Source organism: Patagioenas fasciata, chromosome 3 (assembly GCF_037038585.1).
Source record: "Patagioenas fasciata isolate bPatFas1 chromosome 3, bPatFas1.hap1, whole genome shotgun sequence".
Taxonomy (NCBI): Eukaryota; Metazoa; Chordata; class Aves; order Columbiformes; family Columbidae; genus Patagioenas; species Patagioenas fasciata.
Window position 1 is genome coordinate 83128891 of NC_092522.1, and position 288358 is coordinate 83417248.

A 288358-nucleotide genomic window follows, 5' to 3' on the forward strand; every position below is an offset into this window, starting at 1 on the left:
GGAAAGCAAAGCGTTCCCACACCCGGTGATGTTCTCTGGTCATTTCTTCCAATGCAGCAGTACTACTATTTTGGGCAAAGAATTATCTATGCTTACTACTGTTAGGAGCAAAATGAGGAAAATGCCTTTCTAAGTGGAGGATGAAGTAGATGTGCAGAACATGAGTGAATCAGGTAGAAACATTGAAGCAGCTCCCAAGTGAAATCCCACCTCTGCTGAAGCTGGTGAGAAACTCTTAGTGAGGACACTGGAACTTCAGTGCTTTTCCTTCCTTCACCCGTGGAAAAAGCCAGCATGGCAGCAGCATTGCAGGGCGACCTGCTGCCTCAGTGAATCATAGCATGAGTTGATTTCAATACCCTTCCAATACTGTAATAAATTTATAATTTAAATTACAGACTCTAGGGTACAACCAAATGCTGTTTTTTCATACAGCATTCAATATGATAATGTGTTCAATAAAGAACAGGTACATTCACAGAAATAAATGCCTCTTTGTTTCAGATACACCTTGTCCTCAGGTTAGAGATACATTATCAATAAGATTTTTTTTTTTTCACAATAAATTGGTTTTTATAGGGCAATAAAAACACTAAGGTGGACCCACTTCACCCTGACGTCTGGATCCACATATATGTTGGATACCAGTTCTTCTGATTCATCTTTTTGGGTCCCTGCCCATCAGTCATTTCCTGTCTATTCGGTGATTGTGATCAGCATCAGTGATTGTGTCCCTGCTTATTTGTCTCCCAGGGACGATGAATACACTGAGTTGCAGAAGAGAGAAAAATCTCAACAGCAGTAAAGCAACATTGGAGAGACTTCGTCTACTTCTTTTGCACTCACCTACATGGACACTGGATGAACTGGCTGTCCATGTGTGAAGTGACCTCCTGTTCAGCAGGGAAGCTCTCCTTCTCTCTCACCTTCCCACACCAGTGTCCCCGGCTGTGTTTTTCACCAGTTGAAATTGTCAGCCCATCAGGGCAGGCAACCTTGCCCCTGGGGTATCTCTGGCGCACTATGGCAGAAATTATCTATGACATTGTTTTTCCCCATGCTTCTAGACATTGCCCTAGGCCTGTAAAATATATATGTTTACCAAGTATATAAAATCAAATCAGTCTCACGGGAAAGAAGCACCCAGACGGGGTTCCCCCCTGCTGATGATCAATTTGTGCATTAGAAGGCGATAAGCAAGAAGATGTAGTGCGAAGCAATACTGGGCTCCTGGTGGTTTTGTTGTTGTTGTTGCAACACGGTGGAGAATATCCAGACTTGTAAGTGAGTCAAGGAACAAAGTCTTCCTATTATGCCAGCTCAAATACTAAACCATCTTATAGTCACACATCTGCATGATCCTAACCTTCTCTCATTACAAACACAGTAGGGATTTCCTTGCACCACACTAGCTTTGCATGGGGCCTATATTTTTATCCAGCAAAATCACATATTGTTACCTCCATATGTACAGTGGAAACAACAAGAGTAATGGAACCTTTAATCCTCATTTTTCAAAATTAGATTATAGTTTTATCTTCACTTTCTCTTAGTTTTTAAATCCCTCCCAATGCTGAGCATTGAAGACACTGCTCTTCCCTTAAACACACTCTTTGCTGGCTCCAGTTGTGGCGGGCTAGAAGGGGCTGCCTAGACAGGTCCAAACCACAGGAGACTGCATGGATCACCTTCAGTCACCTTCCCTGTGTCCCTTGAAGAATGAGTTTAATCGGAACAGATAAAACAAATGCCATATAATGTAAAATTAAATTAAAACCTATATGCAACAACAAAGATAGTATTAAGACGTATCCATCATGCCTCTCTATCTCTGCACTTGCAGATAAACAGAAATTTATAAGCCAGGAACTATTTCAGTGCTAAACCAGAGGCTGGAAATATTGAATTAAGCTACACATATTTGCCAAAGGCTTTTCTGAAAGTTGTAAGGTCTGCACAGTGCAGTCTCTATCTCCTGCCACGCTCTGGAGTGAAACTCATTACGCAGCATAACATGGTGGATCCTGCTTTAAGGTATGAAGAAAATCATTGTGTGATCCAGTCAGCTGCCTCACACCCCAATTACGTAGTTTCAGTTGGCATATATGCTCAGAAGTACTGTCATGTAGTATACTTGAGGACTGCTTAATAAATTTAATTTAATTGTTGTGAAGTAATTATTCTGCAAACTGCAGTCTGCTAGGAAGAACTAAATATCCTTGTATAATCATGGTAGTGTAGTTAAAGCTGCAATTAGATACTATTATTGGGTCTCCTGTAACGATGTCTAGGAAACTTCCTCTGCCCTGAAAATTGCCAGACTTATGCTGATAGGAGCAAAGAATATTGCTGAAAACTTGGAATACCCTGTACCAAACTGCTCTTGAACTAAATGTAAACAAAAGTCAACTGATTGAATCATCCCCACTAATATGAATGTTAAGTTCTCATGCAGTAATTATTGTTATTTAAACTGAAGTATTTAAGCTGGCGTATGGGTCTGCAGCAAAGACCTGCAGATGCCTTTATGGTAATCACTTTACAACACTGAATAAAATGGCAATCCTTGCCCTGAGTACCTTGTTTCACAAATAAATGCAAGCACATATAAGCTGCAATGAATTTTTAGAGGAAGGTAAATACAGTATATTTCAGTCTCTCATATATATATGTTATGCAGGTATGTAAAAATTAACACAACGTGCTCTCTCTAAACTATCTTACCTTTGTTCTGTTCATCTCCTGGTATCTTCAGCAAAGTGCTCTGGTGCTACCTGAAAGGAGATGGGGACCATGTGGGTCTGCAGGCACTGGTGCAGAAGTCAGATCATGCTTCTCCTAGGTGTGAATTGCTGGCCTCTCCAACCCATTTCCAACGTGAAACAGTGCAGTCAGAGCCCAGTCTTCGCTCATCAGTGTTGTGCTGGTAAATCAAGACTACCTCCAGGCTGGAATTGCTTTGCCACCTGTAAAGGGCAACTTGTGTCCATCAGATGCTTTTAGTGCCGTACAACTCCCTGTCCACTACCCCCAAGGAGAGCTGTGATGCTCACTGCCACTTCAATACATCAGACCTTCCCTAGCAAAATGTGTCGATGTCTGATGTGCTTGAATTTTGTGAACTGCACTTTGTGTTCAAAGTCTGTGCTAGCATGCCTGCAAGTCCTCCCACCTCTGCTCCTCCTGGGCATTTTTGGGTGTTTGAGTGCTTCCTACTGGCTGCCAGAGCCTCAGCAGTGGCGGCTGGCAAGGATCCCAGCCTGCTGGGGATTTTACTCCTTTTCCTTTTCCCCTTTTCACTCTTAGCCCCTTGTTGAAGTTTCACCCCCCTGCCCTGCTTCAAACACTTCTGCAGAGCTCATCCCTTTCCAAAACAGGTAGGGCAGTGAAGGCAGCCCTGCGGACAGTGAGGACATGTTTCATCCTGTCTGCAAGCACAGCTGAGCAGTTGGATCACAGCAAAGCCCCAAGCCCTGCCTGCACCATGGTCTGCTCTGCACCCTCAGCCTGACAAGCACTGACATCTATAGAAAGCCTTTTTCTCCATGAGCTGATAGGTTTTCACCCAGGATCACCCATGGATCTCTTCTGTGGGATTTGTAAACTGAGCTCTAATTAACTTCAAAAAGGAAATGCAAAAAAAAAAAAAAAAGGGAATTTGCTGGGTTTGAACGAGGAGGCCTCATGAAAGCAGACTGCATATTTGATTTGTTCTATCAGACAATAAGATGATCAAATGATTTAAACAGTTGATATGTCGTGAAAACTCATCCTGTCACAGTTGGGAGGTAGATGGAGTCCTAATCACTCATCTCCCCTCAGTGTCATTCCCCGCTCTCTGTTTGCTGTGAGACTGCAGACTTCAGAGTTTAATGTGCTGATAATTGGAAGGTGCTTCTCTCAATAGCATTCAAGACAGATTTTTGAGAGAAAGAGTCCTATTTTCAAAAACAAATATCTGAGATAATGCCATGAACTCCTTGTACCCTAGTTTTAACTTCTGCATTGTGCCCTTGGTATATCATCAGTAAATTTTGTTTACAGTTTCCATTTTTTACTCATATTATGCTTTTCTCCCCCTTCCTTTCTCTTTCCTCCCATTCTTTCTCTTTCTTATCATCTTTTCTTTCCCCTTTGAATCCAGCATCCCAGGAAGTTCAGTGAACATGCCCTACTTGATATTATTCATGCAGGTGTCTTACAGGACTCTTTTAAACATGTTGCAAGGAATCGAGTTCACTCTTGAGCAAAGGTTTCTGAGGAGGGTGACTTTATTACTCAGACACACTCTGCAGAATACAGATAAACTTCAGTGCTCCCCTCTAGCCCTCTGTTCCTCTTCTAGCATTCCCAGCACAGGCAGTTATCTTCATCAACAAGTTCAAATCACTACATACTTGCAGCGTCAGTGGTCAACGAGTGCATGTTTTACTTGGTCCATGAGATGAACTAAATGGCTAAGTCATTTTTGCTGGTCAAAAACATCCTCTTACCTTAATGGAACAGCTTAATTATTTCTTTTTTTCTCCCGGTCCTGGGAGACAGATTATTGAAGACAGATGGGCGCAGAAGTGTGCATACATTAGTGGGTGAGGCTGGATGCAGCTTTTCGTGGATGGGAGGATCGACAGCTGCCTGATAGCATTCAGACACCCAGGAAATTGCCAGAGCCTACCAAACGTGTGGAGCACTGGTGACCTGTGTCATTCTGACACCTTGAGCTGGGGGCCTACGATGTCATGCGCACACAAAATCTGGCACCTCCTTGTATACTTGGCTTCATGCATCAGACACAGGCAAATGTGTAATCACACAGGCACCACTTTTTAAACAGTTATCTATTTGCATCAGCGGCGTGTTCTCCATTCTCTATTGCTTTACAACATCATTTAAAAATTGATGTTATTGTCATCTCTTTTGCTGCCACTAGTTTCCCTCCCTGCTGCAAACTCTCTGAAGCTGCTTGTCTGGAAGGCAGCATTGCCTGCTGGTGACAGGGAAGCCAGCCATGCTACCAACAGCCCTGCAGAGCCCAGCCTAGGAGGGAAAACATCAGCCTTTGCAGGTGGGCTATGAGCTGTGCTGAGTAAAGAGACATGGTATTCATGTTTCACATGTAATGGGAAATCCAGAGTAATGATAACTATAGAATGATCCCTGCTGTGATGGGCAGGACCTCTGCCATTCTCATCACAATGCTAATATGACTTCTGTCCTTCAAGGATTAGCAGCATCATTAAGGTGAAGATTTCAAAGCATGCAGATGACTTAGAAACAGCAATGACATTAATTGTATGTTGGTGGCTTTTGTTTGTTTGTTTCATTTACCACTTTTAAATTTGCAAAATTTTGCAAATTACTTCCTTGGGTGCCTCTCTTGAACAACGGTGATAACCATGACTTGTGTGCATCTGGTACAAGGCTGGAGTGATGTCATTCACTCAAATTGTCCCCACACCATGTTTTTGACTAGAGACACCCACTTCAAAGTCTCAAATATTCAGCTGTCTTGAGGGGAACTCGGCTGTTCAGGTCTAACAGCTTGGTTATTTATACTGTGAGGTTGTTTCAGTTCATCCCTATAAAAGTGCAGTTGTGCTTTGAAAATGCAACTGTTGTACATGTAATTTGGATATTAAGTGCATCAATTGCAGTGGTGAGAGGGTCACAAAATGGTTTTCCAGATTGCATCTCAGGACCCCACTGGCCCATGACTGGGCAGTGTCACCTAATAAATGTGCTTCATGTGATCCTGTGTGGAGTGACACAATTAATTCTTTAGCAGGAAACTCCCTGGGATGGAGAGGCCATGCTCCTTTTGCATTTCAGTGCAGCATCTAAAAACAGTTTCCCAGGCTGTGAGTAGGACTGTGACAAACAGCCACCAAAATAGCAAATAGTCTTAGAGTTTCCTTAGTTCAGACAGTAGATGTGCTCTTCAGCTAGTGAGCAGAGCGAAAACCAGAATGCTAGTCCTCCTTTTTTTGTTTTTTTTTTTTTTTTTATTTTTATTTTTATTTTTATGTTTATTTTTATTTTTATTTTTATTTTTATTTTTATTTTTATTTTTTTTATTAAGAGAGGACCCTCTGATGAGAATTTCATCAATTCTCCCACAGAGCTAGTCAGAAAACTTTGAAATAAAGTCAGCTGCTGGAAACGTTGTCTGGAGTCTGCGAACCCTCATTTGCATTTTGATTTCTGTGACTTAACTGAAAGCACAGGTTGTCCCTGCCAAATATCCCTCGTCTACTGAGGGATGTACAAGGTAGAACTGCCCAAAGCAGCCTGACTTATGAGGACTGCCACGGCAACACAACCAAAGCATCCCTAAACATTTAGTAATAAAAAATCTGTTGTTCTTTAGTCGCCAGGATTTAACAAGCCTAATCCCTAGGAGAGGTGATAAAAATTCATTAATCTAATTAAATACTTCTTATTGCCAAAGTGACTTTGTAGAGTAGCTTTGCTGAAGGATAAGTGCAAAGTAAAATGGAGTCCCAGCAGAGAAACAAACGTTAGACTTCAGCAAGCTGGTACACGCTTCATTAAACTCATAATTATCCTTTGGTTCTAAGTAGCTGATAATATTTAATGAGTATCCAAGATAATTTAAAGAAAATGTTTACTAATGAGGAACAAACAGTGTTATGGAAAACTGATATCTGGGGTACCATAGCCGTGTATCTTACCTGTATCTTGTGTACTTGCTTTTGTACAAGTGATTTAAATGTTCTTGTTAAACTGTTTTTCTACAGGCTGGTGTTGCAGGTTTCGCTGGGATCCCCTGTGAAGTGTAAGGCATCCCAGGGTGAACAGGACATGCTACAGAGCTGGTAGCACTGCAGGCAGAATAAATCCAAGGGGCCTGAGCACAGAGAGGGGAGAAAAGCACCCAAGGACCAGGGTCCCTTTGTGATGCCAGGGGGCTTATTTCTACCAGGACTTTCCTGAGCATTAGCGTCTGGCTTCTAGATTGTGAGGGAACCTAATTTTTGGCTTCTTGTGGGCAAACTTGTGGGGTCAGGGTGAACACACTGCAGTCTGTGCAATTTGTATCATTAACTTCAACAGGAATATAATTTGACTCCTGACAGCCTATCTATCACCTGTTAGGAGGTAAAGTGGGATAGCCAGCTGAGCACTGGCTGATTGCTTCCCTCAATATTCCTTTACAGGGATTTGTTTCTTCTTCTCTAGTGATGTGTGACTTCTAACTCAAAATAGTGTGTATTGGGGATACAGTGTATGTTTTCTTTGCCTTTGCATCACACAGAGTTACAGTTCTACGTCTTCCTAGTGCAGACATATAAAGAGTTGTGATCCTTACTTAAAAAACAACAACGAAGAAAATACATTGCCTCAGCACCCAAGCTCAGGTGATGAGATGTAGGAAATGAAGGGGTGATGAGAAAGAGATCAGATTAAAGAGCAAGCTGTGCCCTGACCCTCCATCCAGCTTCGGTGAGCACTTTCCTCCTGCACTCTGCAGCTGCTGCAGCCCCCCCAAGCACAGCCGGGAGCCCCATCAAGGCTCCCTCTCCTTGGCTGGCTCCCACTTCTGTTTGCAAATGTGCTGCTTCAGGAGGCTTTTTTTGTTTGCAGCCCCACAGCAGAATGCCCAGAATGAGCTATAGTGACCTTACTGTGGCCTTTCAGTACTTAAATGAGCATATAAGAAAGATGGGGACAGACTTTTAACAGGGCCTGTTACAATAGGACAAGGGGCAATGGTTTTAAACTAAAGGAGGGGAGATTCAGGCTAGATATGGGGAAGAAATTATTTACATTGAGAGTGGTGATACACTGGAACAAGTTTCCCAGAGAGGTGGTAGATGCTCCATCCCTGAAAACATTCCAGGCCAGGCTGGACGGAGCTCTGAGCAACCTGCTCTCACTGAAGATGTCCCTGCTCATTGCAGGGGGTTGGACTAGATGACCTTTAAAGGTCCCTTCCAACCCAAACTATTCTATGATTATATGAAATCAGCATTATCACATCACAGCATTATTTATTTTATATGTAGCAGTTATATGTAGTGGTTGGTGTAAAAAGAAACAGCCTGCATTGCCCATGTCTCGCAGTCTGTCGTTTCCTCTGCGCTGTGATCTAGCCTGATTTATCACTTGTAGGTACCTTTCTGGGAGCTGGGGTTACTTTTCCTAACACCATGTCTCCCTGCCTGACCATTTTTTTGAGGTTGCCCAACTGAAGAGACACAACCCTGCTTTAAAACAGGGGTGGCTGTGCCTGATCCAATCAGGACCAAAGTTCTAAGCCTTAATACTGGGGTTCTCGGGTGAATATAATCCCCTGAGCTCTCTAAAGTCATTGCATGCTTTCCTGCAGCGCATGGTGAACACCAATAGCAGTCAACATTTCTGAAACCAGACAGCAAACAGCAGAGTAGAAGCACACGTAAATATAAAAGTAACGTAGATATTCCTCACTTTCATCATAGCAGGAAAACAGCCTCTGCTACAAAATGCCTGCATATAGCCTTGTGTCCTGACAGCATATGTATATTATTGCAGGTATTCTGGGAATGAAAGGAAATGGGGACTGTGTGGATTAGCAGACCACATGCATGTGCCTATTTTATGGCTGTGATTATCTTTGTAAGGTGCTTAAATGCTGAAAGTGTAGCATCCTATAAATGGGTAGACAGATTAGATTAGATCTGCAGTTCCCAGCAAGGGAGTTTATACCTGCTTGGCTCACTTGGAGGCTGAGTTTCTCCTTAAATGCAGTGTTGCTAGCTGTTTCTTATGCCCTTTATCAGCTGGGTTTTCAACCGGCAGCCTCACAAGCCTTGATGTTCTATCTTTGATCTCAGATATATTTTTGTACATAAAACCATATTTCACACCACCTTTGTGAGCTGTTATGTTAATTCATTGTCTGTCTACTATCCTGGCTACTAGTAATGCTATAAATACAGTATAAGGAATGAGTAACACCCATCCATGCACCCAGTCCTGGTCCTGAAGTGAAATCCAAGGCAAACATCCCATTTAGGGGAAGAGCAGGATTTTGTTTCAGATCTGTACGTATGAGATTTTCAGTTTTTGTGTAATGGAAACCTGATTTCAGAGAGGTTGCTTGGACCATAAGGGCTGTGCTACTGCTATATTGCAGCACTTCACTGAAGCTGGGCTTTTTGTTCAGATGCATTGGCAGAATGCCTGGCGATGGCTTTTTGTTGAGTTAGGTTTGGAAGCAGAAATTGAGTAAGATTACTCTTTAGCAAATATTTGTAAGCCTTGCAACTAGTCGCTGGCTTTGAAGCAGGAAAAGTGTCATTCTAACAGCTGCCTTTCCTGTATTTGACAACGACACTGCAGATGTGGTTCCTCTTCTGCTGCACAAAGGGTGTCAATCTGGTGAGCAGTCATCAGTCTATTGAGAAGAAACTGTCAGTTCACATTTGGAGAACACAGGGACAGGAGAGAGAACGGTTTATGTACCTCGTCTTGGAGACAGGGAAAGAGTTGTAAAACTGTCCTAGCCATTTAAAAGTGGGTTCCTTTCAAAATCCAAAGCACTCTTCCCATTGAGCATCTTACAGCTGAACAGATATAGTGATGTGTTCACAACTACTGTGACACGTAGAGTTAAGCATACAGGTGGTGTGAGCTTCAGTGCTCAGTGTAATGTAACGTCACCCTTGCGAAATGTAATTAACCCACTTCATTTTTAAATAGTTGGTTTTCTCAGTGTGAAAGCTAAATTATATAACATAATGTTATTCATAAAATGCAAGTTTTCTGTTTGCAGCAGATTCCCTTTGATTTAAATTGGAAAATGGTATGTAATCAAAGCTTTTTAAAAATCTACAAAGGATGCATAGAGCAAGAACAAAAATTCCCTTCCAACAAACCTGTCCAGACTAAAAGGAATATATTTTTCTCTTGTTTCAAGTAGACATGTGAAGTGAGGGGGAACATGGGTTTGGAGGTTTCTGGTACATCTATTTTTCTCTTTGCACCAAAGGTGTCATTGGTTTTAATGTGGTTATATGTGGTATTGGTTTTAGTGTAGCTATATATGGTATACATACCATTAAAATGAGGCTGTGATTCTAGGCTTATGCCCTCATCCTGACTGTTATTCTTAACTCAAGTTGTTTCAGTGAGGTTGCTCTTGATGATCATGACTCTTGGTTTTATGCATTTGAAAAGTCATGACTGTTGCCCTGCCCTGTTAGAAGCTTCAGCCTGATGAAGGGCTACTCATGGGTGGCTGATCCTGGGGGGGTGCAGGGGGTGCTCTGCCTTGTCCCTGTCTTGTTGGCAGCAGCTGGGCTGGCAGGACGGGAAGGCTTCTGTGGGCTCTGATGGCCACCTCCCCTCAGATAGGAAAGGAGCAGTAAAGACAACTGAAGCTGGGAGCTTGTGGCGAACACAGACAAACACAGAAACAAAAGGATTTCTGGATTTTTTTCTATGCTGACATTAAAAAAATACAGCAGGGTTTCAGCTCTTCCAGCCCCAAATACTGCACCCAAAATACCAGCAAACTCAAACTTCTTTACAGTAATGGAAATACAGGGAAAAATACCAGAATACTAAGAAAAAAGTTGAAACTTCAGCTGAGGAATAGACCATTCTTACTACCCTGTAAATTAATTCTCACGTATTCTTCATAGTTGGGTATATAGCATTTGACTTCCACAATTGAGATTTAAGTATAAAACTACCAAAGTTTCAAAAGTAGCCTCTAAAAGCAGCCATCATTTCAGTAGGACATGCTGGAGGGAAAGACATTCTCCTCAATAATTTATGAATAGCACATATTAAGTATCCAATGTATGCCAGGTAATTGTACTGAGATACTAGGTTTTCACACTAGGTAAACAAATAACTATAATGGAAATCCAACCAGTTAATAGTTAGCTGGGAACACCTGTAAGTGATGGGCTTCAGTTCCAAAACCCAAGGATTTTTTTGTGTAGAAAAGAGCTGCTGTGTCTCATGAGTAGCCAGAAGGTCATGAGGTTTGCTGAGATGAGAACCAGAAGCCTAAAAAAGGGAACCACAGAAGGGCAGAGGAAAAGACAGAGTATGTTGATGCCTGAGACATTCAGACACTATGAAAGGATTAAAAATAGGGTGGGTGATGGTTTATGTGTTAAACAGAATGGTAAACTTGATTTCAGTGCTCCATCTGTGAAAAGTCTGAGCATGAAGGAAAATGCATTGGTTATGCTCATGCCATTTAGACAGTGTGTCCATCCACTTGGTGTAAAGTCTGCCTGTGAAAAGTCTTTGTGTGGCCTGAGAACTACATTTACAGATATGAAATATATTTGAGTGTCTGGTTTTCCCTCCTCTGTTTTCTTCCAGCCCTTTAAATATCTCTCTTTCCACTCAAACTTTTATTCCATCAGCCGGGGGAATGAGGAGGGGGCACTGCACTTAATACTGGACCGCATTCAGGAGCCCAAATGCTCTTAGTTCTGTCATCAGTTCCCTGAGCAACCCTGGGCACTTGTGGTGGCAAAACAGGTTCTGAGGCCAGTACTTCTACATGACATCCTGAGATCTGTTGGCAAGCAGCACCACATCAGCCCTGGTGAGGCGCGGAAATGACCTGTATCACTGGATTTATTCCATCCGTTATTAATGATGAGCCTGAAGACCTGAAAGGAAGCCGCCCCTGCTTCTCTTGTGGGTCACTGACACCCCGGTGAACTCAGTTTGTTTTCCAGCATCAGATGTCTACGGCCAAAGCCCTGCTCAGTGTCCTCTCCCCAGCCATGTTGCTGGGCAGCAGGGGGCTGGAGGGGCTGGGGTGGAAACAGGGACCTTCCATGCCTCCCTTGATGGATGCTCGGTACACATGGGTGAGATACTTGTTTGTAGGCGCAGGGGTTACTGCAAGAGCAGACCTGAAGGCTCTGTGATGCTGGGTGTGGTGGGTTGACCCTCGCTGGACCCCAGGTGCCCACCAAAGCCACTCTGTCATTCCCCTCCTCAGCTGGACAGGGGAGAGAAAATACAACAAAAGGCTCGTGGGTCAAGATAAGTACAGGGAGAAATCACTCAGCAATTGCCATTACAGGTAAAACAGGCTCCACCTGGGGAAATTAGTTTAATTTATCACCAATCCAATCAGAGTAGGATAATGAGAAATAAAACTGAATCTTAAAAGCACCTTTCCCTCACCCTTCCCTTCTTCCCAGGCTTAACTTCACTGCTAATTTTCTCCACCTGTTCCCCCTCAGCAGCTCAGGGGGATGGGGAACCGGGGTTGAGGTCAGTGCATCACACACTGTCTCTGCTGCTCCTTCCTCCTCAGGGGAGGACTCCTCACACTCTTTCCCTGCTCCAGCTTGGGGAACCTCCCACAGGAGACAGTTCTGCACAAACTTTTCCAACGTGGGTCCTTCCCACGGGTTGTGGTTCTTCACAAACTGCTCCAGCATGGGTCCTTCCCAGAGGGTGCAGTCCTTCAGGAACAGTCTGCTCCAGCGTGGGTCCCCCATGGGGTCACAAGTCCTGCCAGCAAACCTGCTCCAGTGTGGGATCCTCTCTTTCCACAGGTCTACAGGTCCTGCCAAGAGCCTCCTTCAGTGCTGGCTTCCCATGGGGTCACAGCTCCTTCGGACATCTACCTGCTCCAGCATGGGGTCCTCCCTGGGCTACCGGTGGATCTCTGCTCCACTGTGGACCTTCATGGACTACAGGGGAATCTCTGCCTTGGACTACCTCCTCCCCCTCCTTCACTGACCTTGGTGTCTGCAGAGTTGTTTGTCTCACATCTTGTCACTCCTCTCTCCGGCTGCAATTGCTGTTGCGTGGTTTTATTTCCTCTTCTTAAATATGTTGTCACAGAGGTGCTACCACTGTCACCAGTGGGCTCAGCCTTGATCAGTGGCGGATGTATCTTGGAGCTGTTTGGCATTGGCTCTGTCAGACATGGGGGAAGCTTCTAGCAGCTTCTGACAGCAGCCATCCCTGTAGCCCTTGCTGTCACCAAAACCTTGCTATGCAACCCAATACAGCCAGTTTTGTGTTTCATATGGAAAGCACATTTATATTGTTTAAAGAATTGAGTCAAACTAACCTACAGCAGGGATGCATTCATTTTTGCATGTAAGACTTCACACCCATTATGTCATGGGTACAGCATAGCATTTTCTCAAATTGTTTGTAATTCAGCATTTAAAATGATATAGTGTTGTAAGTTAAGCAATTATCAAGACCTCAATTCCAAGACACAGAGGTTCCAGGTTATAAGTCTCAGGAGTTTTATTTACTTTAATTCATGTCAGCTCATTATCAACCTCGTCGGTGAGCACAGACTTAAAAGTAAGCCTGGATCAGTCATTATTCTAGGTACACACATGTGGATTAAGGGTCTTTTCTTCTATACAGTTTGGGAAAGGGGGTGGAAATCTATATTGTTTCACTTTCCATTATTCAAATTTGCAAAATAATTTTTAAATGAATCAGGGAGGCCATGGAGATCACTAATAACATCTCTTGTATCAGAAGTAATTTGGTTTGTAACTCTCTATGATCAAATCAAATAATCCTTTTATACCTGACCAAAATTACTTTGTAGAGTTCATGTGCTACTGCTAATAATCATCATCACAGTGTGTCTTTGAACCATTAGGCATTATGTTATACACATTTTTATGATGAGGGTGTTAGAACTAGAGATCTGATGTCTCTTTCTGATGGTTTCCTTGAAATGCAAGTACTTTTCAGCTGGCTTGCAAGGAAGACAGACACAAGCAGCGATCCACTGTCAAAATCTCTTGCAAGCTACAAGTCAGTCTTCATGTCCAGAAAGATGTCATGTTACCTCTGTGACCTCAACCTCCTCCTTCTGCTGCAAATGTCTACTTGGCCTTACTCCTACTTGATAAGAATAATAACCAACTTTAAATATCAGATTTGCTGGTATTTAATTGACCGTTATTGCTTTCATTTTGATACATGTTGTCTCAAAGAAATAATGCAAAATTTCTGAACTGTTGTGGGAAAGCGTGAACTTAAGTTTTAGCCCTTTTTCTTGGTAAAACCATGGGCAAACTTCTTAATCTTTACAAAGTTATTTCTCTGTCCCTAGGGATTTTTTGCTGCACTAAATCTTGCATATATGTTTCTCATTTGGGACATCATTCTGCACAGGTGGAGAAATATGATTCTACTTTCTTCTAGAAAGCTTTAGTTTATTCAGATTTCAACATAAAACATAGTAAGTGTTGGTATGCTAGTCAAAATTTTATAATTTATTGGCCCTGTGCTAATGCATATTGAGGTGAACACTCTTCACTTTTCCCTCCATTCATAGGTTGATCCAAATCCTATAAAATACAAACTGTTTCATAATTTTAACCACTATGTTAGTTTCAATGCAAGATTGACATCCCTATATGCATTTATGAGATGCATCTTTCTCCATGATATTGCACCTCACATGTTTTTTATAAGGTCCCTATTCTGGGGTTCCCCCCTGGGATTCTGCAGCCCTGCAGGCTGAAGCTCTGAATTCCAGCTGCCTGATGCCAACCACCAGGATATTAAAGCCTTATGGATGTTATAACAACGTAGGGCAAACAAGAGAAACCATTATGCTGTACTTTAAAAAAGGTTTCAAACTTCTTTCCAGGGGCAGGCAATTGCAGAGTTTGTAGGGCTGCCTGAGTCTGGCTCCTGCCAGCTTTACCTTTGAGTTAAACAGGCAAGTGTCCTACTTAAAGGCAGATGTAAAAAATGAGGCGGGTTGGGAGAGATCATTTCTTAGCTGATCTGGAGTCAGGCCATTCAGGCCTTAGCAGATTGTAACCGATAGCTTGATTTTCACTAGGAAGTAAATGGGTGGCCAGCACAAAGTAATGAAAGGCTTTATTACCATATGGTGCCTTACAAAGCTCCTCCATTGTACAGTGACAAAGAACTAAAAACTTCTTAATCAGATCTGCCTAAAAAGGAGAAAATATTAAAAAATAATTCAAACTTTGCCAAGAACCTTAAGTTACTGGGAAGACAAGACATAGGCTGGCACATCAGGGGTGGTCCCCTCCCTCCCAGGTCCTTTGCCATGCAGAGGTCGTGGCTCTGAGGATCCTGACAAGGGGGTACCACTCAGTCCTCTGGCTCTATATTCCTCCCAAAGTGCAGTTTTTGTCTGCACTCAGTGGTATCGCTGCTGGGTTTTATCCCATTTCCATCACAGCAATAGCAGGGAAGGCAAGCAGGGAGTAACAGCTCCTGTAAAGGCTGCAGGGTCCTGCTATGTGAGTGAGCCTCATCATCAGCGCCCGGTGCTTGTTTTCTCTCACTTTTGGTGGAAAAGTATGTCAAGGGATGCCAAGGTAAATTCTTCTCTTCCTCGCTTTTCCCCCCTCCCCCCCACCTCTCCTCCTTCAAGTCTGTCTTTGTGTCATCTCTTCAAAGTACACTACCTGTAAAATATTGATTCACAGCAGGCTGAGCTGCCAGGTTTAGATTTCTTTTTCACTGGCAGCAATAATAAACTACTACAGACAGTGCAGGCTCAGTACCAGCCTCATCATTGCACCACAAGCACATCAGTCTGTCTTATGCGTGACTCAACATAATGAAACAAGGACCCAGAGGTGTCTCAAAAGGAAGAGGGAACTGAGAAACAACCACGAGGGACATTAAAGGAGCCTAAGGAGGCTGTAAGTTGAGGATGCAAAAAGTGCCATCCTAAGCAGCAGTAACAACAGCTGTGTTTATTCAAAATAACTTGTCAGAAAAAAACCCTAATACAATAAAATAACTGGTGTGACCTGAGACTAGAAATTTAGAATAAACAAACTCTCTCCTTCCTCTGTTCAGCTTAAAAACAGGAATACCACCCACCCCAGCTATCTTCATAGTCTTTATATTGTTGAAAAAATTGTCAGGAATGATTATGGGAAGGTAAAAAGACCCTCAATAGCTTATGGCAGTGCTATGAAAATTGTGCCTGGTGGGAACAGTAGATCAATGTATGTGATGTATGAAATGCATTCCAGTTTGATCAGAGGCAAGGCTTTCTTGCCTTATGAGCTATAAAAAGAGTAAGACAGAGGTCTTGGAGTAAGCCAGGGTCCCACACTGGCACATCCCTCTTTGGTGTGTGCTCACTGGAGCGCTCGAAGACTAAAGTAATAAAGCCAGACAAAGGACAGATGTAAGAATGTTCTTTGCAAACAGTGTATGTTTAGGTATATGCTGAGGCAAAAAGTCAGAGCAAGACATTATTTTCCTTACACTAGTACACCTGCTGTATTACTATTTTGCCAAATATATGTGAATGTATATACATGTGTTTATACTTGTAGTTTCCCTTGACTGTGACTACTTTTCTTTTAAACAGTTCTCAGGTAGAAGCAACTGGGAAAATGTCATATGAGCTTTTCTGGCTTTTGCTGCCATTTGCCTAAGATTTAAGAGTTTGGGGGAAGGGAAAGCAAACAAGCAGTGTCAATAAGCCGATAGGAGGAGGTGATAGATCTAGCTTTGCATTCTTATTTTACTCAAGCTTTCAGAAAGTGATGGAAGCTGTCTTGGCATCCAGTGATGAAGCTATGAATGGCTGTGATCCCCCACAGATTTCACCACTTGAATCCTATGCCTTCAGTGGGGCCAGAATGCATCTTTGAGTTCAGAAACGATAGTCCTGCAAGTTGCAATCTGATCCCCTGAGCTTCCAGAGTCAACCGTCTCTTTGGGAACCCCTTCCAGTACAGGACTCAGATAAACCAAGGAACCACTGCTGCTATGTTGCCAGTATGTTGGAAATTTCACTGTATTCAGACACTAATACCTGAGAGGCTTTGGAAAGCACTGAGAAGAGGGATATCACCCAGCTTTAGACACCCTCAGATATCTGTGTCCAAGACAGCCACCCCATGCCAGGCTAGTGAAGAGGAAGAGGTACTTCCAGGACGCAATGTTTAGCTGCCATCCAGAGGAGGTCCCCAAAAGGTGTCATACACACTGACATTCCTGTAGAAGCCTGGTTTGGTGTGAAGTACTTGGAAATTACTATTTGTGTGGCTAAAATGAAGAAGTTGATTTAAGAATATTGAGATTTTAAAAATAGCATAATAAAGGGGCTTATATACTTTGAATTGTTTTTGAATTTTAAGGTGCTCTGAGATCATGTTTCCATCTTCTCTCCAGGACCATAAGGCCTAGAAAGGCAAAGCGAAGGTGGATTTTCTACAGATGTCTCAGATCCTTCTGCCACCTCTGCTGCAGTCACAACTCCCTCACATCTCTCTTGTGACATCACCTAGTTGTGTTACCACTTCTCCTCCTTATGTCCCACAGCCCTCGGCTCTACCCCAAGCTGCTTGATGCTGGGTCAGCCATGGGCTGCTGGGGTTTGGGGACAGCCTTGGTGCCCCTGGCCAGCAGCAGGTATCTGTACACCCACCGGCCATGCAGTATCTGACTGCTGAGCCCACACTGTGCGTGGCAGCAATTAGTGCCGCTCATCTTTACCCAGCTACTAGTTCTCACAAAGCTTGTAGGAATACTGTATCTTTGCAAAAACTTCTTTGGCCAGTGGGATCTGAAGTTACTAAGAAACAATGGATGTGTAAACATCATCTCTTCATGAACCGGAGCTCATACCAAAGACAAACCCACTCAGGTCCTGTGGTAAACACTCTTTCCAGGATTCAGGTCTCAGTGATAAAAATAAAGTCAAGAGGGGAGATGCTGCAGCTATAATTTCTGCCTGGCTTTGGTACTGCTATGGATTTGGTGTTCGATGCAAATAATTTAGTACCAGATTTTGTCACTGTCATTGCTGCTGAGCAGTGCAATAGAGTCACAGCCCTGCCTGGCTGAGCAGGTTTTTCTTGCTGCATCCACAGACCATTACTCATGGATGCAGCTTATCTTGGGGAGGAGGGATTGCTGCTGCAGGAAACCATCCTCAGAGGAAGCCAAGGTATCCCCATCGGCAGCACAGGAACCGCTCGACATGAGTGGGTGCCAGCACTGGTCCTCCCATGACTCTGCCTGTCTGTGAAGTTATGTAGCAGGGTTCAGCTCACTGATGGACCTCCCATCCAGGGCTGTGTGGGCTGTTTTCACTGCCCTGTTGGGAGAAAGGGGACAGAAGTGGATCCTGCTGGGTCAGGACCCCCTTCGTTGGGGGATAAAGCAGCATGAAAAGACCACAGCTCTGTAACACGAATGTGCTCATGAAGCTGCAGTGAGGTTACCCTGTGTTCGTGGCTCTTATTTTGACAGCATTTTGGATGAGACCTACCCCTGGCCTGAGGGTAGCCCAACACCTGAGTGTCCGTTTCTGTTTCTAACCAAGCCCCCAGGGGAATAGTTGTGTGTAGGTCTTGCATCCACCCTGGGCACAGCAATTTCACCCAGCGTGCTCTCAAAAGCACAGACTAGGTGGGGTGAGCACAATGCACCCCTCCAACACCTCCCTAATCTCTTTGTTATATGTTGTACAGGAAGCTAACAGCAGCTAAAGCGACTGCACGCAGATTTCTTTGCCAGCATCACTTGAACAGAATATGGGCCAGGCAGTAGCTGTCTTCCAAGGGATGCTCTCCCTGTTTTGAGTGTGCTCTGCTTTGTAATGCGGACTAGAATCTTGGGCCCTCATTTTGTGTTTCGTTCGTCGGTGAGCGTGCTGCTGTCAGTCAGGAAAGGATGGTGATGCAGAGCAGCGCAAGATGGTGCTGCTGACAGCCCTCTGCAAACTGAAGTGGAGAGCTCGATGCAAATATTTTCCTCTTCTTTGCTCTCAGACACACCGTGATGCTTTGCCCCCAGTGGGGTTTTGCAAGGACCTTTCTGGGGGTGACGTAAATCATGTCAGTGCTCCCAGCTGTCTTCCTGAGGAGTAGGTGGGAAAGGGCAGAGCAAACACTGCTCCCTCCCTCAGGCAGGCGAGGCGAGGGTCAGGGAAACAGCAGTTTGCTCCTTCTGAGGGGAACAGTGGAGGAGGCAGGAGAGGTGTCCCTGGGTGGGCTCGTAACGTTCTGCTTGTGCTTCACCTCTTGAGGCTGCCCCTAAAGCAAGGATTTTTGTTCTGCCTGTGCCTCAGCCACCAGGAAGATCCTTGAGATTCAAGAAAAGTTGGTAAACAACGGCTCATTTTTAACCCTTTGCTTATACCATTCAGTTCTCCCCAGTGTGCCTGGACCTTGCTGACTGGAAATGGGGATCTGGTGTTGGGGCGAGTGCGTGGGTGGGCAGTGATGTGTTGTGTCCCCCTGGCAGAGGGAAAATCACACCTCCTGTGCATGGGTGACGCTGCAGGTTTGTTATATTTTCCTTTTGCCTTTATTACAAGATTTCAAAATGCTCTAAAATGAAAGAAAATAAAAACTTGAGAAATCTTGTAAGATAAAGCAACTGAGCCAGAGTGACACATTTAAAATGGAGATATTCCCTGTCTAATTGCAGGCACTGTCGAAGGCTTGAGGGTCTTCGCCTGGGGAGGATGGCTTACGATTCCCTGCCTCCCCAGCAGGGAATGACCCATTCCCACCCCACAGCCTACACACCCTCACTTCTCCCCTTCATCCCCACTCTCCCATCTCTGGTTCAACAAACACAAAGCTTAGTGGGCTATGATTCTTCCTTATTAAAACAAACAAACAAACCCCAACCAACTAAAAACACATTACAAAATAAAAAGAAGAAAAAGAAGAAAAAAAAGAAAAAGGCAGGTTCAAGCCCTTTCTTTAGAGGATACTTGACTATTTTCTTACTGCCTGCTCTTCATTCCCTGCACTTTTATGTGAGGCAGCATAGCATCTTTGAGGGACAGTCCGCAGTCTGTACTTCACTGCCTGATGTTCAGCTATCTCCTCTTACTACTTCTCTGGCTGGGGTTCCCTAGGGCAGAAAGCACCTGCACAGGCTTTTGGTGAGGACACTGAGCCTGGATTTAGAGATCTCATTGCTTTGATGCAGTGAGTGTGAATACAAGAAGGAAAGGTGAATGCACACATATAAAGGAAGAGTGTCAAATATAAAAACTGACAGGAAAAAAAGGATCAAGAAAACCACTACATACACAGGTTGTCTCTCAAAATTGCACCTGTACAGCAGCATGAGATGTTGGAAGACACTGTGGAGAAACAAACAGAAAATATTTTCCAATAGGCCATGGGAGTCTGGGAGAAGTATTTGACCCAAAGCACATTTCTGGCAGGATTTTATCCCGTGTGAAAGGTCCGATCTACAGAAAGAGGTGATGGGGGCACCAAGGATGTACTTGGTGCCTCTGCTCCCCTGAGTATCTGTTACCTGGGGACCTCTTCTGCTGTTTTGTGGAGGGAGAGAGACTGCTGGGTGGCAGGTGCTGCCCTTCCTTGTAGTAGTAAATCTGACACTGCCTGAACCATTCAACTCATAATATTTCACGTGAAACATGATTTCTGTTTGTTTGTTTGTGGTTTCGTTTTGTTGGGGTTTTTTATTTTTTTCATTTTTACTTTTTTAAAATTTTTTTTTATTTTTTTGGTTAAAAATCACCCATCTCCATTTTAATTTGTGCCTTGTAATCCTTAGTAAATTCACATATTTGTAGACAAGCACCCCTTGCTTTTTCTGTCTGAGTCCCAAATATGTGATAAGAAGGTGTAATTCCGTAAATTGTTGAGGAACCCAAACTCATCAGTTGTGTCACTAACACAATATATGAGGGAGACTGAAATCATGTCCTAATTTTGAGGCGGAAAATGGGAAAAAGCCCTTATAAAAAGAAAGGCTGAATAATTCATAACGCTTTTCTGTTTCCCTTCATGGGATGTCCACAGACTGATCTGGCCTGTAATAGAGCCATGAAGCACAGGTATGGCTGGTAAGGTATGCCCTGGCAACATGACACAGAGCACATTTACAAAATGTTCATTCCCCTGATGTATCAGGGCGGGCAGTTGGCTCTGCAGGCTGTTGCTGTGATTTCTTCCAGTTCCATTGATCAGGACTAGATGATGTGTTTCACCAAATTTTCATTTGTGCTCTATTTCTTTTTATTTGTTCTATGGCTTGATCAGTGCTCGCTTGCTTGTAGTTGGTCACGATACTCACGTGGCCTTGCTTCCGTCTGCCGACAGAACTTCTCATGAAATAAGGCTATTGTTGCAAATATTTGTCAAATGTAAATGTTAGAAACAAAGTGTTTCTGCCTAAAATTGAAGTGTTTTTGTAGGTGAGACTGGAATTTATTTTCTGTGAGCTTTTAGCTCAGCACAGCTCAATGAATGAAGTGGCAGGCCTGTCACCTCTACATTCACTTTCAAAACCGAGGTTAAAACTGAATTTTTGTGCAATATTTTCGTGACTGTACTTGCAACAAAGAATAAAGAGAAACATTGGCTCAAGCTGTGTGAACCCAGCTCCCAAAGCATGCCCAGCCCTCCCTTGCTGAGAGGACTTGTGTATCGCCCAGGTGCTGTTGAACACCAAAGGCTTCGGAGATCCCAGTGCTCTGTGCCAACAATGGGACCATCTGATGGTGAGACGCATGCCAGGGAACAGCAGACCAGGTCTTGCAGTCACTGAACTCCCTCAGAAGAAGTAAAATTACTGAGAAGGAAAGAAAATAGAGACCTTTGCTTTTCCAGTTGCATCTCGAAGTCCTTGGTCTAACAACATAAAAACTAAGATCCTGGACAAGAAGAAGGAGAGAGACCGTTTGTTTCAGGACTGTGGGAAAAGTTCCAACCTGACCATGGCACTAGGAATATAGTGCAAGTCTGCTTGAGCTGCAATTTCTTTTTTGAAAATTATTTTTTGTACCTTGCTTTCTTTCCTTTAGAATTCATGGTTTTGTCCTAGAAAGAATAGTGTGCATAATTTTTCCCCATTTATTACCAGTTTATAGTAGATACTGAGCCTGACTGATAAATTTAGACTTGACTCAATTCAACTTCATATTTTAAAATCTTTTGTGTTTTTCTGTGCTGGCCTCATGACTGCTGTCTTTTAAATCCATTCTTGGTTTCATGCTATAGACATCAAAATTTTGCTCATGATTTAATTCTGAGTCTCTGTTCCTTGTTCTCCTCAGTTATTAAAAGCTCAGCCATTCACCAGAGGTTTGTCTTTTGTAGAGCTTTTTGGTCGCAGCTTCCTTTTTTCTCTCAGGGAAGAGTCTCAATGAAGAGCTATGATTTAAGAATTAATGTGATGGTTCTTTGCAGAAAGCATTCCAGAGAGCTCTTTTGATTTTTTGTTTCCATATGAGGTGTTCTACAGGATTTTTTCGGGGGAAATCCTCTATTTTTGTTGAAATAGGATTGGCAACATTCTTGGCAATGTTGTCTTGGTTATAGGGAAAAGTTAATCCTGACCATTAGAATCAGAACCTTTCACCTTTTTCCACATGCATTTTTTCTGTTTTCTGTTTCTCTGGTGGAGGTTCCTCCTCATACTCTTTTCTTGCATGATAACAAGACAGAAAAAGCATCCAGGCAATTTCTTCTTAAATCCTTTTCATAATTTGTTCTTTTTCCCCATTTATTGACTTAAACACAGCTTGTCCATAATTGCGGTACAAACACAAAGGAGTTTACAGATATGCAGTGTATTTTTCCGTAGCTAGTATCCTTCCCCAGCCTTTTCCAAAGTGCTTTTCGTACCATCGGTGTTATAGATGGATGAAAGCACTGTGCGTTGCACCAAGAGCTTTATCATCCACCGTGCAGAACTGCTGCTGCTAGTACTAACGTAAAGCTAATAGGCAAAGAGAAGTAACTGAAAACATGAACAAGTGCTAGAGAGGATCATATGAAAGGAAGAAAATTAGAAAGTCAAAAGCATGAAATGCCCTTTTAGGATGATAACTCTGTGAAATAAGTAGAAAAATGACCCTTACAGTGGTATAATATTAACTATCAAAAGCCAGTAACTTGTAACATTTGACTTAATTTTGCCAATGAAAATAGAATTTTTGGTTAGAGGTAGCTTCTATTTTGATTTTCTTGATGGGCTTATTTACAGAGGAGTTTTTCCCAGTACTGCCAGTATAATTAGACCACTACAGCTGCACTTTTTTATCAGAATTAGTCTTTGTGTAATAAGGACCTTTTAGTGTTTACATTAAGCAGACATGGACTAAACTGGACAAAAAAGGTACTCGCAGTGGGCTCTATACAAGTGAAGGGGAAGTGATGCTCATAACAGTGTAGGTCAGACCTCACTCTGACTTCCCTCTGTGCTCCTGCCCTTGGATCCAGACACTGAGTTACAGAGCTGAGATGTCTATTTTGCAGATGTCAGAATGGAAAGGGGTTCTGCTCTGCTGGTTGCACCCCTGCAGTGAGATACATTCAGAGGACTGGACACTTCAGGATGATTTCATGCAATCAGGCCCAGTCAACATGGCTTTATGAAAGGCAGGTCCTGTTTGACCAGCCTAATCTCCTTCTATGACAAGGTGACCTGCGTAGTAGATGAGGGAAAGGCTGTGGATGCTGTGTCTTTAGACTGCACCAAAGCCTTTGACACCATATCCCACAGCATTCTCCTGGAGAAGCTGGCAGCGCATGGCCTGGGTGGGTGTATTCTGTGATGGATAAAGAACTGGCTGGAGGCTGGGCTCAAAGAGTTGTGGTGAATGGAGCCAAATCCAGTTGGCTGCTGGTCATGAGTGGTGTTCCCCAGAGCTCAGCATTGGGGCCAGTTCTGTTCAATCTCTTTATCAATGATCTGGATGAGGAGATTGAGTGCACCCTTAGTAAAGTTTGCAGATAACACTAAATTGGGTGGGAGTGTTGATCTGCTGGAGGGTAGGAAGGGCATACAGAGGGATCTGGACCAGCTGGATTGTTGGGCTGAGGCCAATTGTATGAGGTTTAACAGGACCAAGTGCCGGGTCCTGCACTTGGGTTACAACAACCCCAGGCAGCATTACAGGCTTGGGGAAGATTGGTTGGAAAGCTGCCCATGCTCGTGTCTGATTGTTGAACTTCCTAACAGTGGATGTCCAAGTGGCTTGTATACTTTAAAAGGGACACTCCTCGAGAAAATCTGAGTAAACACTTCCCATGATTTCATTGAAGATGTACTAAGTATCACTTTCAAAGTAATCCAAGGTAAAGAAAACCTTATTGACAGGTATTAAGAGTGCTTGGATGCTGCACAATTAAAGCTCTTTTTGATGATTTTTTTTTTTTTTTTAAAAAGACTGCTCACAAATGACAGTTGGGACAGAATTGAAACTTGATGTTACTGAACTCTGTGTTTCCTTGGGTAATTTCACAAGTTGATGTATCACGGAAAACTCTAATCCACAGCAGTGCTTGCATTAACCTGACATCCTCATAGCCGATGAGCACATGCAGTGAATGCCAATAACCAAAATTAAGGTTACCTTGGCTGCCAAATGGAAATTGTCTTTAAACGTATGGAAAATGGCATAGGGCCATAAAAAAACAGCCCAACTGTTTTATAAGAGAGTGTAAAACACATGACTAAGAGACCTTGAGCCTGGCTGGCTCCCACATGGCGTCAGTGAAGGTTTTGCCAGAAAGTGCAGGAAAAGGAAAAACTAATGTCCAGGAGCTGTGCTGCCCCACTTGCATTAGCAAGTCTGGTGGGGGAATACAATTCCATTTATAACTGTAACTGGTCTCTGTACAGTTGCAACCTCATGTTAGTTTCAAAGGTTTCCAGCCTCAGTTGTGTTTCTATATCTTCATTAATATGGTGTAGGGCAGAAGTTGTTGACAAAGAGCTCATTCTGGGACTCTCAGACTGGGACTTTTCCTTATGCTGGTCTAGGTGATGGCTACCACTGAGCTGTTCCTAGAGCTTGGATGCAGGTGGAATGAGGTAGTTTCATTGTTGACACAGAGGAGAAGGATGCCTGGCATAGGAGCAAGATGCCATTAGGCAGCTGGGGCAGCAGCTGTTACTCTGTTCCTCTGCCAACCCATGTGCTCAAGGAGTCTCCTGCCTCACCTGGGGTAAACTCCACTTTTGGCCTGGGATGCAGTAGAGAGGTTGAACTCTTGCTGACTTCAGCCTCCCCTCTCGTGCTGCCCTCATTACAACCTGGGAATTAGAGTGGAGCTGGATCCCTTCCTTTTTCTCCCCAAGATACAGATGTTTTCACAGGGACAACCTGCCAGTAACACACAGCATTCTTGCTATCTGGAGATCCTGCTGCATTCAGACAAGGATCTCCATCCCTGGTCTCTGCTTTCCCTGGAAGTGAGCAGCACTTCCAGCTGTTCCGTGGTGCAGAGGATGGGATGACCTGGCAGCTCTGGTAAAGGACATCAGAAACTGGGGACATTTTCGGTCACGAGTTAGAGGATGCTGAGCTGCAGAGCAGAGTCAGAGCAGGCACAGGCTGCCACAGTGCGCGGAGGGCAGTTCATGCACTTGGAGCTTCATTCTGGGCTTTCAAAGGGAAAAACAAATGCACAGGCAGTTCTGAGTGTTTCCAGCAGTTAAGAGCTGATTGACCATCCTTCACTGGGAACTGGTGAGTGAGCAAGGGCAGCCAGTTAATGCCGACACATACTTGGATTCCTCCTTGCAACCCATGGGTGCTCACAAACCATGGCCAACATGCTATTGACTCAGATTTTTTCCTGTTAAATGAAAATTGACTGGTAACTAGTAGCAGTCACAATTTTCTCATCATTAGTGTGCTTGTGAGAAACACACTTGGAAGGAGATGCAGGACCTGAATAGTTTTCAAACAGAAGTACCAAGACCCTTTGGGTTTAGTGTTTTCTTTAGCATTTTATTAATAGTTAGCCATATTCCCAACAGAGCGGCAAGCCTATGGCTAAATGTTGACACGTTTTCCTGTAACTTGTTAGCCCTACCATTGACCTGTTAAGATTACTTCACAAAATCCACCTGATAAAATAGCACAGCAAAACTGCTACTTGCTGAAGACAGGGCTCTGCTCCCAGGTAGTGGGAATGCTCTAGGCTTGTACCAGTGAACCAAATTTGGCCACAACTTTCACAGGGAAAAGCACAACATTTGAAACTGTACCAAACATTAAACAAAGGAGGAACATAGGTACTGTATATCTGCAGTGCTAAATATTCAGCTGTTAAGATTTTTTGTTTCCTCATTATGCAGTTGTAAGATAATGGGAAGTAAGCCTCTGAAATAATTCCATGCTCAAGGAGGGCACATGTCCCTGGGACCTTTCCCTCACATGATATCTTCATGGTAGCAAAAGCCACACATAATAGTTAAAAGAATCAAAATCAATGTATTTAACTTTTAGTGATTATTCAAAATGTCTTTGTTTGCAAAAAATGTATCCATCCCCATAACTGCTTCAGTAAAGCAGCTCCCCTTCAGAAGTGAAAATGTCCATGAAACGCATTGGCTACACTCATTGGCTCTCAAAGTAATATGGATGTTTACATTACTTTATCTAACCCTATTCTTCTGTTTTTATGTACCTGTTAAGGCAGTGCCCTGCAGGAACTGGTGGTTTATGTGTGATTTGGTTTGCTGGTGGCAGGGGGGCACTGGAAATGGCTTGGTCTGGTTTGGCCACAGCTTGACTGTAAAAACCAAGGCTGATTCAGGAGCTGGCTGAGAAATGTCTGCTAACCGGGTCTGCTCCTGCCACTCCAGGTCCCACTGTAGCTCTCAGTACGGTTGTGTCAAATTTACAGGGTTTCCCAGGACTACAGAGTTGCAGCTGCAAATGCTTCTTACTTATCACAGGGGCCAAAAGGATTGCCCCTGAAGACAGCACTCACTGTCAACACAGTTTAGGTCTCCTATTTTTGAGGATTATTGGAAATGCTACAGTATACTACTTTGCTAATTCCTGGAAAGTGTCCTGTTCCTGTTCAAAGATATTTGCTCTGTATTCTGTCTTCCCATCCTAATTACTGTATATGTAACTATGAGATTTACATGATAATAGCAAGTCTTTAGTGGGTACCTCTGTGCTTCTTTTCCTAAACATAGCACGATTTTGTTTTTAAGAACAGTGCTTTTCTATGCAAGCCTATGAGCTGTGGGCCAGATCCAAAGCTGCCATCAGCGGCCTTGATCAACTCCCAGCAGCGAGACCCCAGCCCTGTGCATTTCCCAGATGTCTGCAGTGAAAAATTGGGTGTGCAGAGGTTCCCTGAGCAGGGGTCCCATTTTCCATGAGCTAGAGAGGCCAAGATGGCTATTTCCAACAGAGTGGTCACTGATACCTGACTGAGTATTTTGGCAATTGTATCAAAACTGTATCCACAGCTAAGTGATAAAGGGGGCTTGGTCCTTCTTATGAACTTCTGCTGTCCAAGTGCAGTGATTTTTACGAGGCAATTTAGCAATAAAGTATAAGATTTCTAAAATCCCTAAGCAATTACATAAAGGGCTTTACCACAAGCTGCCAAACATATAATCCTTTCATATGGATTATAATTAGCTATTGTTTGTCTGGCGCTTTGGAAATGTAACATGCAGAGTGTGGTTAAAAAGTGCTCATTTTCCAGTGAGAGCTGGGGAGTCTGGCTCTGGAGGCAGCAGAGATGCTGTCTGTGGGGTTTTCTTCTTGCTCTTCTCCAGCACAGCTGCTGCCACTGTGGGAGTGGAGCAAAACCATCTATGGCTCCACCTGATTCAGAAGAGTGGATGATTTTCCCATCTTCTAAATGTAATGTTCTCCCTTCCATCTCAGCCACATGCAGTGGCCCTTTGGTATATTGACAGAAAAGCCTTATTTTAGAGAACTCTCAGAAAAAGTCCTTAATTATTTAAAAGGAAATCTCTAATAATAATAGCATGGTATCTGTGGCTAAAGTGAACAACAAGATGGGCATTTCCTTTTTTTAAGCGCATTGAAGCAGAATATTGACTTGGTGAATCTACGAAGACCACAAAAATTATCTGATGGAGCAGCTCTGCGGTGTCCAGACACTTTTTATGAAACAGTCAAAGAAGAAACTTTTTGCAGTTTCTGAGGTTTAAAGAGAATTTAATGCTTGTGGAGCTGATGGTTGATGGCAGCAGTCACAGACTTAATCCCAGCTCACCCTCCTCCTTGGCTGTGTCTGTACCAGCAGGCAGCAGGGCTTGGTAGGAGCAGGTATGTGAAGTGACTTGGCTGCTGCCAAACCCTTACATTCACCCTGTGCATGTCTGGAGGGCTTTATTGGGTCTGGTGCCATGGAATGAATGCCCAGAGTGCTGAAGAACACAAAGTGTGTTCATCAAGTGCACCTACTGTGGAGCAATCTCAACCTGGCCAAGTGCTGCAGTGGGAGCCAGAACCCTGCAAGTGAGCACAGGGGGAGATGTTCATGATGAAACCATCCTCCATGTCTGAATGGAAAGGCTGACACAGGGTCATCCTTCTTGTGCCAAATCAGTGGTACAGGAGCCTGCCGTCTGTGATGTTTGTCTGTACATCCCCCAGCTCAGTTCCCCCCAGGGTCAGGAGGAGCCTTTGCCCCGGGATGACAATTCAATGGCATGAAGGTTATCTGTACCTCTGCCATGTCTTCTGGAAACATAAATGTCTAAACTCTTATTAATAAAGAAAAGCGGAATTTAACATCACAGCACCAGGGCCTATCAGTAAAGGATTGTTAGCAGAAATGTTACAGAAAATGTGATTGGTAAAGGAGATAGGAGGTTATTAATTTGGAAGTGCTGTGATTACTTGTCAGTCTTAAAAGAGTATTTCATAAGACTGACATACAGTATATTTAATTAACGCTCCTTCTATTAATGCCTTGATCTTTCGTAACTTCAAATTTCCCCAAATTCATTGTTGTTTGTAAAATGGCATGCATTACATCAGAAATTATCAGTGTGATTATATTATTTGATTAAAAGTCTAGTAGACAGACATTTGTTTTAAACTATTTAGGAAATAATGTTAATAATGTACTGCCGTAAACAGAGGGAAACTTAAAGCCTTTTGCTCAGGGGTTCACAGTACAATATGGGAATGGGAAACATTTAGATTTTGCATTTCTCAGCAGAGTACACATTTAAAAATTTGAAGCCAGTGGCCCAGGAGAATCTTTAAGTGCCATTTGTGAACATTAAGGCCATTTTATAATGTGCTGCCAGCAAGAGCAGTGTGGCTGGGTCCTGCCCCAGCCTCTTGGGAATTGATGGCAGTTGTCTCCTAATGAGAAAGGCACTGAAACTCAGCACCAATGTCACGGTGGAGTCCCCGCTGAGAAAATGACACCAACGGAGAAAAAAGTTCCTCTTTTGGTAAGGTGCATGAATATAAAGAGATTTATAATTGGATTTCCTTAAAGACTTGAAGAACTAACACTCTTACAACTCTCCACATTGAAAGGAAGTTCTTTTAAATTCTATTAGTTCTCCAGCCTACATTTTTTAGAAAAGTATGATGTACGGCTTCTGAAGAAAACCAGGAACAATGAGGTGAGCGGTATTTGCATTCACAAGTTATTCTGTGGTGGCACGTTGTCATCTTTTGTCGAAATATCACAACTTTCAAAAAGACTCCTTTGAAGCTAAAGAATTACATTTCATCTTGTTTTCTAAAAAGTTACACTGAATACACACTTTGAAATGACAACGTGAGATCTGACTGCCCTTTAGCATTGGTCTGTCACCTAAGGTGCCTGTGTTCAAATCAAGGTTATTGTGTTTTCTCTTATCTATGGATTATAATATGCATCAGTCAACATCCAACACCACTGGCATCCCAACATTTGGTATGAAAAACTATGACATATTACATTTGAAGGATGAACAAGAGTGAACTAATAAGTGCACTAGAGTTAAATACCAATCTCTGCATTGAATGGTTCATGATGATCAAAGTTAAAATCGATGCAGGGCTACATGCCAGATGATAGAATTAATACTCTACAAGATTGAAAATAAGATGTTTTAAATGTCTGAGGAATGTAGTGCTGAAAGACTTCTGGGCTCACTAATCAGTAGGAGGGCACGGTCCCAAACTCTCAAGACAAAGCAACCATGGTAGAATTATGAACCAAGAGACTCCTCCAGCCTAGAAATAGTTTCTTCCTTTAGGCAAATTGAGAACAAATGGTCACACCAGTGTACAATCATGATTTAAATGAACATTAAGAATGTACCTACATTGGGAGTATGCCCTGGCCACAAATAGGCATTCAGACCATGGGGCCAGACTAGGGATAGTGTGAATTAAATAAATGCACATGGGATTAATGTCAGGTTCTCCGGACTACCTGTTCCGTTCTATTGTCTGCAGGTTTTCGCCCTGGTTTGCACTGACGACTAATGCAGGCACTACCAGAAAACATTTGAACCTTCAGTGAAGAAGCTCAGTGAGCTGCTTTGCGTATCCCAGCTTTTAATTTGCTCATTGACTGCAGTCTTATCTTATTAAAACTGTGCTTTTATTCAAATAGTTACCATTCTTCAGAGGTCTGGAGTCCAACCCAAAGCCTGCCGCTGACTTCTTCTTCACAACCCAGGCAGAAATCTCACCTCCTGTGCTGCCATTTCCCTGTTAGCTAAAGGGAAAACAGTAAATTTTGGCAAACTTGTGAGGTCTGTTTTAGTAATCTGTGAAAAATGCTTTGTAGCATTTGAAAGTGATGTATATAGGGAATTCAGTTTTCTGCTTTATTACATTTGGGCCAAATCCTGAACCCCTTACATAGCGAAAACATCACTCTGGAGTATTTTTGAGAAAGAATAGTGACTGAACCAGCATTTGTTGGAATGACTTCAATGGGTCTCTGGTTATGATGCCCAGTGAGCACACTGCATTCCAAGAACGTGCCCAAGATCTGGCAGAAACGTGCTGTTTCAGGACCGACTTGCTCTTAAAGAGGCATCAATTTTGCTCTAAGTGCTATTCCATTAAGAAGAGCTGCAACTGATGCTCTGACTTTATGCTAATCTGGAGCCTGGAAATTGAAAACATAGACTGCTCTGCCATTAGGAAACTGCACATCGATTAGGAGATATGAATTTGTTGCCTTGCCAGCTTTCCAGATTTCATACATGACCCTGAGTAATCGGAGCCAAATCCGTAAATGGGTATATTAACCCTGGGTGAAGTTCCCCTCACTTTGACGTGGCTCATCTAAGCAATGGCTTCTGGTCTGTGCAAGGTATCTCCGTCTCACAAAAAGATCCATCCCTCCTGTTTCTCTAGGTAAGGCAAAATGATTCACCTTGTGCAAGTGCTGATCATTTTTGCTCAGGACACCTTCTCTTCTTCTCAGGATACCTTCTTCAGCCCTCAGGTACCTTGAGTGAGGTATCTGATTTTGTGCAACTAGGTTTCTCTAGTCCTCCCTTGCACATGGGCAGAGCATCTGCATTGCAGACTTTTGTGTTTGGAAAGACCGCTGGGGTGCCAAGCATTTCCCTGCCCAAATCCCAGTGGGACCTGGTCCTTCTTTTCCAGCTGGGAGCACTTCATCTCTCTGTGTGTCAGTTCCTTACTTGTACAGTGGAGATAACAGCACTTCCCTGTCCCATAGGGATTTTGCAAACAGAAATCTATGAATATAGTCTTTGGGATTAGCAGAATGTGATGATTGGGACCATATAAATGCCCAGATAGATCTCTTAGGGAAACAGCTGGTAAAGATATTGGGAGGGATTTAATTCCCCTCTGAGCAATTAAAATCAGAAGAGGCCATAGTTCTAACGTACAAAGTAAGTAAGAGGGAGTATAATAAAACTGAACTGTATTGGGTTTTATTCTGCTTAAATGAGAAAATCTACAAATTTTGTAATTAGGTAGTAGAATTCTCTGATACATTCGGTTGCTTTTACTACCCAATGGTTTACAAAATAGGAGTAATCTCTGAAACCTATCATATTGGGTTTAAACAAACCCAGTGCCAATTAATATGAACAGAAAAGGTTGTAGCCAAACAGCCAGAAGCCCAGAACAGTGAAATGGTTAGGACTGTCACTTGTGGTGAAATTGGTGCTGAAATATCTGCAGCAGAACTTGCTTGAATTTAAGGAGGAATTACATAGCCCACTAGTGTTCCTCTCTCTAAAGGTCAGCTGTGGAAACAGATGACGGGGAGAAACTGGCTAGGAATCATGTCAGTGGTATTAGAAATGAAGATAATTTTTTAAACAGTAAAACAGGATGGTACAAATATTACGACTTGTGATCACAGCCTGTGTTACTCCATATGCACTTTCCTAAGCTCTTCTACATGATACTGTGAGTCTGAGTCGAGTGGGTGTTCTTGCTGTGCTGAGACATTCTCAAATCTCGTAGCATCTCTCCTGTCTCCACGGAATAGGGGAGCAGGGTGGCTGATACACCTGGGACCTCAGCTCTGTCACTGCACACATTTTGTCTTGGTAGCAATGCCTCAGGTGAGCAGAGCAGTCCTGGTGTTCGCTGCTTGTGATCTGTGCCAGGTCCCAGCACAGGCTGCCTCTGTGGCAGTGTTAATACTGTGAAGCACAGATGGCACCAGCTGCTGGGGCTCTCTGTGTATTCTGTTTATTTGGGCTTCAAGAAGTGTATTTCTTAATGCACTCCTTTTTTTTTTTTTTTTTTAAATTCATATGCTTTTGTACACTGTCACTCTGAAATCTATTAGCTTGCATTTATTATGGTTGAATTTTTATTTTGCATAATCAGTCTTTGCTATAATACTGCCATTGTGCTGGTATTGAACAAATCTTAATTCCATCACTGCTTATTTTCTTGACCTATGGAGAAATATTGTGTGTGGCTAGTGCTCTTTAAACCCCAGCGGCAAGCAGTTTAGCTTGCTGCTTGTATCAGTCCTAAGCTTAGTGAGAGGATAGGATGACGGAGTCCAGAGAGCATGAAGGACCAGAAAGGGACATTTTCAGGCACTGTGAAAAGCAAGAATGTGCCATATCCTCTATGGGGGCTGAGTCCAGACAGTACATAGAGTTGACTAACCACATATCTGTATGGTGCTAGACACTGCGCAGATGTACTGTACTCTCAGCCCTCACAGCCAATGACCCTGTATCATGCCAAGCCTTTCACAATATTTCAGTTACAGGTACTTCTGACTCCACTACACAACTACAGCTCTTTTCACCTCAGTGCACACCTCTTGGCAAATGCTATTTAGGACCCATTTTCCTGCTAGAAATCATTTCACTGGTGTGTCACTGACCATATGTCTTTGCATAACTCCGCTGGTTTAATCTTCTCTAGTGCATCAAACAACCTACTCAGCTTGGTATTTCAGGTTTTTCTTAACTTCTCCCTCCCATGCGTTAGGTGTACGTACCAGTCGCTCCTGTAAGCTCGGTTCCCATGTCTGCCTAGACTAGCAGCCTTCATTGCTTAGTTGCTGTGTTTCAAAGCGGTCTTCACAGTTTTCTTCAGCTGCTTCCACTCCTGGCAGGATCTCTGTAAACACTGCAAAATTAAGCATTACCTTCTCTCCAAGTCAACAGGTTCCCTGTAGAGACCTGGACAGCAGTGAAAGTGCTGCAAAGGCTGAGACTGTGGCTGGCCATACTGGCCAGCACCGTGTCAGAATCTCCTGCCCCTACTTTCTTACTTACACAGCTTGCTGCCTCTTGCTGTCTTGGTCAGACTACTTGCTGGCTGTTCCACACTGGGAGTAAGACACCTACACTGGGTATGGGGTGATGGCTGGTTCTGTGAAGCAGTATGATGCAATGTACGTATTAATATTTGTTATTTAGTGTATGCATATTGACTAATAGCTTTTATTCTAAGTGGTGGGTGGTTTTACAGCAGAGGTCATTTTAGGGGAATAGGAGGCTGATGGAGGGCTCAGTCCTTACCTACCCTGCCTTTCGAGATTATTGATGATCTCAAGCATACTGACAGGCATGCTAATACAGACTTCTGAAACTTCCTTTATTGTGAGATAAGTACACAGGTAATGTGGTTGGTCTCTGGGGTTTCCCACTTTACATGGAGCACATGAGGAGCTCAAAGGGACCAGCTTAAACCCAGAAAATGTTATGTAGTGCCTGAGGGTGAGCCAAGAAGCATCTTAACTGCATCCTCCATCTTCCCTACAGCGTCAACCCAGCGATGACCAGGCACAAGTTTTGGACTCTTCCATGTTTCTCCTGCACCAAATCTGTCCCTGGGGTAGTGGGGCTATGTGAGAATGTCTGAGATGGTTCTGAGTATAGAAAGGAGCTGTGGTTTCTTCCCAGAGTTAATATATTTCTGTCAAATGAGTGTTGTCCAAATTCCTATTAAAATGTGTCCTTGAGTCCTGCTGAAATATCAGCTTTTCAATTCATTCATGTTTTAAAAATGAAGCACAGTATTTACATGAATATCTGTGCCTTATATGTCAAACTTACAGACTGCATTTAGTGTCAGGGATCATTTGACAAAGCCAACCAGTTAGATCCAACAATATTCTGGAAGTACTGTCTGTATACTTTAATTTGCACCTCTGATCATTCATTCTGTCAAAAAATACCAGAATAAAATAACCCTCAACCTTAATTGATAGTTTCTTTTCATCAGGGTTTTCTTCACTTGTGACTTGGTAACAAAAACTAAGGTTCACCTAAAAGATGAGTCTTGTCTAGCTTCTATATGAGTTCCCCCCAGAAAACCTGTTAATAAGGTGAACAGAACATGAGCTGGAAAGAGGGGAGCATTGTTATATATGGCAGGCATCTGCAGAGAGCCTGGGGAGGACCGCAAGCCAAAGCTCAGTGTGCAGGTAGGACAGTATCCTCAGTTTCCAACCACCAGTGACTTTCTTCATATTGCAATAAATTTTTGTCAATAAGGATCAAGTAAATCCTAAGTTAAAAATCAAGACTACCAGTTCACAGACTAACATACCTATTATTCCATGATATTGCAATTATGATTATACTTTTTCATATTCACACTATTCTTTGAAATACCTTTTTGTTAACCTTAATATCCAACGGCAATTTAGACAGCCTTACTCCCATTTGTGTAACTAACTAAAGAGTGAAGTCCCACCTCACTGGGTCCTGGATTTTACCCTGGATTATCAGTGTTCAAAGTGACCTCTGAGCATTTTTTCCACTTGTGCCTACTGCACTGTGAAGTCCCATGTCTCTCAGACCTCCTGTGAGACATGGCTCCTGACAATACCCTCATGGAGAGTCAGAGAAGTCAGCCTGTACTTTAAATAATTAAATAAATACATAAATAAAGTAGAAAATGTATTGTTTTGTGGAATTAAAAATATTGGGATGAGTATAAGTGAGAAAATCATGTCAGAAAGGATAATGAACCTCTACTGTAACTACAGTACTGGCACAGCTGGCTTCATGTTGCATGATGATCTGAAATTGTTCAATGATGTTTGAGCATTGTGGAAAGCAGGCTTGGTAATTTCAGCTCTTTCATTGTTGAAAACGCTGTCTGAGAGGAGAACATGAGTTCATTTTATTTGTTTACTTTTAAAATCTCTTTTCCCTTGGGTAAGGTCCAAAATTCATTCCATTAACAGGAACTTCCCATGAATTCATTGTGTTTAAAAGCAGAAGAGATGTGAGGACTTATGCACCCATTTAAGTGATGCCATCCGGTGTACAAGCTGGAACATGTAGTTACACAAATACGAGCTGACATTTCACATAAATAGGGACACCAAAGGCAAGAGAAGTTTTCTTGGCCTCTGAAATTAGGCAAATCACGTTTCCAGAAGACACCTTGTTCTGCCAGCAACCATTTCCTGAGAGATTTTGTTGCATACAAAATATGATTCTCCAGAAAATGATGCGGAGGCAGAGGTCCGAAGAGCAAGGTGTGCAATTATGATCAACCCATTTATCCCAGGCTTTGACGCTCTACTATTTCTGTGAGTGCGATGACTGTTTCTGCAAGAGGACGTATTTATGAGATTGGTCCTGGAGGGGCAGCAGGAGCCAGAAACTGGGCTGGGAGTCTAAGGCAAGGTCCTGTTTTGTTGGGAGAGGGCTTTAATGTGGGCTGAGGAGCCAGCTGCTGGTGAACCTGTGCCTTTTGATGATTAAGGGAGTCCAGCATCTCCCTTATGAGGAAAGGCTGAGGGAGCTGGGTCTCTTTAGCTTGGAGAAGAGGAGACTGAGGGGTGACCTTATTAATGTTTACAAATATATAAAGGGTGAACGTCAGGAGGATGGAGCCAGGCTCTTCTTGGTGACATCCAACGGCAGGACAAGGGGTAATGGGTTCAAACTGGAACACAAGAGGTTCCACTTAAATTTGAGAAGAAACTTCTTCACAGTGAGGGTAACAGAGCACTGGAACAGGCTGCCCAGGGAGGTTGTGGAGTCTCCTACTCTGGAGACATTCAAAACCCGCATGGATACCTTCTTGTGTAGCCTCATCTAAGTGTTTCTGCTCTGGCAGGGGGATTGGACTAGATGATCTTCAACGTCCCTTCCAATCCCAAACATTCTGTGATTCTGTGCCCAGAGCAAGGCTGGATGTGGCCCTGACGAGACGAGAACAGATGCTGTGGACCATCAGTGACCCCAGTGCTTAAAAGAGTGGTGGTTCATTGATGAACAGTTGCTCTGGCTGGGCTCCTGCCATGGGGATCCCATTGCAACATGATTCTGCAAGGGTGAGCATCCCTCATGCCTGATGTCTGAGCAACTCGCAGAGAACAGTTGCAGCATGTCACCCTTTCCAAAGCCTTCTGGTGAACCCTTTCTATGCATCCTATTTCCTCCACCCCTCCCCACAAAGTGACAGAAAACAAAATCTGATTTAAAGCTTCTGTTTACTTGCCTTAATAGACCAGGGTTGGAGCCGAGCTTGCATGCCATGCTGATCATTACATTTGACAGTCCAGACTTGCATCTCCACAACAAGAAAGACCATGTTCTGCAGCCACTCCAATTAATAATGTGTGTCTTTGGGAGGCTTTTTTTTCGCATGGAAAATTTAGGAAACACTTTGAGCAGCATGATTTTCCCAGATACTGTATTCATTATTTTTTTCATCATTGTAATAGACAGATTCTCCCATGATACGACAGGAGCATTAACAGAGATTAGAGCTGAACAATCCCCTTCTACAAGAACAGGCCCTTTATCACCCTCTCCTACCCTCTTCTGCGATATTCTGTGATTTTGACAGAAACTCAGCTTCTGAAATCTTAAGGAACTGTATTAAATACCACTGTTGTGATTTCTTTTTTACTGTGAATTTGTCTCTCTCTTTCTTATTCTGAAAAGAGAAGCATTGATTCTGATATAGGATCTGCATAACATGAACAGCAAAAGGAGCAGCAAAGCATCCAGGAGAGCACGTCACAGGTTTTTCCCTGTATTCTTCCCTCCTCCTCCCCCTCCTCCTCCTCCTGCTTTAGATTCTCCAGGTGCTCTTCTACTTGCCATCAAATAAACAGCCCTTGTGAAACTTAAAATCTGATCTAAGAGCAGGTGCCTTTGGGCTAAATTAAAGTGTTAAATATGCTACCACAGCCCTTCTTAACTTTGCTGAGAGTTGATTGTATAGGTCTACAGATAAAATTTCTTTTTCAATCTATATATATTTGAGACAGCACCGAAACGCAATCTAAAAGGGAGAAAAAAGGCTGAAGTTTCCATGTTACAAGCAGTTTTGGGGATCATTAGTCGACAAATTTGCCATTGTGCTTTACATATTAGATGTTATTGTACTAAAAAAGATGTTGCTACACATGTAGCATGCCTGGAAGCATGATACAAAATAAAAATCAGGCAGGTGCCATACACAATTATTTAAGTCATTTGTAATATTTGGAAATACCCAGGTATTCCTATTTTTTACCTCTGCTATTTTGTCTTGTGAATATGTCTATTTAAAACACAGTAAAAGGCAGAACTGAAAATGTCTGAAGAAAAGCAAAAATTCCCACTCCCCTCATTCTCATTTCTTCCAATTTCCACTTAAGTTTCAAAATCGAAATCTTCCTCTATGTCAGATCCCAAAGTTGGAGGTGCTAAATTTTGCACACTTTGATTCATATTCTTCTGTCTTAAGAAGTAAAAGAAGAAAAAAATATTCCATGTTCTTGTTGGAGAGGTACAGAGTGGATATTATCTAAACTTCCAGTGAATCACAGCTGACAGTGTTGCTATTTCTAGGCCAGAGAATCACTGTTTGAACAAAAAGCAATCGCTGTGTCTCTTCAACCTGCGCTTCAGCAGAGTGAAACAGCAGGATTCCCGTACTGTATAATAACTGTCAGAAACAATTTCTGCTCTGTAAGTGAGGTGAAGCAAAATGTCAAAATATTTGAATACATTTCATTGAGGATATCTTCTTTTAAATTAGTGGAGGCTAGAGGAAGAGAATCCTATTCTCTCACATAATAAATATGCATGGAACAGTGGGGCCAAGTGAATTCTAATAAAGCTGGATCCTTGCTCGTTAATGTGTTAGAGAACCACAACAATAAAACACAATAATTATTAGTTAAAGAAATGCCAGCATTGGCCTTTTACCAACACTCCTGAACATATAAATCGCAATAAATTTAGACTGTCTGAAGGCGCTGTGTTAATTACCATATTTTATAAAATGCCTTGGGTAGAGGGGAACAATCGCAGTGACTGAGAAGGATCCTAGCCCGAGTGTATATATCTCATTATTAATACAACTGCATTCCTTGGAAATCATTAGCTGATCCATGTTTATCTTTGCTCATACCCAGAGAAGAATGGTGAGGAAAGTTTACTAACAACACCTCATAGTTTTGCAAGGATCCCAAAGCACCTAATGAAGAAAATCCTCAAGATTTTACAAATGCCGAGACTTGGGATTCTTTCAATAATATTATCTTGAATTTGCAAAGAATTGTCTTGTGCTCCCCCTTGATGCTTATAACACAGGCTGTCGAAGGCTGCATGGGTTAACAAGGTTTGTGCCCAGTGATAAGCAGCCACTTGATGGATTTAGGTCCAAGAGGATGGGTGAAGAGAGCACCTAATTCGCATGCCCCAAGAGCTGCCAGTCATGAAACCCTTTCAGACTATTTAATGTCAGATTCAAGAAAGCTGCAAAGTGTCACAAGAAAAGAGCAGTGATGGTGAAAGGTATCTGAAGTCCCACAATAGTGAGGAATTTCATGGAAGCATCTCAGCAACTCTAAGAGGTGGATCACTCTTACTAGTATATACCATAGACAAGTCAGCGGTGCACCAAAGCACGAGGATCATGGATGCATCCAACACAACATTTCACCTCTAGCTACAGCTAGTCCAAGACAATTCAGAGGAATGTGGGGAAAAAAAAGGTCCCAGAAGCCAAACTGTACATTGAGGAAAGGAAAAAATATATACCCAGCCCCTGCTGGTCACCTGTGGAAACTGAAACATGACACTAACGCTAAGTAAAGACCAGTAAAGACCAGTTAAATATATATTTGTATAGGTATAATTCTAGCAAGAAGAAGAGGAGGGCCTATAAAAAACCTCCCTTCAGTTTTGTAAACGAGTGTTCTTGGCGACTGTATTGAAATGTTGAAGTGGCTCCATCATTATGGTAGCGAGCAAAAATAATGAGCGCAATTTATAATGAGATAGGCATGTGTACAAACACACACACACACGAATGCAGGAATTCTCTCTGTCAGTGAAAATAAGGCTGGTCCTGAACTGATTTAGGATTCATTAGTTCACAGAACTCATTATGTCGTATTATGAGATAAGAGTTCAGCCCTATTTTTTTGTTTTACTGCCATAACCCACTGAAGTGTTGTTTTTATTCAGCTGATATAAAAATGTTTGCATCTGACGGAACCATTCTATAATAATTTTTTAACTTATTGTTTTTAAAAAAGTATTCACTTGAGTATACACAATACTGATTGACTGCTAAAATACTGATCTTTCCATAAATTCGTTCTCTGCTTGGTATTTTATCTTTTGTCTATTTAGGATCCGGTGAAAATTCGCTCAGGAAATGACCAGATCCTGCTAATGAACAGGTTGATTCAAATTACTGTACTGTTTTGCAATGGAAACCAGAAATCTTTTTGTTAAAAAGTATACATTTATGGGAAAATGAAAAATAACTAGGTTGTCTGGTTTTCTGCTGAAACTAGTATAAACTATATAAAACTAGCCTTGTTTCGACATGTTGATCAAATTGGTTGCATTCCCAACCTCTGCTAGTGAAGAAGATTAAGTCTAGTAAATATACATCCAGATGTCCAGGTATCGGAAGGCATTTTGACAGCAGCCCAGCGCATAATGACAGATTATAGCATGTTGCCTGTGCTGAACATACTCCCAGTTACACCAGTTCGACCAAAAAGCATTACTGTTAATATGGGGGGTTTGCATCTATCCAATGCATTTCCTTTGTAGAAAAAGAGAATTGTGATTACACTCATTGTTTACACTCCTCAGATACCCAGGTGATTTTATTTTGAAGGCAAGTGATAGCAAACAAATATTGCTGTTTTCTTCTAGATAAACACTTCCTCATTTGCGAGGATTCTGCTTGTTGATGTGATCGCTGGGTTGTATTATTTAAAATAAAGTAGCTGGAGATTATAGGTTTCTTTGGTAATACTGAAATGAAATTACAAACCATTTTGGTGGTGTTCAGAGGAAGATGATGGCAACCCTTGGTAATATACAGTGGTCTGCCAAAATTGCTGAAAAGAAAGAGGAAATTTCATCTAATCCACATAAATTGAGTGTAGGGAATATCAGGCTTTCTGGAAAATGCTTGTTTTAGTTCTGGTGTGTGGCAGGTAGCTATAGAAGATGAAATATCTATCTCAGCTCATCTAACCGTAACAAATGCAGGATTGGTCTCAACTGCATGTTTGCAAGTATTTTGAGTAAATTCAATAATCATCATTGCCCTGTTTCCCTTGTTGTTTCTTTCTGTTTACCACTCAGCCTAATCTCTCTCTTCTTCTTGTGCTTTCACACCCTAGGGATCAAGGGTTTGTCACTAATATGGTTTAATACCTCCTTGAGCATCCATTTTTGATTCTTTTCTCCATCCCATTAAAACTCCGGTCAATTAAAACCTCTTCTGTTTATATCCCCTGCTATGGACTTCCTGGTAATTGTTCCTTTACCTGTTGACACTATTTGCACCCCATAGCCATGCATGCACCCTGTTCACACAGGGTGAAAGCACTTGTAAAAATATTAATTTTTAAAAATCTGTAATTAATTAATTTATTCTTTTATTTGAAGATATTACATGTGTGTTAGTAGTTTTCTTTTTAGTTTCCTTTCTGGCCAACAGCAATGAATAACTTGAAATAAAACGTTTGGCTTTCAGTTAACTTTTTGTTAGTTTCAAACATATATACACAAGGATAACACTTTGCTTTTGGAAGAACTAATACGGCATGTATTCAAAAGGCTTACATGCATTGAATAGTGTATTTTAAGTGTACAAAATAACATGCTCCTTGTTAAGCATTAGGGAGCACGCCCTTTGCAGTTTAGATGTCAGTATCTTTTGCTGTTACTGTGGCACTAAAGAATAGGCAGTGTTACCATAAGCCTTCCAAAGGCTTAAAATGTTTTGATTTTTACTTATTTAAAAACATTGATGAGATTTTGTTTGCCTTTTTCAGAAAATCCAGGAAGGAAATCAGCCACATAAGTGCTTGGAACGGTAAATATTTTGACAGTCATAACCTTTCCTTATTGTCTTACAAGTATTACGGACTTAAAAATACAGTGGAATAAAGATGATTTTGAACAAGTAAATAAAGGAGAAGGTACCATAGGACTGTCATTGCCTTTCATGTGGGCTAAAAAACCCTAAGTCTCTCTCGAAAGCCAGAGCAAGAACTGATGAATATGACTGACCCCATCACAATTTAAATTTCCTAGCTAATGTGATTTAAGTTTGGATCAAATCTATTGAAGCAGGTTAGCAGGTTTGGATCAATGTTCTTTCATATTACTGTAACAGTTGAGCATCAAAATTCTTGTACAGATTTCTCATGCAATTGCCAGTAATTATCTGTGCAAACCATGAACAAATAGCTTTAAAATAATTTAAATAATGAAATCAAGGGTCTTCCCTCTATTTCTAATAAATCCTAATATTTGTGTTTCCTTCATCGCTTTTCTTTCAATCTTTATCTAAACACATTTGGTTTTGAACGCCAGTCGTTCCTCAGTTCTGTGGTCTCTGTAGGGCCTTTCATTTTAACAACAAACATTAGTGCAACACATGGAAATGGGACTGTAGCTACTGAATCTATAAGGTAATTGTAAAACACGTCATGTTGCTTCTTGGAAGAACACTGGGAAGAACAGCAACGAGTGGCAAAGTGAGGCCTTTGTTCTGTGAAAGAGAATATTTTGCCTGCCTGGGACAACAAAATCTTCAAGTGTCTGTGTAAGAAGGGGTGAGCTGAGCTTTCCTTCACAACTCTCACGTGTGGGCTGTGCATGAGAACACGTGTTAAGTGAAGGGTTGTGACTGATCAGCCCAAGAATGACCATGGTGAGAACCTTCAGAGGACAGTAAACATCTGCCCAAAGATGTGTCAGTTCCCCAGCAGACCCTTTCATTTTTAAACCTACTTCTTTGTGGAAGTACCCCATGCCTTTGTGCATTCGCTTTGTAGGTCAGCAGAGGCAACCACAACATGCTACTTTCTTATTTCCACAAAGAAACATGGGATTTTTCTTTTTTACTTATGGTTTTCAAATAATCAGAATACTCTAGTGGTTTTCAGTATGCCCAGGAAAACTGCTTTGGAGATAAAGTACTTAAAGTGTTTTGATTACTGACAGGATTCTACAACCACTTGTTTCATGCATTCTATTAAATGCAATCACCTGCAGACTACCAGAAAGGGCAGAAAGCAACAACCAGCTTTCTGAAAAGCCCTGAGTTACAAAGTCTGTTTTGCCAAGGGAATGTCACATTTTTGCTGAGTTGTGTTTGTTAAATATGCCACGTATCCAGTGAAAGAGATGTCATATTTCCAGGGAGCTCACATGTCCTGGCTCCCCAGAAGCATGAGCAAACCCTTTGCAAAGCTTCAGCTGTAAAAGGGGCCCAAAATTGAGCCAGGTACAGGAGCGATTCTTGTCTAAGTTTTGACTTATCAAGAAGCAAAAGACAGCAGAGAGGGCAAAGAAATTCATCCTTGTAGATGGAGGGTTTTCTCTGTCTGACACACATACACAGAGTCCCAATCCAATAATCTGTAAACTGCATGAAGGTGTGATCCTAATTGTTTAACTTGGAAAAAGATGTTGCACATGAAAAATGATCTATAATACAGATATTCTGAAGAGCAGAAAAAGTAGGAAGAAGCGGTGACTAAACAGAACTATCAGGAATGGCAAAAGGCAAATTAGCTGTGAAACTGAGAATAAAAATGTCTATAAAATCTGAAACTGAATATACAGTAGAGCAGCACCTGAAGTAAAAAGGGAGTCTCAGATCCTTTATGAAGCATTTTGTTACAGACGTAATTCAGGAAAGAATGAATTCATTTAAGGCACTTCCTTAATCATAAGATTCTGTCTTACAGGAGAAACGAGACCTACAAAAATAATTAGGGGCACGGAGTGAATTCATTTACAAGGGGAAAGATAACTAGTTATCTTTGGTAGGTGATGATTAAGAGTGGGAGAGGGATGCATAATAAGAATTTACAAATATTAGAGGCATAAATATACAAAAAGCAGATTATGAATATGCAGTGATGTATTTTTAAATCCAAGGACCAATGTTTGGGCTGTAGGTGACTTATTTGTTAAAGGAAAAATAAATATATAGAAAGCTTTTTTTCTAGGTAGGTAACTGGTTCAAATATGTCCCTGTCATGACATGATTTCATAATCTAAAGATAATTTAGGATTCTGCTTGAAATAATTTTACTCCTCTTTCAGGAGAAAGTGTTTTCACTACGAAGGCTGAGGCCCAGGCCAAAGCTGCTGCTCGTTGTCCCAACAGAGCAGCGAATGGCACACTCGGCCCCTTCCCAGTGCTGTCAAAGTGGGTTTTATTGGTGGGGAAGCAGAGGGAGCCTTGTGCCATCCTTGTGGTGCCGCAGCTTCACTGGGTGAAAGAAATTTTGTCCCCCAGGAGTGTCAGGATCTTATTTGTGATACACTGCAGGTAATTAGTAGAAACAGAACATGATTTTATGGGTCCATATTTCTGCAAAAATTGCACACATATTAAAGCCAATGGGAAAGGTTTTGCAGGAACAGATTTTCAATTATTGCACTGACATAAAGAGTTATGGATATGAAATTTCAGACAGATGAAAAAATTTATTGTGTTCCTCTCTAATATAATCCTAAAGTCTAAGCATAACAGGAGTTCTGCATTCCCCACTGACACCCAGACCAGCACTAAGATTTATCGAGTGTCTTTGCTTAAGGACCAATTCATCTGCTGCAATGGCCAACAGCAGCATGACAAAGCAGCACCACAAGCCAGTACCCACCTCATTTGCCTCACTAGCCACAAAACGAAAAGTCTCCAAATCTACTAAGCTCTAACCTGTTTTATTGTGTAATCACCACTGAATTGCATGTATAGCCAGGCTGCTTCCAAACAGCTGCATACTATGTGGCTTATGTGAACATGGAGACAAAGGCTAAGAAAAGAATGAAACAATAATAAACAGCTCTAGCAGGTAGTCTGAATGCTTCAAGCAACATTTGTAAGTGAATTAACATGTCCTTTCACAGTACACTGGTAAATACTCTCTATAGCAGAAATAAAAGCTGCTTTTAAAGCTACCTCATCTTTCACAAAGAAAATCTGCTGTGTACCCCGATGCTAACCTAGCTGACAAGAAATATCTTTCTCAGAAACGCTGCACATCAATTTTATTTAGAAGGGGGAGAACAAATAAGTCATTTGCTAAATCTGAAAAAGGTCTGTTGCATGCCCTTTCGTTACACCAGAACACACATTGCATTAGGACTCTTTCAAGTAGGTATTGTTTCACCGTGAAAGGTTACTGAAACTTAGAGTTTCAGAGAAAATGGATTTGATAATAATTAAATACATTCCAAGTAGGAATAAGCTTATGTCCTCTAAGAAATATAGTAGTATATTCAATTTCCCAGTTCTCAGGTTCCTTTCCAGACCATAACATGCCTGCTCCTTTTAAGAAGTCGTCTCCAGTGGTTTGGGTTTTACTGTCTTTAATCAAGCAAATCCACCTCTGTATCAATTAAGACCTGAAGAATTAGCACTTAGTGTCATAAAAGTATGTATTTTAATTTCTTCTACAATGCATAAATTGATTACATAAGGCAATCTGCTCCCCTCATCTTCGGCCCCTCTTCCTCTCCTTCCATTCTCCCATCTGAGTAATACGGTTCAGAGCAGAAAAGGTTAGGATTTCAATACCTGTGTGAATGAGGGCTTTTTTAGTGTGATACAAGGTCTCTTTTTTCATTATTTGAAAAAACACCATAGGTTTTTTCATGTCTCCTCCTTCACTATAGTTAGCTCTTCTTATCCTAAAATGTGATCTATCCATGTTTGAATTATGTTTATTATTGATAACAAAAGATTTTAAAAGGGAAAATGGAAGAATGCAAAGATATTTGATGCTCCTACTGGTGCTCTAAGCACAGATTTTCTGGAATTTCCCCTAAATGTCAAAGGTGTTGCTTTTTGGTTTTTCATTTTTTTTTTTTTTCCTTGCTACCTTTATCTTTCCAAGAATGATACAGTTCAGGGAATGGAGAGAGATTATTCACTGTCCTACCTCTAAATGAATGCCTGTATCTGACGGCCATGTGTGTTGAAATGAAGCTGCTTCATACGTCTTTTTCAGATCAGCCACTATGGTTTGGAGACTCTCTTTTGTTGCCAGATGCAGTCCCAATATCTATTTTACTAGTTGTTTTTCCTATGCAAAGGTACCAGTGAATATGTGTAGATGGTATAAAATGCCATCATACCGGCCGTGACTTGAAAAGAAGTTGCTTTACACCAGCTGAATATTTACTGCCAAATTGCTTCTCCACTAGTTTGGGGGTAGGTTGGATGGATGATAACAACCAGAAAAAGAAATGGTTGTAACTCATTTTGCTCTCAATTTTATCAGCATAATAATGCTTGTACTATTCAAGGCTTCTCTTTCAGTCCTTTGCTGTCAATACATTTCAAACTCAGCATCTAGTGGTACAAGCCAATTAAATCCCAAATTCACTTGTCAGAGCATTCCCTCCCTGTGTCTGCCATGTTCTGGAGCCAAGTTCTTCAGTTTCTTGGATTTAGTCCAAGAGGAAACATTAACAATAAATAACTATGAAGATCTGTATGCTGGGAATTAAAACAATATCTATTAAAGGTACTCCACAAAAATGATTTTGAAATGCATGATGTGAAAATTAAATAAAATCTGTAAGAATATTAAAGCTCCCAAGAAATAAATGGAATGACTGCTGAGAAAAGCTGAAAATGAGGTGCCCAGTGTTTTTAAACTGTTCAGATTTTTGGCAGCTTGCACAGTAAGTAAATGTTTTAAATCAGAAAAATTCCAAACAACTTTCAATTGCCTTTAAGAATGTTTTGGACTCAGTTCTTGGTGTGGACAAATGTCATGGAGGAGAAGAAATCTGGCTCAAAACTATGAAGTATGAGTACTGAAAAAACTTACATATGCACAATATGTGACTTTCTATTATATTTTTAACAACATTTCAAGGTTGCATACATAATTCATGGCATTTTGGATATCTTGGGAGAAAGTACAGTGTTGGAAAATTTCTGGATCAGCATCTCTGGGCTTGGGAACGGACCCATACCTCTGAAACTTTTTCAGTTCCCTTAAAACTATTCTGAATGTAAAAACTCCAAAGCTATGATCCAAAATCCACTACAAAAAAATAAATTTCTCCCTTTTCCAAAATGTGCTTGTAATCTGCCTGCATCATGTAAGGGAAGGGATTAATTCTTTATGTGGAATGGGTTATTTGGAAATGTAAGGTAATGGAAGCAGCATCCATTTCAGTCATTTCCTGCTTTGGAAAGAACAAACATCTTTTTGCAGAAGAGACTACGCTCTTGTGGAGGCTTTATTTGTTATTGTTGCTGGCTTTTTCATCACAGCAACAGTCACAATGAAAGATAGAGTGGCAGGCACTACGATGGCCGGGATGGTTTGGCATCTCACCGAGCCCTGTTTTTAAGGTGAGGTGTGGACAATCACAGCCTTGCTCCTGTCCTGAAGCCACCAGTGGCTCCCACACTGCCCTTGCACATGCTTTGCATGACATTTGTGGTGCTCGTACCTTCATTTGAGACCTTCTCAAAGCACCTTCAAGGAGATAAATAGGTTGCCCAGAGAGGTGGTAGATAACCCATCCCTGGAAACATTCAAGGCCAGGCTGGACAGGGCTCTGAGCAACCTGATCTAGTTGAAGATGACCCTGCTCATTGCAGGCCGTTGGACTAGATGGTCTTTAAAGGGCCCTTCCAACACAAACTATTCTGTGATTCTATGCTTCCATTATTCTCAGTGCTAGTAAATGGTGGTTTTCTCCCTTCTTGCATGGTTTATATCTGTTCATTTTTCTTTGTTGGAAATGAAAACCTACTTTTACAATTGTATACAGCTCCCAGTTGCCACAGTGCTGGGGTCAACCTGAGCTACAACACGAGTTGCCTCTCCAGGCTCACCCAGCCAACAATCACTCCCAAGCCAACCAAAACCAGAGGCCAGCACAAACACTTGAGTTGCAATTCCTTTCATCCACGCTGAAAAGCTTCTGGTGCGGTGTCACCAATGCCTCCCAGTCCTGCCAGCACCAGGCGGGTCTGCCGTCATGCTGGGGCTGACTGGTTCACCAAGGCACTCCACCCCTCTCCCCCTCAGCCTCCAAAAGCATCTCCTCCCCACAGGAGGGGTACCCACCACCTGCATCCCCGCGGGAGCCGCCAGGGTTGCTCTTCATCATGGTCTGCTCGACAGTTGTCTCTCGACTGGAGATATACAGGGAGACCCTTCAGTGAGAGACCCGGCCACGGGATAAAAGCCTCATGGTAAATAATAGCTGTTATTCTCAATCCTCTACACACAGAGTTTAAGGCAGAAAAGAAGAAAGGGAGAGCGAGTGCTGTGAAAATCAGGAGTGTACTGTGTGCTTAAGACTATAAAAAAATGTGGCTAGAAAGTAAAATAAGGACTAGGTAATGTCCTCATACTCAGGAATGAAATATTCCTTTAATAATTGTTTTCCTCTGCTACTCTTACAGCAGTTTCAGAACCTTGTGGTCCTGCTGTTTTTCCTATATTGCCAGTGGACTAAGATGAAGCAGGGCCACCCTAGTCCACCCAAAGCCTGTTCCTTCACATAACCCCAGAATCTAGTCAGGATCTTGGAGGACATCCATGCCACTCTGTTCCTCCCTTGGTACTCCCTGTTCTCCCCAACAGACTGTTTTACATCTGGGCAATGTTGTAATTATCTGCCCCAGAGGTTCTTTAATCCAGGCCTTTAGGGCAACTGAACACCCTGGATTTGCAGTTCCTTGCAAGGTGTCTTATTTCTTTCTCGTATTGGATGATGAGTAGCTACAACATTCTCCAGGGCTCAGTCCTACATGTCGTCCCCTTGCAAAGGAGGTCACCAAGAGAACAAGCCTGTCTGGGACAAGAAGATGATCACCCATAACAAAATGGCTTGTGTGAGTCTCTTCTAAATAACCTTCTACCATAAGTACTATTAGCCCTAGGGAGTGCCAAATTAAGAGCAATGTGAAATCTTTGCAAATGGTGACAAAATGATGGAGACAATAACAATGTAAATAACTTGGTAATTTAAATAGCTGGTTTATAAATAAACCAGAGTCAATATATATTCCTGCTGGTCTCTAAAGAAATTAGACCAGTAAATTCCTGTGAATCACAATAAGGAACATATTTTGTGCATTTAAAATAAATCTCGAAGCTGCATGATGAAGTACTTTTAATTATTGTAGAGTGGTACAGGCAGCAGCTTTATATATTATATCTCTCCAATCAATAACAAAAGAAGTGCTTTGCAGGAACTGATGCTGTACTTTTGCAAGAAAATAAGTTGTACTTCAAAAGTAGAAGTTGAATGCTAACCTTAATTTGTCCTTCCTACTCATTTTATTTGACACGTACCTTAAAATTCAGTTGCTGATCTCATGAAGGATCACAATGCTTAGAAGAATGGAGCATGCCTTAAACTGGGTAAAAGTTTGGTGGGTTTTGCATTTCAGTTGTATCTGTTAAGGAAAAAAACATACAGAAATACTTTATTTGACTTTATAATCAACACGTATGAAAGCAGAGATAATTTCTCTAAACATTCTTTTTATTTTTTAAAAAATATGAAAGGAACTCTGCAAGGTGGAGAGAACAGTATTTTATTTTAAAAGAGACAAAAAAATGCTCACAGTAGGCAAAATCCCCAAATGGAGCCTGTAGCCCGTTGCATTCAGCGGGTAGCCTGGATTGTTAGCATAATAGTAAAACTCCAACAGTGACACTTGAAGCAAAACTTTATGCATTTTTAAAGACAGCTAAAAAAAACCCCTCTGAATTCTTGCATTCTTGTTTTCAGACATGACATTGGAAAAATGAACCGATACATAGTCTTAACAACCAATGTTAGCATCCTGGACTAACTTCTGAACAACTCTGTGCAGCACAAACACTTGAAAGATATTGGTCCCATCCAAGGTCACTGCAAGTCTGTTTTTCAGAAAATCCAGCTTGCTAATAGCTGGTTTACATTTAGATAACCACATCTGTCCTTCTGCAGCCCTTTAGGATCATTCTTCAGCTTTTCCTAAAACAAATTCCATACTCTTCCTTAACCGAGCAAGCAGTGATTATGCTATTAGGAAGGATTAGCATTCTCTGGAAATCGTTTGGTGGCTGAGATACTCACAGGAGTACATAGTTAACATTTCCTTTGATCACACTCAGGGGAACAGGATGTATGCGTGGGGTACCGGAAGAGTTTGTCCCAGGCACGGGAGAAGGTGGTTCATCTCCAGACCTGGGGCTTCAGGGCTAAACTGCATTAGTTTTCTTTCTCATAGCAATACAGGGCTTTTTCTCAGGAGAGCCTACAGCTGCTTGTGGCCGGTAGCAGAGCCTACAGCCACGAGTGTTTGCTTAGCTCCTGATATTGGTGTGTATTTTGTTCTGGAAATGGCCACTGTTAGCTATTGATTGTGTCATTTCACACCTTCAGCCTTTCTCATGCTCCAGATACATTGTGGATTACTCCAAACCCATTGGAAATGGGCATCTGCTCAAGATGGCTTCAATGACATTTTCTCCATTTAACCACTATAGAATATTTCTGCACGAGCTTTCTCATTTTTGTCATGTTTAGCACATCTGGCAGAATCATCGCACTCATAACAAGTGACATTCTAATGGCACCTCTGCACCAAGGTATCCAGCAAACTTTGCAGAGCTTCCAGCTGCCCCCAGGCAACGCGTTATCAGTGGTTCCTCAATGGTACCAGGTAGTGTCCAGCCAGCTCTGAAGGAAGGCTGGGGATGGGCAGAATGAGATATGCAACTTTAAACTGACCTCAGGGTGACATTATACTGGGATTAAGTCCTTGGTAATTTTAATGACTGTAGCAATTCAGGAATCGGCCTGTCTATTAGATTTCATTCCAGTGGAGCATCTTCTCAACATTGCATTGCATAGCAAAGAGCTGTAATGAGGTGTCCTCTGCCCAGCCTCTCCATCCCAGCTCTTTCCCTGCTGCCCCTCTCCTCCCACAGGGTTTTGTGTGCCCTGGCACAGTCCTCCCAGGGATGGGAGATGGGTTGCCCATGGAAAAAGGGCAATAGGTGGCTCAAATGTTCAGATACTTGCTCTGAATGTCTCTCCATTGCCTGCATCTATACTAAAATGCCCTGCCCAGGTGGTTCTGCCAGTCAGAGGTGTGTGATTTCTCACCGGAGGGACAGCAGCAAGGCAGCACTTTCCCCAAGAAGAGCTAGGGTTTTGACTGTGGGACAGAAGGGCATTGATTTCAGAAGACGTATAGGGATGTCCACAGGAACCTGGTACATAAATCCACACTGTGTGACAGAGACGGATGCACTGCTTCCAAGCGAAAGAGAATTATCTCCCGAACAACAGCACTTGCTGCAGATCTCTGCCTTTGCCTACACAGCCTGCCAGCCAAACTCCTCACAGAATGATTCTATTTGTTTGACAAGAGTCACTGTGATCACCGTCCAAGACGACACATTCACTGTTCGCAGGAAGCCGTGGGTTAAAGTACAATTGACCTTCAAAACCCACCAGCACAGGCAGTGGTTTGCTGAAGTGAAATGCAAGGCTAATTTATGAATGGGGCAACTCATCATCAGCATTTTAATGAGTAAACGATGTGCCCATTCATTATTTTCCCATTTCCAAGTGTTAATACACAGGCCAGTGATAATTAACTGAAATTCTACCTTTATAAAAAAGTGGCACTTCATAAATATAAAATTGTGCTATCATCTTACATATCTGGTGGGTTTCCATGAATATATAAATCTGGCAATTACCTCTGGAACTGTTTGCTAAAACACAAAAGCAGGTTAGTGAAGAAGAGGAAAGTCATACAGCAATTAAAATCTGAGAAACAAACAAAACGTCCTCCTGATTCAAAAATTCAATGACAGTAAACAGGGCAATGCAATCAGGAAGGAAAGCCCTGCACTAATCAGCAAAGGTGATTTTTCACGTAACTGGAGATGCAGTTGAGTGAGCAGTGGTGAAACCTGCCTGCAGTCAGCTGAGCAAGGCTTTGAGGCACTGAGCATCTGAAATTCCTGCCCAAGTAAGCGGAGCTTGGAGTTGCACGACTATATCAGAAGGTCATCCCTCTTTCAGAGAACGAAGAGAGGCTCTCAGATTTCCAACAGTTTATTTGAAAAGCTGTTTGACAAACTGTTCCAGATGGAGAATAGATCCCGCTCTCCACCTTCATGGGCCCACGTCACAGCTATTAACAGAAGACACCCTCCTGCATGACCTGTTCAAGGGAGATGGGATGCATCACAAGGCACCCCATGGTTTTTCCTGTGTGACCATGGAGAAGACATAAAGAGGTGGGATGGAAAACCTACTGCTGCTCTACAGGCACAAATGTGTGAGTTGCAAGGAAAAATCAAACACACATGGGAGTTCTCCCAGGAGAACTGCTGCTTCGGTTTCCAGTGCGCAGCTCCTCAGACAAGGTAGATGGAGTTCTAATCCCTCCCTACAGGACATGAGTAAACAGGATGGGTTTAGAACATGCATGAAATGAATGAACCCATTACAGGTTCATAGCATCAGAATGGGTGCTGTGCCAAGAATTAGAGGGACCCTGGTCAGAACCACAAGAGCTCTGGTAAACACCAGCACACAGTGCACCCTAATGCTACGGAATTATAAAAGGACAGAGTCTATTAGTATTTCTGGAGTAACAGGGTGAAACTCAAGATTTATTTATATTGGAGTCTGAACTGAGAATAACCGGGAATGACCAGGAAAAGCACCCTATTGTGACTGGCTCAGATGCTCTGTGCATCCTTGGCACATATTACCTCAGACGAGGGTATTTTAAGGACCCAAAGGGGTATCATTTGGTCTTTGGCATAGCAGCTGTAGAGACTGAGGACATTAAACAGCTGTGTACCTTGCCTGGCCTCTCACGAGACCCCTCTGTTTTGAGGCTGCCGAGAGCTGAAGAACAGCAGGTGTCAATTGCTGCCACAACAGTGCAATGATGACAATATTGCACCAAGTGAGACTTGCCATGGACTGATTCAGATTGCACTGGAAAAAGATGGAGATCCAGAACACCTGCAATACACTGATGCCATCATTGTATGGGGCGACACAGCAGCAGAAGTTTTTGAGAAAACAGAGAAAATAATCCAATATCTTTTGAACGCTTTTTTTTTTTCCATAAAAAGAGATAAAGTCAAGGGACTTGCACAACAGATCTGTTTTTTTAGGAATGAAATGGCAAGATGGGCGTCACCAGATCGTGATGGAGGTGATCAACAGAATAACAGCTATGTTCCCATCAAATTATAAAACCAGAAGCCTTCTTAGGTGTTGTGGGTTTCTGGAGAATGCGTATTCTGGAATTTTTATGAGTTGCAAGGCAGAAGGGAAAGAGTTCAGGTCTCATCGGATTATGACTGCCATCCCGGTCTGTAGTCTCTTGAAAACTAAGCAAGAATAGATGCTTGGAACAAGATTTCAGAAGAAAACAGGGAAAACAGACAGTGCTGCTGGCTAGCAGGAAGACAAGTACAGCCACCTGTACTGTGCAGCACATGTTAAACTGGAGCTGTGTTTGTGCCGGAGCACACCAGCAGCTCTGGAGCTGGAGTTCCTCTGTGGTGGCCTCAGCTGCATCAGTGGAGGCTGTGACAGCACTGACTTGGCTGAGCCCACCCCATGGTGCCTGGCTGACCGGATGGGTGTGATACCATGATACCATGCCCAGGTCCTTGGTTTGGTTGGTTCCGTATCTCCATCATCAAGTGGGGTGCTGGAGACACCTACAAAACAGGCTAATGACACTGCGGCAGAGGGTGGCACAGACATGTTGGAGCAGATGGCTGAGCCTAGATTTTAACCTGTTGCTCCTTCGCATTGCAAAGAGGTGCTGTGCCATGCCCTCCATGGGGACAACGCTGCTTTACCAAGAGGAAAACCTGGACTCTCCCACTCCCAGATGAGTGGGGGTACACGAGGGACGAGGAATATCACTGAGAAAGGAAAGGGAGAGAAGAGGGATTTCTGTTTTGGGGGATATGCTGTATGGCTTAAATTGCTGTTTTAGCTGTAAACCCAAATTCTGACTCTGGGGTGAGCAAAGGGTTTCCATCCCGCTTCATACTTACATGCACAAAGTGGGCAGCACCGTGCTGCAGTCAGAGAGCTGCTGCTGACCACTCACCCTTGTGCAGCAGTTTTCCATGGGCCTGGGTGATGAGGAGATTATCTTGCCCACAGCAGGTGACAGTGTTGATTCATGGCTCAGCCAGACGTGGTTACTTAGCTATGCAGCTGCCATCCCCCGGCTTCCCACATCTCCATACAGTTTCTGAAGCCAAGACTGCTCCAGCAAGGGAATGCACTGGGCCTAGAAAGGCAACTTCCTTTGATGAGGACCTTTCAAACCTTTTTGACCTGACCTCACTGACAAAAGAGCCCTTCAAAGAAGATGAACTGTTTCATGTGGCAGCAATTTCTCATGTCAATCAAAAAGATTTTTTTCTTACAGCAACAACTCTCTATCCTTTCCCCACAAAATTATTCATTTTAATACAGCTGTCCTCCTCTCTACAGCAAACACCCTTGGGTAGCATCTTCCAGTGTCTCACAGACACACTCTTCAATTCGCATTTCCATTTTTTATTTTCTTTAAAAAGGGGGGAAAGGGAATACATTGAGCTTTCTTTGATTAGGATTCTTCCATTGCATTTTTAAAACAAACATCTTCTAAAAAGCAAGTTCCTGTATGAGATCTGGTGGTCTTCTGTATGTCTTTTGAGAAATAGGTGCTCAACTTCTTTTTTTTTTTTTTTTTTTTTTTGTTTTCTTAAGTGGTAGAATATTTGACCTGATGGCCTCAAATTTTTTAACTCAGTTTTCTGCCTTAAAATATTGCTTCAGCAGTATCAGCAGTATTTGTACTTCTATGACATTGGGAGATACAAGTTGAATAAATATTTCTGATGTTGAAGTAACGATTAAACTTCAATGTGAATCCTGACCTTGAAAGATATTTTAGCCAGGAAGCAAATAATACGGATGCACAACTCAGAGGAAGCCATAAAAGCTACTTAGGACAGCCTACAATAGATTTTCAGCACATAAAATTGTCCTGTGTTGAAAGTCCATTGTTTTACATTCCTCCCAGGCTCAGAGGGAGCCTTGGCCTCCTCTGTGACTCCTCTACATCTTTGGGAAGGAGAGGTTTCCTTCCCAATGATATAAAGCATCTGTCCTGCTCCTTGTGCAGGGAATACAAAAGAAATACTCTAGTAGGTTAGTTTAGAAGAAAAGCGTTAATCCAGTTAGAGGTTTCGAATATCTCAAGAGCTTCAGTGGAGATGGATGCATGGTCAGGCAATCAATGGGGTGGTCAAATACACACATGTGATTTAATCATGTTGTCATTGCTCCAGGACTTTCCTCACAGTTCCACTCTCCACCATATGGCCATCATTACTTCAGAAGTCTGATATGCCTGTGTGTTGAACGTGTTCATAAACAAAACTATAATGCTTGTAGTTAGGACTATATACTTGTTTTCACCTTTTCACCTGCTTCTAATTTTGTTGCTCTTTATCTCCTCCTTTGTGACTGTCAGTGTTTTCTCAATTCTGAAATTATGTATTTATCCATTTATTTAGAAAATCAGTTGGATTAGGCATTTTAAAAACATTTTTAAAAGCCAACACTTTTTAAAATGACACCAAACTTGTCAAAACAAAGAGAAACTGGACATTTTTGAGAAAGAAGATATGTAGGAGAGCAAAATGTGCTTCCTGTCAGCTGGTGGAAATTAGCTGTGTTTTGAAAAAATCGTAAGGGTCTTTTTCTAAATGGCCTTTTTTTTTGCATGCTCTCTGCATTTAATGATGTGCTGTGATCACAGCCTAGTGGTTCTGTGGGAATGCCTAGTGTAGGAGTATGTAAATCACACCCTGCTTTGCTCAATGGTTATTGGAGTTGCATGGAAAGCTTTTCACTAAGCTGCTGGAGAGATGCTTGTCACTGTCAGTGTCCAAGTTTTATCCCTCTAACTCAGGAAATTTACCCATGTAACTCAAGAAATTTTACATTAAATGAAGCAGAAAGTTGAATCTCAGGTTGTACCTCCTGAACAGCCCCAGGTGCCCTGGTGCTAAAAGATCTAAGTACCTTGCAGAATAGGTCTATTCCTGTCAGTTTCAAGAAACACAAAAAGAAAAATCCATAGGAATTCTCTTAGAAGATTAGTATTGTAGCAAAATTAGAGGTTCAAATGCAGGGAAAAAGACTAGAAGTGGTAGCTGAACTCTAATTTTGTTGTCTAAACCTGGCTTTTAATTACACCATCAAGCAGTCCTGTGCAGAATCCCAGGTTGCCGTGGATGCTGAAACCTGCTGATTATTTATTGCACCATATCTGCCCCAGTTATTCCCAGGGGTCATGGGACGAAAGAATGGGACCCTTCTGACTTTGCAAGCCTCACTTAAAATAAGGAATACTGCTATGAGCCAAGGCATGGGCTGAGCTGTACACACAGCTGCAAATTTTACAGAGGGCAGCACTACTTTTTCCATTGCATTTCAATGGCCAAGGGAAATTGAGGTTGAATTTTAGTTGCTGGTCCTTATATTATGCTAGAACATAGCTAACCTGAATATTTACTTAAAGGGAAAATGAGCATTTGAAAAAGGCTGTAGCAGAAACCTTTGGTCAGAGCTGTATTTTTATAGCTTTCCTTTGGAAAAATAGTTACAGGATAGGAATTTTGGACCAGTTTTGTGAGGAAAACAAACAAACAAACACCTGTACTTCCTGAGATTCCACCCATTTTTCATCCCTTCCCAACCCATCCCTCATAATTTCTTTAATCCGTTGATGATTGATATAAACAAGTTTTACCAACTACAGCTCTCAGATTATTAGAAACTGTGAAAAGCAGCATCTGCAAAGGGAAGAGGGATCCAAGGAAATGCTGTGCTTGAGATTTCCTTGGGGAGGAGCTCAGTGGCAGGAGCCTGAGCCCAGCAGTTATCTGCAGGGTTTGGTTGTCAGCTGGCCAAGCTGTAGGTGCTCCCTGGCCAGCCCGTCGGCATCCTCATCCCACGGGGACCAGCCAGGGAACACGCTGCTGCTTGGGCGGCACCGGGGGTGGTGGAGACATGACGGTCTTGGGAGAGGTGGAGGACAAAGTGGCAAGGGGATGATGCAGTGAGAGGGTATTGAGGACATACGGAACACATTGAGGATTTGGGATGGTTGTTGGGGAGGAGGAGGGGAAAAGGAATATAGGGCACAGTTTCATAGTAAACTAGGCTTCGTTAATGATGCAGCTCTCAGAACTGCTTGTTTTCTAACTTGCAAAGAGTCTGTCAAGTGCTGCCTTTTTTTCTCTCCTAGACTTTTCTCCTCATTACTGTGTTCTTTTCTTTATTGTCATCCCATGCTGTGACTTTGATTCTCTGCTTGAGTCACAACATATCCACTGCCGCTTTATATTTTGAAATGCCTTTACATCAGCATTAATATAAGAATGTATTTTGGCATAATAACTGTATCCAGTTATTGACCACATAATCAATAGTGCAGTGCTGGTAGAACCTTTGCTGCCATTTAAATCAAATAATTGACCAAAGCAATAAAAACCTAAATGTATAGATCGGTAAACGGTTCTAACAGTTGCTTTATATTAAAGGGAAAAAAAGAGACTCAAGTTTGTTTTTTTTTCCTCCCAGTCATATATAAAGCTGCCATATAAGATGATTTCATCGTATTCTTCATCTTTCAAACAACCCCAGGATTAGGCACAGATTCAGGCAAGTGTCAGGCTGGGCTCCTGGAAAGCTGTGGGCAGCAGCGGAAGGGACCGCAGGCCATGTCACACCTGGGTTGCACTGGCAGAGCAATCCGGGAGTCAGAGGCACACGTCACACCCCGCGGACGTCTCCACAAGCCTTGCGCGGCTCTCAAAGCAAAAATCAAGTTGTCAAAGGCTGCGTCTATGCTACTAAATAAAGCAGGGCTAGGGAGCAAGCCTGACTGCTGGCCATCCAGGCTACTTAGCTATTAGCTGTTAGCTCACACCTCAGCGTGGTCTTGCTAAGTGTCAGTTTCTCTCCCTTGGGAGTGCGTGGTCCAGGCTCAGCTGCTGCTGCCAGGCAGGATCCAGCAGGATCGGCTCCCTCTGTCCTGTGGGCATCCAGGATGCTCTCACCAACACCTTGCGTGTCCTCATGGCTCGAGTTCCTGCTAGGAAAACATCACCGTCATCGTCTGCAGACCCTCATGGTTCAGCACCAAATACAGCAAGAACAGAGCCAGAATGCTACATTTATATCTAGGTCTGTAGGAGCATCCCCCAGTGCCCAAGGAAGAGACAGAGTTTAGTGCCATGCAGCTATTAAACTGCAGAGATCAGGACCTGTTTAATTTTGCAGTAGAAGTACAGATGCTGAGACTTGGAGTGTAGGCATCTTAGATGGGGAATACCTCTGCAAAGGCACATGAACTGGTATGAAGTGATGCAATGGGATCTCTCATCCCATTTGCAAAGGTGTTTGACTTTATTGTTTTTTAAGCTAGATAAACCTTTGAGTATTGAATTTTGATGTCCTAAATGAACTTAATTTTCAGACACTGTTAATGCTCAGCATTACGGAAACTAAGACCTTTTATAGACCCTAGGCCAGGCATCTAGCAACAGAGGAACCTCAGCTCATTGGTTACTTTTGAAACTCCTGACCTGAATTTCTGGCCAGCTTACTCCCTTCTCTTCCTATATGTTACATAGTTATGTAAGAATCTCTCACCACTGTACTTCTCCATGAACCTGGTTCAGGCCTTGTCCATTCCAGTTGAAAGGAGAATTTCTCCCAGTAATGGTGAAGGAGTCTTATCAATGTAAAGTTTCAGTCTGAACACACATGAAATCAGAGGCAGATAGCCAGAGTTTCAGGGCTCGAGAAGAAATCACGCCACTGGTACTCACCTCCCTGTACTCACTGTCAAACTGATGGCAAGACAGTGCAACTCTGTTTAGCACTCTTTGTGGGGTGTATTGCCTATGATGGATGTGTGCACATCTTTAAAACACCTCCATGCTTCTGAGACTACTTGTTTGTGTGGAGTGCTTTAGGAAGGCAGTCTTTTTAAAAGGCTGATTAGAGGTATTTGAGAAAAGAGAAGACAATGCACTGCTTTGGTCCCTTTAAGTCTTTGTTTTATGTAATAGAGATGAAATTGTTTTTGCTTACTAAAGCCAGCCTTGCACTGTGAGAATTGCACCCACAGTTCAGGCTTTGTGGTCTCACTCCCTCAACTGAGATCTTGTCCTGATGACAGGCTCTCTCTCCTCCTTCCCACCTTTCCCAGCCTCTAGGGTCAGCTGAACAAAAGTCAAACCACAGCCCAAAAGGAAGGGAAAAAGGATGAGAAGTCCTCAGAGATCAGCTGCAAGGGGGCAGCTCAGAGCCGCATCCCAAATCCCCCTCTCAGGTGTCTCTCTTGCCTCTTGTCTCTTGGCCTCCCACCCTGGGGCCTCATGAATTTTTCACAATTCAATTGGGGCTTTTGTAGTCAAATGGTCAAATCTATAACTCAGTTGTTAATTTAATATACAACGTAAATGTAACCTCCAAGTACAAGGAAGAAGCTCAAAGTCTGGACCCTGATCTGAAATATTTTACATGTGTGTTTTTAGAACCATAAACAGACCGTAAGCAGTTGTCCCCTGCTGGTTCACAGATCTTTTTGAAATCTGACTGCAGCCTCTGTTGGCACTGTTGTCTACATATATGTAAGCTTTGTTTTTCATGCATATTCATGTGGTAGGTCATTTATACATAACATAAACAATAACAGACCAAGGACTATGTCTGACGGACCCCAACAGGACTAAGCTGAAAAGAAGATTTACTGCTTCTAGTAACAATATTTTGTTGGCAATTTGACAGCTTTGACCTAAGCCAAGTGACAGCGTTAGGTGATACACAGTATGCTGACAACTTATTACATAAAGTATCATGGTTGGCTGTCAAAAGCTTTCTTGGAATCCAGAAATATAGCTCTGGCCAATTTTTATGGCAGTGAAAATGTGTTCAGTAATTTCTACCAAGGCGGTTGTTGAGTGGGGAGGCTGAAAGACAGGACTGATGGAGAGTTATTTGATAACAACAACAACAAGTTGTCCACCTGCAATCGGGCAGGTTTATCCACATGATTTTGTAACCTTCTTGGCAGTGACTCAGACATTATGATACAGTCTGGACAATTCCCCTTTTTCTCTGAGGAAAAAAAAACATAATCCCAGCAAAAATAACATGCTACCTATTTCCTTTTTAAACTAAAAAATAATTAGGAAGGAGTAGCAGTGCATGGGAAAAATCAAGCAATGCCAATTGGGTATCTCATTTTTTGCCTTGAAATTGTGAGGACTCTGAGAGCCAGCAGGTATTTCTCACCCTTGTACAGCCCTGGGAAACTTAAGGACATCAGCAGAGCCAAGGGTTTGGCTTCACAGGTTTCCTTTTTCAGTAACGATTTAGAAATACAAAATCGGAGTTCTTCATATTCTTTATCTGAAGCTTTGCTTGAAATAACAAAAGAGATTATTATTAGACTATGTCATGCAGTTTTGTGAGGAGAAGGATCGATACAAGAATGGTCACTTTTGGGCAGCAAAAGCCCTCAGTGGCTTTCCCACGCATTCCTCCCTTTGGCCCTATTAAGGGAAGGGATCAGCTCCATTCTAAGCAGATGGGAGGACATGCAGTGTTCCAAGGGGGGCAGGTTGCTGCACTGCAGAGTGTAAATCAGCAGGCACACAACTCATACTCGTCAGCTACCCATCCTACCAGGTTTGTTCAGATCACGACTGTTTCTTTTTGATCAGGCTTTTGCAACAGGGGTTGGATTCTCTGAGTTAAAGAGGTTCCCATGTACCTTTTAAATGCAAATCAAATATAGCATTATAGGCACACACTCTTATTTTTAAACCTTAATCTTGTTTTGACCAACACAGCAACTGTTCTTATAGGCAAAGGACATTAGTCTAGGGAGTTAATTTAAATCAGTGTGATTTAGGTTGGTAAAAAATGCAGGAGGATCCACTGCCCAGGGATGCATCAATACGCAGCTGGTCCCCAGCTTTTTCAGCCTGGAGAAGGCTCCAGGGAGACCTTATTGCAGCCTTTCAGTACTTAAAAGTAGCCTATAAGAAAGATGGGAACTGACTTTTTAGAAGGACATGTTGTGACAGGACAAGGGGTAATGGTTTTAAACTAGAAGAGGGGAGATCCAGGCTAGATGTGAGGAAGACATTTTTTACAATGAGGTTGGTGAAACACTGGCACAAGTTGCCCAGAGAGGTGATAGATGCCCCATCCATGAAAACACTGAAGTCCAGTCTAGACGGGGCTCTGAGCAACCTGTTCTCACTGAAAATGTCCCTGCTCATTGCAGGGGTGTTGGACTAAATGACCTTTGAAGGTCCCTTCCAACCCAAACTATCCTATGAATCTATGATTTGGCCCCTTGGGTTTGCTAATGCCGCTTCAACCTGTCTTATGGGATGAGGTAGGGAAGCAAAGTAACACGAGCCCCAACTAAAGAGAAGGCACTGGGGTTATCGGTGGTGGCCTTTCTGCTGCAATGGTGGTCCATATCAATATAGCTTTATAAAATTAACCAATATGATGAGTGAAGCAACCACAAGCAAACGTTTTCAACCGCCTGCACATGATCAGACACACAGACCCCTTCTTCTGGCATGTCTAGCACAATCTTAATTAAGAAAATCAGGAGCTGGAGTTGAAAATACAGTATCACATTTCCCACAATGTGTGAATTGATGGTTTCCTACAGTCACTGCTGACAAAAATCTTCCTCCCAGTTCAAAGTAACTGTTGAATATACAGATGGGCCGTAACTACACCTTTCCCCTTGCAGTGAAAAGTGCTGTGGATGATTAAGAATTTAAACTGTATTGTGAGCAAGAACCTTGGCCATTTTAAAGGAATAAGGGTTTCCTTAGAAACTAGGAAAAGTAGTTTAGGAGCAGACGTTTATGAGGGCAAATATGTACACCATCAATTAACACCTTGTTTCTTTCACAAGTTTAGTTCTATTTACAACACTACTAGAAAGCAGTGAAAGCAGACAGTTTTGTATGTGCATCAGGGCTGTGAAAGAGAGACTCTGCACTACCAGACAAACAGGGATTCACACCATATGGCTGGTTCAGGAGTTTTGACCGATTTAGAGCAAACGCATAATAATTTCCCACTGGGGATGGGTTAGGATGAATATTAATACAGATCAGAAATGACAAACAGAGAAATGGACAAATATTGTCCCCAGATTACATCCCTGTCTCCCAACCTGACACTAGTTTTTAAAGCTGTTTTCTTGGCAAAGTCAACAGTTTGCACCTGATTTCCATGGTACTTTACTTATGTCAGGCCTTTGTAAAATCCCACCAAATGTTTCCATCTCCAAGCGGCAGATCAGCGGCTGCAGTTTGATATCCAGAAGAGTTCACAAGCTGAGCATGTTTAAAAAGCAGTCAAACAAGCCAAGAGCTCAACAGCTAACAATGTTGAGGAGACTGCAGACACGGAGCATGGCATGATAAACATTGCTGTCACTCCTACCTTTAGTGCCAGTTTTATCCAGAGCTGGTTTTATATCAGACACGATGCTGGGATACCAGCACATTGCACATCCATATCCTGAGAGACTGAAGTACTAACACATTGCAAATAACTGAGCAGTTCAGCTGACAAGCAGAAGAGTAAACTATTGCGGACCCAGCTGGCACAAAATTAACTTTGTTTTTATCTTGCTTTCACTGAAGGGGATTTATTCCTCTTCTTTGCAAGAAGATAATTTAGAAGATAGTTTATAATTGCCTATGAGAGGCTTCTCAATTCAATTTCTGATCAGCTTGTAGATTGGAAATAATGAATAATTAGGTTTGAGCCAAAAATTGACTTCCATATTTGGTGCTAAAAATTGACATTTTGGATCGTAGTCCTCCACCTCTTTTGTTCCAGAGGTGCAGCACTGTACTCAGCTCCACAGAAAGCAAAGGTGCCACCATTTAAAGCACTGTTCCTCAGCTTCTGGAAGAAAGTCCTTTTGGAGATGGTGGCTGAATGGGGTTGTATCCCAACAGCTGAATCTGATCCGATCACACACCACCAGCAGAAACATAATAGTGTAAATCCCAGCTACACTTCTGGTATGTTGATCCTCTGTGTGGACAGATTCTGTTTTCAGCTGAGAAATGGTAATTGAGTGGAAATTTTTCATTCAGTGGCTTATTTCGAGACGGCTGAGCTGATAGAATTAAATTAAAATGACTCAGCTTTACTACGTTATTACATTAAAAAAACTATATGGTTGAGGAACCCACTAAAGCAAATACTCAGGAGTAGTCCCTTCAAATTTGGCAGGGTGCATGACTTTTCTACAAATATTTAATATTTTCAGTTATTCTGAATGTTCTCATGCATACGTATTTTAAAATCTGCATTTAATACACGACCTCTAATATACAAGTTTGTTGGGGTTTTTTAAACAGAATTATTAAGCATGTTGACATGGGATGTTTTTGGTGACTTCTTAGTTTTCTCTTTTATGATTCTCTCTTTGGATTTTGGGTACCACTGGGCTGTAGTATTCATCTCGTATGTATTTCACTTTCAAAGACAATTCATGAAAGAGTATTAAGTTATGAATTCAAAGTTTAGACAATTGCCAGAGAAGCTTAACTTTCCCTTGCCTACCCAATGTACACAAAAAGTTGTGCGAAGAAGACCAACTATCTCAGCAACTATGTGCAGTTTAATTTCCTCTCCCTTGTTTGGCATGCTTTATTTCCTGTATGTTGTTGAATTATCTAAATGTTGCTCACATTCTGGTTAAAAGCAAATTTTCTGATTCTCTCATAGTTTTCAGGATGCTTCTCATGAGTCTTCATGTTCCAGACACAAATTTAATTTTTGCAACACTATTGGCATAAAAGAGAACTGAAAATACCACCAGAGCCTGGAAACCAACTCCTCTTCTTGAAATCAGCTGTTTCCTCACTACCCCAGCACTTCCACAGCAGAGGAGGCAGAAGTCATCCAGAGACTTGCCTTTTTTTTTTAGACAAGGTTGTTTCAAAATCTTTTGGCTGATTGTAGCAACAGTCTTGTGGCAAAAAATGCAGCCACATAAGTAATGCTTACTATGCTACTATGCACCAACAAATGCTACTATGAACTATGAAGAGTTCAATTTCGGGGTTTTTTCAAACAATCTCAGCTGTTGCATAACCCACTTTTTAGAGTTGGATTTTCCCACCTTTGAAATAGTCATATTCAGTGATTGTGCAACAAGTAGACTGTTTATCAATGAACAAAAGAAGAAAACTTAACAGACATAAAATCCATGTCCTCAGAAAAAATGTCTGTGCCAGCTTTAGATGCCAAAATGAAAGGCAATTCAGAGACTCTTATATTTACAATAACACATGGAAGGAAAAAAAAACAAACAAAAAACAAACCACAAACAACAAACACACACATAACCAGGCTATTGTTTCTTTTGAGCTACTGCAAAATTGTTCCTTAAGAATAAATGCATATAAAGGGCCTCCTCCTGAATGCGATCTATGCAACTGCATCTTCTGACCCTTTGCAAACATAAGACCTCAGCTTGCGAAAAATACAGTAGGCTTAAAAACCTGAGCAGCCTATCATCATAGTCCGGCTGAGACCGACTCTGTGAACCGCAGGACTTGCTTTTCATCAGCGAGGCCACTGTTCACCTCCTGAACGTTTCAATCAGCCTGCTGGCAGATGTGCTCCTGTACGCGTCTGCACACTCGGCCCTGCCGTGGCTTCCAGCTTTGTTCGGCAGCAGTGTGGTAGAAGCGAGACAAAGATGAATGGATGGTCAAAAGCTATATTTACACAGCATTTAAACATACTGTATGCTGGAGATCGAAGGGCTTGCTGATAGGTGACACTGCAAGTTTCGATAGGGAGCACGTCTAGTTGAGCCTTCATGTTTCACGCAGGTCATGCTGCTCCCTTGACTTTACCTAAGGGTTGTTGTTTTACCTGAAAAACAATTTTTTTTTGTGGGTAAACTCCAGACAATAGTGAAGTTTGATCCCTGATCTCAGTAAAGAATGAACAGTGCTCTCCCAGAAAAGTTCGTCAAAATCTAGATAGGAAATAAATCAGATATGAACCATGCGCAGGAAGCAGAGATCCAGCAAAAATGTTACTTTAAAAATATGATGATTTTCCTTCACAAGCCAAAATCATGAAGCAGGAATAGAAGTATTACATTAATATTTCATCATTTGCCATTCAAAGAACATCTCCATTTGGCATACCTTTAGACATTAGTTTAACACTTCAGAGGGTGTTAATACTAAAACTGGAAGACCATAAAGCTTCAAGAAGTATTTGTAAAATACCACATTTTCAGTGAGATAGGCCTGTTTTCAAATTCACATAGCACCAACAAAACTGAAGGAAACTTACAGCATTTTGAAGACTGTCATCCCATTTGAATCATAGGATGACTTTGGAATGTTATGTTGAAGACTGGAATAAAGGAGATATCAAGAGATATTATAATGTTTTTTAAATGAACAATATTTTACTACATAGATATAAAGAAAACACCACACTTACCACTTGTCTCCTTTAAAGAAATCCATTTTGATTCTGCTGTTTTCCCTTTCAGAGTCTCTCCCCCATCCCACTTGAGGGGGAGTGAATTAGCAGCTGTGTGGTTGTAGCTGCTGGCTGGGGTTAAACCACGACAGTCACTGACAGAGAATTTAGAGTATGAATGGCAATAAGCACAGTGGTAGGAAACAATTTAAAAAATAATTCTAAAATATTATTTTAGTCAGGTCTTCTTGGCTGGTGTTTAGAATCCTTATGGCACAAAGGCAGTCAAAATCTTGATGTTATTGCTCCATGAGTGGAAGGGATGGAGGACCGATAACATTACCAGCATCTCTGTTAGACATTAAATACAGAATGGAATGTGGGTCATGTGTGTTTGTTGTACATGTAGTGCCTAGGCACCTTGAAGAGGTGTATTGGTTCTTCCACCACAGCCAACACGGTGGGGTTCAGCTGCCCAGTTGTTGCCTATGGGCAGGTCTGTAGAGATTTGTGGGAATTCTGGCCCTAGTTGTGGGGTGTTATTTTTTTCTCAAAAGCTGGTTCTGATCCTCAGATGATGCAGTTCTGATGAGACTGCATCCCTGGAGAGATGAGGGGGTAGCTACAGAGAGCTATAGCTGCTTCGTCATCGTGTGCTGGGGGTTACAGCCTCTTTGGCTCATACTGTTCCTCCCTGCCCATGAAATTGTACCTGCCTTACTGTAGTGCAAAATAATTCAGCAGAAATAAAAGTAAAATACTTCAACCAGGTGAAATTTAAATAGTATCAAATCGTGATTTGTGAAGCAAAACTGCCCAATGAGTAAAAGAAGCATGAAAGATTTTGTATCAGTTTTTCCATTTCAAAAGCCTCGCCTGTAGCATGACCCATCCAGCATTCTTCAGGTTTTAAATAATTAAAAGCAGGGAGAAATTTAGGATTTTGGTGCAGGATAAATATTCCAGACTTGAACAGAAGATGTTGCTTTAATGAACTGGACACTCTCCAGGAAGTATGCAAAGGCTAGCAGGCACTTCTGACAGCTAATATATCTGATAAAAAAGAGCATTCTGGCCAATTAAAGAACTGGGGCAGAATTAATGGTTTGTCACCAAGTGTGTAACTGAGGCCAATTGGTCCAGATTAACCAATGGGTTATCCTTTGTAAGTGAATTTAAAGGTCACGATGAGCTGTCTTAGTGGGTAAAAGATAAAAATGTTAAATTAATATGGTGGCAAAAGATTTTCAAATGTGAGACGTGGAGATAAAAATTAGATTTGCAAATCATGCAAAATCACCTGGAGTGGACTAAGCAAATTGCTCTTATGGCAGAAGGTCATTAAGAGAATGTGTGAATAAAAGTATGAATTTCCATCCACCGTAGAAAGCAGAAGCTTTCTTTAAGTATTCGCAGGAATATGGTTTCCTGAAGTACTTTATTATAAACTAACAGCTAGGAGCATATACCTCTGTATTCTTGGGGAGAGTGAGGTGGGGCTGTTTTAGGGCAATCTAGTTTCCACCTTCTACAATAAAACAACTGGTTACACTATTGATATCTGACCTATGCAATACCACTTGACCACGAAGAGATTATCTCTAATCTAGCTGTAAATGTTACCATTTCTGTGGTGCAGACAGTCCTGGGGACAAATCCCCTTCAGGAGGATTTTTCCAGCATGTTTTTCTCTACAATCTACACTTAGTCTGGACAAAGAAAATGGTCACAGACTTCAGGATCCCCACAAGACCTAGAGGGAGCTCTACAATGTCCATGGGAATAGAGCTTTGGTGTCCCTGTTTTGGCTATGGCAGCCTGTGACAGTCACTAATGTTACATTGCTCGAGTATCCTGAGGTAAAACCAGCACCTCAGGAGAGAAAACTGAAGCCAAAAGTTTGCACTCAGAGCTGGGGGTGATATCTGTTTCTCACAGCCTTGCTCTTGACCTTCCCCTTCCTTGGTCCTGCATTCTCCCCACATATGGATGTAGGTGGAGATGTGAGCAGCTATGAACGAGACGAAAGGATGTTTACACTGTAAATGACTGTCTGACTCAAATGCAAGAGAGTCTATTTAGATACAGTATGATGTTTTTAGTGCTAGGGTTAGGTTATGGTTGGACTCGATAATCCTGAGGGTCTTTTCCAACTGAAAAGATACTATGATACGATGTTTAGCTGAAAGCCAAAGCCTCCCCAAACTTGACTCTCCCCTTGAGGGCAAGGTAAGATGGTCTGTCCTCATGCTTATCCCCTGCATGAGGGATGTGGAGGCAGCCCCATGGCTCTGGCCAGATTGGGGGTTCCCATCAGAGAACCCAGCTAGGGGGCTGCTGCTCGCTGTGGGCCAGCCAGCTTGTCCTCATGAGCACCTCTGCTCTGCCTCCCAAAGAAAGTCCCATTGTTCTTTTAACATCAGAGAGAGCCTGACCACCAAACATGTCTGTTTTTGCGTGCATCACAGCTAGCAACTGTATTAAAGTGGCTCTGTTTGCTGCCACTTGAGAGATAAGATTCCCAAAACAAGGCAATAAATATCCACAGTAGCTGTGGTTTATTTTTACAAGGACCTGCAATATGGAGGTCCCACATCATCACTACAGTGTGTAAAAACGTAGATGTTTATAACAGGACAAGTCTAGCCAGCCCTGTAGAGAGGTCTTTCTGTGTTCACAGTCTCCCAGCTGTGCTCGGTACTTCCTTGCCACTTGGAAGTGGTAACTCCCAGCCCCACAACCAGGGGGGATGCTGCTTGCTGCCTCTTGAGTCTGTCTTTCAGGCAGATGAACAGCTCTGGAAGGAGCCTGCCTGCCAGACTCCCTGCCCAGGGCTGAGATGCTGGGGATGGGCAGGGGAACACTTCCCTTGTCTTCTAGAGATACTGGCAAGACAAAGAGGAGCAGTGACAGCCCATGTGCAGAAGCAAAGAGCAGGACCAAGGAGAGGCTGCAGCCAGCTGCCCCTTCCCTCCTGGCACTGTTTGCTGCAAGTATTTGTATTTTAGCACCCTTCTTCCAGCCCCGGGTCTGACTATGTGTGCAAACTACTGTTCTGGCAGGATTTGAGTGGCTTTGAAACCACAGAAAACAGCAAGAGCTCAGAGGGAGCTCAAACACTGTGAAAAAGCATAGGGCTCAATTCCTGAACACAGCATTGAGATCCTGGTGCCAGGCTACGAGATTTTTTGACTTCAGAAATGGTTTCTTACAAGTATATAACCAGTGATCATACATGGTATTTCTTTTTCTTTATGTGAGTTCCTAAAATACCCACAACACACATAAAGCAGCTATTTATTTATCCAATGAGCATTTAAAATGCTTGCTCTTCCATGGATTACCTGTGTGAGTGAATGAACTTAAACCGCTAAACAGCTGATTCTGAGCCAAGTTTTCAATGGATATTAAAAAAGACATACACATACCTAGGACAGTGTGCATTGCCACAAGAGGTAAATACATGTAAATGAAGATATCCAAGTACAATGGCCATAAAGCGTTGATGAAAGGTATTTTATTGACACTGAAGTAACCTTGTTGAATTGCAAATTTTGGCTTCATTTCCTTTTCTATCACCAGTGCAAAAGCAAAGAAAGGATCTGATTTCCTGGAAGCAGGTTTGTCTTATCTGTTAATATATAGTCCCACCTTTTGCATTGGATAAATATATTTGTATGTTCTTGGTTGGCATAATTTGGGACAAAAAAGAGAAGATATCTTGATTTTTAAGAGAGAATAATCTATTTTAAGGACCAATTCAAGGGAAGTACTCTGACATTTCTTTAAAGAAAATGTAGAAACAAATCATGTCTAGTCAGAGCATTAGCAAATTACCCTTCTAGTAGAAGGAATTACAGTCCTGGAACTTTTAGTACATGGTTTCCTACAGGCAGACTACCTTATAGAGTTTTGTAGGAGGTAAGACGATCAAGTTGAAGTTAGCTTGTATGTGAGATTCCCTAGGATGGGAACTTCAGAAATACTAAGCAGTACATGAGCTTAATTCCCATTTTTGAAAGTAACTGGGCTCAGAAAAAACAAGAGCATGTGGCAGTACAGGCTGGCAATGGTGCAGGGAAGCTTGATGGCTGCTACAGCTCCGGCTGCGACAGCATTTGTCTGGGTCTGCCTCTGCCTGGTGCTGGCTGAAAGGCTGTGGTGAAGCTAGGAAGCTCTCTTGATACCTGCTGGCAAGGTTGGTTTGAAGGCTGTGCTCAGGTGGAGCCATTTCAGGGATTTCTATACCTTACTTATTTGCACTGAAGTCCCATTGAATCTCATTTCAGTGCAGGCTCCCCAATCCCTTACTCGCTTTTGAAGACTCACTTAGGATGCTTCTGAAACTTTTACCTTAAGTATCTTTGCTGACACCCTGAGAAAGTGTGGGAACATATGCAAGAGACACGTAAAATAAAAACATACATATTTAATATTTGAAATTTCAATAGAACCCCTGTTCTTTTTAGAAGTAGCACTGTCCATTCAAGTGCTAGAGTGAGAAGCATCCTGCCTTAAACCCACATAGCTGGAAAAATCTCCTTTTGAAATGAATTTTTTCTTTCATGAGATGCAAAATATGGGGAAATAAAGCTCAGTCGAACTTTTTCTCCACTCTCTGTAAGTAACATGTCAAATAGAAAAAAATCCCCAACTAAACAACAAGCAGAGCCTTCTTGACCCAGCTGACTTCACCAGTTGGTGCCTTGTTTTCTTCCCTTTCTTTAGCTGTCATTGCATCTCACCCCCTGTAAGCAGCTCAGTCTCATTAAAAGCAATGTGGTGAAACTAGCCACATCATTATACTCACTTAGATGGAGTTCTTGTAGCCATCACTTACTGCTCATAAAAACTGCCACTTAGGATTGGTGAACCCCCTATTGGCACCTTCCTGGTGGCTTGTTTGGGTTTTTTTGTGTGTGTGTGTATGTGTGTGTGTGTGTCTTACTTTCAAATTTACATGTCTTCAGAACAACTAAAATTCACAAGAACAAACTAATTAATGGATTCCAGTTTTGACAGCTACAAGAAGACAGATGAGAAAGTAACATGCTTCTGGCAGCGTGTTATCAATTGGGAGGCACCAGTGCATCGCCTCTATGTGGTACAGTGAGCTGGAACCGACACTGACAGATGACATAGCCCTTGACAGTGAAGCCTGTACGAGCTGACAGCTACTTGCACTCAGGCAGGTCCACGCTCGGTGCTGGAAGTGAACCAGCTTGATGTGCAGAATATGCTTGCTTTTATCTTCCCTCAGCTGTACAGCGGGCAGGAAGAGCAGCACTGCCAGGTAGATCCCAGGACCTACCTTAGGAAGTTACAACTGTAATGACTGCTAAGATTTAACCAGTAAAAAGAAACAAAACCAATTAACAAGTACCGTTATTTTCTGACTGGTGCTTTGCTCTCCTTTTTAGAAGCAGCATGGACTCCTGACTGGTGTGACTAATACAGCCTGGTTTCCTATGGACCAGTGGGTGTCTCCTGCTTGGATTCTCAAGTGTCTACTAAGAGGCTTGCTCCAAGAAGGCCTCTGTCACAACTGGGCACCCCAACCCTCCCTCTGCCACATGTGGAAGAAGGGCTGAATGCACAGGACTGCCTTTCTTTCAGGTGGCTCTCTCTTCTCTGGGCAACTGCCTGTTTTCACAGAACTGCAAAAGCTTGTGTCTTTGGGATTGTTGCCCCTCAGTCAATTTGGGTCAAAACTGGCTGTGACTGGAAGTTTAAGTTCAGATGGTGCTGGGGGTGGAGAGAGGTTGCAGATGCACATGTAAATACAGAGCATGACAAGATAGATCTAATTTCTTTTGAAAACAAGGGTAATACAGCAAAGGTAGAGTTTCTTCACACTGTACATTCAAGACGTATATCTAGAATCTTAATATTAGGTTGAGTCTGAGTGTAGACACCCTGGCAGCCTTATCTAATTCTTCCCTGAAGGGACAGGGATGCTAGAGGCACCTGCGTAACTGTTCTATGTCATGGTGAATTACAACCCTACAGCAAGTATCGCTTCACAGATTACTGTGATAGATCTTTGTTCCAGTCCTCCTCTCCTGGTGTACACAGATGAGCTCAGGAAGAGACCATATGCTTTTAAAAGGAACACAACACTGGAATCAATATTCTCTAGCGAATTTAAGAGAATATTGTCTTAATGAAGAAACAGTCTGGTCATATTAGTTAGAATCATCCTAGATCTTCAAGAAGCTTTCTTTCCTCCATCTCTAATGCTGTAATTCTTTTCAGATCACATTAAAGAGGAACTGAGAGCCCTATTAAGAGGAATATCCAAGTTTTATGGCTCCAGCGAGGGGATTTATTGCAGCCAACACACCTCCCTCCCTTGCTCCTTACAGCTCCATGTGGCCCTTCTGCCTGCTTCCCTCCTGTTCATTACAGTCTCCTTTGGCCCCCCAGAGCAGCTGCCAGTGCTCCCCTGGCCTAATGCTGGGGTGACACAAGCAATAACACCAGCAGAAGCCAGAACGGCACTGGGCATACATGTTCGCATTCAGCAGCTGTCAACAGGGGCTATTGGAAAGATAGATGGGAGTTTCTATAGCTTTGCTTGTGCACATGTGCCTCAGACTACAGCGCTTAACTAGGAGGAACATAATTCCACTAGCTTCACTGGGACTATTCATATCCTTAATACTATACCCATGTTTTTGAGACTTTGCCGAATCAGAACCTATATTTGTGACATTTGTGTTGTGTGTACACTTGCCTGGATTTCTCTGTGCTGTGGCTACCTATGCGTGTTGTCATTTCAGCCACTCAAGAGCTTGGTAGTACTATGTAATCATTTTAAAGTGTAAGAGGAGAAAAAAAATCATTAAAAATTGGTCTATAAAAAGAAAACTGGGCAATTTTTTAAGTGCTTTTCTCTGTGGAGCTCTATGACGACAACATTAAGTTTTTTTCCAGATATTGATACTTCTACTTACTGTTACACATCTATGTGATGTATACATAATAGATCTGCTAGAAGTCATCAGAAAAAAAATTGTTTAATGAGGATCAAGTCAACAAGAAGGAATTTATATTCATTTTTCCAGGTAGCCTTTGTGCATTATATTCACTTTCCCTAGAAACCAAACAAAATCCACAGCCTGAGTGGCCCCAGCTTCTCAGGTGGATTGTACTACTGAGAAAACAGAAAAGCATGTAAGCATGATCACTGTTTTTCTTATGCTAATGTTTAGACCCTTTTATACCAACTTCACAGTCAAGGAACAGTGAGGCAAAGAGAAGCAACTGTCTAAAGCAACATCATGGTCCTGCGTTGAACCGCAAAGTCCATATTTCCTCTGAGGCAAAAACACTAGTCACCCAGGAAAGCCACGTTCTCATCCCACCTGGTCCCTCCTCCTCCTATTGAGACAATCTGCCTTGTGAGCTGCATGGCAGCTCACAAGCACCAGCTCAATTCGGGCAGTGCATTGCAGGGCAGCACTGTGGGCTCTGCCTGTCCAAGTCAGGCTGGTCATGCAGGGGTGAAAGGCTTTGTGTTAACATTGCAGCAGCACATTATAATTATGCTTGAGCAGGCAGTTATTGCTAAATTCTTGTTTTCAATATTTACACCCACCTGAAAAGTTATCTTTTTGAAAGAAATTCAAATTTCTCTTCTCAGCCTAAACCAGTCTGGAATTAACAGAATATAGAGAACCAGTGATTTTCACTGTAAAATTCTTTTCATAAGAACAATCACTGTATCTCTTGATCCAGATGTTTGAACATATTTGTTGCATCAGATAATTTTTAAAGGAAAAGCTTATAGAAGAAAATGAATTAAGGATATGTGACTGGAGTTCTTTTTCTCTTCTTTCATACCGATGAAAACTCATTTTATATAAGCAAACAGAAAAACGTCACTTGTGTTCTTAATTTTTAGGTATTAAAAAACCCGCAATCTCCCTGGGGATAAAAATATCTTACAGATACTGCTCCTGACTTAAGAAAAATCTTCCCAAGCACAGAACAAACATGCCGTGGGAAGTGCTCAGTGGCGTTATAACTGAGTGCTCTGGATGGTCTTCTGCAAAGGTCAATAGAAATAGCTATTTAGAAACTAGGCCTTCGCTTCAATCCCTCTAATATGAAATTGAGCAGTGAATTGACTACCCTTCATAATGTACCTTGCAGCAAGAATCTAGGGTGTTTGACTATTCAGAGCTGAAGGTACTGTCCTTCAGAGATTTTTTTTTCTTTGAGGTTTTTTGCTCCTATATTGGTTGTGAGAGTAGCATCCTTACACACTTACAAAACAAAGCAGAATCACTGAACAGGCAATTTGTGAACTCTGCCTATCTAGGTTAGGAGCTGAATCCAAATTCAAACTAGATCCAGATGAAATATTTATGAGTATGCATAGATAGATATTTACACAGAGAGACATGAATATAGACAAATTCAGATTATCTGTTTTTCTCCTGCATGATCAGACTGTTCCTGAATTGCTCGCTTAGATATATTTTAAATGGCTCACATTTATATTCATGGTGTTGCACATATCTGTGTTCTTGCTGTTTTAGATAGATTTTAAAATATCATACTGAAATTTTATGGAGCCTGATAAAGTTGGATAGCAAACTTTCTTAAACAGAATGAAATTGTACTATCTAACACCATACAAGGCTATCCACTATATTCTTTAACTTCTTTAAATGCACCATAGAGCATGTAGTTCTTTGACATTTTTGAGCAAGTTCTCTTCAAAAAAAACCCCATCATTTATATCTGCAACCCAAGAATACATGCAATATTTCTTTACAGCCTTGTTTATCAAGAGAATCTCAAGCTATGGTGAGCCAGATTTTCTGGTGATGTAAGTGGGCAAACTCACTGACCTCATGAAGGCTATAGTAATTTCTACTACTAGAGTCTGACTTTTATGATGTATTTGCATTATGTAGATTAACAAAACACACCTAAAATTTCAGCTGAGTGTGTACTGTGTATTCTACAGGAGGAAAAATTAGCTTAAATTTTTTCTTGACATTTTCACTCAATTGACTCCATCCTGCATTGAGACAGGTGAATATAGTGTCTCTGATTGCTTCTTGTTTCTGTTTTGGAGCCATCCATGGAAGATAAATCCACCAAGGGCTGTTAAAACCAAAACAGCCTCTGTCTCAGAAAGCCCCTGCAATACAAATTCGTGGTTGCTAGGAGAGTATTTTTGGGAAATATCACTGTGTGTTTTCTCTATTTTCATACTTTTCTGTTGTTGTCTTCCCTGGGACACTGCTAAAAATGGGGTCTTGGGCTAGATGGACCTTATATTCATTAGAGTCGAAGAGGTGGGGAGGAGGTGTGAACCCATAGCAGTTTAAATTCTCAAAGTTGCCCTGTAAGTAGAAAAGTTTGATAATGCTCAGAGTGGATTAGATCCTGATAGTGACATTTTACTATTTTCTAGAGGGCCCTGGGTCTTTTCCTCAGAAGTGTATGTTTGTGTTTCTTTCTTAGAATTTATGATGTGTAATCAGACAAATCCTATTCAAAATATCCTACTCAGAATGTCCTCACAATGTCCCTTGTCCCTGCCTCTTATCTCTGGGAAGGACTAGCGCTTTGCCTTTTGTCACAAAATCACACCTGTCATATGGGAAATGGGGTTCCATTCTGTCTGTGGATTTTCAGTTTTCCAGCACTATCTCACTCAGTTTGCACCCTCACATCACCCTTCAGGACGTGCTACATGCAGGTTTCATATTATTCCAGCCATTCAAATTGAAGAAACAACATGGAGTCATGATTACATCTAAAATCTGCAGAGGCATCACTTGGCCCAGAAGAGACGCAGGTGTTGTGAGGATGATCTGGAGAGAGCTGAAGAGGAGTATCTCCTTCTGCTTTCCTCTCTGAGAAATCTGAGTCAGCAGCTGTCTTTAACAATATTTTTTAACAGCTAGATTAACAGCTGGAAACTCAAAGCACTACTGTAAGCCTAGTAAATAACAAAAACAAAGCTGGCTTTTTGATACAGCAGTTCTGGTAGGAAAGGACAAGATTTTCCATTACTCTTCCTGACTGTGATGCCTTTAAAGGATGGCTCCTCAGAAATGTATATGGCAATCCTGTTTCAAGACATTCTCAACAATTTCCTTAATTAGCCATCCATGTTTACTGTACTTGTCCCTTATAATATGTGCAGTGTTGTATTTGCTATCTATAATCTCTTTGTTGATTTTTATTTCTTCTGAAATGCATTTTTCCCCCCAATGAAAAATGCCAAAAGGGCTTTCATTCAAGAAAATATGCTTGGCATCTGGAAGTTTGGGATATGTGGGAGTCACATCCGTTTTGTACTGTTTCATTTAGTACAGTGGGAGTTTAACTCCTTACTGTGTCCTGCAAAATTAAGTCAGAGTTCTGGATCTTGCAGCCCATATGCTCAGGGGGAGGGGAATGTTTCAAGGGAAAGCCCAGCAGCTGCTGCTCTCCTGGAGAGAGGGCAGAGGGGAGAGCAGAAGAAGGGACTCTACCGGTGATCCCAGCTCTGTCCCAGAAAGGCAGAGCATCACTCTCACCGCTGCAAAATAGCCAGGGCAGCTGTACAGCAGCTGTAACTGTGGTGCTGGGTAGGGAGGGCTCCCTGGATGCACCTTTCTGAGGCTGAAGGCCTCTGTAGGCTTAATATGCTGCATTTTCAATTGCTACAGATCAGGTTTTGTACTCTTCAGGATCAGGCACATTATCTTCACGTTAAGCTTTTTACATAGCTCCTCTTTTATTTTCCAGTACTGTTCTGACTCCAGAATCAGGTTAAAGGCTCTGGAAGCTGATGAGAAAGTATTGAGTGCTGGACTGAAAAGAAAATGAACAATATTCTGATTTTGCTACTTCTAAATTCTGGTTGATCTGTGGGCCACAGGGGCTCCTCTGCTCCCCACTGTCTGTAGCTGTTCTGCTTTGACAACCTTACACACTGGTTATGGTCTGTGCCATTATGCACACTTTGCACATTGAATACATTTTCTCCCACTCATGAGCCACCGTCTCCCTCTCTTGGCTACATTTCTTCATCTGAGACTATATGGCACAGGTATAGGAGCAGTATAAATGTAGGAAATGTTGAGACTGCAGCACCAGAGAGTGCTTCCCAGGTCCTGAGCTGGCTTAGCATCTGACCAAGGTCTGGACTGGACAGAAGCAAGGGAGCTCCGACGCTCTCCAACAGGGACCCTGAGGGCACCTGCCCAGCGGTTAAGGCACAGGCACAGGGCTGATTTACTCTTTTTGCACCTGGGGAATTGCCAGAGATCATTACAGGCTTTTTACTTTGCAGAAGGAATATAAAAGAAGGCAGGAAACACTATCTGGCTCACTGACAAAAAGATTTCAGGCCAAATGACTCACCTCTGGAGGAGTCAGACAAAGCTTTTCAGAGGACATGACTTACAAGGGAATTCAGTATCTGAGATTTATTTATTTTTCAGGGCTTGTTGGGCTTTTTTTAGCTCTTAAACAGTAAATCTGCATACACAAAGAACACAGACTTCAGACTCATGAGGCTGGAGGACAGACTTCTTAAATGGTCAGTGGTTGTGACTTACCCACAGGAAGAGAAAGAAGGTTTTTAAAATCTTATTGTTGCCCAGATCATAAGACCCTGATACTTGTTTATGTGAAGATGGCAAACTGAGCATTTGCCTCTGGTTATAAACTCATCATTTGTAAAAGCATCCATCCTGAAAGAGAGGAGTTTGCTTCTTATGAAAACTATCTCCTTTTTCCCTTGGTTCTTCAGCTGAAGCTTTGCCAAAGAGGTCTCACAAAACTGAGAGTCCCCTAATGTACTCAGTGTATTCATAACTCTGATGGTTTCTAAATATACTGCTAGAGAAGGACCAGAGTGTTCTGGAAAAGACCACACTAATAAAAATGTGAACATCCAAAACAAATAGCCAGGTAGAGTAAGATGTAATGCAATGGACTACTTGGAGCAGAACTCTAAAGTTACATTCCCCTGAAATTCTTCACCATTCTGTGCAATAGCTTATACCTGAAGTCCTTCAAGTATTTATCGCAGCATAAACTATGTCTGTCAGAATAAACTCACAACTTACTCCAGGTATCCCTGAAAATTAGCAGTTGTGTTTGCCTGAAATTTGGGATGTTATAATATGTGGTAATTCTAATGAAATGTTTGCTTTTGCTATAATAACTAGAAGTGATTATACTCTACAATTTTTAAGAAGAACTTCCCCAGTGAATTAAAAGGATAGAAATTGCTTAACATATATTGATATTTTTTGCCGTGGAGAAGTCATATAACAGATTTGTTGGGTAGTTTGTTCTATAACACTTTGTATCTCTGGAACAACCCCTTTTACTTGGAACAGAAAACGATTTGATATCTGCTTGTTATAAAATTACAGGCTGCACATTATTGCTCCTTCACTGAAATATGACTTGAAAGAGTCAGAATTAAACTCTAAAAGCAACAGTTCCAGACTGACAGTTTTCAGGTACTTGGCAAGTTCATTTTTAATTAACCAGTTTTACTATAGATAACGTAACTGCAAACAAAACACATTTACAGAAGGTTTTTGTGTTTAGAATCTTAAATCTATCAGTAAAAACCTTGCCAGAGCATTGGATAAAATATATGTATATATATATATACATGTATTACAATTACAAGGAATTGTAATGGCTTGATGAGCTAAATCGTGTAGCTTGTCTAAGCACAACAAAGTGAGCCAGAAAAATAAAACTTCTTTCTGTAAGTAGCTCTTATTCCGGGACCAGATCTCACAGTCTACTACAAGGTAGAAATGGCAGCAGCGGAGAAGGATGAGTGGGGAGATGCAAGGAAGGTACTAGATGCCCAAGAAGCTGAGGTACACATAAAAGGTCCTTTGCATGCTATTTTCCTGTCAGCAGGAGCATGCAGCATCAGGCAGACATCTATTCTGCCTATGTCTAAAGCCAGCTCTGCTCAGGGTAATCCAGCTGTGTCAGAGCTGGGATTTTCAGCATTTCTGGATTTGGAGATCTGAGGAAGCATTCAGATCACTATTAGATATTTTTGCTTACGGTTGCAGACATAAGTTTTAGTGGCATCTTGCTTGCATTAAGCCTCCAGTTGCTGGTCTGGAGAGGTGCAAGTTGCTCATAGCCCTGTGCAGGTGCCTTAGATACCGCAGATCATCTCAGATAACACCAAGTGCCTATATTTCAGTAACTAAACTGAACCTTAAGTGTCTACATGGAGATTTCTACAAGCGATCCATCTTGCCTTGTTATCTGTGGAGATCTACTCTTTAAGTCAATTGAGACCTCAGTTTGTTCTCTGTGGTCCATTGACAGCATTGACTGGGTGTCTATTTACTGAGACAAGAGTTTAGATACCCACCTCCTACACAGTCACCTAAACGTATGCAACCATATGCAGAGCTGAATCCCACTCCAAAATCTGGTTTAAATTGTTTTATTCTCATTGAAACCAGCCATTTTTTTCTTGCTGTCAAAATTGTCGTGATATCTAAGATCTATGTAGTTTGAAATTAAATAATTCCTTAATTAAGTCAACTTTAAAGTTTAGCTTGATGGCGGCAGAAGCATTGCATTCACCTGTTGCATCCTAGCAATATTGTAATGCTGTCTACTACTTACTACAGAAGACTACAGAGAGCAAACTGCATTATTTGTGAGTGTGCAGGTTCTCTTCCTGCTGACATGTAGAATGAACTTCTCTGGAAAGCAGGATTGCTTTTAACTGACCTTTTACTGTTCTTCATTGCAAGAGAGAAAGCTTCTCTCAGTCCAACAGAACATGGGAATACCAGGAGGTATAAAAAGCATTCTTTGCACTTGGTCATCTGTACATGGCTCCAGCCAATTTTGTTTGTTCTTAGCTCTGTCAACACTAAATTGGATTAGGAAAAAAAACCAAAAAGTCTGAAGTTAATTATTAAGGGATTTCTTAATTTCCTTCTGATGCTGTACCTGAGAATCCAAGAAGAAAAATGAGAAATAGTCTATTTAGTCTAAGTACTGACTTCAGATTAGACAAATAGCAGGAGTAAATAAAAAATAACACTGGACTAGGCGGGGCTCTAATGGTCTTGGCTAGGTGAAGAAGAAATGCCCATGGACAAATGCGGAAAACTCAAAGATGATGTACAATTTATCTAACTCTATTCACTTGGATTCAGCTTGCAAAGCATGGTGCTTAAATAGGATATATAGCCCCAAATCTGGGTATTGTAACAGGTAATTATCCTTGGGTGAATAAAAATGAAGCAGAATTTGTGTCTTCTATTGCAAATACCTAAGTATGAAAAGTTAGGTCCTAAATATTTGTCTTCCTACCTCAGAACAATTATCAGACATTATATTTTAAGGAGTACACTTTATAGCTTGCAAATAACAGTCATGTGTTTTAATGTATTTAATTTTACTGGCCTGACTTTCATATATTTTAAGAGCTCTCTACCTCTCCTTGGCAGCATAAGAAATTTATCTTGCCAAAGGGATATAAAGGGTCTGTAAATGAAAATCAGAGCTCACTTATTCTATTTCTGAACATCAAAGTCTCAGGTACCAGGCTGTTTGAGATTATTGTTACCTAACCTACCTTAATGTGAAAGTGAAATCATGCAATGAAGAATGTGCCAGGATGGGTGAAATATTTTCCCCTTCTCTTGTGTTTTGTTTCCTTGCAGTTAAGAGAAGCATAAAAAGCGCAATTGAATCCTGCCTGGTTGATATTAAGATAATAATTTCACAGATATGCCCATACAAACAATGCTGCAATGAAAACTGAATACATTCCTGCAGCCTACGAAAACCTGTAGTAAACAGCCCTACTCTAAATTAACTAATAAAACTTTTCTAATTATGCATGGTAGAATGGGTAAGGGAGAGTGATAGCAGGAAATTCCTTTTGCCTCATGCTACGGGTTTGGAAATACAGTGACATCATTCCTATTGCCAGGCACTAGAGGAGATCATAATGGGATATAATTGTTGCTTGCTCATTTGATTGAACTCCAAAACTATATCAAATAACACTTAATTATACACATAGAATATCATTACAGAAGAGAACTCAGAACTGAGAGCTCAGTGTAAGCAGAAGCACTTAATAATTACACAACTCCTGTAGATGCAAATAGATAACTTGCTGTTAATTAGTCTGGAATTTTACACTCACAATATCCTAAGTAAATCTAGCGAAAATTAGTCAGGAGCTTGAACATACAGTTTTACTAGAGCTCCATCTGGTACGTGCCCTCTGATTATCCAGCACGTTGGCTAGCTGTTTGAGGGACACATTTGATATCTGGCCAAGTTTAAAGGTCTGCTGGAGGTAAAACAATGCCCACCCTTTTACAAGGGGATCATTGTTGCTCAACAATAAAGCTCTCTGACTTATTTGAATGTCAACAATTCAGAAAAGTTGATGTTTGGAGCCATCAAATAAAATGTTTTTGTGAAACAGTTTATTATTTCAGTGGTAATTATTTGAATCATTCATGGTAAAGGATGTTTGCTAATGAGAGCTTGGCTGCTGTAAATTCCAGGGAGACTGAATGCTCTTTGTGCTGACAAAAAGGCCCAAATCACTGGAGAGCGACTGACTGGACAAATCATTCATCTATGCAAATGCCAGCTGAAATGGTCAGATGCATTTATTACCCTCCTCATTATAGTAAACAAGGCAGAAATCGTGACTGGCAGTTATCAACTTGCCCTGAAGTGTGATTTGTTCTCCTACCACTATTTAAATGAGAGGAAGAAAGGCATGCCACCAGGGACTTTGTCGGTTTATAAAAGAGTAAATGTCACATAGCCCAGTGCTTAAAGACTTTTGATTGACAAATGTTTTATTTGACATATCAAACAATAATGGTTCTCATATCAAATAGTCCATATTTGTTAGCAGAAATTTAACCCTTGGAAGAGTGAGAACTGATTTTTCAGAAAGCTCTGAATCCAGTGGGAAAGTTACAAGTAAAAAGAAACTCTCTAACTGGGTGAACTGGAAAGACTCACACAGCACTGTAGAAAGACCTTTTTAATGGAGACTTCAAACGAGCTGCTGTCTTAGTTGCTTCAAGAAAGCACCTAACATTGGGAAGGCTAAATAGCACGTAACAGAAGAGAAAAAAAAAAAAAAGGTTTATTAATTTTTTCCTAAAGGAAATACAGTAGCAGTTTGAGAGATCTAAACAGGACCTGCCTTATCCTCAAACTATGTTCCTAAGACACTTATGCTTGTATTAGGACAGGATATAGCCAGATTTGTTTGAGGAAGGTATGGGTTTGATAACCAGAAATATTGCTGAAAAAAAAAATAAAAAGCAAACAGGAACACAAATAATATTTTTTATTTGTATTAGTGCGTATTTGTTGCTGTCTTTCATTTTAACAAGTACAGGCTTTTTTGTTGGTGATCTGTCATTATTGGATGTGAACTGATTATTATATAGGTGGCTCTCAGTCCTTGTATAAATACTTACAAAATCATATATTCTCTGGTATTAAACAAGAAAGAAATTACATGTGATTAAATGATGCTTCACATCATTTACTGATTAAGTCTTTTCACCTCTGTTAGTTGGAGCAGATGGAAAAGGCACATATGCTCTATCCAAATGCAAAAGTACACTTTGATTGTTTGAAAATTATATCTTTCAGTTTCATAGAAGCAGGACAAACTCTGAGTTAGATCCTTTAAAGCTTTTGCATCCAGAACAGTAAACCGGCTCTCAAGAATGAGATCCTGAAGCTGAGGAAAAATGAGAGATCATTAGGTATTTCAAGAGGAGAATAAAGTTCTTTGATGATGACTTTCAGGAGGAAGGGGGCACATGATTCTACTTGCCTAAATCTTCTAACCTAAACATATAGTTGAACTGACATTCTGCAATTCAGATAGCCTGGAAGAGAAATAATAAGTGGAAAAGAAGCAACAAAAAGCATATCAGAAAGATGGTTTGGCTTATCCGGGAAATATAATGTGGTTTTAATAATAGTATGAATATGACTAATACTGCTTATTAGCTAGCATGATAGAGGGAGGAATTAAAAACAAACAATGTCTATATAATGCTTTATGGCTCTTGTGAATCAAACATTAACTGATTCATTTTCTCATTAGCTCTGTGAAGTAGCATCATTAATCCTCCTTTGTGACGAGAGAGCATCTGCATACATAGATAGGTGATAGATGTTTAAGGTCACTCAGCTGGCTGCAGCAGGCCTAGGTGTTACAACCTAAAGCATCTGATTTCCACTTGTGTGCACAGCTAATAGAGACTTTTTCTACATTGTGCAAATGGATCACCACAGCATTAACGTCCACTGCATACCTCTGCTGTCAACATTTAAAGGTTCCTGACTTTTAACAGCATAAAAAAAGCACTTGTCATCATGGCTATCACTATTGTCATTAGAAATATAGGATTTTCCGTTCCAACTGGAAATAACGATTCTTAATTCCTGTATGCAGTGTGTGGAGGCAGGTCAGCCTGGTGCTTCAGAGTAATATCCTTGGCCAGTTGCACTGTGCTGCCTTGCATATGGAAGGAAAAATCCTCCACAGATGTCCCAGAACCACAAGGACATCCGGTGAGATATGCCTTGCAGACAGAGTACTACAAACATCCTTGCTGATCACAAAATAATCCAGCAGTAGCATTCGATTTTGTGACATAATGCAAAGATGATTGTCAGAAGATAATTATTGCAAACACAGGGAAGAAAATATTTCCTTTTATTTTTTTTCTAACATAACTTCTATTATTAGATCTAAGTGCCCCCTTGCATTCTGTTCCTGATGCAGTCTGAATACACATATAAAAAATAAAAACTCATTTGCTACCAGCATCCACTTTATAGGCATTTTGAGATTACCCTCCTGTCTTGGGATCTGGCCAGCTCTTATTTATGGGAGTCCCTGCTTCTCCTCCCTCCTATGCCCTCATATTCCCCTTTTATCATCCTCACGCTCCTGATTTCCTCCTCAGTCTCTCAGAAGCTGGTGTGTTTAAATGCTCCCATAGGCCCACCATCCTAGCTGCCATCAATCTCCTTCAGACCTGCCATGTCATTCCAGAGCTGTTGTTTCTGCAGGTCTTGAGGGTGCTGTCACAAGGGGCTGATTTAACATGGTGGAAGAGGCAGACAAATGGTTAGTTGCAGAGACAGGACAGACCAACAGAGCTCTGTAAAAACTATAACCAGTGTTCTTGGTTTTGGGGATTTTGTAACCGAGGAAGGCAAGGTGCTAATGAGGCAGAGAGGAGCACCTGCTCTTCAATGACACTACTGGCCTCCACCTTCTCTGCTAGAGGAAAAGTTAAAGGAGTTGATTAATACAGTTCAGGAAGGTTTCAGGATTAATTTTCAGGAATGTGAAGTAATCAACATTTTCTCAAGCAGTTACTATGTTCAGTCAATAACAATGCCACCTTCAGCACCAACTATGTGCCCAGAATAAGCGATCATCAGGAAGTCAGGGACAGGGCGATGCTCAGTCTAAAGGCTTACAATAATAGAAAAGGGGAAAATCTCACTAGCAAGGCTTAATATATTTCATTAATGTATACTGGAAGCTAACAGCAGGCAGCAAAAAAACCCTATTTCATTTTGCCGGTTATTCCACGTAACTTAGTGTCCCCTGCGTGGAGGTGAGTGGGCTGCATGCACATACATAAGCAGTTTTCTGTGCATTCCAAGCCTCCTCAACCCACACAGGAGCTGCAGATGTCACTGCAGCTTCAGACTTGGACTGATGATCTTTAGCTCTGTCCTCCAAACAGTGAGGAAAGCTTTTGGTGCCAGGAAGCAGAGAAATCAATAGATCAGAAAAGACAGGTTCAAACCAAACACTGCTCTTCTGGTGAAACTGCTGTATTTAAAAGCTAAGAAGGAAATCGCTCTGCCATGACAAACATATTCCAGTGTTCTTAGCACCTCATACTGTTATTTCATTTTTGGATGAACTAATTAATTACAGTACCAGTAACTCACTGGCAAATCTCAGGCATTATGTGTTGGAGGAAAAACTCCAGGAAGAACTGACCTACCTTCCGTCTTCCTTAAGTGACTTTATAATGGGGTAGTTCCAGTAACTTCAAAGGAGTTACCCTCCTTCAGAAGTATACAAATCAATACAGAAGTAGGCCAAATATTTTATATATATTTGTAGTCAAAAACTACTTAATAGTCATGATTATGTAAAATCATTGGCAGATTTGCCGAATAGCCTAAAACTGAAGGGAGAATGGAACAAATAGACTGTAAAGATATTTCTACATTAAAAAAAATGTTCCTTACCCAGTCTGATCTGTATCCAATACAAAGATATTAATATCAGCCTTTTCATTATTCAGAATTCTTTCAGCAACTGTATCCAAATTAGCATAACCATCTATTTCCATGTGAGCAGGAATTCATGCTAATTGTACATTAATTCCCAGGATGAATAATTGAGGTATCAGATGCAACAGCTCAAAAAACTAAATCTTGTTTAGTGCTAAAGTAACAAGTTATAAGCCTTAAGTTAATCAAGAAAACTTTACATAGGTCTTCATTAACATACTGGGAATCAGTCCACAGCTGATAAAATCACAGACCATGCAGATTTAACAGTGTGCTGCTCTATCATACTTAACTCAGTCTGAACACATCTGTGTCTTTAAAGTTTCATAACGTTGGTAATTTTACAGCCAGGAACCATCACCTCCCATTATGATATAAGTTCACTTTCCAAAGCAATAATGATGTGTGATTCTGGAAAAGGAATTATTTTAAAAGGATGCCTCGTGTTTCTCGTTTGGGATCAGCAAGCATTTATTCCCACTTCACTGAATTTCCCCCTGGCAATGCTGCACAAATATATGTGGCTGTCCTGCCCATTATGATTCCCCTCTGTACTAGTACAACACTGATGCTTGATATTGCTGCCTATTCACCCTCTCTTTGTAAATATTACCTAGATCACAAACCTACTTCATCAACTATGGAATCCAGCCAAATTCCTGCAACAAAATATGATAATTTCAAAAGCAAAACAGAAGCGAGCTAGCTAAATAAACTAAGACCCAAGGGCTGGAAAACTAATTGTAACTAACAGCTCATTTGTTTCTGACTAGTTGTAAGACAGAAATAGAGCATTCAGCTCACCAAGGTAGAAAATTCCAGTATAATTAGTAGACAAGAATGAAAACAAACAAACCACAAACCAAAACCAAACCAAAACAAACCATTCCCCAACCGATGAAACAAAAAAACAAAAACCCAAACCAAAATAGCAAAAAACCAAACAGCACATTCTTGGCTTTTGTATTCTGATTGTTTGAATGTCAACACGGTATCTGCGCATACTTCAGAAGTGACTTAGTCCTTGTTCCTATTGCTGTAGCAAATTCATTCAAAAACAGAGAATGCTTGGGTCAAACACCTGGTTGTGTTAACTTGTATTTGAACGATATCCATACCTAAGAGACTTCCACAAATTAAGGAGATCAAAAGTGTTTCCTGCAAAGTGGGCAGGGGCCATGCAGGGGCGTGTCTGTGTACACAAACGCATATTACAAGCACGCGTACACAGTGTAATTTTTAGCTGTTGTTACAGCAAGGAAAGCAGGGAAAGGAAGGCGGCTACAAGCTTCTAGTTAGAAGCTGAAGCTCATTAAGTCTTTCCTGAAATTGGCTGCTAAAAGCTTATATATTTAAGGAAGTGATAGTCTTTTCTCTTACACATTAACTGCTGGAAACAAAAAGCAAAAAGAATACAACTTGCCAGTTTTACACTCCCACCCTAGCAATACGAACCCTCTTTCTCAGTCCATTCTCCTGGTTTGCTCTACATTCTGGAAAAAAGTTTGAATGACAAACTCAGCTGGATGACATGAAACCATTTATCCTCAACACTGGGAGGACTCAACTTCTGCTGATGAATAGACCTTACCTCTTTGAGAAGATATGATCCTTTTTTGTGCCCTTACTTGCCAATGAGGACTCATTAGGTTAACCAAGAGGTCGTTAGGTCACTAACTGCCTAAGTTGTGGTGGATTTCTCATGACTTTGTAGGGCTTGCATATGTTCAGAGTTCCCAGACCTTCCTTCACCAAAATTCAGGAATAATTTTGTTTTAGAAGAAGGTAACAAAATAAGATGCTGAATAAGTTGCTGAATATTTACTCTGAACTGTTCCATCACAGAATAAGCTTTGCAACATGCTTTGCATATTTCCTCTCCTTTTTTTAAAAAACAAAACAAAACCCCACAGCAAGCACTAAAGCCTCCTTAATTTTTTATGGGTATATTGTCTTGTAATACACTACTTTTAGTTTTTATACTTGCATGATATCTTTAGCAGTGGAGAAAGTTACTAAGTAAGGGGGATTGGACTAGATGATCTTTTGAGGTCCCTTCCAATCCCAAACATACTGTGATACTGTGATATGGTTTTACTGTTAGCATATTTACATGGCTGAAAGCAGCTTTTCTGCACACAGTGGATGCACATACTATTTCTGAAAGAAAACTTTTGCACATCTGATCCATCATGTTGGAAGCCTAAGACATCAGTTGTGAAGCACGACCACCAACTTCTCCATTCATTGACACTGTTAACAATGCTCACATTGATCTGATTGGAACAGCGATAGGCACTTTATGGTAATTTTCATAGTTTTCCAGGTTTCTAACCCTTGGATGGGATCATCTTACTGTTTAGCATCTGTAACACTTCAGCTCTGCTAAGCTCTGCTTTGACTGATGATGCCATTGTGAAATGTGGCAGCAGTGGATGAGCCACAGGCAGCTTTGTAAGCATGGAACACAAGTGACCTATAAAAATATCTCTGGTCATATGAACATATTACAAAGGGTTTAAAATAGTTCTGTGATGCTTGACAAGAGGCTAACAATGTATTTTTGTGAGGTTAAATGACACATCTCTATTGAAATCAATATGGCTCAGATCTGAAAATACTGAAGTACTGGACTGCAGCTGTATCTATTCCTTTGTTTTTTGTGCTAAAAAACTGCACAGTGTGGACATTGCACAAATCTATCTCAAAACTACCTGTCATCTGCTCTTTTCTGCCAGTCAGTTCATACAGTCTGTTATGCAAGAAAATTTCAAATGCCTGATACATTTCTAAAGAAAAAGTACTGACATGATAAAGGGGACTCGAGCTGATTAACAGTTACTACCAAGCTATATCATAAGCCTCATAACACACAGAGCCCTGCTAATGATTAGAACTTTCCTTTCATGGTGAAATTACAATAAGACCTTGCTCAAACATACCTTGCAGCTCTCTAGTTGTTATGAAGAAGGAATCTATTGTCCCTCTTCCTTGGGCATACATGCCTGTGATACTCGTATGCACTCCTAGCAGGCTGCAAGGAAAGCTTAGAGACGAAAAGCAGCCGACAGTGCACCAGAAGCACTAAGCTTTAGAAATCTGACATTCAGAAGGTGACAGCAACGGGTCCCATTTGAAGAAAGTAGGTGCTTTGCCAGAATTGCCTCCGGGAAAGTTTCTATGGCATAGACACCTAGAGCATTTACTTGTCTGCTGGAACAGAAAAATGGTGGTAGCCCAAGGGCTAAGGGAATTTCCTACTTATTCTTTCCATTGTTATTCAGGTTTCAATGTTATTGTATATCTTGCTAAAATGTTATACAGGTTTTACATTCCCACTCTTAAATTTCAGTTGAATACAGTAACAAGCTGTGCAGTGTCAACACAAAAGCTTAATAAGATTGTATCTATATCTGTCTCTTTCGGTCCCTATATGAAGCTTACTGCTGGTTAAAATTAGCATATTATCCTTACTGGATCCTACTGCTGCTGACAAAGGATTCTGATTTAAAAGTTGTCTGAAGCTTCTTTCACAACAACCTCCTTGTATACAGTAGATTTTACCATCTCAGATTCCCTAATCCTCATCAAAAACCTCATGACAACTTCAGTCGGCACCTCCTTTCCAGGTTATAGGATTATTGCTCATATTTCTGCAGAAAGACAGAAAAGAGGGAAGATTTTTAACAATGATATCTCCAAGTAATACTGTACTTTGATAAATTAGGATTTTCTCATTCTTTATGCTTTTTTCTTAAAGCTTAATTACATATCGCACAGAGTGCTTCCACAGGAAGGGCAGTACTTCACCATTCAAATGCTGAAACTGTTACTGTTATATAATTTCATAATGTACACTGGGGACTTCACAGGAGACATGGCAAGACATTGTCCTTGCTCCAGTGACTCTATAGTCTAAATTCTATATGATCTACAGAGAACCAGTTCCAGGCAGGAGAGACACAGATAAAATACTGCATTAGTTTAATTGTGTAGAGAATTTAAGCACATACTTATGCTGTGACACATTCTTCCCTTTATCTTTTAATAAAAATACAGAAACATAAAATGCTGCAAGTATATAACTGTGCAATATGGCACTTTCATAGAGCATAGCACAGAGAGGATGCTAACACAAAATATTGTTATATGGGAAAAAAACCCACAGGGAATAAATTTCCTCTGGAAAAAAAAAGAGTTCAAGCTGACACAGGCACCAATGACTTGTTAGGCCTGGCTCATGGAAACTCCTACAAACATATTTAAATTTACTCAGTGAGGAGTTTCATTGACTTACTATACTTTCTCTTCCACTTGAAAGAGTACATGTAATTTCACATATCAAAAAGCAGTAATGCTGGTCCAAGAGGCAGTGAGATGTTTCCCATGCTGGGTTAATATCCTGGGATGCAGAGGAAGCCAGAGAGAACAACTCACACCAAAGGCAATGGTGTTATGCACATGCACTCAGTTCTGCTTTGCAGTTAACACTTGGCTAAGTTTGTTGTATTAAAAATAACTCACTGATTAAAATAATTTCATTATTTTTAGGGTTCAGTTTAACCCTTTAAAATATATAGCTTTGCAAAATTCAGATGAGTTTCCTGCTGGGAGCAGGAACTGGTGACTTACAAGCCAGGTAGTTTTTTGCATGATTTATTTACAAAATGTTTCCACAAACAAAATGTAAGAAATTGCAACACCAGCCTCTCTTTTTTTTTTCAGATTTAACAAAAGTGTTACTCCAGTTTCAAGAGGAGCTGTCTCCTAACTCTTTACCCAAAGCTCAGGTAACCTTCATTGCTTAATCAGTAGATTCTTCTTTCTCACTAAAAATCCCTTTGCTACAATACACATCCTTTTTCAGTAATCACCTCACCTGGAACAGTGGATCTGGACATCTTCTGGGAGCGCAGAACTTAAAAGAGCCTTGCAGTTCCAACCACCAGACACAATAGCTGATGTGGTGGGATCTTTACCTCCTCCTATGGAAAGGTTCCCTTTGGACAATGTATTGGTTGGTCATCACAATGGTGTCTTGTGGTGATAAGTGAGTTAAAGTACCTGACCATGGATCCAAGATCCAACCACATGTCTTGGAAGTCAAAAGTAATTGTCACTAGCTACATCATGCCCTTACATGCCTTTTGGTATAGACAGAGACATAACTCAATCACAGTTAACCAAGCCAGTTATAAGGCCTTTCCATTTTGTATATCTAATTTTGAAATAACAGTATTCCTACTGACTGCAGTAGGATTTCCCCCTAATTAGCAAGCCATAGCACTGCTTATCATCATGAGCAAAAGCTGAAGGAGAAGCAGGATGCTATTAAAACATGAATTTGGTGATTACAAAGCTTGATTAACACAAAGACAAATCTCACTGTTATTTTACAAACAGAAGGTTTCCGATACTTTTCTACTAATATATTTCCTTTCAACACAGAGGATTGTTTCAGGAACATATTTTATGCCTAGTTTTACTGCTGATGTCTATATAGAAATACGTGTAAAGTGTTCATGTGGCATAGCTTACTGGAAATTATCTGTCAGCTCCAGATGTGGATAACTGTTGAATTAAAACAGATCATCAATTGATTTTTACAAAGACTGTGGAATGACAATTTGACGGTAATTTGGAGCACATCTTGAATGCACATAGCTTGAATTTGAGACAGTAGCCCAGAGAAAAAGGACACTGTCACCCAATGTCCTCTGCCCCCTTCAATAAATACTAGTCTCTCTGCAGTTTTAAAACGCTCTCTGCTGTCGGACAACTTCTGTGAATAACAATGAAGTAGGGTCTGTAATTTGTTTGGCTTGGAAAGGATATGTTCATACCTAGCGTATCCTACTTGCTGTCTGAAAGCCTGGGAGTGGTCTGTGCTAAGTGGAGAGAGGTGCAGCTCTAGAGCTTCTGTGTATCTTAGCTATCTCTTATGGGAGTGAATGGGACAGGCTGGATCACCTGGAGAGATCCATGTCTTCCATGGATTACAGAATAAGACTAGCAGTCTAGATCAAACACATAAGTTTTACAAAGCTAAGTTTAGTTAAGATGAACCTGTAATAATTTCAGCCTCTGAGAGATGGAAGAGGAATGGACTGAGAGAAGAACTTTTCATATCCACCTACCTTCTGTGCTGATGCAGAACTCACTCTCAATAGAGTCTTAAAATGAACACATGACAGGAATGATTTGGCCAAACACAGAGCTCTGTACAGATATCTCAGCTAGTTGCCTGCTTTTTCTTTATAGCAAATAGACAGAAATAGAAACTTTCAGGTTCCTGTTCTTAGGTGCTACATCCAGCACTAAAGTAGAAGTCTTAAATGGGCTAGATAAATTGTGCTTTCCAAGTGTTCCCAGTTTCTTCATTTAATTCAGAAAGGGAAGGTAGCATGATATGTATAAAATCTAAAAAGAAAACAATAACATAAACAAAATAAAACACAAAAATTCAGCTTCATGCCTCACCTATTTTCTGACTCACCAAACTTATTCATAGTCTTATTCCCAAAATTATTTTTTTTGGTATTACAAATTCAAATTTTGAGGTGGCGACTACCTGGGAAGTTGATGCTTGAAAACACCTTCATAAACACTCTGTAGCTAGCACCTGACTGTCAGACAGATGCGAGGCTAAATGATGCAGAAGGGCACACTACACCACTGGCACTGGAACCTGAACAGCTTATCTTCCTCTTCCATAGAAGTAGTGCCTTAAAACTTGGGGCTTAAATTGTTATTTTAAAATAGTATAGTGGCATCTCATGCATATAAAATATGTATGTATATATGTGTATTTCCATATGTGTGCACACAAGTGCATGCAGGTAAGTAACTCACCTATAAACTGGTCATCCTTGTACATCTACTTGTGGGATGCAGGATTGTGTAGTGGTCTGTTTGCCACTACATTTAACAACAGAGAAGCACTCTATCCTAAACGTATAGATTTCTATATTTGGAATTTATCATAAATGTATCAAATTTACATTAAAGCATTATACAAAAAGTACCTAAGATATCAAATATTTTGAATCTTTTACGGATTTTTAGAATTATATTTGGACCATTTGGTCAAAGTCAGCATCGCTATTTTCTTCCATAACTGAACGGTCCCAGGTACCATGTAACAGTGTATTGTATTGTATTGCATTGTCCCACTCTACTCCACACTGGTGCAGCCTCACCTGGAGCACTGTGTGCAGTTCTGGGCACCACAGGATAAAAAAGATATTAAGCTACTAGAGAGTGTCCAGAAGAGGGCTATGACGTTGGTGAAAGGTTTGGAGAGGAAGCCACATGAGGAGCGGTTAAAGTCACTTGGTTTGTTCAGCCTGGAGGAGACTGAGGGGAGATCTCATGGCAGCTACAGCTTCCTCACATGAGGAGGAGGAGGAGGGGGAGGCACTGAACTCTTCTCTTTAGTGACCAGTGACAGAACCCAAGGGAATGGCAGGAAGATGTGCCAGGGGAGGTTTAGGCTGGACATCAGGAAAAGGTTCTTCACCCAGTGGGTGGTGGAGCACTGGAACAGGCTCCCCAAGGAGGTGTCACGGCCCCAAGCCTGATAGTGTTCAAGAAGAGACTGGACAATGTCCTCGGACACATGGTGTGAACTGTGGGGTTGTCCTGTGCAGGGACAGGAGTTGTACTCCATGATCCTTGTGGGTCCCTTCCAACTCAGGACATTCTATGATTCTGTGAAAATGAACACAGAGCATCGCTGGAGACATGAGGAGACTGGACAGACAGAAATTTTTACGATCATCACAGGAGCTGGAATTGGAAGCGGCTGTTGAGAGAGAAAGCACAAATGCTTGTGCATGTGTACCAAATTAAAGGATATGGAAGCAAAACAGGACACTTTGCAATATCCCAGTTAGGGACCCAAGAGGCACTACAACTCGATGGAGCAAGTACTCATTATGATCAATTAAAATCAGGAGTGTCCTTAGGACAGGCTGGGGACTCAAAACACCAGGTAAAAATCATGACCCTGTTGGGCTGGGGCTAGGGCGAGACAGAAGGCGCCTAAGCTGTGGGGGAAGCCGGGTTGCGGCTTGTTCACGGCAGCGCCCGCCTCACCACAGCCTTGCGTAGCTGTAGAGGTAAAACGGCACGGGCTGGTGCGGCTGGAGCCACAACAAACAACATTCCTCCACAGCCCTCCGCTTGATTTTGCAAGTAAACTAAAGACCAGGACACGGAGCCAAGTACACTAAGCGAAAGCCCCCACCGCCGCCCCTCCGCAACGACCGTTAACGGCCCGGCCTACCCCGCGCTCCGCCGCGGGCACGCGCACCTCACGGCCCCGCCTCGGCCAGCCGCCGCCGCGCCTCTTCCTCCGCCGCTCCGCCCCCGCCGCCGTGCCGAGCTTCCGGCGGCCCCTGGCGCGGCGGCGGTGCGCGGCCCGAGCTGCTCCGCCCTCCGGACGGGGTAGGGTGGCGGCTCCGGGCGGGCGCGGGGGGGCCGCGCTGCTGCCCACCGGGGCCCCTCCCCTCGGGACGTGGCCGGGGGGAAGGGGGATGCCTCAGTGGGGCGGTAGGTACCGGGCGCTCCCCTCCGCGCCCCCGCCTGGCCTGGCAGACGGTCAGCGCGGCACCGGGCCCGGGAGCAGCCCGGTGCGGCGGGTGCGGCCGGCCGCAGGTGTGTGCGTGCCCGCCCGGCGGGAGTCGAGCTGTGGGGCCGCGGGGCCGCGGTGGGGAGGGGAGTCCCAGGCAGTCCCGCCTGATTCTGGGCGGGGGTGCCCCACCCGCGGCCGTGGGCCTCGGCGAGACCTCCGTGTAGGTAGAGCGCAAGTGCCCGAGGGGCGGGAAGTGACCGGGAGGAGCGGTGGTGAAGGCACAGGGAAACGGCAGCGTTGGGTGGGGATCGTGCAACATCTCCCTCGTCCGCTCCAGGAGCACCGGGCTGTCACAGGCACCCGCTGCCCACGGTCGCTGTGTTGCCACACCGGTCATCCCAGTTGCCCCATCACAAAACAGCAGAAGCAGGGTAGGAGCTTGACTACTGGTTTTATTTATTTATTTATTTTAGGTAGATACATACTTTGGGGTGCTTCACTTCATGTGAATTGTTATTTAGAATCATAGAATGTCCTGAGTTGGAAGGGACCCTCAAGGATCATCAAGTCCAACTCCTGTCCTTGCATATGACAACGCCACAGTTGACAGACACCATGTGTCTGAGGGCGTTGTCCAGTCTCTTTTTTTATTATCAGTGCAGGCTGATGAACAGAGAGTGAGAGACAGCTACGGGGCCTAATAGCTGCGATCAGTGCTGTGAGGAGGCAGCTGACCAGCAACGAAGTGCCAGGCAGAATATGACTGTGTGGTGAGGTAGTACAGTGGTGTGATGAGAAAAACGAGGAGATGAATGCACTGGGATTGCTTATTGAAAGGTTTTGGGCTTATTTTTGTTTGTTTGGGTTTTTGTTTTGTTTTGTTGTTTGGTTGGTTGGTTGGGCTTTTTGGTCATGAGGAGGAGAGTTCCATATCTGGAAGGGCAGTCAGCCAAAATGAAGTGGTATAATGCTGGTGCCTTTGTGTAGAGTGAGTCTTTTTTAAAAGGGGCTACCTGATGATCTACACAGATTGAGAAGCAGTTCCTGCTACATATAAAGACAGGCTCCAGAAGGCAGGATGGTCGCCTGGACCGTGTAATAAATGCCTAAGGAACGTTTGTCTCTGTTATACCGTGATGGTAAACCATGCAATGAGTTCTGGTCCTAGCAGGAAGGAACAGGCAATCAGTGAAGTAATCCAAAATGATTGTATTTTCTGTGCTTGGTGCTCCCGATGATAACACAAGCAACATTTTAAATAGAATTGTCATAATGCTCCATTTTTCTCTTTCCAACTGGAAATTTCTAAGTTGAAAATGTGTAAAATGGTTATGTTTTTAGCACCAGAACACATTACAGGAAGAAACATAGCAAATGAGGCCTGAGTTAAAAGTATGGTATAGGAGTTTATTAATTTTTAATTAATATTAGCTTCTAGTTTCAACAAGTTGATTGTAGATGTTGGTATAATCTAGGTAATTAATAGCGAGAGATGCTAACCTGTGGTAAAAATATTCTGGTTTAGCCTGTAATGTAAGGTTTCAGTATTCCTTCTCTGCATTAATGTGCAAATATATTTAAGAGATTTCCCATTTAGCATGTTTTACCTAAGACACATATATTTAATTGCATTAATTTTTCTTCAGAGAGAATACAATCTATTGTTTTAGTCATTTATATGTTCTTTGCAGTTTGTCAATATTGCTGCTTCTTTTATAGTCAAATGAAAGAAAACTCTACACACTCCCAAGTGTGAAATTAGCAAAACCGGTGTAAAGAGGAATTGTTACGTGTCTGGCTTTGAAAATCAAACCCGGTGTATCCATGACTTGTATATACGACATTTTCTTCTCTTGAAGCAGTACAAACTCTTGTCCAACACATGTGTTGTGAGGGATGGCTCAGGGATGAAATTTGCTATCTTTCATTTATTTTCTGTCTCTCATTACTTGTTACTTGTTTTTACACCCATCCTTCGCTTTGCAGCTCCTCCAAGCCCCCAGTATTTTTCTGCATGTTTCTCACCCTTGCTCAGCATTCTGGTTGGTGAATAACTATGTACGTATGTCCTGTGTCTGCACTCATGGGACAAAATTGTGAATACTGGGGAGGTGAATTTTCAAAACCAACCAAAATAAATAAGTACAGTAATGATTAACAGGATGTGTTGCTTGGAAGCTGGAAGATAGATTTGTGTGCATAAACTCCCTGTAAAAAGGCAAAATAGACCAAAGACATCTAGTGCTTTTGAATCTGCTCAGTTAGTTAGTGCCTGTTCCTATGAAATCCGTAGAGAAGCCATAAGTCATTTTCCTTTATCAAGGTTTGTTGTGCTGGAAAGAAGGGAATAGTGAATTACAGTCTTAGGAGGCTTTCTGTATGAAGGGAAGAAGGGTTAATCATATAGAAAAGGGAATTTGCCTCTATAATTGAAATAGGTGTCAATGAAATAGTGATGTGAATAGGATACATTGTAAATAATCTGAGGTACTGTAATGTATTTTGAAAGAAAGTAGTGTCTCTCTCTCTCTCTCTTAGGAAAGTTATATTGCAAGTCTGGTCCAGTTTGGTTCTCTGGAGTCCCGTCTTGTTTTGTAAAACCAGAGGTAACGTTTCCATAGCACTTGGAGCTGGTCTAGCTTGGGGCTCTTGCAGTCTGGTTGAACCAGGCATGACTTCATGTTAAGTGCCAGTGAGTTGGTTCAAGGAGATAAACAGGCTGAACGCTACAGTTGCTTGCAAGAGTGGTTGGTGTCGTGCAGGACAAGCCCCAGGGCTCATCTGACTGGAGAGGGGGCTGTGAAACAGGGAGGCATGGGGCTGCCTAGAACATGGGACAGGAAGGCAGAGCTCAGGCATCCCTAGAGAACTTGGGGATGGGATCCAGTCTGGTAGCGGGAAATGGGCATGTAGGTATAGGACAGCGCTTCACAATGTCACTGTACATTCATAGTGTCTTACTTTCTGTTTCTAATCAAACCATCACACCCTCTGTGCTGATCTGTGGTGGCTGCTGAAGGCCTTGATATTCAGTAGTGCCATTTCAGTCCATTTAATAGAAGAAATAGAAGGCTACTGCTTTGGAAGAGGATAATAAGATACGCTTAAAAGAAACCTTTATTAAGCTTCAGATTGGCATAATTATGCCTCTACAAAAGAAGATGGATAATATGCAAGAGGATAAAGATGCTTCCAGAGATTGGAAGATATAGTTAGGTTGGCTCAAATGAATCTCTTAAAAATAATCAGGCAGTCTGGGTAGAGGGCAGTTTGCATGCACATGAGCTATTCCATTCCATGGCTCTTTATCTTGATGCTTTGTATAGGCCTGAGTCTGCATTTTTGTCTTTTTTGGAAGGTTAGATCTCTTTAATTGAAAATCAGCTTGACCTGTGGTAGTTCCTGAAAAATATCTCTACATATAATCTGGCCCTACTGATCTGTATTTAATGTAATACTTTCACTAGCTTGTTATCCTTCAACCTCCCAAGCAATTTTTCATTTGTCCTTTAAATACACACAATTCTTAATGCTTCTTTTAAAGTGTCAAAAGAAGAGTTTCTATTTCTATTGTAGTCCTAATGCTTATTAATTCTTCTTTTATAATACTTCCTCTTACTTGTTATAAACTACTGAGTCCTATATTGCTTTTAACTCTTTAAAAGTAATTTTCCTCCACTTGTATTGTTTTTAGACTAAAACATTTTTCTGAAAGCTGTATGCTGTGCCTTGTTCCTTCCTATGTAATTTTTGAGCTTGTTGACTGATGTCAGCATCAGTTGCAAGGATATCAAGTATTTACAGGTTTTATGGAAATAATCAGGTTGATGGAGGGGGAATGACCCAATTCAATGTTTCTGCTGATTGAAAATATGCAGCATGACTGCAAGTTGTCTCCTGTGTTAGGCCTGACTTAATCTGGCCAGCTAGTTGATGTCCAGCTCTGCACCAGCTGGTGGTTCTGCTACACTTTGACAAACTGGCTTGCAGCAAACCGGGGTTTTACAGCAGTGCTGTACGAGCTCTGGGCTGTGGCCAGAGGAAGCCTGGAGTTTGCAGGGCAGACATCAAGGAGTGTCAGATTAGTGATTTGCACCTGGTCTTGAAGCACTCCAGCTGAATGACTCTTAAAGTTGACCTCTGTAAAGCCATCATTTCCACAGAACAGCCTCCAAACCATGTTAATCAGTAAAATTTTGAGTAAGAAGCTGGTGTATATGCTGATCTACACGTGAATCCAGGACTTGACAGCCGTAAGTGTGTTGAAGTTTAGTGTCTGTTGGCATATTCTGCAAATAGATTTTTTTTATTTTTAAGAGGGTAAGGTCCAGAAGGAGAATGTGTTTGTAATCTTCACTTACATCTTACAGTAACTCCACACTGAAAAAGTAAAATAACAATATACAGCTTGGAGTTGATCTTTTGGGGTGTTATTTTAAGGAGAGATTGGGGGTTGTGCTTCTTTTTTTCCCAGTGCCTTATCAAAAAAGTGGTTCAACAGGATGTTTGGGGGAAATGTGACGTTACTGGGTTTTGGCATTCCAGGAGAGCTTGAAGTGGATCCAGCATATCATCTTTGGCATTCCCTTCTGCACTGAATGTCAGGAGTAATTCATGTTGTTGACAGCTATGTAAACATGTGAAGCTGAATAAAGGACAGGAACTTAACAAAAAGCTAATGATAGAGGAGGCAAGAAAGTCAGAAGAGAACGCTTTGTTAGTAATCTGTCACAAGTAAGAGGGTCAAATAACGCAGTCTGTCCTAATCTGCTACCACAAGCACCTTCTTGTTGGCAGTGTTCAGGCGAAAGAGAGCTGTTTGTACATCTATGTGCATTTCGTAAGTATAGGCAACAGGCAATTTACCCAAGAAACATGCACAGTGGATTTATATAGAGGCTTACGAAAGTCACTTTAATTAATTTCCACTTGTTTAATTATTTACCCTACCCTAAGCTCGTACTTCCAAAAACCTCTATAAAGTGTGGTCTCACTTGTACCCATCACAAACTTTAAATATGTGATTTGTCTCCCAGGCAATGTGAGGCATCGTGTTAATTGTTGTTTGTTCTGTCTCCTGCAATAGAAGAGTCACCTCTGTTGGTTCAGTGATTACCACAGTATGTATCCTGTGATAATCTAACTGACAACTCTACTACAAGCTGTTGAAGAAACATTTATTCTATTTTGAGACATGCTTAGTCATTCCTGTTTTGGCCTCTGACAGATTACAGGCATCACTCCTAACTCTTTCTTAGTAAATCCTATGAACAAGCTAATCTGAAGGTCAGTTTGTGAGAAACAGTCTGTGATACAGGAGAATGTGAATTCTGGAGTACTATTGCCTGAGTGTGTTGTTTGGCAGAAATCGAAGAGTGTGTTCCATGTTTCGTTGTGTGTTGGTAAATCTAACAGTTTACATTGTACAAATATGGAGTGGCTGCTAAATATGGGACAAGCATATGTAAGGGGATCTTTATCAGCAGGGAATACGATACAGCACTTCTGTGTCCTGAAGACAACATTCAGCTATAAATATCCCTTCACCGTTGTAAACAGAAAACTTTGGTAAAGAGACATTTAACTTGACTTTTTCTAATAGTTAAACCTTGCTTGTTTAACTTGTGATTTGATATAGGCCATATGAAATACATCAGTATCCTTAATTGTTGGTATGTTTTGTGTTGATTTTTTAGGTGACCTTTTGTGCAGATCTAGTACATTTTGCCACTGAATTGTTACATAAATGAAAATATCTTCTCATATCAGAAGTAAAATGCTGTCACTGGAGACTTCTGCTTATGATGCTGGGACTCTTTTGAAGACTTCCTTTGTTGCTCGGCTTAAAGGAAGATGATGTTGTTAATGAATTCTGAGCATCCTTCAGGAGGCTGGTGACCCTTCTATCATTGGTGAATGCTGTCATGGACAACTTCAAAGGGTAAAGACAGTATTTTTATGAGACTGTTTCAAGCTAGTGCTCTGGTATAGGAAGCAGTGGGTTAAGTTTTTGGTTTAGATTAACTGCCAAAAACTCTTGTCACTCTTAAAGCCATTCACAAATTATGGGAACAAATTAAAGGAAACAATTTGAGTAGCTGTCCGACTTTCTATGAGCTGTCTTCTAAGGGTATATTTACTCTCCAGATTATAACATAGTCTAGATGTATTTGAGGTAGCTTGAAATGAACCAGTTTGGGTTCTGGGTGCAGTCTTACTGCAAAATACAAGCAATGAAGTAACTTAGGTTTTGTTGAGCTGTGTACAGGTGCAGCCTGACTAGGTATCTGAATGCTTTGTTTACAGTCAGATTTAGTTTTAAGTATTTCAGAAGTATACTACAGATCATTTTAGCTGTACCTTCAGATCTTCTACAGTTGTTAACTGCAAGGGCCAGATTTAATTAATACTTCATTCTGTAAGTCAGTGCGAGACTTTTTTCCCTTAATAAATCCCTGAAAAAAATGCTTCATTTAATGATTAGTCTTTTCATTGTTTGAGAGCTTGTTTTGATTAAGGTTTCTTCAGAGTCTTCTCTTTTTTTAGACACGGTAAGTGGGAAGCTATGCTTAGTAGCTTCCGAGTAAGTAACTGTCTGAAAATAAAATGAGATACTTTATTAGTGCTTTAGTAGTAGTACTTTGTTTAAGAGGGTACTTGACAGCATATAGTCTGTTTTCTAAGAATATTTTATCTGCTCACTGTGTTTATTCACTCTGTTTTGTCAGCTTTTTTTCTGAATGCCACAAGCAGCTACTGCACTTTATAAACGACTCCTGACCTTTTACATCTTCCTGAGTCATATCTAGATGTCACCAGTGTTTCCCATGTTAACAGTTCTGAGCATGTTTTACTATATGTGCCTTCGGCGCCGAGCTAGGACAGCAACGAGAGGAGAGATGAACAGCCGGAGGGCTATTGAGTCAAACACCCGAGCCTTACCTATCAATGTTGAAATAGTTCAGTATGCCAAAGAAGTGTTGGATTTCAGCTCTCACTATGGCAGTGAAAACAGCATGTCATATACCATGTGGAATTTAGCAGGTATTCCAAACGTCTACCCCAGTTCTGGTGACTTTACTCAGACTGCCGTCTTTCGAACTTATGGGACCTGGTGGGATCATTGCCCCAGTGCTCGGCTACCATTCCAGAGGACACCACCCACCTTCTGTAGCCAGGACTACGTGGAACTCGCTTTTGAGGAACCAGTTTATCCCACGGCAGTGCAGATTTTGGAAACATATCATCCTGGAGCTGTAGTCAGGATTTTGGCGTGCTCGGCAAATCCTTACTCACAGAATCCACCAGCTGAAGTAAGGTAATTTTTTTTTTTGTCCTTTATGTTTTCTTGTGAGATGTTAAATACTGCAAATAATGCTGTTTAGGAAACTTTACTTCCTAATATTTCTCTGTTTTGTATCTGACCTGCTAACGTTTTCTTTATTTCTGCATGTTTTTAAAACTCTGGTGACATGTTTTTATAGCAGCTTCAGAGATGTGGATTTTTTTTGTAGGAATTAATGCAGATCCTAATGGCAGATTTAATTTGTGTAATGATAGTTTTTGTGTTGGAATTTTTATGAACAATTATGTACAAAAATCACTTTTGAAATGGCAGTTCGGAGTTCTGTTTCTGCAGTAAGGAAAGCAAACTGTGTAGAAGAGGCTTAGGATTCACGTTTACTGTATCATCCTACTTTGAATAGCTATAAACTCTACTCTCTGCATGCATTAGGTTGTATGTATAGTGCAGTCAGGCACTACAACTATTCATATGGAAATGGGCCAAAAACAGAAGCGCACAACAGTCTGGCAAAAGGTGATGCCATTTGTCTGATCTTTATTTTTCGTCTGATCGAGGGGTGTGAGCTGTACTTCATTTTTACGCTTTCTTCATAGACTAAAAGAAGCTGATTTGGTCCTGTTGGTTTTCCTTATAGTAGGAACTCCTGATGAAATTCCGGTTGGGGGAGCAGGAAGGTGAGGACCTGGGGAGTGGTAAGATAATAGAGAAAGACACAGTATATGAGGTATGAAGCTCTTAGTGAGGAGATGAGGAAATAGAAATGGAAGGAGAAAGAGACCAGATAAAAAGCACATAGTGGGGAAAAACGTTGGAAAAAGCTATCAGTGTATGCAGTCAAAGTATTCCGTATACATCCAAAAGAGATTAGATGATACTGAACCCATGAAGGAAAGAAGAACTGATAGAAGAAAGACTTAACAAAATGTATCCCGTAGAAAATAATATGTCAACAAATACTATATTCCTTTAAAATGCATGCTTTGGCAGTGTAAGATGGATTAGCTTGGATACTGGGTGTTTTTTCCCTGACCTAACCTTTTACAAATACTGCTAAAAAGCATACTTTTAGGTCTAGCTTAGTATCCCATGCTTCCTGATACTAGGCATTGATGTTTATTTAAAACACCTAGAAAACCAGGTGTCATATTCAGAATTCCCAGTTAATGTATTTTCCGTGATTCTATCATCTACTGTTGTTTCGTGCAGTTGTTTGTTCTATAGTTATCTAATGAGTTTGTACTGTGTAGCTCTAAAGTAAACATCCAAATTCAAGGAATGGTGATACGTCAAATTAATAATAATTGGCCGCACAACTTCAGAAGTAGGAGTGCGTTTAGCTCTGTAATGCAGAACTTATTTATAGGATGGTATGTGGTGAAGGCAGGTTTGAAGACTTTTTAACTTAGAACCTAATGTGGAATGACTTTTGACTGATTACTCTGTGAACTTTCATTTTACCTCTTTATTTTATGATGTAGCACAGATTTATGTAGATGTTATTTCTGTAACTATTGATAATATTGCATTAGAATGTAAGATGGTGTGCTGTAGGGCAATAGAAGGACATAATTCTGAGTAATAGGCTAATGCTATGTCATAAATGTCTATTTAGGTTTTGGTTCTTAAAACAATACACTTTTTCAGTTTTGTGTAAAGACCAAGAAGTGTTGAAGGAAAGCTCAAGAAATGTTAATTGAAGGAATTATTTAGTAAGGTGCACTAAAAATTAAAAAAAAAAAAAAAAAAAGGACAGAAAATTGTTCAGAGAGCTAAAATACTAATTTAAAACTTTTCGGGATGTGCTTTATAACTTCTCTTGGAGTGTAGTCAGAGTGAGAGCTCAGACTTTCCCTTCTTCATAAAAAAGGATGAAGTTTCTGTAGGACCCCACTTTTAAATTTGTAGGCAGAAGTATCTTCTGGCTGCCTAGGTTAACAGCGTTTTTGTTTAGAAGAAGGTTGTCCCAGGAAGCCTCAGAACCAGTTGTCTGTGCTGCATCTCCTGTACTTGCCAGTCTTGATGCTAGAGAAGTGTTAGAGGGATTTATTTTTTTTGTGGCTTACTTTTCCTCAGCAGGACTTGTCTGTTCAGAGCTTCATGTTTAGTTTGTCTCCTTCTTTCTTCTGAGACAAACATGTCTTATGCATGGTGTCTTGAAGGGAAGATGAAGGAACTCATTCTCCATATGAGATATGCAGTATTTTTTCTCTGTTCACTTGCTCACCTTTATACAGGGAATATGAATAGTTGCAAGAATGCAGTCTCTTTGCTGCTTCAGTTCTTGGTCCCTTGTTATCACTTCCAAAAATTCTCTGAAATGACAACTAAGAATTATTTTTTTGAAGGTGGAATGCTGCTGATAATCTCAGGTGATTCTGTATTTAACTGGCGTTTTGGACTTGAAGAACTGCCATACTGTTTTCTTCTGTAAAAAAGGCTATGTCCCAGTTTCTCAAAGGGCAGTTAGAACCTTGTTTTCCTCTTCTGACTATTTTGATACTTAATTTTAAATCGCCTTATTATTTAAAGACCTTAAAGTGCTGCTTTGTTTTATCTGCCAACTCTGGATCTGTTTCTTCCTGAACACCAAAGTGGAAGGGGCAGGTCATCAGAAAGGTTCCTTTTCACCAGTTCTTACTTTGATGGTAAAAAGAAGACCAAATTAATGCTGGAGTCATAACTGTTGAGGGGAAGAAGTCTATTGAGACTTGTTTAAATGTTATGCTCAGTGAATTAGACTAGTCCAGCAGAGTAATCTTATTTTCTCTTTGTTTAGTATTTAAAACATCAGACTTTGCTGTGTGAAAAAGCTACTCACCTACCAGAGGCTCTGTAAGGACTTGGTGTACTGCAGTCCTAGCTCAAGAGAAATTTATGTATTCTTGTAGAAAGGTGGCTATAGTCCACATAGTTGGCCAATGTGTTTCCTCTGTTGCTCACTTGTGCTTCAGTTGCATGAAGGAACAGCTCGCCCAGGTGTTCAGAAAAAGGTCTTTAGTCATGTTCCACTGTTGCTGGTGCAGTGAATACTGCTATCAGTTACAGCTTTGTAGGACACTGTCTCAGATCAGCTTTATTCATGGTGTTTTTAGAGGTGTGATCAGCTCTTTGTGGAATGGGAATAAGCATCTGTTTTTCAGAATGGAATTTAATTGTTCCTAAATAATTCTAATGCGTAAAACATGACAGTAAATTTGAAGGTTTTTTTCATTGTGGTTTAACCAGCTTCCACCAATTTGAGGATTCTCTGTCCTCTCATATCTTTTGGTGCTTTAAACACAGCGGACATTACATCAATCTTCTAGGCATAAAACAATTTTTAAAAATCATAAATGTCAGAGAAACTGCAGAGACCTTTTGTGCTTTTCATTAGTGTCACTCATACCTTGGCTGGTGAGAAGTGTGTGGTAATTTCTTGAGCTATACTAACATATGTTAGTATCCATGTACACATTTTTTCACGAGTTATCTGAGCGCAGAAAATCCAAGGAAAAATTATTAATCCGAGATTAAGGGAATATTGTAGCATATAGTCTCAGTTTTTATGTAGTGAAGAAATCTCTCCCCTTTTTGCATTGTGTCACGCTATGATGGTTATACCAGTGTAGCCTTGAGATTTAGTACCGTGATGCACATTCTTTGTGTTTAGGGCTTGGTGATAATGGTGAGTCCCTCTTTGGCCAGCAGGAGAGGCAGAGCTCCAAACAGACACCTGACCCTGGCATGAGCTGAACCCAGCCAAGAGAATTTTCTTTGTTTCTCATAGTGTGTCAGGTTGATGGATAAGATGTAGCGAGCTTCTGTGATGAGGATAATATTTTCTGTTTCTATTTCCTCCTCAGCTACCCGAAAGGCTTACTCTTGGCAATTCTGTAATGGCTTCTTTGGTGTCAGCCCTTTTGAAACATTCTGATACTCCTAATAGTTAGTTGCTGTCAGACAGGGAGAGTTTGTGTGTGCTTAAATGGGAGCTTTCAAGTCAGAAATGATTTTTTCAGAAGTTTTTCAACTTTTTCCTTTTACAAAAATATCTTTGCTTTTTAAATTTGGAATAAAAAAGAAAACATTGGTCCCTGCTCTTCTTCTGTTGTGGTCTTTTTTTAACTTAATTTGACAGTTTCTCTTATCTTATGTACGTTATAGTGACACCACATATTCATATGCTTTTATAAAAGCTCAAAACCAGAGATTCCTAACTAGCCTGGGGTGTGTGGCAGTGCTTGGGGTGATGTTGCACAGCATGTATCCCCAGATGAAGTATAGCACTGATTAGGTTGTTTCTCACAGGTAAGATACCAGACCTGGCTGGGAGTAGTGCTAGAAGTTCCAGTGGCAGCATTCTGCCTTTTGTGTTTCCACCATTTATTTCTGTGTAATTGCATTTCTTTCCCTTCATGTCACTTAGAATTTTGCCAGTTACTCTTTTGAGAAAATTCTGAGTTTCATTTGTAGATGAACAGCTTGGCTCAGTATTTCCTAGCTTAGCTGTGTTTGCTGCATGCGAGCTTCCTTTCTCTTTCTGAAGGTCTTGAAGCCCGTAGAGGCAGAAGCTGCTTCAACCAGAGGAGCAGGCTGAACAAGATGGACAAAGAAAAAGGCTCCCTCTACTTCCATGAGGAAGTTTGCTGTATTTAGGCAATAGGCTCTCTCTGCCAGTTTAATCCAGGCAGGAATGTTGCAGATTTGTTTGCTGGCAGCTAGGATTGGGATCAAAATGTTTGTTGAAAAAAAAAAAAAAAATACCCCCTTCTGATAGAAGGAGTGAAACCAGAAATGCAGTGTACTGAATGTAAAGCATTCAGATGGTTCTTTTGTTCTACCTTTTGTTCCCCTGAATCTCAGATGAAGGCACCCAAAACACTGCTGATACCATCAACACATGAATGTGTGATAAGGGACCTTCAGGGCTGTATCTCACCTATGTGTAACACACAATTTAAACTCTAACCATTTGCATCCTTACTTATAACTTTTATGACATCTACAGGGAAACAGCTTTTTCTTGTCCAGATCACTTGTCACAGAAGAATGAATTTTAGGTTCATGGGACACAGTCACTTTTGAGAAACACATAAAAAGCTCATGTGGACAGGCCAGTTATTTGAAATATCTTTTGCTATTTTAGATTCCCTGAGCATTCTTGGAGTCCTGTCTGCTCTCTCTGGTATTTCAGAATTGAACTCTCAAACTGGAAATGAAAATCTGCTGCATATTCCCCCACAGTAGTTAGACTACTGTGAACTCTGCTTATCACCTTGATTTGAATGGTTCTAAATCAGACTTTCCTGCCTTTTGTATTTACAAACTCACAGCTGTAGTCAGGTATGTACTTTCCAGGTTATGCTGAACCTGGTGTGCTTCAGCATGAAATGTTAGCAGGCAGGAGACCTTGTAGGTAGCCAACAGATTATTTACAGAGCACTTGCTTGGATAAGAGCAGATGGGATGTATTATAATCACGTATCATGATTATAAGTATTGCAGAAATTGCAATTTCAGCAAAGATGTGGTCATATTATTTCCTGAGTTTCCTTATGTTCTACTTGTTGGTCTATCTGAAACTTTCCGTTCTTTTGTCTTTTAACACAGCTCTAAGTTTCTTGGGTCAGGGATTTTATTTTTTTGTGCTTGAATTGCATGTAGTGCTTTGTTCCCTTTCTACAGCGATCTCGATTTTACAATGCAAGAAATCTCAGCATATTACAGGCAAAGTTTAATCTTGTCTCACTGGAGAGAAACCTGGTTCTTTTCGTAGGAAATACTTTTCTAAATAATATTTCTTCTTATGCTTTTTCTTTAGAAGTAAGCAGGTCTGCTCAGACATCATCTTAGCCATTAAAAATATTTCCAACAGCATTATGTCAACAAAAATTAAACAAGCATTAAATATGTGCTCTCATTTGACACAAACCTTGCAAGTATGTTTTTCAGCCTGTATTTTCCTTCATGGTGAGGGAAAGAGAATGGGAATTTATTTTTTTTACGACATAGGTGTATGGAGTCTTAACTATCAGAAATTTTAGCAGAATGAGTTCCTAGCTATCTTCATGAGGTAGAGAGAAATCTAACAGGAAAACGGAATCCATGAAAGCTGAATGGAAAAACTTCCCTTCAAGTCCTCATTTTCTTCAGTCACTAGAGAAAAGAATACAGATGTTTCTGCCTCTCGTTCAAGCTTTGCATGGCAGTGTAAAGACTGCAGCTTTCTAGCACATTGCTGGTGAAACCTTATCAAAGCACTCTCATTACGACATCTTTGATCAGCTGTTACTGTGTGTCTGCAGGACTTGAGGACAAGCAGATGTCCTATCTTCAGTCATCTGATTCTGCTAAAGTTTTTGAGAGCTACCTAATTAGCTCAAAAAGGGAAGAAAAAGGAAAATTCCTTTGACTTCTTTGCAGGTATTTTTGGGGATTCAGGTTCTCTTTGTTTTGGGTTAAACAGTTTATCAAACATTTTAAGCTTGGAACAAACCCAAGCAACCTTATTAGGGAAGCTGATTCTGGTACACGCCCTCAAGCCGGGACTGACTGTAAAAATGCCTTTCTTCCAAAGGACTTTGAAATGGATGGCTGTAACAAAAAAAGTGCTCCAGAACAGAAGAAATGCAGTTCTTACTGAAGCCTCTTGGAAATACAGACTTTTTTTTTATTCATTTCCAGCTGTGGAGTCTTCACTCCCATTGAGATTACATGTAGCCCACTTAAGCATCAAAATGCTGATCCTGGATGAAGACAATGCTCCTACTTGCAGTGTTGGGTGTTTGAAGAGTATGCCTACACTAAAGCAGAATCTACCAACCCTGAGTCAGAGCAATTGCTATGGCCTGTTCTTGTGTGCAGTGCCACCAGAACAGAGAAGAACATTAAATCAACCTGACAGACTTGAGGTTTTCCAGATGAACAAACGGCTAACTCCTTTAAAGTTAGATTGGTGGGCTGTTGATGAAAAGACAACAGTATGATAAGGACAGTGGAAAATAGTCACCAGTCGTCTTGTTCATCAGCACTAGATATGTGACGTGGAGTTTCACAAGATTGTAAAAACAGTGGTACATGTCTTGCCTTTAATTTAGAGACATTACTTGCCCAAGGAGGTTGTTACTGTGCAGTTTAATGAACCTAGACCTCCAGGTGCATTATTTTTTTCCAGAGCTCTGTTACTGGTAGATAATCCTCTCTCCAGGGCACTAAAGAGAACTCAGTAACTGAGATGCATTCTGTTAAAAGTTGATGGTCTGGCGTGTACTAAATTAGTGAAAAGATAGCTGTGAATTTCCCTAAGGATGGTTTGAGTGGGTCCATCAAAGTGTCTAAGCAAAATGTCAAATGGTGATCTGGATGTGTTCAAGAAAGGTCATGTGCATTGCCAACATTAAGTATTTGCTTAGGGAATTGGCCTGTGTGATAGGGCATGACAGTGGGACTACATCTCTTACTTTTTGCCATGAGTTGACATTCATTTCCTAAATAAATGAAATGTTCTCGTAGTAGTAAGTCTCTCTTATAAAATCTGTTGACCTTAGGATAGAGCTGTCCACTCTCCTATGTTGGTACTTTCTCCTGTGCCATATATTCACCAGTCTTGCATGTTTGTTTATAGTTCATGACTTTTTTGTTTTCTTTGGCAGAAGACTTCATCAGGCCTCCCATTCTACTGTAAGGTATTTGTGGAGAATGGCATGATGTAGAATAGGAAAATTTATTTGTACATACCTGAAAAAATCCATAATGAAATGGAAGTTTCAGCTGATATTCATTAATTTTCCTATCCTTGAAATAGTAGCAAATATCAAGCTTCTAAGCCGTTTTTATATGGTGTGCTATGTTTTAATTAAGGTCCTTACATATGTTTTAATTTCTGCCATGATGGACAAAGTTTAAGCATTTGGGTCTGGAAAATAAAGCGTTTCTGGTTGGTTGTGTTTCTGGTTGGTTGTGTTTCTGGTTGGTTGTGTTTCTGGTTGGTTGTGTTTCTGGTTGGTTGTGTTTCTGGTTGGTTGGTTGTGTGTTTTTGTTTATATTTTAAATTTTTTTTTCTTTTTGATTTTTTTTTTCCTTATGTGTCTGTTGGTAGAAATCCTTGAAGCTGGGATTAGGGTGATTGGAAAGAGACGGAGTAGATGGAGAAGTGTTTGGGTTTTGCACAAGGGATGCAGAGATGGCCATAAGCGTACTGTCAAAGGGAGCAGCAGCAGTGGCTGCTGGAGGTTCCCTTCTTTAGGAATTAACTAGACTTGAGGGATGAAAAGATGGGCATCAGTGGCTGAAAGAGCTCTAAAATCCATTCACTGGATGAGGATCCGTGGGGGTATAAAGAGCATGTTTCTGCTTTCAGGCCTTTTGACAAGTATGGGAGCAGTCAACACATAATGAATGTAAGAGTTAATTCTCCAGATTACTGGCAGCAGGTTTCACTGTAATTTACTGGAGGAGATTTGAGGTCTGTGTGTCAAAGTAAGGATATGTGTATGGAAGTTCTGTGCCTGCCCTGGACCTCCTTCTGTCACTAGGCCAAAGAGGAGAAAAACTTCTCAGTCTAGGAGTTTGGAAATGTTTATGTTTTTTGCAAAGGGCCTTTTAAAAAACGACTCTGAGATTCTATTTTCTTTACTTTTAAAAATAATAGTGTGCCTAGGCTGATAAATAATAGATTTATGCGTGTTTTTTTTCCTAATTTGCAATGCCACAATTTAAACAGATTTGATGTTAAGAGTCTGAGCTGTGGTGGCTTTTCTGTTGTTTGTTTGTTTTGGGTTTTTTTTGGTGTGGTTTTTTGTCTCTTTTTTTTTTTTTTTTCTTTGTGAAAACCTGTTGTGGGAAATGAGAGAGGTCAGTTGAGCATATATTTGGGTTACATGGCAAGACTATTCCATGCAAATTTATGTGAACATTCTGTCATTGTGAAAACATCTGTAATCCCTTTGTTATTATTACCTTCCCTGTGAAATGTGTGAACAACTTGTGTGTGAATAACAATAGACAAGTGTGTGACTAGGAGTATACAGCTCATTTTCTTAGTTAGAAATGCAGAGAAAATATGCTAAGGTCATGAATTAGTGTGCCCAATTAAATTCATCCTTAGGATATTTACCATAACATTTTTCATTGTCTTTTCAACTATGTTTCTCACTTGTTAAATATTTCTGACAGAGAAGCACTCTTACTGGGTTCAGAAATTGCTTTAGTAACTTTGATTTTAATGCCTATACTGTCTGTGTATGAATTTTTTCTTTTCACAGATGGGAAATCCTTTGGTCTGAGGCACCCACAAAGGTGAATGGTCCCCAGGCTCGTCAGTTCACACCTTGTATCAAACAGATAAACTTTCCCACAAACTTAATTCGATTGGAAGTGAATAGCTCTCTTCTAGACTATTACACTGAATTGGATGCAGTAGTACTACACGGTGTGAAAGAGAGACCTGTGCTTTCGCTTAAGACTGCGATGATTGATATGAACGATATTGATGAAGATGAGGATGAAGAGAAGTATGGCTGTGGAATGGACACGCTTAATAAACAGTTCAGCATTGTTACCCTCAGGGAATGGTCAACTAATGGGTATTTTGATAAACTGCCTTATGAGGTAAGAAGAGTATGTTTATACTCAATGTATTAGTCTTGATTGTTAAGGATGCAAATGTTCTTTATAGAGTACTGGTTGAGATTATTGTTTTTTCCAGTTAGTTCCTTATGTTCTTTTGTGAATCTCCTGCAGTTATGGTATAGTTATGTCTGAATTATGTAAGTCTCTCTACTTCTATGGATGGATATTAGCAAACCACCTTGCTGGTGTTTGTGTAGTTATTGCACTTTTCTTTCTCAGAGGTTTGTCCACTCCACACAATTTTTACAGTAGTTATTCCAGCTGTGAAATTCTAGCTCTCGAACTTAGAAGCTTCTGGCAGTTTTCCAGTAGTTTGAGTCCTCAGGCTTGACAACTAAGATATGTAAAAGAGATATGAAAAGACTGAATCAAGATCTGGAAGCGGAAATAGTTTGCAATAGGCTAAAAGTTTGTTTTGGTTTTTTCTGTTATCTCTCTTAGAAAATCCTAGAACTTTGTTCTTGCAACTGTTGTAATGTTTTGATGTTAGTTATGACACAAGCTTCTTCCAGCTATGTTTTGAATCATAGTGCAAGTAAAAAGTGTTATAGCTGGACATTGTAGTGTCTTGTTTTGATGTGTTTGCTCCTTTTTATTCTATCGCTAGCACAGAAAACAGTTGTGAAGAAACTCCTTTCAGATCCCCTGGCAGTAGGGCAGTTGCACGTGTGCTCAGAATCACTGCAGATAGATATTTTCGTTCCTGTAATTTCCCATATAATGAGATTGTGAGGTATCATTGCTGAATATTGTGTGCAGACTAAGAAATTCTCAGTGGGTTGTAGCTGTTTGTGGAGGCCAGTACCATAGTTAGAGAATTGAGAGATGAAATGGTTGTCTTCACCTCTGCTGAAATAAACTGGGTTTGCACATAGTGGAAAGCAGCCCTTACTTGCTGGTCAGGCCTCTGGACCTCGGCAGAGAGATGATTTTTTTTGCTGTTCAGGGCATTGCAGTCTGGCAAAAGAAGTGTTTGTTTACGGCAGTAACTCATCATATGCTGAGAGTGCTTGTGGCTTCAATCAGACTCGCTTTTGAAAGTGGAAAGGGATGGTGGGAGATGCTGCCACTGATTGCAGGGCACTTTGAGAAATACGTTATCTAATCAAATAGTAGATTGGTTTGTCACAGCTTTTTGTCTCTAAGTACCCCCAGTTTGGCACGTGAAGGCCATAGATGGGTACCTGTGTGCTCCAGTAACCTGAAGAACTTTACTGTGCTTGTAAAGAGGAAAGAGGTAGGAAGAGAATGTAATAAATATTTCCATCTTTCTCCTGTGTATTTTTCTTCTCTTTTAAGTATTTTTCAGTTCTTGAGTTTGTTTTTGTTGCTGCAATGGAATAATAAATGAGGATACTGACTTTATCTTGAGTTGTTTTTTTTCCCTCAGAGTCCATGTAGTATTTAATATATTTTACTGTCAGTGCTTGTATACCAGTACTGAAGAAAATACTTTGCATATGCAAAGGTGCAACTGTTTCCAGAACATCTTAAAAAGTATAACCATGTATGAAAATGTGTTGATTTTAGTCATTCAAAGAAATTAATTGTGGAGAAAACTTGATTCAAATCTAGGAAGTCTTGTTTGAAAAGGCTGGATAAATTGTTTTGTAATATAGTAGTTTACCAGAGAGATTAATCAATCTTTTTTCTGTTCCATGTGATATTAAGATTATAAATCAGGAAGTATTTGTGTAGTCGTGTTACTCTTATGAACTCTGCCTCCATGTACTGTATTGTGCTTTTCTGCCTTCCTGTTTGTGTACCAGCTTCCTTTTTTATCCATTTTTTAACATGTTTGGTTTCATGAATGCATTTATATGGTCGCCAATACCAAGCACATTTTTTTTTTTTTCTTCTTTGATTTAAAGAAACTGAAAATACGGATGGAATATTTATCAGGAAAAACTACAAAGCACTATTTCTGGGATGGTTTGTGCCAGCAGAAATCCCAGTCTCTTACTTTCTTGGTCCAGCTGGAAGGTGTGGGTATCAGAACAGCAAAAATGTTATGCTTCGTAGTATGACTTTTTTTAGCACCTCAGATATGGAAACGGTACTCTGCATGCTATCTTCAAGACTGACAAGTGTCAGATTTTTCTGGAAAGTGTTCGAACCTTATAATGATGAAGTAAGGCAAATGCAACTCCTTCCACTTTTGATTGATACATGAAAAATTGTATCTTTTTATCCATTCATGGTGATTGTGAACATCTAACTGTCCTTAGTCTTCATACACATGCCTATACCTTGTTTGAGCTGTTTCAGACTGCTTCCTACTACCCTCTGTGATTCATATACAGGTGGGATGGTCTCCTGTGCTAATTTTAAAGTAAACAGCAATTCCTCTAGCCTATGTTTTGCTTTTGTTGTCTTTCTGAAGACATCTTTTCGTAGACTGTGTTGCTCTTCAAAGTGGCTTTGCTGCAGTGTGAGCTCCAAAAACATTGTAAGAGTCTAGATTGCTCCTGCCAACGGAAGAGAAGAATCCTCGACTACTGGGGCACAGACTTCCTTAGAAGAAAGTGTGAAATCTTGGATGAACTAGGCAGGAGAATTTTCCTTCCCTGCTCATGGACAGTGTTAAAACGTTGTAGGAGCTGTGAAGTACTTGTACTATCATCTGTTATCCAGAATTACCTTAAAATTGAGGAAGGATATTTTAGGAGACACTTCACATCCTCGTCTTTTTTTCCAGTTATCTTTGACTAACCTGTGCTGCTTGTAAAGTGGAAGGAATAAGGCCTTGGTCTTCGTTGGCTTTGCAGGAATGTTTGAGACCTGAAGGCCTGAATAAGTTAAAAGCCTTTGAGAAAGGTGAGGAATACTTGCCACAGCATAGCTATTGTGCAGTTTGAGGCTCATGCTCCAGGTACCAAGAACCTAACTTTTGTTCTTCAGAGAAGACAGTTGGGAGAAGTCCTGCATTCTGCAGTCCAAAAAAAATTATATATATAGTGTTATAAAAAGATATAAATGACATCTTTGTCATTCCTTGAAGCCAATTTTTCCTACAGCTGCCTGCAAGATTTATGGGCTGTTCATGTCTACTGGGGAAGTGAATTTCACCGCTAAATGTGGATTTGGCATCTATGTTCCAGGAAAACAGATCTCGAAAGCAAGATCTGCATCCCTTAAATTATATTAATACTTAGGTGAGTCAGAGCAATAACCAGGAGCATTTTTAAGTGTCATACACTTTTCTTTCCCTCACCGGTAAACTTCTTGCATCTTTCCAGAACAAATATTTGTAGGCTTTCAGATAATCAGCAAGATTTTATGCCTCTCTTTGGAAGGAGAAACTCATGAGGGTCTTAAAAGCTGTCTTAACAGCTTTAACCATATGGCACAAGATTCCCTTCAGTTATTGGTGAATATACTGGTAGTTGCTGTAGCAGACTGGGCTATGAACAATGGCACATGGAGAAGATCTCTCAAGCTGTAGTCCTCCTGGAGTCTTGATTAACTGATTGGGCAGTGTGTCACTAAGATCCTTTTCTGTTCTGTGAATCAAGAAGAAGAAGGGGCTTAAAACCGTTACAGCCTTTAGTTGTTGAGAGGATCAGAGCCTATAACCTGGTAAAGTAAAGCCTTCTCTGCTGAAGCATGTTATATAAGTAAAGAGACTTAAATGATTGAGTTTTATGAAACAGTTGCAAGATCCGTTTTTCACATGTTCATGTGCAGTATTGTATGTGTATGCATTTGTTGGTGCAAGCTGTATGATCATGGAATTAGGGACTGTGTTTTCTTCAGCTGCACTGAGGAATGTCAAAAGCCCTAGGATATGATCTTCTTCCTGTTTTCTCTTTTTGCCTTTTTGTGCACACATGCTTTGTCCTTTATCTGAGCATGTCTTAGCATCAATTCTAATTAATTAGAGTCTAAACTGTGACAGCTCTAGCTGCAGAATGAAAAAATTGCAAGTTATTCGTTTGCGTGTTTCTGAATGCATGGTCTGCATAGACCAGTGTATTTTCATATTGGAAGCACTCATGTTGAAGAACTGAAAGAGTAAATTTGTAGAAAGTGCGGATATTCTCAGTTTGATTGATATCCAAGCATTATTTTCTGACCAAATCAAGTTCTGTACTATTGTGCTCTAGCCACAAGAAGTATTTTATTGGGTACAACTGGTTATTGCTTGCTGTTATGCAGCAAAAAAACTTAAAGCTAGAGAAACTTTTTGGTAGGTAGGTACTATTAGGAGCTACACCATTAGTAAAGTTTTAGCCCATGTATTGGAGAGTGTGATGGAGATCCTATCTGAGCTGATAAGTGAACTTTTGCAGGGGGTGAGATATCTGTTTTTTTTTAAATTCATAATTCAAAATATATGCGTATATGTAAGATGCTGCAATTGAGAACTATGGTGATAAAACACACGTGGATCAGGTATGAATCAGGACCTTTTTTATGCAAACAGCACGCGGTGAATTTGTACACTTTTTTATTGAACTGTGAAGAACTGTGATTTGGAAACTTCCAGTTTTTGGAGGTTTTCGCTGTAGTGAGTGTTGATCCCTCCACATCTCTGAAGCTGATATGTGCCATGTTTGCCCTAGAAATGAGAGAGAAATAGTTTTGTACCTTTGGGCCATCATAGCCTAAGAAGGTGGTCAGTGTTGTATAAATTATATTTTGTTTTCCTCTTTTCACTCCTTTGTGTTGTTTTTTTTTTCCAATAATCTTTGTTTTTACTGATTGATTTATAAGAAAGCGTGAAACAATAATGATTGCCATACTTTTTCATAAATGCAGAGTAAAACCAGTTGTTTGAGAGAAACTGTTACAAAATTAGTTTTGAAAGCAGATACTCAATTCTGCAGAATTCTTGGATCCGACATGAGCACAGCGTAGCACAATGCAGCACATCATGTCACATACTCATTATGGTATCAAATTGTACTTTATGCTGGGATACACATACATAAAAAGTGGATTTCTGACAGACACAAGACTCCGCACTAACAGGGATTAATGGTTATTAGCCTGTAGGTGTGGAACCTGTTACCTTTGTTTAATCAGAAGTCAGGAAAAAAATGTACTTTATATCTTAATGTTGTAGTAGTGACGTTTCATTATATTTTTTCATTTGAGATATTATGAAGTAGCATAATGTCACTAAAAAATAAAGAAGGGTTATTTTTCCTGATTAAGACATTCATGTGGTAAAAGATTTCATCTCAGGTGGGGAAGGGTCGCAACATCCTGTATGTTATGAAATACTCATTGAAGTGATCAGTTAGTGTAAAGGGACATCGGTTAGGCATTCATAGCTTCATTCAGCATTATCTTTACTGCTCAGAAGTTACAAAATCACTTTTTTTCCATTGAAGAAAATTTACATTGCTTTGTTTTTATCAGACATTATCACGCTACATTAATTGTAGACATAAATTTAGCTAACTCTGCAGCCTTTGCTGAGCTCTCTGCTCTAGAAAGCTTACAAAATAAGCATGGGAAAAATCTGAGGGAAAAGACATTGATAAGATAGATATTTAGGTGGCTTACAGAATGTGCAATAGCTGAAAGATTGCAAAATAATTGGAAGCTGTCTTTTGGAATACTGAAGACTATCTGAAATGAATTTATGGTCTTAGAAAAAGAGATATGTATTTAGGCATCTACTATTAGAGTGACAAACAAAATTGTTAAGCAATTTTTAAGCTGAAGGATGCGCCTGACCCAAGCAAAAATCAAGGCATTAACCTGAGATTACGTCTCTGCTAGCTCCTAGTTAGTTTGCTCTGTCAGAGGTACCAAAATGCCAACAACCTGAAGGTCAGTTGGGAGCAAACTTGATTGATTATAATAACAACAGCTATTATATATGCATGTATATTTTGTATACATATTGGCACCACATTGAAATGTCTGCACAGATTCCGTGCATCAAGCTGAGGTGGGAGCTCCAGGCACTTGCCTAGGCAAAATCCGGAGCTGTTCTTGGAGAGAAGGGAAGCGGGGAGGCCTGACATCGGGCTTGAGGGAAACTGCAGTATATGCAAACACTGTATTTTGGCTTTGGAGTTGAAGTTATAATTCTTTTGAAGAGTGGTGGATAGTGTTTGAAATCCAAATACTAAATCTGGAGCTGAGTAGGAAGTAACATTTTTCATTTTGCAGGAAGTTGGATTGTTTTCTTACTTCTTCTCTTCCAAAAATGAAGGGTGGAGGAGCTGCATAATAAACTGGTGCATTGGAAGTACAATCTGTTTGGATCTCATGAAAAACTTCATTTTCATTTTATGTCAAGCATTTTATTCAGATTTTTGTTGTGGTGTTTTTTTTTTTTTCTTCTTTTTCCTATGAATCCTTTTAAGACATTAAAATGAAACATTATGGTATTTTGAAAGGGCCACGGGACTCTTCAGTTTAGGCTGTTTTGTGGGGATTTTTCAGTTGTGGTGGCTTTTTTGTTGTTATTTTTAGCGTTTTTTTGTTTACACTGATTCATTTCAGCAAGTTGTTGTTTCCCACTCTGCTTGAAAGCGCTTAGTCAATTTTAGTTATATAAGTTGAGCGTGGGTACTTATAGCTGCTAAAGGCAGCTCTGGTAAAATAAACATTTATTTTTCAATTTAGTTTTTCAAGTGCATTTTTGTACTGTTTTTAAGCTAAAGGAGTGGTGGGGTTTTGTTGTTGTTGTTTGTGTTTTGTTATTTTTGTTTTGTTTTTAGCATTTCTGTTATTTCCTAAAGTGGGTATTTACGTATCTGTGTGTGTTGGGTCTTCCTTTAGAAAGGAAAACAGCATAATAGGAGATGGGGGATATTTCTTCATTTCTGGGTATGAAAGAAGTTAATATGAAAACATATGTAGTGGTACTAGTCAGAAGGGCTGGTGATTATTCTGAAGCTGAGATGATTCAATCTGGTAAAGGTAAAAAGACGTTTTTTGCCTTTCAGATTTGATTCTGACATAGAGCAAAAGTGCTCTTGAAGTATTACAGCAAGAAAGAAATTACTTCATAAAAGGAGATCTGAATATGTTGAATTTTTTACTTGTTTGCGTAGTCCAGGATGGATGGGAGAAGGCATAATGTAGAAGACAAAACACTGATTTTTAAAGCAGGAAGCAGACGAATCTTAAGTCAGTTCAGTTTGTGGGGAAACTGGGACATGGTGTAGGTTTCTCCTGTACTCTGCAAATTCACTGCCATCTTAAAAACCAAATCCAGAGAAGAAGGAAGATGCCAATTCAGTGTTCTGATCAACGGCAGTGCAGACACTGTGAAGGGAAATATGTAAACACAGTGTTTACGTATATATCACTGTTTAAATTAGCATGGGTAAAGAAACTTCTAATTTGAAAGCTTCTTGTCACTTTCCTATGCTGATCTGCTGTTTCCTTTCTTGTTTAATATGTTGTCAAATTGAGAAGGAAGCACAGTCCTATTTAATAGTTAATCAATGATTTATTTGAAAAGTTACTTCTAAGTTAAAGGATTTACTTTTCTTTGAAGTTAGAACATCTTTTCTTATTCCTTTGCAGTTTCTCCCTTAACATTTCAAGTGCTATATGACCATCTGTGTTGTTTTTGTTTTTGTTTTTTCTATTTTTAATATAGCTTATCCAGTTGATTTTGAGTCACCTTACAGTACCAGACCTGTGCAGACTTGCACAAACTTGTAAGCTACTCTATCAACATTGCTGTGACCCTCTACAGTACATTCATCTCAGTTTACAACCTTACTGGGCAAGGATTAATGACACATCTCTGGAATACCTACAGTCTCGCTGCACTCTCATCCAGTGGCTGAATTTATCTTGGACTGGAAACAGGGGAGCTATCTCTGTTTCTGGATTTAGCAGGTCAGTGCTAAACATACACAAGTATTTTGACAAGCTCTGTTTGCGAAGCGGCTGCACAGTAGTTTCAATAAGTGCTTGAAACCTTATTAGGAGGTGAAAAATGTCTTTTATTTCCTATAAAGGGTGTGATTGTTATGATGTAGAAAAATAAATAAGTTTTAAAAATAATTAAAAAACCCCAACAACTAAACCAGTAAGCAATACTAGATAGGGCGGCAGAAGCCTGTTTCAGTATGTAGCATCTGCATGTGCCAAACTGCCTGTGACTGAAAGGCTCCTTCCAGGGGGAGCAGTGTTTTCCTTTCTCCTGGGCTTCTAAAAGACTCCACTAGAACCAACCTGGCAAAAGTCTGTCTCATGAAGGCAATGTCTGTAGTTGTTCTTTGTACAGATGAGTCATCAGTGGGGTTGTGTTGGAGTGGCTGCAGTAATACACTGATTACAGTGCATGCTTGCAAGTTATGGGCCCTAAGTAATCAGTGGAGTGCAATGTAAATGCAAATATTTTCATAAAAATGATTTAAAACATTAGCCCTGTTGTGAAACAAGGGTTTTGTGTGTGCATCTTGCACTGAGCTGAAAATATGACTGTGCTGTAGGTCATTAAAATAGCAAATTTGCAGGGATTCTTCTCTGTATAACAGCCATGTTCTTTGCTTTCTTAACATATCATTTCTTGCTTCTTTGCTCGTTTGCATTAGTTAAACAGCATCTACCAATGCATTTCATTTAAGCAAAAATTGCTACTTCAACTACGAGGTAATCAGCAATGGCAGGTGAAAGCAGAACTTGATTGATAAGAAACAGAAATGTTTAATGTATCTAAAAAAGTCATCTTAACTGTCATTTGTTTTCTGAATAAAAAGCTTAAATCAAGTCTTCAAACATTTTACTACCTTTGGTGCCTGGGTGTCTTCCCTGGGGAAGTAAAATGATTTAAAGAAATATTTTTGTCAAGATGAGAGTATCACTTCCTTTTTTCTTGACTTCCCAGTACAATCCAAGAGCCTTATGCTCTTTTGTGCTTATTGGTAGAAAAAGGAGATAAACATCAGCTAGTCATTGAACTGGGGTACGAACATTTCTCCTAAATTTGGATTTCATATTAGACACATTATGCAGAGGATAAATATGCAAGCTTTAATTGAGGATTCAACTATGAAATCATGAAGTGTTTGCTTTCTGATGGTTAGCTATTAAATGTCTTTTGAAAAGTTTAAGTATGTGCATCTTCATGGCATTTTTTTTAAAGTTTAATGATTTTTTTTTTGGAACATGTAGTACTACTGAAAATTTTGTGCTCTCAAAAGTGATGAACATCTAAATTCAGAGAATTATAAACTTTGCAGTTCTGTTTTTTCTCATTTCCAGTTAGTTGAAAATGGCTTTGTTGCTAGTGACTTTTTTTTTTTAACTTCAGTGCTGAACTAAGAACACCACTTACCTGTAGTTAGCATTTCTAAAATAATAGATATTCATAGTTTGACTAATAATAAATTTATGAATAAACACGATCAATTTATATTTATTATAATGGGTGATTATTTTTAACAAGGGGGAATAGTGTTCTTGGACATTGATACAATTGTGAAGTTATCTGTATTTCTAGGAAAAGGTGTTACTTGGAAGAGATATACACAGTATGGGAGTAGGAGATGCAGTTCAATTTTAAATTTTTGAAACAAAGTTGTAAGCTAAATAATTTTCAGGTGTGACTTCTGCTCAGAATTTTCACCTCTGAATCAAAAATTCTCCATGGTAACTATGTCTGGTTTTGAAAGTTTTCTTAATGTAGAAATAATTTTACGACAGTTTGTTCTGTGGAAGTGTCTTCTCTAGCAGAATTTCCAAACACAAATTTTCCTTTCCATATTCTTCATCAGCATGTCTGTTAAATTTGCTGACCTTCAGGAAAGGAAAATTTGCTTCTTGTGTGCTATGGAAGCGTCTGTTAATACAATAGACTTGTTAGAACACCGCTTGCTTTTTGAAGGCATTAACATAACTTTCTCCAAAAAAGTAGCTTCCTGGTAAGAGATGCTGTTCCTCGAAGGAGAAATCCACCAAATAATATTTTAGTTCTGTTGCTGTGGCTGTTGTTTAGAAACCACCACCATGTGGGTGGTGCAGTATCCAGGACATGTAGTCATGACCTACCACAGCTTCTCCTTTAGAACTTTCTCACCCAGCCTGAGTTCTGGAAGATACTATGTGAAACAGTTTCCAAAGAATTTAGATAATTTGACTTTCCTGGGAATTCTGTTTCACCCTTAAATTTTCTTTCGAGTTTATTCTTCAGGAATATGGGTGTTGCAGAGGAGGTTCTCAGTTGGCTGGGGAGAGTATGTTGCTGCTTTTATCGGTTACCTGCTGATGGTAACTGTTGATAAAAACTTAATTGAATTTTCAGACTGTAATTGTCCTTTGCAGAAATGAAATACTTAGGTGTAACAGTAAAAGACATGTACCTCTACATTTATTAGTGTAAAATCTCTTACTGCCTTCTGTGTCAATGTTTCTGAATCAGTTTGTTGATTTCTCTTTATCTTGCTCTATTTGCCTCCCTCTCTGGTGTTGGTATTCTCTACTTCTTTCTGCAACTGAAATTTTTAAATAAGGCAGTGAGCTGTACTTATAGAGTACCAAGATATATTTTATTTTGGATTTAATTGTTGAAAAATGTCTTCTTGTAACTTGAGACTGAGTTGAAATGAGCCTAAATTGCCTATGCCAATACCTCAAGTTTATAAATATTGTGATAAGTTACTGCATAACTGACCATGAATGGCTGTCAAACCAACTACTTGGAGGTATAGAAAATTCTTCCAAGAAGTTGTAACAATTTGAAGGAATCTGTTATGCTGTTTTTGTAAGGCCAACCTCTATTTGTCAATTCCAGGTGAAAAAAACCCCACATTATTTGCTAAATGAAATTTGTACATAACTTCACAAACAGTACAAACTGATGCAGTATAGAAGCAGCAAAATGCTAAAACCAGAATACCTTATTCTCATAGATAATGGCATTTCACTTTTACAGGCCCCACTTTTTATTTTTTTTTTTTATTTTTTTTTTTTCCACTTCTCTCAGAATTTTGTGTTACAGTTGGCACTGTTCAATTATAAACTGGTAGAGTTAGTTTCATTCTTATAACTGTTCAGTTTATGTTATGATTTCTGCAGTTCAGGGCATGTTTAAATGTTACTCTTGCTCGATTTTTATTTTGGCAAATATCTTTCAAACCTGTTTTTATCTGTAGTTTTCTACAACAGTCTTAAAAGAAGTAGCTTGTGTAAATTTGTGTGTTGCTTTAAAAGGTTCATATAGATATGATTGTAAGAAGTAGTTGAAAAAATATATTTTCTTGCCAAAATATATGAAAGCAGAAAATTTGTAAAGAGTAATTTAAAGAAATGTGACTGAAGCAAATACTGTATTATCATGAGATGATAGAATGCTTCAGGCATATGAACATCCTGAGGCAAAGCTGAAGGTATTTTAAGTTATTGATAACATCTACTCCTTAGGGCTAAAAATGGCTATCATAAAGTTTTCATTTCAGCATATAATATAAATTAACTAAACTTTATCATTGAGATTGAACTAAAAAGTATCCAGCAGAGCAAAAGGCAAATTCAATGAGTATCAGAGCAGTCTCAGGTGTCTAGAATGCAAAGTGACAGGGAAAAAACAAAGATTTCCCAGCAAGCGTTGCCTAAGCAGCACTACATTTATCTTGGCATTAGAGATGTGGTGAATTTCTTCATGCCAGGGGAATATCAGCTTGGAGGATAAGACCTATATAGGAAAAGTGAGGCAAGTTGGCTGGAGGTATACTGAATATCGAGATGATGAAGAAATGCTCTGAGGTTTAAACAGCTCAAGGACAATGACAGTTTAAAAAACGAGTTCTGCATGCAGATTTTATTGTATCACTGATAATGTCATTAGATTGTTTAAACTCTTTTGCTTTAAATATCTGAGGTGTAAGGATTTTATTTCTGACATTCTATACTGTGAAAATGAATTAATAGTGTTTTATTTTCAGGTTGGTGATGCAGTGTTTGCATGTCAAGCACATCCAGGAATATTTCTATAACAATTTTGTTGCTGTTAACATTTGAAGGCTTTAGTTGCTATTTAATAGAGGTGTGTTTTGACAAGGTTTAGCTCGGTGAGGCTTTGCAACGAATCAAACCAGCAGGAAGGTCAGAGAAGTTACTGAAACATGCATCAAAAGACTCAGTCACAGAAAATAGGAGTAATGTGTGACGTGACAGGGACTCGCAATTTAAAAATCACATCTGTCTCTTTTTTTAAATTTCCGTATTTTTTTAGTAAAACCTAGGGTTGCTGTAAATTAGGTTAACTAATGTTTGTTTTGCATGTTTTTATTGAAGTAGTTTAATCTGTGTTGAGAAAAGCACAAGATCAAGGTACTTAATATTCTCCTTACTTGCATGCAATGTTTTAAGGTTTCCTGACCAAAAAAAAGCCACCAAAAAGTTTAATACTTTGTAGAGTAGAAAATAACATGGTAAAAATTAGAATGTTTTAGCGGAAGGGAAGGTGACCTCATTTTAAAAACAAAATTATGTTAGTCAGTCTCACACTCTTGTGTGCGTGCTCAGATGCACCAAGACAGCTGATGTGTCCAAACCATTTTGCCCAGCCTGTAGGCTCAACATTCTGTGCCACCTTCGTCCTTCGTGTCCCAATCTGCATGTCCTGAGAAACTGCACATTCAATGATCTTGACGACCCGCTAATCTAACTTCCATGGACACACTGCACTACCAGCCCTCATGTTGCCATTTATTCTTTCTCATCCTCTTGCACCTGTGTGTACCTGTTTGTTCTCCAGTCATACCAGTCTGAACACCTTTATGACAATTTTCTGTACTACGTGCTGCTGCTGTTGTATAACACAGCAGTCCGAAAAGGAAAAACATCATGGTGAGTATAAGAATATCTGGACGTGGCTTTAAGAAATACGTTAAAATGTAATTCCACAAGCCCAATCTCATTTTTTTAAATTGCATAAGTAAATTTGTTAAAGTTTCTTTAGGTCCTCAGATCTCTGCTGTAAGGCTGGCGTAGCGTGTTATGATCCAGAGTCAATTAGGCACTTGGAATTTTTTATATTAATTGCCCTATTAATGCAAAGACCATGATGCCAGAAGTTGGTGTGTGCTGATGAATGGAAGTATCAAAAGACCTCATGAAAAATGCAGTCACCACAACTTTGGAAACTGCCTAAAGCAGAATACAACTCACTGACTGAAAGGAGAAGGAAAGTGCTTTGTTGTTTGGGGGAGGAAGATGGAAAAGTGCATGAAGTTTAAACTTGCGTAGCATGTTAGATGTTGTTTTTGTTCAAATATGTAAGCCTCCTGTGTAAAGTAAGTAAACAGTCTCCTTCATTATGAAGACTGAAGCAAAAGTAGAAGATTTTTAGAACAGTAGACAATAGAATCTGCTAGGGATACAGGAATGGTACCTCTGGTGTGGCCTTGGATTAAATGCAAGACTGTAACTGCAAGACAAGTTGAGATTTAGAAGTCCTCTGCCAAGTCTCGGTGAGTAATAATATTAATAGAACTACAGTAAGAAAGAAAACACCTCAAGATGAGGAAGAATAAAATCCAAGTGGTCGTCTTTTTTGTTTGAGGTCCCTTCCAATCCCTAACATTCTGTGATTCTGTATGTTCAGTACCCTCATAAGCACATGTCTAAAGTTGTTTTGAGGATTTTGTTTGGGAGGTCTTCTGCAACCAGCTCTGACATGAAGGGCACTGTCTCTTGTACCTTGATATTTGAATTTTGGAGGCTTATGGGATATGCTTATGATACAGACATGAATTACAGGATTGGAAGCTGTTAGTAGACTAAGTGTCCTTAGGATCATGATGCGTTTAACATCAGCATCAGCAAATGGCGTCCTAACTGCTAATAAACATATTTGATGTTTCAGAAGAATTTCACTAGGACTAACTTCCCAAAAGCTGAAACTGAAGGGGGGAGAAATAAGAAACAGTTCTTGAGAGCAGGCAGAAGGGGATAGAAAGTGATTTTTTTTTTTTTTTTTAATTAAAAAAAACCCAAAAAAACCCCCAAAAAAACAAAACAAAAAAACCAAACCAAAAATCCCAAACCAAACAAAAAACAACCACTGCCACCCCCTGCTCACTGTGCCCACCCCAAAAAAAACCACTACCCAAACAACAAACACACACACACGAAAACAAACAAAAAAACCCCGCTAAAATACTGTAGTCTAGAATGAGGATGAAATTAAGAGGGAAAGACCCAATATGGCGTCTAGCAAAATAAATGTACGTCTTCACATTACTCTAGGTTTAGTCAATCATACAATAAACATAAAGGGATAAAGGGAAATAACTTCAAAAATTTTGTGCAGAAAATATTGATAATAAAAGCAAAACTAAAGGGATGGATGACTGTGCAGAAAGGAGGAGAGACTAAAACCAGGAACCAGTCAGTCCTTGGTGATTAAAGGAGAGATATGTGAAGAAATGTTGATTTGAGTAAAAGGTGCTTTTTTGGAAGTTGTTTGTTTTCAGATGATCCAAGTCAGAGCCAGGCATCCAGTGTCAAGCCTCAGAAGTATGAAGACAATATTCTGAAAGTGTGAGACCCCACGTTCTACCTTGTCATGTAGCTTTGCAGCTCCATGTAGAAAGCCGTTAACAGACTGCTCAGGATGGGGGTTTTTGCTAAGTGCAAACAAAGGTTGAGGTGCTTGGATCCTTCAGAGAACTCTACAGTTCTGCCTCATGTTCTCCATCCTGTGCTGGTTGGTGACTTCCACAAATTCCTCCTCCTGTTTATCTTTTCACTTCATGCCTGCCAGCTCATTCTTGTTACCACACTGTGTGTCACTTATCTCCCTTGCCTTTCTGTTCAATGTCTCCTAAATAACGTTTTCCAAAAAGGCAGCAAAGCCATGAAGTGCAGTGTTTGTTGCTATCACTGTGTTTTCTCTGCCTGTGTGTTTCAAGTGTAATGAACTTAAATGAAAAGTTAGGAGAATAATAACTCTTCAAGCTGGTGAGCCTGGAGTTCTTCTCCAAGTCTAGAGGCTTAAATGAGTGTTTCCCTGACTTGGTAATGTTAACTTTTAATGGTCCTAGAAGGAGAAAAACATTGATCTGTACCAACATTTGTAACAACCAAGCCCTGCTAAATTATACGGTAGTTAACATAACATCCATTATTGTAATGGAGTAATTCATAAAATATTTATCCGTTAGCAAATTAAAAGCTGGAGGTATAATAAGTGGCGATTGACAAGGTTTTATGGAAAATATCACCATTCAAACAAACCTGGTAATTTGTTGATGAAAGAAACTGTGTGAATATTATTAAAGCACTCATTAAATAGAGGAATTGGCTAATTGGTAATCAGCAATGAATCCATATGTCTCTACTCTGATTTCCAGGGGATTTCCATCCTGTATTTTTTCATGGCAGTGTTGAACTCTATTGCTAGCCTAAAATAGCAGTCTAATGTTTAAATACCTGATGCTAGTTGTTGTGAATTGTTGTGTCACTTCAGCTCTGACACTCCCAGAAGGTGGTTTACTGGACTAGGGGAATTCACTGTATCCAGTATGAAAACAGCGAATAAGTGCTTGATATTTGATAAACTCTGATTTTACAAGCTAAAATAGATTCTAAGGAGAGACTGCAGAGTTAGCCACAAGTAGTGGAAGAGGAGATTTTAAGGCCTTACTTAGCAGAACCCCTGTGGCTCTGGGGCTTATGTCCCCCCCTTTCATGTCTCAGACCCTCTCTTTGTTTCTGTTTGCATAGGCTCATAGAAATGGTGGATGTTAGGGATCTCTGAAGGTCGTCTACTCCAAGCTCCCACTTGAAGTACCAGTGTCCCCAGCACTAGATCAGGTCAGTCAAGGTTCCAGGTGACTCTTGGAAACCTCCAGAGATGGAGATGCCAGGGTGGCATCTGTATTGCATAGGATCTGCGTTATCAAGCTAGAGCTGTGTAATGTGCAAGATGGAAAGAGATGAAAGGAGTAAACAAAGGTGATGACGAATGGCAAGTATGACTTGAGTGAGTAATGAAAAAAATAAGGAAAGGAAAAGATTTGAAAGCTTGGATCTTGAAAGATGAGCTTTAACTCCTGCACTACTGTTAGTGTCATTGAGGAATGCCTACCCAAATGTGCCTGCTTTTGAGACCAGCAGCTTTTTCATCTGAAGTTTCAGCAAGAGCACAGGCTTGGGAAGGCTGATATCTGTTCAGTTGTAGCAGTAGGAGCTTTTGTGCAAGCAGAAGTGTCATGTCTCTCTGGCATTTCTATTGCATCAGTTAAAACCCCAAAGTAATACTTAATTTGCAGTGAAAGTGTCAGAACATAAAGCTGCTTTGTTTGCATGAAGTTTCTTGTAGAACAGAGCTGGTAATAGACCAGATCAGAATATTTGTTATGAGAAACTAATTCGTGCTCTGTCCCAAGTAGCTCTGTGATTCTTGGAAGTAAAAAAGGTGACTCTTTGCAATTCGTTGGTTAGGAACTTAGGTTTTTTCTACTGGAGGAACTTAAAGTATAACAAAATCACTGCAAACGTGTGGGGTTTTTTTCCTATTAAATACCAAACTTACAAGCCTAGTGATTGATTCACAGTTTGGAGGTTATCTTTGCAATAAAAAGGGACATAAGCTTTTGTGTTTTTAATTAAAGCTTGGATTAGATATAACAGAGCTTGAGTTTCTGACACGAGATCTCTGACAGGTGTAATTCATGCAGAGACCATCAAAGTTTCTAAATTTTGGATATTTTGTCTTCTAATATCTTAAATTTTTATAATTCAAATGAAAGTAATGGGAAATAGTCCTCAGGAATCTCATGTGTGAGAACAACTACAAAGTGTTGATTTTGACTCACTTGGTAATGAAAGGAATTAGAAGTTTTTCTGAAGGTCTTAAAATACTTAGCTTGGATATTTAATCCATTTAAAAGTATTTGTTTAACCTCATTTTTTGCATTTGCAGATTTTTCTGAGATAAATATGAAATTATTGGTGGAAACTTGCAGACCATTGTCAAAGTTGGCTTTGGGACTGTTTAAAAGCATTTCAGACATCATCTCTGTGGTACTTTGCTCCATTGGCTCAGAGTAAATGGCAAGAAGAAAGCATGTTCCAACTTTCTAAACCAAAAGAGAGTTTTCAAGACTTGTTAATTTGATAAGCCCACACTCTGCTGTTCTCACTCCCAGTGATTCTTTTGCAATTTATTTTCAAGACAGAATGGCTTTTTAAGGCTGTTTAGTGACATTAGTCTCCTTACGCCATGTATAACATTATGTAGCCTTCTGTATTTCTTATAAGGTATGTAGTCAAATATTCCTCTGTACAAACTGTAGAATATCCGTGTTATGTACAGTATCACATTAACGCTGATGAAACAGACTTGACTCTCAAGCTGCCTTGGGTTTTTGAATATTGCTCTCTGACTCAAAACCTAATTAGTTTGGTCTCTTCTGGAATTGTACAGATTTGATTCAGAAATAACTTCTTCAGAGTGATGATGATTAATTTACTTTAACTTAATCATGTTTTCTGTTAATTGAGGTCACGTAAGAGCTGTGGTCTGCAAACTTTTCGTTTAAAGGAACTGTTTTTTGGTTTGCTTGCTTAAGGTTTTGACAGTATTCAGACTCTCACCTGAAAGTACGTTTGTTTTTCGCTTAAAATATGTTTTTTTTACAGGTTCTTGAAAGTTTGTGGCTCTGAACTAGTACGTCTTGAGTTGTCTTGTGGCCATTTCCTCAATGAAACATGTTTGGAGGTCATCACTGAAATGTGTCCAAATCTTCAGGAGTTAAATCTCTCATCATGTGATAAAATACCACCTCAGGCTTTCAACCACATAGCCAAAGTGGGCAACCTAAAGCGTCTCATTCTCTACCGAACAAAAGTGGAGGTAGGAACAAGTATTTTTTTAACCTTTGCAATAAAGACTTTTGGTCTTGGTAAAGTTGTTTGTTTGTTTGTTTTTCATTAATGAAGAAGAATTTTGCATGTAAATTCAGAAGCAAATCAAGACAATTCAAAGGTAGTTTCAAGAAACATAGTATTTTTTTTTTAATTTTCAAAATAGCTTCTGGATTTACTGAAAATAAATTTAAAACCGGCATGTTTTAACTTGTGTGGAAGATTGGTGATTTTTCACTGGCTGTTTTAAACAATATAGTTAAATCATGAATGTGAAAGGTTTTCTCTTGTTTTGAAGTATATTCCAGACAGACTGTATTTGGCAATGTAATTGGGAAATTACCCTATTTAGTAACCTACTGTAACTATCAACATTTTCTCCTTTAGAATGATTTACTAATTGCTATATCCCTACCATCTTTGTATATTAGCAGTATTTGAGACATGGAACACATTTAAAAAAAATACAGTGTAAAAATTACTTCTTTACACAGTTACTCAACTACACAAATCAGGGTTGTTATTGTTTGCTGCAGCATATTTCCTGCCTAAGATGGAATGGTTTTATACGCTACAGTTGAGAAGATCATTGTAGTTTACTACATTTTACAGATGTCGTATCCTAGTAAATAACAGCAATTTGAATGGGAAGCCATTCTACTACTTCTTACTAGCTACATCACTCATGTATCACAACCTTGCTACTCTGTTTTCGTGGAAGCTCTCACACTTGTGCTTCTCTTGTTGCAAAAGCTACTGCTTAGTAGAGCTCCAAAAAGAGGAGAAAACTGTGGCTCCGCAGGTTTTTCTTTATAGCTTTTTGGTTCTAAGATAAACATTTTCAGAGAAGTTTGATTGTGTGTGTTACTTTTAGTTATGGTTTTGGTACATGGAAGTGAGGTTGAGAGACCGGATTGTGTGGAGTGTTAAGCTGTAAGTGAACAGAGGAACAGAAGCTGTAACAGTAGGTTCTGTTTATGAGATGTCAAAGGGGCATCTGAAGTTGTAGCACCTGATTTTGTTTATAAGCAGTTCACACTGAACACACATGCTACAAAGTTAGTTGCATCTTCTTGTCTTTTTTTTGGGGGGGGGTAAATCATATGTATGTTTGTGTCCAGGGTCTAACTAGCTGTCTGTAAGGGTGATTTGGTAATGAATAGTAATTAAATCAAAGGGTAGGCTACCTGCAATGATTGGCATTTGCTCTGGGGTAAGCAGCCAGTCACTATGAAGCCAGTGCCCCTCAGTAACTCGTTACTCTGTGTATTGAAACAATTATGGTTTTCTTCAAACTAAAAAATGGTTTGGTGAGCCCTGCTTTGAAGTGCCTTTTATAGAGAGCTCGGAGTCAGTACCTTGGGCACATCTGTTCTGTTTGTCTCTTGCTAGACTTTCTGTAAATCTTGATAGATCTCCTTACCTCACTTAAAGTGTGTGCTCTGTACTTCACAAGGCTTTTTAAGATCTGAAAAAAAAATCATTGAATCAAAGATAAAGATTGTATAACTTTATTTTTTCTACTGTTGACTGATCATAATCTGTTCAATTCTACTCAGGTAACTTCTAAAGTTTGAGGCTTCATGTATGTAATAGTGCAGCAGCTGAGGCATACACTGAAAATTCTTGGTAACTCTCTGTGCTCAGCTATCACTTTGCTGAACAGAACTTGAGATTAGACTGAACGTAGGTGGTGAACTTCCCTGACTTTGAACCCCTTAAATTGTGAAGATTGATATCTACCTTTCATGTGTATGGACATGCATCTGCTTGTAGCTTACAAGTTCATTCATAATCAAGCTTCCTTAAGGCTGTGCTTCTGTTTTATACATCAGTATAAGCAAAAGGCACTGTTCCTAACAAACCATGGAAGAAAAATTTCCAGAAATCTAAACAGGTAAATGGGAGAGGATGCTTTTGTGTTGCTTGTTAATATGAAGGCACTTAACAATATACATTGTGTGTCACAGATGGAAAAGTAAAAGAGACAGGATGAAGATGTAGCATAGGATTTAAGCTAGAGGATTAGAGTTACAAAGATCACAGATTTACAGAAATAACATTACCTCTCTCTCCATTAGCTTCCCCTAATGCAAATCTTTGTTTTTCTGTACAAAAGAGGCTGCTGTTCCTTCTGTACTCTTCAGCTGATACAGAGCTGTTGAGTAGTAACTGATGTCTAGATGCAAGAAAGGTGGGATAGATACATTAATCAAGCATGCTCTGGAGTGATTTAGACTTCTCTAAAACTTACTGAAGAATTGTAGTATAGTAGTATTCTTGATTTTTTTTTTTTTTGTGAAATTTTTTCTACTACTGCTTCTTTTTTGGGTCTTCAGTGTTGGAGCTTTTAAGAAACAAACAAGGGAACAAAGCTAATGTTTAATCAAGAGCTTGATGTTGTATTGTTGCTAACTGGACCTGCTTGGAGAAAAGAATCTGAGGCCATGAATCCACTAAGGAAAACTGCTAACTGATAACAAGTATGTGATTATTGAGAGAAAGTTAGTAGGAAGGTGAGAAGAACAGAGCTGATGTGTGTTATGGTCCTCTGTAAAAGTTCTGTCTCAAAATCCAAAAAAAAGAAACCAAAAGAAAACCTTTTTTTTTTCCATTTAGACCACTGTTTTCCTAAATGAATCAGTGGTTTTCTCCTCTTCTTTTCCTTAAAAATAAACCAAAGAAAGAAAAAGTACTAAGTCTCTCGATCTGAATTTTCTTCTTGCATCGTATTCTATAATAGAAGGAGAAAGGTCCAAGTCCTACCATAATTATCAATGTGTTGTCATTTTTTTTGACAGATGGCATCCTTCTTCATCCTGTGTTAACCAACCTGATTCTAAAAATCAGTTGATATGATTTTGATATTAGTGAGAATTTTGAGGTAATTACCAAAATATGAAGAGGGAATGAACATGCAGAGAACAAGTAGGTTAAAGGGTGGCCCAAAATGAGTTCTCTAATGGGGTATGGTAAATGTCTTTGTATCTTGCTGCAGTCACTGGAGTTGAAGCATAGTCAAATTAGATCTAATGAGGACTGGGACTACTTCTTATGCTTGTAAACACTGATGAATTTATTGTTATGGTTGATCAAGGTGAACACTGAAGTTGAATGATTTAAGGGAAGTGATCATGGTTTTTAAAAGGGGAACACTGAAGAGAAGAAGAAAAGCAAAACAGGACTTTTAAGAGGGCCCCTTTCTGCATGTTATTTGTGATGGCAATGAAAAAGGGATCATTTTCCTACTCCACAGTTGTCAACCTTGGTTGCAAATGCAGTGTTTTGTTAGGGGACATCTGGGTAAATGGTACAACACGTTCTTTTGGTTGTGAATTTGGGTGCGTGAATAAATATCGTAGGAAATGATATGAGGATTCTCCATCCTTCTTGTCAGTATGTTGATAAAGCTGCTTGTGTTTTGCATGATGCTTTACGAAGTACAGCATTAACATCTAAATAAAAACAATGATATTTTGATTAAACAAACCCAAATTTATGTACCTGCCCAATCTGTAGGATCTCCCTTCTCAGACTACATCTAGCAGTACTCTTTCCTTCTTTTAATGCTAAATAAAAAAAAAAAATTAAAAGAGAGGAAAATTGCTTTTAAGATTTAAAGTATTTGTTGTGTTTGTCTATGATTATTATGCCACTAATGGATGAATTCTGAGGATATACTCTACAGTAAATTGACTATTGTTAATGATTTTACCTGTTAGGTACAGAAGAACAGATTTCGAGGCAAATGGAAACTTAATAAAATTGACAACATCTTATGTAACGTCTGAGCAATTGTTATGACAGTTTCTTGTTATTTTAGCTGTTTTCTTTGTATTGAAAATTATTCCCATTGTCTCTGTAATCAGAGCTGCGAAGTGTACGTTTTTAGTGTAAGAGGCAATTCTGGTGTTCTGCTGCTTACTATCTCTGGCACCAAAATCACTGCATTGCTACTTTGGAAGATGGCTGTACCATCTGGAGGAGTGTGTGGTCTTTGGTCCTAACCCTGCTGATTCTTAAGGCCATATATAATGATATTTCCTTGACTTACTGTGTACAAAATCAGTTTCAGACCTCTGAATAGAAGCTTCTACCACCCTTGAATTATTCCAGCCTCTATGTTACAAGGAGGAAAGTACACTGACTTTCAGTAATTTGTTCCAGGACAAACAAGAAAGAAAGGAGGAAAAAAAAATTGTCGTGCATCACTATACTCCTGTCTACTCAATGCAGCTCATTTTTTCAGTGCTTTAATTTTGTACTTAAAGCTTGTTTGATTCTGTATATGCTTGAAATAATCTGTAACTTGCTACGAGAAAGTAACCCCAACATTTTCTAAATCTAATTTCTGCTAGCTCAAGACCGCTAATTGTAGTTGTGGGATTTTTGTGGTGGTTTTGGTATTTGCTGATACATGACTCCTTAATGTTTATTCATTTGGAGTATATTCACAGCATAATTTAAGCACTTCTTGGCATTGATACATATGAAGAATACAATGAACAATGAAGGTACTATTGTGTACAGTAAATGGCAATGCACATCTTTATGGTTTGAGTATGAATATTATCTTGATTTAATGATTGTAATGAAGTATTCCATCCATATAAATAATGCAACCAAAACTGTATTTTAAATAAAGCAAAGCCACAAATACAGTAGGAGAACTTGACCATCTCCTTATTGTTGGGTGTAAATTTTAATGTAAGATTATGTATTTGATATTGTGTGATGTTCTCAATTCTTTATAATGTGTGAATAAAGAGTTAAGTTTGTATTACAGTTATAATTGAAATACAAAATGAACTAAATTTAAATCAAATTACAATGGACAAAGGACTTTGTTTTGCACACATTTCAAAGCAAGTGTTTTATTTATAAATTATATCTCTGATATATTTGAACAAGAGCAAACTTGGAACTTGCGCAACTGGAAGAAAGGTCATTGACAATTTTAGATATCAGAAGTGGTGTAAGAATCTTATCAGTAAATGTAACAGCTCTTACTTTCTTATGCCATGAGTAATGTAAAAGTTAATGCTGCCATAAAATCATTCCACAGAGTTTTCAGAAATAACCTCTTAGGAGTTATGTTATACTTCTGAGAGCTGAGGTGTGTCAGCCACTCCTCCCAGTTTGATGTCATCAGCAAACTTGCTGATAGTACACTCTATTCCCTCATCCAAGTCATTGATGAATATATTGAATGATACCGGCATGATGCTCATACAATGTTCATATTGCATCTGTTTTTAAAACTATGCCGTAAAGATTTGGAGGCAAAAGTTTTATCACTGTCCAGTTCTTCATCTCAAAAATGGTCCAATAATCCAAGTACGTTAGGAGGGGAAGAAGGGGGGAGCTGATTTTTAAGAAATATGTTCCAATTCTCACAGTTTTCATCATATTTCTTCTCTGATAGCTGCATGGATACTTGAGGGGGAATAGACTTCCTGCTAGTTTAAACTGTAGAGAAAAATGGATTTGCCACCATGTTTATTTTGAATCTATAAATGTAAATTGTCTACATTAATGTCTTCATCCACAAGGTATCACTTAAATACATTTGTGATTATGGTAATAAATGATAATCTGAAAATGAGTACTTTTTGGGAAGCAAACAGGTTCCTGAAAACTAAAGCTAGCACTGTGTAAGTATCTAAAGTTAATTTTGTGCTCTTCTTTAACTGGTTAAACCAATGGTTCTTATGTGTTTATAGGCACACATGTCGTGTGACCAGAAGCATATTTTACAGTTTCTTTGCTGGAGCAGCTTTAAAAAGAAGTGCATTTCACCATTACCTTTTGTGTCAGTATTATAATTTTATTCAATTCTGCTTTCTGTGAGAGTGATTGCTTTTGGGGACTATTGTACCTTTATTGTAGGTTGTTTTTTAGATGTTGAGGTACAAGACCTTGAAATTAATGTAACAGATTTTTTTTTTATTTTTTTGTAGGCAGTATTGATTTACCTTGTCACACCTTTCAAAACGAACATTGTAGTAGATATTTACAGAATTCTGGCTTTGCATCTGATGTGGTTTTTAATTACTGTATTAGAATAGCAGATGCCAAGTAATTTCTGATGTAGTTCTTTCACAGACTGTGTCAAAAGAACCCCCACATACAAAAAATTTATTTTTGGCATTCTTCTTGTGCTATATAGTGCCAAAGGGAGGAAAAAACCAGTATTCAGAATTTATATAGATTTTGAATTGTCTTTGACAGTCTTACAGGATTACCTTTTACATTTGCATGAGGTGCTTGTAATTGTACTATGGTAAAGTTATTTTGCTGCAGTACTTATGAAGTAGAACTTCGCTGGCTTAAGATAAAGAATTTGATAAATTATAATTGTATATTTTCAAGTAGTTGATGGAAAACACCAATGTTTGTGCAATATTTTTGCCACTAGAAGCCAGATTTGGAGGTAATAACTTGCTGAATGTGTTACTGGGCTGGGGGGATAGGATTGGTTGTGGTTTTTTTATTTTTCAGAGAGTCTTACTAGAACCTCCGTTAATGCAGTTTTACATATGGAAATCAATTGCCATTCCAAATATATCTTAGTCACATATAATAATAAAAATTAACTCAGCGATGTGCTACCATCAAATTTTCTTGTCTCTATGCGGGAACACATAGCAGCTTCTTTTAACTAAGGTGTTCCTGGAAGTCCTAAAGCTGAATTAACATTTAGTTTTGTCTCAATTATTTTCCCTGAAATTAGAAGTAACTTGGTTCATTTTCTGAAATATTTTGGCAAAAGTTGTACATGTCAGGTTGTAGTATAGAGGGGAAGCTGCCAACTGAAAGAGGATGGGTAAGGTTGTTACCTTTGGTTGGCCTTTTGAGGAGGGGCTCTATCTCCAAAGCCTCAGCCCACCACAGCCTGTTTCTGTCTGAAGGGTCCAAACTCCTCCTGCCAGCCCTTGTGTGAGACCCCCTGCCCCAAGGTAGGTGAACAGGATTCAGGAGACCCTTCTGGGTGGTGGGGCCATGCCCAGCTACAGCAGTGCTCTGCTGTCTGTTGCTTCTCTGGCCATTGCTTGAGCTCTGCTAGCTGTTATTATTACTTCTTCAACATGACTGAGTTGTCTGAGGAGAATAGTGATGTAACTGATGTAACTGCCCCGAAAGAGTCAGTGAGGGGGTTCCTGTTAGGTTTCTGTCAGGTGTTCAGTCTTGCAGGTGAAGCAGTTGAATTTGGTTGGTGATAAAGCAATATTTTTTGTAGGAATTCAGAGTGGGTGCATGTATGCAGGGACTTAATGCACACCGCTGAAATATCCAGAGACCATGTATGACGTGGATGATGTTTTAAAGCCATCTTAAAAACCATCACGTCTCTCTAGGTGGTGATCACATCACACGTGTGACCTGTGTGTATTAAACCAGCATGTATTTCTTAGCTCCTTGCACATGTCCCCTCTGTTACAGTAATTCTTTTGGGGGAAAACTACTTTGCTTCCCACGGAATGACTAACCATTGCACTCTTCAGAAACACGTCCTTGGCGAAAAGCAGGGAATGGCTGTTGTTGTTAAGTAGGATGGTTCTTACCAAATGAGGTTTGAATTGTTGGTGTGAAGTTGGAAAGGGGATAAACTTGCAGTCACTGGTCTCCCCTTCCAGAAAGTTTGGCCTTGATTCTGACAGTTGTGTGAGAAGGTGTTTTGTGTCTGCAGCAGTGGAAGTGGTTCTCATTATGTGTGTGCTGAAGTCTGAGACATTTTGGTCTAATTTGTTCCCACAGTTGTGCATTTGTCTGGCTGAGTCAGCTGGCTCCAACCTCCTTTGCTGTAAACTTAAACTTTTTGGGAACAAAAGGGAAGCTCCTGCCCAGATCATGAATAGAGGAACCTTTCTGTGCAATTCTGAGAATACTTTGATTTCTCTGCTGAAGCAGATGCAGCTCTGCTGAAGGATTGATTTCTGAGAAGAAGGATGTGAGTGATTGACTGAGAGAGACATGGAAGACTTCATTGGCCTGACCTTAGTGTGTAGTTCTCCAGTTCTCCTTTCCATCTGCTTCTTGGGTTCCAAGAATTTTTATGAGAAAGAATACTTAGAGTACCCTGCGGAACTACTTCTTCTTTACCACATTTACTCTTCCTTCTTCAGGCAAGGCTGAATCTTCTGTCTTGGATTTTCATGCAGATTATTAGTTGCTACTGAATGGTATAATATTGTCAGGTGTTCTGTTAGATAAATAGGCTCCCAAAATATAACTGTGTAGTATTACACATATAATGACTGATGTCCTGTAGTAATTGCCTAATCGCTATGTCAACTTTTAACTATATGTGTTGAGAAATGTAAATTCGATTTGTACACAAACAGCATGTGGCAGCTCTTGATTGGGCACTGGATATTTGGGGTTCCACAATTCTTTACTAGCTAGCTGATCAAATGTTTTCTCTTATGAAAAGGTGTTTGTTTGTGGAATAAGCTTTTCTAAATACGTATTCAGTACCATTAGTTAATGTAATGCTAAAGACCCTGATTCTAACCTAAAAGCAAATATTTTTCACAATATTTTAACATAGGTCTGTAGAGTAAGATGAAAACGCAACCTAGAAACATGGGTAAATACTGTGAGAGAACCTGTTATTAAATATAACAACCTCATAAATTTATATGCAAAGGCAACTCACCACAAAGACTCTTCAGGATGCCTTTTTTTTTTTTTGATAGAGAAGTAACTGAAAATGAAAAAGAAATTGTGGGTGTTAGGCATGCTGTTGTATTCATTATTTTATATGGTGGAAAAATGCAATATTTTTGTTGTGGAGAGCTTGCAGATACAGGCATCTAATCTGATATCTGCCTGCAGCTAACGTTATTTAAGTATTTGAACCTAAGTGGACACAACAGAGTTTTGGGGGAGATAGGGCAGGGAGGGTTAGGGGTGAGGTCATCATTAGGAAATAATAAGAAAAAAAAAGTACAATTTTGGTTGTCTTCTCATATAACGTAATTGGGGAGGTGGAGATTAAAGGATTTTTTTTTGCTACCCCTAACTTAAATTGTTATGCTTAAACCCCTCAAATTTATGTCTTGTGTAATTCTTTGTTGTTGGACAAAGTAGTTAACTGGAGAATTAGTAACTCTCTGATTAAAAACATAGCAAGCAAGGAAAATGATATTTAAAGAAAGGAGGAAGCAGTCTTTAATGAGACTTAAAGATTACTTTCAGTATTCACTTCATTGAAAAAATTTGAAGAAAAAAATGCAGGAGAATGAAAGTCTTGTAAAAGATTCAGGCTCTCAAGTTGTTTCACTGAGGGGCTGGAAGAATTCCCAACTTATGTCACAGTTCTTCTCAGAAGGGGAAAAAACAGTCTGTTGTTTGTTCCCAGCATAAAAAGTAACAATTTTAAAAGTTGTTGTTAAGGTTTCTCTGTAAAAAGAAAGTTTATAAAAAGGTGCAGACTGTTTCTTCCATATCCCAACCCTAAAAGTAAACCAATGTTGTTTTTCTTAAGCTCTTTAATCTTGCAGAGGCACACTGTGCTGTATTTATTTTTGTGCTTTTATTATAGTGTAACCATTATGTGTTAACCATATTATAGTGCATCATAGTGTTTTTTAAAACCTTTTTTTTTTTTTTTTTAAGTCTTGGACTACTTGATAATGAAACTGCAATGTGTAAATGGTCAAATATTCAAAGTTCATGTTCCACGGGTGAGCCAAATCTGTCACAGGCAGAAGGGTTTTCTGTTTGAACTCAGGATATCTCTTAGATGCTTTCCTCATCATACTAACATCAGAAATAATTTGCACTTGCTGCTGGATCATGAATGCAAAAGATCCTGAAAAAAGTCAAGCAAGATTCACTCTGGCCAGCAGTATTTGGTTTCTTTACTGATAGGGTGTCTGTTCAAACCAGCAATGCTCTTGCAGCGTTCGAGTCAAAACTTCAGTGTGATGTCTGGGGTCTTTACAAAGACAGGTAGGATACAAGTTAGTCCAATATCAGCTGTTGAGTTGAAGTTATTCGATACACCTAAATGTCTTCCAGGCTGGCCTGTGTTGCGGAGTGAAGGATTTGCATGTTTGGCCAGACCTCCCACCTGTCTTGTGTGCAGTAGGTTAGGATTTCCAGCAGTGATCTCATCTCTTCTGTTGCCCAAGGCAGCATCAACTCTGTTGATGTCCTTTCTGACAGGTGTTTGTCTGCCTGTTCACAAATGCTTCAGAGATTCTTCAGGCAGTCTGCTTCACTTTTCTGAGGTTTAGGACTGACAGCCATGCTTTAAAATATTTCTGTAATCTGCTCTGTAAGGTTGTGTTTAGCAGCAGTATCACATCCTTCTAATCAGTTTGATGTCAAGGTCTTGTCTCTTACAGCAGCTCCTGCATGGTCTCAGCTGTATGTTTTCCTGACCTGAAAACACCTTTCCTGGGAATGGAGGATGGGATAGACCATTTTATTTGGCCTCTTTGGACTCTTCCTATTGTCTATGCCATCTTATAAAATTTGGTTATTTTAGTAGTGTCTGTTTTGGCTTGGATGGTGGAAGAAATTTAGATGACTGAAGCCATGCCATGCATTACTCCACAAAGAAAAAGTAATTCTTACCTTAAATTTGTTTCCATGGTGAGGTGTTTTGTTTGCGTCATCTACTCTTTTCTCAATCAGTGAAAAGGGGAGCAGGTACAAAGCCAAACCTTACCTTTGGTTCGGGAAAAACTCCAAAAATCTACATTGTAGGCTCAGAGACGGTGAAATTAGACTCTGTCCAGGTTAAAGTTTGCCAATCCAGAATTTAGACAGCCTCCTAGCTCCTCTTGCAAAGCTCTCCAACATGTGAAGGTTGGCCTGTGTTACAGCTTCAGTCGGGTGATGGCCTTGCTCTCCTCTGCTTACAGTCATCTTGTGTTGCAAGTCAGAGAGATGAATTGTATAGACAGATGGCTTGAAGCAGACAGGTTATTACAATGATAGTCCTTCTATATGTGGTGCATATGGATTCTGTGAGCTGCCATTCTCCTCTGCTATTTTCATGTCCTTTGCCACCTGGATTCTCAGTTGGCTGAGGCACAACTAGGCAAGCACAAAGGGTTTTTTCTTCTTTCTTGACATATGCAAACTCCACCTCAGTTACAGAAAAACAGACACTGCTTCTGAAAGAAATCTGATTCTTGTGTATGGATGTGTATGCACTCTGGAAGAGTAATTAATATAGCTTCTGTAATTAATGTTGAGTAAGTAGTTGTTTACTCCTCGGCTTGACTTGGTGTGATTTGTGATGGTACAACATGGTGTTCTACCAAGCTGCCTTCTATTTACCCATGTTCCTAGTGCTCTTTTAAAATAGTTTGCTGTTGGTGTTTTTTTGTTAGTTTGTTTTAATAATTGTTTAAAATAATACCTTAGGTTTTATAGGTTGTGAAAAGACCTCTGAAAATGTGGACTCAGTGCACATCAATACAGGAAGGACTGTCTCAAATTAGAGAGGGACTAAAAAAGTTATTCTGAGAGCTGGATCAAATTCCTGTTCAAGTCAACAAAAGTATTATAGCTCGATTATCTAATCAAGGTAACTATGAATATTAGTCTTCCTACCTATTTCAACCGTCTTTGAAGAAGAGAAAGTATGGAATTGATCTCACATCCTACAATCTGTTCAGAATCACTGTTTGGTTTTTCACTGTTTGTGTCATTAGGGAAACATATTGCTGCTTCCCATCCTTTCAGTCTGGTGTTTAAATTCCAGTCTGGAAACCATTGCTGAAAATCATGGTGGAATGCATCAAGCTATTCAGCTTTCCTGGGGAGTTGCCTGAATACTTGCAGAAACCCTGTTTAGAACTGTGTATGCAGTCAGACTGATTTCTTTAGCTCTGATATTTAAGCTTTTTAAAGGGAGGTTTGGGGATTTTGCTTTTAATTTGCGCACCTTAGTAGTTTCTAAAGCTTATAGATTTGACCGAGTTAAACAGTAAAGATTATGTCTTATTCTCTTGGAATTGCTGATGTAATGATCCAAATTTACTGGTTTAATGATCCAAATGAAGCATTTGCCTAATAAGTATGTTATTTAGAACTTATTGGATATTTACACATTTACCAGTTTTGAAATGTTTTAAATGTTATTTATTTAATGCTTGTGCTTAATTCCATAGCTACCTTTTTCTTTAAAAACATGATTGAAAGTAAAACAAGCAGGTGGGCAGTGGCTTTGTAGGACCTCTGCAAAGATACATGTGAGGAAGGCTTGCTCATAGTGTCTACTTTTAGGCTGCCTTTGGGAAATCAAATCTTAGAAGGCCAAGTTGGAAGCTGAGGTTCCATCCATGTCAAGTGTTGGGTGTTTCTAATTGCTCCCTGGAGACACCTAAATTAGGTGTCTGAAATGGTCTCCACGAATACCCCATGCTATGTCCCTGTTTTGTATCTGCCAGCCTTTCAGTGTGAGGGAACAGATATTTCTTCATGGTGGCATGACAAAAGTTCGTGTTCCTGCCACATTTCATTAGAGTATAACTGAGGAAACTATATAAAGCATTTTACCGTAAATGTTTCAAAATTAAGTGTATATATATATTTTTTAAATACATAATTTATACAAGCCATGTGTACAAGTATTGTTGCCCAATGTTCTTGTAGGAATTCTGCTTATTAGCAGTAGGTTATTTTGTCCTTTGTATATTGCTTGGGGTTTTTTGTTAGAAACTTGTATAAACTGTAGACATCCACAGACTTATATTGTTAATATGTTGTGAAATTTATTTGTGTTTTCAAGCTGATAGAGATTACAGAGTCCTGACAATGTGGTGAATGTTCTAGGTGTGATGCACAGCTATTTGTGAGGTGAATTCCAGACTACCTTCTTTTTTGCACTGTGTGTATTTCCAACTACAAAACAAAACGTGGCTACAGACAACGCAGAAGAGTCTTTCTGTATCTTGGAAACACAAATAAAAACCTGTGAATTTTCCCTTGTTGTGGAACAGAACAGCTGCGTACTTTACATTTTGTAAGATGCATCTGATGTTCCAGTCCAATTTCAGGCTGAGCAATGTGCAGTATTTTCTGAAAAGAACGACCATGTTAAATGGCAGGAACATGACTGTAAAATACACATTGTATCTGTTTCGGTCTGCATGCAAGTAGTGACAGGTGCTCGATGGTTGTCAGCATCCTTGTCAGCACGGAGACTCCTTTGACATTAAAGTCACCAACTCAATCCTGATGCTGCCAGCTCTATTGGCAGTTCCATCAGGCTGCAGCTGATCAGCGAATGTCAGAGCCTCTGCTGTTCTCCGGGTATGTCGCCAGCCCTCTGTGTTTTTAGGCTGGCCTTGCCTGGTGGTTGAACTTACCACACTGCTTCAGCAGCTTTCCTGTGGGAAATGAGCGGATAGGTCATGGGCGTGTAGATATCTTCAGGGCAATGCAAAACCACATCCAAAGTGACTTGCATAAAGGTTTGTAACGATTACCATTGCTTTAAGCTAATCGATGGGTAAAGTACCCGGGGACTCATTAAGTGGCATTTGTGGTGTCTGTAGCAGAGTTTTGAGCTGTATTTCAGGAAACACAGTGACAGCCTTTAATGTCTAATTGACCTCTTCTCTTTGTTTCACTTTCCGTATTTCCTTCTGCTGTGTTCTCCCGTGGCAGCAAACAGCCCTGCTCAGTATTCTGAACTTCTGCTCGGAGCTGCAGCACCTCAGCCTGGGCAGCTGCGTCATGGTGAGTACTTACACCACACGAGGACGCTTGCTTGGAACTAGACCTGAGTTTGTTTCACAAAGACATGTTAAATGCTAGGTTGATATTAAGCTATGCTGTCTTGCAATGTCCAAGACAGATGCAGATTAGTCATATACTTATGGGTTACGTGCCAGTTGCGTTCACCTGAAACCTAACTTGTAGGCTTCCTCGTAGTTCTTTAGCCTCTTCCTAAATTTTTCGGCATTCTTTATATGTGTGATCAGTTTTTCTTTCTAAAACTAATAATAAAGACTTAGGTATTTTTATTCAGCCCAGATTGTCATTCCTGGCAGATTAACACTTGTGTCTGACTCTAATAACCATGAGACAAATATTTTCAGCAAAAGCCATTTGAGTCATAGTCTTGCACACGTTGCTTAAAGAGAGTACAAGGATAACAATTCCTGCATGGCACTCATGTGAGCTGGGTTGCTCAGAGGTGTGTGTGATGGGATTCTGGCTTGCTGCAGATAACTCATCAGGAAGACTTAGCCAACCTTCCTTGTAGTTCAAGAAGCAAGTGACAAAGCAGAATTGGCTCAGCCTTCCCTGCTTTGACTCACAGACAGAAGAGGAAGGCAACGTGACTACAGTTTTCCAACAGTCCTTGAATTCCTATGATTTTTGATAGTGGATTTCATTCCTTCTTCCTGTAGAGTGGGACCCTGTTTCAGTCCCTTTGGCTTGCCCAAGGTGACTTAATAGAACTTCCATGAGGAGATGGAGCAACTGATCAACCTAGAAAAGAAATATACACGTTCTTCAATCTAGATGTGCCTATGCTTGCAGTGCCTATGGTCGTAAAAAGTTTTCATCATCTTTTAAAGGAAAAGCTACCGTGAAAAATAAAAGAAAGGCTTTTCAATGAAAACAAACTTTTCACTGCATTTTCACTGAAGTGAAAGTGAAAATTTTAAATTCACTTAAGTGAAAATTTTAAGTTCACTTAAGTGAACTCAAAAGCACGTCTATCTGGGGATTGATAGGGAATGTATTTTCTTTTTGTCTTTTGCAAAAGTAGACCTCACTGTACTCTCAGAGCTCTTTACAAATGAAAAATGCTTATGATTGTGTTAGCAAGCAAATCTTGAAACACCTATGTATGTCCGGAAGGATGGTATACATGACAAAGTGTTTGTTTTCCTTGCAGATTGAAGACTATGATCTTATAGCAAGCATGATGGGAGCAAAATGCAAAAAGCTTCGCAGCCTGGATTTGTGGAGATGTAAAAACATAACTGAAAGTGGAATAGCAGAATTGGCTTCAGGCTGCCAGCTTTTGGAAGAACTCGATCTAGGCTGGTGCCCTACACTACAGAGCAGTACAGGCTGCTTCACTAACCTTGCACGTAAACTCCCCAACTTGCAGAAGCTCTTTCTTACAGCCAACAGGTCTGTGTGTGACACAGACATCGAGGAGCTGGCGGCTAACTGCACGCATTTACGGCAGCTGGATATATTGGGTAAGAAAACATAGGGCTATTGGTGTATTTCTCACTGCATCTCAAAAACCTTGCAGTTAAAATGGAGTCCTTAAGACAAAACTGCCTTCTAGACAGATTTTTAAATAAATATTTCTTAAAGTTGTAGTTTAAGATACTAAAAAATTGAGGGAAATTTTACTCGCTGCAGTGAGTTTCTGACTTAGAATCCAGTGGATTTATACCAACCATGTAATTTGACTGCTTAGTATGAATTGCTTAAGCTGAGATTTACGTGTGAGATTTTTTCCAACAACTTTGGTTTCATGACCATTAGTTTTTTAGCTGAAATCTTTGTCTTCTGACTATCAGAAGATCAAATTTCTTCTCCTTCTTTCCGCTTTTTTGTTGCTTTATTTCTGTGAAGTGTGACAAAGTATATTGATAGTGCAAGTCTGTGATCAATAAACAGATTTCTGCTTTTAGATAATACACTTTCACCAAGCAATATTGAATTTCTTTGTCACTTTTACCAGGGAGTGAGTTTAACTCATTAAAGAGGAAAAGGTAATTAATAGCAAAATTTAAAACGGACTTTCTACTAAGGTGGGAAGTGATGATGAGCAAAAAGCGTAGCAAATCTTAAATTTCTAATCCTCTGCAGCTTCTGTAGTTAAAAATATTTTTAGAAATTTTAAATAAATATCCTTTTAACTCTTGAGTAAAGGTTTTGAGAAATGTAGTTTTGCATGATACTGATTTTTTTTCTTTTTTTGATGGTATATGAGGTTTTATTCTTAAAATAATGTAGGACAACAGGGATAATTGTGACATCAAGGTGGGAGAAATTTCTTCGTGCTTTTACTGGCTTATTTTCACAGGGTTAGTTGAAAAGAAAGATTTAAGTTAAAGAGAGGAAAGTGGCTGCACTGTGTATTTTTAATATTTAATAATTTTAATGAAAATATTATATTTAGGTTGAGAGAGATGCCAGGAAGAACTCAGTGCCCTCAACTTGAATAATGTTCCAAGCAAGTTTAAGGCTATCGGCATTTACCATTTCTCATTACAAAAAAAATGTGCCGTATGGTGTCACTCCACTATAGCTAATACAGTCTTCTACCATGAAGGATGGTTTTGCTCATCTTTGAGCAAGTTGCCTTCTGACCAGTATGGGAAAGGAGAATGAACAGATAAAAACTTTGTTTTGTGTATCCTTAGGGAAATCCATTTTGTAACTAGATAATCAAGGGCACATTTCCCTATTCAGACAGGAAAAATTTCCGAACAGCATAGCGAATGTAGTCTTTCCTAAACACTTACATTCTCCTGACCACCCACTTCCATGCGTTTCTGTTATAAGGGCATCGTGTCTGCCCACAAAGTGCTCTGACCTTTTCACTGCACCAGGGCTGCCCAGTGAATAGCTGGGCCGTCTTAAGCCTATGGATGGTCTGCTGCTTCTCTTGCTTCTCTGCCAGCCGTGAAGGCTTGTTGCCACGCTTTTTTAGCATTTGAGTTCACATTTGAATTCAGTTTGTCTTATTGATGTTTTTGCGGAAAAATACCGTGTGAACACGGAAAAGGGGTTTGTTCCATTCCCTGGGTGGTTACCAGTATTCCTGAATGAAGTGGATTTGTACTCAACCTTTCCCAGTGAGATTGCATTTTGGGTTATGGTAGCTGCTCTCCAGGGAATAGCCAGTAGGATTATCTGCAAGATGTTACCAAAAACCTTAATATCCACCTTTTATCCCTCACTTACTTTCTTCAGAGGAATACTTAGTAGGGGCAAAAAAAGGTTGTCTTCTGCTGTAAACAAGTCAGTACAAGGTGATATATGGGAAGGTGTTACCCAGCTTTTTTCTCAACAGCAAGGAAACTGTGTTTGTTTCTTTGTCTGAATAGGAGGACGGTTACATTCTGTGGTTAAAAGAAAGAGTTGTCAAGTATGACCACATTGGGTCATCTGAAGGTAAAGTTGCCAGGTGTTCCAATGTAAGTGCAGAAGTCTCAGTTGTCTGAACTAAAGAGCTTGTCTCTTACTGAGCAGGAGTATCAAGAAAGTCATAAATCTCTGTATGTGCTCTAACTTTTGCCAGCTGATGTAGGGCCATGCTGTTACTATAAGCTGCATAAATGCTTGATGTGTTTTTTGTCCTTTTGAAGAAGTGTGACAACGGGTCTGAAGCTGCTAGAGGCCTGAGGTCAGTGCTCAGCTTTGCAAGAGTAACCTTGAACAGTGGGTCTTCTCTGTGATGTGAATGAAGGAGATGTATTCTCATTACATCCTTTGTCATCTCCCAAGTACAGAAATGTCTGGCTTATACATGCATTGTGAAGGGCGTAGAAGTATTGCTGTTAGGTTAGCAGTGCATGCTGTAAGAGAACTTCTTTTGCTTCAACAAAGCGGTGTAAAAGCTTGAGATTTCTTGCTATATACAGGCACTTACCTAAGTAGGGATCAGAATGTCTTACTTGCACTGCAGTCACCAGCACTGAAAACACCATACTGGTTTCTCTTTGCAGTTGTTAGAACTTACGAACTTGTCAGGGAAAACTTCTTGTTTCAGATCTAGATTATTTATCACCACAATAGCTTCAGGACTGGAGGAGTCTAAGCTTCTGAAACAAATGTTGTTGAACTGTGTGTCATTCATTTAAGTGTTACAAAACGGATATTATATATACCCTAGATGCTGTTTTCAGGTGGCAGGTCCTGCAGCTTGCTACCCATCTGTCCTTTCCTTAGTCTCTCCATTAGTGTTTGGCAAGTCCCTTGTTACAGAATCATAGGACTCCATAGAAGATAAAAATTGCCAGTTTTCAAGGGCTGCATAAAATTATTGGCCCGTGTAAAGCATTGTTTGATGGGTGGTTGTGTTTGTGGTGTGTAAAACACATTTCAGCAAGTAAATTTCTGTTAAAATAAAAATCAAGAGTTGGGTCCATATCTGCTGTAGTTTGGCAGAGGAAGCATGACATAAGTGTGTCACTGAATACATGGGGGTTCTTGAAGTTTTAGTTCTGAGCTTTGTTTTACCTGGTACAGACTGAGCTGCCTGCTTAGAAGTATCATTTCCCTCTGTGCCCACATCCATTTCTCTGACGGATATGATGGGTTCCCACCTTGCAGTAGAATGATCCGGCTGTGATCATCTGATGGTTTTGTAGTGATGGAGTACATCATCCAGTGCTATCAAAAATTAAGTGGACACCTCTAGGCCTGTAGTTGAAAACTAGTCTTCAAATAATGATCAGCATTGAGGAATGTGATGAGTCAGATGACAAGCTTGAATTGGCAATGCAGATTCTTTTCTTGCACATCGTATCAGCTGCTTAGTTATGTTGCTGTGGGGCTACCAACTGCTGTCAAGGATGAAGAATAAGTCATTTTAGCCTTGCTCCCCAAAGACCTGACTACGTCTGTCCTACACAAAAAGAGTAATGAGAAGTAGACACCCTTGTTACTGCAAAATTCATGTATTCCTGTCTACATACCAACACCTCCCACACCTTCCTGAGCAACAGAAAACCCAACTGCCCCCTTGCCAGCTGTCAAAATTTTCAGCTTTATCCTGAGAGCATCAACACATAGTTAGTAAATTCAAACATGAAAATGTGTAGCACATTAAAATGTAGAACTCAAGTTGTGTGCAATAGATTAAAATGTAAAAAATTAAGGCTACTCTGGCTGATCTAGGGGAAGAAAGGAAAAGTAAAAACATTTGAGGGAATAGTGATAGTTATTTTCAAGGTCTTCACTCTCAAATGTCGTTTGATGTGCAGTGTGCCCAGGTGGCCAAAAAGGCCAAAAGCATCCTGGCTTGTATCAGAAATAGTGTGGCCAGCAAAACTAGAGGAGTGATCGGCCCCCTGTACTCAGCACTGGTGAGGCCCCACCTTGAATCCTGTGTTCAGTTTTGGGCCCCTCATCATAGGAAAGGCATTGAGGTGCTGGAGAGAGTTCAGAGAAGGGCAGTGAAGCTGGTGAGGGGTGTGGAGCACAAGTCTGATGAGTAGTGGCTGAGGGAACTGGGGCTGTTTAGCCTGGAGAAAAAGAGACTGAGGGGAGACCTTAGTGCTGTCTGCAACTACCTGAAAGGAGGTTGTAGCATGGAGGGTGTTGTTCTCTTCTCACAAGTAGCAAGCAATAGGACAAGAGGAGATGGCCTCAAGTTGTGCCAGGGGAGATTCAGGTTGGAAATCAGGAAAAAATTATTCCCGGAAAGGGTTGTCAGGCATTGGAACAGGCTGCCCAGGGAAGTGGTGAAGTAGATGAGGTTCTTAGGAACGTGGTTTAGAGGTGGACTTGGCCGTGCTAGGTTAATGGTTGGACTTAAAGATCTTAAACATCTTTTCCAACCTAAACAATTTTATGATTTTGTGATTCCTTATATGTGATAGATATAAAAGAAATCATTTACAGATAATAAAAAGAATTGTTCTAACAAAGAAATCATTACTCAAAAGTGTCTTTTAACAAAGGTGATACCAGAGAATTTTTCCAAAGAATAAACTGAACAACAAAATTAAATAGCAGATTTTAATATACTGATTATGTATTTATTCTGAGAAATGGCCAATTAGTCCTTGTAGGAAAAGTTGTAGTAAGTAACAGAGCTTCCAAACTCTAGAAGAATGCACCAAATAGGTAACTAGAAGGAGGCATTGTTAGTCTTTCAAAGGCAAAGGAAAATGTGCTCTGTGACACTTCTGAAATGCTTTTGAATGTGCTTTTAAGAAATATATATCACTAATTTTACATTGTATAAATAAAAGTAAAGCTGCGACTGATGTTTGTTTATCCCCTGGTGTGAATAACCAAACCCCAAGTGCATAACTGGCTTTTTTAGCTTTTAGAAAAAGATATTTCCTAACATAAAATTTTAAGTCTGAGAAGGAAAAAAGAAACAGGTGCAGTTAAGCATGTAATTTAGGATGGCCTATTTAGTTACAAATCCATTAAGCCTTAGTCTTAGATGAAACAGTAGGAGAACTGTTGAAATTCAGGTAGGAAGGAATGAAGAACATCCTACACAGAGAAAATCTGTGGCTAGATGTCTAGATCTAGGATTTTTGTAGAAATGCACATTTGGATCTTGAAGCTTAAAATCTGAGATGTGTAAACGAGGCTCATTTTAAATGAAGGTGCTGATGCAGTAGCAGTTTTAAGGCATGGTAGAAAAGAGATGAGTAGCATAATGTGGTGTTCCTGGAGTTTGGGTTGGAATGGTAGAGCAGATCCTGCTGGTGGTACAGTGGTACTATGGTAAAATTATGGTCAAGTGAAGTAAATAACTAAAGCATGTTACAGAACTACTGTGTGTGGCTGTAGGGACTGTGACATCAACCACCAGACAGTTGTGGTGACAGTAATAATATAATGATAAGGGAGTTAAAAATCATAATAATAATGATAAGCTTTGATTACATTTGTGTACAGGAGGTAAAAGTTGGGGGCCTGATAGCAAAGACTGTTTTCAGGGGATATTAAATGATGTCTCAAAGCAACTAATCTGAGAGCCCAGCATAGAAGAAGTGAAGACCACACTTAAATACTTCAAAGAAGAGTACAGGAGACTACTAAAAACAGAGGCATCTTTCTGGAAATGAAACCTATGCAGAGAAGAAAAATAGGAAGCTGTACACTAGAAAGGGAAACGAGGTCACAGTAAGGCAGAATGAGGTATTAGGGAACCATTGGCTAATGGTAGGTGCTACAGTTGTATTTCAGATATGTTAGAAGTAGTTTACAGTGGATTACTGAGGCTGGTAGGAACTCCAGATGTGAAGGATTGCTCAGATATGAGAAGGCCATTGCAGGAGAGCTGTTGTCCATCCATTAATGTTCATGGCAAAGGGGATCAGGTAGGCTGCTACATCAGAGCTATTCTTTCCAGGAGATTAGCCCGGAAAGCTGCCTTAAATTGGAATGCCAATACAGAAAGCTTTTGAACAAATCAATGCATTGAACGATAATAAATTGCTAGGATGAAATGGTATTTATGCAGCAGTTCTAAATGAGCTGAAATACAGGGCTGTGGAAAGCTTATTTCTGCTGTGTGATCAGTCACTTAAATAAGCCTCAGCACTAGAGGAATGAAGTTATAAACATGGCAAAATCTTCTGTAAAGGGTGCAGGTTAGAAGCTACAGAACAGTAAGATTGTCTTTTACTCTGTGGAAACCAGTTGCAGCCATAAGAAAGCCAGTCAGTCAGTGAACATGAAGGTCAGTACGACGTTTTGAAGGAGAGCTGTGTCCCCATGAAGGTAGGTTATGCCTTTCCAATATTTCAGAATTCTTTGGAGTTCTTGGTGGAGGCGAGCACTGATCCAGTCCCTAGAGGACTGGATTGTCAAAAGCTTTAGCCAGGGTGGTTCTGCTTTTGTAACTTAGCTGTCTTCTCCTGGTTTGTAAGGAGTCTTTCAAAGACAAACAACAGAAGAAAAGAACATATCTCTTTTCACAGTGAACTTAGGTCACTGCTGTGGTCACCAAGGGTCTGTATTGATCTGCTTGTAAGTAATCCAGGCAAAGGAGTGAATAATGCTGTACTAGAGGATAATGCAGAGATATTCAGGGTAGAAAAATCTTAAGTTGAAGAACTTGATGCTCAAAAATTGCAGAATGATCTTATGATACTGATCTTATGACAGCCTTGAGGGAACAGAAGAGATGTCCATAGGATTATGAATGGTGTGGAAACAGTGAACTGGGAATGATCTCTCGCTGCTTCTTTAGTATTCATTGCCCCTTAATTATTGCAAATAGTAAGCAGTGGGTTTAAGGATTATTTTTTTTTCTTTTTTTTTTTTTTTAACATGTAGTTAAACTGTAGAACTCATGGAGTGTCAACAATTATAAAGAAGTTCAGAAAAGTAGTAGCATTCCTGAAAGATAGCTTCAGAAATCCCTGAACAGATAATTTTTGGCAGTTGAGAAGATCCACCAGTGAAAAGCTGCTTTAAAAAGCTGCTGTTGCTTTTTTTTGGTAAGCATTATTGGCCCTGGCCATAGACAAGATCCTGGGCTAGATGTTTTTTTTGGGGTGCAGTTCAGCTCAATATGGAGCTGTGTAAGTTGAAGTGTCTACCAGCAGGTGTATGTTAATGATATATGGTGTTGGATATGTAAACTCCTTTTAGAGCCAGGAGAATTTGATGAGCGGTTTAGCCCACTGTAGACATCCAGACTTGGTTCACTTGCCCAGAGTAATCTGCCTGGCTTCTAGCCCTTCCAGTAAGGCATGGATCTCCTCCTGTGGGTCAGTGTCCTGTCTGCCAGCTCTGTGTGGATGTCCTACATGATGTAAGGAAGCCCAAGGGGCACCTCAGGCAACTTAATCATGTGCTTGAGCACCTGGACTGTGCTCACTAGATTTCCATCAGCTATAATGGGTCTGTGAATGTGTGTTTATAATCGCAGATTTGTTTGATTTCTGACTTGATCCTGTGCTTGATCTGAGCCTGTGTGACACGAGTTCAGTCACTGTGGTCATGTTTTTAGCAGGGATAATAGTGCTATTTCTGTTGTAATTAGTGTGTGTGCATATATATATATATATGTGTGTGTGTGTGTATATATATATGTGTGTGTGTTTATGTGTGTGACTGGTAGTCTTTTAAACAACTGCCCCGGAATGTGCATGATACCCAAACTCACTCTAGAGTTGTAGAAGCCTTATTGATTTATTTGGAATTGGAGTAGCCCATAGTAGCTCATGTGCTGTGCTGGTCATTGCAGTCAGCAGGAGAGTCATGAGAGCACAAGTGTAACGTACTCCGTTGGTTGTTGCCAAAACCCATCAGCTGGTCACTGGGAGGTCTTGTAGCTGTGGGTACTTGGGGTGAGCTTCTGTAGTCAAAAATTCCCCTTGAAGGTGGAAAGTTGCCCCACAAATAGAAAATGATGGAGTTGCTTAAGCAATGCGGTTAGGGAAGTACAACAGGCTTCTTAAAGGCAAAAATTCTGCACTGTCTCTGAGAAGCTTTTGATTTTAAAATCTAATTGGAAATAATCTAAATAAAAATCGCATTATAGTAGTATTTTTTTCATGACACAGTATTAGCAGCTTTAAAAAATAGATTATTCTCCGTAACCTTACAGTTTGTTTTGTTTCTTTTCTGTTTTTGAACAGGGACGAGGATGGTAAGCCCTGCATCTTTAAGGAAATTGCTGGAGTCTTGTAAAGATCTGTCTTTACTCGATGTGTCCTTCTGTTCACAGATTGATAATAGAGTTGTCCTAGAACTGAATGCCAACTTTCCTAATGTGTTCATAAAAAAGAGTTTCACCCAGTGACTCAGTACATATGCTGCTGTGGGATTCATTTGACAGAGTTGTTTCCTGTCAATTCGTGCTGACTTTTTTTAAGAAGGATATAAATGCCCTATGAAATAGTGGAAATTATTAATTATCTACACAAATGGGTAAAATACATTTAAATATGTATTTCTTAAATTGTTGATATTGTACCTAAGAACTGTTTTACTCTCTGCTAACTGGTGGCACTGCATGTTTTTAAATACTAGCCATATGTGTGGCTTTCATGAGAAGAAAATGAATAACATATTCTTAAATGTCCCTTTTTAGAGTATTACACACAAAAAACTATTATTATCCATGTGAAAGCAGAAGTTCAATATTTAGCAGTAAGAAAAAGATGGGTGCCTCCTTCTTTATTTGTATGTGTTTGTGTGTGTATATATAAATCTATACAGATGTATTTATATATACATACACAGATACCATAGCACTCTAGTTTGACCTGCAGCATATGATGTTATGATCTGGCCTGTAATTAGTTGTTTGAAAAACTATTTAAGCTTGTAGAAGAATGGATTGAAAAGACACTATGTCTTTTTCATTTTTTTGGCAATGAATTGTATCTGATGCATTTTTCTCCCTTCTTCCACCTAAAATAGATGTAGTGATGGTTTACAGTCCAACCTAAGCGACACGACAGATAAATGCAAAAACCTTCTACCCGAACTTAGCGCAGAAACAAAAGAGAAAATTGCCAGATGCTTCTTGTTATTGGATATAAAGTTTGAGCCCAGGTACTTAGTGTCCTAACTGGTGATATGTAGAAAACTCAAGAGCAATTTTATTTTCAAATTTCTGTCATGATTGAGACTTCATTTGTGATACATCTGGTTATCATGCAAAGTACCATAAAGAATAGACCTTAGGGTAATGCATTTGTGACTGTCCCATACACTGGTGTCAAATCTACTGTCAAGTGTAAAAACAAAGATTTTGTTCAGTAAGACAGCAATCAAAATATAGTGAGTTTGAAACAAGGGCAGTATGTTTTGGTGATTTAATAATCACCAAACCTAAGCATTGGATTTGTTTTGGTTTTGTGGGGTTTTTTTTGTTTGTTGTTCCAAGAGGTGATCGCTCAAAGTACTATTGCACTCTCTCTTTTTAACACTGTTTAGCCTCCGTAGAAGGAAAACTGTCAGTGGACAAATTGTAGAGGTTTCTTCCTTTTGTGCTTCCTTGTATTAAGTTTTTCTCTTTCTTTTTTTTTTTTTTTTAATACCACTGCTACAGTAGGTTGCTATGTATAGCTTGACTTTAGAATTTTACCTTTTTAGCCATTGTCAATGAATATGGACCATGAAATATAGTCTGTCATTTGCTGTTGGCTCCACTATTCTTGTATTGATGGCACTTCCTACTTACTGGAATAAGAAGGAAGATGTTTTGTCTGGCAGAAGTACATTATCACACCGAAGATCAACTGGCAAAGAATTCTTCAGTTTATGCAGTAAATAACCAACCGCTACTAGAGGACAGCTACGAATCATTAAAGATTTGACAATCTCTGTGACTCCTGAATGAACACTTTGAACTCTTTGTGCTGGTGCCAATACTTTGTAAACCATGTCATGAAACAGCTACAGAACATTTATCTGATTTTATAGAAAGACCTTTTTCTTCAGATTTTTACATTTTACAGAATTTTTTGGGAATTCCAGATCCAAAGAAGGGCATGCACAGTTGGCTTTTTGATTTTTTTTCCTCCACACAGAAGGCACTATGGGATTTCCAACTAGATTATGCCATTCCATTTTTTTTTCCAGAAAACTGAACATTGTCAAAGATCTTAAGATAGATTTTCTTTTTTTTTTTTTTCCACACTGATGGTGTGATTCTTTGTGAGACCTCATTTCTTTCAATCAGGTTTGGGTTGATTTCTTTTTCTTGGAACTTCTAACTTTTTTTGTCTATAAGTAATATTTTCATTGTAATTGAGTATCAAACATTATTCCAGTTATAGGAGAACACAGGCTTAGATAATGGGAGTTTACAAAGAACAGTATTTCAAAACAAATGTTTTTGTTATGAAATTTTTCTTCTCAGGGTGCATCTGTGTTTATCTCCTTTTTTCTTAGAGATCCTTCTTGTTTGTTTTTCACTGTAAATAGAATGGGATGTGGATGAAGTGTTAGCCATTGTGCCTTCAAACTGGTAAACCTGATAAATAATAGTTTCACTTCTACAGCATCAGTGAATCAAACAAGTGTTTCATGTATATGTAAAGGATTTCATTCTCTATTGCTAAGAGGTTTAAATTGGTGTTTTGTTCATACTAAAGGATTTTTTTTTCTTATGTTTTGCCTTCTGTTTGAAATGGTTTTTGTCAGGAATTGTCACTTGAAGGATAAATTTAAGTCTACTTTTAATTTGGACTATTTAAAACTTAGTTATTGCTAACACATAATTAATTCAAATAGCTGAGAAATAACTGGAAAAGACTTCCATCTCTAGTTGTAGACTTCAATCTTCCATCAGTGGGTAAGAAGCAATTTTAGCTATGGTTTTGTACGTCCAAGAAGTCTTCCAGAAAAAAGAGGATAGATGAGACTTGACATTTTTAATATTTCCAGGATAAAGAAGACAACATGCTTTTAGGCCTTCCTTGTACATCACAAAGAAGCAAGAATAGATCATTGTCTTTTTAGTTCTATTTTATACATGTGTGTGTCTCTATTTATACATATGTGTGTATAAATTGTATATATACACACATATGTTTCTGTATATATATATATGAACATTTTTTGAATGTGTGTACATACTTACACATATGAATCTCAAAGTTTTTTCATGTAGAAATTACTTTTGTGAAGTGAATGTGACAGCAGAAGATGTTTCATAGCAGTTCTGGTTTAAACTGTTGTTTTAGTCTACCTGGAGAGTGAGATTCTCTCCACCCATGCGGCAGGAAAAGCTGGGGCAGGAGCTGAGCGGGGTTTCCTGTGTTGCTTTGCCAAAGTGCCTTTTGGTTTGTCTACATGTGAAAGGTGATACAGGGTATGGTTGAGTGTGGGTGCAAAGTCCGATAACTACTGTGGACTGTCTCCTTGTGAGGCAGTCGTAGAGAGGGAAGTTTATTCTAGTTTCATTTAATCCAGAATGAATGATGCCAATTCCTTATTATTCTGGAAGTGGGTCATCATCTCCAACACTAGATCATCCCTCAGCCAGGTTATCTAAATTCTGCTTTTAAGCACGTTCAGTTTTTTTATCTTGTTCTTTGATCTTGTCTGTCTTTCTGAAGCATTATAAAAGATGTACTTTGGCAACAGATGTTAAAAAACCATTGCTAACATGTCCAAAAAAGAGAGCTTTGCTCTGAAGTCCTCCTGTTCTTAAACTGAAGAGAGGCGTCTGTACTATCTGTATGAAGTTGGTGTGGGATGGCATGTCGGTAGGTTTGTCATTCTTTCGGTCATTTTAAAAATTAGTATGATAATTTTACTATTTAAAGCCTCTTCCCAACTCTTGAAGACGTCAGTTCAATAGTGTACTTACATGTATTCATAATCCTGAGCTGTCTGGCTAGATAGCTCTATGAAAATAGATGAGGTTTCTGATGTTTAAATTATGCACATGATTAAGTACCTTAGAGAGCAGGACTTACATGGAAGAACATTTTTGGATAGGAGGTTGGACCTTATAATCCCCGTGTACTTGGAGGTCCAGATTTCAGTCTGAAGGGAAAAAAAAGAAGAAAACCCTTCAACTTCCTGCCTCATCCTTTCCTTGTGGCTTTCATGCCAACTTTTCCAGATACAAGATGTCCAGTAATCACAGAGCACAGTGAGTAGAATTCATCTCTCTGATAGCTCTGTGAAAGGTAGACATTTAGTTACAAGAGAGGAATCTGGACACCTCTAGAGAGCTATTGATCTCCCCTAAGATAGATATTTAAGGAGAGTAGAATGAATAATTTTCTGGAGAGCTTCTCTGGAGGCTGTGGAAGCTGTGATTTAGCTCAAGTTAGATACTTGTCTTCAGAATACTAAAATGAGATTCATTCCATCCAGCATTTCACTACCTGTTTTGGAATACCAAAAAACAAGACTGGAACAACATCCATCCCCAAACTTCAAAGCTCTCCAAAATCTATCCAGAAAGAAAAATCAAATTATAGAGATGCTGACAACTTGAAAAGTCAGTGTTTTAAATGCCAAGATCTACTTCTGCCCCTGAGTCACTTGCCAATGCCTGTGGTGGTTTTGGTTGGGTTTTTTGTTTGTTTTACTTCATTTTGGTGTTTTTTTTTTTTTTGTGGAAATGCTTCCCCTTTCCCTGTTCTGAAATCTTATGTACCTGACTGGCTATATGTATGGTTCTGTAAATGCATGAAATTAATGGGAAAATGTAATTAATGTATTGCAGCTGTTTTGATACTCTTTCATATTGCTATAATTAAGACTATGACTAGTTTAACTGCTCTCCTGTCATCAGAAATGTTACCCACTGTGCATCTGCAAAAAATGTGTGTTTAAGTCCTGGTTCTTATTGTGTGTACTTATTGCATCTTATGGGATATGTTTCCCACATCACATCTGCAGGACTACTAAATTTACAAAAACTAGATAAAATGTAGCATTTTATTATGTGGAGTATGGGGGTGACTTTATATATTGATTTACATGTTCATTAGTACTCTTTTGCAATGATTCCTTAAGTTATAGCTTTTGAAATTACTAGGCTAGAAATTCCTAGTTTAATGCATCCGTACATGCTGTGCTAGACACAGTCAACATTTTTCCCTAATTAAGGCATTTTTCCTTCACTGAGATGATGATTTCTGTGATTTAAGATTTCTGACTTGAAATCCAAGAAGGGCTCTTAATTAAATTTACCAGGCATGGGACAAGTTGTGACAGTTGACATTAGGAAGGACTGAGGCACGAGTCTTGTGTATTACAGACCTTCATGATCTTCAAAGAACAGCCTCAGCAAGAGTTGTCTCTTTTTAAGAAGATTCAACCTCAGTAATAGCAAGCAATGGTGAGATTTTCCTTTTTAGCTAGTGGACTAAGTACTGTTATTTTAGTTTTAGCAGCTCTGGTTTCTCCCTGTCTTGTTTTCGTTTAATAATGATAAATGATGGCACAGTTAGAACAGACATCATGAATTGGAGAGGATCCTTTGTGAGGAATGAAGTTTTTCTCTTGCATGTTTTGTTCCCCTTTTCTAAAAAGAAATAAATTTTAAAAATCCTCAACTACTTGAAAGCACTCTCTTTTTCCTTGGGTACTAAATGCAAATGTCAAAGAAGTTGAGAAAAGAAAGAAAGAGGTCTTATCCAAATTTATCTGGAAATTCGTGAAAGGGTGGCCAGAGCTTTTTACAGCCATGAGGAAAGTGAGTCCATTGTTGTAGGTCAGCTGTTATCTTTCCCAGAAATTAGTTTCCCATCTAATTTCACATGCTAGTAGTTCTAAGTCAAGATTTAGCATTTAGATGCTCTTAAGATTGACCTTTCATATACATGCCTGTGTGGTAATTCTTCATATCTCTTTGTTTCATTTTTATGAACTACATAAAAATATTTTTTCTTCACCTACCGCTGTCTATCTGCATTTTTGCAGGTGGTTTAGTGCGTGGACACCCAAATGCATTTAAGACTTAATTGCTTAGGATTTTTGTAATTGGTCCTTTTTTGAGGACAAATAAACTGCAGGTTTGAGGCAAGAACCTGAAACATGGGAGACTCCATCTGAACACAAGATGGCACATTTTATGGTGACGGTGATCAAGCCCTGGCACAGGTTGCCCACAGAAGCTGTGGAGTCTCCATCCTTGGAGATACTGAAAAGCCACATGAACATGGTCTTGGGCAACCAGCTCTAGGTGGCCCTGCTTGAGCTGAGGAGGGCTGGACCAGATGACCTCCTGTTGTGGTTTAACCTAGCAGGCAGCTAAACACCACATACAGCCATTTGTGCATTCTGCCCCCACAGACTTATGGGGGATAGAAGGTAAACCTTGTGGGTTAAGGTAAAGACAGTTTAATAGGACAGAAGGGGAAAGTAACAATAGAATATATAAAACAAGTAAAGCACAATTCAGTTGCTTCCCACCTGCTCATACCCAGCCAGTTCCTGAGCAGTGGCCTGATGACTAACTTTTCCCTAGATTATAATACTGAGCATGATGTCATACGGTGTGGAATATCCATTTGGTCAGTTGGGGTCAGCTGTCCTTGCTATGCCTGCTCATAACTGCTCGTACATCTCCAGCCTCCACGCTGACAGGACATGAGAAGCTGACAAGTCCTTGACTTAGTGTGAGCACTGCTCAGCAGCAACTAAAACATCAGTGTATAATCAACATTATTCACATCCTAAATCCAACACACAGCACTATAGCAGTTACTAGGAATAAAATTAACTCTGTCCCGACTGAAACCAGGACATCTGCAGAGGTTTCTTCCAACCTCAGTGGTGCTGTGGTTCTGTGATCTGAGACTTGCCCTTTGCTCATTCTGTTTGTGTTCTGATGGCTGAAGATGACAGAGGGGAGAAATAATACCTATCTAAAGAAACTTGCAGTGTCAAGAACAGTTCATTTGTTCTTTTTTGTTGTTCTTTATTTTCTTTTTTTTATAAGGAAAGTCATTTTTTTTCTTGGTTTAGGTTAATAGGAAAATCTAAATGTAACTTACTAAAATAAAATTTTGGTAATGTTTTTTACATACAGTTCTGTGACATACAAAACATACATGATTAGTTTACAGGACTAATATTGTCAGTCTGAAGTCTGCAAGTTGGACTAAGATAAATATCCCTGGTCTTGGGTACTGACAGTAGTTTCTGTTTAGAAAATGAGTTGTCTATAATACATTAGGAACATCTTAGTTTGTATATTTTTAGTATTTGTTTACATAGATCTTATAATAAATTTGGATTACCATGGCTCAGGGGCCAATTGTTTCTGCTAATTCTAATTGGAAATTGAGTATAGTGGTTAACTGTTCATAGTGTCAAAACATCAAAGTTTGAATTCAAGTGAAAAAGAGGACAAAGTTTATGAAATACTGAATCTGTCTGAGCATTTTTAGTGAGATACTGTGTATAATGATAGCGAAATCTTATCTTTTTCGCATTTATTTACTATTATACCATGGTCAAGAGCTGTTGGGTAGTACAGTCCTCTGCTCACCATCAGGAGATGGGTTCTGTCTGTTGGACCTTGGTCTCCTTAGATTTATTTTCTTCAGGGCAGTGCCACAGATTTCTGCACATATACACTATTTTGAAAGTAATGGAGACAAGTTAAAACCAACTCATTTAGTTGTGATTTGGAAACTAATGATTAGTCTATGCTTGGAGTTATTTTGGAAGAGTTATTGAAAGTGAATTAAAATAACCTGGAATTGATTTGTTTGCAGGGGGTCCTTGCACTTTCCGATTTAACTTTTGCATAGAGACAAATTCTAATTACCAGCTGTCCCTTGAGTCATCTTAGTAAAATCAATATGATGGTCTCATTCTAGTTCTTCCTGATGAGCGTAAAGCTACTGTGGCTCTTGAGCATCTTCTGGCATTTTGCATTAATCTCCTTACCAGGGAGATGGTGGAGTTAACGAGTGTCCAAATTGGCTGGATCTCTGTAGGTGAGGTGTGAGAATTGTCTGTGGAAATGTCCTGCCCACATTTATTCCTATGTGTGGATGAGGCATCTCCAGGCCTTCAAATTTTAATCCCTGAACCCAGCACCTGGATTCATTTAAAAATAATAGCTCTTTCGCTGTCCCCATCCCCCTCAAAAAACCAGCAGCAAAATCATAGAATCGTTTTGGTTGGAAAAGACCTTTAAGATCATTGAGTCCAACCATGAACTTAGCACTGCCAAGTCCACATCTAAACCATGTCCCTAAGCACCACATCTGCACGTCTTTTAAACACCTCCAGGGATGGTGACTCAACCACTTCCCTATGTAGTCTGTTCCAATGCCTGACAACCCTTTCAGTGAAGAAGTTTTACCTAATATCCAATCTAAACCTCCCCTGGGTCAACTTGAGGCCATTTCCTCTTGTCCTATTGCTTGCTACTTGGGAGAAGAGACTGACACACCCCTCACTTTATTTTTTATTTAATAATATGCTTCATTTTCTGCTGCAAAAACAGGAGTCTGAGCAATGTTGCAACAAACTCCTACTGTTTTACCTTTTAAAGGGACTAATTTCTATAAAATGTGGAAGAGCAGCAATAGAGGGAACAGTTCTGACACTATCTGTAAATCACTTTGCTGTGCACGCTAAGCCAGTAAGCACCAGAAGCAAGTTATGCCTTTTTTAATAACAAGTCAAGGACAGAAGGGATAATTGCCCCTAAGCACATTTTCTGTAGCTAGAGAATATTTTTATAATCTAATTATAAGTATCTGGGATAGGTACTCAGATTAGGAAACTAGTCTTCTAGGGTCCCTTCACTCTGATAGGTTCTTCCACAGGCTAGTTCAGGTCAGGAGATCAATTTTAAATTGTGGTCTTAAATTGACCTCTGGAGAAGCTGAGGTACATGTAGACCACCTAAAACTTCCAGTGGAAACCAGCTTCCTGAGCTGTGTGTGCTATCCTGGATTCAGAGTAAGAGGTTCCTTACCCCATGCTGCTCCCTATTAGCCCCTTGGCTTCTCTTGCTCTACCAAAGGCCACCACTTTCTTTGCTCTGTTGATTGAATGGCATCTGATTGCTCCCTACAAAATATCTTGGCTAAAACTAGAAAATCTTTCTTGCTTTTGCCAAGAGAAGTTGGACCAGATAATCCTTGAAGTCCCTGCCGAACTGGTATTTTATGATTCTATGATTTTATTTTCTCATACTTGAGTGTTTAAAGTATTTTTGTTGTTGTATTGTTTGGTTTGGTTTAGTTTTTTTTTTTTTTTTTTTTTGGGGGGGTGGTCATTTTTATATATATATATATTTTTTTTTTTAATTGTCATTTTCAATTCTTTTATTTTTCTTACCCTCCCAAGTCAGACATTTAAGCCAGCGGAAGGAACAGGGCATTTATTTCTGTCAAACTCCTAGTGTTTGGACAAAATGTCCTGAGAAGCTGATGTAGTAGACACATCTGAGACATGCAGGAATCATGTCTGGATCCAAGCCACTCAGCAATGGCATTAGCGATTCACGCTGTGGGCTTTATTCTTAAACTCTGTTAAACCTTTCATTGTATGAGAGTCACATACATGGAGTCAATATGGCCCCTCAGGACTGCTCAAAACCTTCCTCTCTTTTAAAGCTTTTCAGCACTGAAAAGAATTTGAACTGCTATCTCTAAACTGAAGCATGAGGGCAGACAAAAGTGCTGCGAAGCATCCAGACATGCAGTTTTACTAATGCCAGCCTGGTCCACTGCCACATGCTGACCCAGTGCACTACTCTGGATCCACCTCTCTAGCTAACATTTGCACAGGTGCAGGACAGGAGTCCAGACTATACGGAAACAACATAAATGCTGCTCATTTGTCATGCACAGGATGTGTGGTTAAGACCTAGAAGACCTCTTCTGTACTTCACCTCCTCAGCATCTTAAAGGAAGAGAAACTTTTATACACACCTACTGACAGGGATTACAGGAGCTGAATCCTGAGACCCACTAAAATCAATAAGGTTGAATTTTCTCTCTTCCCATAATACATCACTGAATAATGAGCAGCAGGTGGGAGCACACTGGTTGTACAAATGTTTTAATTCGAATTTGCATAAATGAGGACAGCTACACTTGATGATGTTGCAAGGCTCCTTAACTTTTTGAGATAGTTCATCTCAGTACTGTGTGTCACAAAGATATCCAAAACAAGGTTGTGTATTTTACCTCATAATGGTACTTCAAGCTCTAAAGTATAAAATGCTACTATGAACATAGGAGAATATGCAAGTCCTAACCGGCTTCAATAGATTTCCTAACTAAGATCCTTTGAGAAACAGAGATTGGAAGGTTTAGATTAGAAAGGCTAATAAGGGCATATTTAAAGCATAAGGAAGGCAGTGGTTAGCAAAACTAAAAGTGGGAGGCAGGGGCAGCAGTTATTGGATGTGTTTTTCAATGCTGTTTCCTGATGTTAAGCTGCATGGGCCCACAATACTGACATTCACTACTTTGCACCATTGCAGTCCTAAATATACTCAATATTCCAAGAGCTTTGTCTGTTTGTACAATCTTAGATCCCAAACCTGTTCTCTGTGCTGTCATTCAATAAGTCATACACATGCAGCATTAACCCCATTTTTTGTTTTGTGTTCCTCTTGCTATACTAATAGTGTTTACCTTAGTATCTTCTGCATATTTGTTTTTAATATTGTCCTCTGAGGCTTGCACATTTTTTATACTTATGCAAGTACTTGATTACATTTCTTTTTTTTAATTCCTTATCAACATTCTGCTTGACCAATAGTAAATGGAAGATATGTTATTAGTGTATTCTTTTCAGATTTGACTACAGCATCTTCTCTCTCTGTGTAAACCAAAGGTCTCTGTGCATGTGCAGACACAGCTCAGGCACAGATACCCGGCTCCTCCTCATTTGAACACCTTTGACTCGTGCCACTAAATACGTATTTGTGGTATAAGGTACGGGATTACTTGAACACGCACAAACCAGAGATGATAGCCCTGTATTTATAAATGATTGAATTTATTCTAGAGAAATCATCTAATGCCTTATATTGCGAACTAAAAGGTAGTTTCTTTTTACCTTAAAAAGTTAATGACATATTTACACCCCAATTACTTTTATTTAGTAAGTTAAGCCTGTTTTATTCTGACATGTTGGACCATTTAAAGTGTCATAATACTGTGTTGTACAGTTTTATTCTGTTACTGCCGGTATAAAGAAGTAGAAATTAATGTCCTCACTGAGTTGTCAGTGTCTGCTAATTCAAAGATGACAGAAATGTGTTAAAATATATTCAACCTAGAATATTTATCTTGCTTTTCACTTAATTTGTTTCCCTTTGACTGTGTTGAAAAATACCAAGTGTACATAAAATAATGAATAAATAAAACAAAAATAAATTATTTGTCTATATTCATTGACCTTTTATGCATTCATTTAAAAAAAACAGTGAAATAAAACACAAAATATGATGCATTCAGAAGAACAGTTTGGTCATATTTTTATCACTGTTCATTTTGAAATAAGCTACCCTGGGTGTTTTGAGATACAAGTTTGTGAGTTGTGGTTTTTTGGTTTTTTTTTTTTTTTTTTGTTAAGGAAGTGTATTATTGTTTGATATTTAGCTTACCATAGCGCTATGAGAGCACATGGAACTAGGTGCCTTACACAGAACAGATGCTTCGCTGCCTGAAATGGTTTGTGATGTAGATACGGGGCAAGAGAGAACAGATGTGTATAGACAAACGGGACATAAACGGAATATGGAGATTACAATTTAACAAGAGAGACCTCCAAGAAAAAAAAAAAAATCGTTGGATTTCTTTCAAGAAGAATTTCCTACTCCAGCAGAACTTATGTTATAGTAACATGCTTCCTAATCCCTTTAATTATATAGGTAGTGATAGAGTTGTGTTTAAATGTTGTGGAAGTTAGGTAGTATGATAAACTCTAAATTTAGCAAAGGTGTTACAGGGTTCTACAGCTTTGAAAGTGGGAACCAGAAGGAAACAGATAATGGGTTGGACTTGACTTGTCCAGAACAACCCATGTATTAAATTGGAAAGGAGAACTGCTTTGTCCTTTTTTTTTTTTTCCATTAATTACATAAAAAGTTTATTCATTCAGAAATTGATGTTGACCTGATCAGTGCCCGTTTTCTTCTAAACAAACTTCAGTCTTAGATTCACCTCATAGTGTTAATTGTTCAAGACAATGCTCCTACTAAAACAAATACAAAGTTTGAGTTGTTTTCTTGCGTCTCTAAGAAAGCTTTTGTTAAGACTTCTAATCTCCAGCACCTACCAAAGTGTTCAGCTTTTGTATCCCAACTTTGCCTCAGGCCAGTATCGTTTCAAACATACTAAAACCTTCTTCTAGCCCCAGCTTAGAGCTGCTGGTGCTTCTGATTATTGAGAAGGACGAGGCTGGACCTGGCTTCTGTGCATCTTGGGTAAAACGTTGCTGCCTTTTGACACACGCTAAGTGCAGTTTTAGATGTTGCTTCTGACTGTCCTGTTCCTGACAGGTACCTGTTTCCCAGCGCTGCTTTCACAGTATGGAAAATTCACACATGTAACTGAAAATTGTTTGATGTCTCTGTTCCTCTGTGCCACTTCTGATCATGCTAACAGTTTAAAAAGCACACTGGTAAAGCCAGATTACAAAATATTTCAGAATTTCCAGACTTTAATACCTGAGAGCCTGTAAGACATTGTATCACATTATTATTTGGCAAGAGTACATTTTTATTCAGGGAAGTTAAAGCAGTTACATGTTCTCTGTACTCACATAATTTTATGTTATATGTCCAGAGGGAGGAAGGGAGGAAAGTAATGTTGTATGAAAACATTCAAAAATGAGAACTTGTCTCTGTTACTTTAACATGTAATTGGCAATCTTCATGGAGTTTAAACAGAACACTGTAGATCTGATATCATGCATGCTGCAACTGTTTTTATTCACTTGTAAAATCAAATGGCATCACATACAATGCAGGCATTTATTTTTACAAACAGATTTTAATGTGATGCTTCCCCTCACAGTTTTGAAGAACTAGCAATAAAAATGCTCTGATGCAGTGACCAGGTGCTTTTTAACTGCTAAACATCTTTAGGAGTTAAAAATAAGTGCAGCAGCATTTTTGTAATCATGTCCATCTTTCTGGATGCAAATGCACAGACAATCTAAGTTTAAACTTCATGCTAATAGGTCTCCAAGTGCAATTGGAGCCCACTGATAGAGTCTGCATAGTTCCTTGGTGAAAAGGATAAATTGTGCTTAGGATTAGGCTTTTAACTGACTACAAGCTCAGGGCTCCAAGTAGAAAAAAAAAAGTTAAAAAAAATAAAAAATAAAAATAAGATAATGACATTAAATAACTTGCATTTGAAAACTATACTGAATGTGACAGAAAATGCAATTGGCAATCCACTTCAGTTATTTTTTCTAGTACCTGTATCCAATATTAAATGTAACCATTTGGGGACCTGTTGGTTTAGCACAGGAGGCCGCTCATAGAGGGATCAAGAGTGCCTTGTCTAAGTCCTTTTAACAGTTGCTAAAAGTTATCCAGAGCAGCTCAGAGTTAGTGAAAGCTGGAACAGGAATTAAAATTAAAAGATGCATTACATCTAAAAAAGTGTGATTGATGCAAGCAATTCTCATTCTTGCCTCAAGATCCTGCTGAAGATGGTTGGATTTGGTGTCTGCTATCACTTCCCAACACCTGTTCCTGGGCTACTGCTGCTGGGAGCAGCTGTTCCCTTGCAGTCACTACAGTAAAATGTCAGAGTGCTAAACTGCTTAATTGGCCATTTTGAAAATATGTAAAATGCATGTGCTTTTGGATTAACTTTAGAGAACTTACTATGTGGTATCTCTGTTTGGAGAAATCTTTACTGCATTTTTGCAGTCACTTCTGTTTAGTAATTGCAAAGAGTTTGCATGCAAAATTATCTGACCATGATATGGAGAGTTTGTTGAAGGTGATGACGTGCTATTTTCAGCATTTTAATTTTTTTTCCCATGCAATGCATTGATAGACTCGATAGGATGCTTCGCAGTAACTTTTATTGCTCCAGCAGACATCTTTTCTTTGAGGTCTGCAAATGCTACCTAGGGTTGAGTAGAAGATACTGATCTTTTAAAGTGATGGGGGAAGGGAAAAAAAGTGACAGGTGGGTACAGAGCCTTCAGGTGGGCACCCTGAACTGTGTCAGTGCTGTTCCTGCCAGTTGACGTGGGGACAAGGTACTAAACTTGTAAATCACTTTCTATCTGTGTGTGATCAGGTAATACTTACTGTATCACGTACTAATGAGTTTCATGGAAAACAAATGTTATGCAAGAGTAAATCATTATATTTGAATAGGCTAAGAGAAAGGATTTGTAAGAGCAAAATACAGTGGGTACTGATCAAACCTAGAGATCTACAATACTGCTCCATTTTTTTAATATGTATTTTTAAATAATTCAGTCTCTTCAGAGAACGGCAGCAGCTTTCAAGTTAAGGTATTGATCCATAGGTCTGCTGCTGCTCTCCAAAAGGCAAAGAGGCTTTCACATCTGTGCCTCCACCACTCAAAGTGACAGATCTTCAGAAAGGAGGCATGGATCGAGATCAGTCATCCCCAGCTAAGGATCAGGTGCTATCTGCCACCTGATAGTAAGAAGACAGTTGCAAGGGGGTAGGGTAATGACCCACCTTTTTGCACAGTCCTGAGGTGTTTTTTACGTCTTCCAGTTGGCAGGAACTGAACCTGAGCCCTGGCAGCTGGAACTGCCGTATTTAGCTGTGGCTCCGAACTGGAGCATTTTAGTGCCACACGTCAGTATATGAACCACCTTCGTCTGTGGCAAGTACCGTACTGTACTTTCACTGTTACCACAATTTATAATCTAAAAATGTTGAATGCAGTTTATTAATGAAAACAGATTTTTTTTTCCTTAGGCAGTGTAAGAGACTGCATGAGAATGTACACTCTCCTCTTTGCAAGAAAGTGTATGAGCTTGCTCCCTAGATGTTTTTGATATCTCAGAACAACACTGTTTCCTCATAAAAAACACTTTCCCAGAAGTCTCCTACACATAATGAGCTTAAATTTGGAAGAGTGAGGGAACTCTAGCTCCTTCTTGCACCTTTTCATCTGCTGGACAGTTGGTACCTGTCGTGGCCCTGCTCACACAGAAGAGCAGGACTTGTCCAGGGAAACCAGAGAGGCCGTTCCCTCTGGTTGAGAAACAGCAATGCTATCTTTTGTCTCAAAACTAACACAAATGAAAAAAATTGACCATATTCACTTGGGATGCTCTTCTGTATTGGGTAATGGGTTAGGATTGTGACATTTTGATGAGGCTGTTATTCATGTTTTACATGTGCTGCTGTCACAGCTGCTACCTCTAAGGACTCGTGCAAACTCCACAGCATGCCATTTTTACCCCAGGTTCTCTGGACTCTGCTGAATTCAATCTTAAATAGAAGATGTTTGGGATATCTAAACGACAGGGCTTCCCGCAGCCTGTGGCTGTGTGTTTAGGACTAGTAGGTGCTGAACACTTGAGAACGCAGCATCACTTGGTGAAACAGCAGCCTTAGCCTGAGGTCAGGGCTCCGAGTGCTCCTGTGGTGTCAGCTGGGGAAGCTGCACATTTGGAAGTCCCTGTGTCTCCCTCTACTTTATTGCCATTAGCACTACCCCACTCGAGGGCTCCTAAATCTGCTGATTACATTGCTTAGTGTAAAGGTTCTCCGGATGCTCTAACACTGGCTTCTGACCTATTGCTTTGCTGCAATCCTGCTTCAGGTGAACAAAATCTGAAATCTGTGGAGCTTCCCCAGCAACACCCAAAAAGTTAGATTTGGTTTAGGCTCCAGCTAACCCTAGTTGACCAGGTAAGCATTAGGTCCTAATCTGGTAGTAGAGCAGCCTTTCAGAACTTAAAAGAAGCCTATAAGAAGGATGGGGACAGACTTTTTAGAAGGGCATGTTGTAACAGGACAAGGGCTAATGGTTTTAAACTAGAAGAAGTCAGATTCAGGCTAGATGTGAATAAGATATTTTTTATGATGGTGGTGAAACAGTGGCACAGGTTTCCCGAAGAGGTGGTAGGTGACCCATCCCTGGAAACATTCAAGGTCAGTCTGGATGGGGCTCTGAGCAACCTGATCTAATTGAAGATGTCCCTGCTCATTGCAGGGGGGTTGGACCAGATGACCTTTGAAGGTCCCTTCCAACCTAAACTATTCTATGATTCTATGCTGTGAGAAGCCTTGAATTCAGGCCAAGGGGAACTGAAGATGCAGGTGAGGCTTAGCCACTGGGTTACACAGTGATACTCTGGGTGATCTCCCTTCTTCCCTTTCACTGGAGATGTAGAGGCAGGAGTGCAAGAGTCATGGCGCTGGGCCAGGCAGGAAGAGGCAGATAGATTGATTTCAGCCTTGTCCATAGGGCCCATAGACAGGAGAGAAGTGAAATCTAACCTACACCTATAGATATGTAACTTAAATTGGGCTGACCCCTGTGGCCGATGGGCCTGTATTTTGGAATGGTCAGCTGGAGAAGTGACAGCACCAAAGCCAAATGGACTGGCTGCCCCTCTGTAGGTCCTCCAAAACACCTCCCTCCCTTAGCCAGTTACACAAAGCACAGAGGCAGGCTGGGTTCTCCAGCGTCTTTCTTGCCCAATTCAAAGGGCCAGACATTCCTAATTTTAATAAGGGCCTAGATTCCACCCAAAATTAAAACTGTCTGGTTTGGGATATGGTTTATATGCTGAAGCTGTTCAGCAAAATTAGTATGCAAGAAGTCAGGGTTATCCAGCTCCCCAGCCCCATTAAGAAATAAATTCATCCTTACTTCTCTGCTGGTTTAGGAAGGGTGTCTGAAACAAAGCCATCTTTTCCCTTTAGAAGCTGAACCTTTGTCATGGCTTTCTGCCTACTGTGAACAGAACTATCTCCACTGCTAAGACTGACACAGGTTCCCTCTGTAGTGGGAGGTGTAGCCACTGCTTACCTTTCCTGTTCCAGCCATGTGCATAGCATCTTATTTCTGTTATCTGGACAGGACCACAATTGATGTTCAGCTGGAAAACAGGTTATTTTTCTACCAATGTGTGCTCAGTGCTACAGTATTAGCTGGCTGTAGTGTGATTAGTGCTGCACAGAATGCTCATTTCTTTCTAAAACTTAATCTTTCTTAGGTTTGTTTTGTTTTGTTTTATTTCAGCTCAATTTACTTGTTGAGTTAGCAAGACTGAGATCGTGATATGTCACTTATCTGTTTTCAGTGAACTAAAATCTGCTGTAGCAGAATGTCTGAATGGCTTGACTTCTTGATATTCACAATATTTTAACATTTTCGGCACCTATTTACGCAGTGTGGCAAGTTGTAGTCACGAAACCGGTAGCACCAAAATAAACACAAGATGTAAACCTGTACAATCTGACCAGCCAGTGCTGCTGCTGGGATCTGGGTCCGGTAATGAGATGAACCTCTGACAGCTGTCAATCAGCTTGAGAAAGGTGTCACAGTTGTGCTGTGAGGCTGAGGTCGTGTTGGGCAAAAGGAGAGAGCACCCAGCCAGCATCAAATAACTCATGGGAGACCAGGGCTTTCAGGGTTCGCTACTCCTGGAAAATGGGGGTTTCACTCAAAGGGTTTTCCCAGAAGTCTCCTACACATAATGAGCTTAAATTTGGAAGAGTGAGGGAACTCTAGCTCCTTCTTGCACCTTTTCATCTACTGGACAGTTGTGCAGGGTTTTTTTTCTTGGAGGCCCCGCCGTCCTTGCGTCCAAGGAGAGAGAGTGGTCTCGGAGCGGTGCGGGGGATGCGCCTCTGCCCTTCCCGGGGGAGTCCCCGTAGCGGTGGCGGCGGTGGCCGCTGGGGGGCGCCCGCACTCCACGCGTGGCCCCGGCTCCGGCCCCGACCCACGGCACACGGGCCGAACCCGAAGGCAGTAGCCGTGGCCGATGGCGTGTTCCGTGGGCCGAAGCGCTGCCGGCGCTGGGACCCGGTCCCCGGAGCGGGGCGAGGCGAGGCTCTGCGGGAAGGAGAAACAGGACAACACCCTCCCCCCGCAAAGCAACCCCCCTCTGTTCCCGTGTCCCCCCACCACCTCGACCCTTGGGGACACTCCGTCCTCAACCGCGGAACCGTTTGTCAGAGGCAGTGGGAAGATGACTCTCCCCTTCGTGCATCTTGCGGGATTTCTCCTTGCATAGGCAATTGGCAAAGGTTAGGAAGGCGTCTGTAGATCCCTTATAATCCCACTTTAAATATTAAAAGTATAAGCGGCCTGGGCCCAGTATTTACCTATGTAACTCCATAGATTTCCCTCCAGACCTGGACTTCTAAGAATTTACGGGACGGTTTGCGTTTCCTTTTTTTCTTTTGTGTGTATTTTTTTCACCACCCATTCATATTTATTGAACAAACTAGCGGGAAGGGGAGGCGGGGGAAGACACCAACAATAAAAGCAGTGTTTTTATGGCCGAGAAGTAGCCAGTCTCCCTGTCTGTAACGTGAGAGGAAGGCGAGATTCCGTCCCCGCCGCCTGCTTTGTCACCGGCTGGGCTTAAGTGGCCGGCACATCAACACAAAAGGCAAACACACACACACACATACACATCCCAAAACCTGACACAAAACCTCTATTGGCTCAATAGTGAAGATGGGTATCTTGATAACGAAATAACCTTCCTGCTCTGGTGGGGTCTGGGCTCCGGTTCGTACCTCCGCCGTGCTTAAAACGGCAACAGCCACGGAAACGGGGGAAAGAAAAACCAAACCTCAAGAAAGTGTTGAGGAAAAAAATAAGTCTCAAACGAGATTAAGGTTTTAATTACAGCTCCCTATCGAAGAAACGCGTTTGATGAATTGATCTTACCGATTAATAGTAATCTAAATTTAAAAACTTATAAAATAGTTTCGCAGAAAATATACCTCAGATTCCCCTTTTTTGCGGGGAAAAGAAAAAAAGTAAATGCCACCACCATAACTAGCAGAAGAAATTGTAAAGAAAGAACGTGATGCTTTGGCTAGAAATAATTATTTGCGATCGCTTACGGGGGGGGCGAAGAAAGTGTCTGTCTGGTGAGGAGATAAATTAAAAATTCAAGATTTTTTTTTTTTTAGAGGAAAAATAGATGAAAGTTTCCGCCCGCCAACGGTGTCAATTCATCATATTTTTGGCCCGCGCTGTATTAAAGAGAAAAACAAGGTAATTGGAACATGCATCAACAGTTTTCCATGAAATAAGAGTTAAAAGAAGTAATAGAACTAATCACTGTCTCCTCAAATCAAGTAGAAAACATTTCAATGCACTAATTAGAGTAATTAGAATAATAAGACTGCCTATATGTGGTAAGACAATGTGTACAAACAACTTTATTTAATGTATACTGGTAATCAGCGATGCGTGCGTGCTTGAATGCTTAGTGCAATAAAATTCACCCCCGTCCGCCCAAACAATCAAATACAAATTAGTTTAATGATTGTGCCTGCTTGAACGTCTTAGAAATCCACAGGCAGAGGGAAATAAATAGCACCATCCTTGTTTGTATGTCTCCCCTACTGACCAAGGAGCTGATGCCTCCATGGACTTGGCAATGAATGACTGTAGACATGAATGAATCAAGGAGGGAAAGAGAATTAATGAATGAGTCAGGCTGGCTAAAAACAAGTCCTAACTTCTAGACGAGAGCCTCTTACAACTCCAGGGACAGGACAGGGAAGAGGAGGGAGAAAGCGGTCTCGCCAGCACTTTTACGAGCTGCCCCTGCCCGCATTTTCCTACCAGGATTTACCGCCTTGAGAGGAGGAGGGCATGAAACACCGGCCACCAACTTTCTACCGGCCTATTCTCTTTTTAAGCCTTAAAACTGACAACTGCGCGGACGGGCCCGGGGCTAAACGGGGCAGTACCGCTGAGCCCGGCCGGGCTGGACGCTGCGGGGCCGCCGGGAGAGCCGCAGCGGGTTCGGAGCCGGGGCTCAGCGCTGGGGTCACCTCCCGCCCCGGCGGTTCCCCGGGACAGCCCGCACCGCCCCGGCCCCGCCGTGGGAGCGAAGGTGTCCCCCGGCCCCCTCGCCCCCCGCGCCAAGTAGTCCTCGCTGGGTGGAGGCAGCCTGGCTGCAGCGGCGCTGCCCTGGCGGGAGACTGATCCTTGTGCGCAGACGGGGCCTGGCAGACACCGGCCAAATTCACCCCCTTCCCAGAGCGGTGGCCCCGCTCCCAGCCACCCGCCGCGACTCCCGGCAGCGCCGGCAAGAGAGTTTCCGCCGCTACCTCGCCATCGCTGCCGACGGGAGGGCAGGATCCCACCCCTGCGGGGAGACCGGGGCCTTGCGGGACTCTGAGTGCCGGGGGAGAAAGGGGGTGCGAGGGGAAGGGGCTCCGTGCCCGCACCGGCGACCTCTCCGGCCCCGGGGCCGCTGAGCGAAACCCCTGCACACTCGGAACATTCGGTCGAGTTTCGGGTTATTTACGCGGACTTTGCAGTGAGGCATTTGCCGTTCGAGGAAAGGGACTTGCAGCGTGGGTCAGGCCATGGGCTGAGACCGGGTGCGGCGTGGGAATCCACGTTCTGTGATTCGGAGTCACTTGCCGGAAAGTCCACTTGTTTGGTTTATAATTTGATGAAAAGTCGGGTCTGGGAAGGAGTTCTTCCTTTTTATCTTAACGCTTCAGTTAGAGCACTCCTTCATTCTGCTCTAAGTTCCCCCAGAGAAGTACCCGCTCCTCCAAGTAACCGCCCGGTACCACGACAGTCCTGCCGAGCCAGGGTGAAATTCGCTATGTTGGGGCCATCTTGCAACATCCCCGACGACAACCTGGCCATGCCCCGAGCACAAAGTACCAATTAAGAGCTTGCAACTCTGAAAAACAGTTTTTTCTTTTCTATCTCGAGATTAAAGCCGGAGGGGCAGCCCAGGCCCCCGCCCTTTCCGAAACGAAAAATAAAGAGATAAACCCCGAAGGAGCAGAGGACATGGGACATCCACGTTTTGCAAGACAGACCACAACACTCAACCTCCTTCAGCGAGGCAGCAGAAGGCCGCCGCTACCCTACAAAGAAGCGGCGGGCATCATCCCCTCCTCGCTCCCACCCTCCTGGCCCGCAAGGCGCTTCTCGGGCCTAGGCCGGGGGGAACACGCCCTGTACGCGTCCCTCCCCAGGGCTTTATCTTAAACCCAGGGATTTAAACAGGACGAAGCCCAGTGTCCTCGCCTACCTCTGGCCGCTTCCCTCCCGCCCCCCGTCACCCAGCCGGGGCTGTCGCCTCCCCGGGTGGGTCACCCGTTCTCTTCCCACACCGGAGTAAGCCCGAACCGACGGCACCGGGAAAAAAGAGCCATCAAACCCCCGGCAGCGCGGCTTGGGGGGCAAGTCAGGGGTCTGGAGCCGCCCCGTCGGGCTGGGGCAGGCAGAGGAGAGAGGAGGGTTTCTCCAGCTGAGCAGCTGGAAGAGTTGCGGGGGGGGCGGCCCCAGGCTGGGGATCGGGGCGGAGGCCGGGAAGGTGCAGGCAGCTGGGCCCATCCCGCCGAACGCCCGCGGCGCGGTGCGGCCCGGAACCCCGCCTGGGGGACCAGGCACTGGAGACGGGGTCATGGGTGGGGAACCCTGAGCTCCCGCCAGCAAAACCCGAGGGACAGAAAGAGACGACGGGGCGGAGACGGGGGCGACCGGAACCTCTACCCCGTCGGGGCTCTCGCAAGTTTCCCAGCCCGAGAGCAGCCCTGACAGGAGGTCCCCGGGGCACACGGCACCGACCACTGCCTCTCACCCGCGGAGCCGGGGACACAGAGCGAAGCAATCATCACTCAAGGGTTTCGGGATGGACAATCTCCTCCCGCCTTCCAGTTTCGGCCTCCATCAGAATGAGCGAGCCAAGGAAACAAGGCCTTTTTTTGTTGACATCTGATCTACGACAGAAAGTCCTTGCTGGGAATGAGGATGGGAGAGCCCAGGGAGCTGCCCCACACCCTGACATCCACCTGCAGAAGGTGCATCCTACGGCTACTCCATTTACCCCTCTTCTTTTTCTTAAAAGAGAGATACAAGGAAACAGGGGAAATGACCTCCCAACCGGCAGCCTTCCAGCAATTAGCCGGGAAGGACGAGAAAAACCGCTCCCGTCCGGGCAGCCTCTCGCTAGGCAAAGGGCCGCGAATGTGAAGCCCTGGGGCCACCACAGCTACCGGCCGAACCTGGAGCACTGGCTCTCGGCGGCCATCCCTGCGACGCCTGCCTGCCCCGCCGAGCAAGGTATCGTCTCTCCAAGTCACCTCCTGCCCACCCAACACGATAGCGCTCGCCGACAGCAGAGCCCTGTCGTCAAAAGCCCAATATTCCCTCGGAGCCCAGCCGAGTGTCCTGCAGAGGGCAGAGGCTGCCCGCTTTCGGCAGCCGGCTCCGCAGGCTATTGACCAAGGACTTTTAAATCCATACCCGGCTTCAACATTTTACCCGTCAGCACGTCTGCGGTCACAAAACACTTCTTCTTTCTGTCACTTCTCTTCGAAACTATTGATAAGATCATTTAGCTGAATCTGTTCGGGATGAGTGTAATATTGACTAGGAGTTAGAAAAGATGATTAAATCTAATAAGCCTAGAAACTATGGTGAAGGAGAGGGGGTAGAAGAGCAGGATATTATTGCACTTAGGAAACCCAGCCGGCCAAAAAGTACTTGAACACACCGCCTCGTGAGCGAGCACTGTCGTCCACCAGCCCCGCTGGTCCCCAGCCGGGACCCCTGCGGGTATAACAGACCGGGTCGCTACACACACGCAGCCGCAGACACCCAACGTGAAAACCTCGACCCTGTCCGCTCGGTGCCGCCGCCGCGGGGCCCGGGACCCGGCCCGACCGGGGGTGCGCAGCCCTGCGGACCCCAGCCGGGACCACACCCCCGCCAGCAGCCGGATCCTTCCTCTCTCTTTTAAGCAGAACTCCTTGTAATTAAGCCCCGCCTTTTTCGCTTTGCTTTTTTCCCCCTTTTTTTTTTTCTTTTTTTTTTTCTTTTTTTCTTTTTTTTTTTTTTTTTTTTTAGGAGTCAGACCTTAAATTATCAAAAGGGAAGGAGGAGAGTTTCTTTTCTCCCATGTCTTTCACCAGAACATGCCACCAGCTTGAGAAGCAGATCTCCCCACCAGCATCAAAGGCAGGACACCCCTACTCGCACAGAAATCAATGCTTCAAAACTCAGGGCTGTGGTTCATCTGCGGAGAGACACAATGAACACAGCTCCTGGGGCTCTCCTTCAAGACCCTGGAAGTTAGGAACGTGGAACCTCTCGATATAGGCATCAAATTTATTCCAAAATTTCCATTAAATATAAAGGAATGGCCGTGCTTTTATACAGAACTCAACTCAGTATAAGTACTGGGGTGTTCTCCCTCCAAATCTTAAGAACTACGCAAATCTGTGCTGTCTTTAAAAATAAAATAAAGATATTTCAATAATTAGAACAAACTATGAAGGTATTGTGCATTTCTGTTTTATGTAGATAATAAAATATTACTTTAACATAAATATATAAGGATCTCTGCGTTTTTATTTTTCCCCACAAGCACATCCAAATGTACCAAAACGAAGTATTTTTAAAGAGACTGAACAAAAAAAAAATTACATCCCATATAGATTTTGTTCACCTATTCATTTAAAGCTACAGAAAAACAGTTTCCAGAACCTGTTTGCTTTAAAAGAAATAAATATACATTGAGGCAGGCCACTTAAAAATGATATGAAAATATTTCCCTGGGTAGCATTTAAAAAAAATAAAGAAAAGAAAAATAGACAAAGAAAACATTGAAACTATTTCTGCATTTCAAATGACAAATATTAAACATATATACATAGTGGTAAGGTTTGTGTGGTAACTTTTTTTTTTTAGTAAACCTATTTGGAGTTTGAGGTTTTTCTCAAACATCCTTTCGACTCCGTTTTCTGACCTTACGCACATATTAATAAGTGTCTGAAAGTTCATTTCCTCCCTTTACCACTGGATCTGCCCTGATCTGATTCACTTTGCTAGGCGCTAGTCCTCAACACTTTAAATAACAAGCAGCTCAATACATACCAAAAAAAAAGAAAAAAAAAGAAAAAAAAAAAAGAAAAAGAGAGAAAAAAAAGGAAAAAAGAGAAAGAGAAAAGCTTGGTGCCCGTATCTTTGTAACAGTTGTTGGAAAACTAGGAAAAAGGCTAACGCATGTGCCTCTAAGAAACCATCATCTGTCTTACCAAGAAGAAAGAAAAAGAAAGGGAGAAAGAAAGAAAAATAAAGGGAGAAGGAAAGAAAGAAAGAAGGAAGGAAAGAAAACCCAATGTCACAGGCGCTTTAAAAGACAATGAGAAACATACTCTAAAGCCTTAGCTACTGGATGCAATATTTATAGGAGAGTTCTGCGAGAGAATGCTTCACTGTTTTTTTCTCCAGTCCAACACTCAACTAAGTAAACTTTTATATTATAAAAATGCTTTGTCTCTATAGCACCCGTTTGTGCTGACTAAATGATCCCTTTATGAATTTATAGCTACCATAGTTTAAATTTCCTCTAATGTATATGCATAGCTGTGTGTGTGCATAAGTACACAAACACACGCACGCAGACACACGCACATACATGCGCTGCTCCAAGGTCCCGCTCGTCCGCTTCCCTTCAGAGCTTTTTGTTTTGCCTTTTTTTTTAACTTTTTTTCTGTCCCCGTGGGTTTTTCTCTTTTTTTTTTTGTTTTTTTTTTTGTTTTTTTCAAAGTTAACCATTTTCGATCGAGATAATGTCACGAAATGCACTTTAAAACTATTAACGAAAGGGGGAAAAAAAGACGGATTGAAAAATGGCATATTTTTTTCCCGCTTCATTTCATTCCCCAGTGAAAGACACAAGGCTGCCCAAGTTAAAACTGGTCCTTTCCTTCAATAAATTATACCACAGTCTGACCAAAGGACGTGGGGTGGGGGGCCAGATACGAATAGGAAAAAAAAAAAAAAAAGGAGCGAAAAACAAAAGCGAAAAAGAAACGCACAATGTCTCTGCGGAGAGGAGGGTGCAGCGTATGTTTACACGCAGGTGTAAGCACCCGGACACCCCCCACTCGGGCCCAGCAGCTCCTCAGGCTCTCCCTGGCTCTGCCTCACTGCGAAACTGCTCAATAAAAGAAAGTTTGGAGGCCGACATCGGCCCAGGCAGTGGGACCGGGGATGCCAAAAAGCACGGGGAGCCTCCGGCGGAGGAGGGGAAGGGAAGTGGGCTGGGAGGGGTGGGGGTGAAGCTAAATAATCCCCTTTCCCTCTTAAGGAAGTGCCAGTTTCTCCGGCAAAACTCTGGAAACGTGTTGTTTCGTCTCTGTCTTTCCCACAACGGGCCTTGCTCGTCCGCACGGACACAACCTTGGAAGGGCTACAAATATTTTTTTCCTCCCCCTTTGGCTGCGCCTCGGCCCCCGGCCACACTGCCTGAAAATGAAGTTTACTTTGTCGATTTGCATTATTCTCCCTTCTCAAAACTCCATTCTTGCCGTTGAAGGCGTATATTAAGCAATTAAGAGAGTCACGTCTCTGGAGAATGGAAGCTGGCGGTGCATATATATGTGTATATAGAGAGATTATATATGTGTATATATGTACGTCTATGCACGCATGCATATGTATACATACATACAGATATATGCATTCTTTTTGCTACGGTAAAAGGAGAAAATAAGCGTTACACATATTTAAGAAGACTTGTTTATAACAAAAGTTCACATATACACATAAAGCAAATGCTAAACCACAGTAACATATTATAGACCGGTCACTGCTTGACTAACGCTCACCGTGGAAAATGCAAGTCGTTTGCAAAATTAAGGTCGGAAAGGGGGGGGAGGGGGAAAGAAAAAAATAATTGTTTATGTAAACTTCAATTTTCTTGCAGTGCAAATTGGTACGGTTAAATACTGTCTACATCAAAAGGGAGAGCTTTTCCTTTCTCTCTTTTTTTTTTTTTTTGCTTTTTTTTTTCATATATTCCTACAGGGGATCCACAGAAAATAAACACAGCAGCATGTGCCAACACCGAGCGACATTCCACAATGCAATCTTCCCTTTTTGTGGCAGAAGGGGGATGCGGAGGGGGACCCGAGGTGGCTATGCCCTCCTCTTCCCTTCCCGCCCCCTCCCCGGCCGGGCAGCGCTGTATTTTTTTCGCCAGAGATCCAAGGAGTTTTGTGCGAACTGCTTCGCCCTGCGCCTGCCCTGCCGGTGCCGCTGCCTGCCTGCCTGTGCGCGGTACTCACTCCACTCCGGTGCACGGGCACTCGCCTGGAAAGGTCAAAATACAGCATCGCACCTGCTACCGTCTAAGGGACAGTCCGGTGCAGGTGCTTTGTCTCTCTGTCTGTCTGCTGTGATTCGCGCTCGCCCTCTCGCTCGCTCATTATTTTGTTTTGTTTTCTTTTTTTCTTTTTCGCGTTTTTTTTTGTCCTTTTTTTTTTTTGTTAGGAGAAAATAATTAAAAAAAAAAAAAAAAGAAAAACAAGTAAGAATTAAAAGGAGGACAATCAAAAGTTGGGGGAAAGAGCATAAGAGGAGGAGGAGGGGCCGGGCGCCCCCGCCGCGAGTTCACTGCACGGGGGTCTGCACCCCGTGGTGCGGCGGCGTGTCCCTGCTGGGCCCGTACACGTCCTCGGCGCCCGGCAGCGTCCCTCCCGGGGGAGTCATGCGCTTCTCTTTCTGTCTCCTGTTACAAAACCACACTCTCACCACCTCCTTCTCCAGCTGTAGGCTGTCCGCGAGCGAGGTGATCTCCTGGGCGGAGGGCTTGGGGCACTTGAGGAAGTGGCTCTCCAGCGCGCCCTTGACGCTCACCTCGATGGAGGTGCGCTTTTTCCGCTTGCGGCCCTGCGCCGCGATCTTGTCTATGCTGGTGGGGCTGCCCGAGGAGGAGTCCGCCTCCTCCAACCACTTGTTCAACAAAGGCTTCAGCTTGCACATGTTCTTGAAGCTGAGCTGCAGGGCCTCGAAGCGGCAGATGGTGGTCTGCGAGAAGACGTTGCCGTAGAGGGTGCCCAGCGCCAGCCCCACGTCCGCTTGGGTAAATCCCAGTTTGATGCGGCGCTGCTTGAACTGCTTGGCGAACTGCTCCAGGTCGTCCGAGGTCGGCGTGTCCTCGTCCGAGTGCGGGTCGTGGTGCGGCGGCGGCCCGGGGGGCGCGGCGGCGGAGGTGGGTGCCGGTCCGGCCGCCCCGGGGTGGGGGCCGTGAGGCGGCGGTGGGTGCTCGGCGCCGTGGTGCGGCGGTCCGGGGGGCCCCGGCGGCGGCTCTTCGTGGGCGTCGCGCAGGCCGTGGTGGTGCAGCGCCGGCTGCGCGGCGCCCAGCATGCCGTTGACGGTGAAGCCGGGCGGCTGGGAGTAGAGCAGCCCCGCCTGCGCGCCGTTGGCCGCGGCCATGCCGGGCGGCAGGTGCGCCGCGCCGCCCGCCCGCCACGCCGCTGCCGCCGCCGCTGCCGCCGCCGCCGCGTGGTGCCCGCCGCCGCCGCCGTGGTGCACTAGGTGCGGAGCCCGCCCCGGCGGCGGGTGCTGCGGCGGCGGCGGTAGCTCGTCGCCGCGCCCGCCCGCCTGCACCACCGCCGGCTTGATGTCGGGCTGGCCCAGCGCGCCCGCTGACCAGGGCGCCTCGCCGCCGCCGCCGCCGCCGCCGCCCCCGCCACCGCCGCCGCCGCCGCCGCCGCCGGGGCCGCCGTGGGACAGCGCCGCGATCCACTGGTGAGCGTGGCTCAGCGGGTGCCCGTTGCTCTGCAGCGCGTAGTCCGCCTGCACCAGGGCGCCGGCGTCGCGGTAGCCGCCGCCGGGCTGCATGCCGCCGGGCGGCTCGGCGTGCACCATGGGGGAGCCGGAGGCGAGCAGGCTGTAGTGGTTGGAGGCTGCGGTCGCCATGACTCGCCGAGCCGCACTGATCGCGCCGGTTAAAGGCGCCGCGCATTTGACAGCTACTTTTTCGCCTCGGGCGCCGCGCGGCGCCCGCGCCCCCCCGGCCCGCGCGGCGGGGCCCACTGCGAAGGCACGCGCGGCTGCCCCGCCCCGCCGCAGAACACCATTGGCTCCCCGCGCCCTGACGGACGCGGCTGCCCCTGGCAACCGCCGCCGCCACCGCCCACCATTGGCGTGCCCCACCGGCGGCGCCCCGCCCCTCGCCCCTCCCCCGACCGCCCTCTGGAACCCAACTCCGAGGGGGAACGGGGCGCGGGGGAGCGGCGGTCGCGGGGCGGGAGGCGGCGGCGGGAGAGAAGGGGAGGGGAGGGGGGGAGCTGCGCCGCCAGCCCCGCCCCGCCGGCCCAGCTCCGCATCGCACCGCCGGCGGGAGGCTGCCGCCGCCGCTCCGCCCGCCCGCTCCTGTTGCTCGCGCCCAGCCGGAGCCCCTTCCCCGCCGCGGGTCTCTGCGCGGAGCCCGGCAGTGCTGCCCCGGGGCGGGGGGCGCCCGTCCGCCCGCCCCCAACTTCCTCCGCCGGGCCGAGCGCACGCAGGGCCACCCCGCAGCCAGGCCCGCCGGCGGGACCAGGGAGCGCCGCACCCCCGGGAGTAAGGAGCGGGCAGCCCCTTCTCTGCCCGACGGCCCCGGCCTCCCGACACGCGGTGCTCCCCGGAGCACGCCGCTCTGCCGGGAATGTCGGGGCTTCGCACCTCGGCACTGCGGAGTTGGTGTTGTTCCGCTTGTCCCGTCTCGGGGGAACGGGGTGCCTGCGGATCCGCTTCAGCGGCGCTGGCGGCTCTGCATCGATACGGAAGATTTCGGGGCGTGGGGGGCGGAGGGGAGCGGTTGAAAAGAAAAAAAAATAAAAGAAAAAAGAAAAGAAAAGAAAAAGAAAAATGAGAGGTAGGAGAAAAAAAAAAAAAAAAAAGAAAATAAAAGAAGTTGCGGTCCGGACAGGAAGGAAGGAGAGCCTGGAACTGGATCCGGATTTCCTAGGAATGAGCAGCACCCGGGCTGGCCGCCGCGAAAAGAGTTCGCTGCCCGTGTTTGAGCTGGAAGCCATAGCTTTGTCTCGAAAATAAACTGCTCACGGGGGTAGGTGCGCGTCGCAGGCTCCCGCTATCTTCATCGAAATAATACAATAGGGCGGACCGGGGAATTTATTACTGCTAACAAGAAACAGCTTTCTTCTGCGAGTTGTTTATAAATCATCGTATTTAACGTAAGCACTGGAAACGCTCCTCGCTTGGAAATATTCCTCTGCGTGGGGGTGTGGAGAAGCGGGGGGATGGGCTGCTGCACATAAACATATACACAGAAGCAGCATAAACAGGATATCCAGTGCCCTGAGACAAGGGACGCAGCAGGAGTTACCTCGTTTCGTTAGTTTAGCGGCGTATCAAGAGCTCCTTCTGCCGGGGGGTTGGGAAGGAGGGAGAGAGGAGGAGGAGGAGGAGCGGGGGGAAACAAACTTTGTCCATGAAAGAATGGAGATTCTTCCTAAGGTTTATTTTTCCCCCCTCTCTTCGACGTGCAAGCGAAGGGAAGAACAATGCTGCCTGTTCTGCGAGTGCCGCGGGGAGGGAAGTCAGTGCCTCTGAAGTGAAGCACTGCCTTGTGTTTCCCGTGTGGAAACAACTGGGCACCCAGGAATTTTTATAATTTGATGCTCATTTTCTCTTGTCTCTCCTCCCAATTAGGTGTAGACCAGTGAGTTGAGACAAAACAACAGAACAAGCCCTCAGCAGGCTTCCGCCAAAGCATCGTGGGGGCCGTCTTGGGAGAGCCGTCCTGCTCTCCGCGCCCGGGCCAACCCTCCCGCCCCGCTGCCGGGGCCACCGAAGCTCTGCCGGGGTCGGCTTTCCCGCCAGTCCACCTACAGGTCCGCTGCCAAGAGTTCGTGCGTGGACGCGACACGAGGGGCCACGCCACGCATCATTATAGGGGCTGGATTTTCACGCGGGTTCCTCCAAGCGTGCAGTGCTCGATCAGCACGGAGCTATCCCGATCACCGTCCGAGGGAACTCCCTTGTGCCCCGACCCCATGGCGTATGCGCGCCCCACGGACAGCTGATCTCCGTGGGGTGTCGGCAACGCCGCGCTCCCCGCAACTCTCCGGGACGAGGAGACAGGACGCGGGGGGTCAGTGACCTCCAGCCATCACTTTTGGGGGGAAAACTCCTCCAGCCCTGCCCCGGTCGTGCATCTCTCCCCTCCCTCCCCCGCCCTCCTTCCTGCAGGTGATGCCAGCGGTCACCGTCCAGCGTGCCTCTTACCCCCGCCGCCGCGGCGGCAGATCTCAAAGGCTAACGGTAATCACACAATTACCGAAGTAGCAACACGGCATTAGGAGGCGGACAAAACGCGACCCCCACAGCAAAGCCCCTCGCCGTCCCTCCTGCCCCCTCCCCGGCTGAGCGCACGCCTATGGAGTCGCAGCTGGGAGCAGCGAGGAGCGCGGCCGGTGCATTCAGAGCCGCCGCAGACTCCACCTCCTCGTCCTCCCCATCATTGTCAGCCCTGTCATTAATACCGCTCCTTAAGCATCCTTCATTCCCGTCTTCCCCCGTGGAGGGGAACGCCGGGGAGCGGGGAGCGAGCACCCGACCGCCGCGCTCCGCTGCCCGCCGCGGGCTCCGGCTCCGGCCGCCGCTCGGGGACCCGCTCGGGTCCGAGGTGTTCGGGATGTGAAAGAGACAGTCATGTGCCCCCTTTCTGGCGGAGCTGACCCCGCGGGATTAGAGGTCTCACCAGCCTTTCTTTCCTTTTCTCTGCTCGTATAAAAGCAGGTTGAAGGTGATGCGGTGTCTTGGGCAGACACTGCAGTGTTTTGATTCAGCTCAGCCCTTTTCACTGTTCAAAGCAGCTGTTCAAATACTAGGGCTGCTTACTTTGACGTGAAGAAGATTTTCAAACAACCCCAAAAGCTTTGAACTGACAGGCCTCCTTGATATCTCCTTCATTGCAGTGCAGCTACTCGAGAATATTCGCTATAAAATACATAGAGCGCCACTTAACTGGAGCTCTCTTCTGGCTGGGAGGCGAGGTGCTGCATACACATCAGGTGCATGCAGAGGGACGCTGCCGGGCTCCGGGAGACCTCTGTCCACCCCATGCCCGGCCACCCCCTCGCCTCGGGGTCCACTGCCTACCACTCTCCTCGGGCTGCTGCAGCGAGCTCCGGCTTGCAAAACCTTGGGCTCTCTCGGCTTTTCAGCTCCGTGCATGCCGTAGAGAAAGAACGCATTTCCAGCAGCAAAAAACGAGCTCATTCCTAGCGAGCCTCGGCTCCCTGCCGCTGCTTATCAGGCTCTCCGGCTCTGGGGACCGGGGGAACGCTCTTCAAACACACGCACTTGCCTGCGTTTGGGTGCGTGCACTTGTGGTATGGATAATATATATTGCATATACCTGTTCTGTTTAGAGGTGGAAAGCTTATTTTGAACTCTGGTCTCAAAACCTTGAGATACACTCACGCAGCTTAAAGGAAAGGAGGGGGGAAGGAATCCCCACATCTCGTTTCTGTGTCTCTATTATCTTCCCATTAGATGTTGTTTTAGGAGGAAATGCGCCAGGAGTGCAAAGACGCGTCGAGTTGCTCAGAGAATTGCTGGGTGCAATAAACGTGAGGCTCCTGGTGCTCCCTTTAAAGGCCAGCTTGGAAGATTTGTGCTTATTGCTGGGGCGCATTTAATGCACCTTTTGTGAGATGGGATTGTTTTGATCTCTGCTTCCTTTTTAACCTTTCTCTATGAGGTATTCAAGCTTGCACTTTCGTGTAGCTCTTTCCAGTGTTGCTCCAAGGAGTCTCTGATTCGGTGGAGAGACCGAAGGCATGAATGAAACTTCAACTTTAAGGGCCTGCGGAGAGACAAAACTGAGGCCGGGGCTTCACAAGTGATTGCTTTAAAAAAAATCCAATCTACACAAAGAGGCAGCTGGCTGCTTTAATGAAAACTGCTTAAAGCTGCAAGAACGGCAGCCTCAGGGATGTATTTATAAGATGACTCAAAAGCTACACTTTCAAGTTGCTTCTCCTCGGGGTAGATATAACAAACACATTTAACTAAGAAATCTAAACAAAAAGGACAGAAATTGATAACTTTGGTTGCACAGGCGCACATTACCTATTGAAATTAAAATCCACCGTCTAAATAGTTTCTGCAACTATCTCCAGTGGAAAGAAAATCTTGCTCCCTGTATATTTAGTCATATACACACATGCGTGTAATATCATATACATTTTTGCCCTGCCAGAATACAGATTACCCCAGAAGAGAGAAAGGTGTAGAATTAAAAAAAAAAAAAAAACAAACAAAAAAAAAGAAAAAAAGAAAAAAAAAAGTGTTCCTGTAAAGTTTGTATTAATGTTCATTTCCAACATTCCCCACAACTCTATTCTTCCGGCCACTTCATTCATCTGAGACTCTGCTATTTTATCTGCATCGCTGTTTAAACTAGTCGGATATAATGTTTGAAATTAAATTATTTGAATTCACGGATATTAATCTTTTCCCTTCATCCTCCAGTTCTGAATCTTGTCATTAAAAATGATCCACCCTTTGTAGTCCGCAAGTGAATATTTTATAGACAGATACCGCTATGAAGACTTCTAACACAACGTCAACCAGTCAGACTTAGCTGTTGCAGGGATTACTCTGAGTAATTTATCAAAGGCAGGCTGCTAAATTTTGAGTGGTGAATATGAGGCCTTGGGGGGAAAAGAAGCAGAAGAAGCAGAAGAAAAAAAAAGACAAATTCCATCAGTCGAAGAGATAAATTCTGGTTGTACTTATTACAGCTTGTTTATTGAACTCTCGGAGACAGACCCAGATGCGATTGTGTTCGAAAGCCTGGCTGGGAACTGACCGCCCCGCGATGGGGCTGGAAGGGCGTTTCTGCTGGCGCGAAAAGCAGGTGAATCGGTGGGAGAGGGGAGGCGATCCAGCCTCTCCGGCACGGGAAAGCGGTTTCAACCGGGACTTTCCAAAGCCTGCACTGCCCGGAGAGTTGTGCAGGAAGAAAACCAGCAATAGATATTAAAAAGGAAAAAAAAATACAAAAGGAGAGCAAAATAAGGGGAGAGGAAAGTGCCCACCCTTCTCTGACAAATCTAACGGTTGCTTTTTTGTTCGTTTGTTTCGTTCAGTGATCACGTCTGCTGAAGACAAGTAGACACCCCGGGATAATATCGTGTCCCTGCTTCATCGGGGGACGTGACCATCCCTCCCCACTTCCAGCTTCTAGGGCACTTTTGGGCACAACTCCCGCTCCTCTCCCGAAACGCCTTCCCAAAGGGCTCTCGGTGGCCACTGCCCCACTCAGGCACTTGCAGTGCGAAGCGGAAGCGGTTCCAGCCGGGAGATGCTATTTTTCGCCACCCAAGAGGCAAGCCCGGCACCTGGGAGCCGGCCGAGCTGAGCACCACGGCGGCTGCGGGCGGCACCTCTCCGGCCCCGGCCGCGCAGGGCTGCCCCGTACATGGACACCGGGTTGGGGCTGGTTCATGGGCGTCCTGCCAGCGGCCCCCTTCCCGCATCACCTCCCCCCCACCCCAATCCCTTGCAGCCCAATGCAAAAGGGGCAGCCCCCTCCAGCCCCCCGTCGGCAGGGCAGAAATGGCCCGTCCCGCTGGCAGGGCGGCTGGGGAAGTGGGGCCCCCGGCTGAGAGGCGACTTGTGTGTGTGTCCCCCGGCCCCCACGTGGGGCACGACCCGGTCCCGGCGGGGCTGAGCGCGGCCCGGTCGCCCCATGCCGGGATTTGCGCAGGAGGCTGCCCCGGGGGGGAGGAGGAGAGAAGGGAGGGGGGCTGGAAACTTTCTTTCCCTCAGCGAAAGAGCAGAGGAGCGAGGCGAGCAGGAAGGCCGGGCCATTGTCCACAGAGGGTGCATTTTTGTCAGACTGGCGTTGGTTGCTATAGTGAGGAGGGAAGGGGAGAGAGAGAGGAGGGAAAGGGGAAGAAAAAAAACAACCAACCCTAAACCAAACAGAGGAGCACAGTTCGCCTCCCTCCGCTCTCCCGGCTCCAGCCGGCAGCGCTGCCTGTTCCCAACCAAAATAAGAGCGCCCCGCGGGCTGTCCCGGGCGTCCGACGGGGCGAGGAGCCCCGGCGGCCCCGGCCCCGCGGAACAGTCGTACCGGCCGCTCCGCCCCGCACCGCGACCTCCGCCGCGCATCCTCCGCCGGCTGTCCGCGGGGAGCAGCGGGGTCGGCCCGGCGGGGTCCGGGCGCTTCTGGCTGCAGAGCAGCAAACACGTAGCGCTGCGGGATGCCCCGAGTCACACAGCCCAACACCACACCTGATCCAGCGCCTACTCACTTGGTCACGGTGGCTTCGCACCCTGCAGAGTATCCGTGACACTGATCCCGACACGAACTGCGTGGGGTTTTGGGGGTTGTTTGGTGGTGTTTGGTTTTTTTTTTTGGTGCCTAAATAATTTAAAGGAGGGGAGGAAAACACCTTCTTCGAATGCAAATGAACAGCTCTTTAATTTTAAAAGAGACTCTTATTTTGCAGCAGTGTTTTTTGTTGCCTTGCTATTGAACTTTGAAAATAGTGTGGAAGGGGAAGGCAATAATGAAGGGTCTCGAAGGCTTAAGATTTAGTTAAATGAGTGACTCAAGATGGCAAGAAGAAAGTTAGTTACTTAGTTAATCGAGAATTATTCACCTTCTGAGATCGGCACAGCGGTTTGTGCAGATGACAGTGCGAACTTGGGGCGGGGGGTGGCAGGAGGCAGGCAGGGGAGGAGGCAGATTTCACTCGGTTTTTCTTTCCAGGACAAGTTAAATTGCAGTTGAAGGAGAGAGGTCAGTATCTTTTCAAATCAATCTCTCTGTCTGTCTGCCTGTGTCCCCATCTATTCCCTGTAAAGGGAAAAACTCCAACTTTGTTACTCCATCTGTTCTGTATCATCTGCAATCGACAGTTCTTTAGACTGTATGCACTTTTACTCCCGATGAAGTGTAACTGTAAAGATGTACAGTCAGTTATCTGAAATAGGGAAAAAAGGCAAGTCGTCTTTTCCAGTTTTACAGAAGAATTCTTCTCTTCCCATGCAATTGTTAATTTTCTCTCTTTTTATTTTCTTCTCTCTCATTTTCGAATTGTAGTTGACAAGTTTTATTTTAAAACACTTTACAAGCCACCACTTAATGCATTATTCACATTTTTAAAAAATGCTTGAAAGAAATCACGTTAATGAAGAGAACATTTGTAGTAATTTGGTGATAATTATCAGAATCACCCAATATCCGCAAAGGCTTTAACATTACGTGTTGGAAGAAAAGCAAAACACATTATTTTAATAGTCTGATATGCAAACTATGGACCATTCAATTACATGGCTTAATAATGCATACATGATGTGATCTTGTTATTGGGATAGGAAGGGCTGCAGTAATTCACTCCAAAGACCAAGTGTGCTCTTACATCCAGTAAAATCCATTGCCATGGATCAGGGGGCCCTGCCAAACTACATTTAAGAGAATAAAAATTAATGACTGAGAATTTGAGCGTTAAATTAACATTAATTATATGACCTGCCTGCTGGAAAGATTAAATTTCTTACGCCCTAATTAGATAACGTCTCCTCATACATCAAACAATTTCCATTTCCAGATTTCAGGATTAAAATGCAGACTGGGGAGACCAGGCTTGTTCGGTCGCCGGCGCCCGCCGGCCTCACCGAGCGCTCCCGACCCCGTCCCGCTCCCTCCGGCCCCCGGGGCTCACCGGGGGTTGGGAGCGAGGCTGGGAAGCAGCGCCGGGTCAACAGTTTCTTTAACTCGAATTTCTTTCACCAAGCGCCCCGGACGTGGCGGCGAGGGCGGTCGGGGCAGGAGAGCGCGTAGGGTGCGCGGATGCGGAGGAGGATGCGGGACAGCCACGCCCGCCGCCTGGGGCCCCTCTGAGGGGGTGTCCGGGAATCCACGCTGGCCCCGCCGGCCGCCCCGAAGGGCTAAGGATGGAGAGACGGGGCTATCTTCCCTCCGCACGAGTGAAACTAATTTGTATTTAATTGCTTCTCTCAAGAATAAAACCTCGGCGGTTCCCCCACGCAGGTTTCTGCCCGTGGAAGAGATGAAAATTGCTGAGAAACCCCCTCTCCTTCACTCCTCCATCTCCGCGGTCACCCACGCGTAACCCACGGGGCACGGTCACCCCAGGCAGCTGCCTGCTGCTTGTGCTCGCCCGAAGCGTCCCTCCCTACACACACACCGGCGGCGGCCGGGCCGCGGAGCGGACACGGGTGTGAGTGGCGGGGGCCGTGCCACCGGCGGGGCCAAACAGCTCGGTTTCAGAGCGTCGAGTTTCAGGGTTTTAACCTCGACTTCTGCAGGGGAAAAATACATTAAAAAGAAAAAAGGAGAAAAAAGAAAGAGAAGCGGTAGCATGTGCAGGGAGGGGGATATGTGGGAGCGCATCCATGGGCGGAGGGTGAAGAGGGTTGCCGGCCACCGGGGCCACCTCAGGCGGGGACGTCCCCCGTCCTCCCGGCAACATCTCCGGCCTGCGGGGGTGGATGCTGGTGGGTCGCGGACGGTCCTTCTTCGAGTCTACATCTGTGCCATGCCTCCACACGAAAAAAAGGTCTTTGTAAGCCAGGGTTAAACCAAATGTTACTATTCAGAGGCTGTTTTGCGAGAGGAGAAGCACGACAGAGCTGGGGTGGCCTTTGGTGGTCTCATGGTTACAAGTGAAAGTCACGGCAATCCCCTCCACATCTAGAGAAAGCTGTGAAAAAGAGGAATCCTAGCATCATAACATGTTACCTTGTTCTCACTTCATTCCATAGTACAAGATAATTGCTTTTTCAACTCAATTGAAACTCGGTTTCTGTTATTGCGATGTTACTTCTCCTCCACGAGTTTCAGCATTCATTTAAAACATCCATGTCTCATCTATTAGTGTCTCTTGCTCACTTTCTGGACTGGACTGATAACCATTTACATTTAATGCTATGTTAAGTATAATAACAGCTTCCAGAAATGGAGTAGGTGAGGAGGCTGTGGAAGAGATAAGGGGAATTTGTCTTGTTCTTGGGCTTCCTCCCTGAGCTCCAGAAGCATCTCTCCTTCAGGTGTGAAGCCTAACCCATGCAGCCAGACCAATGCTAAAATGAAGTCACTGTTCCCCAGGGAGCTAGTCTTTCTGTTAAGTAACAGGTACTTTTTATTTTAAGTAGCAGCTACCTTTTATTTTAAAGTTGATGGCAATAAAGTGTGGTTGAAAGGAAGCAAGAGCTCTGAGGACAGTGGAAGTTAGCAGCAGGCAAGAAGCCTGTGGACTTGAATAGCATCTCCAGCAACCTATCCACGCTCCAGTAACAACAATCTCCATTCCAAAACAGTTGAAAAACATGTGTAAAGGAAGCAGATCCAGAAACAACACAAAATAATATTGTGGCAAGCAGCAAAAAAACGTAGCAGCCTGTAAAGCTCCCACTGTTTGCTACTTCTTCCAGCTTTACAACAACTGTTTCTATAGAAGGTTACTTTTCCCCCTGGTCAAATAAAGGTCTGTCCCTCGAGCTCCTCACTTGGGCTTTAGTGGCAGAAATGAAAGGGGCTGAAAAATGTGTTGAAGAGGGCAGAAGTGGGTTATGTTGGGAAGTTGTGGTCTTCAACTAAGATGTAACCTGCCCTCATCTGGTTACCCAGTCATCACACTGGGAGTGTAACAGTCTATTTGTCAAGATCATCTAATAATCGGTGTACTAGTTTTATATTGAAAACAGGCTACAGTTAATGTAGCCGTTTATTCCCTGAAAATGCAGACATGGAAGTGGTGGGATGTCCCTTTCTCTTTGCTATGATGAGTGATAGCTCAAAGTTTGTTTTTAAAGATTTGCAATCCACCAGATTTTTTCACCTCCCCCCCCCCATTCAGTGGTTTGAAACAAGCTAAATCAGTCTCCTGTTTTGAGAGCAGGACAGGCAGAGACCTTGGTGTGAGCAGTACTACAGGTGACATGATGGTTGCACTTCTGCAGCTGTGCTTGACTGTTGGGGGATGCCAACACCAGTTAGAACAGCAGAGATTTCTCTGCTGCTCCCACACATAGCCTGTGAAAGGCAATCAGTCTTTTAGGGAACAGCTCAAATAATTCATGTACCATAATAATTGTATATTCCCACTAAAGTGACACTGAACAGTCGATTCTTCAAGAAGAAAGATTTGCCCATCACCCCAGACAATCGCTACATATATTTAAACATCCCTAAACCCCCATGATGTTATGTAAGCATGGACAAACCAGTGATGGTTTCCTGAACCTAGAGCATCCCGACTGAAATTGAAGGTGCTCTGCATGTGAGTTGAGTGGCAGAAATGAGCCTGGGTCCCTCTCCTTTGCCTACTAGACCCTTCACATCTTGAGGACTGGGCTGTACAATCCACCCCCTCCACACTCTGTTGTCTGCTGAGCTAACATATGGTTGGTGTTTCCTCAGCAGGGAGCCCCCAGCTGAGATTGCACCTGTGGTATAGTCAGCAGTAACATGACTAAAGAGAGTTAACCTACTTATGCACACTGAGAGAGGTGAGTTTACCCAGTTTTATTTACTGCTACACCACTAGGCTGAGCTTCAGCATAAATTGGTTCAAGGTGCCTTGTTTCAGCAGTTGTACAGAGAACTGGCTTCTTAGTTATTCTGTAACTCAAAGGTGTGCAAAATCGCTGCCTAACTGGGAATAAAATTATCATAAGCACAATTATGCCAGTGCTGAAAGGACAAGGTCAGAAGAGAGAATCCAAAATGTCAACAAGACTAGTTCATGATGGATTGTTCCAGACAAAGCTGTCTGATGTTATACATCACAAAAAGTTAAAAGATGATGTAATTTATGTTAGACTCATTGTCAATTCACACCAGAACCTGAGGAACAGCAAAATCAGTTGTAGTACTTTTGGCCATATGGCACGTTTTGGGATGTGTGGTGAGGGTGGTTGGCAATACACAATTTTTTTCTTCGGTGTGTCAGTAAAGCATTCTCTGAGCTGACAGTAGCTTTTGCATTTGGCACCGGTAATCCTGGGAGACCCTGTGTCAGTCTGCTTTGCTTGCCATGGCTCCCTGTCAACTCACTCTCCTTTTGAAAGAGAAGATCTTTATGCAGCCAAAAGAGTCTCTGAGTTAGTCCTTCACTCCAGAGTTTTGGCATTGTTGGTTCAAATCTCTTGGGCTGGTGCATCACACTTCGGCTGGACTACTCAAGGACAATTCAGTGGCTTCAGTGTCTTCTACCAGCCCTCAAACGTTTCTTATAGGGCTTCTTGTACTTCTCCCCTATCATTTTCTTTCTTCCTTTTTCTTACAGCCATCTACTTACACTAAACCAACATATTTATCCAGTAAACATCCAGAAAAATCTGCTCAATATTCAGTGTTCATACACTATTTTGAAGTGGTCCATATTCACGACTGCTGAAAAAATTTAAAAATCTGCATGCTTGAATTTTATGGGTAAGAGATGAAGACCTTACTCCTTAATGTGCCTCCTATCTGAACCCATTCTGGTCATTACAGGTGGGAATGGGAGGGCTGCCTCTTGTTATAGATGCTCGATACTTTCATTTAAAAAACTGTGGTTATAGTGTTGTATCAACAAGGTTAAATTTTTCCGTTGTCACTCAGTGTTTCAGTAATGAGAGCAAAGATCTGTGTTTCCAGACCACAGAGAAAAGCCATTATGCCATTGTGGTCTACTTAAAAACAGCTTGTAAAAAAACCCAACCAACCAGGTTGTATGTATGCAGTAAAGCAGCAACAGCATCTTTGAAGGTTCTCTCCTCCTTAGAAAACCTTAATTTGCCCAGCCCATGCATGAATGCACCATCCACAAGCAGTAACTGAGTGCAACGCTGCTGGAGATGCACCCAGCCTGCATCTTCCCCTCCTGGCTGCCCTGCACTGCTTCCTGAGAGACTCATTACTGTCAGTCACCGGGGCCAGGCAGCAAAGCTCCCTGGCATGGAAATGGAGGGGAAGGAATGGGGTGATAAGGGAAAGAGAAGAGAAAATGGAGACACAAACTCAGGTGCACCTCTGGAAGTTGGAAAGGGGGAGAGAAACTATGACTTGGATTTCAGATTAGGAGTGAGAGCTGAAAATGAGAAATATGGGGTAGGAATGATTTGGCAAAGAAACTAGAGCTGGGTGAAGAAGGAACCTGGATCTGAGGATTGGAAGGAGGATCCTGCTGTCTGAAAGACAAAAGAAAAGCTTACTGAGGGTGCTTTGAGTAGGCAAGAAGCTGTGTGGAGAGCTGGAGTGCCTAGGATTGGGTGGGTAAAAGAGTCTTGGACTTCTTGAGCCATGCAGATAGGACTGGGGCATGGTATGAAAGCAGGCACAGGCAGAATTTTCATCTATGGTGGAGCAAAGAGTAAAGTCCAGGAAGCAGGGAATGGATTGAGAGGGAAGAAGTGGAAGAAGTACCATGGAAGAGTCAGCTCTTCCAGACCTAGCTCAGGTCTTTCAGCACGATGTTCTATGTCCTGCAGACATGCTGAGAGTGGAAATTGGGGCCATTTGGAAATTACACAACTTCAAATTGTAAGTGCATTGTCTGTGCAATGAATGGAAATGGAATGGTCTCTCTTTTCTGGAAAGGTAACTTTCCAGAACCTCGCATTGGACCGTATTTATTGTTTTAAGTTAGGCTGCAAAACACAAGACCACAGATAGGGCTTTTTGATTTAAGTGTAACTTGCTATTATGTCCATAAAGAAAAAGGCACATGCTACACATATATAGATATATTTATTTCTTCATTCAGACATGCAAAAATGGTAGTTGCATACTAGATGTTAGATGTGGTGTGGCAAAACATACTAGTCAAATTGCTTAGGATAGCCACAGACCCTTTTCCCCTCCCTCGTGTTTGCTGACGGTACAGAAAAGAGCCTAGAAATGCAGTTTAGGCCAGATACCCAGGAGAGGCCTGAAGCTCAGTGTTGCAATGCCTAATTTTCAGATACTCTGCTTTCCAAGGGAATCCTCAGCCTGGAACTGGACTCCAGGTTATTGTAATTGCAATCCTGGTAAGTGGGCACCTGGGGAGAGGCATGTAGGCTGGCCTCAACCTGCTGATAGAAAATGGTAAGCAGAGGAAGTTGCACTTCTCTTATCAAGAGTTGTTTTCTTCTCTTCCCTGGGTAGTTTTGGAGAGAAGGAGGCAGGCAGAGAGGGTGACGATCGTGTCACCTAACTTCAGATGTCTGCAACTCAGAGGCCATTTGCAGTCATTGGGAGGCACAGTTCATCTGCTGTGTTCAAGTGTCTGCTCTGGGATGTAATGCAGTGCCTGGGGTAAGTAACTCAGATATAGCTGACTACACTGTGGATGCTGAAGTCAAGCAAAAATAATGTGACACCCTAGTTAAAAAGCTAGGCATTTCCAGTGATAAATAACAAGCTTTGAGGATGTAAATTCTGAATATGGTCATCTCCAGGGACATTTCAGTGCTCAGCAATGTGTATCTAAAAAGTTGTGGTGGTGTAGTTTTCCTTCATATCTGGTTCTGTTGACATAAAAGATCAGAGCTCCTATTTGTGTTTTCATTGTGTTTCTGCATTTGCATTGTGGTTGGTAAGCAGCTCTAGGCTGCTCTTTCAAAAACCTTGATGGAGAAAGTGAGTTCAGTTATTTTTGAATAATATTTTTGAATTCAAGCACCAGAACAGAGTAGCAGTTTCCTGTGGGTCCGTCTTTGGTGAGGTAGGAGGAAACTGCCTCTCTTGCTATTAACTTATTTGAATGGGATGTTGCAAAATGTCTACTGAAAGGCAATTTTCACATGATGTGGATAGTTAAAGTGGATTTTGATGAGACATAAATGAAGGAATATGTATGCATATACATAGGAATATGTCTTTCCCACACCTGAGATATTTTACACTATTAGTTATGGGTGAGATGTATTTTCTGCTTGACACTGCTGTCACTTCAGAACATTTTTGGGCAATGGGTCTGCGAGGCATAAGGATAAAAAAAAGTGCCTTTTACAGCTAAATTAAGTGTTGGCATCTCTCACAAGACTTTATCACAATTTTTTTTTTTTCTCCTTAAATCTCCTATTCCTGGATTTATGTAATTAAATGACAATTTCAGCTCTTGTGAAAAGTAAAAAATATGGTTTCTATACATCATGATTCTAAAGGGATGCTTTAAAAAATGATTTGAAGGTACCCCGAGTGTGCAGCAACCAACAGAGAAATAAAATGAAAACCACATTTATTATTAGGAAAAATCTTGAAACTTTTAACCATACTTGTCATTTTTAAAGTTGACTTATGATTTAGATTAGACATTAAGAACAGCTTTCTAACTTTCAGTTGGAAAGCACAAGAATAGATTGCCTACAGCGGCAGTGGGAGGATTTTGAAAATAGATTGGACAAATGTCTGTGGGGAATGGTTCAGCTACAGTCAACCCAGCCCAGCGTAAAAGGATACACAAGTGACCTCTAATTCTTCTTAGCTGCATCAGGTTAAGCTCTCCAAAAGCTGGCAGTGGTCCCCCTCTGCCCTCACCAGTGGCTGGGTTATACTGAGGATCTGCAGTTGGCAGGGGAAGACGGACAGGCTGCCATCCTTCCTGGGATACATGCAGCTGCTGGGAACACCAGAACTGACGGTAGGGCTGTCATGGTTGGGATTCACCCCCCGCCCCGCCTGACCTTTCTGCTTGACTTCTCTAAGCATATTTTTGGTTATAAGCAGTTCCTCTGGGCAGCCAGGAGCGAGGTAGGGAGTCACCTTCTCTGCAAATGTTATACATGAATAAACACCTTCCTAGGCTTACTTAACCCAAGTCTGCTGTGTGTCTGTTTCCCTGTTGACACACCATTAGCATCTGAAGCATCTATATTTCCTGAATCGCAACAGAGATAACTTATCATTCCAGCTGCTTATCTCAGACCTGCCCTGCGGATCTAGTGGAAGGATTTCCCCTTTAGCACATAACAACAGGTGCCTGATACTCACTTTGAAATGTTCCCGTTTTTTAAAAAAGAAGATTTGGGATTCTTGCCCTGTACATTTTGCATCTCTCTTTCCATTTCTATGCCCATATAGCTCAGTTTATTATTATCAGACTGCTGGCCCATATCTTGCTGCCAGTGATATCAATTCCATACCATATATACCTTGGGAATTTTTGGATGCAATAGGAGCTTTGCAGTTGCCAAAGTCAGTGTGCCATTTAAAAAATGGGCTGGGAAGGGGTTAGGCACATATTCAGGAAACTCTTCTGTAAGCTTCAAGAATATCAAACATCCATCTAATTGTCTTTGCTTTCTTAACAACTCCTCTGGATATCAAGTCGGCATATGTTATGCATAGGCTGACTTTCTGGGAAAATAGCTAGCAGAGGAAAAAGTGTCCTTAGCAGCTGGTGTGATGGTGCTGGAGAGCAGGAGGGTGGGACTGGAGAGGAGCATACCCAGGAGACATCCCTTTGTGGTCCCTTTTCCAGCAAGCATGACTCTACTCCCCCAGGAAGCCAGCTACAACATTGCTGGAAGCAGCTCATCTGGTGAGATCCTCAGTGTCCTTTCTTGCAAACATAGAATCACGGGATCATTTTGGTTAGAAGAGACCCTCAAGATCACTGATCATCATGGCAGACAGGAGTGTGCTTCTTGTCCCAGCTGCAGCCTGGAGCCACCAGTGAGCCCCTGGTATGCTCAGAGCTGCACTTAGGTGTGCTTGCTGCTGTACGCATCTCCACAGAACCTGGGCCCAAAAAGATGTGACTCCTCTCATGTAAGCTGGTGTCTCAGCCTTGACATCCTTGTTTATGTGCACTCCTACAGACTTCACGGGGAATTGTTAGGGGAGCTGCCTGTTTGCAAATGTTACAACTTTTTAATCGTAGCTCTAGGCAAGAAAATAGACATGCTGTAAGGTAGGAAAAAGATCAGGTCAAGAAGCTGAACTCTATTCTTGCTCTTCTGAGTACTGCTACACCTGAATCATGTGCTTTGTCATGCCATGGAATCTTATCCGAAGTGGTGGAACAGAGCGCATGACTAACCATGGAGTCAAGATTCATTGGCTGGAATTTTATTGTCAGAGATACAAGGAGTGTGATAGACACATTGGTGCTGTCACCTATAGATGCATTCCTTTGCGCTTTCATCATAAGATGCTGCTTCCTCTTGCTTATATAGTTTTGCCATCTGTCTTGATTTGAGTGTTTCAATGCTTGATGTTTTCATCCAGATCAAGATCCGGGAGACAAGTGAAAATATAAGCAGCCCATCTTTCATTTCAAACAAAAAGCTTCTCAAGTTTGCAAAGTTTGTAAGGGAAGTATTGCAAATGCAATGAGAAAGCCAAACCACCTCAACTACAGGTGCCTGCTTTTACTGCTATTTGAAAAAAATTACAGTTTTACAGCTAATCTGCGACGTTTTTTGTGCATGGCCTGATTTGTAGTTTCTTAATGCTTGGGACTGGCAGTATTGTTTACAGTTTTGCCAAACTTTTAACAATGAAAGAGCTTTTTTTCATGCTAGCCTCTGACTCACAGCAAACTATCCTGGAAGCAGTCAGTTTCGTGATTCATTCATTTCAGTGAATGAAATGAGGGGAAAATTATATATTTGAATATCCTAAAAAATTACTACAATTATTTCATTAGGCAGATCTAGCACAGCAGCATGCTTTGGTACAGAAATTTAAAATCATGTAGGGCAAGGAAGTGCCTTTAACCAAACTCTAATATTTCTGAAAAGGTCAGTTTACAGAAGCTTTTTTAGTCTTGTCCAGGCACAGTCCTTGCAGGTTCCATATGCATTTAACATGCTTCAACTTTTTCCCAGACTCAGTCAGGACCAGATCATGGATGGAGAAGGAGATCACAAGTGAGTGGGTTGAAGGAAGATTTCCCTGCAACCCCTCTTCATGATTACTTTATCTTTCTGTAATTTCTGGGTAGGGGAACTGCCAGTAAAGGTTGATCTCTTTTGATCTCAGGTGTTTCATCTTACTAGCAGATGTGTGGAAAGATGGAAAGAGGAGGGGTGCTCAGACAAGAGAAAAGAGGAGAAAGGGGAAAGCAGAGCAGGAATGGTGTGAGATTGAGAGGATGAGGGAAGCACCAGGGCCCAAAGTAGGACAGAATATGAGGTTGAAAGGGAATAGAGGGAGAGAGGCCAAAGGGCTTGTAGCTCCCTAGGGGACTCAGGGCAGGATCCAAGAGTGCCACCTCTCAGCATTTCTGCTCTGGCTTGCAAGTCACAGTGGACGCACTAGCCTTGCACACGCTCTCATATGTCTCTGCTGAGCATCACATTAAAGACATCAGCCTGTTATTGCCATTATTTCAAGGAAGGAATAGTGCCTCAGAGCTAGTTGTGAGTGGAGGACTAATTCTTCTACCCAGTGATACATTTATTTTAAAACAAGTAATAAAGTTTTCCTCCTCCTGAATTCCATCTGTCTGAGGGGTATGAAGGTTGAATAATTGAGCCTTCAAAAGTTACAGCATGCCAGAATTGTTTCTCCCCTTGTGTATCTAAATTAAAATGTACTTGTGTGATCACATGTCTGGCCCCAGTTGAGTAAGACTGGACATCCAAAGTTCAGTGATTCCTTATGAAAAGTTTGATTGAATGATCAAATGCCTTTTTAAAAGGTTTTAATTGCATATGACAATGATAGATAATAACCATGCATTGTGTGTGCATTATGTCAATCCCAAAGCCTCCCTCATAATGTGGGTGGAAGTCTTTACTCATCATTGAGAATTAGCCCTCACCAGAATAGGAAATCTGACCTGTTATTTGCTGGAGCACAAGCTCCTTACACTCAGTCTTCTGTTTGGAAGTGAAAGAAACCATCACCTTTTTATTTTGTTGAGGAGAATAGAGAACAGCATTGTGCAGTGCAACGTTGAGTTATCCTCACCAGGTGCCCCAAAACTTCTCAGTGTAGATGAGCCACAGACATCAGTTAATGTTATATCGCTCCCTGTCATGGTGGCTGGTGCTCAGCCTGACCTTCATGGCCCTCTGAGACATGAGGTTGCTCGAAGAGCCTGCAGAAGTTTCCAATTGCCCAACTTGTCTGTGCTAACAGGCACAGGGCAGCTGCAGCAGCTTTGTAGCCAGAGCCCCAGTTTGATGGCTTTTTTTCCTCCTCCTTCTCAATTGCTTTTCAATCAAGCTCCAAAATGACAATATGGGGTGGGTACAGTGAGCATAACTCTTGGGAACAGAGGTTTATTATTTTTTTTGCCTTACATGCTTCATAATTTTCAGTGAGGGCACAGCAAAGGCAGAAGTCTTGGTTGCACACAGAATATTCAACAGACTGTTCTGGATCTACTAATTCTTAAGTAGAGAAGAGCCGTCGCTGCACTGAGGAAAATTAGGTTTGTCAGTTCATTCACATTTAAAAAATAATCTTATGAATCTGCATTCTCTCCATCCTATCTATATAGCTCCTCTATCTCCATCTTTGCACAGCATAAGCCCCAGGTTACTTGGGCTCCTGCAGTACATGCAGAACACACAGCAATCTGCTCAATTTTAATGAAGGGCATTTCCAAAATTAATTACCTAGAAACAAATATTAAATGACTGTTCTGTATAACACAGGAAGAAGAATTATTGAGGAGGAATGAAGGCTGTTATGAATGTCGCCATTGTAATCTGGTGTGCAGCCCCCACGTCCTCCCCTGTCCCCCCCGCCCCAATGGAAATGTAATCGCAGCAAATGCTACTCTTCTCTCAAGGTTCAGATATACACTGAATTTCCAGCAGGTGGGCAATACCAGTGATCAGATGTGCCCTGAATGAAGCACACCTGTAAGTTTTATTTTATTTTATTTTATTTTATTTTATTTTATTTTATTTTATTTTATTTTATTTTATTTTATTTTATTTTATTTTATTTTATTTTATTTTATTTTATTTTATTTTATTTTATTTTATTTTATCTTATTTTATTTTATTTTTTTCTGAATTGAGACCTCCAGTTGTGTTGTACTGAGGCTGACAGTTCCTTCGATCAGCTCTGGATGTGGCTGCAGGACCCAGACCTCCCCAGCTCTCTGGCCTTGCACTCCCTTGCAGAACCACTGCCTGAGTCCAATTGCTCTTGCGTTTGAAGAGCTCTTGTTCCTCCCCTGTAATTCCTCAGCATGCTGTTTAGGATTCGAAGCTATAAAAAGCTAAATAGTAAGTTAGTGTTAAATATAACATTTTAACTGTTTCCAGTGTTTTCTTTTCTTTTAGTAAAAAGAAACTCTCAAAAAATAAAACCCAGTTCACTTTAAAATGCTTATGCAAGCAAAACAAGCTTATTGTCTCTTACCTTGGTGTTTTAGATACCATTTAGGGTGGCGATTATACGTGTAAATCTAGGAAAAAAAAAACCAAACAAACAAGGAAATAAATAATTGACAAGAAAAGAAAAATTGAAAGCTGTATGCTGACAGGTAGAGATTGGCTTAGACAAAAAGGATTATATTCCCAAATCTAATACGAAGATGGGTTATATCTAGCCCTTGCCAAAATTAAAAAAAGGAAATCTGATCAGCATGGTAGGCAACGATTTTTGACCAAAAGACTTATGGAATAAAGTGCCATTTGCATCCTTTTTCTCCTCTGCAGTCTCAAAGCAGTAATTAATAGTAGAATAGAAAAGAAGTGGTGGTGAAATACCTCATTTTTAAACTTTTTACATTAAACTCTTTTCAAAAGGAATAGAATAAGAAACTGAAGGGAAACAATTCTGTTTAATATATAAAAAGCATATATAATGAGCTTTAAGATTTATGTTTTTATGTATATGTATTTATACTTCTTTGATGACAGTAAAATACATGAGAATGAAAAAGAGACCTTCATTTTCCCCTACACATTTTGTATACATCTTTTTTTCTAGGGTATCTTGGTGTCAGAAATCACTTGCAATATACATGGTACAGGGGTTTACTGCGATACAAAGTTTTAACAAACAGAGTGAATAGGAGACTGTATGTACAGTAAAGGGAACCAAAGTGTTATATTGTGTAGTGAGAGGAAAAGATAGTCCCTCTCTTTTTTTTTGCTTCAGTGTTTACTTTCCACAGCAAAATGTCTGTCACCTTTCCACCTGCCACACAGACCGGTGGGGTTCCCCTGCCCCAGCACCCTGCTTGACCACCGAGGACAGCACTTCAGAAGGGTTTGGCCAACCTTTTGTGACAGATGTTCTAAAATAATTTGACTTTTATGCATATACCACATCCAAGGGATGGATTTTCAGAAGAGCTTAGCTGGTGGATGCTGGGCTGCTTGGAAATGTAGATGTTTCCTTTGGGTACCTATGGAGGATGAGACAGCAGCAGGTCTACAGACAGCTGAAGTCCATGAAGTCATCTCCATTCCTGGAGCAGCAGTTCCAACCAGGATGGTAGGCACACATGGATGGGGCTGCAGATCCTGTTAGCTAAGCCTCCTTTGGGCACTACTCAGAAATGCTTCTCAGAAAGAAGTAGAACACTAAAAATACATGTAGGGTGGAAGACCCACCCCCAGTGAAAGCCATAGGATTTTTGCTTCTAATTTGAAGGAAGGAGAGACTTCTGCTGACCAAGAGAGTCAGCACTCATAACTGAAAACTTTGAATAAATCTTTGAAGGAAGCCTAGCATGTCCACGGCTACAAGCTAGTACATCCAACTACGTACCATACTTCTGTTCATATGTAAAATGATGAAAAAAGTGTATTCTTAAGGACACTTGCAGGCTGCACAATGCTGTGCTGAAGCTTTTATTACATTGATTCAACTGCTTTCTGCAAGTTATGTAAAGTAATCTTTCTGAATCTCACAAATTTGCATCCTGGGAGTGATTGATACTCTATGTGTGATGAAGATGACTTTCATTCCCTACCACACAGGTGTGTGATGAATACTGGTTTGAGGTGTGCTATTATTTATTGCCAAGGTTATTTCATAAATTCAGTTTCCCAATTCTAATTCAGATCTACATGTTTTCTCTGAAGAGGACTCTTATTAAGTCGTCATTTCTTGAGAAAACTAAACCAAACTAAAAGGCACCAGTAATAGATTGGTTTTATTCCACTCCATAAATGTGTGAAGTACTGTTTTATTATACATTAAAAGTGTGATTATGTGTGATGGCGTCTTTGGATCATGTCAGTGGATGAGTGCTAGTTTTCATTGCTAGCTTTAATCTGGGTGTAGATCACTTTCAGTTTTTTAGCAGATTTGTTAACAGTATTGTGAAAATGTATAACAAACTGGACAGGGGAAAAAAAAAAAATCTCTAAAACTGCCCAACAGGTTAATACTAATTTTTCAGACTATCTGAATATTGGCATATATATATATAACTTGGCATTGGAAAACCAACTATCCCATTCAGCAATTAATTTCCATTCTAGAGACACGGCAACAATGAAACTTCTTGGAGAGCACACACTATTACTGCTGGCTATTCAACAGCAACTACTGGATCACATGTTTGTCATGGTCCTCTAAGACCTGTATAATTAAATTTCCAGATGATGTGTGGACCATATTTTCTTCTCTTGCCTTTTACTTTTGTAGGTTATTACCTCATGGTATGCACATCTTACTTTACTCTCTGCCTTTTTGAGAAGGAATCTAGCCACGTCCGAACACTTACTTGTCCTAAGGCAGGGACATTCAGTGCAGCTCTCCAAACTAATCTGTTTGCAGCACAGAAGCTTGAAGTGTGGTAGTGTTTGTAGTGTGAATCCATACCAGTTTTTATTACAATAAAGTATCATGTTCTATATAAGTAAGAAGTAGTTTATTTTTTTCTTGGTTTGATGCAGATCTTGAACAGTTCTTCCATGCATATCTGTCTTCAGAAAAGATAATTCATATGGGTAATGAAGTAAGAAGTGGGGTCAGAGGCAGACATGAATTTTCTGTACAAATAGTGGGAAACCACACAGAAAAATCAGTGCAAAGACCACTCATTCTGAAGATATGAGCATAGTTAATTTGCTGTGTATTTTACCCCTTTTTAAAAGGGGATATGGGTGGCACTTGCTAAGCATGGATGCTTGGCATTGCTGTCAGAATAAATCCATATACTTCCTTTATATTAGATCACTGATTTATTTCAAGAGTTACATGCATACAGGGTGACAGCAAGCTGATTTTCCAAATTGCTCTGCTTTGTCACTGTTAGCTTCTGGCATTAGGCCATCCAGATACTCTGTTTTTGAGATGTGCTCTGCCAGTTCCAGAGTTGTTCCTCCAACTATGTCACCTTTCCAAAGCTCAGATATGCTCCTACAGTGAGTGGTACATTATAATTTTTTTTTTAAATTTTCTTTTTAATAAATAATAATTCTGTAGCAATATAAAGAAATAAAACCATTCTCTCTCCCAACACAGTGCTCTACTGAGACACCGTTGAAATCAGCTTATGAAGGACGTGGGGCTTATCATTGCTCTCCAGTTTCTTGATTTCTGAGAATGTTCCCTACCACTGAGCCCCTATTAAATGAAAGGGAATTTTGAATAAAATGCTTCTCAGAATCTTTTGCTTCTCAACGTGAGTTACCTGGCATACCAAGAATCCCACATCAGGGTATTTTCCAGGCAAAAGGGTGGAAGGATTGGAAGTGCTGAGGAGGCAGAATTACCATGGAGGGGAAAAATCGGCTTCCTGTTTTGCCAATACTTTCTCTGCTGCCAGTTTCCACATGAAGCTGCAGATGCTAGACGGGAGTGGAAACTTTCAGATGGTGTCACACAACTCTTGAGATTCACTGCCACTGAAAATATAATTAGAGATCTGGTTATCCAGCTAGAGGTCAGGAAGGTAGAGTTAGTTGCTAACCTGTTTATCCTACTCAAGGGATAAAGCACATAAATACAGTTAGAAACTGCTTAAAGCCTTAGAGACCTCTGCCGAAAGCCTGCTGCAGGCTTAAAGTAACAGTTTTGAAAGTGCCTGAGGGAATGAAATATGTGGGATAGCGTGTGGCCCCCAATACACCACCCGCACGGGTACAGTCAGCTGCATACCAGCAGTCTGCAGAGGTCCTGTTTTGGCCACAATCCCATTAGCAGGTGGTCTCCCTCATCCCTTCCTCTGTTAGTCCAGTAAAAGTCCCTCTATTAACCAAGGCTCCTCTGGATGAGGTAGGTATATCCTAAGTGACTTAAGAGCGGAAGGTCCTTTAGAAAACCAGACTTAGGTTCTCTTGAAAAAGGCGCCCCAGACTTTTGTTTAAGTGGCTGCAGTTTACAAGCTCAGTCCTCCAAAGCCTTGCTTAAGTGAATAGTCCTTACCCTTCAGCCTAGGGTAGCTGAAATCAATGCCTCTTCATGTGCCCCTTTCATGCTTAAATGGCAGGAACCACAAGTCGTTTGTTTCCTATTCTTTCACCACCCGCTTTCCTACATTAAAACCCCCACATCTATCTATTCTAAGTAGGTAATGAAATCCCTTATGTTTGTACAATGCAGCCCACTTTCAATTGGAAGATTTTTTGTTACCCCTTGTTCTTATGAGAATAAGTCCTGTGCATATAAAGGCTTTGATTATCAAACCCACATAATGCAGCCAAACCTGAACAGGACTTCCATGGGCCTGAGGAAAGTCACTCCACCACTCCCCAAAGGCAATCTTCTTCCCAAGTCTCTCCTCTCTCTGCTGGAATATTTCTGGGCTACAGTACTTGAAAGAAGCCAAAAGAATTATTTTTATATCAGGGAAATGTCATTTTATTTTTACTCTCCTCACACTGGAAAATCCATCCTTTTTTATCAAAGTTTTCAGAACCATTTTCCTCCAGTGCAGGTTGAGAGTGGCATTGCTCTCCTCTCATTTTCACTGCTGAAAAGTGAGCACCCTTGTTCAAGCCACTTGTTTGGGCTCCCTCAGCAGCTCTGAGGTGTCCTTGGAGGGAAGGACACTCATTCCTGGGAGAGGTTTTGGAGAGAGGGGACATGGGGACTCCCAGTGCTCTGCCACATGGTGGATGATAAGTCAGCCAGTGAGATGAGTCTCACCCAGACTGTGAGGATTAGGAGTGACTGCAAAGCTGAAAGGTTTCGATGGATTAAATGGTGGTCCTCAGCTGGGGCAATGCTTCTACCCCTGTATTCAGGGTAATAGTTAATTATATACCAAACTTTTAAGTATGTGTTCATTGACTCCAAAGAAAATTAAGAATGTGCTTTGACCTTGCCCTTTTACTGGTATGCTTACCCTAATATACTATCAGGGAGTGTATTGTTGCCTGTTGCTTAATACAAACACGATGGAGTGGTTGATTCATATTATTTAATAAGAAGATGACTGACTGTTCTGCATTGTGTTTGTGTCTTAGGAGCAGTAAAATGAATCCATTAACTTATTAACTTTTATTTTGAAATCTTTCATGGAACTGTCATGTTATTTTGATTTGAGTAAGTGATTCATCTTTTTCAACAACTATTTTTTTGGTCCAGGGAGACTCATGTACTTCCGTTAATAGGTCAGAATTATGAGACATATCACTCATGTTCAGAATCTTTTTGTAGTGTATAGCTTATTAATAATAGATTTGAATATCAAAAATAATGATATGCCGTTTCAGCATTTAATTTTGGGGAAACATTCAGAAGATTTCCGCCTTGTACTGGCACAGCCAGTGATGAAGACAGAGGTAGACGAACTGTACTGTAGGTGGGAGCAGAGACACTGCAGCAGCTAATGTGAAGTTGAGCTTTAAATTTTTATGACAATTCATAAACTATTTTTCTAGCAGAGACCCTGGCTAATCGCAGCCTCTCCCTGACAATTTCCTTGTTCTGATTCTCATGGATTTAATAGTGTTCGTGGGGGGTGAGCCGGGTGAGATAGCTCACTCTTGTAAGCTGCTTACGCTTGTGTACATTTTTCTTCGGGAATGTCATGTCTTCAGCAAGCTGTTTGCAGGCGAGTGATTTCTTTCCTCTTAATTCTTGTCAGTCTAATGGTTTTACTCGTGGAGGGTGGGCATGTGGATTCAAAGTGATGGTTCAGAAGCCCTTATCCTTGGCAAAATTGTACTGGGTTGTTATCTTTTACATCTGGTATCTCTCCATGCCTCTTCCCTCATCTCCCTTCCACACCCGGCCCCAGCACCTTGGGGCTCTCTCCAACACTTGCCAGATCTTCAATTTCAGATTTAGTCTGTGGGCATTGCCAAAACTCTTCTCATCTTCCATCTTGATTAATGCTATCTTTTCCTGTGTGCATCCACGTAGCAAGTCTCAACACCTGGCATCTCCTCACCTTGCCCTCCATCTAACATTCCCACCATGCAGGGGGAGAGACACAACAAACATGGTTTAACAAGTCTGAAACTTTGATTTCCTCAGCTCTAAGCTTGCCAGCAATAGCTCTTACACTGCAGACGAGGAGTCCTTTTCTAACCCCTTTCATTGGTGAGGGGCTCCTGGCAGCCTCCTAAGTCACTGCACTTCTTTTGAAGGGCTCCTCACCACTGGAGCAGGGTTGGGTGACTCAAGGGCTTGTGTCTTTCAGTGTTAGACAGTTCACTTGGTCCTTTTCTGCTGAATTTTTCCTTAAGCACACCTCTAACTCTGGTTTATCCTGGAACCGGTGCCCTGTGCAGGAGCTTGATGTTGTACCCCTGGGGTTTGACATTGCTTTCTATGCTATGTGCCAGGAAGATGGAGGAGATGGTGGAGCAGAACCTCATTTTATAACTAAAATAGCTTTTTCCCTGTGTGTGGTGATGGTGACCTCTGCCTTTGGCAATGTGTCCCAGTCCCCCTGCTGGGATCATCTTTCTGGCTAGTCATTCATATCACGTCTCTCCCTTTCTCCTCACACTTTAAATCTCTCTGCCAAAGCCCCACTCTCCACCTTGTTGAATATAACTTTCCTCTCCTCCTCGGTAAGATACAGAGCAGCTCCAATCCCTTCCTGACTGTTATTGCATCTTACTGCAGTGACTTCTGTTTTGCCAGCATCAGTTGCTTGACAACCCTGTCTCTGTGCATGGGCTGTCCTTTCTGAACCAGCTAGTTCACGTGTTATCACCTCACCCCTACAATTCCCTCTCAATGCTATTTCAGCTGAAAAGCCTCCAAAAATTGCCACCCACTCATGGCTAGGTACAGGGCCAATAAATACTTTAAAAACCTCTTTTCTTTGGATGTGTGTTTTAAAGAAGTTTGGATATATTTCTGACTCAGTACTGCCCAGGGGTGTCTCTCCATCCCCAGCTCCTGCTGCTCTTCCCTGCATCCTTCTCTCTCTCATCATTCAGCTTGTTTTGTTAGCTGTAAACTGCATGAAACTGGTGCTTTTCCTCTCCACATCAGTGACCTCAAATTACTTTATTCCAGTGGGTATGGACAGTTTCTGGTGATTCACACCATAGTGTGGGGGGGAGCCTGCTCCCATTACCTTTTCCCAGTCCCTTGCTTGCCCATGCTTAGGAAGCACTTTCTCTTCAGCTGGCTTTGTTATAGGGGCATTGAACTGTGGGAGATGGACTGGGAGACAGGCCTCTTCACACAGTGTTGTGCCAGAGTGCATTTGCTGGCCTTCTCACCTTCTGCAGTGCCAGGGCAAGCAGATTCTCACAGGGATTGCATGTTCACCCTAGGGTGCTGGCACAGGTGGCTGTCAAACTTGTGCAGCCAAATAATTGTCCTCAGTGAATGTCAGTTGTCCTGGGACACCAGTGCACCCACCTCAGTGGGAGTCATCTGCAATTTAAAGCAACTCTTACTTAGAGCAAAAGATTTTGGTGTGGACAGGAATTTATTTAGGAGCAAAACACTTTAGTGCAGGGACTTTTCTTATACTTAATTTATGTTCTGTGCCCACTGTGGAGCTTCAGGTTGTATCGCTGTGTTGACCACAGAGTATAAAACACACACGAGTCAAAATTTGACGTATGTATAAAGTGCATGTAATAAATGCTGCTGGCCCTGAAGTAGCAAAGTGAATTTAAAGGCAGAGCAGAGCTTGTCCTTACAGTCTTCTCCTCACCTGCTGCCCCTTTCCTCCCACTGCAATTCTGCCCTGTGCAGGCACTGTGCCAAATATTCTCAATGCTTTCCCTTCCCATGTTTTACATATATTACATACATGCTTTATAGTAGTAAGTAGCTTTAAAAATTTTGTGTGGCTTACCTCATAATACCTTTAAACATTTTGTGTGGCTTACCTTACTCTCTCATCCAGGAATTTCATAAATAAATCACTGTCTTTCAAACCTTTTTTTGCAGGTTGCATCTGTCTAAAGCATGTGCGCTTCAATAAGTGTGCCTGACAGAGAAATTAAAAAGAAAAATCATCTCCCAAACAGAAACTATAAGAGGCATGTTGAGCTAAACAGTTGCTACACATTATTACAAGGGGAATATGGTTTGAGAAAGAGTGTTTAGAAAGTAAAGGTGACATTTTGTTTCCCTGAGCTCAGTGGGCCAGAACTTCACCTGGGGTAAATTGACGTAGAGTCTTTGAAATCAATAGCTGATTTGCACTTACTGGAACTAGTCCTGCTGAATTTTAGTCATTGGTTATTGAAGGGTATATTTTTTTCCTAAGGAACAAAATATTTCTTCATAGAATGTCTTGCTGTTGGGATTTATTCAGTTTTCTGTAATTCAAAGAGATTCTCCACTGAGACTGTTTTTCAGTAGAAATATGGATTCTTAAGTAGATAGATGTTTGGAAGAAAAACATATATGTTTTTTCTGGAAAAATCTGTTGTGCAAATACATATTTATAATTTTTTTTTCTTTTTAAATGGAAGATTTTAGCTGATGGTGACCCCCACAGTTATCTGGAAATGCTTTCATAGTACCTGATGGGAAGTGTAGTTAGGGGATGCAAACCTCTGCTTCCCTCTGTGCACTGTATTTCCCTGTTTTGGGGCTGCACTGTGAGCCCATGAAGATCCATGAGTGATACAACTGGGTCTGTGAGAACAGCCCTCAGGGGAGCACTGGTGCATGAAGCACTGCTGTGCCCGTGAGGCTTTGCAGTGACATGCTTACCTTGAACATCTTGACCATTTTCCCTTTAGCTGAAGAGTCACTTAAGTTGAGAAATCCCAGAAAAAAATCCCACCACACCCTATCTCATGTTCTTTTTCATCAACAACAGGACCATGAAGTTGGTGAAGGGTTTGGAGGGGAAGCAGCTAAAGTCACTTGGTTTGTTCAACCCAGGGAAGAGGAGGCTGAGGGGAGGCCTCATCGTGGTCTACAGCTTCCTAACAAGGTGAGGAGGAGGGGCAGGCACCGATCTCTTCTCTCTGGTGACCAGTGATAGAAACTGGAACAGGCTGCCCAGTTGGGTTGTGGAGTCTCCTACTCTGGAGACATTCAAGACCTGCCTGGATGCCTTCCTGTGTAATGTCATCTAGGTGTTCCTGCTCCAGCAGGGGGATTGGACTAGATGATCTTTCGAGGTCCCTTCCAATCCCTAACATTCTGTGATTCTGTGAAACTGAGGGAATGGCAGGAAGATGTGCCACGGAAGGTTTAGGTTGGGCATTAGGAAAAGGTTCTTCACCCAGAGGGTGGTGGAGCACTGGAACAGGCTCCCCAGGAAGGTGATCAGGGCCCCAAGCCTGAGAATAGTCAATAAATGATTGGGCAACACCCTCAGACACATGGTGTGAATTTTGGGGTTTTCCTGTGCAGGGACAGGAGTTGGACCTTGTGGGCCCCTTCCAACTCAGGACATTCTATGACTCTATGATTCTAATTTTGAGGTATGGGGAGTGACAGGAGAAAAAGGAAGCAATCCTATCCCCATCTCTTGGCCATTCTCAGAAGGACCGCCCTCACTCTTCTGTTGAGTGCTCTTCTCCTGAGAGCATTTGGGCAATGATGAAAGGTCCTGGTAGAGACCCTCCTTCTTCACAGCCCCAAATACCTCTCCGTTGGAGAGCTGGAGACACGCCACAGCCAGTGGGAATTTCTGAGGAGCTCCTGGGAAGGAGTCATGGTGGTGGGAAGTGTGGGGTTGTTGTTGGTGGTGCAAGGGCTCCCAGCATGGACTCCATGACCACACATCTCTTAGCCAGCCATGGCTACTCCCTCCCACCCATGACACCTGTCTGCCTTGCCAACAGCCTCTGTGCCTGGGAAAGGAGGGAGCAGAGCCTGAGTGTAGATCCTTTTGAAGGTGGTTTGTGCTTTTAGGGTCAGGCATTGCCATGGTACCTACCATCGCCTCTTGCATAAGGGATGATGGGCAGATTTTCTTCCTGCTTCCAAGTCACCACCTTTGGTTCACACAGCTGAGCAGTGTATGTGAGTCAAATGATGGGTTTTGTGTGGATAATATGCCTTTATGCCATTCCAGTTTCCATTCAAAAGCACTGCGGATAATCTGAATGATTCTTGTTTGCAGTAAGGCCACTTTACGCTATAGCCTTAAAATGGCAAACACTAAATTTGGGCTTTCTTTAAGACCTTTGTTTATTGCCAGATGGAGGTAAAGCGGCCTTTGTGAAAAGGAAAGGAGAGTTTATTTATTCCAAATGCAGTTTCACTTAAATCCTGCAGGAATGTTGATTTGTCTATATACAGCTTTATGTTTGCATTGTGCTCAGAAATAGGGGTATAAATACTAAACGCATACCTAAAATGTACGTCCAGTCTTCTCTTTGTTTTTCTAGCAGACGCAACATGCGATGGGTCTACCCGCATCCCGCTGGACTCAGCATCCCTCTCTGCCTCTCACCTCACTTCAGCTATGTGTGAAAAACTATTCACTGTGATGGCTGGCCTCAGGATCATCAGGAAAACAGCGTCATTTAAAGAGGGCACGTTCATACTTAGATGCAGCTTGATTGCATTTTAATCCCTACATCCTTAAACCTAGAAATATATGCTAACACTAAAATCAATTTTGAACTTTTAAACTTGATTTTAAGGACATCTCTTTTTCCTTTTCCTCAACTGAATTGGAAAAAAACTACCCAAATGAAAGTCTGCATAGTGATTGTGCACTGTAAGTTGCTGTGCTCTTTTGCATAAAAGATTTTCCATATTACAGCAGGGGGCCTTCCCTGGTATGTCAGTAAGAAGAAGAAAATTCATTTCTTACACCCGCCTGTCATTTGCCCTTTTATGATTGAACCGTATACCATCAGACAACCATAAAAATAACAAAAGCTTTTGCAACTGAATACATCTGATAATTGCAGTGTTTGGCTAAATTTGGGACTATAGCAGTTGATACTGCAGTGTACGATAGAGAAACAAACCCCAGAAGAAATGGTGTGTAATCCTATTTTACAGTCTGAGAGACTTTAGTGATTACCTTACACGATCCATCACTTAAAATAGTGTTTCTATTTTGTTAATCTTCTAGATTTTAAGGATTTTTTTTGTTTGTTTCAAGGATTTTTTTTTTTTTAATACAAACCAAGAGTCTAAACTCTTCAAAGAAACAAGTACACATGGGGTTGCATTTTCAGTCTATGTATTTTGAAGTTAAAATAATTCACCTTTGCACCATGACTGCAAAAAGTGTAGCCCATCCCGGGGTTCATGTGTCTTTTGGGGCACAAGGGGTACAGGATCTTGAGCAGCACATTTTCTGTACTGGTACTGTAGGAAGCCATGGGAAAGTCAGGGAGGTTTTGAAACTGCTTTTTGCATTTTTCCTTTATGCAACAGAGACAAGGAATATGCTGCCTTCAGAAGTGTTCTGTGGAAACATGTTCCAGATGAATGTGTTCATGTTAACCAAGAATATTGTATTTATTCAAACAGACTGGATTCAGCAATTGATGAGTTTTAAAATCTAGGTGGGAGCTGTATGGTCTCTTCCAAAACTTATTGGTATCAATGGGAAGGTTCGACCAATGTATTTTTTAAAGGGTAGCAGCTAAAAATCAGGTTCTGATTTTGACTTAGGTCAAACTGTGTTAAAATTTGCATTCCTAAGAGTATGAGAACAGTATGAGAAACAGAATTGTAAAATAGTTGAAGGAAACATGCTCAAGATTTTGATGGACTGGTAAAGCTATTTCAAACATTCAAGACCATTTAAAGCAGTATAAATGCTTGTTGTTAATCTATAGTAATAATTACATGACTTGATTAAACATAAACTGGCAAAATATACAGCACTTGGGGACCCTGCTCTGTACCTTGCCCAGGTAAAAGTCCCAGTGAAAGGTTTTCATCAGCTGTGCAGTTCTAAGGCTTTGAAAACTTCACCGGTTTATAGTATAACATGAATCGATATAACTAATAGTATTAGACTGATATTACAAACAAATAATTTTCTTTGAGAGCAGAAAAATCTTTCCATCAGATCATGAGAGGATACTGAAGTGAGAAATGATTTTGTATAAAGCTCTTTCCAATGGTTATCATTCATAAATGTAGCTATTTAGGTTTTTCTGAGAGTAGTTTGAAGTTCTTGTTATTGATTTGATGCGTTTTAATGTATTTTCATGACCTTTCAAAACACATTGTTAAAAGTTATATATTTACTTTGTTGCTGTGTAAAGACATTGATATAATTAATATTTAACTTGCGTACCTTCAGTATGAATCCCCCCTTTCTCATCCATGTTGTACACACAACAGTCAGGAGCACTGTTCTCTTCCTTTCCTACTGAATTGGAGAGCAACACCACAATCAAAGAGGGGTACAGTCAATAAAGAAAGGGGTGACAGAGGTGGCAAGCACTGGTCACAGATGAAGGTGCTTAAAAATATTTTTCAAGTTCCAGGTATATATTAGTTTCGTGGTTATTAATTTAGTGAGAAACTGGGGTCTGGAGGACAATGAAAAGATGCATGTATTCCTGTTGGATGGGGGAGAAGAAATTGAATCCACAGTCCAGTGGGTGAGTGATAGGGTTTGTCTGAGCCCAATACAGTGGCACCAAGAGGGAACCAAGGACGGCTTCAGGGCATCTGTGCCAGTAAGGTCTGGTGAGACATTGAGGTTTTCACCCAACCTCCAGCACTTTCAGTTTTTACTTCCCTATGAAAAGAAATTAAGTGGACCAAAATGTTAATGGAAGAAAATAGAGTTCTTCAGTGCATTTGTCAGGATAAAGCTATTAACAGAACTGTAACTGTGATGAAAACTCAACTCTTTGACTTTAATAATGGCTGATGATAATATTATTAATATGGACATTTCACATTTCATTTTATTCCAGATTATATTTTTAAATATTTAAAATGAGGTTTAAAATATGGTTATTATTAGGACTTATCTGATGATTGCTACGTCCTTTGGATATAGCACATGGATACAGGAGCTGTGGCATACACTCCATCTAATATCCTCCCTGGAATTCACTATGTAAATTATGGAACACTAAGATTTGAAGTATGATGTTCTTGATGTAGAGTATGTCAAAAATGTTTATTTGGGCACAGCTTTCATGACAATATTTACTATTCCCATGATAAGATTTTGCTGCCTCTGTACTGGGAGGCTGGGGTGTCTCTGATTTCTAATGGGGCTTAGTCCTCCTCTGCACACCAAGAGCTCTCCTGCCTGGTGTGCTATCAAGCAAAGTGCTGCACGGGAGGTGTCCCCATGACCAAATGCACAAGGGCTCTGCTGAACTGAAGTTTTAATCTTGCCAGAGGCAACATACATCATGGAGTGGTTGTGTTTGCATAAAAGCATATGTATAAAGGAGCTATAGGCAAGGACTGAGCATGCAGTCCCAGCAGCTGCAATGAACCTGTGGGGTTGTAGGAGCTGGAGGACTGGGCTATGGAGCTAGGGAAGAGGAGCAACATGGCCCACGGTATCCCAGTTCATCCCTGTGGCAGCTGCACTATAGTCTTGTATTCCCTGTGTTCATGGGATTGGGAGCCTCATGACCAGTTTGAATCTGGGGGAGGAGCAGCTCAGCCTCTATGAGCTGGCTGAAATGGGCCTTGGTGTAGCTTGTCAGCATCAAAGGGGTGACCAGCTGCTGTGGCTTTGACAAGCTAAACTCAAATTCAGCAACTCTGCAGCGGAGTCACTTCTGCTTGTCTCGCAGCGAGCCTGAGCAGGGCAGATGGAGGGCACGTGTCTGGCTGGAGGTCAGACAGTAAGTCAATAGCTTTACCAAGCTGAGATATGGAGATCTATTATTTTCTCAAAACCATATGCTCCTCTCTTTTACATCTTCTGGGGGAGGCAGATGGGTAGAAGCCACCTCTTTTCAGAGCAAAGGTCGCTGGTGACAGAGTAAATGCCACTACACCTTCTCAGAGGGTGCTGTGCATTGTCTGTGCCATTTACATGCCAGAGAGGCGTCTGGGGAAGATGAGAGCCATTGGGAACATCCATTTACCTTTCTCTCCTAGCCCTGCTGGCATTGTTTAGCCTAATGTCACACAAATTCCTGTGTTTTACATGCTAAGCTTTTATGGAGGGTTGGTTTAAGACGACATATTAGTTAAACTAGAGATCCTGGAAGATGTGCAGGGCATAACCAGATGATTTTATACTGTCAGATCCACAAATGTCCCAAATGTCTGGATGGAGTCACTGCCCTTCTTTGGCTGATGCTTAGTCCCATTGCCACAGCCATGGGATGAGGCAGCACTGGCAGATAGTTACCCAGAAATTGTGCCTGACTGGGGAGAGGAATCTTTCCTCTGAGCCAATAATTTGTGCCTCTATTGGCCCAGCTTCCCCACTCGTTCATCTCTTTCAGGAACCTGCTGACTGCCCTGATCCCGTTGCCTTCCCCAAACACTGGCTCTGCTACTACCACCTCTGTGCCCTCTGCAGCCAGTTTGGGTGGTGATGCCACTGCCACCAGAGCCCTGTGGGCTGATGGAGCTGGTGTAGTAACTGTACCCGGCACGGTGTTTGGAGACCCCCAAGGTGGCTGAAGCAGGGCTCAGGGTGGACCCTGGATTTGCTCAGAAACCCTCTGCTAGTGCTTATCCTCCCGGCGTGCCCTGGCTCAGGCAGCAGGCATGAATCATTTGCAGCTATAGCAGTTAGGGGACTTCATGCTGTGGCACAACGGGGCGTCACACCTCTGAAGAAGCAGGAACCCTCTTGCCTCCTGAAAACTAACAGCAACTTTCCTTGAGGGTTCGTATTTTACAGGAGGAATGTCAACTTGCTGTCCTGATTATACAGCTGCTAGCCTAGTTCTGGGAAACGAGTGCATGAAAATGAGTGCAGAAAATGAGCCTTCTAATAAGGCTCAAAGACTTTGAACTTCCCCTATTGTCACTGTAGGTCTTCCCCTACTTGCTTAGCAGAGGCAGAACTATTCAGCTACAATCAAATAATGCAAATGACCTGAAAGAAATTCATCCTAGAGACACTTGCTGGATACACTGCTAATATGGTTTCCTCTCTTTCACTATTCAACCAGAATCTAGGATGACCTTTCCAATGAAACATAAAACCTACAATGTGCACCCTTACTAATGTATTCTAATGCAATTAGTTCATACAAAAGGCTTGTTAAATTTGCAGTATCTGCTTTCACCTTTACAATAATTGCTAGTGATCCCAAACCATAAGTGTGTGTCATTCGGCAGGGCTCCTGAACTGTAAATAAAATGGAAAGTTTATTTGATAACTCTCATGCCTGTCTCCTCAATGGTCCTGCTTTTCTTGCAGAGATGTTTGCATGAAGCCTACTAGAGGCTTAAATCTGGCCCAAGAGGGAGACGTTAAAAAATATATATATATTAGCTGTAGTGAGGTATTAGGACAGGAGTGATATTACCAGTCTACATCATGGTGCTTGTTGTGGGGGCAAGAGGGCAAATGTTAAGGTTAATGAAAAATATGAAGACCTAAAACATGCTGTGTAGTGGCTCCATTTTGCTGGGGAAATAAAGGAGGACACTCCTCCCTTGGTCATGTTTATTACTCTGCAATCCCTTCTAAATAGTTTTGTCACACAGAGAAACCTTTGAATAATTACCTCCTTATATCTCTTGAATCGTGTTGGAAAGTTGCCATCCCAAATAAACATCTGCTGTGCCATTAAACCTCTGTGTGACAGAACTCTAAGGGTTTCTGGAGGAATGTGATACTTGGGTGAGTGGGATGGTGCCAGAAGCAAGTCTGGTCCATTAACCAAAATCAACTCATCAAGCTTACCTGGATAAGCCAGCACCACTGGCTGGGACACTCTGTCCAGTTTGTCCCTAGTGGCAGATTGGGATGACAGCACTGCAAGGTACCCTGAGCATCTGAGTACTTCAGAAGGTTTTGAGACAATATTTTTGGCCCATAAAATGAATGAAAGTGATCTTATTTCAGTGATTCTGCACCAAAATTTCTCTTGCTGGTGAATGTTTCCCAAAACATGAGAGGTGGGAATGGGTATGATCTTGCACTTTTGCACTGAATCATTACTGTTGTATGAATTGCTGCTACTATTTTGGTAAACCTTACTTACCCTGAAGTCTTTTTTCTACTCAAAATAACTTTGCTACAAGCAGAGAGTCACTGTGATACGCTGAAACAATGCTATATTTCCATTCCCCAACTCTGCCATGTAAAGTCACAAGAAATGAGCTTTTCTATGGGACTGAGATGAGGTCAGGGAGAAATAATTCTTTCAATCTAGTAGCTTTATGTGCTCAGGCAGGGTGGAACCAGGGTCTCCCACTGCCCTCCTGTGAGACCAAACTGGAGCATTTGCAAAACTGTCTGGGAAGTTCTTTGGCACTTTTTGGTGCTAGGAAATCTGAGAAGAATTACCTAACTCCAGGAGAGGACTCCCATGAAGGACTTTAGATGACACAAAAGTCATGACTTCATGGTTCCTTCTTCCTCTCTACCTAGAAAAATTCTTAAGGAATAGGTTGGAGATTTGCTACATTTTCCTAGGGTTCTCAGCCACCTGGCGACCCTACCAAACCACTGCTCAGGGCTGCACGAGGGCTGTGGGCACATATATCTGTACATAAGCATCCTCTGTGGCACAGGCTCAGGCAGTCCAACATCAGACTGAGTGAGGGTCCTGCAGAGTCCAAGTGCTTCCACATGCACTGGAGACAGGCTTAGGTGCTTCTTACTCTGCTGCCTTCTGGGGATTTTTTTTCTTCAGATACTTAAACTACCTCGGGCATACCTCTGGCAGCAGGTACGCTCTGCAGCCAAAGATCCAGTCCACATGCTGGTTTTGTTAGTGGTAGGCTTTTCCTACTGCAGCTGTAGGAGCTGACAAGCAGTTTTGTTGAGACAAGAGCCCACTCAGCGCACATGTTGTGTACATCTTATCCCTTTCTTTTGTGTTCCAGTAGGTTTGGTTGAAGAACTGGCAGGTTACAGCTGCTATAAAGGTATAAGTTGGCTTTTTATCTCACTTATTTGTATAGGTTCTCATTTATAGAGAAATAAATAAATCCAGTAAGCAAACCAATAAGAGTTTATCCTTCTTTGTTATGAGCTTTTTACTATTCACATTCTCATGTGTCCTGTGTTTTTTGATGCAAAGCCTTCTCCTTACACACTGAACAGGGAAGTGTCGGTATTTATTTATTTTTTAACATCAATATTTAGTTGTGGGCAGTTCCTAATTATCTACTGTTAATTCAAAATGGGAAGATGAAGTCCTTGATTTGACAAACTGCCTGCTGAAGCCAAGGGGAAATGCTGCTGTGCAAGAACTGTGACCTGCACGTGATAACCAATAGGTTTTCTTTGCATTTTCCTTAAGCATAGTATCTGCCCTGGCTGACTCAAAAATCTCTCCTCAAGTATATTGTCAAACAGCAGTAACACTAAAGTATTTGACTTGGCTTTCTTTGGATGGTCTAATAAAAAGGGAGGGGAGGAGCAGGATTTTGGCAAGTATAAATGGGTGAAATCAATGCAGCTACACAGCTGGGGATCTGGTTCTTTGGTGTCTGATGGGGAAGAAACTAATTCTTTACTTTTTATCCCTGAGGCAGGTCAAGCATTGTTTGTTGCTACAACCTACATTGTTTTGATGAGTTGTGCTGTTAGTTCAGGCTCTACTTTCCCAAACTACTTGTGCCTGGTGCCAACGGTGGGAAATGCAGGCACACCATGCCCAGCCCCATGCCTGAATTTCCCTGCTTGATGCTGTAATCAGCTCATCCTAATCTAGAGCCAAATCGTCAGCCAAAATGCAAGAAACCTATGAATTTGAGTTTGAATACAAGTCAGAGCTCACAGGACTGTGTTGGTCATGAAAACACCTTTATTTTTGATCTGCAAGAAAGATTTCCTCATGCAGTTTTCTATGCAGAACTGATGGGATCGGGATTACTGTCTATCAGGCAACAAGGGAACCCGCCAGTTCACAGAAGGTATGTGATTAGAGAGGACCCTAGGGTAAGGCAATTCCCAACGGGGCTTATAAGGGAGCTTGGATTGCTGAAGCAGCACACATTACTGGCTTCTACTGCTGGCAAACCGGGGCTGGCATCACTGCAGACACTCCCCACCAGTGGATGTTGCTGCAGGCACATCAGAATTTCTTAACGTAGTGAAGAAGAAAGGGGGAAGAGGACAGCAGGGAAGAGAAATCAGGGGAAAAATGTATAAAAAATTCACTACATAAATTAGCTGCACTTCTTGCAGCAAAACTAACAGTTTCTTTTGAATGTGAATTCCGTTGCTTCTCTTAACTAAATGCCTAAAGGAATTGTATCACATAATATACAAGGGTAATTATTAAAAATGCATAAATAGTCTTGTAGGTACAAAAAGTTGCAACTTGTCTCCAGCAAAACATTAAAAGGTTTGCATATGTCAATGAATTACAGGCTGTTTGCTTTTAATCGCTGCTATTTTGGGAGTTCCTGTAAGGATGTTTTTAGAAGGAACACATTTGGTAATTGGAGGAGACCGCCCCATTGTAATGGGCAGTTGAAACCCAAAGGAGGCCTAGTGAGGATTATTCAGGGTGTCTAACGGTTTTGGCTCTGGCTTTGGGTGTTAAGTATCGGCTAACATGTTTATGCCTGGCCCTCAGATGTCCAGACACAAAGGCTCTTTTCTTCTGCATCTGGCAAGAATCCAGGCCAATCTTAGAATATTTGCCCATCCTCCTCTTCTGTATCCGACCCATCATTGAGGACAGTGTTTCTCTTGGAGTTTCATCTGAAAAACACTACAGCAAAGGAATGCTCACTGACCCAGAAGCCCAGTGACAAGAAGAGGGAATTATATGTGTATGAATGTCTGCCTTTGGGAAAAAAAGCACACGGAAAGAGAACTACAACAAATCCAAAGTTTCTTTCCAAATTGAGCCACCTGGATTTTTTCTTTTTAAGAGTCAGATCTGGCAGGACGTGCTTGGATAATTTTCTTAGGGCAAAATGTTATGTCAAGACGTCCTGCTTACTACTGCAGCTCTGAGATTCAAGAAATAGAAAATGTACATTTGTGTTCAAGAGCATAAGCATCAGTTCAGATTGATGCTTGGAGATTATCCTGAGCCAGAATAATGTATCTATGACTAGGGTCAAAGGGATTACCCAAATGAATAAAACCTAGCAGGATCAGACTGTGCTGCTTACAGCCAGCCAGGAATGGATAACGTGGTATGAAACCAGACCTTTTTGGATTGTTTTCTTCAAGCTTATACATCTAATTTCTGCCTTTGTTTTTGAGACTATTAAAAGCATTTGACATAGTCATTAATATCAGTCAATATTCTTGATTCTATATTTTTGACTGCAGTTCTGTAGTTCCAGCTGATGGAAAAAAGACGAGTGCTTCTTGCAAGCAGCTATAAGTCAGTTTCTAAGGACTTGTGCTACTTGTAAGAGAAAGGATTACCAATATGAACATGGTGGGATGAGTTCCATATTGTCATATGAGTGCTCCAATATTTGTATTTGAAATGATCAGACAGAGAAAGCCTTTATTCAGCCAAGTCCTCATGTTTCTGAGTTTCTGCAGATATACGCAGTATCTGTAACGTATCTTCTCAATTTAAAGTCTGATGTGCTACTATGAATGGTGTTGATAGAATACAATAAATGCATTTTGTTGGCTAACAAGATGGGAAAGAAAACAAAAGGTATTCTTAAGTCTTAATCATTAGCTTACGTATTTGTGCTTTGTTCCAATAAGCATAATTAATCAGCTGCTTACAAGAAATATTTAGGTATTGAGAGTACTTGCATGCAGTGTTGATGTTCATCTAGTGTAGTCAATGTGTTTGTTTCTATGACTCATACAAGAACCCCAAATCTTTTCATGTTCATACAACTCTATTTCTGCTGAAAAAACCTCTCTTCTCACTAAACCAGATCGCCAGTCAATGCACCCACATCCAGATTTTTGGCAAGGAAGAACAATGGAAGTGAAGTTAGCTGACAGAAAAGAACTGGAAGTCAGGTGGCTCTGATTATGCAGGTAGCATTTTCAGCACTGTTATGTCTGCCTTCTCCCATGAAATAAAGATTTGGATAGAAAGACTGAAGCACCAGCCATCATTAACGCCCTTGCAAAAATTGCTCCCTTTCCCTCTGCTGCTGAAGCAAAGGCAAAAACTCCAACTGTTTTCAAGAGGAACAGGATTGGGCCCTTAGGCTGTACATAAGTGTCTGTGTTGGAAAAGAGAATGTACAATGTTGGATGCTTCTTATAATATAAGATTAGATCAAATCCTTTCAGTGCCCTGAAGCTTTATACCTTAATGCTGGGCTACCTATGGCAGATAGCGAGTGAATGCCTGTCAGCATGGATCATCCTCTCAGTGTTCACTAAAAACGCACAATTCTTATTTTGCAGCATTTGAGATCTTTTAAAAAATCAAGCCTAGTGGGAACAGAGTGTAACATCAAGACAAGTAGCTTCAATTTTCACTTGATCATTGGCATATTCAAGGTATTTTACATATAGTGATGCCTGACAAGCAATCAATGGACAGCCAGAAAATCAGTTAGTTGCTAGTCTTCTCATCGAGGTGCATGAAAATTGTATGTAGCTAGTCTGAGGGAACAGTTTGCCAGGCAAATAAACAGGTATTTTCAACAAAGGCAAAAATATGCTGATGCTTATCAGGTGAATTTCCCCTGTCACACCTCTAATCTCACTGTGAGGGAAGTGTTCTTGGTGGAGTGTGACTTTGTCTCAGTGGCCACAGCTGCATGGATCTCCATAGTGTGTCCCCTTAGTGCCTCCTGCACACCTGGGTCCCAGGTAGTGAGGAAAGGGTAGGGTGGTGAGCATCCATGACATGTTCCAGACCCAGTGAGGGCAGAGCTACACTGGGAAACTGGAAATATGATAATTAGATTTAATTAGAATGTAGGAGAGCACAGCAACATAACTACATGTTAGCATGTGTTGTTGGAGATTCCCTGGTGTGCTTGGATGTCCAGAGCCCACTGACTTTGGAAAGTTGACTGGAGCTTCCCTGGATGCACTTCCATGCTTGAGGTCAGACCTTTGCTTTTGCATTTCATACACCATTTTACTTGAATGGCCACACTGTAGGGATCTGATATTTCCTGAAAATCGGGCATGCCTTCATACAAAAATCCAAGCCAAACCTGGCACCGAGTGAGACAGGTCAGTGTAGGTAGCACAGGGTGGCTTCAGAGAGCTGCACTCTCTTCTCCCCCTAAAAGAGGGTGCCCTCAGCCACTTTGCCTTCACATTCCAGGCTGCCCAATAGTGGAGAGCATTCTGTGACCTTCAGAAGTGGCAGGTGGCCTGGGGTGTGGTCGTGCCAACAGCAAACACTGCAGAGAGCTGCCCAGCAGTGTTTGGGCTTTGCAGGTACAGGCACTTCACTAAATGATGTCGCCGTGCCCTCACCAGCCCTTCACCTTCCAGGAGAGGACAAATCTGGGCCAGGCTGATGGCTCACAGGTTGAGGTTGCAGCAGTGAACTCTGAAGACCTCTGGCTTCTCTCTGCCCTGCATTTTACATAGGAGTTGGCCATAGCTGAAATGGGACGAAGTGTTTCAACCCCACACTTTCATGACTGGAATCTTGAGCCATTCATTTTTTTGAGAATTAAAAGCTGCTTTTTACATAAGTAATATACAATAAGTCGGTGAATACCAATTAAAAGCATATTTCACAAAATTAGACTTTCAGTTGCCTGTTCTATTGAATATCAGTCGGTAATAAGCTTTCCTCATTTCCCTGAGCATGTAATTTTTCCCTTCAATTCTTGAGTCACTGCTTTGATCACTTCTTGATTGCTTAAAGGCTGTGAGTCAGTAATATTTCCCAGTTTTGTTGTCACATCAAAGATCTTTGAGGGGCTTTCTCCAATAGAAGGCAGCCAAGGTTCCTGGTTGACACAGTTCATCACCATGCTGAAGCTATGCTGCACAAATGAAAATAGGGAATAATGCATCACCTTTAGCCATTCGTGTAATCATTTGAATAGTAAGTATCACCTCCTTAAATGGGCCAGCTGCTACACAGCATTTTTTTTCACAAATTTTTACACTTGAAAATATGGAGGGCAAACATTAAACAGGAAAGGTGATTTTTATCCAGACATGCTGATGAATTGAAGCAAAGGCAGTTGCTTTCATCTGTTTATAGATTTTTGCTGCTGCTTTATTCAGGCATTTATGACATGAACAATTCTGGCATTGAAAAGCCTCACATTTTTACAGAAACATTATTTAATGTGGTACTATGCAAAGTATGACAAAAGCCCCAAACAATAGAAACAATTTGCACAGAATTCAGACTTTCAGTGTGGTACAGTAATTCATATCCCACCATGACAGTTTTGATCGGCTTAAATCATTGACGTGCCTCACCACAGCAAGCCAGATCCTGACATCGTCTCTCAACTTTGGTTCAGGCTCCTCTTTGGTAAAACTTGAGCAGTTTTCCAAAGAAGGTGTCTCTGAGCAATACGAGGACCAAATTACTATCAACAGCCGGGCAGGGTTTACCTTGGCTTGTGAGAAGGTAGAAAGTCTATTTTCCCACCTGGGTGACCTGTGTGGAGTGCTACCAAAGCCTCTGGGCTTTCATCTTTGGATGGAAAACCCTGCAATGCTGAAAGAAGGGCATCACACCCAGCCCCACCTGAGCTGCCTGAATCTTCATTTTCCTTCTTTGGTGGGTAAGTCAGGGTGTGCCTAAGCATCCCTTTGGAAAGCACAGGGGATCCGACCTCCCTCAGAGGGAGAAATGGGTAGGGGAAGAGACTTGTTTTGGTATTACCTGAAAGCAAAAGGTCTCTGAATAAGGATGTGAAGCTTGTGGCAAATTTAATTTCTTCAGGAGCTGTGAGTACTTGCAGTGTGAACTTCACTGCCGTCTTTCCTGGAGCAAATAAATTACAATGGGAAGGTATTTAAAGGGACACTGTCACCTTACAGCTCCTGCATCACAAACAAACAAATGCCTTTACCTGTGTTACAAATCCCACCTTAACATTATTAAAAGTGAAAGAATTTTTAAAAATCCAATTTACTTGTCACTCTTTCTGCTTTGTTTACTGGTCGTGTTTTCTCACCGTGGACAATAGAAATCAATGAAGCCAGATTCTTCTGTGTTTGAGTCACTTTCACTTTTAGGTTTTCAGGTTTAGGGTGGAAAGTTCAGAGGAATGGTTATTTCATCAAATACGACTGTTTTCACTTGCAATTAAAAAAATCAATGGCAACATTTCTGTTCAGACATATGTTTTGTAAAAGTCTGCTTCTGTGAGATTTAAACTTTGGACCAACCTTGGCAATGTCCTTTGAAAGATGTAGCTAAGTAATACCTAGTGGTAATAAAAAGAATACTTTTCATTATCATGGCAGATGAGAGACCAGTTATGCAGCAGGACCCCACTTTTATAGGTATTGCATAAATAAGAGATAAAATATGGTCACAGCCTCTGAAACAAGAGATAGATACATTGCTAACAAGAATAAGGATAATGAGATACTAATATTCAGCAGTTTGAGCCATGATTTCAGCACCCCGAGAAACTACAGTTCTTGTAGATAACATGGCAAAGGCTGTTCTGCAGAGGAATATGAAAGCAGATAAAGGAGAAACTTTGCAGATATTTACATGAGATTCTCATAAGCACAAGGGGCAGCTTTTGATCAAAGCATATAGATCTGGGTGAATCTAAATGTGGTTTTTTTTTTTTCCTATGCTGGAGTTCCTTATTCTGTGTTACTGCAGGAGGGCTCAATTTAGGTCCTCATAATGGTATGCAAAACTTGCAAAATGTATCCCAGCTGGGGCCTGCTCTCTAGGTAAGGCTTCCTTCTTGCTCCAGCAGAACTTCAATACAGGGAGTTACTGAGAAACACAGAATAGCAAGTCTTGTTTGCATTCTGAAAAGTAGCCCTAACTTTTTGTCAGAAAGGATTTCAGCACTGCGTCTCAGACTTCTGCTTAGTGAAAGAGTCTCCATTTATCGCAGACTAGTGTCTTCCAATTAGATATTCTCAGTTAAATCTAAATTTTAGTAAAAACACACTGTTTGAATAACTGAGAATGCTTTCATTTATTTTAAAATGTAGGTGTAGCTTGGAGAATTTGCAATCTAAAGTATTTTTTCATTGATAGCATTTTAGTGGAAATGTCATTGATTCCAATGAATTGGTTTTGTGGTTTACTGTTGACTGAGATGACTAGCTTAAGTGCCCCAGGCGTTCTAAATGACTCACACTTCTTCCTTGCTGAAGTGTGAGAAGTGTTTGGACACAGAAGTCTCTAATCGGCATGACTGGGCACTGTTAATAGGCTGGCTATTACATATACATATATTACATATATACTACTCATTTACAGTGTGTTTGGAGTACACTGCTTAATCCTGCAAAAGGTAAAACAGCAGAAGTAGTTGTTCAGGGACAGATCAGTTACTTTTCTACTTAGAGAAGTGATGAAACACACACATCCAGGTTCAAAACAATACAAAATGGTAGCTCTGGGTTTCAGATACCAAGCACTGGAAGATGCCTAGAACCAAGTCCCGCTTTGTGCTCACTCTGGACTGAGCACTAAAGGTCTCACCAGAAAGGAGCTGGTTTTTGTTTCAAAATGCTGAGAGTACAGATTTCATTGAGTGAACACTGCTTCATCAAGCAGCTGTCTACATGCCTTTCAGTCACTGCTCCTCCTGACGAGCTCCTGTTCTTACAGGCAGCATCTAATCGCTATAAATACCTGCAATGTATCATTCACTTCTCCTCCTTAACATAAAACTTTGGCTTTAGAGGAAAATGGCATCTGTTATTCCTGACATTTCTGAATCTGCTGTCGCTAGATGACACCAGGCAGGGTGGCAGGAGGAGGAGATCAGGTTGCTTCCACGTAAGTCAGTAAATTGCTCTGCGGACCTGGCGAGGCCACCAGGTCCCCTCTAAGGCTATAGGTATCATGAGCAGAAAACTCCCAGACAGTGAACCCTCTTGTACTGGTGGGCTGGGAGTTGCTTTTAAAGGGGGGAGGAAAGGGGGATAAGAAAAGAAGACCTTGTAGGAAATTCCAGTCTCTATTCGTAAGACTTGTGAGAAAAATGACCTCATGTCTTTTATACTGCAGTAAACAGAGTTGAAGAATGCAGCCTTGTGGCCAAGAGGAGGGTGTTTCAGTGACCACTTAGGAATATTTGAATCACATAGTGGCTTATTTTGCTGCTTTTTCTTATTCCTGACAGCATAGGGTTTACAGAGGCTCTCTGAGATGGAGACACTGAGGTTTTAGTATGGGTAATTCAGCTTCACTCTCTAATTTGTACAGAGCTTTGCAGAAGGAGGGACCAGATTTTTTGCCTTCTCATAGTCTATCTGTGTCTGTCATAGAGTTAATCCTTTGATCTGTGATACTAGAAATCCTCAGGGGCCAAACTTTGTGGGGAAGGAATCCAAACACAGTCTTCTGTAATTAATACTAGGAATCCTTTCAAAATACTTTTTTTTTTCCCTTAAAAGAATCTGCTTATCCCCGACATTGTTGCTATTATAAACAGTTTCTACAAAGCTTAGAGTGACCCATGACAATTTTTCTCTTTGCCCAACAGAGTCAGAAACTTGCCCATTCTCCCATTTTCATTTTACAGCACCAGTTGCTTTGTCTTTCCAACACATTCTAAAAGCCAATGGACGTGTGAGTACTGTCTGGACTGACTGGTTTCTCAGCCCAGTTCTCATACAGACTTCTCCTAGGAAAACACACTTACAGGTTCTTACAGCCAGTTCTGGGCTCTAAGGCGTGAGACGGCCATTTCCTTGGCTTCTTATGAATCTGAAGACCCAAAACCTCTATAAACAGTGGTATGCTTAGGATGTAACAAACATAGCTTTTGGTCCTGACACATCATCAGCTGCTCAGTCCTCAGAGATGTTTCCAGCTTCTGTGTTTATAATTTTTTCTCCACTTGCAGCTTTGGAGTGATCTGTATTGGAATGGAAGTGAGCGGGAATTGCAAAATTACTCTCCTGTAATGAAACCTCTAATAACTACCTGATTCTGACTCTTTGTCTGCTTTTTGGAGAGGCCTTATCCTCCTCTGTAGACATAAGAGATTTCAGCTGAAACACAGGTCTCCTCTTTGCTGTCTCCCCCTTCTTTCTGAGACTTAAGGGGAAATCGAATGCTGCAATATAAGCATGTGGGTTACACTTGTATTTGGTTCAATGGCCTCTTCTTTCTAACAGTTTACTTTGTCTCTTCTAATTCAAGCATGGCGGTAGCAAGTATCATATCTGTGACATCGATAATAAAAATCCCATTGTAAATGCTGGAGTGTCATTTTCCATTCTGCCTAAACAATCCCGAGCTTTGTACTTTCTGGAGTGGCCTCTGTCTTTCACAGGTGACATTTGCAAATGGGGATCTGCACGTGTAAACCCCACAGCTAACTGTCTCATTTCCATATGTACAGGCTGGCATAAGCACACTTTGTGTCAGTGAAGAAGCTAGTCTGCGGCAGGAGGAAATTTGGCTATATCGGATTTACTGTGAGATGGCAGGTCCTCCTCCCTTTGCATAGGTGTCAGCTGGCAGAGGTGATGGAGTCATTCTGTGTGGTACATGGTGACTTCAAGTGTAGCTCCATGCTCTTTGTTTAGGAGGGAAAAATCAGGAAAACCATCCACAAACTTGTGTGATTTGACTCTGAAATATTTTTCTTGACACGCTTTGGCCCAGGGTGCCAAAGGAAGCCGACACCTGACTTGTGTGGAAAGCAGCCGATGGTGGCACTTCTAGTGGGTCTGGAGTTGCTGGAGCTTTCTGTGGGTTCTCAGAGATGTAGAAGACACAGCTGCCATTTGGGTAGGGCTGGTTTTGAGCCAGCCAGGACCTTTTCTGCATCACCAACATGGCTCCTTTTCTGGCTCTGCCAGCATCACAGTGGCAATGCAGGACTGTTTTTCCTTCTCAGAATAAGTGATTCTTTTTCAGAAAATGTGGCCCTTGGGAAGGCTTAGTTTACTGAGTAGGGGGTCAAAATTGTGTATTTTTGTGATCTTGTCCTTCTTAGAATTACATCATCATTTATATGCTCTTATAAAGCACACAAATTACTCTAAATATGTATCAACATATACCAAAGTAGCTAAAAAGGAACAATTACGAGACTATTTGGCATGGTTACAGCATCTGTGAAAAAGACATCTTTTATGTGTAACACAATTTGTCCAGAATTAATGAAAATATCCAGGGCTGTTTTTATGAAGTAATTTGTCACATTAAACTAAAAAAACCTAAGGTTATGTTGGACATGAAAAGAAACTCCCCGAAGGTCAAAGCAATTAAACATTGGAACAACCCATCAACCCAGAGGTCACCGAGGCCTCATCTAATGAGAACGTTCAAACAGGAGGAAATCCTGCAATCGTCTCTACTCATTTCTTCGCCAGGTTAAATACCCATTTGAAGTCCTGGCAGAGCGCAGCCAATGGAAAAATTCCCATGGGCTTGATTGGGACTGCTTTTTTTTTTTTTTTTTTCCTGGAATTTAATAAAACCTTTATATTTCAAACAGATCTGGAATAGTTGTTAATTTGCATCATCTATGAATTCCTGTAAAACTAAAGACCTGCAAGGAACCCAGCAGTAGCATCTTTAATATTTTTTTTCTTCCTTCTTCTGCATTAATATTGATAGCTAACATTTGGCTGTTGTGAACAGATTCACATTTAATTGTTTCTGAGGGGATGTGTGTGTTTGCAATTAAAAAGAACTACTTCAGAAAGCAACTTTAGAAGAGGATGGTCCAACAGCAGGACAGTGATTATACAAATCTGGCAAAACTATGGAGTGCTCTTAGCATTCAGTCATACCTTTTCATAGTTTGGAAATCTCAGTAATAAAAAGGACTCATCACTAACAATCTGAGAATTTGTGTTCTGCCCTAACCTTCTGGAAGTAGATATAATAAGATTTATAAATATCTCTCCTTTCAAACTGATTTAGAAAAATGCTAGATAAGCTCACACAAATTTGTGGAAAGAACTATGTGGGTCAAGTGCTACAAATTTTTTGTGAGACTCAAATGGGCGAACTGTTTCAGAGCCAATAATGACAGCACAGCACAGAGCAGTTTCTTGTCATTTCTTCCCTTCTGTGCTTTACTGCTTTGGTGTTCTCATTAACACTGCTCCCTCTTGTTTTCTGCTCCTCCCTTCTCTTTTTGTTTTGTGTGTATAGACATCTGATAAGTGTTGTACAAGACTGTGTTGTCAGGAAATTGTGTTCTATAGGTTATAATTTCCATAGGCATTTCCCTGCTTTAGAGTGGGTACATCTACTGTAAACAAAACAAAAAAAAAGGAACCTATGTCTTTGTGAAAGACTGATGTATTCAATATATTTTTATAGTAGATAGACGGATAAAAGACAAAATAAGTGCCTTGAACTGTGTGCCACCATCTGTCCATGTACTGAGGTCCACATGATTCTATGCAGTGACTGGGGGCAAAACCAAAGCAATGTTGGAGTTCATTGATGAAATGTGATAGATTTTTGTCTGGAACAGCTGAAGTCTTGATCCAGTTAGATTAGGAACACACATAGTTTATAAGGCAAAATTTGGTATTTTAGCTTTTTAGATACAATGCATTCCTGTTTTCTGCACTTGACTGCTCATCAACTTTTAATTCATATTGAACAAAAATGGTATTCTGCAGTGTGCAGATGGTGTTGCAAGTAAAGATTGCAGTAATCAGTGATGTTGATATTTTATCAGCAATCACCATGTATGAGTGGGAAATGGCTCAAAACACACGCTTCATAATGATTCATCCATAACCCCACTAATTCTCCACTGGTAAATAATGATACCATTGCTCTAGCCATGTTGGACATGATTTGTGTCTTTCTTTCCTTTCACAGTGGTTGAGTTTGAGGGTTCATTTTAATGTGCTTTCTCCAGCAGAACAGCAAAAATGCACCTTAAAGTGCTATTCATACTTACCACAAAGAGGAGAAAAAGCATTTGGTGTTCTCAGATGTACAGATAATAGGACATGGAAGAACATTTAGGAAAAGGAAAATTCAAAGACTACGTTTAGTGTTCTCCTCACTGCCAGAAGCTCCAGAGAAAATCAGCTTGAGACTGATTTTCTTAAAGGAATCAGTATTTAGACATGACACAATCACTAATATTGTAAATGCATTAAACAACTCAGCAGCATTTGATATCTGTGAAGCTTCTTTACATCCTGGCAGTGCTTTAACATGATATGAGTACATGGTTCAACCAGGTTTCAGGCAATATCTGCAGGGAAAGAGAGAAGTTAGGTCAGCTCTGGACAACAGTTCAGGTGTTTAGCTTCAGAAAGAGTACTTTTTAGGGTTAAATGGGTACCCTTCAAAAAAAGAATAAATCAGAAGACTGGAACAAATTAAACTCAATATTTTGAACATTACTTTAAAGATTATTTTAAAAGATACTAGTGAACAGTTTGCAAAACATGAAGAAAAGCTGAATTTGTATCCACTCTACAAGACAAGTTTAGAGCCCAGTGGAGCAGGACAGCACAGAGTGGATATATCCATTGTATAGGGTTAATCTCCCTGTACCAGGGTAAATTGGACCATATTGATGGCGAAAGTGCTCCTGCCTGGGAACAGCAAAAGACAATCAGGGAATGTTCCCCCAGGAACTGTTTTCTGCTCCAGATATTGCTGCTTTGAAACGTGCCAAGAGCAGGCATTGCAGTGTCATCTCCCTCTTGGATGTCTGCAAGGTATGTATTTTTCTCTGAGCTAGTTTCCATTGTCTGCTTCTTCTGGCAGAAAAATACGCACTTTCAGGGCGCAATTCCTCTTATCTACTGCTACTTGAGGAGCAGTATTGCTTTTTGGTTAGATAAGTTCCACCTCGAAGGCTTTGTGGAGAACTATGTTTTCTGGGGCTCCTTATGTTGATCCATAAAGTCTTCTCCTTTTCCTCTTTTAAATCTTGCTCTCAGACCTTCTATTCTAAGATTTCACGGCCATGCAAACCGAAAGGACAAGTTTAAAATGAACACACAGCAACAGCTAATTAAAATTTTGCGACCAGGTGATGGTTCTACGTGAACCAGAGAGGAAGAGATGCCTCATGAGCATCATGTTCTGGCTTGCTTTTTCACTGGTTGGTTAAGGAAATGTGAGTGATTTTTAACAGATTGTTCTACCCCACTAACACAGCCCAGTTTCTTGGAGCTCTTGTCTTTGTTTCACTTTGTTCATAAAGTCTTGTGTAAAGGGTATTGAATTTTACAGATATTTGTAGAACACACTAATAATAATATTTGACATGTGCAGAACAAGAGCGTAACCCACACACTGGATAGTGACAGACACCAAGGACTGGTGGCACCACGCTCCTGGGGGTTTCCAGGAGTAACTGGGGAACCTGCCTCCTTTCAAAACTCTTCCCCTCTAATCAGTACATAGAGGAAAGATAATGAACTTTTGTAATAGTCATGGGACTACTAATAAAGTCTTGTCTTGCTGACATTCCTTTATTGAAATTATGATGTGTTCCTTTTCATGTGGAAGCAAGATTATTAAAAAAAAAAAAAAAACAACAAACTAGGATACTAGCGTTTTATTGGAGCTGGGAACCTATGCCATACCAGAAGAAAGAGAAAAATCTGACACAAATTCTCATTCACAAGTTGGAGGTGAGGCTTAAATCTTCTTTTGCAGCAGATACAGACAAAAGTGATCTTTTAAGAAGCAGCTCACTTTCTGTTGACAGAGATGGACACAGACATTGAGTGATCTTGGGGCCAAAACTAAAAGAAGAATGTAGCTGGATCAGCAAAATGTCATGGTTAATAGTATCAAAAGCAACCCAAATAATTAAAAAGCAATAGGTCAGTCACATTGCCACGCTCTGATGACTGTAATAAATAATTAAAAATTCAAAACAATGCAGCCTCAGTATTATGGAAATCAAACTGGACTTTAGGGAAATTTTTTGTGACTAGATGATCAGACACACAATCTTCTTTCCATTCATCCACCTCCCCGCCCCATGCTCAATCCTTTTCCAAGGTCTTAGGAATGGGAGGTGAAAGAGAAGGTGATAATTCAAGATGATTGGGAGACAATGGCAACTTACTTACGATAACTAAGAGCAGAACAATCCAAAACAGAGAAAACATAATCACAAACAAACTGTAGGATTACCCATGTTGAAATAAAAAGATCAACACTTACAGAGACATTGATTGCACTTTGGGGTATTTTGGATCTGGATCATGTAAAGCTTTTGCATGAACTTAATTTACTTCCATTAGCTCTGAGAATGTCAATGGAACACAACAAATTATATGTCTGCCTAGATTGTTGCAGTATTAGACTGTAGGGTGAATCTGGTCAAGACAAGTCAAAATAGCTAAGAGACGGTCAGAGAAGAGAGATAGGATATACGAATAACTAAAAGGTGACATAAGAAGGCAGCAAACATTTCTGCAGAAGTTTCAAAAAAGAATTTTGCTGTGTAACTAAAGGAGCTGTTGATCAACTTGAAACAACTTAATAGAATTTGAAGGCTAGCTAGGCTTTCGCTTTTTTTAAAGTGACACTGTCAAACAGTTTGAGTGCATTAATATCTTATTATACTTTATATAACAAAATTGAAATTTGATTTTGAGGGTTTCTTTTCCCTTATTCAATTCTGGAACTCCAGAAATACAACTATTCCATGAGGATGAAGTATTGAGTCACTAACATCAAAGACAGTGTTCCCATTGACTTGAGTTGTCACTCCCCCAAGCCTCTGCTGGCAGCAGGAGCAGCCGTGTCCGTCCTATGGGCCAGAGCCATTTTTGGGGCAATGCATGCTGCTTCAACAGAGTGCCCTGGCTGCTGTGGCCCTCTAAGCCAGATGTGCATCCCTGAGCATTTTGCTGTCCGTGGTAGCATATAACCCTGTTAATTTTATGTGACCTATCAGTATTCAATAAGAGACTGGACAACATCCTCAGACACATGGTGTGAACTGTGGGGTGGTCTTGTGGAGGGACAGGCGTTGGACTCAATGATCCTTGTGGGTCCCTTTCAACTCAGGACATTCTATAATTCTATGATCAGGTGAAACAGCAAACCAAACTACAGAGAGAAAAACATACTGAAGTCCTTACTACAGCAAGGAGCTTGTGCCTTAAAACAGGCCTTATCAACTATTAGCAGGTATGAAAGAAAGCAAAAAATGCATTTTGACAGGTACCCAAGTTTCTCCCACTAAGACTGAAAAAGAAAAATACATCAAAAGCCTTTCTGATCTAGAAGAAACATTAATCAGTACTTTTCTTGACAAATCAGCCATTAAATGGAATGATCCATTTCAAGATTGGTGCATAAATCCAATTTAACAAATTGTCAGTAGAATGGAAGACTTAAAAATCTCTTAACCAAAATCATGAGTTATACTGTTATCAAAATTTAAACATGGTAGAATACAGAAAGACATAGGACCAGATTTCATGCTTGTTGCAATGACATCCATCCGAGTCATCCCACTGAATTCAGTTGGGTTCCTGACTTCCTGATGAAGCTGAATTTGGTTAATATTCTGATTGCTGGCAGACAGCACAACATATTGTGCTTACTGAGATCTTGCACATCTTAGACAGCTACAGTTCCCCAAATGCATCCTCAATGCTGAAGATCCTGGCTGTGACTTCGACGTCAGCAAATCTGTAAAAATACCAAGATCCTATAAAGATTTTGAGATGTTGAGATGAAATACGTGTGTGACAAAGCCATAAGGGAGAGGAGTTATAATATACACAGTGGGTCAAGTTCACTGCTGATATTGATGACGATATAAATGGTACCTCAGATAAAACCATATACTCATGTAAGTGTTAAAAAGATAACATACTGATTCTGAGCTGAATAACCCTGTGAAGCTGAAACTAATGACTACAAGTGGAAAAGGACAATTCACAGATATCAACTGACCAAAGCATTCCCTTCACCAACATTTTTTTTTGTGTTGCAGCCTTTGAATGCCACCACTGGTGCAGGAAGAAAACATGTACGAATATCAAACACAAAAATTTGCTGCTGTATTTTCTGCTGTAAAACAGAAAAAGCCCAGTGGAGAAACAAGATGTTATTAGTTTTACACATCTGGAGAGGTCATGATTCTTCTCATCTGCACGTATTCTGCAGTCCTCTATATAGCTTACTCAACTTATATAGCTTACTCACTTTGGCAGCAATATAATGCTTTATCACTTAGGTCTATCTAAGCAGCTTACAGCTGCTGTAGAAATTATGCTGGACTTTGTTCCAAGATTTAGCTGCTTAATTTTTTTTTTTACTTTGCCCAAGAAATTGATTCATAGGAAAATATCTCCACACCTTTTCCCCCAGCCTACCAATCTTATCCACAAATCAATTCTACTAACCTGCGATTGCATTTTATTTAAAGCAAAATGATCGGTTGGAGTTTTGATTCAAGAAAAAGTAGCAAGATAGGGAGAAATCTGATGTGTTGCCGATAAATATCAATTAATGTCACAATGATATAAATAGAACCAGAAAAGAGTGGTACCACTGCTCCAGTTTGTCCCCAGAATGATGTAGTAAGATATGGCCACCCTCAAAACAATTGGTTCTACAACTTTATTTTTTTTTTTCTTCAGAAAAGGTATTTGCTGCAAGCAAAGCTAATAAGTTGCTCTGTTAGCACTGAGATTTACGAAAATTGATTTTCTATTGCACTGTGTTTTCTGGCTGAATCCTCTGCTGTCTAGTAGGGCTCAAGCAATGAGCAGAGTATCTGCAGGGGTTGGGTGTTTTGCCCTTTCAGGTATCTCCTCTGGCATCTCTTGGTAGGTACGTACACCCTGCAGCCACCTTCTCAGCTTAGGCACCTGAAAGACCTCTGTCTATCACTTCCCTCTCTCCATGAAACCTGCAAGAGTCAGGATGGCTTCGAACATTGTGCATTCCTGTTGCTTTGAGTTGAATGTGGCAATGAGTTCAGAAGGCAGGTGGGGTAAAGAGGAAATAGAATCTGTCTCTCACGCATGTGCATGCGCATACACACCAGTGGGTGCAAAACCAGCATGACCATGTAAGTCTTATTTTCTTAAGAAAGGAAGATTCAGAAATTCCCATTGACTTTGCAGAGCACTAAGCTGGGAGGATTGCTAGAGATCACTGATGGATGAGCTGGGCTGATACTATTATAGAATTACATTGAGAGTTATGCTAAATGCCTTGAAGCCCATCTTACACAGATCCATGTGAATTATAATGAGTATTTCCTGGCTATGCAGGGCAACCTGCAGGGCACTGCATGGACACAGGAGACGGTAGAACCAGGGGAGGTGGGATGCATGAGCCTCGTGCAGAGGAGAGCATCCCACTTGTAGTTTTGATGTCACATTCCTTCCAGTTGACACTAGGATCAGGGAGCAAACGATCTGGCTGGGTCAGCAAGCAGAGGAAGAGCGCGCGGCTCAATGGGTTAAGTAACTGGCGAGTGCTAACCCTGCCCAGAGGGTGGTGAATAGATGAGTCTCCCCCTCTCCGTTCCAGCAGTGATCAGGATTCCAGGATTCCTTTCCCAGCCCGCCCCCGGGATTCCTCCCGCTTGAGGAAAAAGGAGAAAAGTAAATCCTTTCTCTCAGACGGGTGCAGTGGGGGCACAGAGCAGCGATCCCCCGCCCGCGCTTCCCCTCGTCACCCCCCTGCTGGTGTGTGGCTGCTGCAGGAGTTGGGAGCTGCTGCTGTGAAATTGCAAAAATGTTTGCAAGACTTTTTCTGTCGTTGAGGAGAAGCACAGAATCCAAGTGGGGAAAGGCACACGAATGAGATTTGCTGCTTACCAGTGCCTGTCCGAACAGAAAGATGAATTGAGATCCCTTTGAAAATGTGGTCCTTCTCATTCTTTGAGCAGAATAAGTAAGAAGGTGACTGCAGCTAATATCACATTTTTAACCCTGTCACCTGAGGATTTCAGCACATTGTGTGAACTTTCCTCACTTATCTCTCTTAAAACTCATCTCAGCAGATGGCAAGTACTACTTTCTTCATTTTGGAGGGGGGAACACTAAGTGCTGGGGAAGAGTTTTACCCAGATCCTCCAGGAAACATGTACCGGAGAGAGGACACAGAATAATTTGATTAATTAATCTGCCTTTTCATATTTCTATAATTGTTTCTTTTACTCCAGAGAACTTCAGAGCTTTGCCCTGTAACAGATTTTCTAGGGCAGTTTCTTATATCCTGAGCCCACTGAAGGGTACCACATCTACTGTAGTCAAAGGACCATCCTCAGACTAAGGTGCTGTGTGAAGCTGTCCTCATTTGGTTTATGTTCAATAGCCCACAATAGCATTTGGGCCAAGAGATTACAGACATGAATCTTTCCTCAGAACAATTTAGGATCATTAACCAATCCAACAGAAAGTCAGCGTATTCCCCTGCAAATGTCAATCAACTTAAAAAAAATGTCTTGACATCTTTTGAATTCTCCTCTACCCTTTCCTGGGGAAGAAGAGGGCTTAGCACAGAGGACGTGGTTGGAAATTTATTTCTCTCTGGTGTAGTCCACCTTCTTTGTCAATTAATCCTGCTGTTGCAGACAATTCCTGAAAAAAAAGAACTTTTTTTTTTTTTTAAATTATTTTATTTTCCATATGGAGGACCTTAGTAGACTCTGGTGATTAACAGAGTTGCATGCTGGCTAACAGTCAGTCATATGAAACATACTTTTTGATTGCAGCATTATTTCACAGGTACCCACTGCTATACAGTTTTGACACAAACTAGAAGGCAGAACTAGAGTATGAGCAGAGTCCCAGGTTTGGCTTTGTGGATTCAGTGGTGGACACACAGATGTCTGTGAGCATTTGTGATTTTCTTAAGGATTTTCAGTGCTGTCGTATATACTTTCAGTTTAAACCTAGGTCATGGACATATGTCTTCTCAGAGGCATATCCAGGTCTTATCTGGAGATGCATTTGTTTCCCTCAGCTGGGATCAGCCACACAGGTTTATGAGAGACCATTTTGGGTCAAAATGTTCCAAAACACCAGCTTGAACCTGCTTCTGCCTATCAACCAGAGAACAACCTTCTTTGTTTTCCTTTACTTTCCCTGGTGCTTTCTCTTTCCCCTTCCCCTTCCTGTAGCATATTCTGGATAAAATTGATACTGAGGCTTATGAGAGGAAAAAGAAAGAAAAAGGGTAAAAATAGTAGCCTGTGTGATAACTGGGTGGCAGCTCCTTCTGCTGCAGGCATCCCACTATATTGGCCGGGCTTGACACCACTTTCGCTTCATCTGGTTCTGCTGAAGAAGCAGGTGTCACCAGACTTGCAGAAAACTTATTTGGGACTACTGAGATTTCTTCTTTCCCCCATGTGGGATACCACCATGTCAATCACATGACAGTACTGGTAAACATGAGCCATGTGGGAGGAGAGGGACCTGAGTGCTGCGGCACGATGTCACAGGTCACTTTCTGGTCTGCTCCTTGCACCAGCAAGCTGGGTCACTGCAGGGAGCTGGGGAGAAGGGACCCTGGCACTGAGCTGCAGCTATGGAAGGAAGGAGGTAATGGTGCATCTGGCTGTATAGGAGAAGCTTCATTGAAGATGAGCGAGCTGCAGCTGCTTACACCAGAGATGGATTTGTACTAAAAACACAAAGAAAAAATCTCAGAGAGGCAGAAATCTAGAGACAGAATTATAGATATTACTGAATCCCCAATGTATTTTTAAACTTCATTTTAAAGGGAAAACAATGGGGAAAAAAGCCTCAAAGGCACATATTTAAGCATTAGTTTCACAGTAATACCTCCTCAGAGATCTGACTTTATCACTACTGAAAGGAGAAAGCAGAAAATGGAATTGTTTTTGTTGTTCTATCATGTTTGTGACATGACGAAGATGTGGAGCTCTTCTGCCTTTTGCTTTTCACCTTGTCGAACTGCTGTCAGACTTTTGTAAATCATTTGCACCATAAACAAACTGAAACAAGTGAAAGGGTAAGTGCTGAGAAAAGCCAAAGGCAGAGATTTTTTATTGAACCTTTTCTTACAGATATAAGTGATTTCAGTGTGGACCAGTTTCACCTAGATCCAGAAAGCAAAGCCAAGCATCACCACAGACAATAGTTTAATGAAACTGAAACAACAGCAAATTTACTACGACTCTGCATGTGTTGATTTTATTTTTAGGCAAAATAAATCTGTCGTGGGTCAGAGGATTTGGTTTTGAGTAATAGCTACTGCCTTATTTCTCCACAGCACTTCAGCCACGGATGTGTGGCAGGCAAGCTCCTGAAAAGACAGACATTGCTCACACAGGAGTACTACCTGGAAACTGCTTGCTGTTGTGAAACTACAAATGTTACTAATCGCAACGTAAAATTTGAAAGACTATCTGCCCCCGTGGCCCAGTGATAGGATATCAAAATAAGAAGAAGAGAGGATGCTTTTTGCTCGCATACGCAGCTGTTACAGTGTCAGCATCCAGCAGAGCAGGCAGTTCTGCTTCTTTGGCAGGGAGCCAGCATGCAAGAAAAAGGCATTGGTGTGGTGTAGAGCATGGCAATGACAGGTTGGGATAACCTGGTACCCATGGGGGATGGTTCTTGTATCAGTGCAAGGTGAGAGGCTGAACGAGGGAATCTGCTCCTGTTTTATCTTGCTAGGTGTTGCTGCAGAAGCACAGGAGGAAGAGGGGAGAGGTAGGACCACAGAAATAAATACTTCTTTAGCTTAGTGAAGATTGCCTAAATTCAAGTACACACAGTTACCACAGTGTCCTCTTTGCAAATGTGGTACACCTAATAGATGGGGAATAGTAATCAAGGAGCTTGAGAACCATTACTGATCTTATGCTTATGGATAAACCCAAATCCACTTGTGCTGTAACCCACTCACTCCAGGCAGCCTGCCTTATCTCACGTAAATACCTGCAGACTATGGCCAACTTGTGACTCCAAGGGAGACATTTGTGCGACTAGTCTCTTCAGCAGTTCAAGGTGCACAAGCCTTCCTGCCTTGTACACTTAGCTCTGATTTGGTGGTTACAGCTAGGGCCTTTTACAAAGTCATGTGACACAGTCCAGTACCAGTTACTTGTTTTTAACCTTTTTTTTTTTTTTTTTTTCATTTTACTGTTTCCCTTTCACCGTTGCTTCTGTATTTCTATGCAACTGGGGTTTTAATACAACAATGAACTCTTAAACTCTTACAGACTTCAAAAGTAGACAATAAAAATCACAAATCTGTATCTCAGAAAGGAATAAAAATGACACAGAGGCTATAGGTAGTATAAACCCTTCTGGAAACTTACCCTGGTACATGCTTTTGACCACACCTGATTTGTAACCAGCAGTGATTCATGAGATACGTGGAGCCCTGCTGAGCCACATCCATGGCGGATGGGCACAGAGTCGTTCAGGGCAGGTGTCTTTCTAATTGTGATGCACTAAAAGAACAGAGAATGTTCAGGAGATATTAAACTTCATGCTTCTTGTGTGGTTGTGGCAGAGGGCGAGGAAGAAAAAGAGCAATTTAAAGGAGAGCTGCATGACTTCTTACCTGCTAATAAGTTTCCAAACAATACTTCCCCGGTAAGATTCTAGTGTACATATATTGATTCATAAATGCTAGCATGTTGTACAAAAAGATTATTTATATTTTGTTTTGAATTCACAGAACTAAGGATCTTATTTTACCATATAGCTCAGCAGGTATTTGGAATTTGTAAGACTGAGCCTCTAAGTCCTGTTGAGAAGGCGGGAAGCAAAGCTGTGTGTAATATCCTGCAGTTTGAGTTAAATATTTCTGAATCCTCTAATAAGGTTGTTTGGATACAACTAAATCTACTGCTTGGTTTTCCTTGTAACATCCAAGAAAGTGGTTAAACAAGTATCTTGGACATTCAGCTTGGTTCCCAAGGGTGAAGAAGAGGTGCATATAAGGAGCTTGTTTGGAGAATCTTGGGTTTAACCAGTGTTATGAAGCCCTAGAGCACCATGCACTGTTGGCACTCTTGACCAGGAATTCTGCCTGTGGAGGGCTTAACATCTTGGGCACTGGGTATTCTCCATATAAATTCATTTTTAGTATGGAACGTGGATGAATTATCTGATAGATTTTTCTTTCCTTACTGGGGAAGAAGTTGAGGAATGGCCAGGAGAGGATCTCCCACCTGAAACAGTCTAATGATAGAAACTCCTAGTCTTCTGCAAACAGGGCATTCACATGAAGCCCACTGGGGCAAAAAGATGGATTCTACCTCGAAAAAAGCCACCATTTTTCCTATCTAGTCCAGAAAGAGGAAATAAACAAATAATAGAGATCAGCTGCTTCTGATGAAGTTGATCAGAAGGTCACACAATTAAAGGACATGAAGGCTACAGAAGAAAGGGTTTCTCAGGAGATGTTGGAGAAACACAGGTGAAAGACTGACAGAGCATGTGTCAGCTGCCCACCAACCAGCAAGGCAACACAGTCTGGAAGGTGTCATGTGCAAGAGCAGAGAGAAGGGCCAAAAGGATCTGGTTTGTAGCAGAATGTCTCTTTCAAACCAATGGATAAACTGAAGAGGAAAGAAATCGGAAGAAGAGGAGGGAGCAGTCATAGAGATTTGTTTTCTTTAGAACTGTACATTTCTGTGTCACTAAAGACAATGTGATTCTGAAACTCCTAATTATTTCATCCTAGAAGGCTATCTCAGGTAAGTGACATGAATTAGTCTTCGGAGATGTTTGCTTCTTGCCATGAACTATATATGGAGTCTAGGTATACCTAGACAACTAAAGCTTGGCAGAAAGAACCTCTCCTTCAACACTCCAAATTTTTCCCTCTGACTAACAAACCTGTGGTTTTCCTAAGTGGAACAGGTAGTCTGAATCTTGTCCTTAATGTGTTTCTTAATTACATCATAGCTGTTAAGCTGTAGTCATGTTCCTTAAAGAATGGTCTGACGTTAAACCTAAGAATAAACTCAGACGACTTGTTGAAGCAGAGCCTAAGTATCACTTTTCAAAAGCAAAACCCCAAACACCTTAATCTAAGGCTCTAACTGGGTATGAAGTGTGTAATGAAGATGAGATAGAAATAATATACATTTATAGGATAAGAAGTTATGATTTGCAATAGCAATCTTTGGATCCCATGTGGCTTGAGGATGGCGTGATGCAGTGCACTGATGTCCACTTTGTTCAAACCCGCATCAGAAGTGCCTTCACATCTTGTTTCCAGAAGTTGCGACTCACCGCAAAGGGAGAGCTCAGCTCAAGGGTCAATTCTGCAGCCACCGGTAATGCTAAGGAGAGGGTGGCAGGAGATTAGACAGAAATGTGCATTCAATAAAATCAAAAGGATTTTGTATCCCTAAAGGTTTGGAAAAAATGAGTTTACAGATAACTCGATGACTGTTTGCCCTATAGACATCATTCTTTAACTTTCACTGAGGCAGCACATGCTGCTACCCTGTAGACATCCAGTGAAGCAGATAAGAAGGAATAGATGATGTTCCTGGCCAGCTCTGTAGCACATTTAATACTCTTTTTAAGGGTAGATCTTCTATGAAAATCATATCAGCTTCAAGGTTATTTTTAATTGTGGTTTTACAGTTTGCCAACTCCTAACGGTATTTCTTTGAAAGCCTCTAAAACCATTCCAAACCACCACTTCCAGCCATTCATTTAATTGTCTATCTAGACATAGTAGCTTTAAAGACAAACTCCTACATCTTCAAATCTTCTTGATCCCTCTTTGAATCAGCTTGGCATTTGGATTTTTCTGTCTCAGCCTTACACAAGTGAATTACATGCATTTTCTTTCAGGTTCAATATATTTGATAATTTTCTTTTTGCCTTAAAACTGAGAAATAAATTGATTACATAGTCTTTTTTAAAGCCAAATAAAAAACCCAAAGATTAAAAGTTAGTAAGATTCTTAGTGAGGAATAGACTAATTCCTAAAATATTTTTCCTTTCCTTACCTTGCCTTCTTCCCTTGCCTTTCCCTCTCCTAGACAAGGTATCCCAACTCAGTTTTCTTAGCAGAAAGATATCACACCATTAACTGTTTTCAATTTTTTTTTTTCTCAGATTTTTTGGGACTTCAGTTTGAAAGTTGATCTGCAAATCGTACTTTGGGTTAGAAATGCTAAACAGACTTTCTGAAAATCCCAATTTATCATTACTGAGAGGTTATTAGTTAACCATCATTTGAAAAGACCTTTCTTGCCCCAAAACTCTGATACTCTGTGTTTTTTCCAGGAATAGAATTCATGCTCACTTCACTGTCTCAATATCACTTCCTTTATAGGAAAGATGGAAGAAAAGACCTACAATAAACAGTGTATTCAGTGAATTTAGACTTTTTTTTTTTTTTTTTTTTTTCTGTTGGGACTGCCTGCAAACAAAGCTGTCAGAAATGAAAATATAAATATCTTATTAGTGGTCACCAGAGTACGTGGCACCACATCTCATGGGGCTGCCAGCACAAACCAGCTGCAGTTTTACAGATTGTTTCTAACGGGAACGTTGTGTGGTTACCCCGGGCTGATCTATTTTTCATGCAGCTGAGAGGTATATCAAGGCTGCCAAGTGTGCTCATCCCTGAGAGTGTTTCGTGTGGAGGGACGAGGCAAGGCTCCTCCGAGTGTCCCCATCCCAGGTCTGTTCCCATGCTGGACTTCATTAACTTGTCTACTTACTGCTGCCCATGGTCATGGAACTCTTGTGTGAGCTGTTTCTTTGTTAAGGGTGAGATGTTCACACAGTAAAGCAGCATTTATACAATAGAATATCCTATGGGTTGGCACCTGAGGACCATCTCCTGAGACACAGACAGCAGCAGGATGTAGGTGATTGATTTATAGCAGACTTGGACTGACATGATGAACTGCTGTGGCTGCTGCTCCTTGGTGAGGGCAGAGAAAATAGTAGGGTGAGGTTAATTCATATCATCACGGAGAGCTGGAATAGGAATCCCTGGATCTGCAAGAGAGGTTAGGGACCTTTGTGGCATTTCAGTGTGCAGAGCTTGTCCTTTATCTGTCCCCACAACATCTGGTTGAAGAAATGGATGCAGCAAGTTATTGGCACTTGCTTTTGTATTTGGGATCTTTAATTTGCTTATTAGCTGTATTTAAAGTACCTCTTTGGTGCCAGGAAGGAGATTGGACTACATGCACTAGCAGTTTTTGAGGAGGAGAGGGCACTGAAAGCAAGATAATGTTGTTGGCAGCCATCTAACATGGCCAGTGACATATCCACACTTTTGATGATGTGCCCTGCATGTTTGCTAGATTCAAGCAGAGTATTTTTATTTGGCATGGTCTCTGAACATTGTAAGTTATTGATTTGCAGGTCTGCTATAGGTAAGCAGAACTTGTCTCCCCCCACCACTGTGGATGCGTGTGGAGAGACAATGAAAACAAAGGGCTTCTTGCAAGTCAGGGTAGTGTAAACACCATGTGATGTATTAAGGTGAGACCTACATAGTTTGAACTGTTTTAATCAATTTTTAATCAGCTTTTACTACACAACAGCAATTTATTATAGGTTTTATGTGATTATAGGCTTACTGTGATTTTACTTGTTCACTTACCATAGTTTTTATGGGCTTATGGTGATTTTAGGTTTTATGTGCTAATGACATTTTGCAACTTTGCTAAAAGCTTATCTGTACAACTTTCCCATTCCTCCTTCCTTGGCAGAAGACAATGTTGCTGCAGGCTGTCCTATTTATTAACTAATCTGTTCAAATCAGAGAAAAAAATAACATAACTTATCCATTACAGACTTTTTATAAATGCAGAATAAGCGGTGTGTGTTACAAACACTGTGCAAATACCTGCACCTGTAGCCACATGTGCTTGCATAAAATATTCAATACTATGAAAGGACAAGGCTCAGATGGGCGCTCTAAGCCCTGAGTGGTAAAATGCTTCACCTTCAAAACGCTTTTGTTCCTGAAAAAGGCGCCAGTCCAGGAAGGCTTGTACACTGGTGGAGCGATCCTTAGGTTTCAGGATTGTCTCCAGCCAGCCACTCCTGTTTTTCACCTCTGCCACTGAATGGAAGGAGTTTCTGAGGTTTTGGTAACCGGACAGCCTACTGGAGACTTGACAACTCTTGGGACATCACCAATGTGATCCTGGCTTGAGGGTACTGCCCAGGAGCTTCATTAACAGCCTGCTGATACCATTGGGCACAGAGACTTGAAAGCCTTAGACCAGCAGCAGAGCAAAACTGAAGGAAAAGTGGATCTGTCTTAAAGATATGGACATTTCTTGAGATCTTGCCATAATTGCAGGACCAATAGTATTCACATCACAGTACTTTTAATCCTGTCGTGTTCCTATAGTGAACTAACCGTGGCTAAATGGTGAGCACCTTCCATTCTGGATGGGGCTGGTCAGTGATCAACACTTGCAGGAGGAGGGTGAAGGGGATACAAGGCACCAAGTAGCATGGAGGACACAGAGGACTGCAGACATGGATGTTAAGACCACACAGACCAGAGCCTAATCAGATCAAATGACACTTCCCAAGGCTTGTTCACAGTTTAGCATGTAGACACTTTCTCATCTGCAAAACAAACCCACTGGTTTGGATACAACTGTCTCCTGCCTGCAACCTTCAGAGCATGTTTGAAAGTCTTGAGGGAAGGCTGGGAGTCCCTCTGCATTCCACAACACTTAGAGAACTGACACTTCCCTTTCAAAATGAGCTTTATATAGGGATCAATCTAATCTACCTAAACCATAAAGCCCTCCACTGCCTAAGGAGAGTGTCAGTAGGAGGATGGCATGGTATATATGAGGACAGTTTGGACCAGTCTTGCAATTCAGGACCCTATCCTACTAGTCTAGGTACAGGTAGAAGATGCCGCAGGCTGTTGTGAGCAGCAAGGTTATCCTGGCTTTGCTCCTTGCTTTGCCTGTGTCACAGCTGGAGAGAAGCCAGCAGCCTGTTGCTGAGCATGAGATCAAATAGCCATGGCCACAGCAGGGAACGGCAGCAGCCAGTCCAGCTCTGCACATCTTAACCCAGGTTCCTTGTCGCAGCTCCATCCCTTCTTCCTTCCCTTCCTGTCCTCGGGCAAGAGCTGCCCCAGGTGTGCTCTGCCTGGTAGAGAAACTCTGCACTGCCAGTGGCACTGAGACCCTTCAGGTGGCTTTGGCTCTGGGTTTTTCTACACTTTGCTGGGCGAAAGTGTCCCAAAAAAGCAGTTCAAAGACCCTCTAAATACCCCCCAAACAAACAAATCTGCTTTACTGGTTAGCACTGTGGTTTTGTCTTCTGTTTCTCCGTTCAGTGTTATAAGGAAATAAAATGTGAATTAATCTTGTAAGCCACCATTAATATGAACTCTGTTATCTGTTTCAGTCACTCAGACTACTAAGGTTGGCTTTTAGGCTGATTCTTGTGTTGGAGATGAGAAAGTTACACAATAGACATTAGTGAATCACTTAAAAAAAAGCTCCACAATTCTGCATTGAAATCCCATCCAACAAGGGAGAGAACCAGCCCTGGCCTGGCTGAGATGCAGTCACATGAGTGTCCAAAACAATGAACACATAGTGTCGAAAGCTGAGGCCATTGAACTTTATGTCACTTCCTAACTGCAGCATTACTCATAATTTATGGCTATACTTGCCTTTCAACCTTTCAAACCTTTTCCCAAGTATTTGCAGCATTCTCACATAAATATTGCTACAATAAGTAACATCAACATTTAGTAGCTGTTTTTCAAGAATAACCGTGTGACACTATTATGGCATTCCATTAAACCAGCTGCAATGTGGGGAAGGTCTAAATCAAATCATGCCAGCTAAAGGTAACGCTTACACATATACAAGAGAACAATGGATGGGAAAAGTTTATACTGTGTTTCAAGACTTAAATGACAGTGTTGTCTCCTTTCATGGTTATGCAAGTTGTTTCTATCTGGTGAAATGACCCAGAGCAGACACAGACTGCAGTTTACATTCCAGTGCTATTTGTTACCCTCTCAAGAAAAAGTGCAATTACAAAATCCATGGTTTGATTTATTTATTTATTTATTTATTTGTTTATGCATTTACTTATTTATGTATTTATTTTTAGGGGAAAAAACATTTTTTCAAAGGAATAAGAAACGTTGTCTTTTCATTAAAGCTATCAAATGTTGTGAAAGGATTAGTAAAAAATTCCTTGCCAGAATTGTTCACTGTCCAAACTGCATTACAGTGACTAAATGTAAATGACAAATAGTTAGCTTGCATATAGATACACGCTTAATTGCCCTCATCCCTCCTGTCTGAAGAATGCACTTAAACATATGCTCGTGTAAACACATATGCTTCAATTCTGTTTAGGTCAGGAGAGTTTGAGCATGTGCTTAAACATAAGCAAATGCTTAAGTGCTCCTCTTGAATAGGGGTGCTTTCCTGAGGCAAAGCAGAAGAAATGTTCTCTGGGAATATTTTTTCTTGCTCTGGCCTACCTCTTGCTCCAGTTACACTGATGGAGCACCCCTTCTCCTCCCCAAAAAGTAGCTTACTCCCTCTCCTCATCTCCTCTGGGGCTGTCAGACACATACTCCTGCCAGCTAACCTTGTTTCACCTTACAACAAGATGTGCAAAACTGCCTGTAGTGAGGAGAGAAGGAGAGGAGGGAGGAAGACGAGAAGAAGAGCTACACTGAGGAATTTGCCCTGCACAAGGCAAACATTAGCAATGTGTGAGTCTACTGGGAGGGAGATAGAAGCCAGCAGCACCCCATTGTACTCAGCCTGCCGGCCCACAGGCACAGGGGATGAATGTTGTGTCTGTCTGTGTCCACCATGCCCTGGGCAGAACACTGTGCTGCAGCCTTCTCCTCTGCATCCAGCACAGTTGCCTAGTTTTGAATCATTTTGCTATAAATTTTGCTCATGTCCTGCCGCAATTCCTCCTCCCTGCTCAGTCCCGCCCCCATGTCAGCCTTCCCAGCTCTCCTTGGGCTGTGGTTCCTGGAGTTCTCCTGCTTGGAGATGTAGGTGGGTGCTTCACTTCTGGCACCCTGGGCTTGGCTGTGTGGCTGTGTGGGAAACATCAAACTGCACAGCTGTGTCGAAACCTCCACAGCAACCTGCAGAGTGACGCAGGGCTTGGTTTCTGCTCTCTGGTGGGGCTGCAGAGCCTTCTTGTCTGACCAACTGCTGCTGCGGGTGACCTCCGTTTGGGCGGTAAAAAACCTGTACAAACACACACCCATGAGAGAGCTGGTGGTGCTCAGTGATGTTTTCAGATACACCTGGGAGCTGTAGCTGTTTTGAATTATCAGTTTAATTAAGATAAGGATATGGAGTTTGTGCTATATTCCCATAAATGACAGGGCAGGAATATGAATGATTTATATGATATTAATTGTGAAGCACAAGTCAATATGCATAAATAAAACCATCATTTGAATCCAAGTAAGGGAATGAAAGCACAGGATTTTTTTCTGTAGCAACTTTCTGGAATTCCCACTGTTTGGAAAAATTCAATACGAGTTGGGCAAAAAGTTGGAAGGGGCAGAGACTGGACTGCCTGGGCACTAATTAACAAATACATGTCCAGAGGCAGCTTTGGGGAGCAAATCTGATTCAGTGAAAGAAGACTGGCTCCTCTCCCTGCCCTGCAGGTAACGTGTTTGCCTGTGACGGCAGCAGATTATTTGTTCTTTTTTTTTTTTTTTTCCTTGACACCGAACTAAAGAATGCATTGTGGGAAAACCGTCCTGACACATGACACTGTGCAAAGGAGGATCACAGCGTGAGGCAGCATCAAGGGGCTTACTTGGCCTTGATGCACTCTTGCACAGCATGGGGCTCCAGAGATGAGTGTCTCTTCCAACTGAAGCACTGGTGCAATTTGCACAACTCTCATGAGAGCGCACGGTGAAGCTGCTCTCAAAGCCCTCATGTAAACAGGGCTGGGGAAAGAAAGGGGAGAGTAAAAGAGCCTGCACCATGCACGGGAAAAGTACAAAAGGAGATGGTTCAAAAGAGGCTGAGCTAAGAAGGAGGGGAGTTTGGAGGGAAGCGGGGTGGAAAGGGGCAGAAAATTAAATCCAAATATTAGAAGCAGAAGGGAAAGACTTAGCAATGTAATCGAATGGTTAGCACCCCTGCGACAGGAGCGGTCAGAAGAAATGAAATATGGGAAGACACTGGATGGCAATGCACAACTAGAGATTTAGCTTTCAAAGCAAAACTGTAGCTGAGATATGCTCCAAAGACTCTGTGCCTCAGATATTCAGCCCTTAAACTTCTTCAAAACCTCCTAAGTTCAGATAATAAGTTTGCATAAAGAGAGAGAGGGAGGGAAAGAGAAAAAAATAAAGCTGGCTGTAAGTGTTCCTCGCTAGCCTGTCTCTGAGCAACAGGCCCTCCTGTACTCACTCTCCCTTGTTGCTCCTGCTTATCATAATATGCCACTTTTTCGCATCAAATTTACATTTCAAAAAATGCTGTATCGCTGCTCTAAAATTAATTATTAATCTTTCATCAGTCCCTTCCATAGATACATTTTTAACTTTGATTTTGCTACCCGTTCGGGGGAGGGATGAGAGAGGGGGGTGGGGGAGAGAAGATCCTTTAATCTTGTCACTTTTCTGTGGGGTTCTCCTCTTGTGTGTTGCTACTTCCATCCCTGTGCATCCCATAAGTGCTCTGGAGGTACAACTTCAACTTTTCTGCTCGCTCTGAAAACGAGTTTCCCACACTTTTGAGAGCAGGAAATTTTCATCCTGCAGGATGCAATGCAGAGGAGCAACTGCTCCTCTTGTTTGACCTGGAATTTTAGCCTCACTAAAGTGAAGCTGTACTGATAAATTGAGCCCCAGGCCAAATAGTGAGGTGGATTATATGCCTATGTGGGGGAAAAAGATCTGAGTCGAATTTATACAACCTACCCAGAGTACAGTAGGGGCTTATTCATCCATCAAGCTCATCACAGTGACTTGTAGGGATTGGTCTGAATATTGGCTATTTACTGTTAAAGGTAAGCAAGCACTGGGAATGTAACCATTTGCTATTAGTCTATATGAAAAACAAGGTCTTCTCTTGCCTGCAGTGGAAAAGAAAGGGGAGAAAGGATGGAACTGTGTGTCAGATGGATACTGGAGAGATGGGAGCTGCTGGCGAGCTCTGTATCTATCCCACCTCTGGTCTGCAGTTGTGCCAAATGGTATAGTCTGCCTGAAGGAGGAGGTAAGGTCTCAGAAAAGGAGCAGTTAGGATAAGAGATGCTTTTAGGGATTACAGAATAAACTGTAAACTTACTGATCGCTGAAAAATGCTGCAAACTTACCGATCATTGGCTTCATAGCCAAATGTACATGTGTGCAGGTGTCCACATGCACACACATGTGTGTGCTCATCCACTTCCTCCAGATATGTACAACTGTGTGTAGGCTGCTTCCTCAAATCAAGGTGAAAAAACTTGCCAGACTCCACCATATTCACTGTATTCTGCTCAAAAGGGACAAAAAAATGTCTCATTGGAAGACAGGTATCAACAGAACATGGCATCTATTTAAAGGCCAAACTGTCCCATCTATAAGGAATCATCATACTTTACATTGCACTTTTTGTCTTTCTATTCACATGTACAGTCTAAGATGTATGTAGTCTTTTCAGTAGCTCCTTTGCTGTTATTTGCTGGGTGTATGTGTGGGTGAATGTTGGACTTAATCAGAGGTGAATTTGGATCAATAGACTATCACTTACTAGAAAATCAGATAAAGTACAAGGCAAAAAGAAAGCTGAAAATGCAGAGCAAAACACATCATGCTTGTTTTTTGAGCTTATTCCCCTGCATGTTTCTTCCCAAAACCGTACTTGCTCAGGCCATAAATTTATCCCTGTAGTCATTCCCTCTGGACTGTGTCCAGGTTATGCAGCTCTCTCTTTTATCTGTAGCACCAATCTGCAGATGCATTGCAAAGATTGCATACTGTAGCACCTTCATCTAGGCTGTACTTCACCACCAATAAATTAACATTTGCATGGACACAGCCAATAGCTCTCACAGCACACCTATACATAAACATTATTGCGTCTGCCTTTCACAGCTGGCGAAACAGAGCCAACAAAGTTGCTGGAGGTGAGAGGGAATCAGCAGCAACCCCAGATCAAAACTGAAGTCTCTACTCTCTGTGATTTATTCTGTGTAACAATGCTGATTTTTTTTCAAAGGACACCTTGATTTCAGTTTGTTGCCACTAGTTGTGCATGTATGTGTAATTAGGTAGGATCATCAGTGTGCTACAGAAAGCCCACTTTATATATTATGCCTTCACAGTCCACTGGAAATGAAGTGCCATGATTCTTCTTGCACATTCTCATTTGGATGATGCGAAGCGAGAACGAGTAACCTAAGTGTAGGTCTTGTTTCATAAAAGTAAACAGTGCTTATGTGGATGTGTCAAAGATGTTACACCCTGTTGAGTGCATTGAATTCCTCATAGCCAAATAAAAATCACTAGATCACGTAGACTTCAGAATAAGTGTAGTTTCAGCAGGAATGCAGCTCATGCAAAAATCCAATATTTGCCTTGGGAAGTGTCCCTTTCTGACCATGGGAGAGCTGAATAATGTTTGCAGCTGAAAATTCTACTGATTCTTAATCATGCACAGGCTCTCTTCAATCAAAATACAGGCTCCCCTTTTCAATGAGTTACTTTCTCTGTTTCTCTGGTTGCCCAGCTTGCCAGCCTGGTTGAGGAATTATGTGTGTCAGAAGGAGGTGGAAAGATCCAGAATATTTTTTTTTGTTGTTGTTTTTTACAAGCTTAGGGTATTCCCATGATTTTTGTTTTGTTTGGTTTTGTTTTGTTTTGCTGCTTGGGGCAGGTCTTTTCAGTAGAGTGGGTCCATGAAAACTCTTCCTGATGAAAAGAGGTATGGCTGGCATGAACAAGAAAAATTAAGGCATTAGCTCTTCAGCATTTGAGACTATCCTTCTGACAAAATATAAACAGCCCAGCAGCACGTCTCTTATATGTCCCAACTACACAACACCCCTCTCACTTAGCTAGAGGTGTACTTGCTAGTCCAGGACCAGGATGCCCTAATCTTTACCCACACAAGCTGGCCTTTGTGCACCATGGTCCTATGTGAAGACTTTTGACCAGTGCTATGTTTCCCTGCTCACTGCTCTTCCCTCTAAGGTGTGCTGCAAAGAGCTCTTCTAACTCCTCATTCCTGCTCCTATTTTTGCTGTGGGGCAAGAACTGAGGCTGCAAGTGGCTTTTCTCACTCATGAGAGGGTATGTGGCCAACCCTGAGCCCAACTCCCTGGGTGAAGGAGACACTGACCTCATGCTCACAGAGTCCAGGCTTCACTGATGGCTGTAAACCAGCTTTCAGCAGCTTGGTATTGGGGGACCTACCCCGTTTTCACGTGTGAGGGAAAGACAGCTGCCCGAAGCTGCCTGAAACACTGAAAAGTGCTGCCCTGCTCTATGCTCCACTGCATGGGGAGCTCAGCAGCTACAGGAATAATAGAATAGAATCATAGAATAGATTGGATTGTAAGGGATCTTCAAAGACCATGTAGTCCACCCCCCCCTGCAATGAGCAGGGACATCTTCAACTATATCAGGTTTCTCAGAGCCCCATCCAGCCTGGACTTGAATGTCTCCAGGGACAGGGCATCGACCACCTCTCTGGGCAACCCATTTCACTCTCATTGTAACAAATTTCTTTCTCATGTCTAGCCAGAATCTCCTCTGCTTTAGTTTAAAACTGTTACCTCCTGTCCTATTGCAACAGGCCCTGCTAAAAAGTTTGTCCCCATCTTTCCTATAGGCTCCTTCTAAGTACTGAAAGCCTCGTGGTGTCAGCAGCTGCCTCTCTGCAGCAGAGCATGTAGTGAAAGGCGGTATCCTTTTGCAGCTTCTTGCTGTTTCATCCTCCCCATCCCTCTTTTGCACACTGCCCTATGCTCTGCAGCACTTCTAATTACAAAGTGAAGTGACTGCAAAAAAAACCTGGACCAAAATAGAGATGCAGAAGTCATAGCACCTGGATGTATGGTGGCAGCCGGCTTAGGAAAGCCAGAGGCATAGGGGCAAGCTCTTGGAAGCTGGAGTGCAAACTTGCAGTGTTTCTCTCTCCCCAGTGATTACAAATCCGCACTCACAGCCAAGCGTTCCCTCCCTGAGGGACATGGGATAGCTTCAACGAAAGCCCAGTAAGATACCTAGGAGGTTTCTGTATGGAAATAATGTCAATATAGCTGATACATTGCAAGCTCACATCATTGCTGATAAGGTCAGCATCTTCCTTGGCTCACACACTTGCCAAGCTATTTGTAAACGTGTGCCCATACACTGAGGTTAAATGGATGTATTAATTAGAGGGCCAAATCTTGAAGCCTGGGGATGAAAGAGCATTGTAAACCTCACATGCCCCTTTTGGTGAAATCAGTCTTGGCAAATGATGTCCAACTGGACTTAAAGGAAGTCAGAAGTGAAGATAAACTCCTTGCACCTGACTGTCCTTGCAGGCTTGGAACTAAGGTCATTATTTCAGGCCAGCATCACTGGAAAAGGCCTGTGGCCTTTGCCATCATCCTATAAGTGTCTTTTAGATTAGGGGTTTTTTCTTTACCACTGTGAACTAGGAAGAGAAAATGCTCTTTAATTTTGAAATTCGTATCTGTGAGCTTGTGGATACTTGGAGAAAAGCAGAAAAGGGATCAAAGATATTTCACATCTGTATATTCCAATCCAATGAAAATTCAGCCTCTCTGCATCCCAGCCCTCTCTCAGTTTGGGCTCCCTTTGCCCCATAATGCAGGGAAAGGCCAACAGCATCCTGGTGTGCATCAAGAATAGTATGGCCAGCAGGACTAGGGAAGTGATCATCCCACTGTATGCAGAGCTGGTGAGGCCCCACCTTGAATCCTGTGTTCAGTTTTGGGTCACTCACTACAGGAAAGACATAGAGGTGCTAGAGAGAGTTCAGAGAAGGGCAATGAAGCTGGTGAGGGATCTGGAGCACAATTCTGACGAGGAGTGGCTGAGGGAACTGGGGCTGGAGAAAAGGAGGCTGAGGGGAGACCTTATTGCTGTCTACAACTACGTGAAAGGAGGTTGTAGCATGGAGGGTGTTGGTCTCTTCTCACAAGTAGCAAGTGATAGGACAAGAGGAAATGGCCTCGAGTTGTGCCAGGGAGGGTTCAGACTGGATATTATGAAAAAATTATTCACAGAAAGGGTTGTCAGGCATTGGAACAGGCTGCCCAGGGAAGTGGTGGAGTTACCATCCCTGGAGGTGTTTAAAAGACATACAGATGAGGCTCTTAGGGACATGGTTTAGTGCCAGTGTTAGGTTATGGCTGGACTCGATGACGTTATGGGTCTTTTCCAACCAAAATTATTCTATTATATGATTCTTTTATTCTAAATGCTACTGTGTGTCCAAACAGTTGTGAAAGGTTTTCTAAGCATTGCTGTGCCATTATGGGCTGTCTCTCCCATGTAAGGGATTGTCTACCATATTGCTAATTTTGGTCCTGTGAGTGTGCTGTGGGACTGGGCCACAGGGCTGCAGAGCATCTTAGGGTGACATGGGCTGCCTCTGTGCCTGAGTGGTACCCGCAGACACAAATTGGAGATAACGGTTATTGCAGACCTGCTCCAACACAGATTTTTCACATTACAAACCACCTGGCATTACAGTACTAGTAATAGACAAGATGGATCTTTATTTTGTTATGACTGATGATTTGTTTGCGGATCACTCCCTTTTTTTTTTTTTTTTAAATTATATTAGATTAAAATATTCTCCAAAGAAGAAAATAACTTGAAAGTTGAAGAAAACTATCAGAGCATGTGAATGAAAAACATTTAATAAACAACAGTGAAATAAGTCAAAATGAAGATGGGGCAGGACAGAAAGGGAGAAGGAAAGATTAAAAATAGGTTGATTGCAAAGTGTATCTAAACATTTTTTTTTAGTGCTGAATTTCCTTCTTGCCCACACAGGTCTGAAAAAGATGGTTTTGTAATTCAGGCACAGCTGTACCCTGTGGGTTGGGAAGCAATGTGCTTTGGTGAATGGGAACTCGGTGGGAAGGTGGGCACTCCTCCGTGCTAAGTGCTTCTCTGCTTTAGGCTCTGCTGATCAAGTCTAAGACCTCAGGCAACTTCCTTCCACCCGTCACCCTTTCTGAAAGCGAAAGAAAGGCAGTAGCAAACTACTCAACTTTTTATCACTCTGCTTCCACCAGTAATGAATCAGGTATGGTGGGATACATCTCTGAGTATGAGCTGAATCTCCACCAGGTAATGCCCACCTGCCTGCACTCATTCTAGAGAGAGACCAGAAAGGCAAACCCTAAGAAAGCTAAAGTCAGGTAAGATAAAGCCTCTCCCATTTAATGTCAGTAAGAGGTAACACCTGAAGTACGGTAAATAAGCCTGCTGTAGTCAGACAGGGACAGCTGCACCCTTGTTCTGCTGATGGTGTATGGTGCAGAAGGAAGAGCAGACAGGCAGGATTGCAGGGGGCTCAGGAAAGAACCCCTGGACAGAGGTGACTGTGTACAAGTCTCCAATGGGCATTAGTAGTACAAAGATGGTAATAAAGGTATTGATAATAACGTAACAGCTCCAGAGGTTCTCTTAGAGTTGTGTAAACATCCTTGCCAGACTGTCTAAAAGAGGAACATGAACTCCTAAAAGAAAAATTATCATGTTATCCGCTGTTGGAGTGAGACTTATTTGCTGGTAACTGTGGAAAGAGCTTTGTAAATTGGTATCTGCGTGTTTACAGGTATCTCTGAGCCACCTAACAAGGTGCCATCAAGCAGGGCTGTGTTAGCACACTGGCCATTATGAAGCAGAGAAGGAACTAGCAGCAGAGGCAGAACAGTTTTTCTTAGCACCGTATTGCAGCTGGGAACATCAGCAAGGAATGGAGAATTGCCTGCTCTGTGTGTCAGCACCAGCAAGGGAAGAGCAAGATGTCATCTAACAAGGACATCTCTCTTCTACTGAAGAGTCCAGCAGGAGTATGATGGCAATTGGGAAATAAAATATAATTCTAAATGTCCAAATTCAAAAGCAAACCAAATAATGTCTGAGACCAGCTGGAACTTGTCTAGACATAGGACAACATCTCTGTATGTAGGCCACCACCACCTCCAGACTGTTTTGCTTTCTCCTGAAACATGAAGACAATCTGTCTGTTTGCTTTTTTTTTTTTTTTTTTTTTTAAATGTGTGTTGTATGGCTTGGCCAATAGCAGTGAAACAACATTTAAGTATTGACAAAAGCAGCTTTTATTTACTCTGGTAACTCTGTTTTCATATACTGCATTATTCTGCCTTTGTACTTTGAACAAGTCATCTCCCTGGGGGGTCACAATTCTCACCCACTCAAACTCTCAAGTCCACTGCACCTGCACCCTGTGAGCTGTTGGATTAAACTACACTAGCATTTTCTTCTGCAGAATGAACTTGTCTTATTCTCTTTTGTCCCTGCTCTACCATGCCATATTTGTGCTAATTACATTATTTCAGTGGTCTAAGGAGTCCTCTGGAAAACAAGAAGTGCCAGTGTCAGTGGGACAAAGGTGTTTATGCTTTACTGGCCACTATTTTCCACGGGCATAACACTAAAGCTGAACAAATAATCCAGCCCTAAATGCACACAAATCCTGCCATCAGCAGTTTAGAGGTGCCAGAATCAGTCCTGCCTTGATCAGGCAGCAGGGAGAGGTTTGCAGGGACCCATGGGCGCAGTGAGATGGCTGTTCCCCTGCATCCCCATGCAAGACCAGATGTCTCAGAAGGGGCCTCATTTATGAACAAGCACAACCTTTGCACACTGCATGGATCAAGGGTTTTACATTAGAAATGGAGGGATCCTAAGCAGACTATTCCCTTCCCTGTGCCCCATGAACCCTTCCTGTGAGATGGACCCTCCTGGCGGCTTTCAAACCAGTAGATGAACACTACAGTGAAAATGTTCATGTCCAAAAGAATGTTTGAGGAACACAGCTGCCTGGCACAAGGCTTCTTTTCAGCTATGTTAGGAAAACAATACCAAGAAACCACATTTTCCTTCAGTACTCCACCTAATAAGAAATAATACCTATATAACACTTCACAGACTCTCAAGTGCTTTGCAAAAGGGATCAGTGTCAGATGGGGAAAATGAAGCAAAAAGCACTGAATGCCAACCCCCTGGGTCACTGAGATTCCCTGTTTCAGTTCTAGCCACTAGGCCTCAATGCTTAAGCTGGGTAGGAGGTCTTCTGCAAGACTATGGGGGACCTGGTGCTCTCTCAGGTGTGCTTTTGGCTGCCTTAAACAGTCCTAGCCTGTGCCCAGCACATGGAACCGGGAAATCGCAGGCACACCACTGGTGCTGAGTATAAGGGCATAGAAACTTTAGAGGAACACATGAATGTTTAATTATCTTTTGCATCTCATAATCATCTCTATGTTTATTCCCTGAGTACCCTTATCCAGAGAACATTATTCTTAGTGTTCTGTGGAGGAGAAATGGCAGCTTTCTTGCCTCCAGAGGGGCTAGTGATGGCAGGGATAATCTGTAGTGGAAAGGGGCTTGTGATCGCTCCTTCACACCCCAGGAAAGCACTCCAGCACTCCAGCCCTTCCTGCCTAACACTGTGAGCAAACCCGTACACAGCTGCCTGCAGAAGAGCTCTCAGCAGCTATAGAATAGGCAGCAGTATTTGCCCCTTAAAGTAGTAATAGAAAGCTAATCAGAATGGCAAGTAAAGTGTACGAAAGGGAGGGAAAAAAAAAGGAGTGAAAATGGAGTTTCGTTTAACCATGCAAACAGACAAAGAGGTAAAACTTCGATAGCAGCAAAGGGGTTTGAAACAGCTTTTGGTGCATTCAGTCTATTGCCTTCTTCACTCCTGGTGGAAAAGATCACATATATCATCCTACAGTGTTTATTGTTCTAAATAAAGACCTACTCCGATGGAGCTCTCACAATGCCTTCATACACCATTGTATTGGCTTCTTGCTAACACTTATCAGCTGAAACAACATTATAACAGCACAGAGGCCAGAAGACTGTATTTTACAATGCCACTAGAAGATTTTGTGTGTGTGAAGGGGAAAATACACTCTTTTTTTTTTTTTCTTAAGAAAAAGCTAGAAAGAAAATATGATGTTACAGAAGCCAGCAGCCTCTAATAATTTGATCCAGACCTGCTGGTTGACCAGAGGTAGATACTGACAGGCAACCATTTTGCAAAGGCTACAAGTTAATAAGTTTGGACCTTTTGTAGTTACAGCAAGTGTCGTCCTTTCGGGACATGCAAAGGACAAAAGACACAGGAAGGATTAAAGACCTGCTTCTGCATATTTTCCTTACAATTTCTCAGGTGTATGCCCTGTGAGCAAGGGTGTGTGATTGTCTGAGCACAAGAGAGGATGGCATCCTGGAAATCAATGTTGGAACAGAGTGTTTGCCATTGCTGCATGGAAAAGCATGGAGAAATTCTGATACTGTTCAGTCCACATAACATCATGACGCATCCACTGTCAATATGAGAAGCAGTCTTCCAGTTTTCTCTAATGCCATAACCTAAGTTGTTATTTAGAAGTTATGAAAGTTCAAATATCCACTGTTGGCAGTGCCTGAGCAGTCAGGCTGATTGCTGCAGGCTTGTAAATTAAGGGTGTAATGACTTTCACGTAAACACTAACCAAAGAAAAAGGTCTGAACCCACTGCAGTTTGAGTAGTGATGCAGGTACCCACATGTGTCATGAAGAACCTTTAGTGGCCTGCATCATGGTGTACGTGATACCATGAGGCTGTAGGAAAGCACTGTCAGCAAACTGAACTCTCACATCTTGTGAGGATGATGAAGCAAATGGAGAAGTGGGTGATGAAGCAGAGAAAAAAACCCCACAAACCAAAACATAGTGGTTTATTTGCACATTTCTTCCATGTGGCATAGGATCCATGACAATTGTGTAGCCTGCAAACAAACTCAAAACATAAACATCTCTTAAGATGGAGTAGTTGCAGCCTAGATGAGTTTTATTAATGTTAACCAGTAACTAAAGCAGTTGGTGACAAGTCACAAATACATACAACCTGTGAACCGGTTAGCTCATGTTTAATTTAAAACATGGTCAGTCTCTCATATGATAAAGCACTTTCTTGGATCAGGGTCAACACGTCCGTCTCAGGCAACAATGAGACATCCTATAGATCTAGAGAAGGGAAGAGATCTATAGAATAAAGTGGATTTACCCCCCCAAATGACCTAAGTATCAGGATGCTTCTAAGAAAGTATTCCCTGTCATCCCTCCTTTCAGACTTAGAAACACTCAGTTTGCGCACATTAGACTTAACAGTGTGGTCAGCTGAGAAAGCAGCTGTATAAGAGCCCTCGTATACATCACACATCATCAGCATCAGAGAGAACAAAGGGTGAGTTTAGAAAATGGCAAATTTGGTTCAGTTTAGAGTAAAAAGAGATGTGCTACTGATCCTTCCTAGATTCCTTTATCTTCCAAGTACTTCCCAATTATACATAATATTTCCCAATTACATATAATTTTCCCATTAAGTACCACAAGTGTTTTATTATGGGCTCTGGAAACTGACCCTAAAGGTATCACTTGACATTTTTTCCTTACATTAAATGAAACAAATTTTCTCTCCTGAAATGAAACATAGGTTTCTGATGGATTCTACTCTTCCATAAACAAATTTAGGATTATTTAATTGCTCTTGAATAAGATAATACAAACTCTTTTTCTGGGTTATTCATAATCAGAGTTAATAAACAAAATAGAAGGCAGAACTGGAATAGATCTCTGGGTCACTGATCCAAGTCCTTTGCCACTGACTTCGATGTCAGATTTTGCCTTTCATTAACTCATCAGGCTCTGACAACTTCAGTGTCTTAGACAGACTTGATGACTTTCACCCCCAAATGGAAGTCACTTCTTCAAGACAATTCCAAAACAATGGCAGGATAAAATCCAAGTATCCCAAGTCTCAGTCACTTGCTCTGTTGTAATACCTAAAACTCAACATGTCCAAAATAATGTTGAAGGTGGGTCATGCTTGTAGGCTATATAAGGGAAGAAAATAGTGTTTTCTTTTTCCATTTCACTGGCATTCTCATGAGAGAACAGTGACCAAGATAAAAGATCAGCAAAGACAAATAAAGCAAGAACTCCACCTCTTCCTCAAAAGATGTGAAAATAATGTTAACTGAAGAGGGCTTTGTTTTGCTTTTGCTTTCTCTACAACACAGAGAATCTTAATGAATTACGCTGTTAACTGGGACATAATCTTGTCTGTAAGGGATCAGGGGAAATTTAGATGTAGGACTATCTCAGATAATGAGAGGCAATTGGGAGTTTTTGGAAGATCTGAGAAATTGGCATGTGGAAATAATAATTATAGATTTTACAGTATTTACTGAGAAATGCTATGGAATAAACCTCTTTGGTTTTAACTGTGAACCTTGGCAGAAAGGGAATTAGGATACCTGGTGTTAAAATCGCTTCAAATCCCTCCAAGCTTTAGTGAAGATCTAGTGCTTTGGCTGGTGTACTGGAGTTTGTTTAGTTGATACAAATAATATTTCCAGGAAAATTTGTACATTACACTCCCAGATGTCAGCCAGATGATACAAGAATATTTTGGCTTGGAAGCTTCTTTTCTCCTTTTCTGTTTTGCTTAAGAAGAAAAGAATTGCTTGTGTGCTGTTTACAAAGAATTCAGCATGATATCTACTATTTTAGCCACTAACACAAACAACCTTGACAGTCAGAATGTTTTTTTTTCATCCTTCCTCATCCAGACAAGTAAGCAGTCATCAGTTATAATCCCACACATGAAATACAAATTTAGCACTATGGAAATGAAAACTAAAGCAATTTGTACCTTTACTATTCCAAGGGGATTCATTCTTGCTCTGTTAACTATGAAATATTTCCTCTCTTGAAGTCAAAGTTATATCAATGTCACCGACCTTAAGTAAGAAGTGAGAAGATGATATCCTGGTATATCTGACATCATCTCCTCATTACTGAGTTTGCTAGTTAGCATGTGTTTTAAAACAACGCTCAAGCATTTGTCTACCCTAGGTTGCAGTCAAGCTTGATTTATTTGAGTTGATAACATCAAATTTAACAGTAAAAAACACATCTTAGAAAACCTGATTTTTAATTGATGTCCAGTAAACAAATAAAGTTTATCAGAAAATAGTTAAAAGTATTTATTTACCCACTACATAATATTTCTTCATAATAGTTGAGTCATGACACTAACAGAAAAAAAAACCACCCTAAAATGTAAAAACATATGAATGTCTACAGAATCACAGGTTTCTGCACAACTTGTTGTGAATGGCTTGAAAAACAGACAGTTCTGACTGCACAATCCTATTTCACTTCCAGTTCTTATCCTTCTCTAGCCACAGAAACAACCAGAATGTTAATAAGGGTGTTTGTTCTTCTAGTGCACTGGTCTGCCATTTTCCCTATTTATATAGTTATTGGTCCCCAGTAACAGCATTTCTCACACGCGCATGTACACGCACACATCTGTACACATATGCACAGTGATCACAGTGAGTTATAAATTAGCAGGGTAAGTAGAAGAGATGAGCTCTGTGTCATGCTGGCTCTTACAGGAAACCACATCACATAAAATGAAATAGAAACTTTATAAATGGTGCCCCTCAATTCTCAACACACCCACAGGGACTCCATATTTTCACCGCTGGAGTGCACATTTGAGTTTGCGGGCACAGGTATACTGAGCCTCTCAACAATTCCCAGATCAAAAATGTTCTTACCCGGCTGCCCAACCCACATGTCTAAATACAACTCTGCAGCTCCAAATCAGCCCCAGCGCAGTGGATGACACCACTCGTGATTTATGCTCATTTAAATGGAGGAGGTTTTGATTGAAGAGGAGCCTGTCCCACATGTGGCTTCTCCACCCTCTCTTCCACAAAAATCTGCAAAACTATTCTGCTGCTCTCCCTCTGCTGCTTCACAACTCTCCTTCTAGTGATGACAATGTTGGTGGCTAGCACCAATTCTGCTGATTGGTGTTGCTCCTTATTTCCCTTCTCCCTGGTCTGCCTCATCTATTGCCTCTTCCACTCATACTGCTTGCAACAGGGATCACCTTTGGGCTGGTCCGGCACAAGCCAAAGGCAGTGGGGCTCTGAAACTTGTTCATCATACATTATTTCAGGGAGTAATTGAGATGCCTAATTTAGGAGCATGTCCATGCTGAAATGGTTCTATCTCCATTGAGGTGAAAAAGGCATTTTGTCAAGGCGATTAAGGCTCGCTGAGGTCTGGAGAGGTTTCAAAGTGCTTATCTCACTCTGTGGTCTAGAGAAGAAGCTGAGAGCAAATACGCCTCACAGAGCATCATAAATTAGGTGGGATACTCTAGGGTATATGTAACAAATATAAACCCCTGCGTGTACCGTATCACCACTCCACAATAACTACTCCCCTGTTACGGTAGCACAGTGACACTAATTTTGTGTGATGGGCTGGCATGGAACTATCATCCTCATTTTCCTTGAACACGAGGCCAGAATCTGAGTCCAAACCTAATGGGCTTTTCCACACAGTATTTCTAATTGGTGTGTTTAGATGGGAAAGTCTGAACCGCTGCATTAGTGCCCAGGATATTTGCCTGAACCTGATGTCTCTATTTTTGAACATATGGTTTATTGAATTGTAATACTTTTCAAGATAATTCTGACTGCCCTATTCTGAAGGATCTGTATTCTCAGGTAGAACATGCACAAGAATAAAGATTTTGATTGCTGCTTTAATATCAAAGTAATATGTTTCAATTGACTAAGCAGACCACTAACACTTTAGATAAAGGGATGCAATATAACAATTAATGAGCTATACACAAATTCCTCATTGTTCATTAACCCTTCAGAGGTTGCATATCTGCATATAGTCCATGTTTTCCCTTAATTTTGCTGGCACTCTAAAGGATGACAGAGTTCTCAAAATATGCTTCTAAGAGGTTGTTTTAATGTATGGTAAGTGATCTGCATACACATTACAAAATAATATGTACAAAGCACTGGTAATGGTCCTAACAGAGGTAATGGAATTTACTGTAATTTCTACAGGGTGAAATTTTAGTTAATATCCATTATGAAATCAGCTATCTCAAGCAGAGCTGGGTTTGCAAGATCAGTTAGCCTGGGGCAAAACTCTACTTGAAAGAGCAGCAGGATAGGAAAGCTTTCAGGGAATGGGTTACCCACTCCCTTATTCTTGACTTCAGCTCAAGCAAAAATGAAAACAACCCAAGGCTTGCTCCGTTTGTGCTTGCAATATTTTTCTTTAGCAGCATGGTAAACACCTCATGCTATTGACACACACATTGCAGCATCTGATATACTCTGGAGAGGTCCAGGTTTGGTAGTCAGGCAATTTCATGAGAACCATAATTTTTCTCATGTAGTTCTTAGCCCTTGTAGGTTGTGGTAAAAAGGCTGGAATTAAGAACCCTAAAAAGTATGAAGAGGTTTTTGTCATAAAAATTGAAATTCTTTCTTCCTTTTCTTTTCCTGAATCTGCCAAGCCTTCTTCACAGGTCCACAGGGGTGGGAACATCAGACTGGGTTGCCATGGCTGTTTCTTTCTTAGAATGTTCTCATTCCTCCCTATTCTTTTGGCTCTATTTCCATATTTGCTTAATTATTTGACAGAGCTTTTTAAATTGGAAGTGACAGATACACACAGATGTATATTAGCTGGGGTAAATAGTATTTCTACCAATGACAGGGGGAATACAGTTTTTTAACATCTCAGAACTTTTCATCACTGAATTTGACATTTAGGTGACCGACTTACAAATGGCATAAAATCATCACACCTTGTTTACAAACAGGGAGCAGAGATATGAGGCATATTGAAGTGGTTTTCCCCAAAATACATCGTCTTTAACTAAGCCAGAGCTCAAGCGAAGGGCTCCTGGAGGCCATCCCAGCATCCCATCCTCCTGGCAACTGAAGACACTAAAAAGTCATAAAAGTGTATGAGACAACTGAGTGAATCATGTCTGTAATTCAATCACTTGAGCTTTGTTTTCATTCATAAACTCATCAAAGATCAGAGCCCCTGAAGTGAATTATAGTCTTGTGTTCACTGAAAGACTGTCTATTAATCTCAAACGGACCTTTGCCTTTATGGGTATGCAGTAGGTGCAGTTAATATACTTTCATTTTCTTTTTTATTGTTAGTTCAGATATTGGTGATGTCAGCTGTATTCCCAGCTCTATGAATAGAGAATACCTGTAGAGACCAGTATTCCACGTGCACAGTAAACGGATTATCTTTTCCACAGAGCTTGCGCAAATGTAATTCCAAACCAGTAGGAGTCAGTAGTCAGAGTCCCATCAAATTAAATCAATTTTGGATCAAGCCCACCCTTCCTAGTCCTAAAACACCCACTTATGTAGTGACTAGGCCAATATTACTTGATATTCACACACAGATGTGACATTGCCTCCTTCAGCTGAGCCAGAGTAAATTGGGTGCAGAGGAGTCTGCAGGGCAGGTGCAAGTTTTCTCTTTCTCATGAAGCGGAGCAGCCCAAGAAGAGCTGCTCTGTGGCCTTGGCGTCCTCACAGCTCATGGAGCAATCCTTTTTCAAACTAAAGGCTCAGCCCAGGCAAGTTTTAGTCATTTTTCCCTAGAAAAAAAAGAAAAGTTCTGTGTTCACAAAGGATCAGAATTCCCTCGCCCTGAGTAGCAACGATAGGACAAGGGGCAATGGGATCAAGCTGGAACACAAGAGGTTCCACTTAAATTTGAGAAAGAACTTCTTCTCAGTGAGGGTAACAGAGCACTGGAACAGGCTACCCAGGGAGGTTGTGGAGTCTCCTTCCCTGGAGACATTCAAAGCCTGCCTGGACACATTCCTGTGCGACCTCACCTAGGCGTTCCTGCTCCAGCGGGGGGATTGGACTAGATGATCTTTTGAGGTCCCTTCCAATCCCAAACATACTGTGATACTGTGATACTCAGTGATCAGTCCCTGCTATAGTAAAGGTACAAAATATACTCTTTGAAATAAATACTGTTTCATAGGTTATAAAATGCTTGGCACCTTGGTTTGAAAGCATTTCTAGTTTCTTTTGAAGGAAAATACTACGCTAAGACTGCATTATCACAAGTAATTTTGACTATGCAGATGCCTGTGGCTTTCTAATATGTGTGCATGGTAGCTATTTCAGTTATTTCATGTAACATTTGTATGTATAGCACATATTTCATTGCTCCTGAGGCTTAACAGTACCTTGAAATTATAAAGTTTTATGTCAAAATGTTTGATACAACTAACCAAATTCAAGGTGGACAGTAATAATATTCAAGGTGAACACAAGCACAAGCAAATAAAAAAGGAGACAGACGAAAAATAACCCATCACTTCAGAGTTGGGGTTCTTGACTACTTTGGAAAAGGATTTCAGAAAAAAGTCCTACTCTGCATTTTTTCCCCTGGTGCATCAAAGTTAAAAATCAAATCAATACCATCTTAGTATTAGATGGTGGTGACAGCATGCAGACATCAGTGCTGTAATTAAAAAGCCATTCAGCTCAGTTGGTAAAATGTAATTTTAGCTGTAGTCACTGGCTGTTTCCAAGCAATCTATTTACCCCAAAATGTCCTCAGGCATGGACTGAAGAGTGTGAAATGATCGAGTTTTAGTTATCCTCATACATAACAAATTTCAATTATAATTCCTACTGTAAAAAATGTTATAATAATATTACTCCAAAGTCCCTGTGCTAACTGGTATCAGAGACAGAAGAGCAGAAGGAAACTTTCTCTGCTTTACTGCTCCCGTTAGTCTCATTTTACGTGTGACTTCTTCCCTGAACCTGCACAGGGTCTAACCCCAGCCGCTGACTGAGGCACCATCCTTTGCTTCCCTGGTCCACAGCCCATGGCCCATGCCAGAGACTGTCCTGGAAAATGATGTTGTGAGATTTTCCCTTGCTCCAATAGGCACCGTTGGAAGAAGGTCCCTCATCGCTTAAAGACCGGCAGAGCTCTGGCTTTAGGTACTGCTCACAGAAAAAGCTTAGGGCCACTCATTAAAGTAGCAGCTAAATTAATGGTAACCAAAGTTAAGTGAAATGCACATAGCATTTAACTTCGAAACTAAAACTATCAACCAATTAAATTGAACAGCATGGCTGAATTAAATATTAAACATATTTACAGATAAGAAAACTGAGGCAGAAAATCAAACGGCCGGTTTTGAGGATGGTACCTCAGGACTGCTCTGCAACTGACATGTCTTTTGGGTTAACTTCTTTCTTTCTAAAACGCTGTGTGCCCACAAGCAATTTTGTCACAGATGTAAATCATCTGGTATTTTACTACACATTACATAACCCATGGAGATGGATGAGCCATCAGCTTGTCAGGGGTGCCTGCATCTCCATCCCCATCCCCATCCCCATCCCCATCCCCATCCCCATCCCCATCCCCATCCCCATCCCACTGCCCTGACTGCACATCCTCTTGCTCCTCCTGCTACTTGACTGGCTCCTGGGGTCCTTCCACTGTATCACCCTGCTGTGGACTTCTCCTGGTGGGACTCACCTTGATGATTAAAAGTAGGTGCTACTCTGGGACTCTTGGGCTGCCCTTCTGTTTACTTAGCAGTTAAATTCACTGCATCATGGACCCCGTCCCTCTGCAGGGGAGATAGGGTACCCTCCCCCCTCAATTGCTGCAAAAATGGTTACTCCAACACATGAAAGTGAGGGTGTACAGGCTTTTGGACTGTTTTATAAGAATCTTCCAGAGGCTAACAGGACTTCTGCCAGTCCTCAGAAGGCCTGTTGCTGTGTTAGGTACATAGCTGCTCCAGTTGCAAGGAGTTTCACTCCTCACCCCCATGCATCCTGATGGGGCTGAACATGATGCAGGCCAGGAGACTGGTTCTGAAAGCCAGAGCTTATCAGTCTGATGAATCTAGAAGTTGGTAAAGGATTAAAGATCCAGCAGGTCCACAAACCACAGCTTGGAGTAGTTGTCACAGGAAATGCACAGGAAAGTGCAGTAGTTAAAGGAATACTTTCTGGTAAATATAGAATATAAGTTTCTTTCTTTCAGGCAGGGGAGAAAGAAAAGAAGCAGTGAGATAATATATTTGCTTAATTCTGTGCTAGACCTTACAGGGAAAAGAGACATTTAGATAAAAAGACGAATCACACTGCAATATGCAGTGCAAATGCACATGCAGCTTGGCATTTCCTGCTCTCTACTCTTGTCATGGTAACTTTCATTCTGTCACCTCTGCTCAGTGAGCCTGTCACTATCAAAAGTAGAGGTGGGCAGCTAGGAATACTATGTGTGTTACAAGGCAGATGGTTTGAAGGATGGCCACTTCAACTGTAGTGTCAGATAAAAAGTTCAGAACCATTTTCCTGGCTCTCAGTTCCAGCCTCAAACTGATGCATCATATTAATACAATGAGCTAAATGGGCCAAGTCTTACAGTGCAGAGGTTTCCAGAGAGGTTTTAAGGCCTTTCCCCTTGGGCTGCTGTAGGATGTAAGTTACTGTACACTATATCTTGTACTGACCTGTGCTTGTTAAAAAGTGAGAAGTTAGAGAGTGTGCCCTAATCTGGTATGCAGCTGACTCCTGCTCCCACAGCAGAGAGGGGGCACCGGGCAAGCAACAGCAAGGTGGATTTTCTTAGTTTCTCAGTGCCTGTCTATGCAGAACTCTTCCCTCCTTTGGGGGAGATGCTGCACTGCAGCATCCTTCAAAAGAAGCTCAGCTTACAGAAACACATTCAGTTACTGGCCTGTCTCTGCTCATTCTCTTTAGCTAGCTAAGTTCGTAACAGCCCTATTACACCTGGCATTTGCTTCCATCCTCAAAAGTTGCCGCAGTTGCTCTGTTCCCTTTCCATGTACCTTAGGACAGGTCCGAGAGTCTACCAAAATGGGGGATCTTTTCACACCACTGTCACAGTTTGCCTGTGAACTGTGCAACTGGTAAATAGAAAAGGACAGGAAAGAGTTAGAGAGAGCTCATAAGGATGATTGAGAGGCAAACAGACCACTCTGGTGGCTTTTGGGGAGCGCAAAAAGCCTTCCTCAACCTTTGGGTGTAGTGTAGTGTCCAGACTGTCACAGTGCCATATTTTGGGGCACACAGCTCACTCTGTTCCTGCAACCAGGCAGCGAGGAGAAGGGGAGTCCTGGGATGCTCCAAATGGACACAAGCTATTTTACTGTCCACCTGCATTGCTTCATGTGGTCATAAAGGTACAAACTTATATGCACATCATTTATTTTTAGGTTTTTAAAAGATTCTAGCTTACTGTATTGACATACAGTGCTCACTATTTCTCCCTGCTGTCAATAGTTAACGTTAATTGACATTGGATTTATATTAATAGTAACTTTCTTGGGCAATTCATTAAAATGTCCAGGCACACTGCCATAAAATCCTAATATGGACTAAAGTAGATCTCATATACAGACTTACAGGAGCCTCATGTGATGCACAGGAGGAGCTCCTCACCACTAAATGACCAGTACATTACTCACTAACTGCAAGTGTCTATTTATTCAAAATTAAGAGCAAAATGTGTTCCTCACTCTTTCCTAGAAGCCCTCTTCGTTGCTGTGTACAACATTCAGCTGAACAAGCTGTCAAGTGGTAAAATGAGTAGGAGGTGACCAGCTTTCCCTTCATCCTTTCAACTAGTGTGCAAGCCAGCACACAGCAACTATCAGGGGGAGCACATATTTTTTAGTAGCCTGCAGGCTAAACATCCCTCCTCCATCTACCTGTCTATCTTCTTAATGCATGTTGCAGTGTCATTCTGAAAGTGCTCAGAATATGCAGAAAGAGCTCCTAGGAAAGCCTGGGGAGCACAGCTCAACCTGGCTCTTCCTGAATAGTTAGATGAATACCAGCACCTCCTTTGTCCATAAATATGGGCATAAATGTCCTTTTATCAGTGCAGTAGACAATGTGGTATTTCTCCAGATTGAAAGATCCCAAGGTATCAAATACCTAAACCACAGATTGCTGATATTCAGGAGAGCATAACAGTGCTTTTATACTTTTTTCTTACTGCTACCTGGACATCCCCTTCCGGCCACTGTTGGGCACAGGCTGCTCAATCAGGTGGCTCTTTGGGTTGACTTAATGCTAGATGTTTTGCTAATATCTTAAATGACTTCCAGATTACCAAAGAATCTCAGTATTGGTGAGTCTTCTGTGATGAGCCTTGAAACATGAAGATAGACCCTAATCTGCCCATACAGTCTCAAGCCTGGTGCCTGGACATGGAATTAAATGTATTAATAAGCTCAGTACACGTTGGCTACATCTATATAGGTAAATTAAACACACCCAGGACTGTTTTCTGGCCAGCTGGCCTGGAACAGCTTGAGCCCATATATACACAGAATACCTAATGGGAATGATCTCTGGACTGACCTAACTTCTGTAGCGTGTCCAGGAATTGCTTGGGAGAGCGCTAGTCGGCCTGGGTCAAAACTGTGCCAAAGACCCTTCTAGCAATATAATGGTTCAGACAATCAAGTTTCAGTGCCAGAGGATTTTCATCTAAGTTGTTTAATTTACTTGGGTAGCATTAGCCTTTGGGAATCCAAGAGTCTAAGCTCATTGATAGCCTTCTATATATCACCTACTCTTATTAGCAAGAGTAATAGCACTTTCTTGATAGGAGCACATATCTCCATTACAACAGCTTTGAAATGGTCTGCTCTGAAGCAGCAATCAGGAATGGCAAGCTTCCAGGTAGTCTGGCTAAGCACCTGCTTGTGCTATGGGGCACTGTGTGTTTCTGTTCCAGGATGACGTTATCCACATCTCCAGCAAAGTGGGCACGAGTTTCTCCAAGTCCTGAGCCTACCACCAGTCACCCCAGGTCAGAAGCACTATAGTCCCACAGTCCCTGCCAGCTGGACAGGCCTAAAAGCACCAAATGAAATTGTTCATAGAAAGAAATAGGTCAGCAGCCTTCACAGCTGTAGCCTCTTCCTCCTTAATACTTTGGTTCAGAACACGGGCATCCATGTATTTGCATTGATCTGTTTATGGCTGATATCCTGGAGATCTTTGGTCCAGAGTGTCTGATCCTGCCTTGGAAGCAGAGCTAGTTGCACAGAGCAGAGGGATGCTGGGATGAACTAGGACAGCTATGAAAGCTGAATTTTTCGACACTAGAATTCCTTTGACTTTAGATGAAAATCTCACTAAAAGCAGCATGAAACAGTCTACGAGATAGGAACTCTTACCATGGAGCTAGCAAGGAGGTGGCTTCACTCTCTGTATGTAGCTCTGCTGCTGAACAGCTGCCCACGTGTTGCTGTACCATTTTTTATCAACTGGCAAAAGCTCTTAATCTGAAATGATAGGATGTATTAATATCTCTAAAAGCACAAATATAAAAGTTTCCTGCAGAATGCAACATAAGGTGCTGGAGAGAGCTCAGAGAAGGGCAATGAAGCTGGTGAAGGGTCTGGAGCACAAGTCTGATGAGGAGCGGCTGAGGGAACTGGGGCTGTTTAGCCTGGAGAAAAGGAGGCTGAGGGGAGACCTTATTGCTGTCTACAAGTACCTGAAAGGAGGTTGTAGCATGGAGGGTGTTGGTCTCTTCTCACAAGTAGCAAGAGATAGGATGAGAGGGAAAGGCCTCAAGTTGTGCCAGGGAAGGTTCAGATTGGTCATTAGGAAAAATTTCTTCATGGAAAGGGTTGTCAGGCATTGGAACAGGCTGCCCAGGGAAGTGGTGGAATCACCATCCCTGGAGGTATTTAAAAGATACAGATGAGGTTCTTAGGAACATGGTTTAGTGCTAGAGCTGGGTTATGGTTGGACTTGATGATCTTAAGTGTCTCTTACAACTGAAATGATTCTATGATGTAAAACTGTTGACTAGGGTAGTTTCCTGGTGATGTGTTTCCAGGCCCTCCAGCTAAGCAGCATTTGCAGACAAGCAGCCCCTGGATCTCACACTGCAGCAAGGAGAAGGAACCTCCGTGACAGGGTAGCTCTGTGGGGAGCACCATGCTTCATCAGCCCCACTGCGGGTCCCACCTGAAGGGCGTGAGCAGTTGTGCCTCAGTTTTGCATTTCAGACTGATACATTTCTCACAAAGGTAAGGTGGGAATGTTTTCAATTGACTTTGGGGAAATACGGTCAGGCATGCTCTCACCCCCAGGAATGCACAAGCAGAGAGTCTCTGAGTCATGGTGAGAGCTCAGGAGATCAGTGGACCCCCTTTTTTTCTTTATAATTGAGGCAGACTAGAGACAGCATGCCCTGCTCTTGTTAAGTGCATATTTCCATCTTTCTCCCAGCTTTGGCTGAGCAGAAACAGCATCTGGCTCAGCAGCAGCAGCCGGACTTGTGCTCTGATGTAGGATAGTTGCATAATGTCATGCGATCTCTTCTGTTCTCCTCCCTCACCCCACTGGGGATCTCTCATGATAAAAACAGTAAAAGGCTCTTGATTTATTTTGCTGACTAGAACATTTCATTATATTGATTCAGCTCATGAAAGCTCCACAAGGAAATGGAAAATAGCCCATTATTTTTAATTTCCAATTGGAAAAGTTACAACACATTTCTATTTATGATGTGCATTTTTTTAAAAAAAATCTAAATCATCAAATTCAGCACTTATTTTTAGAACAGTCTATTTCCATCGTTAAGGAAAGACTAAGGCTTGAACTTATGGTTCTCTATATTGCAAGTTGCTGAGGTTCAAAGAGATTATTTATATATATTTTGCATGGAGTTGGTGAGGAGGTGAAACTGCCAAATATCCTGAACTTCTCTATTTTCGGAAAAATGGTGGGCTAGGATGATCTTATAAAATGTATTCATGGCTTAAATTGAACAATTTAACACTCTGAAGCTTAAGTAAAAAATTAATAGAAGGCAAATCTTTGAAGTGGTGGCATGTGTGTAAGCCTCTTGTCCCCTGCAGCCAAAAAAAAAAAAGTCATCAAGGCTTCAGACAAGCAGCATTAAGCATTCGAATTCTCCATAAAAATATTTGTGATGTAGAGCAATTACTTGTTTTTGATATTAGAGAAAAGTTGCTAAAATGTGTTTATTTTCCCTCTCTCTGTATAAAATAATTCAGAATATGTGTTTTGCATGACTTTTGCCTCATGGTAGATTCATCCCTTGTGGTGCAATAACATACCCCCATCCACATACACACACATACATATATACTTATACACATGGACACACAGAGAACAAATAGACTAGATGGACAGAAATTCTTGGCACGTACTCTGTTATTTCTGTGTTGCTCTTGCTTGAAGCACATGTTTAACATTTTACTTGACTTGAAAACTCAGTAAGGTAGATGGATTAAGGAAAAAAAGCCAAAGGTTGAAAGGATGAATAGCTTAGAGAATAAAGCATAAGGCACTTACAGTACTGCTGGCATTGAATGCAAGGAATCAGTCCTACAGACCTCAAAAGGGTGAGGAATGAAACTCAAACACACCCGGTTCGGTCAGCCCCAAAAACCTAACCGAACAAAGACATCCCAAACTTGCAGCTTGGGTTAAAGAGCTAAGACACTAATCCAGTACAAAAGGCTTTATTCAGACTGTTTACCCTTTTGTATGTATGTATATACAATCAAAACTATTTTTTTTTCAGACCCTGATGTGAACCAGTGCTCTATACAAATCTGGGGGGAAAAAGTCCAGCAAGTTATTTCACTGACAAAAGTGGCCTTTATGTTGCTTCAAAAGTGGCCTTTACTCTTTGCAAAGTTCCTTTAGAATAAGGTCTGCGAGGAATTTTGTGGAAAACAGAGCTACTTTACAGTATTTTCTCTGCATTGACTCTTTAAACATACTAAATCTGTGCTTTGTTAACTAAGCATTCAAATGTAGAGAAATCCAAAGAGCAGGTCAACTTTCTGTCCCTAACGACAGCTTTCCCTCTCCACTGGCCAATGGCCTGGTCACACAACCTAACCTTCTGCCCTGGAAGATTTATCATCAGCTTTGCATATGTCCTTGTCGCTTTGAACTAAATGAGGGTTGCTCAACATGCCTTAAAATTTAGCGCCTGCAACTGCCTTTGCTTGACCGAAGCCCAAGTGTTATTAGTGCCAAAAGCTAATTGTAGCTGCTTTGCTCATGTTGGTGAGTTCAAAATTAAATGCAGCGTGTGTCTTGCTGCCTTGATTAAACTGTAAACTCTTCAGGGAACAGGTCATCTTTTATTCTTCATAGCTTTCAGTGTACCAGGACTTCAGCTGCAGCTCGGGTCTTTAGGTGCTACCATGATACATAAAAAAATAGACGATATAAAATGGTGTTGCCAAAGAATGTGGAAGCATCAGGGCCTGTCTACAAAACCCTTATGAGGAAGATGGGAGAGGTAATAAATAAAGGTAATTTGATCCAACTGAAAACAACTGATTAAACCAGCAATTAGATCAGAAATAAGGTAAAAAATTGAAATATTTGCATAAACATTTTCTACCCTTTCCAGAGGAGCAGTGCAAAGTTAGTGTATCACTCATCCCTACCTAGGCCTTGTTTTGATTTATTTCTTCTTAAATTAAAAAAAAAAAAAAGACAACCAATGTAATTTTTACTGCAAAGTGTTTCTGCAATACTTCTCAAGAGAAATCCATACCTATACTAAAAAAACTTACATATATCTCTTTAATTGGTAAAAAGACAAGCTTCCAAGAGTTTCTAGAAGCTAGGAATGGATCAAATAAAAATACACACGGGTCCAAACCTTCTGTTTCTTGTCTGCGGATATTAAGTATATTGCTGTGAATATAGAGCTGAAAGACTATTCAGATGCAAGAAGGCAATGCTCAATTTCTCCTCCCAAAGACAGTTTCTTTGTCAGAATTAGAGGAATTCTAAAGGGCTTTTCACTCGCACAAAAAGCCGCCTGCCAGCAATGATCATGGTTAAACAAAAAGCACGTCCAATAGAGCAAGCCACTCATGTGACTATCATTTGCAACCCAGGTACTGGGAGCAAACGCTGGCTGCATACTTTGATCTAAATACACCCCAATTAAGGTTTGACTGATTATCTGTACTCACAGAGTGGAGGTAGGCAAATTTAACAAATGGCAATGAGGAAACTTGGGTTTATGGAGTAATTTAACAAAGGCAACATAATTGCAATAACATAGGAGCAGCAGACCACCTGCTCCTCTGCTGGGTTCACTTTCTCATGGACCTGTCACACTGGAGAGCTCCTCACACAAATAAAACAAGAAATAAGTAATTCTCCTGGAGAGCAATTGTTAAACGACCAGTCCTGAAATACACCCTGATGGAAACTGATATTAAGTGACATTTTTAAACCTGTTTGAGGAAGTCAAAGGTCTCATTGATTACAGCAGAGATTTTAACTGAAAGATGTGTGAAAACAATTAATGCTTCTCACTTTGCGAATTACATGTGGATTTTGCCATGACATTATGCAAAAAAGCTGTAGCTGCAGGAGAAAATCTTCCTGAAAACTGGCTACAGATCATAATGGAAACTGTTAGGCTTTCTTTAAGTTCTTTTGCATCCCAATTTAACATTTGTCAGAGATTCAGAGCTTTGTTATTTGGGTAAGTTATAATTTTAATTTAGTTTTTTTGCCTTGTGTTGAGTGTTTGACTTTATTAGCATATTTGTTCACTACTGAGCAACATGGAGTGAAATTTTGAAATAATAAATACAACGATGCATCTTAAAAACAAAAAATACAGCTTGTGCCATGAGATTGATGCCAACAGATCTGGAAGATAAAACTGCAATATGAAGTACCTTTTTTTTTTTGGTGGCTGAGATGAAAGAGGCTAAAACTTTAATGGAACAGTGGTAGGATGCTTAATTTGACAGAAGACTCTGAAAACAGTATTTGTATGAGGTTATTTCACAGTTGCGAACAAAAAATGTGGAAATGGGTTAAAAAAATAGAGTTGCTCCAAAGGCTGTTGAGATAGGATTTTTTTCCCAGAACATTTGTTCTGGCTCCTAAGGGAGTAATTTTACTTTCAGGTGACCTGTGGACGTGAGTCAGCACCTTGGGTAAGCATTTGAAAACAGATGCCCATGCACCATTTGTTCCCTTCCTCTTGCTACTGATATAAATGACAATTAATATGCACATCTGAACATGCATATTCACTGCGAGACTGCAGACACTAGAGACCTTTGCTTCATTGTCATAATGTGTTTTTTCCCATGAGTAAATTTACTGCTAATTCTTTCAGCTCTCACAACTGAACGTTGTTAAAAATAGAAGAAAAACAACAACAACAAAATATTCAGACACCATTGGTGAGATATCTTAAAATTTTGATTAAAAGGATGTTGACACAGATGTTGTGAGAGTTCATTCCTGACAGTCTTCTCTGCAGACTGGGTTTCCTGGACAGAGTAAGCGTGGGATTCAACTCACCTCACTTCGGAAATCTTCAACATAGATGTCTTAACCACTCTGGTCTTTCTTCACTGTGGCTAGAGAAACATTAATCTTAGGTTTTTTAGACAGCTACACTGCTCAAATTGCCTCTAGAGGGGCCTATTTTCCTCTATTACTGTGAAAGTATAAATTGAGGAGCTTAGGTTGAGATGACTAACTCCTAGGCATCTGCTTTAGGGTAGGTCTTCTCCCACAGATATCCATGGAATTTCCCTTGTGTGTCAGGCAGGCTCTGGTCAGTGTACGACAGGGTAGTGAATGCATTGGAGAAGCTTGGACCACAAAGGAAAAGGAGAGGGCTCTCAAACTCTCCCAAACTCATAAACAAACAATGAGAAAAAAAGGGACCTGCTTGGAATGAAGCTGGCTGTGAGATGCTCAGATCTGGTTCTAGATCTGGACTTTGGGATATGATAACCAGTGGAAGAGAGCAGGGGCCAAAATTTGGATCAGGGCTGGTACTCCTTGCTGAGCTTGCACTGTTCTGCCCATGCTCACAAAATGTCTCCGGTCAGTGCTTAGCACTAGGTGCCATATGCACTGAAATGCCTACGCACCGTGGAATCAGCTCAGGGTCACGTGTCAGCTTAAACTTGCAATTTCTTCCATTTATCAGCTCCTGTCACAACTGGAACATTAAGGCAGCAGAGATTTGGGGGCTGTGTGTGTTAATCTTACTTTACTGTGAAAATGTTCATGATAGTTCTTTTATTATCAAGATGTAATGCTGCTGATTAAATTACAAATGACACACTACATCAATTCTTGTTAGAGATGCTCAGGTCTCTGAGTATGTACACTCATGTGGCTGATACCCCTCTTGCCCATTTCTCATAACATTCAACCCAGTAATTATCAGCAAAGATTTCAGAACAGACTTGAGGTAGTCACGCATTTCACTGTCAATCAAGGGTTTTATTTTTTTTTACAATGTTTATGTGATATCAGGGGTCAGAGGTTTTTAACCCTACTTCCCCCGGTGAACTATTAGAATCCTCTGCTGGATTTTGCTGGGGAAGGAACATATCCTATTATGCTACCATCAATTCTTCCTCTTGTAGCATCACTTCACAGTTCACAGATATGATATCATTAAGGCTGAAATTCTACCATATGCTGAACACTTTGTTTATTTCAATAGGACCTGGAAGATCTTGGGACTGGTCTTCAGATATGATGAGACCTGTCAAGCATGACTTCACCAGTTTTGATATACTAACAATGCATTATTATTTAATGATAGTTTAAGACTGTACTAGATACAACGTGTTCATTACTAGTCTGAAAAAGGAGATTATCTTTTGCAAACAGTTGTGTTCCATCCTTTTTTACCCAAAACAAAAATACATCTGGCTGAAAACTGAAAACGTTTCATTTCTAGTGCAATAGTTTACATTTTCTATTATGACAGGGAAGAACTTATTTTTGTGAAAAAAAAAAAAGTAATTAAATAACCAGGATGTTCACTGAAAAAAAAATTGGTTTTGGTAGAAAAGACTTGGCAGGGCTATTTCTTTACAACCCTCCGAGCCCTACACATGCACTCTATGAAAACATCATAAGTCCTGGACAACCTGTATAAGTGGATAAAGTGTGAAATGTAACATGATAGTTCCTGAAAGCAGCACCCCAGCTATTCTGCTTTTATAGTGGCACTTATGGTCCTTTAATAATAATAATAAACCCTCTTCTTTTTTTTTTTTTTCAAACTGAGTCACAGTATGATGAGAACGCAAAGAACCCCTCAGTATAATTCTGCAACATAGACTTGGCAAAAATTTGGAAGCTGTGTTGTGACAGCACTGCAGATAAAATGAAACAGATAAAACTGTTGACGAAAGTAATGTGACTCTTAATAGAGTTGTAATAAATAGAAACCACAAAAGTATTTTGACCTACAAAAAAGTGGTCATTTGGCATGAAATCTACTTACATACGTATAAGAGACTGGATTTTCAGCGTGATGCTGAGGAGGCATGAGGGCACTGATGCAATCCTAGAGTCACCTTTTAATAAGTGAAGTGTTAGGGGGCCAGGCAGCCCATGGGGGTGATACAGAGCCACGTGCTTCCAGGTCACTGCTCTGAATGTGGCCCTGGCTGATGCCAGCCGAGAGCCGTAACTCTTTGATGACTGCTTGGTGGCCTTCAAAACTTCCCCCTTGTTTTTTTCATCATGAGAGGATGTTTGCTACATCGGCAAGTGCTTTCATGGTGGCAGGTTTGGCGTGGGGACAGTGGGTCTGAGGCTGGTGGGCTGTGCAGAATGGGATGGTGTGAGTAGGACATGTTGTTCCTGTACCTGTAACTCAGGGTATGGACTGCTGTGCTGGTGCTGCCACATTAGCAAAGAAACTCCCAACAGTACATCAGTCTTCAGGACACAGAGTGGTTATTTTGCATGGCCGTTCCCCAATATCATTTCAGAAAAGTTCTTAGTAAGTGTGCTAATCCCAAAAATGTTCTGTTTGATGAGTGGGTGAGTCTTATGCCATTTTACAACTATCCCCCCACCTCCCACACCGTGCACCACCTGGGAACCCAAAAGCAAGCACACAAACCAACATAACATTTTCTAGCTATTTATTTATTTGCTACACTTACTTTCTAATGGAGTGTGTGCCACATCATATTTAAAACATGACCTTAGAAACTCAAAAACACATCCGTTTCTCCCAAAGAATATACAGCTGCCAGAGAAAAGGGGACATTCAGTAAACTGCATGTCACTATCAGCTATTGATAGCCAGTGATTTGTTCTGAATCCAAAGGCTAAACCAAACCTCATGCTGCTGTATGTCAGATGCAATTGGTCCAAAGTCAAAGTTTTACAGCTCAGACAGGGCGCACTTTATCCTTCAGGCTGCTACTTAAGATAGCCATGACCCTGAGGAGAACCAGTCAACAAAACAGACAGACAAGAGGATGTGATTTGTATGCATCCCTGAGCCTGCTCAAATCACCTCTGACCTGCAGGTCAGGCTGCAAATGACAGCAGAGTGCATGCACCTGATCAGACAGCACATTCTCATTAGAAAGCCTGGGAAAAGGGGGCAGCTACACTGTGTTTACTCATAGACCAAATGCAATCTACCCAGGAAATGAGAAGAAAAAAGATCAATTTAGCTCAACAGAAGGATGTGAGCGACATATAAGTATGTTATGAAATTCCAAATCAAACTGCTTATTCTTATAAAACCAGTTGAAAGCTCTCTGCCTGGGTGAGGTACCAAGAAGACAGGTTAGCAACCAAAAGGGGTATTTATCTGCTGCAGAATACCATGCCGGGAGTCTTCACTGGGGTGCGTAACATCTAATAGACTGAGATCCACAATCAAAGGCACTTATAGGCTTGACTTGCTGCTAGTACTAGTGGAACATCAGTGTGGTTTGCTAATTTGATAGTCATATAATCGTTGTTGCTAATTTACATCACCAGTATGTAAAGTTATCCAGTAGAGAAGGCTGGATTTATCCAGTAGAAGGGCAGTGTTCATATAGGGCTCCAGGCTTTCCTAAACTTGGTTGTTTGTATATGGGAGCTTGTCAAGTTATCAGAGAGATCAAACCTATAGTTTTGCTGCCAGACTTCCGCAAAGTTTGGAGAAAGCCAGTGCTGAGTTTTTGGTTTAGGACAATTTCCAACACATTTGGAAAAAGTCTGTGATTTGAAGGGTGTGTGTGTTTGGTCACTGTTTTATTTTGTTCAGAGACTAAGGACTGCTCTTCGTTGGTTCTTGAAGTTTGTGTTACATCTCTTACAAATTTAATGTGGCATTAGACTGAAGGTTGCAGCGCAGCCACGATCCATCTATGCTAAACAGGTCTGCCGATGGCAGCAAGGGACCTGTGGCTTGGGTACACGGCGCCGCTCGTGCAGACACTAAGGAAATGTGATTTGTGCCTTCACTTGTCAGGGACTGCAAGGGCTACTCTGGCCTCAGCATCAGGTCAGACCTGGGGCTACATGGCAATCAGGCTGCCCACCTATTGCCTCAGTCCTGATGGAGATGGGCTGAGCACGCAACTTGTCTGCCTCAGCCCTTTCTGCTTCCAGCCTTCACTGTGCTGCCTCTCTGCTGCCTCCCGCTTCTCTGCCCAGGCATGAAACATGGCATTGACTGTACCGGGCAGGAGTTCCTGCACAACCCTACCACAAACAAATCACAGCACGGAGGTTAAATCCCCCTGTGCAGTCCTGGATACTAATAAATTTAGATAGAGTCCTTCTGGAGCTAATCTGTCTCCAGCGCACACAAGAAGCATACTACTGATATGTTTCTTGAGTGCCCTCCAAAGTTGCTAATGAGAAGGTCAGCATCATATCCTTATAACCGTTTTCTTCTGAAAATAAACTTTCAGACTCTAATTTTGCTCCAGTGATATCCATGCCAGCAGAAAAGAAAGGAATCCTACACACTATGGTTATTTTAAGAAGCATCATTCTGTGAATTAACTAAGTACATTTTTTAAAGCTCTCAATATAAGGGTATCTGGTGATGGACACATTCTGGTGAGGACCCATCCTTTTTCCATAGGTGTTGAACTACCACATGTTATGACATTAATGTTGTTTTGATGCCTATTGGACAACCATCAAGGTCCATGAGTATATGTTGAAGGTGGTAAAACACCGGAACAGGTTGCCCAGTGGATGTCCTACCACTGAAAACATTCCAGGCCAGGCTGGATGGGACTCCGAGCAACCTGTTCTAGTTGAAGGTGTCCCTGCTCATTGCATGGGGGTTGGACTAAGTGACCTTTGAATGTCCCTTCCAACCAAACTATTCTATGATTCCACGTTGCCTCTTGGTTGTAATGAGTTTCAGCACCTTGAGCTGGGGAAGACAGAGAATGTCTCAGACTGTCTTCTTCTCTGTGCAGAAGAAGAAAGAAAATAAGTGTCCCTGTGTGTACCACAAACAGGGTCATGACAATCTGGACTCCCAGTAAAATCCTTTCCAGTGTGCTCACTGAAGTTTAGGGAAAAGAATGAAAATAAACTTTGCTTCTGGAATAAAATAAGAACAGAGAAATGAGAACAGCTGTATGAAGTCAGACCAAAGGTCTTTCTGCTCTGGTTCCTGACAGTGCCTAGTAATAACTGCTTACAGAAAGATTATGAGGACAGCATGGAGTGACCCTTCCCATGGCAGAGTCTCTCTGCTTTCAGCTATCTATAATTTAGGAATTTCCTGACAGAGATGTGGTATTCACTGAACTTTTCTTTCCTGGATTTGCGTAGTTGCTTTTTGGGTGCGTTTGGCTTCCGCATCCTCTTCTGGGGAGGAGTTATGTAGTACAATGGGCATGAATACTTTGTGTGTGAAGAAGTACTTTTGTTTGTCTTATAATTCTGCCTAGTAATTTCATTTGGTGCTTCTCAATCACCAGACCAAGAGAAATTGCAAGATTCTGATTAGACTAGGAAGAAAACTCATGAAGCCAGAAAATCTCCCCATTGTTTGTCTTTGTCATGGTTTCTACATTACAAGCCATGCAGTTGTTGATACGCTGCATAGTGCTAATAGGAGCACGTGGAAAGTACAAGAAATGACACCAGAGTCTGGAAGGAAATGGATTTTGGTACCATACACATACCTGTAAGAGAGATTTTGAAAGCTTACTGTGATGTATCTGCAGGCTCTCACAAACTGCACAGCCACTTTCAAAGACAATGAAAAGCTGAGGATTTTCTAGGGATCTATTTCCAAAAAGAAAAAGGCTGTAGTCAAATACTGTGATTTCATCTGTGGTTATAATTTCTTTGTAGTTTGTTTCTCTGCTTTGACAACCACAAAATCTGACTAATTGCACCCCATCTATATGCCCCACACAATGCTCACATGTATAATGGATAGGACATGGATAATGGACTGTTAAGCAAAGCAGTGCAATAACTGTTTTCTTCAAATTTCAAGCAATGACTACAAGTAGTGTGGTTTATGTTTTTGTGAACCACTGAGCTTTCCAAGTTTGCCGGACAAACCCACCAATTCATATGTAAATAAAATATATCGTATCCTATAAGAAAAGAGCAGTTGATAAAGAGGATCTAGTGCTGTGGGTCTTTATGATCAAGAGAGGGAAGAATTTCTTTGTGTCACTACAAAATGTTACTCTGTCCCTGAAAGGAAGGAGACAGAAGGCTAGCTCTGTGCAAAAGGCTGACTGCATGTGACTGACCCAGCAGGAGAAGGGCTGGCTCTCTTTCTCGGGCTCCTTCTGTTGCAAGACACAGATCCTAAGTACGAGCCGGATGCCTCTGCCTGATTTCTTGGGGACATTCAGGCCAAGAGATACGTTTTAAAACAAGAAGGGGAATAAGCAGATCAAAAACGTAAAGCACAAGTTATTTCTCTTGAACTTCATCGCTCTGCTGAAAACAGAGCACGGCAAATACATGTGCTTTTTACTCCTTTTTATGTTACACACTGATAATGACTCTTGTTCAAGTTACAAGAAAAGATTTCAGCCTTTTCCTTTCTCCTTTCAAACAGCAGTCCTTATTTAAAATTATCTTGTCCCTTCTGGAATGTGCTTGTTCAGGGTGAGTGAGCCTACAGCGGCTTGAGAAAAAATACAGTCCCTCCAAGTTGGACTGCATCTCATCAAAGTGTTTTTCCCCTTAGGATTTTATGGAATGTTACCTCACTTTATGACAGTTCACATCACAGCGTAAATGCTGAACATTTCTGTGAGTGAGGCAATGCACTGTGAAATGTCAGGCAAACGATAAAATCAATAATCTCCAAGTTACCAAAGAGAAGTGAAACTCATGGATGTCAGTAGTTTTTGGGTCAAACACAGATGCTCCAGACTGATGATGGCCAAACACTTTCGAGTTGTTTTTGTTTAAGTTTCATACTCAGACAGCACCAAAAAATGGCCTTTCTCTGAGCAACTAGGAGCATCTTTACATACGCTACTTCAATCTTTTGTTCTTTTAGCTGAGGCGGTGAGATTGAAAAATTACTTGTTTTCTTTTGTATCATCTTTCTATGCCCTGGATGTATATTCTGTAACAAAGTTAACTTGTATTCTTAACAAGCACAGAAAGAAACCTTTGAACAATACCTACCTGAGATCAAATGGTGTATTTCTTTTGCACTCAGATCTGACTGCAAAATCAAAAAATGACAATTGGGATTCTGCTTGAACTAAAAAAAAGGTGAAAAAAAGATTTTAGCCAAAAAAGAAAAACATTCATAGAAGTGTTGTCTGCAAGTCTGAAAATAGAAAATGCTGTGGTAAGCATATTGTTGCATATTTTTTTCCAGAAATTAAATATTTGAAACCACATTTGATTTTTAAAGTATCAGCACTGAAAGAGTTTTAGCACAATTGTTCAGTTTTGACTTTCAGTTTTTAATTGAAAAATCATAACATTTTAATGAGGGCCTCCTCCCCCACCCGATTTCCCCTGAACAATTATAGCAACTTTTCAGCCAGCTCTATTTAATTCCCCAAGTGACCATGTCCAGGAAAGAAATTATATTGGACCATCCCATATTCATTTTAACTTTAAAATATATGAGGGGAAATGTACTTAACACTGGGATTAAAGCAGTCATAGAACAAGTAAAATCAAATTAACTGTTAATATTTTTACTGTGTTTATTTATGTGCAGACTTTTGAAAAATACCATTGGAGAACTTGTAGGACAGGTGTAGTTCTTGAAACAGCTGCCGATACACTGGCAGACTAAAGAAATGTAATACTGGAAACTAAATGCTTCAGCTGCAAAGGATGGATACAGATGCTTTCATAAACCCATAAGAAAAAAAATTCTCTGACAAAGCCAGGCAAGTGAAAACATCCCAAAACAGTGATGTACAGTGGAGGCTGAAAGGTCAATGACTGTGGCTAAAAGTTATCAAGATAATTATTGCTGATGCCTTGATTGGGGAAATAAGCACCATCACAGAAGCTTTTCAGTTTTGCATCCCTTGCAGCCTTTAAAGAGCTCCTCCAGCCAGGCGTTATTTTATCAATATAAAAGGCTTTGGGCTTTATAAGTGCCACACCTGCCGTACGACCGTTCCTGGGGGCATCACTCTGCGTGCTGGCAAACATGCTACCGACATCAAAAGTTTCCACTTTCCCAAACTCAGCGCCTTTCAGCGGTGGGTCCCTCCCCTCTCCCCGGGGTGGCTGGGCAGGGGCTGGGGAACCTCTCACTTTTTGTCCTCTCCCGACCCTTCTGGACCACATTCTACGTTTTTATTCAGGCCATCTGCTCGCCGGGGAAGGGAAAACGGTGGCAGCACCACGGCCCCTCCTGGCAGTGACTGCTCGGCAATGTTTTACCTTGTCAGCTGGCCCCGGCTGCAGCCTGCCCTGGCTGGCCATGGCAAGGAGGGTTTTTATTTCTGCTTAAATATTGTTGGTGAGGGGTAGGCTTGTGTCGGCGGCCTCCCCCGGCTCCCCCAGAGTGGTACGACCGCCTTGTTCCTGACAGAAGTCTTTCTAAAGACCTGCTCAAGCCTCACTAAGCAGCTGTGAGTTAGGTCATTTTCCCAGGAGTTTTACATGTGGAAAACCGGGCATTAGGAAGGCCCTCAAAAAAGGACACCATCTGGCCCCAGTGAAAAAAAAAGGATCATGACACTTTCTGTGGTACCAACAGGCCCTGATGAACCATAAAGGAATTCAGGCCTCGACTGTGATCCGATGGTGACTGGCCCAACCATCCCCCCCGTGACAGCCTCCCCCATTCAGCCCCGCAGTTATCTCATAGCACAATGGACTTTTGTGCCACGCTGTTTACTGGGGGCGTCGGCAAATCCCTGAGGATTTCTGGGCTCAGCTTCAGCGCCCCTGCTCTTTGCTGCAACATGTAACACGTATCGGGAGAGATAAGGACACAAAGACGGTGGCTTTTTTTTTGCTTTGCCTGTTTTTTATTTTTTTCATTTTTCTCTCCAGCGTTCAAGCCCCTTGTGTTTCTTTCACTGTACAGAGAAATAAAGAGTAAGGCTTTGCAGTGGATGCAAGAAAGATCTTTGCTGGGAATCAAGAAATCCCCCCTCCAAGTTAAATCAGACATCATGGATTAAGGGGAATTTGTACTAGTGTTTTCTAAAAGTGAAATTTAATTAAAGTGGATCAGGATTTACATTTTACATGCATTTTTTTTGAGGAAAAAAATTGATTTGTTTATTTTTTTTAAAGTCAACACATCACTATTTCCTCCTTTTGATTTTGGAATAATTTCTATTCTAGGTAAAAAAATATTTTACTATTAGTAATATTGGATTTATCCTACCTTTTTGGTGCCATTGAATTCCATGTATGAGTGTTTATTATTTAATACAGAAAGTGTCTTCATTAGTTTGTACACAGGGGTGCAAGCAAAAAGTTGTCCCCCTGCATCCCCCCACCAAGGATGCTACCTTCTCCCTGCCATTGTCATCCCCCTGCCCCACTCCCACTGCAAAAGAGAGCCTGGGAAAATAAACAGACCTTGTAGCCTGCCCTCAAGGTCACTGCATTGACCTTGAAAGGGTAGGGGGTACCAAAATCAAGGAGCCTCTAGGGAAAGCGACAGGCTGCCTGCCCCCCAGCTCCCCAGTTTAACCTGGGACTTGGTGGTGCTTCCACTCACCAGGCTCCTGTGGAACCACTGGTGGTGAGGACACCTCTGCTGCTGGGAGCCCAATCAGACGTGGTTCCTGAGGTCAAACCCAACAATGCTGACATCATCAGAAACCTAGTTGGAGCCTGACACAGCTTGGGCAGCATGGACTTAAGGAATGATGTGGCACATGACTACCTATTACATGACTATACATGACTCCATGGCTGGAGGTTTTGGGCATGATGCAGCTCCCTGAGAAAGACCTAGTGCTGACTTCATGGGGATGTGTCAAGTTATGATTGACTTTCATTTGAAATGGTGACAGACAGATACCAGCTGTCAATGTAGCTGTTTGGCGTTCCAGTTCCATGTTTGCGTACCCTCCTCCAAGAGGGCAATTCTTTTGCCCAGCTTGCTGCCCTCATGCTTTCGTGCTGCAGCCCCTGCAGAGCCTGGGTCTCCTGGGTGCTGGGTGAGCATGTGTGCACAGGAAGAGCACACCCGCTCCCCATTGGGTGTGTGGGACAAGTCACATAGGTGTCCCAGGGAACTGAAACACTGTTTTGCCTCCTTTTGGGAAGGAGAGAGGAGGAACTGGTGTGTTCGGAGATGCTCAGCAAGTTAATGGTAGAGATGGATAATAAACCATATTTCCTGGAGTATCAGCCCAATGCTTTGAAGTATTTATGCAAGTTTCGTTGAGACAGATTTCTAAGTCTTTACTGGCTCGCTTGAGTGCCTAATTGAGTTTTGTACATCCAAACAGAGGTAAAGTGGATTGGGGAAACATTTCATTGCAGCGTTTCCTACATTGCCTTAATTGGTGACCCCAGACATAAAATATCGGGCAGCTTATTACTTGTGGTTTCATTACACACTACTTACTACAGAGGACTCCCCAGCAAAAGAGACAGACATTTTCAAACGGCCCTGTATTATCCAACACGTACCCGGTAGTACAGCTGCTGGAAATCAACAGTTTTTAACGAGATCACTCATTCTTTCATTTTCAGCATTCTTTTACTACTCTAAAAATGTTTTACTCTCCATTTCAAGAAGAAAAATTGGAAAGAAGAAAACATGCAGAGTAACAGCATCCAAGTAAAATGTTATAAAACTTCCACAGAAAAAGGACTCTGCTTACTGGTGGACCAGCAGGTTGTTTGACAAGATGACATATTAAAGACCCAATACCAAAGTGATTTTAAGAAATGGCTAGTTCTTAGAGGAACTGTTTTATTATTTTGTTTTTGAGACAACGACCCCATTTCCTACAGACCGCAGTCTATACATATAGCTATTGATGGCTCCCTGTAAGCAGGAGATTCAGAGTTTAGGCGTGCCAGCTTCTGTGTGTTCTACGTTGAGAAATGTCAGAAAGGAAGAGCTTGACCGTGGAAGAAGGAATTGTGTGTGCGTGTGTGTTTTGAAAGGTCTAAAGACGAGGTCCGCGGCGGATTGTATCCACTTACTGAAGTGTTTTTGCAATTATGCACACAGTTACTTATCCTATTATGAGTTTCCACCTTTCAGAGATTGCCTCTAACTGCTTAAATGAGAAAACTGCCAATGACTCTGAGCCAAGAAGGAGGGAGAGCAGCCCCTGACATGGGTGTGCAATGATTATCAGCTGAACAGGGCACACAGCGAACCCCCCAGCAAGTCCTGTCCTCGCAAAAGGCTTTGGCAGCTGCAAAGAGCCATGGCTAAAACAAGAAGGAGCAGGAGAAGATTGGGACACCTTAGTTCGCATTGTGCTCTGCCACCACAGAAGATATTTATCTAGCCTATTGGCAACTCTTTCAAACGTGAGGAAAACCCAGGTCAGGAATTTATCATGGAAATAGTTAAATGTTCTTTAATCTGGGGTACATGCTCACTTTTTATTCAGAAAGCCCTGCTCGCTGTAATGAAAAATGTCAGGCTCTTTTAATAATAGAACAATTTGAAAACTTGATATATCACAAAACCATTAATTTTAGCTATTATCTGTTTGACACTTTTCATAGCAACGATTTCACTCTGTAACATGCTTCCCAAGGATTAAAATGATTTTAAAGGATTAAAATGTTAATTAAAAATATAATAGAAATATCAATCGCTGAGAAGACCAACATAAGTATTTGTCTCTTTAACTGTATAATCATGCTGCCACGGTTTCCTCCTGGCTCTTTACAGTTTGGAGCTCCAGTTCATGAGGAGGTAAAAGACAGATCCAGGAGCAATTCTGTTTGACAAACTATTTGACAATGCATCTGTTTACACTTCACAAAGGCAGTGTTATGTCCTTGAAATTTCTAAAGGTCATTGTTAATGGGATCAATTTTTTCTTTTTTTCATGCCAACTGTGTCTTTCCTAGCTTGTAAGAGCACTATTCCTGGAGAGGGGCTGGAGGGGGTGGGAGCAGGCAGGTCCAGCAAATTCCATGTGACCAGTTCAGCTGCAATAATCTCTTTTCTCCTTCTCGTCCAAGCTACACATGAGAGCACTCTAGTGTCTTTCATCATTATTTGTCACCCTTTTGTGTCGAGCAACTTATATCCACAGCCATTCCAGCAATTAAAATAAAAAAGGACCAAACATTATTCACAGTGAATAGCTCTGAGACCAGTGACATCAAGTACCAACCAACCCATTGAAGACTAGGTACCTGATATCCCTGGAGTATATTATGGAGGGAAAAGAAAATGCAAAACAAAATCAAATCCAGCAAACACACGGTTATATGGAGAGTTCAGAGCCTGATTAAAAGATAGGCTCTCTACAGCGATTTGTCTTACAACATGTTCTTAGTAACGAGAGGAGAGGGGAGTGGGGTAGAAGGGTGAGAGGACAAGCTCTCAGTTACGGTGCAACTAAACTTTAAAAGACCAACAGCTTCAGAGTTTATTTGTATGTTCAGGCACCTAAAGGGACCACAGAGCTGCATTAGGAACCATTCCCCACGTCTCCCTTCCCAAATGCTGTAATTTAGGACACCTTCATTCTCAGTACTCTGACAAAGTTAGACTTTTCTGTGGCACTTCTCAAGTGTCTTGAGCATGTTTAAGTTACACAGAGACCCCCCCTCATTTTTTTTCCTCTCTGTGCAATTTCATCCCCTCTGCACCTACTGTGAGAGGGGCATTTGTATGCCTAGGGAGATACAGCTCGTTCCCCAACTGACCAGGTAAACAACTATTCATCTTCTAGAAGTTGATTATTCTCTATCCTATATATTCACCTTCCTTCCAGAAATGCACAGCCCTCCTTGAACAAATCCTTGGCTTCAATTTCTCCTAAAATGTTAGGAAAAGTTATACTGTATTTTCAAAGGGTCTTCAGACTGAAACGACATTGAAATAAAAAAGAAAAACAAAAATGAAAAACACAACAACAATGCATTTATGTTGTATCTCTTAGTGGCCGGATTAATACACTAAGGTATGCACAATGGCATAAAGAGAAATTACTCTTTTGGAAACAAAAGGAGACAAGATATTAATCTATTTATGGAAGTGGTCTGGTTGTCTAACCTCAGAGTTGTGTGGGGCTATCCAGAGATATTTATTAGTAATTTCTGCATTGAACAGATACATACTCCATGGTATTCAAAAGTCTACCACATCATTTTATAATTGTTTATAATTAGTTAATTAGTGGCACTGTTAAAGAAATGTCCATTATTCCTAATTAATATTTGTGAAGATTAAGTTTTCACGTTCTAATCATTATGTCTCTGCTGCATTAGAAAGCCACATGCTACCAGCAAAGTTTCCTTCTTTTCAACAGGTAGAGCTTTAGAAGACATCATAAATTTGCCCTTACCTTTCTTTGAAGAAACCAAACACACTGAATTATCTTATTTCTTACCACAGGGTGGAATATTCCATAATTCTGAATGAATCATAATAGTTTTCTGGATTCTTTTCACATTTTCCCTACATCTCTTTTGAAGTGGCTGAAAGAATGGGGACAATATTCCAGTAATGTTCTCAGTGGTGCTGTTTAGATGCAATTCACTTCCCTATTTGATATTCCTCTGCTTTTAAATTTACTATTCCTCACAGCCAAAGCACTGGACTGGGAGAGTTGCAATGGTATATAATATGGGCATTAAGTGGGTTTTTAGGGTCAGTGCAGTCCAGGCCAAGTGATTTGCATCTTGTGAGTCTAAACTTCATTTTTCTTTGTTCTGAGATGCATTACCCCATGTTTGCAAATATCAATAACATCTGATGTTCAAAGGAGACTAGTTTATCAAGCAACCTAAATTGCTCTGTTCACCTGACCTGCCTCTATCATTAATTTAAGACTTCACCAACTTTGAATGTCTAGTAAACTTTACTGCAAATGATTTATATTTTCTTCCAGGGCACTGTTAAAGGTATTGAATGACAATGAACAGAAAGCAGATCCTGGCAACACTGTGCTAGAAACTTTCTTACTGAGGTTGTCCCGTCCATTACATTGTCTTATTCACTTGGAAGCTCCTCTCCAGGGTCTGGGCCCCAGCCTTGAGAAACTGAGGAGCAAGCAAATGGATGGTGACTCTGTTCAAAATGTTCCCCTGACATTTGGTGACTTTAGTGATCCCTCCAGTACATGCTGTGTGAATTTTTCATGGTGCTGCTTTAGAGCTGTTGATGTTTGCAGGTGGCAGAGGCACTGCCTGGGCTCTGAGCTGGGAGAGCTTGGGGCTTTCAGCCTCTGGTGGGAGATTTCTCCCCCCATGGACAGTCTCTCATTGAAGGGGGAGAGAAAAATACGGATGTGAGACTGGGAGAGTTCCCAACTATTTGTTCACTGGAGAGAGTCTGTGCTTCTGGAAAGATGGGATACAGACTATATTCCCCTGGGCTCAGTCCATACAACCTCTCCCAGGTGAGGTTTGGGTGTAAAAACTGTATACTTCATATAGCCTCGGAGGGTCTCTGCCCTTCAGTGTGATCTCACAGAGGCAGAGGGAAGCTTAATTTATAAGCATTTTTTAAAGGGCAAAAGAGGAGAAAAAATACTGACATTGCCAAGGATATTCTTCTGTTTACAAATGACATGAATAAAATAGTGATATATTAAATGCACTGCTCTGTTTGGACCAGATGCTTTCGATTTGTGAAAAATGACCATGCTTCTCTCCCTAGGAAAACCAATCTTCTTCTTTAATGCGATTTATGAAAGAAATCACCATTTGTACATTACTTTTAAAACTTGAGGCACTGAAGAGCGATGCTGCTACAAGTTTCCTCAACTTTGGCGACCACTGAGCTGTTTGGAGAGATGTCAGCCACAAGATTGGTGGCTGGACCTAGCAGGTTGTGTTCAGAATGGCTCTATGACTGTTTTCAATTTGAAAGGAACTGGCTAAAGTGTTGCAAACACTTGAAGCTATGCATTCTGCATTACAATGAAAGCAGTGTCATTATACACATTACACTCAACAACAGCTTCCTTTTTAATACAAGAAGGACATAATAATCAAAATCTGCTGAGTATAAAGCACAGAAAGAGAAAAAAAAAATCAACCAACAACCAGAAAACAACCAACCAACCAACCAACAAAACAAACGAACTGAACAAACAAACAAACAAAACTTGTAAAAACCAGACAACCCTGGATGTACCCAACCTTGTAGCTGGTGCCATGGACATGGCTTTTTCCTGGTCATGCTATCACAACTTATACATAACAAAAATATTTGGATTGAAAATAATGCATTAGTGATACCTGCCAAAAGAACATCCAGGAAAGGTCATAGCATAACTCCTGTTTCTCTTCTCTTTGCTTGGCTTTACTTTTCAAGAAAACAATGTATGAAGCGTATATAAGGATAAAAACACATGCAATCCATGCACCACTGTATCACCTCTGTACAGAATCAAGTAGGAGGCGCTGGTTATGTCGAAACAACTCCATCTGAATCACTGTGTTATTGTTTGTTCCCTAGAAGATGAGAAGTCCAGAGCTGGAACTAGCAAACACATTTGGCACATCAGCTGCATTGGCCCTCATGAGAGGTGATCCATTTTTGTTCTTTGAGAAGTCTCTTTTCTTTGAAATCCCATGTCTCCCCAGCACCTATTCCTCTGATTTATTCAGAAGTAGCTCTTTCTCCTGTGTAGACAAACACCTCAATGAGCAAGAATTTGTATTCCTGGGATTTACTTGGGATTTGGTTCAATTTTTATTATGTTCAAGAGGAATAAAAAGCGGTAAACAAAAACTTTCATTGAATGGCAGAGTTGCACTGTGCTGGTACAGGGTAAAACACCCAAGACCTCATTTCTTGGTGTCTGACTCACAGGGCCAACCTTGACAGTTTCCTGGCCATCCTTGACAGAGCAACATCTGAACCGAGACTCTGACTAAGACTCTTGCCTCTGGACATGGTGAACAATAAATATTTTCTCAGGTGAGTTTTAATCAGTCCTTTACTGAAGGGTCATCAGCTGATTTTCCCCGTAACAAGCAGAACCTTAACCCCCGAAGTTCTCAGGAGTGCTCAGAATAAACTGCCTGTTTTCACTGTGCAGAAATGCCAACATCAGGTGGGACAGAGAACACACACTGACCAAACGTTTATTTTGTTTAATTCTTGAAAGCAGTTTGCTTTTTCTTACAAAGACATCTGCCTCTGCTTTTCTTTTTAAACCACTAATAAAAGCATCTCCCTATAAACATCCTACTAAGTTGTAGAAGGAAAAGAAAATACTGTGGAGCAGATAAGCCCTCTCCATGTTTGTTTCATGCCCATAAGGACCACTGTTCGTATAGCTTTCTATCAGGTACTATGATGGGAACAGAGATAGGACAGGTTGTTTACCTGATAAAGTAACAGCTTTTCTTAAATGCAAGATTTTGCCACTGACCATTATGTTGTACTGGGTGTGCAAAGAACATGTGGTAAGATTTGCTCTGACTTAGAACATACTGCGAAGAGACAATGACTGAACAC

The 288358-nt window shown here is 41.6% G+C and overlaps 2 protein-coding genes and 2 long non-coding RNA genes across 11 annotated transcripts; 2 read left to right on the forward strand and 2 right to left on the reverse strand.

Annotated features, from left to right (window-relative positions):
- Positions 1-2725: 2725 nt before the first annotated feature.
- On the reverse strand, positions 2726-93002 carry LOC139827608 (uncharacterized). 3 transcript variants are annotated; one of them, XR_011738434.1, is made up of 4 exons: positions 92915-93002; positions 57680-57841; positions 48990-49093; positions 2726-2966 (listed from the first exon to the last, which is right to left on the reverse strand). It is a non-coding gene; the product is annotated as an uncharacterized lncRNA (long non-coding RNA). The 3 variants fall into 3 exon arrangements; XR_011738435.1 differs by having other exon boundaries at positions 57680-57844; positions 92915-92974; XR_011738436.1 differs by lacking the exon at positions 92915-93002 and adding an exon at positions 60055-60154.
- A 7-nt stretch (positions 93003-93009) lies between these two features.
- FBXL4 (F-box and leucine rich repeat protein 4) lies at positions 93010-156601 on the forward strand. Of its 6 annotated transcripts, XM_071806718.1 has the most exons (10): positions 93010-93075; positions 93540-93633; positions 98899-99143; positions 99931-100520; positions 109751-110096; positions 117691-117935; positions 127692-127905; positions 141552-141623; positions 142795-143107; positions 151208-156601. In XM_071806718.1, exons 4-10 carry the CDS (start codon positions 100012-100014, stop codon positions 151369-151371), a joined length of 1863 nt encoding a protein of 620 aa, XP_071662819.1. In that variant the 5' UTR covers positions 93010-93075; positions 93540-93633; positions 98899-99143; positions 99931-100011; the 3' UTR covers positions 151372-156601. The 6 variants fall into 6 exon arrangements, with proteins under 6 accessions (XP_071662819.1, XP_065690679.2, XP_071662818.1 ...); XM_065834607.2 differs by lacking the exon at positions 93540-93633; XM_071806717.1 differs by lacking the exon at positions 93010-93075 and having other exon boundaries at positions 93088-93633.
- Positions 156602-174308: 17707 nt separating this feature from the next.
- Positions 174309-179019, reverse strand: POU3F2 (POU class 3 homeobox 2). Its single transcript, XM_065835035.2, has one exon. It carries the CDS (start codon positions 178928-178930, stop codon positions 177620-177622), a length of 1311 nt encoding a protein of 436 aa, XP_065691107.1. The 5' UTR covers positions 178931-179019; the 3' UTR covers positions 174309-177619.
- Positions 179020-185435: 6416 nt separating this feature from the next.
- Positions 185436-213532, forward strand: LOC139827609 (uncharacterized). Its single transcript, XR_011738438.1, has 3 exons — positions 185436-185774; positions 207094-207210; positions 208619-213532. It is a non-coding gene; the product is annotated as an uncharacterized lncRNA (long non-coding RNA).
- The last annotated feature ends 74826 nt before the right edge of the window (positions 213533-288358 follow it).

Bases quoted from the DNA above. Each gene is read 5' to 3' on its own strand.
- FBXL4 (XM_071806718.1), top strand. From the start codon at position 100,012: ATGTCACCAGTGTTTCCCATGTTAACAGTTCTGAGCATGTTTTACTAT. The intron at 110,097-117,690 runs GTAAGAAGAGTA...TTTTTAATATAG, and splicing joins TTGATAAACTGCCTTATGAG to CTTATCCAGTTGATTTTGAG. The intron at 141,624-142,794 runs GTGAGTACTTAC...TTTTCCTTGCAG, and splicing joins GCCTGGGCAGCTGCGTCATG to ATTGAAGACTATGATCTTAT.
- POU3F2 (XM_065835035.2), bottom strand. From the start codon at position 178,930: ATGGCGACCGCAGCCTCCAACCACTACAGCCTGCTCGCCTCCGGCTCC.